We start from the raw sequence: 287698 nt of genomic DNA on the forward strand, positions 1-287698 counted from the left end.
ACTCAGGCTCGCAGCTCCTACTTGGCTAAGGAGATCCTTTGGGGTCACCGCTTTGAGCCTGTGGTGTTTGAGAAGGGTGATCGCTACCATGTGGACTATTCCCGCTTCCATAAGACCTATGAAGTGCCATCTACACCTATTTGCAGTGCCAGGGAACTAAACCAGATGATGGGTCACAGGGGGCACTCCTCATCCTCCAGCTCGAGCTGCTCTCAGTCCCCCTCACCGTTTGCTCCGAGGGCGAGTCATCGCCTACTGGGCTCACACTCTCCCAGTGCTTTCTGCTACGAGAATGAGGTAGCTTTGTGCTGTGGGGATGATGAGGATGAGAAGGATCCAAAGGAGCAGCTGGGCGATTTAGGTTTCAAGGAGACATTTGTGGAAGAGCAGAGAGTGGAGATGTTATGTGTTCTGGACACAGAAAATCAGATCAGCCTTGACAGACTACAGCCTGCTCTACCTTTATACATCAGCAGAGAGTCAGGAGTTTAATCAATGGTAATGACTGCTCTTCCATTTATTTCCTCTCTTTGCGTGCACCCAACCAAAGTATTGAACTCTTGTAAAAAATAAAAGATGGTGAACGCAATAAAGCACACACGTGGAGGTCTTGCGAAAATACACACAGCTTTTAGTTCACATGGTTTCAGATAATGCACACTTTCAGTGTAACATCAACATCTGTCGAACCGCACAGCTCACCTGCTTTTAAACACGGTGACGAGGTAATTGTCTTCAATCATGAGTTACCCTGAACATTCAATTGCTTACTTGTCTGTTTCTGTGTGACCTGTGTTTTAGGTGCAACTAAGCTTTCTGTTATTGATTTCCATTCATTTTTGTTTTTGTAAATATGATATAGTTTTATTTTAACTTTATAATGAGTTGACATCATATGCAGATAGCTACAGGATAAAAAAAAAAAGTAAGCATGACGCAAATGCTTCAAACTTTAACACACTTGCTTTCTTTGTGTAAAAATAAATTACTTCTGCATTTTCATCTTCTGTCTTCTTGCCTGAATTCTGCTGCATTTCACATCTGATAAGTAAGCACTTCTCTCTCTTTTCTTTCGAAGTTCATCACTGTATATTCTTTAGCGCTAACAAAGCACAGATGAAATCCAGAACCACACTATACAATTCAAACCTGTGCACACGATGAACGAGCACTTTACTCTTACTTTTTTTCAACAAACACAAACACTTTGCAACTGTGTGATGTTTTGTATGAACAAAACCACCTAATAAACAGCAGTATGTACTGTTATGACTGGAACTGCCTCTCGTCAGTCTCGAAATTATTTCACATTTTCAAATAATTTTACAGCTTTCGTGTCATTTACCACTTTGATCAGTCCAATTACGACATACTTTTAGCCTTATTATGTGTTGTGATGTTACAGGTGCTTTTCTATGAGAGAATACAAATGAGGAGTTTCTAAAAAAAAATTAAAACCACTTCAAACTACTAAAAACTGAAGCATGTTTAAAGCCTAGTGCAAAAAAAAAGAAGAAAGGTTCAGTCTCTATATTTGAACCCTCAAAACAACTTTATAGGGGCTTAATAAGCTGGTGATTTGCAGTGCCTGCGTCCATCTTTTATATACAGTCTATGAAAAGGGCTCTAACAAAGGCTCTGGGTTATTTGTTGCACTCTTTTATTGTTGCTATAAACTAAACTTACATTAACCTCCTAGGACCTGGCGTCCACATATGTGGACATTACATTTTGGGTTATTTAAACCAAAATACTTAATTTTGCTCTAGAAGGGCCAGATATCCACTTATGACGACATTATCCTTCTACTGTTCTATCGAAATTTTAAACGAATATCCTCATATGTGGCTCTTATTTTTCTTAGAAGCAAAAATCAGGTAAAAAACAAAAAACAAATTGGTATTTCTTTGTTTTTACATTCATCAGGTCCCAATCAGCCCAAATATCAAAGAGAAATTAAAAATGCATGCTGTGGAAGAGTTCTGGTCTTAGGAGGTTAAGATATTTTTAGAAAGAGTATTTTACAGAGTGAAGTCAGTGGATAGCAGATTTTTTGGGGGGCTCCACAGCGACTTCTTTCACTCTCTTGGTTACCATGGAAGTAGTTATGTTGGAAGTGGGCAGGTCTTAGAAGGAAGAGATGATGCCACATTTTTGTGTGTACCAATCAGGTTTCAGAAACAGCTGACTTTTGTTCTGATGAAAATTTGGTTGCTGCTGGTGAAGTCTAGTGAATATTGTCTAAGTTTAACTTAAACTTGAGTATAAATTACTTTGATTTTATATATGTGTTTTTAGTTTAAGGAGCTGATGGATGAAGAGAGAGATGGAGGAAGGTTAGTGAACTAGGAAGGGAAGAAGAGGAGGAAGTGAGGTCAGTTATTAAGGTTGAAGAGTGGAAAAGCGCTTCGTCCAGATGACATACCTGTGCAGGTATGGAGATGTCTAGGGGAGAGAGCAGCAGACCTTTTGAGCAGATTGTTTGAAACAATCCTGGAGAGTGAGAGGATGCCTAAAGAATGAAGAAGTGTACTGATACACTGATAAGGTGGTGTGGGGGCTGTGGAAACTACAGAGGGATAGCCCTCATGAGCCTAACCAAGAAGCTAGGATAAGGAGAGAGACGAGCATCAGTGAGCAAAGGTATGGCTTCACGTCAAGAAAACGCACTGCAGATGTGATCTTAGCATAAGGAAGCAAAAGGAGTGGCAGAGACGTGTGGTGGTGTAGGACGTGGACTGTGAGACAGCGGTGAGGTGTGCAGTAGAAGTGAAGGTGAGGGTGGGATCAGGAATCTGCTTTGAGCCCCTTCTTTTTGACAGTGGCCAATGAGGTCAGGCAGGGGTCTTTGTGGACTATGATGTTTGTTGACAATATTGTAAATGGTAAATGGCCTGTATTTATATAGCGCTTTACTAGTCCCCAAAGCGCTTTACATATCCAGTCATCCACACACTGGTGATGTGTAGCCATTGTAGCCACAGCCGCCCTGGGGCGCACTGACAGAGGCGAGGCTGCCGGACACTTGCGCCACCGGGCCCTCTGATCACCACCAGTAGGCAACGGGTGAAGTGTCTTGCCCAAGGACACAACGACCGAGACTGTCCAAGCTGGGGCTCGAACCGGCAACCTTCCGATTACAAGGCGAACTCCCAACTCTTGAGCCACGATCAATATTGTGATCTGTAGTGAGGTGGTGGCACTGGAGGTGGAAGAGTTGAGGCCTACTGAGCAGGCCTGTGCTCTTTCAGTATGACACGAAGGAATAAATCTTCTGAGTCGTATACATTCTTCTAAAATTTTTACTTAAACAAAGAAATTATGCAACAAATATATTAAGTTGCTCTCATTATACTCCACTCCATTTTGCACCCATCAAAAACCGTGTGACTCCACAGACCTAACTCCTACAGATACAGTGGGGCAAAAAAGTATTTAGTCAGCCACCGATTGTGCAAGTTCCCCCACTTAAAATGATGACAGAGGTCAGTAATTTACACCAGAGGTACACTTCAATTGTGAGAGACAGAATGTGAAAAAAAAATCCATGAATTCACATGGTAGGATTTGTAAAGAATTTATTCGTAAATCAGGGTGGAAAATAAGTATTTGGTCACTTCAAACAAGGAAAATCTCTGGCTCTCACAGACCTGTAACGTCTTCTGTAAGAAGCTTTTCTGTCCCCCACTCGTTACCTGTATGAATGGCACCTGTTTGAACTCATCATCTGTATAAAAGACACCTGTCCACAGCCTCAAACAGTCAGACTCCAAACTCCGCCATGGGCAAGACCAAAGAGCTTTCGAAGGACACCAGGAAAAGTATTGTAGACCTGCACCAGACTGGGAAGAGTGAATCTACAATAGGCAAGCAGCTTGGTGTGAAAAAATCAACTGTGGGAGCAATCATCAGAAAATGGAAGACATACAAGACCACTGATAATCTCCCACGATCTGGGGCTCCACGCAAGATCTCATCCCGTGGGGTCAAAATGATCATGAGAACGGTGAGCAAAGATCCCAGAACCACACGGGGGGACCTGGTGAATGACCTGCAGAGAGCTGGGACCAAAGTAACAAAGGTCACCATCAGTAACACACTACAACGGCAGGGAATCAAATCCCGCAGTGCCAGACGTGTTCCGCTGCTGAAGCCAGTGCATGTCCAGGCCCGTCTGAAGTTTGCCAGAGAGCACATGGATGATACAGCAGAGGATTGGGAGAATGTCATGTGGTCAGATGAAACCAAAGTAGAACTTTTTGGTATAAACTCAACTCGTCGTGTTTGGAGGAAGAAGAATACTGAGTTGCATCCCAAGAACACCATACCTACTGTGAAGCATGGGGGTGGAAACATCATGCTATGGGGCTGTTTTTCTGCCAAGGGGACAGGACGACTGATCCGTGTTAAGGACAGAATGAATGGGGCCATGTATCGTGAGATTTTGAGCCAAAACCTCCTTCCATCAGTGAGAACTTTGAAGATGAAACGAGGCTGGGTCTTCCAACATGACAATGATCCAAAACACACCGCCTGGGCAACAAAGGAGTGGCTCCGTAAGAAGCATTTGAAAGTCCTGGAGTGGCCTAGCCAGTCTCCAGACCTCAACCCCATAGAAAATCTGTGGCGGGAGTTGAAAGTCCGTGTTGCTCGGCGACAGCCCCAAAACATCACTGCTCTCGAGAAGATCTGCATGGAGGAATGGGCCAAAATACCAGCTACTGTGTGTGCAAACCTGGTAAAGACCTATAGTAAACGTTTGACCTCTGTTATTGCCAACAAAGGTTATGTTACAAAGTATTGAGTTGTATTTTTGTTATTGACCAAATACTTATTTTCCACCCTGATTTACGAATAAATTCTTTACAAATCCTACCATGTGGATTCATGGATTTTTTTTTCACATTCTGTCTCTCACAGTTGAAGTGTACCTCTGGTGCAAATTACTGACCTCTGTCATCATTTTAGGTGGGGGAACTTGCACAATCGGTGGCTGACTAAATACTTTTTTGCCCCACTGTATATCATGATGTCACTAGCCAGAAAAAAACAGAACCTTGTTTACAGTTTTTGCTAAGACATGTCAGCCTAACGTTACATAAACTTGTTTTAACATTACAAATTAGTTTAGACATGGGAGATAATAATTTAGATATATATGTTATAGGCTTAGATAAAGAGATGACCTCTCAAAGTTATATTCTCACATGATAAGATCAACAGCATTAGTCTTTAATGTGAATTTCAGCACTAATCAACCAATTGCTAAGATTAAAATTTGGTCACCATCACAATGCATTATTAATGACAGGCAGCAGATAATTAATAGCCTTCTTCCAGTGAGAAAACAGAATTTCTAATACATAGTTAAACTGGTTCACGCAGACCGGAGAGGCTGCAGAGTGGTTTGTATTTATTTTTTAACAAAATAAATGGACAAAAACAATTCTCAAAAAGCAGTATTACGATTTGGGGAGTCCTGTGGACATATGTTAAGTAACAATAAGATTTATTTTGAAATAAAATACAAATGAGAAGATTAAAATGAGATTGCAAAATGGAACAACCAGATTCAGGACCAGCAACCACTGTGAGTACCAAATACCATCACTTCTGCCAAAACGTCGTCGTGTGCTCTTGATGGGGACTTAGATGCAGCTTTGCCCCTTGGGTTCACAGGCAGGCTAATTCAGTCGTGATATGAAGGGCGAACCCTCCATCAATCTCACCTACAAGACCTACATTTGGACAAGGATGAGCACTTTGCAGTGGCACACATGCAATATTTTTAATCTGGTTGTGCTTTCGTTTCACAGAGTCATAGAGAAAAGGTCAGATTTCAGCCTGACAAATCGTAGACTGGAATGAAAGGATACTTTGAAATAAAGAATAAAGACATAAAGAAACAGAAGTAGAAAAACAAAGCAAAATATATAAAGAGCATTTAAAACATCAAGAGAAACTGAAGTAAATCTGTAGGAATTTCCTTGGTTGCAGGCTCCATCATGTGGCTGAACTGTGACATTGAACAGTGATGCCATGAGCAAAGAGCTGTAATATTACTACACTGTTATTATCATGATGTTTATTAAAATGTGATTAAAAACCTTGGAGTAAACAAGTGGTTTTTCTAAAGGGTGATCACTCACAGGAATAATTTAGCACAGTGGCTTATAATCTGAGGTTCACAGGAGTCATATGAAAGACATAAGGCCCTGAAGAGGATCAGCTGGGTAGAAATGTGGGAAACATCTTGGGATTTTCAGTTTAGATTTCCCTGATTTCTGTCATGGGTAGCCAACTTGCCACTAAAACTTATTAGACCCAATATGTGCTTTTTCTCATCGGAAAAGGTGCTAAAAACTGAGAATTCTCCAGCAAAATATTAAGATTTTAAAGTGAAGACTACTTGTTGGAAGCGCTTATGTCTTATGAACACTAGTACGTGCCCACACTTGTTTGTGCTGTCGGCAAACTGCTATACTTAACAGTACTTAACCACATTGAGGAAAAAAAAGATGGATGGTAGCTGTTGTTTATATGCTAAAAATGGGTCATTTCAGCCTGTTGCTAGGTCGTCGCCAGGCATGTACATTTCAGCTTTTGTGGATATAAAGGAGATGTTATTGTCATGAAATTAAAACAACACTATTTCCTAATAAACTGCTTTAGGTTCTAAAAGGTTAAAAAAAATAGGTCATTTTATCATATTCTTGGTGGTTGCCAGGCAACCTGAAACCAATTTTTGTAGATATAAATTATAAATATATAATTATAATGCTCAACTCCTCGTGGTCTAAGAGGAGTTCATGGACAAAGAAAAAAGAAAGCAGTGACAGACAGAAATTTTCTAGAGACGTTCAACCTGCCACCAAAGTAAAAAGGATTCACTATTATTGAATCAGGCTAAATAATCCCATTTAACAACAGAGAAGGTGGCACATATACTCTCAGGGTTTCAGTCATGACCAAGGTCACACTTTCTGTTGTAAGGTGTAGCCTGTCTTAAAGGAAAACTCACAAGTCCAGATCACTTTTAAGTTGCTTTAATCATATTTCCTGTACACGCTGCAACAAGACCTCAGTGTGACAGCTGTGCTTTTATACAATACGCAAGTGTTTACTAAATAAAAGTGTTGTTAATAAAGAGCAACTTTTTGTTGCAAGTATGCTAACATCTGACCTTGCAAATTCCACACATGACCTCACACATTATAATTTATCTATCTGCAAATCTGAATCCAAATCAAGCTTTAAAAAAAATGAAGTAGTTGTTGTTGAGTTGACCATCCCTGGAGCAGACTCGCAGTCTTTCTATTTCGGGAGATGCTGTTAAAAGTGTGAATCTAGGTAGCTGCTAAATACACAAAAGTAGTAATGGACTTTAAAGCATAGAGCAAGGTCACGGCATCTCAGTGAAAGCTTAATTAAACAGGGTTTTGTTGTTCTTCCTGTTTTTGCTGTATGGGGACTTCTTGCCATCGAGTAGCTCAATAAATAATTAGTGCTCTACTTCCCCCCTCCTGCTCTTTTTATTTCCTTCTTATGCTTTCAGAGTCCTTCAGGTGAAAACCGATGCTCTCTCCTGTCTTTCTAACGAGATATTTCCCCTCTTTGCAGTCCTCCTCTCTCCCTGCTGTCACCCTGTCTGTCTATCAGCCTGTTTTCTGATGTCGGTTAATTATCCGTATCGTCACATCCCCTGTCATCAGTGTCCGTGAGGGAGAGCAGCTGGGTGACCTGCGTGACCTTTGTTAAGGCTGCTAATGGCTGACTAGGATCCTGTCTAATAAGGTGGTGTGTGTTCCTCTTCGTCTAGGTTAAGCGTGTGAGTGTGTGCGTGTGCTTTCATGTGCATGACACCCTGCATATCTGCATGCCCTCTCCGGCCTCACTGGCTGTTTGCGGCCTCAGGCTGTGCGACGGAGCTGGTGACAGTGTGTGCCCTCAGCGGGGGACAGTATTCAGGCACCGGGAGCCGTGGCTGGGGGGATCTTTGATTCCATAATGAGCTGTTGTCCGTTGTTGAGCTGTGAAGCAGCTCGCTGCAGGGACAGAGGAGCATTGTGTGCAGCTCAGGCCAGCAGGGGAGGCCTGACTGAACCAGGCTGGAAGCACCACAGGGCAAACATCTTCTGGATGCTTCTGTCTGTCTCCTGCATCTTCTGTCTGTCAGTCTGTCTATGTGTATCCTGCATTTCTGTTGCAACACCACATGTTGGGTTTACTTCAAATCTAAACTGTGAAATCTCTGAGATTATCCCACAATTTGTTCTTAACTACTACATGTGAATTTTAAGCTACTTTGGACAGGGCTAGGCTGGCAGTTTCCTCCTGTCTACTCTCTTTCTGAGCTAACTGGCTCCTTTATGCACTCTGATTCTGAAAGGACAAATATATAAGAGAGGTATGTCTCTTCTAATTTAATTCCCGGAAGAAAAGTGAATAAGTGAGCTTTCCAAAATGTCAAACTAGAAGAGTGCTGCTTCACTTCCTAATCTAAATATCTTGTCCATTTTTTTGCAGACAATCCCAGATTTTCTGATATCTGTACATCTCCCACTTGTCCCGCTGTCTGTGCCTCAGGCTGTTTTCCAGGCTTTTACACATCCTACTCGTGTGCTCAGAGGTTTCTGACCAGTGTAAATTGTAAATTTCTCTGCTATCTGCAGTCTTTGTGACATACGTTCACAGAGTCCTCTGGTATTGTTAAACTGTGGAAAAATTCAAGCTTTTAAAAGAAGAGTGGAAGAAAGAAGTAAAAAATGACAGACGTGAGGAATAAATAATAAATCACCATATTTCTCACTCTCTACCACTAAATATCCCATCCATCTTTCTGTCTTGTTGCCTTTTATCTCCCTTCCTCTGCTCAGACAACAACAGACTCTTTCATGTAGTCATCTTTTGCTCCGACCCTCGGGCATTTTCCTTCTTTCTCCTTCGTTCACACACAGTAATTAAATGTTCTGAGAGGAGCTCATGATTGGAAAGTGGATGCCGCTTTCTCTCCTGTTTTTTTCCCCTGTCTCTCTCTCTACCTCTCTCTCTTTCTCATACAAGTTGTCATAAAATCTATATTTGAGTTATTGTCCCTGATGGCATTTCAAAAGTTTTTTTTTTTTTAATGAAAACACAGATGTTCTTGTTTTCATAAAAATTATTGCTTTATTTGTGGTTTAAGATCAATTAACACACAAATGATAGCATACATCCGAGTTGTCTTCATTTTTACAGTCATCAAAACTTGAGCAGAAAGTGTCGGAGCTGGAAGGGGAATAAAAAAATCAGAAATTATGAGGTACATTTAATAATTTTGTTCTGGTTTAACAGTGACTGATTGTTGTGCTCCACTTTTTTTGTCTTTTTTTTTTTTTTTGAGTGATTTTGAAGAGACAGGCAGGTCTGGATTAATTCACTGAATGTTTAAATTAAAACAAATCAGGGCTAGCTCTCAGTCCCAACCATGACGATCGTTTAAAATCCACAAAAACAGTAAAATTTACACTTTAAACAACAACACAATATATAAATGAAATTAATTAAAGAACAAGATCAAAATATGAGACGCATCTCAAGTAAAACAGATAGAATCGTAATGGTTTCATTTATTCAAACTGAGTTACAGAAACTCATTTTTAGTGTAATTTTTTTTTACTTCCAGGTGGTCAAAGCATAGAAACTGAAGAGTCGAAGAGTCTTCAGTGTAGCAATAGGAAGACTCTCCCATGAGGGCTTCATAGATAAACACAAACAAAGGTCTATCCCGTTGTTTTCAGTCAAAGAGGACCTCCAGCTTTTTCATATTGAATGCAATTCTGAGTATGTGAACACTGAAATCACCCTAATCCAGAGCAGGAAGGGATAAAAAGTTGCTTTGATTGTTTTTCATGTAAAAAAAAAAAAGGAAATTTGTTTTAGTCTTCCAAGTTTTTTTGTATTTTCTTAAGGAGACTGTCTATTTGATATTTAATGTCCTTTTTTCTTTAATATGCACTGATTTGGCTTCAATAGCACTGGTTCTTCTTCAACACATATGACACTTTATTGGTCATAAATGCTATTTAACCTTTATTTACCAGGTTAAATAGGCTTGAGTGTATGAAGGTTTTCTTTTAAAGGTTTTTAAAATGATGTCCCCTTGTGATTTCTTTCCTTGTGCTTTCACACATTGTTGTAAACAGAAAACAAAGTGCTGTAGTGTGCAGCTAAAAGTTCTCGCTTGTCCTTAGAGACGCTGATTGATGAAAACCTCTGAGATTAAAAGATACCTGAGTTTTGAGTTCGCCTGGGTCCATTTGATCCTAATCTTCTTTACTTTTGCTCAACTTAAGCCTTATCTCGACGTCTTACTAATTTTAACAGAACTCCAAAGAAACAATGAGAAGCAGACATAACGTGTAAGAATAAAACATGTATGTACGGCAAACAGAGTTTCATGTTCATATCATGTTCATATGGTCGACAAGTGCAGGGCGATTAATTGAATGTGACAGTAAAAAAAATGATATAAGGGTGATTCTCATATTAAGTAAGAAAACATTGATGGCAACCTCAGATTTGGTCCTTGCAGAACTGCAGGGAAGAATCTTGAGTATAGATAACACTGCACATAAATGCATGACTGAACACTGTGCTGGCACGTATGACTGAGGGGCAAACCCGTCATAAATTTGCACCATGAATGCCGCCATTGTCCGCATAACCATCATCCCCATCTTCATCATCACCATCATCATTACGCTGTGAGTTTCGGCAACCTCCTGCGTCTGAGTCACAAATGTGTTTTTCTCAAGCCTCGTCTCATATAAGTCACCAAATAATTTGTAGATTTCTTCCTTGGTCGCCCTGTTGTTCATTTAGTTTCCCCCCATTGCTCTCAATCAGGCTGAAGTTGTGCAAAGAGATGCGGACACAGCAAACCACCAAACAATAGACCATTCATGATGCCCTGCAATGCAATGATGATCCTGCTCTGCCCTCCAGCCCCCACCCTGCACCAGCTTCCACAGCTGCACAGGAATGTGGTCCAACAAGTTACCCGCTCCCCCCCGTCCTCCCCTCCTCGTCCCTGCTGCCGCCACCGCCATCCCTACCGCTGCCACCACCTCACCAGTGCTGCCGCCATCGCAACCGAAGCCCCTCTTTCCCCAAATAAAAAAGATGAAGAAGGCAAGAAACTATAGAGGGGGGGAAACTCTGCAGACTGAGCACAAAGAGAGGATTCATGCCCGGTCACATACACTCCCAGAGAAAAAAGAGGGGGACCCATTTAAGTGTGGTGCAGCTGCACTAATTCACTGGGTGAAAATGGGTGAAGAAGGACTGACAGAGGTCAGATAGCAGAATCTATTTTATTCATCCCTACGAATGGCGTGTCGCTGCATTATCATCTCCTGAGAAATCAGTCGAGAGATGGATGCAGAAAACACCTGCAGACACGGAGTCTGTAAAAGTAAGATTTAGAGCCACCCCACAGAAGAAAGTCCAAATCTAACCGGCTTCACAGAGCCCCTAAAAACAAGCTTAACGACCCTATGATCATGACCTGCTCAAAGTCTCAATATGACCCCTGTTTCCCCCACATTTTCAGTCAACATGTAAGTCAATCGTCTGACATCCAGTCACAAAGTCAGTTACCACTGTATGTTGTTGACTCAGAAAACCTCTGAGAGAGAAAACATGCTATGCTTCACTGTACAGGTCTCAGACCTACTGACAGTGGAGTCACATGATGTTCAGTTTTATTGATAGTCTACTTTAAGAGCTGGAAATCCCCAAGCTAATGCACTGACCTCGACTGTTCTTTTGTGTTTTGGTAAAGACTCTCAGAGGAACTAAAAGTGTTTATGAATCACATTTTGCACTAAGTAAGAAAACACAGAGGAACCAAACATATGAGACTGCTTCAATCTCATAGGAATATTTTGTGGTGAAATATGAAACTACGGCTTAAATGTGCCACTTCTGAAATATAATTTCAGATTCTTTTCTTCTTTTTTCTACATTTGCCATCATTCGGAACAAATGACGCCATTCATTTCAGGCCAAATGTGCCTATTGACATCAGAATGAATGCCTTCCATCAATTATGCACCAGTTTGATGCAGAATGTGACCCAGCATGTGAATATTTGACCGCTGTGCATGCTTTCCTTATCTGCATCCTTCTCACACACTCTCTCTCTCATATTATCTGCATCTGCCTGTTTTCCTCTCTCTTGCTTTTTCTCTCTATCCATCATCAAATTTCAGGAATTTCCCCCTGGGAGCCGTTCAAGTATTACAGCCAAAGCTGGAGGGTGCTGTCTCTTTTCCTACTTTCCTTGTCCTCCCACCACCTGACCATCTAAGTTACTGTCTTCACAAAAAACAAACAAACAAACGAAACACCCAAAAGAAAAGGTTCTTCAGAAATAAACTCATCTGAAGCAGCTTCATGTTGTTCATACATGAAAATGCTCAGTGTGCACCTGAAGAATGGCTCTTTGACCCGCCTGTTGATCAGGATCTTTGACCTCCCTGCTGATCATGGGACCTCGTCCTGCCATCCTCTCCCCGAAGAGCCACAGGAAACAAGCTCTTGTGACACAGTGGTCTGTGCAGCCATGGAGAGGCCCATTACTGCAGTCACATGGCAGGTTAGCGCAGGGACTGATGCGACCATGTGAGCTCTATTTTCTAAATAGTTACAGCTGCCCCGGGGCTCATGAGAGTTTCACACAGGACATATAAAATGCCAGAAAGTGCATGAGGGGTTTAGATTTCAGACAAAATTTGTCTCTTTCTCATTTGTTTTGTTTGTTTGTCTTTTTTTTTTTTTTTTTTATCTGTGCAAAAATGAGTCAGCTCTAAAAAGATGAAGGTGATCTTTGGTTTTAGCAGCAGGTGTAATAGGCGAGGTCTGGACATTAGATGTTTACAAAGCCCCACATGACTTTTAAACCTTTGCTTTTTAAGAATCTTTTAAGTTTTTGATTATTTTTTAAAAGGGGACTTTTAACGCACATCCAAATATCATGGTTGCACGTAGGGAAAAGCTTAAGTGAAGCATATAAGCTTCAGTATAAGGAAGAAGAGGAAGAGGAAGAAAAGTAAAAGTCGTAAATGCTATAAAATACTGTCCCTTTATATGACAGTGAATCAGAGCTGGCACTGCAGACTGCCCCCAATAAATTAAAGGAGCTCGACTTCCTGCGTAGTTTTAACTGAATTCAATCACGTCTAAAATACAAATAGAATCCATGCGATGAGTAATTGTTTTTTAATATGTGTAAAGTCATTTCAAAATCATTGAGTTTATCTAAATAAATTATCGGTCTATTTTTCTTCCGCTACATATCAAAAGACTTTTATAAAAAAAGAAAGACTTTATCCAAGTGAACATCCACAAAGTTTAATCCAAATGGGCGTGGGAGTGGGTTTCAGCTGCTTTCTGGGGCCTGTTAACGCTTTTGAATTTAGAACCGATGAACAAATTTGTACACAGCGCCAAAACTAAAATACAGTCCGTTTCATGCACATATTTATTTATTTATTTATTTTTAAAAGCCCATTCGTTTGTAAAATAGTGATGAGTTTTCAGACCGAAACACAGGGCTTCGTTAAACATTTGACACTTGATTTAATTAAGCAGCCTGACAGATATTTGTTTTAGTTGAATTATTAGTCAAATATTTACCTATTGCCTGTATAGTCGCTTAAAAAATAAAATAAAATAAAATAATAATTTACTATCACTAATTGAAGTTTGATTTTTTTTTAATTTGTTTCAGTGTGGCAAAAAACAAAGAAACATTTGGTTCGGTTATTTTCTTCGATAAAAATTAATCATGCATTTGCTTTTGTCGCACATGTAGTCATGAATGATGAAAATAATTTGGTCTGATTTTTTTTTGTCATGCCTGATAAAACCAGAGGAAGAAAGTTATTTATTTTATTTATTTATTTTTAATCTTAAGAGGAAATTTTGTTCAAATCGGCTGTAAAAAATCTCGTTATATTTTCTGCATCGTTTAACATAAAACGCGATAATTACGCGATAAACTCACGGAGTACATAAAACATAAAAACGTCACAGATTTCAGAAACTTAATGTTAGTAGCAATAATTCACGCTGATTATAAGGACTTAATGAGACGAGCCTTGCGCTGAGATGATCAGATACACCTCAACGAGCAGCAGAAGCTTTGATTATTACCTGGATGTGGTTTCGACCGAAGGTGATACTGCCTGCTTTTTATTTTAAAGGCGTTCTGATAAATTGGCGACACAGGAACCTCACGGCTCTTTCAGACATGCTCCCTGGGGGGTCGTGCACATCCAGCTGCACTAACTAAACACTCTCCGTAAAACCACAACTTCCCCCATCCCTCTCTTCTGCACAGGGCTGATGTGAAAATTGCAAACAAAATTTTGATCACTTTCTTTTTTGAAAACAAACAAACAAACAAACAAAACTAAACAGCAACTATCGGGTCACGTTTTCTTTCTACTGCAGACCAACAACAAAACAACAACAACACAAACCTCGGAGGCCTCACCGCAAGTCCGAGCGCTGAGGGCTGGTCGATGGGGTGCAGCATGTAGGTAGGTGTCCCCCACCATCACCAGCACCACCAGCACCACTACGACTACCAACTCGTCATCCTCCAAACATCAACTTCCTACCATTAGCACCTCCGAGGCCGATATCCAGGTGCCGCAGTGTGTGTTTGAAGATAGCAAAGTGTCGGAGCGGGAGAGAAACAGAGAGATCCATGTGTCCCCGTCTGCTGCGGAGTATTTTCTATGTGTGCGCGACTAGTGTCAATGCTAGGACATAAGGGGAGAAAGACGCACACATCGCTCTCTGTTATCATTTTTTTTCTCCATGTTTGCAGCACAAAACTGCTTTTTGTTCCCCTTTTTTTCATTTACGAGGGTTAATGGATAGAGGCTTGGGCGTTTGATCACATGGCTACAATTCACCTGAGATGGAGACAAAGAGAGCAAAGAGAGAAGAGAGAGAGGGAGAAAACTGAGAGTCGGGCTCAACATGAGAGGCAAAAGGATACACAGGGGTCATTGTTGCATTCATTTTGTGTGTGTGTGTGTGTGTGTGTGTGTGTGTCCGTTTGCGCATCAAATGCAGCTTAAGTCAATTCTCTATCTTTCCCATCATGCATTAAAATCGCGGCCTTCAATCCTGCAGCCTACAAATAGATCCTAACACGCGAACAAACGCAGAGCGGGACACGGGAAGAGGAGGTTAAGGAGACACGAAGAATGCAACATTAGATTAAAATCATAACAATAACTATAGCACCTAGGTTGTTTTTAGAGATGTTACTATTTATTGAGATTATCTGTTATTATTATCATCATTTTAAATCCAGGTGTCTTTACACGTTTTTTGTCTGTTCCCCCAATTTTCACGCAGATAGAAGCGTAAATAACTCTTAAAGATAGATTTCTCGTCTAACATTTCAATTATGAAGTATAACACTCAAAAGCCAAAGGTTATTTCAAGTAAAGGTGTAATATCTGACATATCAGCTAACTTCAAATCATTTCAAGACATCCCTCCTTTCAGACTCTTGGGTTCCCCCCTCCCCTCTTTAAAGTCGCATCCACGAATACAAATCAATATAATAAATTTCGTGACTGTTTTATGAATTGCAGAGAATACTACGAGGAATAAGGAGATACCTTAAAAAAGGTAATGACGCTTTGTGTGATCATTATGAGGTCAAATATAGATTCAAAATGATTATTTAGCATAACGTTTATGATTTCATGATCCATAAACCCGTTCAACACATCCTGCCTAAACTGGCGTTCGTGCGTTTTTTCCTTTTCTGTGGATTTTCTTCCCGAACTTCTGTTTACCCAAATCTCTCAAATTTGTAAGATAATTTTTTGTAAGCAGAGTTTCGTTCAGTCTGAACTGAACTTTACAATTCATTTGGTGCTTTTTCTTCAGGAACCGCACGGGGCAATAACTCTCTTCATGATTGTTTATTTGTTTGATATAACATGTCAACACGTCCAACAAAGCTGGCCTTCTCCTGCCTGTAAATGGGCGCACTGTACAGTCATTTAAGCCTCTCCAAGGTAAAAATCTCACCTCTTCTCCGTTGGAAACCTTGCAGTGATGGACAGACGGCCATTAACGCTACGTGGCTTCTGCCCAATCGGAGTGCAGCGGGATAATTAGAGGACCAACCAGAGCAGAGTCTTACTGGGAGGGCGGGGCTGGTTGTGCTGGAATGCTGCCTCTCTGGGAATGTTTTCCACTTTCAATCACTTTTTTTTTTCTCCCTGTCCCTCTCACAAGGCGCTCTTTAAGCTCCGGTGTTGCCACACAGAGCAGCCATTCATCGGCTCTACAGTCAGCCACACACACTTCCATGCTGAACCACTGGACATCTAAATTGGTAAGTTATGTAATTTAAAAAATGAGAGTTTATACATAAAAGTGAATGTTTGATATTAGTATTTTTACCAAACGCGTAATTATTATTTTTATTAAACGCTGTATGGACTAAGTTGGATTAATAATAATTATGATAATAATAATAATGATAATAACAATATGTGTATATTTTACCGGCGGAATTTTATTTTCCGGAATGTGACATTATCGAAAAGAAATTCAGATTCAGTCGCTTTCTTATCACATTTAGTCCCGTTAAGTAACTTAAGGTGTTTATCTTGAAATAAATCACGGTTCTTTTGTTTCGGACCAAAATTAAAATGATAATTGTAACAAATTTGTGTCTGTGTGGTTTTTAGATTTAGCCGCTGTTGCTGTAAAGGATTTCCAGCTGAAGGTGGAAAGCATTTGGAGACTTTTACGCAGCAGTATGTCTTTGCCTAAGAAGAGTCAACAATAACTGGGATCCTTGACACCCCGGACATTTACTTGAAACCATTTAATTACTCCGAGAAGTTAGTTCTGTGGCAAAGTTTTCATTTGAGGATTGTCCTATAATTTAACGAAATTGAAAAGGAAAAATGTCCGGCGAGGAGCACAGCCTGTCCGAGGCGGAGCTGAGTCCCGCAGGGTCAGACGATGGTCACTCACTGTCACCGACTCAACCTGGAGCCACGCCCGGCCAGGACTCACCTCTGACGGGGCAGCAGCAGCTGACCGCGCTCTGTGTGGACGGCAGCAGTGATGATGGAGGCAGACCCAGAGCCAAGGAAGAGGAAGAGGACGATCGTTTCCCGATCGGCATAAGGGAGGCGGTCAGTCAGGTGCTGGACGGGTATGACTGGACACTTGTGCCAATGCCGGTGCGCGTAAACAACGGAAACAAAGCTAAACCCCATGTCAAAAGGCCAATGAACGCCTTCATGGTGTGGGCGCAAGCGGCGAGGAGGAAACTTGCGGACCAGTACCCCCACCTGCACAACGCAGAGCTCAGCAAGACACTGGGCAAACTGTGGAGGTTTGTATTAAAAAAAAAAAAAAGGAACAGTGTGGCCATACAAGCGGCACATTTCTTGTGCGTAAAGGATGTACCGGTGCTGAATTTAAGCGTAAAATGTTTGCGCTTCAGTTTGTGGTTGTTTGGTATTAAATCGGGTAGAAATAAAAACTTGGTGTTTTTCTGTTGTTCTCCTTTACAGAGAGAATTTTAAAAGTAAACAAACAGATTTTAACCCAAAGAAGTAAAGAAAAAAAGATATTTATGCATTACGCATGATTCGGAAAGCAGGATATATTTATGATCTTCAGACATATTTTAATAAAATATTTTCAAAATGAACTTGGAAGCAATATAAGACTAGTCCTTGTTTTTCTGCCCCCTAGGCTACTGAATGAGACCGACAAGAGGCCATTCATCGAGGAGGCAGAGAGGCTGAGAAAACAGCACAAGAAGGACTACCCGGAGTACAAGTACCAGCCCCGGAGACGCAAAAATGGCAAACTGATGCCTTCTAATGAGTCAGATAGCCAGGGGGAAGGGGAGGCCAGCCACTCCCAGTCACACTACAAGACTGTGCATCTTGAGCACAATGGCGGGGCTGGGTCTCCACTGGGTGACCTGCACCACCACCACCATCATCACCACCATCCTGCTGGTATGTGTCTTCCCGTTTCTATGGATGTCTTAGTGATATTATTATTTTCACGTTGCGAGAGACCTGATCCAAAATTTCAAAACTTAAATCAAAAGTCTCGAAACTTATTAATTTATGCTGTAATTTCAAAATATAACTTAAGTTAGGTAAAACAAACAAAACAAACAAACAAACAAAAGCCTTTTTGTATCTGATGTCAAAGTTCACCTTATCATGTTGCTCCTTCTTTCTCATTTAGGTCAGGGTCACAGCCCGCCAACTCCACCTACCACCCCAAAGACAGAGCTCCAGTCTGGGAAACTGTCAGATGCCAAGAGGGAGGGGGGAGCAGGAGCGCCTGGAGGATCAGGGGGGCCCAGGGGAGCCCTTGGGGTTGGAGCTGAAGGGTCTTCCGGTGGTCCCTCATCTTCAAGTGCTAAACCCCACATCGATTTTGGCACCATGGACATCGGCGAGATCAGCCATGAGGTGATGTCCAACATCGAGCCATTTGACGTGAACGAGTTTGACCAGTACCTCCCTCCAAATGGTCACCCTCAGAGCGCGACTGGGGCTCCTGCAGCTGGATCCTCGGCCTCGTCTTACGCCTACGCCCTGGCTGCTGCAAGCGGGCACTCCGCCTGGCTGTCCAAACAGCAACAACAGCCTCAGGCCTCCCCGTCTTCCTCCGACCCATCCAAGGCTCAGATCAAAAGTGAATCTGTCTCTGGTACACACTACGCCGAAGCCTCATCCTCTCCCTCCTCAGGCACCCATGTCACCTACACCCCACTCAGCCTGCCTCACTATGGCTCCGCATTTCCATCGTTGGCCTCCAGAGCTCAGTTTGAGTACGGAGACCACCAGGCCCCCGGGGCATACTATGCCCACTCCAGCCAAGCCCCTGGGCTGTACTCAGCCTTCTCCTACATGGGCCCTACACAGAGGCCTCTGTACACTACCATAGGAGACCCCTCCAGCGTGGCGCCCTCTCACAGCCCCACTCACTGGGAGCAGCCTGTTTACACCACACTCACAAGACCTTGAGGGAGACCAGCTGAGCAGAAGGAAATATGGGAAGTGTGTGAGTGGATCTGTGTGTGTGCAAAATATGTGAGTGTGAGCGCGCGTGTGTGTGTATGCCCGTGCCATATCGATGTTATATTAGAAGTTTTTACTTTTTTAGTCAGTTTAATGCAATGTGCATCCATGGGGCCTTAAACAGTTAAAAAAATACCCACACAGTATAGAGTGTGATTCCTGGGTCATCCGCCAATCAAAAGCAGAAGAAAACTTAACAAACATGTGCCATCAAAAATTTCGTGGGTTGGGACATACAGGAAAGGGTGTAAAGATAGACAAGTGAACGAGACGTTGAAAGTGGACAAATGGATTGATGAGTGACTCCGATTTGACCCAGAAGTGCTGGGTTTAGACTGACATAATCAGAATTTATTAACCAAACTAAAGGTTGTTTGTGATGTCTTTGTGTTATTTTATATGAGTAGTAAGTTTATTGTCATTGTGGATATCCTAGGGTGTAACTTTGTGTTTGATTTGATATTACACATCTACATCTGCACCACTGCTTTTGGGGGGGTAAAAAAAAAGACATCTTTCGATGATCCCTGGGGTTGTTTTTTCATGGCCGGAAAAGGATAGCTGCAACTTTTCTTTCTCTGTAGATAGCGCAGTCTCACTGTATCACTGTCCTGCCTTTATATTAACTTTGCTGACGTGATCAATGAAGCATTTAAGGGGAAAAATAGGAAAAAGAGAGGGAAAGAGAGCTCTAAAAGATGCATTTCGACTTTTTGCTCAGTCTCGGACACTTACCTCAGCTCTGTTTGTTTTGTGCCAACAGCAAAGGAGAAATATGACTGGATACATGGGTGACTAAAGCAAATTTCCACTTTTCTTTTTGATTACTAAGTGCCTAAAAGATTCCTGATCCACCTTTAACAGAGTTCAAATCTATAAGTGCAAAGTCTCAACCAAATCTCTCAAGATAATTGGCCAGCTTGGGTCCTGCTTAAGGATTAGAATCACATGTACGGCCGTTCTGCTCCGCATGTGGGCCAAAGCCACGCTTTTGTTTTTACACTTTCTTCCTATGTTGCGCCCTCTCCCCCCTTTTACCAATGTGAATAATGGTCATTACCACAGCTTCATCTTTATTACGTGACACATACTTTATCATTTTATACTGACCCTTTTCTCACATAGTTGATATTTTTATGTAAGTAATAATGCATCGTGTCACACCTTTGTTTCTTCCATTTTGTATAATTCTGGATAGTTTTGTAAAGTGTTTGCTATACATTCACTTGAGTATTTTGCTTCCTTACCAGAAAAGCAATGTTGAAATATTATTGTTGTCATCTATTAAATCAATTTATTTATAAAAAAAAAAGTCCTGTGTGAGAGTGATTTAATGCAGTGGTAGTGGTTCAGGAATAACATATGAAGCAGTTAGCAAGTGAAGGGTGAAAAAAACTAGAAATTAATTAAAAACACGCAGCTGACGTGTGAACTGTAATAACAACACAACCAGAGCCCCACCACCATAAGCTGTTTAGTGTGTTTGTGTGTGTGGTAGGCTAAAATTGACTACTAATTCCCCCACATTTAATCGGCTGGGGACTGCGTGTTACTGAGAAAGACAAAGAGAGCCATTCAACGAAAGCAAGGGACAGAAAGAGAGAAGGGGTGGGTGTAAAGAGTCAGAGGCAAGGCCAATTTCAGCTCAGTAACCAGCGTACACTCGAACTTTTGTACATGGCCTTCCTTTCACTCTACCCTCTCCTCTCCACCTGAGGCTCCCTCCCTGCCTCCACACTCAGCTGCAGTTTAAACCCATTCAGATGGCATGCAAAATTCAAAGGTCAAGTTCATTGCTCTCTCCGCATTGGGGGCGATGCAGACATGCGCCAAAATAAGGAAGTGGGAGTTTTAAATGAAAAGAGCAGCCCAAGCCCAAGGGAAGTTGTTACATTACACAAAGGCATCTTAGATTAATCTTAAATTGTGGCATCTTAAATTAATCCTACCAGTCGGAGAATAAACACTCTTAAAATCATGTTGTGGGCAAGATGAGAAAAAAACAGATAAGCAGCCATGGCTCCAGCTTTTTGCCTACCTCCAGGCCATGACAAAACTGAAAAACAAACCTTGAATGGCTTTTAAAAGGGGGCATGTGAAGGAGTGCGCTAAAAAAAACCCAAACCTTTTTTAAGAATGTAAAAAGATTCTGAGCAAGTTTGATGAGTAGATATAGATATTCACATGAAAACATTGCATTTTTGCTTTTCTGCACCTTTACGTCATTTTATTCAATAAAGCATTTCATACTTTGTTAAATATTGGTGAGTTTATTGTGTTGTGCTACATAAACTCATATAAAGTCCAAATAAACTCACATAAGATCATACTCAGAAATACTTTCATTTCAAAGATTTCGTTTTTTATACTTCATCAGTACAAATAATCCCAAATAGTATTATAATGTAATACTATTATATTACTTATCTGCTTTCATCCATTTTCAAGGCTAAATTAGAAATCAGCCAAACCAAGCTCAAGTAATTCATATTATGTTATTTGGGTGATCGTAACGTTGCTACAGCAACTCACAGCACAGACACTGGTGTTAGACAGGAGCACACATGATTATCTAAATGCACATGCTACAAATTCCTCAAAGAGTCATAAGTGGGAATTCATTGCTTACATTTGCACAATTGTGTCTGAAAAAAACCACAAGACTTCTAGAACAATGTCCTTTGGATAGTTGAGACCAAAATGGGGGTGTTTGACTTTAATGCACAGCATGACATTTGGAAACAGCTCACACCAAACTATTGCTATGGCCTTTTTGCAGCCACGGGTCCTTGGCACCTTGCAGTCACTGAGTGAAAGTATTCTAGAATTAAATTTGGCACAATCTGCCCAACAGATAAAGCTAAAGAAAAGACTCAAAGTGTTGCAGGGTCCTAGTCAAAACCTGATTGAATGCTGCGGCATGCATGCAAACCTCAAAGAAAAGCAGGCAGAGATTCCTTCACAAATGTGAGCGACTGACACAAAAAACAGATACTTACTGCAGAAAAAAAACACAGATAGTTACTGCTGATAAAGGTTGTTATGCAAAAACTATGGAGTGTACATAGTTTTTCACAAGACTCCAGCTTGTAAGTTATAACATTTTTGGGTCAGACAGCAGCCCAAATGCTGATTAAAGAGAAGAAGCTGGTGCAGTATCACTCCTCAACAAACAGTGGCGGTTACAGTTTTGATACAGTTTGCTGATGCCATAAAAAGAGGGGAGGAAGAAGAAGAAGACCTCAGTGCAGAAACAGGCAACAGAAGCAGCAGTTAGTGTTTCCAGCTGTCAGACGGGATTCAGAAGAACATTGGGAAGAGAAAATAATAGAAAGGAATATTCTCATATGTAACAGGGTGAACAAATCACAGCTATATTTGTAATGCTGAGAGGCAGAGCTGCTGTATACATCCACACAAACAATTCAGCTAAATTTATTCACTTAAATAAGCTTTTAAATTTTAAGCTTTTTTAAACACGGGAAATATGATTTCAGCTGCTGTTTTGTCTCATAATCATGTTTGAGTTACAGTATCGGTCCAGGCACAGACCAAAACATTTATTTTTTAACCACATTTGTGAGATTCGTGTATGCTGACATTTGCAAACCATTCAAAATGTGAGGTAGTTTGTCACCTTGAATAATGAGTGTCAGCATACTTAACAACTAAAACGGCAAAAAGAAATCACCATGATCCCAGTTATGAATTGCTCATTAGCTGATGCCAACTTTTCAGTCAAATCAAAGAGGAATATCATAGTTTGGTCAATACTTTAAAAAAATGGCTAAAGAGCTGGGAAAGCTCAATAAGAGACATTTGCATGAGACAGAAAATAAAGTAGAGGAGGCAAGAAGCAAGACATAAGACTGAAAATAATATAAAGAGCAGATAAGAACTGGTCACAGCAGCTTAAACGGATCATATTTCATGGCTATTACAGAAACAGTAGAGCACATCCTCATCTCCTGCAGAAAATAAGTTATGTATGTGCAAGGCTTGGCTAGGGTTAAAATTAAAGCTGTGCAGATTTAGTAGAGGAAAGAAACTCAATTAGTGGGTTGTTGAAAGCAACTATATTAATGGGCCTATATAGTAAATGAAATGATCTGTTTTGCAAGTGTCTTTAGGACTCTGCATCATTGTACTTGTTGTAATCAGTCAAGTCCTTTTTAGCCTCTTAACATGTTTAGCTGCAATTTCTGATGTCCTCTAGACCAGATCTCTCTTTAAAAAGGCATCTCTAAAGTCAATGAGACCTTAGTATCAGGATAAATAAAGGATACATACAATTCAGTTTTCCAAAACCTGATTGGCGCTTCTATCTTGTGACAGGAATGTTCATTCTGACTCAAAGAATAGTACACTAGTTTATACAAAATTTCATTATAGGGAATATTATAGGGTTACTGGCTCAGAAAGAGAAACAGCATGTTTCGTCTTTGTGCTGGAATGATGCAAGAATAAAGATTATTAGAGTTTTCCTGACGGTGACAGAGAGTTAAAAAACTTCAGTGTAGGGACTTATGGGGGACTACAAGTCCCAAAACAAAGGAAATAAATACATAATTAAACAATTTATTATTTTTTTATTGATTAATTAATTAAGGGAATAATTAATGAATTAATGAATATATAATTATTGTATTAAATAGCTGTCCAATTCATTTAAAACATTTGATACATTACTTATTTATAATTTATAATTTAATATTATTTAATTAATTAATTACACTTTTATTTGATTATTTAATAATGTATTTATTTAACTAATTTTGGAACTTGCGGCCCTCTAAAGGGAATCGGTACGGAGGAAGAAAAGACTGAAATCATTGACTAAAAAACTGGGGGTGGCAGTAATACAACTCTAGAGAATTAGAACTGCCATCAAACACAAGAGAAGAAGAATCGATGATGACGTCAATCCAGGGGCGCCAAATCTGCTGCACGGTGCACACAGAAGTACTCGTCAGGTGAAGTTTGGGGTGTTTTCATCATCTGAGCAGGTCAGCATAAACTTTGCTTGCGTTTATGACGATGTGTGCTACTTTGGCATTTTCTCCCAGCAGCCTAAACTAATGACTTAAGCACAAATCTCCAGGGCGAGCTGGTTAAAACTGTCCGTTTGAGTGGCGCGTAGCATTTAGCTAACGTTTAAGCTCACAGCAGCCACACGGATAATAACAGAGCATTTCATATTTCTTCTGAAATGCACCTTTTCCGTTGATAAAGTCCCCGTATAAAATATCCGTTCTCTAAAGTTGTAAGGATCCGAAATGTGGCGATTTTCTCTGTGTATGCAGTAAATGTAGGAGCAATTTCTTTAAGTTAATTGTCATACAATCATGTAATCCAACAACGGAATAACTGTGTGTGGTTATTCCATGTCCGATTGTAGGTCTGTGTGTGTTTCATTGTGTCTGAATGTGTATAACTTAATGAGTCAGAGCTAGATCTCACATTGCTGTCATTTGACTTTTAGAGTACCATCGCACAGTGGGATCTTACATCTCCCTTCATAAAGTCCCTTTAAGCTCCCGACACACACCCACAGATTCACACATCATCATTTGCTCTCCTGTCAGGAGCTCAGTCGAGCTTTTTTTTATCCTCCTGTAAGGTAGGTAAGAAAAACAATGTTGTGTACTTCATTGTTTTTCTTACCCACCTTACATATCAGTTTGTTTGTTTTTTGTTTTCTCTTCAGTTAGGCTTCAGTTATTTTTGTAGTGGATTTGATCCTTATATATATTTATTTATTTATTTATTTATTTTGTTTTAGTCTTATTAATTAAAGTTTGTAGGGTATTTTTCAGGGGCATCTGTTACAGAAGTTCAAAGTAAGTAAAATAATAAATACACGCCTTACTTTGTGGCTCACTAAGACAAAAATCAACTTTAAATTTAATTTAATGTTGCATGTTCTTTCAGCCATCAGTCATGGACCTCAGCCCCTTTGAAGATGACAACTCCGTCAGCTGCCGGCTGGTTTCTGAGATCCCTGAAGTCTGCAAAACGGAGGATTGCTGTCTTGGCATTGATGAGGCTGGCAGGGGGCCTGTGCTGGGTACGTGACTTTTACTTACTCTAAGCTAACCACTCGAGGTTCTTCTATATTTGAAACACAGAGTGCAAAGTATGTAAAGTTATGCTGAAACATAGTGTTAAAATTGCACTTAATTAAATTAAATGTTTGACAAATTGTAACCTTTAATTGAAAATTAATTAAAAACATTCATAAAATGTTTAGAAATTTTATCCTACAACTTATTTTAAAATTGAATAATTTTGTTTACTGGTCTGGATACACAGAATGTGAAATTCTGGTCTAATACCAGTGTTAAAGAACAGTTTGTTCAATGCTTTTTTTTAAATGTTTGTTTTTAATGTATTTGTTTCTAATATCCCTTCTTTGCTAGAAAAAGGAGAACATTTTTAATGGTTAAAAACCAACAGATTTTCTGATCATCTCACTGTCCTTAAACATTAAGGCATTGGAAATTTTTGACACAAGATAGTTACTTAATCTTTGGTAAATGCCATGTTATTTGTTGATAGGAGCCAACCATGTAGCTATGAGCTGATATTGATGTTTGTTGTCTCCCTGTTATTTGCCATTTGAGTTTTGGGTGAATTAGTATGTACATTTAGTAGAGAAATCTAACAGTTTTGATGTTACTTGTGATGCAGGGCCGATGGTGTATGGGATATGTTTCTGTCCACTTTCCAGAAAGGAGGCGCTGAAGGACTTGAAAGTAGCAGGTAAACCAGTTTGCTTGTATTGCTGTATTTAAACGGAGAAAAATGCAGCAGTCTTTCTGAATATAATGCTTTAAACTCATTGTCGCTGCTTTCCTCCCGTACAATTAAACAAAAAAAAGAAAGAAAAGTATTAGTGGTGGGCGATATAAACGATATACGATAGAAACGATATAAATTTGGCCAACGATAGAGATTTTGACTATACCGCTCTATCGTGATAGCGCATGTTGATGATGTCATCAAGCTGCACCTGTTTCGGTCGAAAGCATCGCAGCGGCTAAAACCATTATCATCTGCAAATTATGGCGGGCGACAGTCATAGCAAAGAGATGAAGCACTTTTGAAATATGGGGAAAGCCAAAAACTGTGCTTCCTCCACTCCCGTAACATTGATTCATTAATGTTGAAATCTCTCGCAGCTGTTGTATTCCCATGTTGTTGCAGTATATTAACTAACCTTGTATTGTGGACGAATAATCTCAGTTGTTCTCCTGACTGAAGTTTGGCCCGTGTGTAGCATCCTGCTATGCGATTGCATTTGTCCCTGACCACCAGAATCCCTCATGTTAACTTTTAATGAGTGGAAAAAAAGTTGGCGTTTATCCTCCAGCTTCACTGTGCTAATGTTATTCTAACATAGCTGTGTCGCTAGCAATCACGTAGCACAACATTATATACCAGGTAGTCCAACTTCAGTAACCCTGCAAACGCCACTGCTGTTTAGTTTCCTGTCTTCATTTATGTCGGAAGTGGTAGCAGAGCTGTACGTTTTAATTAGTTTCAAAAATCTCTCAGTAAGAACATGGTATGTCATGTTTAGGTGGAAACTAGCGAGCTAACTTCCTGTTAACTTCTAACTCCATTAAATTTAATAAATTCTGTTTTCATGGATGTAAAACTTAATTGTTACACCCGATAAAGCAGCAACGCTGATGATTTAATTAAAGATGAAAGAATTTAGACCGTTTTTAACTCTCAGTGTTCGTTTGACTTTGGGACCTGAAGGGGACTGAGTTTTGGACCCAGATTACTCCACGAAGCTCCTGACTACGGCAGCCGTAATGCTCTGACAATCCTTCAAGCAGTGTGGCTTACCAAAGTTGTACTAAAACATTTTTAACAGATTTCTGCACGCAGAAATCGGTTCGAGGTCAGTAAGCACAACCAGAATTCATACATAAAGCACACTCTCGATTTTTGAGAAAATTAAAGGATTTTAAGTGTGCCTTATAGTGTGGAAAATACCTTATACAGAAGAAAAGAATATATCGTGATATATATCGTTACCGCACGTGCTTCAAATTATACCGCAATATGGATTTTAGGCCATATCGCCCAGCCCTAAAAAGTATGAAGCTTGCTAATCATTATTTACTTTGTTTCAGTAACTAAAAATGTCACCAGAAAATGAGCATGAAAAGCCCCCCGGCGTTTTCCTTTCCACATTTGAAGATACAGTTTGTCATTGTGTCTTCAGTGATTATTTGCTTTTCTTTTAGATTCAAAAACCCTGACAGAGGCAGAAAGAGAGAATCTTTTTGAAAAACTGGATGAAGCTAAGAGTTATGTTGGGTGGGCTCTGCAGATTCTGTCGCCAAACACCATCTCTACCTGCATGTTACGGAGGTAATTTGCGCATACAGCGCCATGCACTTGGTGGTTTGTTACCATCATTCATGCAGACTAACATAATGTCTATTTTTCCTTCAAGGACAAAATACAACCTCAACGCCCTTTCACATGATACAGCAATAGACCTTGTACAGTATGCTTTGGACAGTGGAGTACAGCTTAAAGAGGTAGGTAAACAGTTTACATGAAATGTTTAAATATGTGCACATTATTCTTTTAATATAGGGTCCGCAATGTCCTGTATAGGTCATATTTCCTCTATGTTCCTAAAAGCTAAATCTGCCTTGAAACTGTCCTTTCAGCCTAAGGGGGCACTTTTGTGTGGGTGGGCAGTTAAAGTCTTTAAAATTTCAAAGACTTTTCATTTTAAACAAAGCACTTTTGCTGTTTTGGTTATAGTTTTAATTACTTTATCTGCAGTTTTTAAGTTCTTTTTTTTCTTTTTAAATGAGAGAATCTTTTTTGGGCTTGAACAAGTAAATTCAAGTTGGGTTTAATACCTGAGATGCCTTATGGACCTTAGAGCTCTGGATGTGCTTGCCTTTCTTCTTAAAAAACAATTTTATATTTCTGCTCTCAGGTCCCACACTCTTGCCCATGAATGAGCCACATGCAGCTGTGTGGTAGCCTCTGTCACCATTCAGACACTTTATCTTGCATCTGCTTCAAAAGTCACTTTTTTTTTTTTTTTTTTGTTATAATACCTGCCATTACACCTGCAATTTATTCCATTACAGCCTATCCAAGCTTGCAGTTTCCTAACTTTCACTGACCTCAAACCTTTTTGTTTTCCAACGTCGAAAAATGTGTTGCAGACTTTATAGCTATTATGGAGCCAAGGAGACAAAGTTCAATCGGCACAAAGTTGTCTGCTTTGTTTTTCAATGGAGACTCCATATTTCCTGCAAATTCTATCTGTCTTGTTACTGTTTGCCTTGAGATGGACACATTCCCCAATGCTTCTCCCCCCCTCGTGTTAGTGGGCATATTAGTGCAGAACAGTCCACCAATGACCTCCACTACAGGTGGTCTAGAACCGTACATCCCAGGTCTGATCTACTGTATCGTCAAATAAAAACCAAAATATAATAAATCGCTGTCTTATCGCAGCTTTATTATATTTGAAGTAGTAATTATCCTTTTTGTTTAACTGTTTTAAGTTGTAGCTCCGAGTGATCCAACCTGACTTTTTCATTGTGTATTATTTGCCTCGGTCTTATCTTTTACTATCTCTGTGTTGTTGTGCAGATTTATGTGGACACAGTTGGCCCAGCGGACAAGTATGAGCATAAACTCTCTCAGCGGTTTCCGGGTATTCAAGTGACTGTGAGGCCAAAAGCTGACTCCCTGTTTCCAGTTGTGAGTGCAGCCAGTATCTGTGCAAAGGTTAGTGACCAGTCCTCAGCTGGATTTAAGTCTTTTCTATTTTTAAACTCCTTGGCTGTTAGAGTTGGTTAGTACTTTATTATCTCTAGGGTGTGAAGCTACCTTCAGAGATTTTATTGAAGTATTGAAATAAGTAGTTTTTACAAGCTGTAGTAAATGCAAAACAGTTGTGCATTGGATTTTGCACAACTTTACTATCAGGCTAAAGAGAAGCATTTGAACAATAATACAAAATTATGTCCTTATTCGTGTAAGGATTACAAACTTTTTATGATGTATTTTTTTAGTGATATATCTTATGCGATTATTTAGTGTAGAAAACAGAGTTTTGGTTCTTCAAATATTCAGTATTTTACATTGAGATGTTTTTTTTCTCCACTTAATGGTTTCTGGTTTACTGCAGTAGACAGCAGACCAAAAGGAGCAATTTTCCTTTTGCGATTATTGACCTACCCGTGCTGTTACTAAAGAATATTCATATGTTATATTTCATATTTTCAGCTCTTAAAGAGTATTCTGGTGCTATTTTTTGGTTTGCAGGTTGCTAGGGATCGTGTCGTGAAAGGCTGGAACTTTACAGAGGACTTGGGAGAGGTGGATACAGACTATGGCTCAGGGTACCCTAATGGTAGGAAACCATGCACACATGTTATTATCCATCCGCAATAACATGTTTTATTTTAAACTAAAAGTTTGTTTTGCTTAAGTAAAAGTATGTAAAGTTAGTGCTGTGGAACAATAAAGTAGAGCAAACTTCTGAAATGTTGCTGTGAGTGTGGGTACAAACATTCTACACTGACCATAAATGATAAGTCATATTAACCTAGTTAACTAGTTAATTTTAAATTAAATGCACTTAATATACCTTAGTGTAGCTGTTAAAGCTGGGGTGGGCCACACAGTGAAAATTTGAACTGAAACATGGCACATAAACAGTGTAGAATTACTTTAACCTCAATGGAAAAAATATGACTTATTACATTATTACATATCACTGCCTTTGTGCCATTTAAAAAAAACAAACATTTCTTTGGAAAATGTTTGTTTGTTTGTTTGTTTTTTGTTTTGTTTTTTTACAATTCATTTCTGTATCAGCTTTATATATTATACAATATATTTAATGCTGACACTTTTTATGAAAAGATACATGGTTGTATTCACTGTCTCACTATGGGATGCGTCTCCCCCAGAAGCTCATTCATCAGAAGTTTTTATCTCATTCCACAAATCCTGATTGGCTGGTGATTGCCACTACCACTTTGGACAGAACCACCCACCCTTAAATAAGATAAGATAACCTTTATTAGTCCCACGCGTGGGAAATTTGTTAAATAGCTTACAGTATTATGTAACTTGTATTTAAACACCTCTTCTCGCTTCGGAGCATATCTCAACCTGCTTAGGCTAGCTGTGGCGACAAAATCTAGAGTAAAAATGCACACCAAGTCTGCGGAGTATGTTGCTTGTTGCTACTTCTAAGTCACACAGGCACACTCAACGTGTCCCCCCGCCGTGTCCAGACTCACTGTAGAGGGCAAAGTCTAGAGCAGTGGTCCCCAACCTTTTTTGTGCCACGGACTGGTTTAATGTCAGACAATATTTTCACGGACCGTATCGCGGATAAATACAGCAAAATAAAATGATACAACCAAGGCAAAAACGGTGGTATTTTGTAAATATAATAATTAACGCAAATTCACTGTGTAATTGTGTAACTTTATTAGCAGCGTCCTCCTTAAATGCGCCATCAACATTAAGAATAAAATCCTCCTCTCTGCCCCTTAATGTTCTCTGGTCGCTATGGTGATGCGTAAATATTTCTTTCAAAATAACAAAATAAGACACTCGACTACAACATGGGGAAAAAACCCAGGGAAAACGAGTTAACGGTTTTAAAAATCCTGTAAACCATAAATTTTACACCCGAGCCTCAACTCTCGCAGCCCGGTACCAAACGACTCACAGACTGGTACCCATCCGTGGCACTGGGGTTTGTCTAGAGCGCTCAACAAGTCAATAAACAACACTATGGCACTGCTGCCTCAAGAGGGCACTGCTGCCCACCCCAGTAACCATGCTATAACCCAGGATTTCCCAACCTTTTGGAGCCACAGTAGATATTTCACATTATAAAAATCACACGGCACACCACCAAACATAAAGACATATTGATCATTTTTCCCCGTGCATCAGGTATAGCGGAATGGGCTCGTTTGTCCCCAGTTTACCTTTTTTGCATGTTAGGGCCTTCATCTGGCTCTGAACAGGACCCAGGTCAAATTGACTACTTTTTCTTTTCAAATATTTATCGATTGCTGTTATGCACTGCATTGTCTCACAGCATGACTATTATGTAATTTCTTCGTTGTCTTCTGTTTTCCTGGCAGTTAGCAACTCATTTAATTAAAGCAGGTAGTTGTACCACCCTCTAGTGGAAGATAATGTAATTGTTCTGCCCGTTACTCATGCCGGTTGCTTAGAGTACTAATCAGGTTGAACCAGATAATCTTCCACGGCACACCTATGTGCTGCGGCACAGTGGTTGGGAAACACTACTATAGCCGATGCTGTAAGAAGCTTAACACCCTACGCGTGCTAGTGTTATCTACGTGTTACAACCATATTCTGCAACTAGATGTCCCCATAACACAAGTGTTTAGGACACGCAGGGTGGGCAAGACACCGCTCTCTATCTTCTCTATCTCTGAGAGAGAGAGAGAGAGAGGCAGCACTCTCAACTTCATCCTGGGAGCTGAAGTAAAGTAGTAAGTAAAATGTATTTATATAGCACTTTTTTTAAGACAAGAAGCTATTACAAAGTGCTTCACATGGGAATATAAAAGCATACTAAACAAAACAATATAACAATATTAAGGAAGTATAAAAGCATATCACATAGTTAGTGCTAGTGCAAGGATTTTAACATGGGAGTGATATAGGAGAATTTATTACTGTGGGTTAAAAGCCTTGCTGCAGCATTTTTGAAAGTGATTTAAGGAGGCCTTAGACAGACAGGAAAAGAGTGGGTTACAATAGTCTAACCGGGAGGAGATGAAGGCATGGACAAGCATCTCCATTTCACCTTTGGAGACAATAGTCCTAAGTTTAGCAATATTTCTTAAATGAAAAAAGCAGGAGCAGGTCACAGACTTGATCTGATCTCTGTCAAAAGACAGAGAGTGATCAAAAATTATCCCAAGATTCAGAGCAGTAGTTTTAATCGAGGATTAGAAAGAACCCAGACTTTGACTAATTTGGGGCTTGATACTCTGTGGGGCAAGAATTAAACGCTCAGTCTTGTCTGCGTTCAACTGTAAAAAATTGTTTGTCATCCAACCATTAATTTCCTTAGACAGTCCATTAGAGGGATAATTTGTCTAATTCCCAAGGTTTAAAGGAGATGTATCATTGGATATCGTCTGCATACAGATGGTAGGAAATAATTTTGAAACCGCTGATTATATGGCCTAAAGGAAGAATATATAATGAAAATAACAAAGGGCTTAAAACCGATCCTTGAGGGACTCCACATGAAAATTTAGCTATATCTGACCAGAAGTTTCCCACTGAAACTAAAAGTGCTCTATCCACAAGAAATGAGGTGAACCACTTTAGGACAGATCCAGATATCCCGACCATATGATTTACGCGGTGGATTAAGATTTGATGATGAAGTCAGGCCCATCCCATAGTGAGACATCTCACTCATGCTATTCTGAGAACCGGGGTTACACAAGTAACCTGAAGTATATCACATTACAATTTACATCAAAGGGACACTGTTTTCATTAGCGACGGACATTGTTGGGATTAACAGTTTGAAATAACATTTCACTTGTTGAATTTAACACTGCCTACTTAAGACTGTTATGCTAAAATAATTTTATTTGCATGTAAAAGTTTTGTAGAAAAACTAGGCAAGGCAAATTTATTTGTATAGCACAATTCAACAACAAGGTGATTCAAAGTGCTTTACAGAGACATTAGAAACAAAAACAAATAAAAAGCATGATTTAAAATTGATTAAAACAAGCAAACAAACAAACTAACTAAACGCACACATTTCACACCTGTTCGCGCGATCTGAACCCTTATCGTAAGGGGAGCTACCAGTCCTTCTAGAACTGAGTCCCACTCTTTTCTTTGTTTCCAGATCCCAAGACGAAAGCGTGGCTGCTGAAGTACCTCGAACCAGTATTTGGCTACCCTCAGTTTGTTCGATTTAGCTGGAGCACTGCCCAAACCCTAATGGACAGCAAAGCGGTTAATGTGCATTGGTAAAGAGCCTTCAAACTCTATTCTGATCAAAGTCCTACTTTGGTTATGAAATCCTCAATTAAAGGAGCATCTGTCCTTCTGTGATTCTGCTCTTATACTGTTTCTGCTATTTGTGAGCACAGATCTGGCTGATACCAATTTCTCATAGTGTATTTGCAAAATACTTTGGTTTTCAGTGTGTCTGTTAGATAAGAATACTTGCAAGATCACAGGTTACACTTAATCTCTGTGCTAATCGCTTGACCTTAGGAGACAAGTAGTTGGCACTGAGTTTAAAAAACAGTCTTTGTCCTCGTAAATCTTTTCTCAGGGACGATGATGAAGAGGATGGCGAGAAGGCAGCGCAGAGGCAGAGCAACAAGTCAATGTTGTCCTACTTCAGTGTATCAGCTGGAGGTAACGACCAAAATGCAACCCACCAGGCACACCGCTTCTTCACTGAGAGGAGGCTGAAGAGCCTCAACACACTCTAAAGATACGTTAGAGGGCCTTTACATACATCCTGGAAGTCATAAATGCATTGTGGGACTTTTTTTTGTAACACAGATGCAAACTTCAGTCATCTGTCTGTATTTGTCTTGTTTGTAACTGTTTTTATATATAAAGATTTTGTTTAAATATGTTTTAAAGTGTGTTCTGCATTCTGTACCATACATCAAGAACGAAGGTGGGTTCATTGCTGGATTGCGTTGCAGTCTGTAATGCCAATACTGCCCTCCATTGGTAAAATGAATGAAAAGCATCAACAGAATGTAGCAACTACTATTCGAGTTGCCAACACAAGAAGAACAAATTATTCATCAAAGTCTGACATCAGTGAAATCTTCAACTTCATCGCAAATCTAAACAACTTATTAATTCTGTATACTTTCAGTAAAAACCGATGGAAGTGGTCCATTGCAGATTTGGAACACGCTTCATACTCTGCACAGTTTTCTTCAGATTGTAGCTCTTAAGTAGCTTTTAGCTTGAGAATAAAACACAGCGCAACTTAAAACAAGCGTCTTTAATTTTAACAAAAAAGCAACATAAATATTGTCACAATAAAACAGCCTTTAATTCTGTAAATTAGTAATTTCAAAGAAAAATGTACAGTTCTAAGTATCTTAATACAATCTTTAAATACTTCACAGCAGTTGGTAGTTGTTGTCGTTGCATTTCACGTGATAATACACTGAGTGATTCTGTATCCAGCTCTTGTAGGGAGACGGTATCTTTTGATATATTATGACTAAATAAAAATGACAGTCCAGGTTTTCCTTGAGTCATCAGTCCTAACAGACAGGTTGCCAAGAACAGAAACAACATAAAACAACATGTTACAAAAACTTCTAAGCATCTCAAAAATAAAATGGTACATTTTTATCACAACCGAGGGGTGGATATTTGGAACTTAATCATGTTTAGCTTCTGTTGTCTTCAGTGTTACATGCAACAAATATGAGGTAGAAGTAGGATGAGGTTTGATGGTATTACTGCATATATTTCTCTTCTTTAAAGCCCACTCTGTAATCTGTATCAATACAACAATGTGCATTTAGAGAGCACAGCTGAATTTTGAGATGACCTTCAAATGTTTATATTCCAGAAATCGCAGCCATTCTTTTTCCGGATCTGTCCCACGCTTCATCCTCTGCTAGGCCTTTTCTCCAGGACACTTTATGATGCATCACATTTTACTACAGGATGATGAAAGGCAGCTGGCTAGGAGTTCCAGCTTCTGTCATATGAATATGAAAATATATTCTGGCTAGATTAGCCTAGCTGTTGGCTATGGAGGGAAATCCATTTCTCCACCTTGCTAGTTGCTGTTGGGTTTGTTTCTGGACTCCTGGATCCTCTTCCCGCAGTTCATAGCTAAGCTGGAGACGGCAAATGAGGAAAGGATGATGATAGAGCTCCCCACAAAGTGAGATGAGGCTCCTCTGGGGGCTGCTCTCAGAGCTCTCCTGGGGAAAGTTTCTCTGTCAAATGCTGTCGTGGCAGTCATTGTCTGTGCCACTGGCTCCATGGTTGTGGAAGGTAGTCAGATGTCAGAAAGCTGAATTCCAAGGCAAGTTGGCTGCTGTAGCCTCAGCTGGAGCTGTCTGAATCACTCTGTGCTGCTGATTCCTTTCTTGATCCTTCTTCTATGGTCATTTATAACTTCCCCAGACTCCTCCTAAGTCCTTTGAGGAGCTCGATGTCCTGTTGCGTCAATGGGATTAGTTAGCGGTTGGCCCATGTGTAGATATGACTAATGCAGATCTATTTCAGCTTAGGACTGCGCAATGTAATTCTATTAGATCATCTTGTCTTTGTTCCATAGTGAATAGGCAGCGTTATATATGGAATACAATCTTGCACTTTGTAAACATACAGTTATCGGCCACTTTGTTAGGTATACTTGGTAGAACTACCTTAATTCCTCATGGCACAGATTGAACAAGATGCTGAACATATCATGGATCGTGATAGCATTACGTGATTGCTACCGATTGGTTTCTCATTCATGATGCAAATCTTTGTGTTTCACAACATGCCAGAGGTGATATCTGGTGACTGAAGTTCAGTTGAGTACAGTGAACTCATTGTGATGTTAAGGAAACCAGTTTGAGATGATGTGAGCTTTGTGACATGGAGTGTCTTCCTGCTGGAAACAGCCATGAGAAGATGGATGCGCTGTGGTCATGGACATTGTCAGTAACAGTAGTCAGACAGGCTGTGGCCTTTTTGGCATTTAGGAGCCCAAAGTGTGGCAAGAAAATATCCCCCACACCATTGCACTACCACTTTGAACCTGAACCCCCAATAAGGGAGCAGAATATCAGCCCTAGCAGAATGTTTCGAAATCTTCTGTTGCCCAGTTTCATTGAGACTCTGCGAGTTGTAGTCTAAGTGTCCCGTTCTGAGCTGACGGGAGTGACAGTACGGTCTTCTGCTGCTGTAGCCCATGTATTTGAAGTTTGATGTGTTTTGCATTTAGAGATGCTCTACTGTTGATCTCAGCTGTAACAAGTGGTTATTTGAGCTTTTGTTCCCTGCCTATCAGGTTGCAGCAGGCTGGCCATTTTCTGATCTCTGACATCAGCAAGGCAGAGAACTGTCTCTCTCTTTTTCAGATTATAGCATGTAAACTGGAGATCATTGTGGGACAAAATCCCAGTAGATAAACCGTTTTTGAAATAATCATACCACCCCGTTTGGCACCAACACCAATACAGATGCACATTCAGAAACATTTGATCAAATTTTTTTCTCCCATTCTGATGCTTAGTTTGAACTTAAGCAAATCATTTTGACCATATCTGCATGCCAGTGAGTTACTGCCATGTGTTTGGCTGTTTAGATATTTTCATTTACGAGCAGGTGAACAGGCGTGCTTAATATTTTATGACAAAAAAAAAAGAAACTATACCACCTTACCCTCCAAATATTTCTTTTGATTTTTAAATCCAACTTTAAATACGTTCCACATTTAATATTTAATTCAAGTCAGAGAAATAAATATGAAAAGCTAAACCTGATAAAGTAAGGCCGATATTCAAAAAGTAAAAAGAAAGAAAAGAAGACATGAGGTGAAGCAGACCAGAACCTACAAACATTTTGTGAGTCACTGAGGACCGTCAAAGAGGACTGTTGTGTTTTGTTTTTTTTCCCGACCACGTAACGTCTGCCCCCTTCGTTAAGAAAGCTGAGCTGTTGACTGAAAGGGATCAGGGGAAGATCCAGGCTGATTTGCAGGCAAGAGTACATCAGCTTAGGAAACTGAGCAGGATACGTACACACATCAACCTAAAAGTTATAATTAACATTCTGTAAATACATTTTCCAAATATTTTATATATTTTATATTAGCTATAAGTATCACTCAATGTTGATACATTTTAAATAATCTGTTCTCATTTAACCCCAGCATGTTAATGAAATGCTCCAAAGCCAACATAATTTTTCATCTTTCTTCGTTTTCTATATGATTTATTGCAAATACTCTTACATTTTATTACACTCAGTGACGCTGAAAGGACTTTTGTGGATTTTGTCCTTGACTTTTGCTGAAACAAATCAGGAAAGATTTTTCTGAGGGGATTTTTAAACTATTTTTCAACATTGTATGCATTAAACAGTACACTGATAATCGGGCCCAAATGTATTATTTTACTCCAAATCATTTTTGTTTATGCCACATTATTTGTTTAGAATTCCTAACACTATTAACATATTTAGTTTGTGATTGAACTGATATCATTGATCATAAGTGAAATATACATTTATACAGCATACAGTGAACTGTACATGTAAAAAAGTAATTTCTGAATTCACTGAGACGTAAGAAAAAGCTTCCACCAAAGGTCAGACTGTACAGCCAGCTTTAATTTGAGCTGGCTTTTAGCACTGAGGAACATATCCTGTCTTGACCCAGGCACAAGGGGTCAGCAGGTCTCTAAATCTGTCATTACGCGTAGTCCTAGTTTCTTTAGTTCATCTCTTTAATTGTTTAATTGGATTGCACTGGTTTTTTTCCACTACTAGCACAGAAAGCTTTCATGAATTAATCTCTGGTGGTGGAGCTGTTGTAGTTGTGTGAGACAAGAAAATCATGCTACATAATTTTGTCCAAAAATAGGAATTATTTATGTAACCAATCACAACTCAAACACTCCTTCTGCTGCTCTCTGACCCGTTAAATGTCAGACTGAACTTAACAAGGTCTGTAATAGAGATGCATGACCTAAAGTCATGTGAATAAGAGCACCCTCCTTCAGTCCTCCTAAGGTTTTACATACTAGGACATAATACCAGGTTCTGAAATTATTTAATGCAACCCCAGATGAACAGCAACACATGACATATTACACTGTGTCATTATTTAACGAAAGCTAAGCCAAAATGCAGAAACAATGTGAATCACTCCATGATTCGTGATTGGCCCACACTTCTTTACAGTGTTGCTTCATTTCCTTGAGGTTTGTGCTCAGTTGTTCATGCACATTCCTATCATAGCCTTTCAGTCAGGTTGAGGTCTGGACTTTGACTGGGTTCTTGCCATTCTGTTGTATATGTGCTGGATCATTGTCCTGTTGTATGATCCAATTTGGTCCGAGCTTTAATTGACAGATGCCCTCACCCTGCCAAACAAGCCATGCATGTTCAGTGTTTTTCTAATTGTACTTTCATGAAATTTAATATTCTAACTCTTGTTTTATTGCAGTTTACCTGAGTATTGCACAGTCTGACCTTGGAGGACCTCCAGTCATGGGGAGATTTTGCTGCCAAAATTCAAATTAAATAAATAATAACACAGTGTAATATGCTTAGGTTCTGTTCATCTGAGGTTGTGTTTAAATCAGGTGATGTAAGGTGATGGGTGGATGGATGGATATGTAAAGAATTAGTATTGGGCGTACTTTCTTTTCACTGTAAGCATCCAAGCAACATTTACATAATAAGGTTATCACTTGCAGTATCTTCAGAATGAAAGATCTGTTGCTATGGCATGAAAAACTGTGCTGTAATTAAGAGAAATGTGAAGGAGGTCGTTCACATTGTTGACATTTCCACGAAAATATCAACAATGTGAATTTCAATTTGTGATTAAAAAAGGGTTGCCCTTCAAAACAAATCTCTTTTTTGTGATTTTGCATTTTCAATGTGATGCAAAAAGCTGCTCGATGCAATGTTGTATTTAAACAGTCAAGATAATGTTACTGATTTTGTTTTATATAATATCAAAGACAGTCTGCACCATCTTATTAAAAAATATCAGATGGCTAAATGTTTCGTAAATGCCATCATCTGTGTCAAGTGACCTTTGAGGATTTCTTCATTAAACTGCAGAAACGTCTGCCTGACATTTCATGTTTGCCTTCTTCTGCCTAAAGATTTAAAGACAATTCAGCAGATAAGACACCGCTTTATTTTTAATTTATATTCATATGGGCGTCATTTTGTATTTGCTAAAGGTCACTGGTATATATTCCCACAGCCTTGAACGTAGTTTGATCTCAAGCTGCTTCTTCTCTGTGAGTCAGCAGTATGAACTCCTGCTGTGCTTTGCTGAACCTCCACAGACACCGCTGGTCCTAAAATTCAGATAAATTATTTTCTGTGGGGCTGTCTCAAGAGGCCTAACATTTCGCTTGGCCTTTTCACCATAGGCCAGCTAGTTTTGCTTGAACTAGCCGATCCTGTCCACATGGTGTCTCTGTTGCTCCACACTGGTATCTGGACTGTAAGCTTCTGCACATCTATGAAAGAGAGATGTTTTTTGTGAAGAGAAAGAGGTTATGACCCTGACATCAACTCACCAGTTACTTTATAAGATACACCCGTGAAGTCAATACAACAGATTGGCCATGATAAAATCAAAAAGCAATCTTTTTATTTTCATGTTTATTATTTAGGCCATGCACTAAAGTGAATTAAAAGTGTTCCTAATACTTTGCTGCTATTTTGCAATTTTTAGGGCAACCCAAAATCCAGTAAACCACACTCACTCATTATGGCCTCAATAGCAAACAAGATTTTTACCTTTTTGATGATCTCAGCAACAAGTGAAAAATAAATAGTTCATTAAAGTTATGGCAGAGTTGTATTGAATTGCACTGTATTTCCCAGGTTTACCCAATACGGTAGTTTAAGTGTAATTTCAATTAGCTAAACGGTATTAGATGATTAACAAAAGGATCAACAGGATGTATTTTCACTTGAACTCTCAGTATGAGGTCCAAAGAAATGTTGATGTAACTGAAAGAGGCCATCGCTAGGCTGAAATAAACAAAATAAATGATTCAGAGAGAGTAAAACCGACAGGAGTGTCCAAATCAGAAAAAGAATGACTTAAAATAAACACTCTGGTCAGCTCAGAAACATGAAAGCACCTCAAAGGGGATGGAAGAAAAATAAAAAGAATTATTAAATTATTATTATCATTATTTCCATAGTTAAGAAAAACGGCTTCACAACAGAATACTCTCATGGAGGCACATCATGGTCAGAGTCTACATAAACAGAAATACAGAGGGGTTACAGCAAGGTGCAGACCAATCCACCTGGTGCATAACACAATGGTGGAGGTAATAACAATAGTAAAGAAATCTGTACTGCTATTCTTTCAGCTAAACGAGTAAAAGATGACCTGATTTCCAGTTACAGATGTTAAAGATGACACACTTCATTAACATTTTAAGCAGGATTACTTTTTCATGTCCGTCTTTTGCAGTTTTAAAAAAGCTTTGGGAGCCCTGCGTGGTCAGTGCTTAGTAGTATCTTCTTTGGAAAATGTCAGGGTAAGTGATGGCTTTTTGAAGCACCCCTCTGTTCCTGTTTAGGAGATATTTCTGCTTTGTTGCTGCTAAACTCTAGACTGTGTAGTTGTCCTAAAAGCGCTTCTTTTTTGGTGATGTTTATGTCTGAGGACTGTGAAGCAGATCACTAAATCTTAAGATTGTGTTTGTTGAAGTACTCTGTTACGGAGTGTGTTATGGTCTGTTTAGAATTACTTCTCTGTGGTATAAGCCACCCTCTTGTGCTCTTTAGCTTTTTTACAGACTGGGTGACGTTAGAATTTAGAGGTTTAACTAAATCAAGGTTCCCCCACCAGTGAAATGTTCTTGTTTTGGAGACCAAGCTGCTTGATTCGCTCCCTTACTTCCAGCAGGAAGAATTTTGCGTGTCACTGCTAAAAAGCTTGTTCCAAAATGATTTAGGCTTCTTTAGAAGTTGTTTTGCAAGATCTAGGTACTGAATTTTATGGTGAGGACACAGGAGACTCTTCCAGTAAGGTCACAGCTGTGAATGTGTTGTAGACGAGTACGCCAACGCTCCAGTCTGCTGAAGGTTTTCGATTTGCATTTTGTTGCATTCCTAGGAGGGGTCCTTTTACAAGTCCTTCTTGTTGTAATCTCTCTCACGAAGTTTCATTTGTCTTCCAGGTGTCAACTTGACCTTAACCTGAGCAAACACCTATCTGAAAACACTTTTCTATCTTCCTTTACCCTTCGTCTGCTTTGTTGGCTTCAGTTATTTTACTTCTTGGAGTGCTGGGAAGCTGCTTAGGCGTATTAATAAAATATTACTAAGTAGTATTTAAAATGTTTTCAGATTCGCATCACCTCACCCTCCCTAGAGATGATTGTGAACACTAAAGCTCCAGTAAGGTCTTTTTTATTAGTTTTATGGGCTATGTGAATGCTCAAATCTCATTGGTTGCCCAAATTATTGCATGGTGCTGCTTTCTAAAATTGTACTAAAACAAAGAATTATTGAAATAATGTTTTATTATTATCAACTTTATACCTTCTTACTTCCTATATCCTTCTGTAATGGGCTGATTTAAGTGCCAATTATTTTATATATCTGCAGATAACTTCAGTTCATCTTCTACTCACCTAGCTCAGTTTTCACAGTAATTTGGTGCACAATATTTGGCGTGGCTCTGAATATTGTTGGAATTGTTCTATTTTTTAGAGACAGGGTCCACTTTAGGTAATCAAGATGCACACAGTATCTCTTTTCTGTTTCTCTTGAAGTCGTTCCCCCTTCTCTTTATTTTGGTAGGTTTATGTATGTATGATGAGGCACCCCCGAGACTGCAGATCGTATGGTGTTTTATTTAAAGACACTCACTTTCTAGACTAGGCTTTTAGCACAGCTGTAGTCTGTGACCCACTTATACACAGACACTGCTGGCAATGAGGAGAAGGTGGGTGCTGTACGGGCTGTAAGGAAATGAATAAGGAGGTAGATCTGTAGGATAAAAAGAATGAGTAAGTATAAAAAAAGAGAACAATGAGAGGACGTAAAGAGGACTGGGCTGTAAGATGAGTGTTGGGAGATTAAAGATTTTGAGATGTTTGCAAAGTTGATGCAGAAATTTTGTCTATATGCAGTCGTGTAAAATAACATTTACGCAGGACTCTATGAAAAACCTAAAGACACCCGTAGTGCTTCTATATGAACTAAAATTGTGGGTAGTACCGAGGTCCTATTAATGAAATGCACTTTATTAACTGATCATCAACAAGTGTGAGCACCTCTATAAAAGCAGATGTTTTGGCAGTTTGCTGGTCTGGGGCATTCAGAGGTTTGTTAACACAACCCACCAAATTCACCTCAAGGTCATTCTCCACTGCTTAGAGAAATTACAAAATGCATAGGAGCAACATTTCAGACTTTACTGGCCTCTTTTAGCATGTTAAATGTTGAAGTTCAGGACAATAGTATTAGAAAAACATTGAATGAGTATGGCTCATTTGGAAGGGTTGCCAGAACAAAGCCTCTTTGCTCTAAAAAGAATATGGCAACACGGCTTAGGTTTGTAAAGTTAAGTTGCATTTTAACCAGGGGTAGGGAACTCCAGGCCTCAAGGGCCGGTTTCCTGCAGGTTTTCAGATCAACAGACCTGAATCTAATGATTAGTTCATTACCAGGCCTCTGGAGAACTTCACGTCTTGTTGAGGAGGAAATTTAATCATTTAAATCAGCTGTGTTGTATCAAGGACACATCTAAAATCTGCAGGACCCTGGCCCTTGAGGGCTGGAGTTCCCCCAACCCTGATTTAAACAAACCACAAGACTTCTGCAACAAGTTCATCAGAGAGATGAGACCAAAATTGAGATCTTTGCACTTAATGCACAGCTCCAAGTGTCATGGAAACCAATCACAGCATATCAGCGCAATGATGGTGGAGGTGGAGGGGTGATGACCTTGCAGTCATTGAGTTGCCTCAGTGAAGCCATCTGTCTGATAGCCAAAGCTTGGCTGAAATTAGGTCATGCAAGAGGACAATGATCCTAAGCACAGCAGCATAATCTACAACAAAAGATGAAAGAATCAAGATGCTGCAACGTCAAGGTCGATACATCAACCTCTTTGAAATGCTGTGGTGGGACCTTAAGAGAGCAATGCATAAAAAAATGTCAGCAAACCTCTGACATGACTGAGCAAGTTACACTTGCTGCATGTAGTTTTTCACAGGACAGCAGAGAGTGCTGTAAATATTTTATGCTTCACATGACTGTACATGTAAGCAAAAGAACCCGCAAACTATTTTTTTGTATATTGTATGTTCTTTTTAATTAAACAATTAAATGTATCATACCAAGATAACTGCAGGTGTGATTTATAACAGTAATAATTATCACATTATATGTAAGCATTCGTGGTGTACTTGGTGGAAATCAGACTGATTATTTCACCTGTTTTACCTCATTTAGTTTCTAAACTCACATTATAATGCTTTAGCCAACGCTGTCAATGCAACGTCATGTTATGGATAATATAGGTAACTATTTACCACAGACGGTAAGCACTGCTCATCAATACAAGCATGTATGAATACTGAATGCTACTTAGTAGCAGCCTATCGCTTTAAATAATTTGTGGCTTTTTGCACTTGTATAAACAAACAAACAAGCTCCAGCACCCTTCTTAAAGCCATCATGGCTCAATGTTTAGAGGGTTTTCTCAAAGAATTATATAAACTCTTACTAATTAATTATTTTGCTATGCACTGAGTAAATTTCTTAAGTTGAAAAAGACTAGAGACTCATTGTCGGGGCTGATTTTAAAGTAGCTGTTTTTGCAGGTCAGACCACATCCAACATACACACATTGTGCGATATCAAACAGTTGGCTGCTGAACCAGTTAGAGTTAAGAGTTTAGTGTAATATAGTGTAACATATAATATATGATTTCTGTAATATACTTACATATCTATATTATTGCTAATATATATTGTAATATATCTATATCACTAAAGCACTTCTGGATGGATGCAAACTGCATTTCGTTGCCCTGTACCTGTGCATGTGCAATGACAATAAAGTTGAATTCTATTCTATTCTAGTGGTTTTATTCTTGCATGTGGGAGTTCTTTGGGGTTTGGTCCGAGAGACACAAGCTGCACTTTGAGGAAGTCTCTTTCTGGGATTGTGATTTGTTTTCCTCTGCTTTCATTTTCTTTCTTTTGATTTAGAAAACAATTAGCTGACCAATTACAGATTTACAATGGAGTTAATTGCAGCCTGCGTGTGATAAAACAAGGTACAATATAAAACACCACAAGTTACACAAAACACCGAAAGACAATTACTCTGTTGGTTTTCTGAATGTTGTATTTATTGTGTAGCTTTTTGACTGGACTGCACTGACATTAACACATTTTTCATGTTTTTTTGGTACACTGTGGTGTAATAATGGTCGTTTGGAGAAGAAAAAGCGTATAGCTGATTAATTGGTCAAAAGGGATCTCTGATAGTTTGTAAAACATCCTACTGGGGCTCTCTAATTTACTGTATACTCCTTGTATATAAATATGATGTATGACTGCTTGTTCCCAGTAACAGCAGTATGCTACGGTTTGTCTCCACACACACACACACATGCACAGAGGATTTGAATGCAGGGGGAACCACTTGCAGTCTATGAAGAGATGTGAGCTGACATGGCTCTTGTGGCAGGCTAACCACGATGGGAAATGGGATCCCAAAAGCGGCAGGCATACTCCAAAACCCAGCCCCGCCGAGCTTTTGGCTGCTGAAAGCTGACCCATTGCGACCTCCCTCAGGGCATCCTTTGAAAAAGTATGACATCATTTTGGGGAGCTTTTGCACAGAGTAACAGAAAAAAAGGTATTTGCCTGTGAAACTTCACAATTTCTGAGCTCTGCCACTGCAACCTCCTCCCCCTGTACAGACCTCGCAGCATTTAATGAACAAAAAGATGTAAAATTCATGTGCCCTCATTCATTATTGAATAATAATACGGAACAAAAAGCAGCATAAGCTAAATGCGTTGGAGAAGTCAAACAAGCTGATAACTAGGTCACTACCTAAAACCTATAATTTTTCACCTTCTGACATGCTGATGACCATATTTGTCAGATATGGTTTGTAAACGCTCCTGCTGATAAGGCCAGTGTCAACTTGATTGGATTTATGGTTAACATGTAGCACTATGTTACATCTCACAGATTTTTAAAGTTAAACCTGTATTTATTAATAAAATCTCATTGATTAATTGAATGAAAATCATTCACTTAAAAACATTGTGGACACACAGAGCAATACTTCAGTAAAAGTGCTATTAGAAACAGAGGCTTTTAAAGGGATGAGTATCTGGGTCTGAGTTGTTGCTCATTTCAGTAAATGTCAGATGCCATTGTGAAAAAGGTTCAACAAGAATGGATTGAAAGCTGTTCTAAAATTATTTCTAAAGCACAGGGCTGCCCTGCACAGCTTAATACTGGTCAAATCCCCTTGAAGAAACATGGTTGCCGCACCCATGTTCTCATTTTTTAAGCTTAAAAACATCAGGAATTATTTTTGCTTGTGTGCACAGTTTTGTTTGTACGATTAAAACAATCAAACAAATATCTCATAGGTTGTTTTTGTTTTCAAGTAATATGTGGTTTAAACAGCAGTGTTGTAAAAAGTAGAAGGTTTTGTTCTATATTAGAGGACAACATACTTATCAATAGCCATGGTAAAATAGATTTATTTTTTATTCAATATCCTAACCACTTATCAAACGAGGTATCAGGGATAGGGGTTGGGGCCTGTCCCAGCAGATATAGGACAAAAAGAAAGGTACACTCTGCCACACACACACACACACTATACATTCATGTCCATATACTCATCTTCAATTCAGAGGCACCAATCAATGTAGTATCGCCTTACACGTGAGTGACCTCCAGTTCAACACTGGGAGAAGCTGTGCTCCTTGTGCCGATCCCCAAGGAAGGGTTGCGTCATGTAACATCTGTGCCAAATCAAACATGCGTGTCCAACCACTGTGGCAACTACTCAGGAAATATGTCTTTGGACTGTGGGCCCATGCAGATTCTTTACAGAAAGCCCCCCTTTAAAGTACCAGGTTTTAGCGAGGTATAACACTGAGCGTCTACAGCCATCTCTAAAACACATGGAGGCTCTGTTATGATTTGGGGCTGCATTCCTGCCAGTGGTGTTGGTCGCACTTGTTGGAATTATGAATGCAGATTTTGATCCGCCATAGAGGAAATATCACAAGCATTTTCTACATGACGATGTTCCCAAACACAAAGGCAATGCACTACAAACATACCTAGATAGAAAAGCGTCAGACATGGATTGGCCTCCTCAGTGCCGGGAGCTCAATGTTATTGAGACAGTGAGATCATCTTGACAGAGAACAAATCAAAAGGCATCCAATGTTCAAAAAAGGGCCAGGGTCCCCCGATGGGCCTCGAAGGTACTGCAGTGGCGCCACAGTAATAACAAAAATTCAGTTTGAAATGAATCAAACATAGCTGGTATAGGCCCCGTGGCCCAACCTCATCTTTGGGACTTAAAGAAAACACAAGAAAGCTTCCCTAATAGAGTTCAGGCTGTGTTGAAGAATAAAGATGGACATACCAAATATTGACTTTAAAGCTTGTTAGAACTGTACAAACTCTGGTTTTGCCTTATATTCTGTATTTCCATTTTTATTTGCACAGTCATGTTTGAATAAATCCCAGTAGCCATTTCCCATTTTCCTAGCAAAGCATAAAGAAATAAAGGTTGACTTTTGCACAGTACTGTACATGAGAAGAGGGCATTTTTCTCCTTATGTCTTCAAAGTAAGACTGAAGCTTTGGTGGTGGAGTATTTGGGGAGTTGACGTTGAACTCAGAATTATCTGTCAGCACTAAATCCCGCAGTGAGAGGGAGTAAAGCTTGCCAGCTCCGTCTGCTCAGAGAGACGGGGATCATTTAGGCCACAATGCTAAAAACCATTAAAGTCCCCCTCCTGTCTCCCCCTCTCCTGAAGCTGGAGCTAGACCAGCTGCCTGGCCTCCTGTGTGTTTTTCCATCTCCACATTGATCCTTCTCACAAGCCACCTTTGACCAACATTTCTGTCTTTCTTTCTTGTGACAATGTTTAACAGTATAATATCATTCAGAGACATTGTGTGAACACTGTGATGGACTTTGCCCCTAAATGTTACAGTGCAGTCAGTGATTACTACTGTGGAGTGATTTTTCTTTAGCATTGATTGGGATGTGCATTCCTTTTATTGACTATGTATTCACATCTGTCTTCAGGCTCAGCAGGGAATAACATGGTTCACTTGATTTGGATAATATCAGAACAGAACGCACACAGTTTCCCTTAATATGCCAGCATCCCAAAAGGCCTTTGTCTTTAAAACCACAGCAGTGGAAATTTCTCATGTTCATTCATTAGCATGTGGATCAGGGATGCAAGTAACTCAAGGGTGAGGAGCTGTGAAATGTTATGTGCCAATGAATCCCATGTGTGACAGGTGTGAATGTTGAATAATGCATAATACTTGATGCCATTTTTCATAGGAATACCAATAGAAAGCATGTCAGGAGGCGGCTGGAAGACGCCATTTATGAACAACGACGTTAAATCTTAAACTTGGAGGTAACTTAATAACCCTGAATGCAAACATTAAGGGAGGATTTTTTATTTTTTATTTATTTTAGGTAGGAGTTCAAGTTTCAACGAACTGTCATGTAGGGTGTGTCCCTAAAAATCCACAAAATAAAATCAAACAAATGTCCCTCACCCCCCACTGATCTTCATCTGATCTTCATCTTCAACCAGAGTAGAGGCGTCAAATACAAGAAGATTCAAATCTGAACCTCTAGACTTATTTGGGAAATGTGAAGGCATACATTTTAGACTTTCGAGTATTTTCATAAATGTTAAAGCTTTTCCTGCTGATAAAGACCTTCCCCCACAGTCATTCATACCACACTAAAGTAATGCATTAATCAATAAATATTCAAATGACAGGAAAAACCCTGTTTTTTCATTATCTACTATAGAAATGGGGACACGATTAATTACACTAGTTAACTTTTTCTGTTATTTTTCACACATTTGTTTATTACAATTTAAGCTCAAAGAGCCTTAATGATAGCTTTCTTTCATTGGCTGCAGCAGTATTTCTTTATCATGTAAAAAAAACTGAGGTATACTGTTCAAATTAAACTTATTTTTCTTACACTGAGATATTGTAGGGATTAAATGGCCAGTTAAACCTCTATACACTGACTGGACAGAAAGGACAGTTTCATTGGTCCAGCGCACTTGAGACCCTACCTACAAAGTGGGCTGTATGTGGCCCCCGATGTAAAATGACTTTGACATCCTTGCTCTACAGGCCCTTAAAATTATATAGGGGGTTTAATAAGGTGCTTTATATTGTGAGGTCAAGACCCTATGCAAAGAAAACAGCGAAAACTCCCAACAATCATATTTCCACCTGTGAGCAAACACTTCGGCAATAATGGGAAGGAAAAACTCCCTTTTAACAGGAAGAAATGACATGACCCATGAAATTATTGTAGTTATTGTAAAATAAAAGAAAACAGCTCAGGTGGAAGGTTGGGTTTTTTTTTTTCAGATTTACTTTCATTTAGTGATCCTTTGGGATACCAGTTATGGTGCTAAATAGGAGCTGGTAATTGAGATATACAAAAATAAACTCCTCTACCAAAACGACTGCATTTAGTTTAATACTTTTAATATATATGTAAGAGTTGAAATAACAGGTTGAGCACTCAATGAGTTCTTCAGTACATAAAAATATTCTACAGCTATTTATAGAACAACACCAGGGGCCAGTAAATGAAGAAACAGGTACACTATGTCCCCCAGCTTCACTCTACAAGCCTCTTTAAAAGAAATCGTGTCTCCACTTTCCTCCTGCTCAGTTCCTACCTGAAACTCCTGCTATTATCAGAATAAGGAACAGAAAATCGCACATCTCAGCCGGCACAGCTAGTCTTTCTCACCGTCTCCGGTCGCTGAGGGGTTAAACGTCGCTTGGTAGTAGGAAGTGGGTGGCTGGAGCCGAGGATGGAGCAAAGACTGTGAAGCAAACACAGATCATTTCTTCACAGGAAAAGCGGTGCTACACCCGAGAAGAACAGGCTAAACACATCGACTACCCGAAGACGGACAAATCCGTGTCCCAGGGGACGAAAACGAGAAGCGATCAACCTGCTTTCGATGCCGCTGTGTTTGCATGTTTCACCAGATGGACGGGTAGAGGCGCTTCTCATTCATCGTGCCTTTCCCCCTTTTTTCCTTTTTTTAAATGCACATATTCCCTGACGTGGATGTGTGATAAGCTCGAGATCTGTGGTAGTGATGTGCAGTATGCATGCAGTGAACTCTGTGTACCTGCACGCAGCACATAGATGTATGTGGCTTGGCTGCTTGAGGACTTCTTTACTGGGTTTTTAAACCAACGGAGCATCATCGCGACAGAAGCATCTAAAATGGTGATCTAATTTAATTTTAGTGAAAATGTTTTTTGTCTTTGGTCGTGGATCACCGGCTGTTCGGGAGTGAAGATGTGCGCAAACTTTGTTTTATCTTCGCCTCGATAAGCCTCGGTGTGAGGGGTTCTTCTCTATCTCCCAGCTGGACCTAAGTTCATGCAGAGCACTCTGATCCCACCGTGAAGCCTCTTGCTTATTCAGCACTTCGCAGAGGAGCCTAGTCAGTACTCTCTGTCAGTCTCAGCCAGCATGGGATGTCGGCTGGGGTCGAGCACAGGAGCGGCACTTTTTATATTTTGGTCAAACCCCGGTGTAGTTTTTTGCTTGTAGCACGTGACGGTAAACGTTTATATATGCGTATTCATATATAGGATTTATGGTATTTCTCATACTGACCTTAACAGGGCCACCTAATCTCCGGAACATCATCTGCTTTTCTCTGAAAAGTGATGTTGACACCTACCGACACTCCGTCGGGTGTTTCGGCTTATTAGCGTTCAATTATCACGTCTTGCTGGCTCGCTGAAAGCCACGCGAGAGTGGACCCTCTTCTCGCCCCGTCACCTGGAGACCAGGGGGCCACGAGACCAACCGACAGGTGTGACACCCCCTCCGACACGCGCTATGGATGATTCAGGGATCATCCGAAGACGGAGGCTGCAGGTGAGAACTTTTGGGGTGTTACGCAAACGCAGTCATTACTTGGATAAAATGCCGTCATTTCATAATAACAGAAAGTGTTTTCATGGAAGTATGGAAGATTTCTTTGGCCAGAAGCTGCTGCATGGTGGTGATTTGTAGATGTAAGATAGATTCGTGTAACACGCATTCCTCTAAATTCGATGCAGTTTAAGTAGTTTTTGTACATATCATTGGATCTACAAATTACAGTTATAAGATCAGCATCTTACATTAAATGTTTAACAAGAAGATTACCCAGCATACAACCAGTCTTACAGTCATTTAACGTGACAGAAAGATGATTAAGATACAGATCGAATAGAACAGGAGACAATATTCCCTCTTGTCTTACTCCATTATACAGAAAAAGATTCAGATAACTCCATATTCCACTTAACTTGCATAGTTCTATGTGAGTACCAACACTGTAAAATCCTAATTAGATATGCAGGGACCCCTCTGCATTGCAATTTAGCAAACTACTTCTGATGTCAAATGTTTTGGAAGCATCTAAAGAGCACATAAAAACTATTGTGTTCTGCCTCTAAAATACAATTCCTTAAATGTCAGTGTCCTTTTCTTATCCAGCTTACATATATCACAACTGAGAATATGAATGCAATACTTGGCTAACTTGGCACACAGACGCCTGTCAAATCATAATGTTGTCATAGTTATTAAAATAGATCATTAATTTCTAGTAGTGGTTACATAAAGTGATAATAAACAGATAAGAATCACAGACAGTATGAAGCTTTTTTTATATGTTGGACATCCATAGTAATCAGTCGTGTTGGAGACTGAGTAAGTTAAATGGGTTGTACTGTTACATTTGCATTATGTAGGTTAGTCACTTTTATTGTGACTGACATGTCAAGGCGCCGGTAAAAGCTTGCTCTGACGCTCGTGTGGTGGGCGTGTGAAACTAACCAAGTGAGACAGGCAGAGCTCACCATTAGTGCCACTGTTTGCTAGTCTGTCTGGGCTGCCTTTTAAATTAATTTACAGTAAGATTAGTTTGCTGAAAACTCTACCAAAAATATCCTTCTGTAGAAGAGTTCCCATCACTTATAAATAGTAATAATAATAGAAAAAATAATAGATGTAAACAATTTCCTGCAATGCTATTCCCTAGATTGTAGTTTGCCTGTGTCCCCACTGTAAGGTCAGGAGGAAAACAAGGCAGTCTGTGGGTATCACAGCCATCCCTGCCATTGTTGAGCTGCACTTCTTGAACTCTATGTTAACATTAAGACCAAGCATTTGATAAAAGTGCAGGAAGCAGTAATGTTTGTGTACTTCCCGAAATGCATTTGTGCGTGATTAACAGGTTGTTATTTACCAGACTGTAGCCTTTTATTAAAACTGAACTCCCATCAGCTTTTCCTCCATCTAAATGATTTATGCTGATTACCGTCTAGTTTGACTGCTCAGTCTATAAAACAGAAGAAAATAATGAAATTACATCCAACATTAATCTCTATTGAGAGAGCTTGATTTGTTTGTTTCAGTATCAAATGACTAACCTGGACTGACCCGAAACCATAAAAGTTTGTGAGTTTTACATCAAATTTTGATCATTAAAATAGTTGCTTCAATTTTGCATTTTGCTGCAAGTAAGTTGTTTTTACTCTGAACTTATGTGTACACTGTATTTTTAGACTGAAAGATTAGACACCATGTTAAAATATACTGAAACATGGCGATCACAGGTTACCAGCCTCCACCAATTACATGTAGTATAAAAAGTAGTAAATCTTGTCAGTGTCTTTCCTTATTAAACAGGTGTTATTCTTTCAGCTCTGCTCTGAATGGGCTTCTCTGATGAATCCCTATGTGTTAGAGTTGTTTCTTGCACCTTCTTAACTCTTCACACCAGGAGACTGATCTTGTACATCAAAGAAGTAAAGAGATCTGGATCAGATATGTAATATAGATATTCTTCTCTGCAAATGAGTACCAGAGCTTGTTAGAGTAGAATTTAGTTCACCTCAATGACTGCTCTATGCTATAATGATGGTTTGGCAGATTTCAGTGTGTGAATGAAACACTCAGAAGTCCTTAGTACTGAATTATTTCTTCAGAAGTTAATCATATCGGAATTTCAGCCATGGATCTCAACACTGTCAATAGAAACAGAGAGCGGGTAAACTGGCAGGGGACAAGAGGCAATCTGATGTGCACATTAATGTTATGCACATGCAAATACACAATGAGACAGAGACACACTCCCACACTCTTGTAAAATGGACTGTAATGGTAATCAGGGACACATAACCACATAGAAAGACACATGTACTTGGTTCGTGTACTTTTTAGTCATGTGGTGTTTAATGTGTAGGTGTGTTTTCTAGTTTTTACAGATTATTTTGATTTAAAAATCATGTCTCCACAAATAGTTATGGAGACATGATTTCCTTATAGGATCATGAAGTTCCCCTAAGGTAGCATAAACCAATGAATTTTAAGGTGAAGACATGTCTTGAAGCCAACGGTTAGTTTTTGTGTGTGCGTGCATAACACACAAATTCTGTATATGTACATACAAAATCGACTCCCACCCTCTGGCCCTATACTCTCCAGTTCCATTGAGAAGTGGTCGATATCCATATCTCAGACAGAGGAGGTCTAAATGCTGAGGATGTGGTGCAGTTGTCAGGCCCATTAGTAGGACTAATGGTGGCCTAACAGCCCTGTGTGCCCTGAGGGAGGAAGACCAACCACCAGCAGCAGGATGGCCTGAAAGGGCTCGAGGCTGGGAGGAGGAGGAGGAAGGGTGGCGGCAGCATAGATTAGAAGAAGGCAGCAGCTGTGGGCTATACTAGACCCCATTTAAGTGCTTGTTACAATATCTGGATCCCTTTACTGCCTAGATCTGCTTTCATACCAGAGGGATGGAGGAGGGAGGAAAAGAACTGAGTGTATATACTGATGACATGTTTGTGTTTAGCACTGATGACTACTTCACTGGTCAACTATCAATGTGGACACTGAACTAAAAAAAAACTGAGGTAGCTGAAACACATAAATGTGCAATAATGTTTTAGGTCATCTAATAATGTTTCAAGTCAATATTATACATATATGTTATATAGCACATTTAGGCACAACAGACAGTGACGTGCTGCACAGCATCAAAACTATCATAGGAATAATATTAATGATTTAAGAACAATAAAGAAAAATAGAGTAAATAATAATAAAAAATAATAAAATACGAATAGTAAAAAAGAGGAATTAGGAAAAATTAAGCAATAGTCTGAAGATGAGAAAGCTAATGAGAAGATGTTTGTTTTCAGTTGCCGAGGAAGATGACTTAACCTGAGAAACAAGATGATTCCAGGGAGTTTTGGAGCTTTGACTGAGAATGCCTGATCACCTGTACAACCTTATCGGGAATTTGAAATTACAAGAAGTCAACTAAGTGAGCGTCATAGAACATAGCATTGTAAAGCTGTAAACTGGAGCAAGCCCACAAAAGCACTTACATGTGAGAAGCAACATTTTGAAATTGATCCTGTACGTCACAGGAAGCCAGTGCAATGATTTAAGAATGACTGGAATATGAGCCCACTTCCATGTAGCAGTCAAGAGTCTAACAGCAGCATTTTGAACCGGCTGCATTCATGATATCAGGTTTTGCTCAGTCCAACAGATGAGGAATTGCAGCATTCTAGTCTAGATGTAATAAAAGCATGAATGACTTCCTCGGGATCATTGATAGAAAGAAATAATTTCTTCTTTTTTTAAATGAAAGACTTTAACGCTTGATTTAATTTGTGAGTCAAATTTAAGAAAGGAATCAAAGATAACAAGATTTTCTGATGTTTAAGATTTGATGCCAGGGGCTTAAGATCTGAAATGTCGGGATGAATCACTAAATCTTTGGCATTCAACAGTTTATTTTCGAATCAATAAAGCATAAACAGAAGATACAAGGTAAAACATGGGACTTTAACAAAAGTACCTGGTGCCAGGTACTACGAGTCGCGCTGAGTAGGTACTAGTGGAAAAGAGCTGCTAGACCTCCTGAATGCCCCATTCCAAACACTTACACATGTCCAGCCATGAGGTCCACTGTATATCAAAACTTTCAGAGATAAGAAATACTTTATTAATCCTAAAAATAGGTAAAATACTGTGTTACAATAGCCCAAACAGCTTATATCAATAAAATAAATGCAATGTTACAGACCAAAATAGGTAAGAAAGGTTAAAAAATAAAACTAAAGAAAAGGCTTGGTAAAACTGAAAATAACAGAATATACAAAAAAAGTAAAGGCTTCAAAAAATGTAAATCTTAATATGATTCAATAAGGAGCTAAATGAAAAAAATGATTGCATTGTACTATGAGGTGGAAAATATTTTCTGCTTTTCATCCTAGTACCAGCGACGCTGAAACAGAAGTTAGATGTATTATTGAAAACATGTATTAAATATGCATCAATTATACATGGCCTGTCGTAATTATGGTGGTGCCAAAGGAGGAAGTGAGGTGATGTTATGACGGAGTGACAGCGAAGTCTGTAACAACAGGAGATCCAAAAATATCAGAACTCAGGACAGTTTTCCAACCAAAGATGATTTCCTTTATAAATGCTCATAAATATTAGCTAACTAGTTATTTGTTACCATAGTAATGATTGCTTTACCTTCACAAAGTCATCATTTAAACTCAAACCCATGAAATTGTATATTTATTTCTGAAGGGCCACAAAACTGATGTTTTCATATCAATAGGTGCATCCGATTTTTTTCTTGTTCTGGAGAGCATGGGCAAATTTTATCTTTTAATTTGGAGGGCTCATTGGACAGAAAACAAGGCAGCATTGAGAGGTGTGCCAACAGAAATCTGTGGCTGGGACATCGAGATGTACCTTTGACACTCGTGTGCTGCAATTTCAACACCAGTTTATGTGCATAATGGGTGGATATTGATGAAAATATAGGCCCAGCAGATGGAGTGTGTATGCTCGACTCTGCTGTGGCTGGCACGCCAGACATATTTAGCTAATAGATTAAACATATAAGCATGTGAATTTTCATGGTCAGTAGTTTGCTGATTGGCTAAACCTGCTGTCATCTATAGTTTAGTAGTCATTTATCTCCACTGGATCCACAGTAATGTTTTATACCACTTCATCTGCGTCACGTGTTTTATCCACCTATCCTTCCTTCTGACTGTATCATTTTCATTCTGCAGTTGTCCAGCTGCCACATCATTATGATGTCACACAGAGAAATAAATCGCTGTAAAACATTGACGTTCAGTAGATGTTTTGATCTAAAGTTTTGGTTTATGTTTTTTTCCCCATATCTCCTGTTGGTCCTTTCTGTGATATTTGGACATGCGACAACAGCTTTAGACTGAGTTACACTTTTCATGTGAATTTGATATCATGTTAAATGACAATTACAGACTGTAGTGCTCCAAAGACTTTATATCAGTTACACAAAGTTATGCTGTCATGCAACAGAAGCAGTTGCCTCATTAGTAAACACACAATAATAGAAAGTGGATCACCAGCAATCATGACTAACACCCTGAGTTTAGGCACCTTTCCATCCATTTTATTCAACTGTAACCGTAGTCTCTGCTGTGGGAGAAAGTGTATCAGTCATATGAGTTGTTTTCATCTGAAGAGAAGGTTATCATATTGTCCGAGCAATTGTACGTGTGTGGAGTACAATATACTTACACTTAACCCATATGGTCAAACACTCACGCACACACAAACAAACACAAATCATGCTGTGTGTCTCATCCCGCTCTCATGTAGGAGTATGGAGTAAGCCACTTACACACACACACACACACACACACACACACACACACACACACACACACACACACACACACACACACACACACACACACACACGCATAATTTGTCCAATATTTTGTTCTGGGCAGTGTGCCCATTTCCAATATGCTAAGCACGAGGGATAAGAGTGTGATCACTGCAGAAGATCCAGCTCTGTTTGCCAAGTCCTGTCACTCATTGCCATGCCCACTGCTTTGTTCTGCCTCAACACGTCCTTCTGATGTCAGTATTATTCAGAAAAGGGTAGGTTTTGCACTGGGAGAGCAAAGTGTACATCAAAGCAACAAATCTAGGCCACAATATATTTGGGAATACTTTCAAATATTTGAAATACTTTTTGCAGAGCTAGAATTCCCATGCCAGAAACCTTTAAAGAAATAAAGTTTTTGCCAGACTTAATTCCCGAAATACATGAAGTAAGAAAAAAATAACCAGCTCTTCAGGTTTCAAAATCCGCACATTTCATCGAGATGCTACATTATTTCAGACTCTGGTGTCAAGAGCTCTGAATTGAAGGCTATTAAGAAAAAACTGAAGACGTGCAGACTGTTAAACTGAACAATACACTGTGTGACATTTGCCTTCCAATCTGCTCTGAGTTTTGGCAGTGGAAACAGAACAGAAGTCTCATGACTCTGCCCAGAGGAGCAACATATTAACATTTTTCTTTTCTATGGTTTGCACTTGGCCTTCACTTGGTCCTTGGGTAGATATTAACTGAAAAGCAAAAGCCAAAGAAAAAACATCTGACACCCTGCCTTAACGTCTTTGGCAAACTTGCATAATATTTTAATCTGGGTTGAACTGTCCTGTCTTCGCAAAGCATAGCAACCGAGGAGCATGTGATTAATGGGCTGTTACTTGGCGCACGGAAGCTGTGCATAATACATTAAATGTGCCGGGGAGGTGTTTGTTTGTATGTGCAGATTTCCATGAGTCTGGCTATGTTGAATTAAAGCTGTAGAAAATGCTTAACTAATGCTTTTGCATCTCTGTAGTGCACGCAGGTTACATCAGAACCTTTTTTTTAAAGTTGATGTTTTTGTTTAAATATTTGTATGGAGGCTTTCTTGTTATGTAATGTAACTGCAGTGCCATGAATGTGAACTGGAATTTGTTTGTGTGTCCGAGATCACACTTCTAAATTGTTGCAGTGTGAACATGGACACATTTTTGCATTAGTATAAGCACAAAGGCAGAAAATGGGTGCTAATAATGAAACGTCCTACAAACACATTGGTCAGTTTATTACGTACATCTTGCTAATTCCAGGTCGGACCTCAGTTTGTCTTCAGAACTGCCTTAAATCTTCATGGCATAGATTTAACAAGGTGCTGGATTTTGGTCCATATTGGAATGATTTGGAATTCTCACATTGGCCATCTGAATATTGCAGCAGAAATTGTGACTCATCAGACCTGGCAACATTTTTCTAGTTCTTTATTGTCCAATACTGGTGAGCTTGTGTGAGCTGTAGCCTCAGTTTCCTGTTCTTAGCTGACAGAAATGACATCCAGTGTGGTCTTCTGCTGCTGTAGCTCATCTGCTCAGATATGCTGTTCTCCATACCCGAGTTATAACGAGTATTTATTCAAGTTACTTTTGGCTTTCTATCAGCTTGAAGCAGTCAAAACTGCTTTCAACTGATATTTTCACATTTTTGGTCCATTCTCTGTAAACATTAGAGATAACTATGTAGAAAAATCCTACAAAATCGAAAGTTTCTGAAATATTCTACACACCCTATCTAGCACTAACAATGATGCTACATTTAAAGTCACTTCAATCACCTTTTGTTCTGTTTTGATGAACTTCAGCAAGTTGTCTTGACCGTGTCTGCATGACCATATGACCGGTCACAAATGGTCATGAATCATATGACTGGTTGATTAAATATTTGTGTTAACAAGCAGTTCAACACATGTACCTAACAAAGTGGCTTGTGAGTGTATAACCGTGAAGACAGAGAATGAGTTTTAATAATGAGCATCAGTGATGCTAGCACTGTATTGCTTATGCATCTTCTAAAGGATGATCTTTAATCATTTCAGATGTGCCCAAGGTGTCAGTTGTTTTAGAAAAAGAAATGCATAAAATACATGAAATGTCATAAAAAGTGATTTTATTTTGAACATGATACATTCTTAAGCATGAAAGTGACTGTGCCTGGAGACAAATACCATAAAGGAGATGAAACAGAGGTCAGATAAACAGAAGCAAACAAGTAACTGTTTTTCTTAAATCAGCTGATCAGTTTTTTGTTTTTTTTTAAATTAATGTAACAATTGTTTAGTAATGTGACATCTTTGTGGCATTACAATCAGTTCAAAATCTCAAAATTTAACTTTTGGTACAACTTTGTATAAAATGGTTTTACATTTACTTGCACACACCTGGAATCAAAGGAACATCAGCAAATTGTCAGTGTTTTTGTTGTTCTGTATTAATTCATTTACTAAAAATTAACAAAAACACTTGTTCATCAATTGACCAGAACAACAGAAGTACACATAGATTCAAAAATATGTATTAACTTTTCATTCAGGCTTTTAGAGACTGAAATAGCACTTTGCTACATCATGTTAAGGATGCACAGTGATTTATTTATGAGATTGAGATCCTTATTGATTAATGAAGGATTGCCCTTTTTTTGTCTTCTGGCTTAGGTCTGACGTGTGTCAGGAGATTGTGGCTACTGCTGCTATTGATTAATTTTATTGTATATTAATGTGTAGCTTAAATGTACAATTATTACATTTAATATTTATTTATACAATTTTTTTTAGTCTAAACTAGAAAACACCAGAGAAAAAAGAAAAATGTCCATCGAGGTTTGTGTCATTGTCAGAACTTCTTTTCTCTGAACTCAAAGCAAAGGAGAAACTTTCTGGAATTAAATAATCTCAAATCTCTGATGAATGGCTTTTTAATTATGAAGAGTAATGGATTTTTCAGATAATTACCAATAATCTTTTTAAAATAATGGATCAATTAATCAGTGCAACACTGCGTCAAATGTGTTTCAGATTTGCATTACTATCATTTTTTTTTATATTAAATCATGTAAATACTGAACAGTGGAAAAATCTTGTATTAGAGCTAAAATTCAGAGAATAATAGTAATAATGGCTTGTGCCTATATCTTGCTGTGATACGCTTAGTACTAGCCAGTAACAAGAAAGCAGTACATACAGTAGCTGTCAACTGAAAAGACAGTGAGAGGGAGCAGGTGTTGGGGTTTGGTCCATTAGCCATCCCTATTGCCCCATATCCACACACACACACACACACACACACACACACACACACACACACACACACACACACACACACACACACACACACACACACACGACTCCAGTGGGGCGCTCTCTGAGTCACCCTGGCGTAGCTCACTTCCTCTTGATGATGTACCGTATTAGCATCCTTGAAAAAACTGACCATGATAGATGATGTCACTCCCAGATAAAAACTGTCTGCTCTCCGCGCTACCTGAAATGCTATTATTAAAGTTGCATATTTTTATATTGAATATAAGTTGTAATGAGTAGTTGTCAAGTAGCACTTTCTTGGCAAGAGTTCAGTGAAGACGTCATGTCTGTTCGGCATGTATGAAGCTTCAGTTTGGATATGATAAGTGTCTCTTATTATAAAGACTGAAAACAAGGAAGAACACTGCTCCATACCACCGACGAGAGTGGTAGATTTCCTGTAATGTAATTCTCTGCAAAAAAGTGATTAACTTTGGTAATTTTTGGTCTTTTAATGTTTTCTTTCAGAGTGGAATGATTGTACAGCATACATCTTTAATGACTTAAAAAATAATTGGATGCACAAGCTTAAATCTGTGAGACAGATAGTAAGTTGATTGGCTAAAACAAAAGTTGGGATCATTCTAAAAAAGCAAAAAATGTCTAACCAAGAAACACGAGCAGGGCAGCAGGAAGTTAAGAATAATCTGCAGGCAAATAATAATGATCATGTAATGAACTGATCATCAGATGATTCAGTGAGAAAAAACAAATCCTATATGAGATTGAAACTTATAAAACAATACAGAAAACATCCAGAAAGAAAGTGGAAGCTCTTGTACAAAGTTATGGACTCATGGAAAAAAAGATGTGACAAGAACAAAATATGTAGAAAAATGGCTCATGACCCAAAGCACACCAGCTCATCTATCAAACATAACGACTGGTCTGTTATGGCTGGGCCACCTATGGCTGCCAGCTTAACTGGCACACTGCTTTTTATGTATGATTGCACTGCTGACAGAAGAATGAGGAGGTATACAGGAGCAAACTGTTTGCTCAAATTCAGCCGCATGCATCAAAACACGCAGCCAAAGCAACCAGAATTATTCAACTCAGTCTGATTTTTTCTTGTTGAAAGCTGGGCTAAAGATATCGACAAGAGCTAAAGGTGGTTGCAGTGTGAGAGCATCACCAAGGCATCACCAGCCGAGGGCTGCGAGACAAAGACTTCAGGCAGACAAAAGATTTCTGTCCTTTCATCCAGTTACCTTTGACTTCAGTTTCTAAACATCTGGATCAACTGTTCTGCGTATTAAAACCTTTTATACCTTAACACATGGACCATTCTTGTCGTGCTAAATACTGAATATTGTAATGTAATTTTCTATCAACGGACTGCAAGTGTGTTCATGGCCCACGGTGTTGGAATTGGGCGGGTTTGGGTAGCCAGCTTGTTTTGAGACTGGAGACAAAAGCTCCAGCTGTCAAGTCACATTTCATCAGTTTGACTTTGTAATGCTGGTTTACTTAAACAAAGGCAACGAGGGAGACGGAGGGACAGAACTCTCAGGATCAAATCAAAACCAGTGAAAACCAGTCGCAGTCCTTTATAATTACCTTATTTCCCTCAACTTATGTGACCCTAGCGTCTCTAGTCACTTATATTCATTTGAATTCACAGACATGGCTGTGTGTGACAAGCCGAGTGGGGGGAAAAAGAGGTTATCTTTTTAGCAAAGCCATTGAGAGGTAGAAAATATCCTGATAAGCGACACAGGACAGGCTGACAAGAGAAATTGACAGTAACCTGATCTTAGCTAAACTGAATGTTTAATGGTTTTAAATTGGGACTTGATGGGTAACAAGCAGCATACAGATTCATCCCAGTAGATCGTAATCACATCAGAGTCCTTACAGTTGTGTCCCAGTGTCATAAATATAGCAGCAACAATTTTTAAATTGATTTTGTCTCCCTCCAACCTGGTGTTTCCTGAAGCCCTAAGGTCTCCAAGCACTTACGAGGGATTATTTGTCAAACTGCTTTTCACTGACAGTATACATGAACAATATAATATCACCTTAAAGCCAAGCTGTGAATTAAAACATTGCTCTTTTTTAAAATTTTCATCTAGGGTATTTTTTATTAAGATAACATATTGAACATACCCTGGATCCCTACTCTAAACACTTAAGCCAGTGTTATACTTTATGCATTTTAAAATCAGCTCATTTCAGAAATTATATGCTTATGTTGCATATACAAAATTACATTTAGTTTTGAATAAATGGAAACTAGCCTATTGCAGACCTAAGCAAGTAGTGAGCAAGTAGCATTAGTGGTGAACTCTAAGGAAGAGCAAATTCACAGATTGCAACTTTATGAAGATTAACCATTTATATATATGTTATTGCTAAACAATTATGGTTCAGATAAATGAGGAGGTGGTACCAGGTGACAGATGTATGCTGTGATGCACATATGATTTTTTTTTTTAACTGATGGGCAAAAGAAAGAAAAATCTTTCCTTTACCTACAGTAGTTAATATTTATGTTACATGTAACTTTTGCTATCAATTGCAGGAGTAAATCTCATAAACCTTTTCTGCAATATGTGGATGTGATTAATACTTAGGGGGCACAGTCACAGTACAAGAAATACTGTATAAGGCTCATGGGATTTACATTAAATGTACTTTAATCCTAGTTTTGTGGTAATTATTTTCTACCCTTCTGTCATATATGCATTTATCAGCCTCTTCATTACTGGATTACTGGGCTGGACCATTCAGAACTTCCTTAATTCTTCATGGCATAGATTCAAAAAGGTGCAGGAAGTATCCCTCAGAGATTTTGATGTCATCAAACAGTTTCTGCAGATTTGTTGGCTGCTCTGTTGGATTGAGAGCCATTCTTTCATACCATTTTCAAAGCCACTGACATCTTCCCTGCTCGTTCTGATATTCAATTTGATCTTCAGGAGGTCGTTTTGAGCATGTCTTCATGGCCCCAATGTAAACATAGCTGTTTAGGTATTTGTGTTAACAAGCGCTTAAACAGGTGTACCTAATGTGGCTCATAACTCGACAAATATCTGTTAGTAACACCCATGATGAAATTTTTTTGAAAGACTTTAGGACAAAATGTGTGCTTTCATTCAGGTTCCTGTATGTTCCAGAACATTTCACATTGAAACAGGCACGTCTAATCCCCACCTGAAACAAGAGGACACAAGCAAGGACAATGACAATTTTATTTATATACCAAGCTTCATTATATGTAAAGTCAGAGTGCTTACACATAAAATAAAGGTATAAAAATCTGTGTATGTTCACATTGCCTTAAGGCAAAGAAAACAGCATATTGCGACATTTTTTTGTGTAACTCAAGATCAGTCTAAGTTTTGACCTTGATTTGAACGTGCTCGTCCTGTTTTCTGAGAAATTATGCTGTGCTTCAAACAAAACTTTAAAAACATCAGTGCAAAATGTGTGAAGGGATACAAAAGGAAAATTCATGCCACATTAAATTGATAATATGACAGAAAATTTGGTAATTGTGTGTCTTTAATAAGTAATTATATCAGTGTGGTTAGATTAATCATAAACTCCTGCTGGTAACAGTCTGTATAATGAGATATTACAAGAGATGTTATGCTAATTCACATTTCATTACCACACTAATAGATAACTAATAGTAACAGTTTTCTGCCTTTTAGAAATGAGTCCTGCAGATTGCATGATGTGTAAAACTCTAACCAGTCTCATTTGTCTGCTCCCCCCCTCCTTCCTTTTCTCCACTTTTCCTTTTTTCTCTTGCCTTCTCTTTCTCACCAGAAGGATCTACCTCTGCCCCGAAAAAGTAGTGGGTAAGTTTTCCTCTCCATTTCTCCTAGATAATAATATGTTTTTTTTTTATTCAGTAGTATCTGTAGTGCACATGTGTGACATCATCAGAATACTTCCTGGAGAGTTTCTTTGTAATGTTGGTTGTATGGCTGTGTGTGATGTGAGTTTTTTTCTTGCCTTGTGGAATATCTGGAATTTTGTGTTATCCTGGTGTGAAAAGTACAATAATTATCTGCGAGGTATTAAGGAAATCAAAGAGCATTTAATGTGCTTTGCTACAATATACTGCTATTTTGCAATTCCTTGTATATTGTATGGGCACAGTTGTCTGACTTGAATGGGATACTGTTGAAAAATGAAGAAGGAATCATATTTTTTAAAGACTTGGAACCATTTCAGCTTTATTACAAGAAGTCATGGTCAAATGACGTTATTGTGTAGTGGGAGCCTCATCTACTGACTGCAGCATGTTTCAGCTTTGCAGGAGCTTTTTCACTCATGGAGCTTCTCTGCTGGTTCAATCTGTTGCACCACTGAGCTGTGCAATGAAAGTTCAGCAGCAGGAGCACTGTGCTGTGACCTCAATGCCCCGTGTGGATGAGAGGGGTCTGAGGGTTGAGAAAAGAGAGCAGAGCAGTCTAGGACTTAAGCTGTCGAATGTTTAGTTACTTACCTTGTGGTGGGAGAACTGCTTGTTTATTGAATTACCAATATAATATCTGCTGTTGCAAACTTACAGTTGGTGTGTCACCAAAACAAAACAGCCCTGCGTGACGACACCATAGCTGGTGTGGCTATCCTAAAACTGTGAGCGTTCAAGCGTAACAATCGGTAAAAACTGTGTCATCTCCTCGTCACCCAAGCATGATTAGTCACTCTGCTACACCTGTGCCCCTTATACTTTTCCCCTGCCAGGCTGTGCTACACTGCCACCCGTGGTGAACCCAGTGCAGACAAACACAAACATAGCAAGAAGCCCTTACAGTTGGTTAAGTAAGGCATCAGACAGTGAAGAGCACCCTGACATAGTTAACGAAGCTCTTAAACATGACTGAAATAAGGACTTACAAAAATCACCTTACACATACGGTAAAGATAAAGGCTGTGCTCCGATTTATTCTCAGAGAAATATTCAGAGCAACAGAATGTCTCCTACCATTTTCTCTTCATAGCCTCAGTCTGGGTGCCCCGGCTGGCTGATTCGTCTCTTAGTGAACGGAGCACAGAAAGGGAGAGAGAGCTGTCTGCAGAGGGAGAGCAAGACCTTAACTGCAAAGCAGAACGTGTCCATAGATTCTGCACAAAGTGCTTTATTGTAGGTTGGCAACAATGAGGTGAAAAGAAAAGAGTCACGTACCTAAGCTGAGGTACGCATATATCCTTTGCCAGTAATGGGTTTGACACCCATTAAACTTCAGAGCTGTCTCTAATTCTTTGTGACAAAGATTCAACAAGGTGCTGGAAACAATCCTCAGAGATTTTGGTCCATCTTGACATGATAGCATCACACATTTGCTGCACATTTGTTGGTTACGCATCCATGATGGGAATCTCCCATTCCACCACATCCCAAAGGGGCTCTATTGGGCCATTTGAGTACAGAGAGCTCAAGAAACCAGTTTGAGATGATTTGAGCTTTGCGACTTGATGTGGTATCCTGCTGGAAGAAGCCATCAGAAGATGAGCAACAATTTTCTGGTAGCATCTTAAACGATGCTCAGTTGGTATTTCTGGTTGATTGTGGTTATTTGATTTACTGTTGCCTTCTTATCAGCTCGAAGCAGTCCGGCCATTATCCACAGACACCTGACATGAGCAAGGCATTTTCACTCAGACAACTGCCACTCACTGGATATTTTTCTTTGATCTATAAACTCCAGACATGGTTGTGTTGGAAAATCCCTTTAAATCAAATGATATATTCCAACCAGCCGGTCTGGCATCAAAAACCATGTCACGGTCAGAGTCACTTAAATAGCCTTTCTTCCCCGTTCTGATGTTTGAATTTCAGCAGGTTGACTGAGTTCCTGCCATGTGATTCGCTGATTCTACATTTGCATTAACAAGCAGTTGAAGAGGTGTACCTAATGAAGTGACCATGAGTGTACGTTGACTTCCCAATATTAAAAATTAAATGCTTATCCAGTTAATATTTATGCACACCGCTTAACATTTCAGAATTAAATTTACGCCCACTTTTATTTTATTTTAAGGTTTTGTTTTAGTTTAAGTTTGGTTTGTCTTGACTGGCTCCTGGCTGCAGATGAAGAAAAAAAACACGAAGCAGATATTTTTAGAATCAGCATGACTCATACTTCCCTGGGTATGTCCGATGCCCATTGTGAGAGAAAAAAATACAAGAAAGAAACGGCTTATAAATAATAGAAAATAAGAGTCTCCGTATAATTTTAGGTTGCCTGACGCTCATTGTGTTTTAAGTTTAAGTAACATTTATATTGCAAACACAAAAAAATGTTGGTTGAGTTGGCTGCAGTGTATGACTCATTTTGTACATGACTTCATCAAGATTATAACTTGAAAACTATAAGAAAAAGACCCACTAACACTTTGCTGTAGTTGTGCCTTTGAATGAAATGATTAATGGGAATTCCTTCATAATGTCCCACGTTAAAGCTATCGAATCCAGAGTCAGCTTCACAAAAATATGACTGACTTTTTATACTGAAAGGAAACTCTGCTTAAGTTAGGTGCTTTCTGTGCAGTGTAGGAGTGAATGGGATAGAATGAAGTTTGGAGGTTTGACAGAACCAATTAAAATGGCTCGCGGTGTGGCACAAACGTGTGAAACCCCTTCACATTTGACAGCTATGTTGGTTAAAATATGAAATATATGTATGTATAAAAGAAGCTTAAACGACGTGCGAGTCTCTGTCCATGGTGCTGAAACCAAGTTCCCCACTTTTTTCTGGTTTATCATTGATTCTTTTGTCCTTGGAATGCAACATAAGAATAGAACTAAACGAGTATTTTTATTTTTAAATCTAGATTTATATACTGGAAGCCAATATAATAAAAATTTTGGTGTTCTTAAAAATCAGGAGCATTATTTTATTCCTCCCATCCGTCTTAATTGCTCTTTACTTTTTGGCTGCGTCCTCTCTTTTGCTGCTGCTCCTGCTGTTAAAAGTCTTCCACAAAATCAGGGAGAATTTGGAAATTTGCCTTCTGCTCAACATGCAGCCGGCAAATACCTTTGAACCTGGAGGACAGTGTAATTTTCCTCTCTTTGCTGTCATTGCTTCAAGTGTTGAAATCCTTGAAAATTTTCTGAAATCGATGTAGCCATGCCTTCCTCCCTCCCCTGCTTATTTTCAGCTCGCCCACTTTTGCTGTGCATGAGTTGAATGTGAATCGCCTAGCTCGCTCACATGTCAGTTTGTCATGTAAACTGTTAATGTTGTACTGTCTGTCCTGGTCGTTTAGGGGGTTATAAATATGAAGCATGGTGTTAATTCTCCCCATAGAGCTCAGTTTAAAAAAAAAATTATTATTAACTTCATTTTTTTTTATTGCGTGTACTTCTCTGTTTAGTATTCTGTATACATCTTACTCTGAGCAGAGGTAATGTCTGCTAGCAGTAGTCTGACACTGTTAGCTTATACATGCCAGGGGTAGTTAATGTGCGTCTGTATCCACGTTTATTGCAGTTTACTGTTAGACTCGGTTTGGCCATGCGTGTTTGTGTGTGTGCTCTTATGTGAATCATGTATGTGTGTCTCCAGCGGCTGTCATTGGATGTATTTTGTCCGTGACCTTTGACCTGTGTGGAAGGGTGGCAGATGTCACAGCATGACATGAAGGTGATGCTGGAGAGCTGGAGGCTCACAGCTGGTGCTGCTTTTGGGTTTTCTTTACATGCGTCGTCGTGTTGGGCAGTGGGTGTAATGACTGACAGTTTATGCAGAAAATAAATTGAAGGACAGGCGGGTCACCAACAAGAAAACACAGAAACACGGAAACACCCACCTTGTCTTCTATATGATATCATGCCACCCATCCCTCTCTCTATGACCCCCGCTGTGTTTCAATGATATCACCGCCCTCCTCCCACTTCCTCCCCTTCTCTCCTTCTCTTCTCTCCCATGTATATTTTATCCACCCAGACTCCCACATTAGAGACGGCATCCATTATTGAATTACTCCCCTCAGCACTACTGTGCAACTGTCACCCCACGTCAGCTTTAACATTTGGTGGATTTGTTTCAAAGGGAGGGAGGGAGGGCGTACATATATGCACACACACACAGAAATGACATCTCTCGTGGTTGGGCATTGCAGAGCAGCTCCTGTGATATCTAGGACAAAGAGACAAGTGCCAGAGCTCATCCAATCTGGCATTTCATATTTTAGAAAAAAAAACATAACTGTGTCAGTGTGTTTCTATATGCATGCATTAAAGTAAAAGGCTGGCATGTAGCTGTGGTCAGAAGTTTACACGCTGTCATCATGGGCATGAATATCATGGGGATTTAGAGCTTTTAATGATTTCTTTGAGCTGTTCTTTTTACAGGGTGGAATGACTGAGCAGCATACATCTTTAATGACTTAAAAAGTAAGAACTGGGTGAACAAGCTTATTTTTGATTTTCTTATATTTGGTTAAATTTCCCTTAGCAAATTACATCTTGGTCATCTTGATGGCTTTTGGTAGCCATCAAAAACTTCTACCGTTCTATGGCTGGACATTTGACTGCTTTTCTTATCAGAATTGGTAGAATTAATTTAAATTTGTTTGGTTTGCTAGGAAAGACTCAAGTTTTAACCATAGTCCACAAAATTTTAACAGGGTTAGAGGAGGTCAGCGCTGTGGAAAGGCCATTCCAAAAGTTCTTTTGATCATTGTCCTGCTGGAACCCCCGAATATGTCCAAGTTTCAGCCTTTTAGATGTTGAATTTGGAGGTAGTCATTCTTCAAATTCTTCATTATTCCATCCACTTTGTACAATGTATCACTACCACTGGCAGCAACGCTCCAGAGCATTTTGCTAGCACCACTATCCTTGACAGTTGGTACAATGTTCTTAGGTTTTAAAGCCTCACGTTTACTCCTTCAAACATACGTCTTGTTATTGTGGCCAAACAGCTCAGTCTTTGTATCATCTGACCATAAAAGTTTTCTCCAGAAGGCATTTGGCTTGTGCATGTGGGCTGCCGCAAATTTCAGTCAAGCTTGAAGGTCTTGATTTTGGAGCAGAGGCTTATTTTTTAAGTGCCAACCTCCCAGTACATGGTGATGTAAAACTCACTGTGTCACTGTGGACGGTGATACTGGTATTCCTGCAGTTTTCAGTTCATGGCAGGCTTGAGCCTTGCCGGTCCCTGAACATCCTAACCAATCTCCTCCCAACTGACGGTTACAGTTAAGGTCCTCTTTCAGACCTCGAAAAAAACCAACTCTACTCAATCATGATCAATAACTATACATTAATAGACCTTGACCTTGATAAGTTAAAAGACCCTGTAAAACATTTAGCACAAATTACTAAAGGATTTAAGTGAGTGTATGGATATATTTGAGCCTGTATGTTTACTTTTGAACCCGTGTGGATTACAGAAAATCCTAAATAAATTCAAACGTGTGCACAAAGTAAAAACCTGAAAAAAGAACAGTTCAAAGAAATCATTAAAAGCCAACAATTACAATTACATTTCTGCCCACAATGAGTGTATTTAAACTTATGATCACAACTGTTGTTTTTCAGTAATTTCTCACTTCCCCATCTGCATCTGCAGATAAGTACTAATTTCCAGCAGTAGAACAATGCATGTGGGAGTAACTAAAAATAGAAAAAAGGCAACATACCAACCAATAACTGGCTTAAAGAAATATTTTTAAAGGATGAGTTTGCATATATTTTCTGATTATCCCAATAAATCTAACAGAAGATCTAAGGATAAATTTATCCTACTGTTAAATAAGTGTTGTAGTGTAGCAAAACGCCTGGTAGGTCCTCTGTGTTATAGAGCTCCCCATACCATTGCATTGCACATGAACACCAGTAATTATTTTGACTTTTTATCACCTGCCTCTGCAAAGCAAGAAAGTACTTAGTGTTTTATTAAAAACCCAGAGTATTGGTGTCAAAATTTTCTGACTAAATGCACGTGTGTATAGTAGGCAGTAAGCAATGATGGCTCCTAGAATATCTAATATTACATTACTGCTAACCTGACCTAGTTTAGTTGTAGTAACAGAGCTTCAGAGGCCATTTTTGATTGACTGAATTAATGAAGCATCACCTTGATGATCTATGAGCAGACTGGGAGACAACACATTTGTGGTTAGGGTCAGGCAATGAAAGCAAGTAATAACAATTAGGAAAATATTGTGATTTTTTTTTTAAGAAACGTTAAGATTAAAAAACAAATTGCTTCATAATTTACTGTCAGCTATCTAACCAGCCTGAATGTTACTATAAAAAGCTTTCTTCTAATTCTTGTGTTAATGCAAGTAGATTTTGCACTACAAGGCTTGATAATATTATCAAAAAAGAAACATGTTAGTAGTTGTTGCTTTATCATGAAACCTACAGACATTAATACCATCCATCCATTTGGATCCTATCCCAGCTATCATAATTGTACACATGGCACAGGCTGGCAGTCTATCACAGGGTTAACACATAGAAAACAGACAGTCATTCACTATGGCCAACTAACCTAACATGAATGTCTTTGGACTGTAAAAACTCCACACAGTCAGCCAGTGGATTCAAACCCAGGACCTTCTTGCTGTGAGGCAACAAATCTAACCACTGCGTCACTCTGCTGCCCTTGACGATAATACAATATAATGGTAATATAATATTTAAAGCAAACTATACAAACACAGACGGCAGTTGATGTTGGCATCAGTACATGGGGCAGAAAAGAGAGAAAGAAAAATATAACATCATTGTCCTTGAATGGTCTGTTTTTTAAATGATGTCATTCCCTGTCTGGTGGTGCTCATGTGTAAGCTGTAGCATACACAAAAACACACAAAATAACACATGAAAATCACATTGCAGTGTCCCTCCTCTCTTTCTTTCTCTGCCTCTCTCTGTGTCTCTCTTGTCATTCACATTAGTCTCCAGTTCACTGCCCCCCTCATCTCTCCACCTCTGATTGGCTTTCACTCTGTTATTCTTGCACTCTCACTTGCGTTCCCCCCACATGCTGTTTCTTTCTTTCTCTCATTCATACAGCATATACCCCTTCCCTTTATCTTGTTCTCCTCCTCCCTTTTCTCTCTCTCTCTCACTCTCTTTGGTGCCCCCCCTCCCCCTTTTGCTCTGTCGCTGTACACTTCCTGGCTTGGCACGATACCCTTGAAAACAGCTCCACAATCCTCTCTCCTTCCGAGAGGGATGCTCGGCAGCCTGTTCCCCCTGTCTCCTCTCTCTCCCCGTCTCTCCTTTTTTTCCAACTTAAATTCTCATTTTCTTCATCTGTAACACAGATGACATTTCCAAATCCCTCTTCTCTCCCTTGCACACACTCCTGTAGGCATGCTCACGTGTACAGACATCAAAGAGAGAATGTGTGTGTGTTTTTAACTGGCCAGAGGAAGCTGACATGCCAGCGTGGAGCGTAATCGCTGCTTCTTGACTGAGCGCGAGCCTGTGTGTGTGAGAGAGTTTATTTCGGTGTGTGTACGTGTGGAGGCTCAGCTGCTCTCATGTTCATCTGCCAACACAGCCTCTGCCGCTACCAACATGTTTCGACGCACAAAAAGGTAAACGCCAGCAATATGTCAACGTGCAGTCTTTGTGACCGGTGTGGTGCCCTGCTGTTGTTAGTATGTGTTGATTCATCGGAGGAGGTTGTTGTGTTTTTCCATGATGTGTCCGTTGTCCTTGCCAACTGTCATGCTGTCTCACAGTTGTCTCCCTGTCTCCATTTAGCTTCAGCAATATGGTGTGTGTACTTGTGTGTTTGTTTTTTGGCATACATATGTGTGCGTATAATGTGCTTCTGTGCACACAGCATGTTTTTATATGTGACAGGTATATGGCAGAAGGGTTTTTATAAATGCATCATTTGTTTGCTTATACACTCCTTATGTGTGCTCATCTCTATTTTACAATACAGTCCAGCATAAGACTTGTTATTTGTATTTTCACACATGTTAAGCTTTATTTTAGAGTTGCACATGCTTTAGATTATGGGTTGTGAGTTGGGCTCTGTCTGGCACACTGACTCTGGAAGGTATGTGTGTGCTTGTTTAGTAGCCTGTGTGTCAGAGATAGCTTTATGAAGTGAAAGCATTTCCAGTGTCCAGGGAGTGCTTGTGTAGCAGAGAGCCAGCAGTGGGCAGTACTAGAGTGCTGGCTGCCTGGCAAAGCTCCTGCCTTCCTCTTCACTTCTCTCCCTCTCCTCCACCTTCTCTCTTTCCTTTATTCTCTGTCCCCATCATCCCCCATCTATCTTTTTTCATTGTGTCTTTTTTCCTCCCCCATTATCCCTTCCTTGCCGGTCTCCACTGTGATTAATTGTCCTCATCTCATGTCATCTCAGGGGCATTAGTCGGACTCTTCACTGTCCCTCTCCATGTGCTGTATGTGAACAGGAGTAAAGCCTCCCTCACTCAAACTACCCCCCCACCCCACTTACTGTATGTGCCTTAGAGAAAATGTGTTTATTTGGGAGACTGTATATGTCTGTTTGAATTCCCTGTATGATCTGAACTCGTGTCTATATTTACACAGATGACTGTAAAATAGCAATACAGATCCACCACAGTATGAATTTACATCAATATGAATCCAGTGATCCTGTGCTCCTTTTTGGCTTGTTTTTGTCTTGGCGATTAGTCATTCATGAAAGTTGTTGTTGATTAATTTTCTGACCGTTCGAGTTTTTATGTTTGCTGGCACTGACCTGGCACTGTCTGCAGCACTAAATATGGAAAGCTGTCAAGTACTGTTGGCATCAGATGTCTGGTTAGATTCATAATCGTGTTTTCTTATTCTTTGCTAAGATGCAAACAAATAATTTGCCAGTTCTTAAGTTTAATTTCGACAGAAATCTTGCAGAAAACATGTTTATTAAACATAATTTTGCTTTAGGGTTTTTACAGTACTGTATTTTCAAATCCGATGCCAATATCCAGGAAAATACTGAAAAGGGGGAAAAAAAAAAAAGAAAAGGCATTTTTAAAAATAAGAGTTAGAACAATGATGTTCCGTGCAAATGTATTCAGCTCCAGCCCTGTTTGTCTCCTGTGCTTCTGGTGACTCGGCACCACATCATTAGTGATCACAAAGAGTTAAGGCAGACTGCCACTTTTTCTGTGTACTTGTTGGTGAACTTTTACCTGCTTCAGTCTGGGACAATCTCGTTATTGATTAGAATAAAATAATATTTTAGACTAAAATATAAAATGCTGTGTTTTGTAAAAGAAGGTTTTGCTAATCAGTGTACGTGGATATGACATTGTCCAGAACAGTGTACTAGCCACATTTGTTTTTAAAAAATGTATTTCATTCCTTCTTTGGAATAATCTGATCTATATTTGTCACTTTGTAAGACACGTATGACTTACCCTCTATTCTAGATCGAAACAACATCAACATCTGTCCATTTACAGTTCAGTTTTTGCCACTTTTGACCAGAGACAGGATGTCTAGGTTTCAGTGATGTTTGCTGGCTGAAACCTGGTGAACAGACTGTCTATTAACCTTACAGATGGTCAGGACTGATAATATTTGCTGCCTAGCCCCAACAGTGACATTATTTTATTATTAGCTATAGCCGCTAGCCGCTACCTTAACCATAACTTAGCAGACTGCTAATGTGGGTCATTGCTACTAGTTAAACACATAACGTTAGCGTGTGCAACAGCCAGGTTAATATTTATGATAACTGTTTAAATGGGAGCTTTACTGACCTCTCGCCACAGTGTTGTTCTTTAAGACGCAGGTTTGTTGTGCTGCTGTTCTGGTGTTCAGCTGCTAGTGATGGAAGGGGCTGTGTGTCTGCCTGTCTACAGTGCTGCTGTTGTGTGATGGCACTGTTGGTATCAATCCTGTTACAAAAAGGAATATATGTATGTGCTGCCTGTGATATTTACATCTTAAAAAAATAAAGCTTTATCACATTTTCATAATTTAAATAACAAAGGTATCATAAGTTCTGGTGACATCCCTGTTATGCATACTGATTTTGTAAAAGTGTTGAGACTCAATTATTGTATCAGCACTGAAAAACGTTCACCCGTCCCAGGTTCTGTGTTATAAATATCATCCCTGCTTCCTCTCTTAATCTGCGTTTTTTAATTATCTTCCTTTCTCTTTCTTTTGTGTGTGTGTTTGTGTGTGGGGTTTCTTGGCCGACTGTGGCAATTAAGATAGATAATGCTTTGTGTCCACTCCAAACAGATTGAGCTAGAGGAAGACAGTAAAAGTGTGTGAGTAAGAAAGAGAACAGGAGGCACGAGACAGCAGCAGGAAGAAGGAGAGTGGGGTGGGAGGAAAGGCAGAGCCTGAAGTAGAGTCTCAGTGTACGTTTAAGTGCAGCCCCTGACAATAGAGTCTGAGTCCTTGTCTGCTTCATTCTGTCTTACTTGATTTCACCATCTAAAGGTAAACTCTGGAGGTTTGTTGCTCTGGATTTTGAGATCCTGAAAGAAAGGCAGGGAAACGAGAGGAGAATTAAAAGATTCAAACTGGATGACAAACAAGTGAAGGAAGTCTTAATGGCTTTCTTGCTGGAGACCTTACCTCTCTCTCACATACTGTATATATATATATATTCATTTTGGACATTATGCAGAGTACCAATGAACCCACTCATGATCAGGTCAACTAATGACATTTCATCCCACTCACATGCAGGTGTTAATGCTTATTTTTCATTTGCAACGCAAAGGAAAGACTGTGACTCAGAAGGAGCGATCATTAGTATTTAGGTTTCCTGTTAGCTGAATCTTCCTCTTTACTAACTGGGCACCAAACTGCAGGCTTTATTACATGTTGCTACTCTAATCTAACTTTATTAAATATTGTAAATACTAGTTCCATTGTACCAATCTGATATGTGCAGATGTTGTTGTGGTCTCTGCAACAAGAAACTCTCAGCTTCAATAGAGCATACATTATGTTGATGGACCTGATACCCAGACATAAGTAGGTTCCACAATTATCTGCTTGAGCACATACTCAGTGGTGTTATGGCTTTTAGATGCTACAAAATAATGGTCCTTTTTCAGATATTTTTGTCAGCACAGTGTTCATGTATGAGGTTAAAAACAGGAACCTGCTTATCTGCACTTTGCAGCAGCAGATGCATAAAACCTGGGTCTGTCATTTGGTGTTTGAGCAGCTTTATTGCTCTGCTGTTTTTTATTGAAATAGCTGTCCAGAGAAAGGTAGTAAAGAAAGTGTTCAGCATCGAACATGGATTCTCTTCTCCGTGCTGTATGCCTGTTGTTTGTACCGTGACAGCACCATCTGTTACTGGCTGGTGTTCAGGCTAGCCTGGACCAAAACACACAGACTGTTTTTGGTTCATCTCTGATATTGCGATGACATTATAACACAACTTATCATATAGACCCCTGAGCTGGATGACAGCCTGGCAAACCTGAACTGCATGATATCAAACCTGAATCTTCTGATTAAGACATTTTTGGATAAAGATACATTTTCTTAAGTTCATCTTTATTATTCAGCACAAGGAAAGCTTTGAAATTAACTGAGCAGCTAGTGTCCGTTATTTTATTCAGTATAAATTTCTGACATGCAGAGTTATTGAAAACTCTTATTAGAGTTGACCAAGAACACTGAGCTCATTTTGATCTTGCAAACAGAAAATATTTGTGTCAAATTAGTTTAACACAAAACAAGTTGATGTCTATTTATCAGCAATTTACTGAGATTTCAGACACATATTAGAGTCGCTTTCTCCATGAGGTATGTGAAATAAGGTTTAAAGTGGATGATGTTTTCAGTAAATATGAATAGATATGACGCACTAGTGCAAAAGTCTGTCTTATTTCGTCAGAGTGATATTGTTTTTGTGTTTGTTTATCATTTACACCCATAAAACATATGTTGCAATGCTTGTTACCACAGTCATATATCGTAACCTTAGTTAAATAATTAGTTAAATGTGTTAAAGGTAACATGATCAGCTTGGATTTTCATATAAAATGTTACTTCTGTAACATTTTAAGCATCTTTTGATGACTGCAGCAGTACTTCACTTACGAACTTAACATAACGCCCTCATATTGTACCGAACAGTAGGACTAAGGCGATTGCTTGATTATTCAAATTTTGTCTTAATAATATAAGATTGTGGGTGGGTTTTATGAATGTGAGAAAGAGAAGTTGTCTCTGCTCTTGACTCTCTTGTGATTAAAAAACTAAATATGTTTGGAACGATGTGACTGCAGTATGCATGATTTGGTGTATTATAAAAAAACAACAACTTAAAAGTAATAAAAATGTGAATTATTAGATTTTGACAATCAGCCTGTCACATGGCAGACACTCAGTACAACATGGTTGAGACGACCTGCTGAAGTTTAAACTGAGCTTCAGAATCGGGGTGAAAGTTAGTTTAAGTGACTTTCAACATTGTATGGTTGTTGTTGTCAGATGATCTGGTCTGAGTATTTCAGAAACTGCTGATCTACCGGGACTTTCCCACAGAACTATCTCTAGAGTTTACAGAAAGGGTCCAAAAAAGGAGATAATATCCAGTGACCTGCAGTTCTCGAGGTGAAAATGCCTTTTTGAGGCCAGAGGTCCATTCTGTATTCATGCTGATGGCCACAGTATTTCTTGGTACACTGTGATGCACACTTAACTACAGACAGAGAACAGAGCACTTGATGATCTCTATATGCACAGTAATTTTGACAGTGGTTCAAACTCCGCGACTGTAGAAAGAAATGCAAACTGAGAACAGCTTTGTTTTTGTAAAGGCACATCTATACTTCCTAGCACTAAATCATCTTGTGGTAACAGCGTTGTCACATATCTGATAAGAAAATGTCAAAATGGTTTCATTTATAGTTGAGTCATTTTTCTGTCTTGGAACACTGAGTTAATCTCCCCACTGCTATCTCCAAGAGATGTTGTGCCTTTGCTTTCTTGCGAACTCACATGCATTACCCATAATCACGTGATTTTTAATGTGTGCTAGACATGAGACTCCCTACTAACGCAAACGAGTTCTGCTCACTCAAGGAAGGGTTTTATTCTTTATGAGGTGGTGGCTACGGATCGTTTGCTGTGAATGAGGTCACGAAGGGAACAAAGTGAAATGCCGTTGTTGCAGTGATTCAGAGCACTTCTCGGGTCTCCACATGCAGTCTCTGCAGACAGCTGACACAGCTATCAACGCAATGTGGAGAGAGTAATGCAGACAAACAGGAAACCAGCAAATGAAAGGCCTGATAGACACATGCAGAAAGAGCCAGATAGCTCTTTGCACTACCGCAACTTCCTGCTGCATCACTCTGCCTGAGGATACACTTTCACACCTTAACAGGACATCTGACAACACCCTCATCTATAGAGGGAATGCTGTGACTGAAATAGATGTCTGGATTTTTATTGTACCCATAACTTTATTTATTTATTTGTCATATTTATGAGCTCTGCCCTGACTGAGGCACTGCTTTGAGACCAGTGAATCTTTGAATGCCATGTTGTGTCATCATACTTTTTTCATAATACACAGAAAGCTGTGCTGTGCTGCTGCTTCTGTGATAATGTGAGCTGTCTTTTTTAAGTAGTTATAAAAATTAAGTTAAAAAATCTAATCCAACTTGTGAGTTTTCTCTTGATAGGAAAGAACCTTTCACGAAGGTTCACAAGGTTGCAACCACAATCAATTGGCAGTGTGCGCTGCAGCCTTTAAATTAGTCTTTTATTAGCTGTGATTGGTGTGACATGTCCATGTTGATTTGATTAAACAGACACTTTGATACTTTTTAGCAAACAAACACGTGTGAACTCAGTGAGGCGTCCAGGTTTTGTTCCAAGAACCGGTGAAGATTTCGGTACAGCTTAATATACCGTCATTCCTCAACCAACCTTAATTTATGTTCTTTATGCTAAGCTAAGCTAATTACTGATCTTTGTGTATACTCAGTACACAACAATACAAGAGTTATAGGCATCTTTCAATTAACACCTAACAATGAATTAAAACAGTCCAGAACAACTACAGCTAAAAGGAAATTAGTTCCATCCACAGTAACTTATTTTTGGCGTGTAGCTCTCTGCTGGCAACTCTCCATCGTTCCATGGAAAGCCAAAGGCAGAGCAGCAGCAAGACCCCAGCACAGAGAGGGCATCCATGTTAACAGAAATGACACTGATTAAGTCAGACACATAAAGATGAAGAGGTGGGGTGGAGATCAGCTGATTTGGGTTGGGATTGAGATCAGGGGATCTGTAGATATTGCAGCTGAGCTATTAATCTGAAATCTGAACAGATTTCCCAAAAGATGTTTAACTTTAAAAAGAAAATGCAACCTAGATACCAGGTTTACATGCATACCAGGTTGAATAACCCATCTGTAGAGTACTTGGCTGCTTAGATGTGATTCTTACCCTGTTGTGATACGATCTCCTCTGTGAGCTTTTTTGTATCACCTTTATTGCTGCAAACAGTGCAACCCAATCAGTGGGATCAGGGTCAAATCTGTTTGTAATAATACAATGTATAACAGTGAAAAATTGGTAAAAATCAAAAGACCTCTGCTGTCTACATACATAGAAACATTAAACAGAATTTCGCATCCAACAAGTCCAACAAGATCCTTTTAAATTTCAAACCAAAATAGTGACATAGTTGCTGCAGGACAGTGATCTAACAAAAAAAAGCACAGGTGAAAGGCATGGTTTTATATAGGAATACGACCATACACCAGAGTTAAGTCTCTTTTTGCAAAGAGACATGTCGATTGATTGCAGCATGTTTACAATCTGCCTGCATTTATCAATTAGACGTCATTTATTTTCAAACCTTCACCAACTGATCTGAGAGTAATTGCAGTCAGTCTGTGCAATCGCCTTCCTATTGAAAGTGGTCATGCAAATGTTAAAGGTGCTGTACGCTCAATCTGTGGCCAGACATTCATGGGAACTACTTGCAATCATTTACAAAATGCTAAAAATTGAGTCACAAGCTTTTGTAGAGTTCACGACCCCTTCGTTATTCATTGTTAATGCACTCTGTCAGTCTCCTCTATCGGCTACCCACATGGTCAGTCACAAGTTCAACCAGTAAGTCAGTCTGAATGACAGGTTTTTAGCAGACCGGTCACCAAATTAAACAGTCAGCCTCACTGTCTGTTAGCCAACTTTCTCATACAATCAACAGCTGCATAAACAGCTAGGTTTTAAAAAAAAACACAGCAATATATTAAGTAATGAATTGGCAGCAACTCCTAGTAACAAGTGAGCATTGTCCCTTTTTCATAAATTTCCAAAATAGTTTTTTTGACATGCTGAATTTTTTCCTGTGACCTCTTTTATTCAATCCTCTTCTTCTATTTGTCATTTTTTAAATTTTCTTTTCTGCCTTGTACAATGGTGAAGCTATGGGTGTTACTTTTTTGTCCGGCTTTGTCACGCTTTCCCCTCGGTTAGTCTCTCATGAGGAATAACACCAAAAGCCTCTATTTATGTCTCTCTGTGCTACATGGCATAGCAACAAGAAGGCCATGTGACTAACCCCTGCAGCAACTCCTGACATCCAGACAGTCCTGTTGTTGCTCTCCTGTTTTCTTCATCATCATTTATCTTTTCTGCTTTTGTCTTTTTTTTTTTTTTTTTGCATCACCTGTTTTATTTCATCTGCTGCCTGTCAGAATCACTCATTCATTCTCTCAGTCTCCATGTCCAATGCTCAAAAAATCTGCCCACATGACTTGATTTGGACACTTTCCCAAGTTTGGGATCGATCCAGGTCTCAGTGATCGTTTCACAATGTGCCTGTAAGAACAGAGGATGCACTAACAAGGACCAGCCTCTTAAAGGGGCAACATTTAAAGGGGCAGCATTTTATAAGGTACAGCCCTTTTCCCACAGTTGTAAATATGCACTCTATTTTAAGAGGTCCTGGCAAGAGACAGAGAGACAGAGAATGTCACCTGACAGGAAGTGAGACTGGATGGATCGATGGTGTACCCATCGAAAAGGTCTTGTGTCCTGTGTGCCCTGTGAGTCAGCACTTAGAGCTGAAGATGACACCACTGACTGATAGACAACACACACACACACACACACACACACACACACACACACACACACACACACACACACAGAGAGAGAGAGAGAGAGAGAGAGAGAGAGTTAATAATCAGCAAGGTAAAGCACATTAAGCATGCACAGGCGCTTGCTCACACCCATCTGATGGATGGTGAAATGGACGTAGGTAAAAACTTGTGTGTTTCCATTCCATGTGTGTGTGTGCGTGTGGGTGTTGTGTGTACGCCGGTGGACCATGACTGATTTTCTATTTGCATGCACATGTTAGCCTATGACAGGTAAACCCCTCATCATGCACTGTTAGGCTGTTCATTCAGAATCTGCTGTCCTTTAATTGATTGTATTTAATACGGAGCTGCTGTGTTTTTATCAGTGACCATTTGTTGTAATTAGTGTGCTCAGCTGTCTGACTATAATGTGGTCAGACAGCTGAAATCTTTTATGATATCAATGAGAAAAGAAACCCAAGTGTTTCATATCTCAAACTAGTACAGTGCTTTCATGAGTCACCCTTCAGTTCTTTATGTGTTGCTAGCAAAATGGGACAAAGTTGGAGAGTTTTATTGAAATGTACAAAATAACCCCAAAACAGAGTTTGTACCATTTTAATGAGCTTGAAAGTCAGTGTTTGATAACCTCAGAGGCTGAACCTCTTAGGCAAACCTTCTTGTAATTTCTTTAGTTTTCAGGAATAATTCTTCTAGATTTTCGAAATACATTCAAAGCTCTTTTTGAATTCCATCAATTCTGACAAGATCCCCAACATCACATCCCTAAACCATGACAGAGGCTCCAGTGTGCTATAGACAGTCACTGTTGTGTTTAATTTGGGATACCTGAGGCTTTTCTCCTCATTTCCCTTTCTTAAGAATCGCTTCTTCACAGCCACATTTGCATCACTTCCTGTGTTTCCTGAGGTTTCGTGGTTTTCACGGTTGTTCCAATACCGTTATGTTTTCAGCTCCCAGTTCTTACTTTAAGGCATACTACATTATCATATATGAAGATCTGGATTTTAATTAACCCAAATTTGCCTTCGGGGAGAATCTTACAATATACGTCAGAGAGACTATATCAGCCCCAGCATTGCGTTAAATATCCCAGATTTAATCCCCCACATCCATGTGTTATTGTTTGCATCATTTTTATTTTCAGTTTATTGAATTTTTGGTCGGTGTTATGGGGACTGACCCTGTGTTTTTCTCCATGGTGTGTTTGTGTGTAAGAGACTAATGGCCCTATGCCAGCCAGAGGCCTGTAGGGGGATAATTGCTCGTCAAAGCTTCTGCACGAGTCATTACCACAGATTTAACCTTTGACCCCCTCGCAGCGAGCTGACCAGAGCATCATAACCACTTACAGCACTGGGTTTCATCACTGGGAGATTGGGACACAGGCAGGGGTTGTTGGCTGTCTACATGTATATTTGTGGTATTTTTTTTTTAACAGCAGGATGTTTACATCTCTATTTAATTTAAAAAAAAAAGTGTATATATTAAAAAAATAGACTGATTTATACATGTAGTTACTAATAGCTTTGTTCTCTAAATGCGCAGCACCCAACAGTATTCGTTGACTGGTCTGTAACTCGATCCAGCTGCTGACTGGTACTGGGCAGGTAGAGTTCAGTGGGTTCAGAGCTGACGTGACCAGTGACAGTTAACTAGAAACAGAAAAGTCGTGGCTAAGGTGAGCTCCAGAGTTGCTGATAATTATGCATTTGCTTCTCCAGCCACACTGCTGATTTAAATCACACCTTAGTTTTCATCATAGTTCATTTTCTCCTCAATTAGTGTTTAATTAGTTTGTTGGCTTTTTGACCTTGCGCACATCAGCAATGTTTGCAGTGCTGCAGTTAACTTCTGTATAATCACACTGTTGAGTTAAGTTTCCCTTAAGTGGCTTATTACCATGTTCTTGTTAGTTAGAAGTACTTGACGGGGACGTGAATGAAGCAGAAGCTTGTCATTGCTGAGGATGTTTGATAGTTTCTGCCACAAACCTGGATGCCGTGTGCTATGTCTCCAGCGTATTGCATATAAATTGCACCTCAGGGCTCCGTGTTTGTTGACTGTTTAATCTGCACTCAGCATTAATCTCATGTTAAAATTGCTCTTTGACACTGATTAATATTAACAGCAGATTTTGTAGGAAAATCAGCTAATATTACAAGATGATTGCCTGTATATAAAAGATGGAAGTAGCACAGTGACACTACACGTTATGAATTCTTGAGCTTGGCTTTCTTCCCATGTTTTGATGATGTGGCTAGCTAGCAGTGGCTCTGACTGTAGTCAAAGAGTACAGCACGCTCACATTGTAGCAACTTCTCACTCCAGAGGGAACCACACCCTATTTCTTACTCTTTTTAACTTCTGTTTTACTCTAAAGGAAACCATCATTTACAAAACCAATGGAACTTTGTATTAACAAAGACTTCACACTTGTGATCAAGACCATAAAGTCAGTAGTAAAAGTTGGCACCGATGTTATAAACGAAGTAAGAATTGCGATCACTTCGATCGTTTCTTCTACATAGTCAAACTTATTTTTGCAAGCAGAGGAGTCGCCCCCTGCTGGCCAGTGGAATCAAGAACATCTCTTATTTAGAAAGTGAATGCTCTGAGATGGTGTACCCTTCCTATGATACCCATATGATAGCTGGGATACATGCCAGCTCCCCAGCCATAATTTGTTGAGCAGTTAAGAAAAGCCTTAACATTTAACAAGTATGTCCACCTCTTCTTCATGCTCGAGATGTTTCTTTAGACTATACCTAGAAGCAAAAAAACAACAAAAACATGTATGTGCTATGCTTTGACAGAGATGACAATGTCACGCAGACACACTTTACTTCTACCTCCCATATTAAAAGTAGCGTCACACTCGCAGCTTTCTCGTCAGCTCTGGTCGCCGTCCACAGAGGCCCACACAATGGCAGCATGCACCGCTGACCCCAGTGAATCACACGCCACCTGATTGACACTAACCTCCCGCCTCGCCACTAGCCCTCTGTCACACACAGATTGAGTCTGCATGATGGATTACACAATGGATTATGATGGATTAAAAAACTGGCATTCACGAGAAAAACACACAAACGCTCATTGGCTCTGTTGTGTGAGCAGACTCTGGTTCTCAGTACTGAGGTTCACTGCCGGGTGAAATCTTTTTCCACATTTTTTTGTAGATTAGAGCTGATTCAGTCTCGTACTCACCTTAATTATTTAATTTAATACAAGCTGTCTCTTTTCTTGCTGTGCGCTCTGGTTAAAACCAAACAGTTGTAGATGACGCCGTTTGCTTCTCATGAGTGTGACTCTAAATCTGTTGCTATGGTAACATTGTACATCCCCCCCCCCAGTTTCTCTTCGTCTTTCTTCTGTATGGATCGAGAGAATTTTCTCTTGATTGGCCTAATCTGATCTGAAGCGGTTTGAATATTTTAAAAGGAAAGAGTCTTGTTTTTAGTGACGCTTCAGCCTCTTATGTTTAAAATTCATGCATGCATGAGACGGATGACTGAATGAGCCCAAATATCACCGTCAGCCTGAAAACAGAGAAGCTGGCAGATGATGTATTGCAGGACTGTTTGGCTGTAAACTGACAAACTGTAAACTGTTTGTATTTGACTACTAAACTAGAGGCAGATTTATGATCCAAAGATGGCAGTGTACAGCGTATTAACTGTGTCTACGTTTCTCCCACACATACACACAGAGACACACAAACACACACACATACTAACATCTTCTTAACCAGACTGAAAGAAGATGAGCTCAGGCTGCACGGCTATAACCGTGACGGAGTGATTTAAAGTCACATTACCACACACACCAGCTTTCCCAGTTCTCTTATCTCCTTTGCTTTCCCAGTGAAGTGTATCCACGGCGTGTTAGTCAGAAGCCCCAACAGCTGCCTATGGCGCCTATATTCCTCACTGACTGCTACTAATTATCAGGAAGGGATATAGGGTGAACATGATTGGATTTTACAGTTAATGAGCTTTCTTAAATGATCTTATTGGTACTCACTTAGAGAAGGGACAATGGTGTAAATACACAGTTTTTATAGAGTGTGCATACCCATAAAACAGAGCAACTATAGCTACATTAGTGAGCCTTTTTGTACCGATTCACTCCCCACGATGTCACACATAATAACTGGGGCTGCAGCTAATAGGAATTGATTGGTGAATTTATAATTTGACTTTAAAATATCAAGTGAACCACATGAAGTTTTATCAAAGTAACAGTCCAAAATACAAACATATTCATTCTAACACATATAGACAATAAGAGACAGAAATGTGCACCAGATACAGCAATGAGCAAACTGTAATGTTTTTGGTTCATCGGCTAATTATCCACGAGGACTGATTTTTTTCTGTGTTTTGACTGTTTCAGTTTTAATACTGTTTCATGTCTTACCTCATCACATTACCATTTCCTCTTAAAATTGTAGTTTTAGTAAAAAAGGAACCACAGATATACCTGTTCAAACACACATTAGGGCAGATAAATAATCAGCCAATCACATGGCTTTGTTGATGCCAGAGGTTAAAGGAGAATTGCCGAAATGCTTTGAGCTGATAAAAAGACAGCTCTTACTCAAATAACCAGTTGTTACAACTAAGGCATGCAGAAGTGCATCTCTGAACACAAAACATGCAGTAAAGTAAGTGGGCCGCAGCAGCAGAAGACCACACCCACCTCTAATAATGGGAATCTGAAACCGCTATTACACATGCACAACAAAATTGGACAATAGAAGATTAGAAAAATGTTGCTTGATCTGATGAGTTGCAATTTGTGCTGCAACATTTAGATGAAACGGTCAGAATCTGCTGTAAAACCATCCTAGCTGGAATCAACGGCTCAGGTTGCTCTGGTGGTATAATGAACAGCGTTTAAACAATACATCAAAAATTTAAGGCCAACACATCTGCAGCATCTGAGTAGTATCATGTCACTATGGCCCGAAATGTCCGAGGAATGTTTCCAGCACTTTCTTGAGTCTGGATCACAACAAATTATCAGTAGGGGTGCAACGATACTCATATCGATATTGAACCGTTCGATACAGTGCTTTCGGTTCGGTACGCATATGTATCGAACAATACAAAATTTTTTATTTATTTTATCAACTTTTCTTCTGACGATGCTGTCTGTGTTGAGAGCTCAGTGGATCTGCGTTCGACTACTCCGCCTAGGCTGCACTGTCGAGCGCAGATCCACTGAGCGCAGTGCAAGCTAGCAAGACAGAAGCTAAGCTCGTTGCAACAAACTGATAAAGTGGCCAGAGAGGCAATAGAGTAGACATCCAACAAACAGAAACAGACGTTTTGTTAAGAGAACATAAACACGTAAGCTGAGGAAAAATTTACAAATGCTGCTATACAGCTGTTGATGATCAATATATGGTGACCTCTGTGACCTCGACCTCAGGGTCGAGATTAGAGGTCAAGTTTTCTGAAAATCTTGTGAACAAAATAAATCAAGAAAGATTTCCCCTTTCCAATTTTCACATTTATGCCATAGATTCATCTAGCAGGAGGCTGTGCGGCAGCGCTGGTGACTGCCAGTATTTTCATTCATATGTTGTTTAAACTTAAAATACAAGCACAGGAAAGCTGGAAATCGTGTGTGCACACATAATTATAAAAAAAACCAATATTTTTATGAACTGTAAACAAAAAAGGAAAATATATTATGCAATGTTATATATATTAGAACAATGCAATGTAATATACAATATTGCAATGCTATTTAATTTGTGTTATTTCATTTTTTGTATAGTCTTTACTGTTATGTACTCAAATTCCTAATTATGCTGCATCAAGTTTGATGCTAGAAAGCGGTTCTTTATGCCGAGGAGCACTAAAGCACTTTATGAGGCTTTCTTTTGATGTGTGACTGATTTGGCCTCTGTATGTAAGTCTGTCTAACAACAGTAACCCAAACAAACCAGGTTGCAGTAGGTTGCAAGGCACTGAGCTAGGTCGATGGTTTCAGTTTGGTAAAAGCTTTTGTAAATGTGTGTTCATGCTGGTTTTGTTAAAAACAGGACTTCTTGGTAAATGTTAGAAAGGTACACTGAAAGAGATCTCAAAAAAAAACCAGTGGAATATACAACCACCACGGTAGGATGGTTTTACGACCCGCCCCCCCTTTCCCCCGCTGTGTCTGTCATATGTGCTCCACTTAGTTTTAACAGAATTGAAGTAGCAGGGCTCTTACGGTGACCTTTACTGGTGCGACTGGCAGTTGGAGTATAGAATAAAGAGCAGAGCTCCTATTTAACCTTTGCTACAGTACAAATGCTTAGGGCAAGATACCCTTTTGAAGCATTTCATTTAAGATAATGTTGTAATGCAAAGAGGCTCTCAGCTCCACAGGAAGATTAGATGGCTTTGCCTTTGTAGGGTTTTCATTCTGTTTTTAATAGTTTAGTCAACCTTGTATTGCCTTAAAGGGGAGTTAGGGGAGAGAATGACTTTTCCTGACGTCACACATTTCAATTATTCATCATTTAGAGAGTTAATTTGGGAGAAGGAGAAAGCAATATGGATCCGGGCATGAATGGAGATATCAGAATATGGTGACACCATTTGTTGTGACTGGGGATAATAGAGAATAGGAGGAAAGTCGCAAAAAGGAGGCAGGTAGAATTAATGCTCCTTCCCAGTAATATGTGGTTTGCAACATTAGGTACTAGACCTGAAAGTGAATCACTCCCATTTAACGAGTCACTGATAGAGTGTTTCTCCTGTAGATACGATGAATCATGAATCAAAAGCTGAGAACGTGTTCTGAAGTGAAGATTTAGTGGTGTACGCTCGAGCGATTCAGCTTTTTGAGAAAGAGCAGCAGTGAGAATGTGGATTTTTCATACCTCTAGGAAAAAAGAGGAAGGGAAATGAAAGTGAGTTTCAAACAGGTTCAAGGAAATGTGCACTCGAGTCTTCTGTGCCTTTTTTTTTATTCCTTCCTCTGCTACCCTTCCCCCTTCCTCTGTTCTTGTTTTAAGAGAGTTGAAGCAAAGTATGGTGTTAAGCCACTTCTAGCCCTCTGTCCAAAGCTAATGCATTCCCCTTAAATATTTCAATGTGCTTGTCTTCTGTTCTGCAACACTGAGTACAAGCTCTCCCTCAGCTGGCACCCACAGAGGCGCACTGCCACCAATGAAATCCTGCCAGTTAGACTTCTCAGACTGCTAGAAACAAGCGCTGAAGATTTGCATTTAAAAAAAGGATAGAGATGAGGGAGGTAGGGAGGAACTCTAAGACTGGGATGTAGATTATAGATACAGGGTTTGTGTGTTGTGTGACCATGTTTGTTTGTTTTTTTTTTTCTTTACTCCTGGGTGTAAATGCTGTGATTGTTTTTTACTTTCTGCACAGATGTAGAGCAGCATGCTAGCTGATGCAATAAGAAGCAAACTTGTGTTGTTTGTCAGATTCGGTGCTGCTTTCTAAAATCTGCTCTGACGGGCACTAATGTGACTCACACACAGAGACATTAAAGCCCTGCGAGCAATCCTTACAGGAAAAGAGCACCTGAAAATTCCCCTTCCCTCTTTATGAGCTGTTACATAAAACAATGACCCTTGTGCACTCTCCGTCAAACTGCACAGTGGCACCTCTAGTGGCAGCAGCATGTGTAGTCCTTATGGTTCAATAACTTCGTTCCTTCATTATGGTCTATACCTGCCCTCCCCGTTCCTTCTTTTCCTCCCTGTCTTCGCTCCTGCCCTCCATCAATCTAGCCTTTATATTTCACAGCGGCAGCCATCATGCAGCTGGACCTTGAGGAAATTAAAATCTGTCTTGCTTTGTCGCACTCCCCTGTGGACCTGCAGATGTCAATAAAATCCTCTATTATGTTCTGGCACATGCACACACAGAATGACATACTGTACTCAAGATAAACAGCATGCACACTTGTGCACACAAATATTTAACTGCAGGCTATAGAGTTATTTGGGCTGTCATGTAAGCACACGGCCAAGCTCGGCGAGTGTATTCATTAACCTGGGGCTCCCTGAGTCGTTTGGGCTGTCAGCTGTTAATTGATCTAATGAAGACAAATACTGAGATGCTCTTTGTTCTTGTTTACGTTTGTAGTTGCAGAACCAGTAACCGGAAAAGCCTCATCCTGACCAGTACCTCCCCCACCCTGCCACGACCGCACTCACCACTGCCCGGACACATAGGTCAGTATGCCCGATGTATATGTTTTACCACATTCCCAGTTTGATTCCAGCTGCCTTTCCTGAACATCATATCAGTCTGTCCCGCTGCTTGTTTCTTAGCATCTCAATTATCTGCTATGAAAGCCAAAATAAATTGTCAAAAATGGGCATTGTTGAAAATTTGAAATAAAAAGAAAAAAAGAAAAATTATATGAGGTGCAAAGTTTGAAAATAAAACAAAATTTACATTCACTGTTTTTACACCAGCCAAAGGATTGTCATTATATTTTTTCTGTTGACTCTTTCTGCATTTGCATGCAGTCTGCAGTCTGCAGCTTGCTTGCATTGGCTGTGTAACCTGTCAGGTTGATCAGTAGAAAGCTGTAAAATATCCCCATGGCTGTCTCATTGCATCTGCATGCAGGAGCAGAAAAACATCCAAGAACCCGCTCATGCAAACATGGATCCATATGTTTATAAGCAGAGGGATTAGAAATGAGATGCACATTTCCTAAAGCTTTTGACACAGTTATTCTGAATATTCTAGGAAGTGAACAAAACCAACTGACTTTTAATGTAAAACAACCACAAACAGAATGTATTTTAGTTTATTACCCTGCCCGGTAACCCAGAGCGTCTGTTTTTTTTTAACTGTTTTTTCTCCATATGTATCTTATTAGGAAGCAGTCCGTTGGACAGCCCGCGCAACTTCTCACCAAGCGGACCTGCCCACTTCTCCTTTGCCTCTTCTCGAAGGTTGGCATCAGTTCTTTTGTGCAAAATATTGGAGCTTGACTGCTGTTAGAATTATTCTGAGACACATGCACACAAACACACAGTGAAATCCTTCAGGGAACACACCCACTCAGTCGCACACACACGTGTAAAATGGAGCTGCAGCTTTGTCCTGGGTCTGTGTGACTGAGGCGTGACAACAGGCCGACATGAATCAGGCGAAGTGCCTGGACTTTGCCCAAACGAGTCCCCCCTCATCACTCACTCAGGGGAAGTGTCAGACTCCGGGACAGCCGGAGGAGGCCTCAGGGAAGAGAGGGATGAAAGGAGTGAAAGTGTAATTGGATAGATTGAAAGGCAGTGAAGGTGGCAGAATTGCTCCGGTATAACAGCCAATTGTCCTGTTTGGAGGAACAAAAATAGAAACTGACATTTCGAATTTTGGCTGTTAAAAGTTGTAGAGAAAAACAGTTTTTGGTTCCCTTTGTGTCTAACATATGCTTTCCTGTTTTTCACTTTTGTTTTTCATTTCTTTTCTCAGGGCCGATGGTCGCAGATGGTCTTTGGCTTCTTTGCCTTCCTCAGGATATGGCACCAACACACCCAGCTCAACGGTAGGTTTCAGCAGAAGATCGAACTCTTTGATTATCATTCCTGCAGTTTAATGTGATCATTGCTGGAATTTTTTTGTCTGGTTAATGTATTTAATGCATTTCCTTTGTCATAAAACATGTGCAAGGCTGATTTCATCATATTTTCATTGTTTATTCTTTACATCCCGTCTGTTTTTCCTGACCTTGTTGGTGCGTTGCTACATTCCTTGCTACCTGAAAGGCAAATACAGATTAATGGAACAAAAAACGGATATAGCATTTGTCCCATTTCATTTATGCTTAATCCGATTTGTCAGAGTTGATCTTCAAAAACATCAGTGTCACTGACTCATTGTTGTAAAGATTTTGTTGCTAGAAGGCTGACTCTCTAATTTACACTTTCCGTAAGGTGGAAATGAAATTGTTCCTACTTGCCGCAGCTTTTCAAATCTTACTCTGGCTGTGGGTAAAGATAAGGAGACTTATCGCATTTCAAAATTCTTCCATGCGTCTCATCCGTCGAGCCCAAGGTTGTTCATTCCGGCACCACTAAATCAGAGGGTGTTTTCTTTGGTGGAAAATAACCTACAGGCCTTGAGGGCTCAAGTCAGAATCACCACTATTAGCTATCAGAGGGCGATAAATGTCTAGTCATCATTTGATTGACATATTTCTACTTGATTATTGCCTGCATGAAGATATTTACAATCACTGAGCAGATGGGCATTCAGCCTGGACAGATGATCCATACTATATATAGACAAATCGATCGAGAGGTCGCTCCAGTTAATGATGCTGGGCAGGTGTCTTGCATTGCCATCTCAGCCACCATTTCTGTAAATGTGCGTCTAAATGAGTGAATGAGAGGCAAATTGTAAAGAAATGTGCTGTGCAAAGGTTGAAAATCACTATGTAAGAGCAGTTTATTTGTCCTTCATTATCAACAAAGGCTTCCGCCACCATATGTGGCAGCTGGAGCTCAGATGATACAGCGAGTGGACCATTAGTTGCTGAGTAGTTGGTTAGTCCTTGAGTATTTAAGTACTTGAATGCTTAAGGACACTTATTCCTATACAAATATTAAAGAAGGAGAATAAATGAAAGCAGGTGTATAAGAGGTTACCAGCATAATTGACCATACAACAGATGTGGCTTCCTTGGCGACAACTTTCCTCCATCTGTTGTGTATCATTAACTGCACAGCCACTGCTGCTGACTAAATGTGTCCTTGTCAGACAAAACATGTGTCTATCAAACTATGCTGCACAGTGTAGGTGCAGTGAGCTTCATATAAACCTTCTGAAGTAAATTGTTGAGCCTCTGTGATCATCGTATTTTTTAGTAGACATTCCCCCCGCGCTCCCTTTCGAAAGTGCAAAACAGAGAAGTGTGACCAGATACTACGTAGTTTTAGCAGAGAATCGTGAATAATGACAACAAGAAAATGTGAAATGTGTATTTTGTTTTGTTTTTTTTTCCTTTGGCTGATTTGCTGCCTAAGTCATGAAACTGCACCAGAACTTTACTTTCGATTTTTCTTCCATTGCTAAATAGATGAGGTGCATTTTATAGCCTGTGCATGAATATGGATTTCACTCAAAGAATTCATTTGCATATATTTACATGCACAAAATCAGCTCTGGCGCTGCTGAATTCATATTCTAAAGTTGCATGTGCTACGTTTGTTCCGTTTGGCTTTGAAACAATTACAGGCCACAGTCGCGGCTAAATGCCATGCATACACAAACACGCACAACTCCGCAGTCTTTGACTTTGTAATTCCTCTTGTCAGTCCCAGATGACTGTTAAGAAGCTTTTCAGTGGCAAGAACATGCATCATGTGTAAACCAGAACTAAAAATAAGTAATCAGTTGCTAAGATATGTTCGACCTGATTTATCTGAAACTGATGACTTGGCCTCTCTGGAAAAAGTGGAGCAGAGATAATTGAAATGTAACCAGTCTGTATTCATGTCTGTTCCAGTATGTATTTCTCCATCCATCATTTCTTCGCAGAGACAGAGAGAGATGATAAAGAGGGACAACAGAGACAAATAAAAGAGAGTGTAGGTGGAAATGAAACTCAATTTGAAGCAAACAGAGAGCCAAAAACAATGTTCGCTTTCTTCTTGAGTGCAAGATGTTTGCGGCATAAGAGACTACCCGGAGAATTGAACACTGCCAAGGCCCATTTGGTAAAGACTCCATTTGAGAAATGGACTTTAATGTGTTTGATGCTCAGGTGGATGCGTTGACTCATAATCCACTCCCTGTACATTTCTGTGCCGTCCTGAACGCAATCGTTCCCTCAGCCTCTCTTCTCTTTCGCACATCATTTCTTTCATTGACTGCCTCCCGGCTTCTCCTCACAGCTCCACATGCAGAGACACGCACACACTGTAGATAACGCATTGATCTGTTTTTACTGAGATTGAAGGTGGTTGCTCTGTGTCTCCATAATCTTCTCCACCTCCATCACTCCTCCTACCCTGCCTTCCGCCCCATCAATCAGTTTTCAGTGCTCTCCTTGTTCTCCATTACTTGCTTGATTAGCTACAGCAGAGCCACTGTATACTGAACAGAGCAGATCAGAGTACAAGGTGTATGTGTGTGTATACCTATAGGTAGAAATGACATATTTTAGAGAAAAGCTACAGAAACAGTTGGAAATGTCTACAGACAGTGGATATGTAACGGTTTAAGCCTTACAGATGACACAAACAATAGATTCCTCATTTCTGCTTAGATCCTGCCTCACACAGCAAAACAGCAATTTTACACCAGGGCAGGTACAGGCTTGTCATATTACTCCCAATGCTCAGATTTATTATTATTTTTTTATATTTTTATTTCTACCTTTAACTTGTTTATAGTTGATAGTGCAGTCATGAGCTGAAAAAGCACTTTGGTCTTTTAAAAATAACATGTTGAATATTTCACTGAAAACCTTTGTAGTGGGAAGAAACTATGTTTTGCCATATGTCGGATTATACTTTACATTTCTGTCTTGGTTCTTTGTTAGAGATAGGAGTACATTGAAAGGAGTCAGTTGAATTTGTTTGGACATCTAGCTCTTAATCACCTCCGAGGTGAGGTGTTTCGGAGAGGTCCTCCAGGGAGGAAGACCCTGATGCACATGCGGGACAAACTAAAGAGTTTACATCTCTCCAGCTGGAGTTCTGGAGAAAACCACCCTTGTTTTTCTCCAGAAGAGCTGACGGAGGTAATCATTAAGAGGGGGGCTTGGGCATCTTTGCTTAGACTGCTGCCCCCGCAACCCAGATGAGCTTTAGAAGATGGATGAACGGATGGATGGATGGATGGATTAAAGAAAATAATTCCAATTTTTTGTTCAAATGGTGAGACATTCTCATTTAAAATTAAAAGTTTCATAGCTTATAAGTGCAGCAGTGTCAATACACAATCCAATGGCAAATGCATTCCGCTCATACAACCTGGTACTTTTGTACCATTATAAGTGCTGTGTGCATTTGGTTCTAAGCATACAACCTATATGTTGCTGAGACTATTTTGTAATTTATTATGTTCGTGCCCTAAACCAGTAGTGACTTTATAACACATTTTATCATGAATCTGAATCTTTAAGCCACACTTTTCAACTCTTTGGAAGGATCTGCTGCTATTCACTTTTTTGAGATTTTCAGTAAATGCAGTGAAAAAGAATCATTTTATATAGAGACAACGCTTCCAGTAAATATTCCATTCTGGGACTGACTTTATATTCTCCTATAAAGCTGTTAAAGCCAAGCATTTTTTATGATCTTCAAAAATTTCCTCCTCGGGCTATTCTCAGCGGCAAATCTTTCTCACTCCATTTATAAGCCCGATGCACCTGAAATGAATCTGCATATTCTTCAAAATATCTTTCAGGAAAAACATGCAGAGACTAATTTCGCTTTCTGTTTAGCCTCAAAGCCATTAAAGGTCAGAAGCATTAAGGTTGAATGACCAGTGGTTCAGCTGTGCCACCATAATAACAAAACTAAATGTTGGAGATATTTATCATATTTGTTTTTCTTTAGTAGTAAGCAAGCAGAAGTGAAGAAAGACTGACAAGTTGGAGAAATGCTCCAAATGAAGTAGCAAAACCAAATCATATAAACTTTTATTTATTCATGACATCCATCGTGTTCAGTGGCATTTCCCCTCATTCTTCAATCTTGCTCTGTCTTTGGGGAACTTCTTAATTGATCATGTTGCACTCTCAGCATTGCAATTTCTATACTTTTCTTCAGCCTGCGCGAGAGTAGGACCTGAAAAGGAGTTTCTAATGGATTTTTATAGCAGAAATCATTGTGTGGCCAAAGCCAACCATTATGTCCCATTGGGAGATGTGTTCATTAAGGCTCCCATTGATCCAGGCTGTTTTTTTCCTTCGGTGCTATAGAAAAGTCTTTTGTTTAAAACCAGGCAGCGCTGCCATTAATCGCCCAGAGGCATGAGATGCTTAACCAGCAGTCAACTTTTACTCGGGGTGATTTTTTGATTCCCTGCAGTCTTTTTGCTCTGTTTTTCAGTCTGCGTTACTCTGTTTTGCACTCCTACACCAACTCCTTCTGGATATTTTGCTTGTTTCGCCACCTCTCTCCTTGTTCTTTTAACTTGGTTTCTTCTTCGTTTCAGTTCTTTGTTACACCCACTCACATTATAGTACACCTTGTTCTTCTCTTCTCCTCTCTTCTCTTCTCTTCTCATCTCTTTGTTTTTGATGTTCTTTTTCATCACTGGATGTCTATTTTTAAACTATTGATCTTGCAGCTCTTACAGAGGCTTAAAAAAAATCAAACGACGGACAGTTCACTTTTTAACCTTGCCTCCTTTTCATGTCTCTCATGTCTCTCCAGTCATCCAGCTCATCCCAGGAGCGTCTGCACCAGCTGCCCTTCCAGCCAACCATGGATGAGCTGCACTTCCTGTCCAAGCACTTTGGCAGCACAGAGAGCATCACAGATGACGACGGCGGGCGCCGCTCGCCGCACGTCCGTCCTCGCTCCCGAAGCCTCAGGTGAGAGCGTGACAGGTAATGGGCAAAAGACTGTTTAAGTAAAGGATCCCATCCCTCCTGTGTAACACTGGAGAATAAAGATGTCAACATCAAAGCTTTATTTGTAAATGTTTGAGTATTCTGTGTAAGACATAACAAAACTAGCCGAAATTCAACATGGCAAGCTGTTATCAAAGGACATTTAGCAGCCATTAAAGATGATAAAAGCGATATTTATTCAGTTACTGTGCAGGACCAACTTCTTTCTGTTATTAAGAGGTGTGGAGTGCTCTCAGTCATTAATTCAGATGAGTCGCCTTTTGTGAATGTGCCAGTGCTTTATTTGGTGCAGCTCGCATTTACAGAGAGGGGACATTAGGTTTGTTAGGCCTTTTCATCAAACACATCATGCTCTGTTTTGAAGATGTGTCTACCTTAATAAACAGTACTTAAGTCCTTGCTGTACCGGCACCAATGCAACACTGTAAAATGTCCCTTTATCATGGTATAGCGATAGGTTTGCAGTAGTACGCAGGACACAGTCGACAGAGGTGGAAAGTAACAAAGTACAAATATGTTACTTGAGTTTTCAGGTACCTGCACTTTACATGACATGTTTCTTTACTTTTAGTAACAGTATCTACTTTACTGTTACCACTCTAGGTTCTAGTTTTAACACATTTTAGGAGAATATTTTGCCTTTCACACATTAAACCCATTTGAACCTAAATAGAGGGAACATGAAAGACAATCCTGTTGGTGGATCCAGCATCAGTGCTTATTGCTTCTGACTGGCGTAAAAGACGCAGAGATGAGATGCGGGGAAGAGAGCAAAGACGGACCTGTGACAGAAAAAAGTACCATTAGCAGCTTCATGACACACAACAAACAAAAACAAAGATATTGATCAGTTAGCTTTTCACAAAACTAGCGGATAGAAATACCCCTCGAAGAGTTACTTTGTACTTTTTTTGTCGTTAAGCTGCCGGGGCGGCGAGCCACGTGGACACCTACGTTTGTGAATGCGATAACTCAAGAAAGAGGCAACCTAGGAGCTTCAAACTGATACCATGTGTCTAATAGGAGGCTGAGGGGTAGCACTAGTTTTCACTTTGACCTAAAAGAAATTAAATTAATATTTCTACCTAAATCTTCAGAATGCAAGTACTAGCTGTACTTCTACTTAAGTGAATAATCTGTCTACTGTTTCCACCAGTGCAACAAAAAATAACCAGTAATTATCTTTAAGATGTCAGCTGTCATGGGCAGTTTGCTAAGAACGTACATAAACAGTTTAAACTGGTCCCTAAGTATAATAAACAGTTTAGAACAATAAACTAACAGTTAAGGATAAATGGTTGAGGACGTTTTTATATTTTCCTCTGAAAAGCAGTGAAGTAGAAGTACAAGTGCCTCAAACTGTAGCACACCACTGATGTCTCTGTACTTAGGGTTAGGGTATTTTCCACCACTGTTATTATATCAGTAGCGAGTCCAGCCTCCAGTGTGTTGAGCATCTCCAGGGTGCAGCAGCTTCTTTAATAGCTGAAGCCTCTGGTGTACACTCCCTGCAACCACACCTATTATAGCCTCCCCTCTGGATGCAACATGTCCTAACTACATCCGACACATCACTACTCATCAGTATTCAGTTTTCATATTAAGCTCCTCAGCAGTTCCTGGCCTAGATAAAATCAGCTCGCAGACTTTCCTTATTGTGTATATGTTCAATTATAATGTGTTTTCCCATAAAGGACTTTTTATCAGTTCCTTTTTCTTTACAGATGTGTAGATCAGCTCAGTTCCTGAGAAATAAAATCAACAAAGTAGACTTTTGCTGCCATATGTTGGTTTTGCTTACATCTTGTGAAAGGATATGCTGAACTTTCATGTTTACGTGCTTGTGACATCTTTGCCACGGTCAGGATGGAGGAGATGTAGGAAGGGACTGCGTCCATAATAGAAACGTGGCGTACTGAATTTCTGATCAGTTTATTAGCGTTATATACCAACAGGACAGACATGAGGGAGCGCGGTGAATATTTTCTCCGTTCAGGTGAAAAATACAGAATTGCTTCTCTTTGGGCTGCCTCCTCTCACTCTGTTCTGCTCAGTCGGTGCTGTATATTACACTCCTGCTCTCTGTTTGTCTGTTTTCAGCCCGGGGCGCTCACCATCCTGCTATGACAATGAAATAGTGATGATGAACCATGTCTACAAGGAGCGCTTCCCCAAGGTCAGGCTCGCACAACAAATACGCAAGTGTAAACTGTACCTCCACGCACACCTCAAAATACACACACACATGCGCGCACACACATACACAATATGCATACTGGCAACAGACATCTCTCAGCTACATTTAAAATATTTGTTATATTTCTTTTATCCAAAGTGAGTCACTATTTGCAAGAATCTGTTGTTTTAAGTAAGCAGCTGATGATCTAAAAGTGCTGGAGGGGCTGAACATGTAAACAAAACAAGAAGTAAAACAAAAAAAGCAGCAAAGCAGCTCCCTGGAATTTCAGACAGTGATAAAAGCTGCACTTATTTACTGTGATGATGTTAAAATAATTCAAAGGTAAAATGTTAAGTTCTAGTTCCAGAGGCAACAAATAACTGAGTTAAGGTCTTGTTAACCTGGTGTTGCTTTAAACAGATTTTGAGTATGAATATATAGAATTTATAGGCAGGGAGATGAATGGACACTGCAAGCTTTCTCCCTGAGCACACTTTGGTGACATGGTGAAGCTTGCCATCCCTCTTTTACACACTCCTGATGGACTGCAGAGACCAAAACATGGATGGCATATACACCAATTAAACTACTTGCTGCTACACCAACCAGCAGACCAGTGACTACTGACCAGGACCAGTTTGAGGTTCATGGCTGTGTTTAAAAATGCTTCAAAATGAATGACACACACCCTATTTTAAACCATTTCAAAACTAGAATTTAACATTTAATTATTTCAAAGTGTAGTGCGCACTCTGTGCCCATTTCTACTCATTTTCAGTTAGTACTGGATTCCACTTTCAGGGTTTTCTGCTGCCACAGATTCCCTAATGCACACTTCTCTTACAACAAGCAGGTATCTGTGTGCTTGGAACTTTAAACAATGCTCATCACTCTTTAGTTATTACATGGTTCATGGTAAGCTGTTAAAAGGTCATCCAAGTCCTTTAGCAGATCATAATTAAAAAGTCAATTAGATGTGTTTTAATGACTCTGAGACGTGTAAACATGACTCAGTGTCTCTGGGAGCCAACCATTTTGATGAACAGTGAAGTGTGTGCAAGGAAATCTTTCACATTGCAGGTGTCCTCAAACACCTGCCTACACACACACACACACGTACACACACAAATCATAATCCGGCTCATTCACAGTGATGCATTGTGAAGCAGCACGAGTCGTCCCACTCACAAATCCCAAGTTGGTGAATGCAGGTTTAATATTGCTGTATTTTTTTTTAATGTTACTGTAGGAGTAGTTATCATTTGCATACTTGAACAAGACTTGCAACAACTGTATAAAACTCAAGCACTGAGGAGAGGTTCCAGTTAATGAAACCTCTAGATCTCTCCCTGCTCTTCCCAAGAAACTATCTGTTTATATTTGGGCGAGTTAACCTGTCAGCTGAATAGAGCAGGGCAATATGACCAAAAATATTTATCACGATATACATTTGAAAATTTGCGATAACGATATAACTCACAATATAATTGACACTAGACAAAATACTTTACAACTCCACAACTTGCAAAAAAAAAAAAAACATCAATGTATTTTCACCTAAACAAGCAGCTGTTTTTTTTATTAAAGTTATCTAAAAATTTAGCAAAGTCGTACTAAAACATTTGACAGATTTTCGAGCGCCGTGTGCCACATAAAATTGTTTCGAGGTCAGTAAACACAACCAGAATTCATACATAAGGCACACGGGATTTTAAGGGGTGCTGTCGATTTTCAGAAAAATGCCGTATTTTCCAAAAAACACGGTAATAACGACGGCCCGCTAGCATGCTCTACCAAAAATAGTGCTTTGTTGTGTATCTGAGGGACGAAAGCTAAACCAGTTCCACACCACTGAAGTTGCAGCATTTTTATAAACCAATTCTGGTTCATCCGTTTCATTCAACGATCCGCTTTCGCCCTTCTCATTCTCCGTCGCCGCCATGATTTTTCCGCCATCTGCGTATGAAAACAAAGGCACTGCGCATGCGCGTTTTACTCATATTCTATCGCGATATTTCATTTTCTTATCGTTGCCCAACATTACACCGGTATTACCGTGAACGGTATGATATGGCCCAGCCCTACAGCTGAATTAATTATAATGACCATTAAATGAGCTTAAGTGTCTTTACTTATTAGAAAATAATAGTAGCATCCTTCCAGATAATTGTTTGCTTCACCATATATGAGTACTGGTAATTTCTGAAAATAAAATAGGCAGAAAAGGCACATTAATTCTCTAAAGTAGCACTTTACTGTGGCATAATTATAGCAAGCTGAAATACATACAGATTGGAAGCACAAAAATGCACTCAATATGAAGGTTGAAAAAGTGACAACAAATCAAGATAAGCCTTTATACACACAAGTTTGCAAAGTCTAATGTGGTTGTCGGTCTCCTCCTGAGGTTTGAGTTTTATGAATATGATGGAAATACTAAAAAGAATAACACAGTCAAAAGAGGTGCAATAGCAACCAAATGAACAAGGACCGAACACAGGGCGCATCACGTTGTGTTACATCACTTCACACATCACTTTCGTTGAGGTGCCTTAGCTGAGCTGAGTTTCTGCAGCCCGAGAAAGAAACATCCTAAAAAATCTTTTTTTTTCTGCAGGGGAATGAACAGTGAAGTGCAAAAAAACATCAAGGCCCTTCCACAAAGGCTTGTTCAGAAAACAATGAGTGTCGTGTCTAAAGTAGCACATTTATATAGAATGTGTGGAGCTGGCTGAGCACCGTATATTGAGATAAAGACAGGTGATCGTATTATCTTACACTCACTGACTATTAACCACTGTTGTGTCTCTAATCAGGCCACAGCTCAGATGGAAGAGAGGTTGGCAGACTTCATCCAGAACTACTCCCCAGAGAGTGTTCTGCCACTGGCTGACGGGGTTCTCAGCTTCATCCACCACCAGATAACCGAGCTAGCCAGAGACTGCCTGACCAAATCACGCGAGGGCGTCATTACCAGCGTTTACTTCTGTGAACTGCAGGAGAATCTGGAGAAGATGCTGCACGACGTGAGTTGTGTAGCAGGAATCTGATGTGATGTGCTTCCAAACCTCACTAACTGACCCTGTCTCTCCAAATTTCTGTCTTTCTTCATCAGGCCTACAAGCGCTCGGAGAGCTCGGAGCTCACCTTCGTCATCGAGCTTGTCAAAAAGCTCTTCATCATCATATCTCGTCCTGCCAGGCTGCTGGAGTGCTTGGTGAGTTCTGCCCTGCTTATCTGATTGTGGCTAAACTTTCAAACACATCGAGAATCCCGACTTTCTTTGTTTCTGGAGGCATTTTCTACCCCCATTGAGCTGCTCAAAGACACTCCCGTCCTCCCACATGGAAACGGAGGGTCGAATATGCTGAACTGGTACTACAGAATCTAAAAGTAGGGCAGAGTGTCGACTGTTCGTTCATTCTGAACTGATGAAACATAAGTGTGTCACTGCAGGAAGCTATGCTGCCACTCCAGTCAGGAAAGGTTCAAGTTTTGTTTAATCTTTTATGTTGCATCTGTTTTACCCGTATGTTATTAACAGAGAAAGACAAGACAGGATGTCTTCTTCATGTGTTTCACTTTTGCAACTTACAAGTATAAACAAGTAGTGTTTGCAGCAATAAAACTGTGGTGGAATAAAACTGTGAAAAAAGAACAGGATAAAGGTCCAAATTATACAGATAAAACTACAGCAATTCCGGTGTCTCTACACAGCATTAGGAGGCCAACATTTTGGCTACTAAGCCAGAGAAGATGTCTGTGGTAAGTTATTGCCAAATAGCAACAGACCTCAAACCAACTGATCTCAGACCATCCCCTGGGGTATCCCATTGCTACTGCCTTTTTCCCCGTTAACCCTGACATTTTTAAAGAAGTAAGATTTTTTTTTACACCTAAAAAAGAAAATCTGCATACAATTCCATCAAACATGGCAAACACCTCTGTCCCAGATTTTAGAGAATTCAGAAGTCATTTGAGCCTTTAAATTCCCTGCATTTCCTGTGTTGAATCTTGCATATTTGAATCTCAAACCAACTCTGCTTGATTTGTTTTTATTCTGTCATAACTTCAGCGCACACATAACACATTTATCACCAGTTGGTAATGAGATACAGGCCCAATCCAGTGGAACATGGAGATGAAATAAGCACGATTATAAAAGACAAGAAAGGCAATGCACAACACCTCTTAATCTTTGAATTCAGGTAGTTCAACCCCTATTGCCACAGGTGTATAAAATCAAGCCTTCAGGAACAACAGCCACTCTGCCATGAAATGTCTGACTACATAAAGTTAAAGTGCTGAGGTCCATAGTGTGAAAAGTCACAAATGCTCTGCTGCTTAAATAACTGCAGAGGTCCAAACCTCGTCTGTCATTAACATCAGCATAAAATACTGTGTATCAGGAGCTTCATTTGCCATAAAACTGCCAAATCAAACATACGCAGCTACAAGCTGTGGTGACCCTTGTGATAAGGGAGCAGTCAAATGTAGCTAGCTAACACGTTTTTAAAAGAAATACTGACATTGACCATCAGAGTACAAATAACTTCATCACGATGTGATTTAGTAGCATGTCATATTTTCCCCCTGTTAATTACATGTAAAAATTTGAAATTTTAGACATACCAGTAGCCAGATTGCCATGAATTTGTGATATTTTTTTAAACCAAGCCAGAAGATGTACCATTATTTGTTTCACACCTGTCTTCTCTTGACATGCCTTTGCTTGCATTTGGAAGTAGCTGCTACAATCCATTCTCTTGCTTCCCGTAAACGTTGCTTTACCTACAGCATTCTTAACACATGGGAGTGTATGAATGTTGAAACACACTGTATTATACATGGAGGTCATGGTTTTGTTCAAGCTGTGTCATTCAGCACATCAGTCATCCTCTGTTGCTGCAAATTGCATGATTATTGCTTTAGGATATTTTTCACTCTCGTTCTTCCCACCTCCTCAACTTGTCCGTTTTCACAACAGAACATCAAATCCAATCCAAGACGGAGCTGTGTCCTTGACATGCTGATTCATTAATTCAACAAAACTTATTTAGTAATAACAAGCCTCTCTGCATCCACAGGACACACCTGAATATCAGCTCCCTGATTGATGGTGTGGTCCCTCCTCCCAACCCCTCCCGGCTCATCTTTCTGTTGCCAAGGCGACCGTCAGAAAAGGTCGATAGGGTCAGGCAGGATGTGGAGGGGACTTTAGATCTTCACGGCCCGTGGGTTAGAGAGGAGAAGGCGCACACAGATGAAATGTTGTCCATGTCCAGAGAGTTCATTTAGCATTCAAGTCAGTCACAAGGTCTGATTTGGTGAAAATGTCACACAGTCAGAAGGCTGTTAGCTGAAGGAATATTATCCTCCAGCAGCGCAAACTATCAGAGAGCCAGGTTAATTCCCCATCTCCGTACTCCTTTTTTTTTTTTTTCCTCTAGTCGAAGGGAGCAGATATGAGAGAGAGCATGGAAAGAAATGATCCTGGCTGCCCCAGGCTTTCTAATCAAAACGTTACTCCACCAACAGCAATGAGACCGAATCCCATAAGACACCACAAAAGGCTGTATCATAGGAAAAAATGAACATTTTCAGAGAAAGCAATTTAAAGTTTGGAAGTGTATTAACACTGATTGTGTTTGTTTGACAGCCCTGTAACAGTGTTCGGTCATGAAATTGCTGCAGGTTGAACTAAAATCTAGTTTTATGATTATAAGTTGGATGTACTCTTAGAATTACTTACTGTTTATGTCACATGGCACAACATAACATCGTTTTCTTTATGCTCGACTAGTGTTAGCTGTTATCACATCCTTTTGTGACTCCACACTAGAACGTTGTGGTTCAGTAGCCGGCTGTTGAACTGGAAAAACGTAATCTGACACTCACTTTGTTATTGTGTTTTATCAACACACTACAGTTTGGATATTTTAAAGTATATAAAGAAGGATATTGGTTCGTGATTTTAATTGAAATAGAAACTATAGAAGTAGAAATAATACGAGGTAATAATTTAACTTATAGCTTTCACAGTGTAAATATTTGTTGGGTTTATCAGTTGAATCTGAATTAAATGTAGATTTTTGAGTGTTTAGTCTGGTGATTCTCAAAATTATGTGACCTTTCATGAAATATATAATCACTGGCCAGTTTTTAAGGTACACCTTGCTAGTGCCACATTGGGTGTCCTTTTGCCTTCAGGACTGCTTTAATTTTTCACATCACAGATTCAACAAATTGCTGGAAATATTTCACAGATTTTGATGATTGCAAACATAATTCATATTTTTCCACATGTTCAGAGAGGCTGTGATGATTTCAGTTGTCTTGTGTTGCACACGTCACCACTTCAGCAGTGGTCTTTGTATGTGAGATCATGTTAACTTAAGATGCATGTACAGTACGAGTGTTTTGTAGCTTTTCTTGACCCCTCCTTGTTTGTTGTTGGAATTATAGGAGTTCAACCCAGAAGAGTTTTATCACTTACTCGAAGCAGCAGAGGACCACGCCAAGGAGGGACAACTGATGAAGGCAGACATCCCTCGATATATTATCAGTCAGTTGGGACTGACCAGGGATCCACTGGAGGGTAAGAAATGGGAATAATAGGTTTCAGGTTTTATTCCAGAGGTGTATATATAATAGAAAATATGAAAACAAATGGAAGTGTAAAGTTTTTAATTTGCAAGAATGTTTTCCAACAGATGTTTGCTGGTTTCAGTTGTTTACTTTCACTCCCAGAGCTGGATAAGTAGATCAATACCACTTGTGTCTGAGTCCGGATTTGATTAACCTACTTCTCTATAAAAGCCGAATGCTGCTGGAAAGAGCTAGCCTGGTACTGTTCAAGGGGGGAAACTGAGCCACCAATACAACTGACTGTACAGATTAGCATGCTATGCCTGTTAATTTAGCAAGTTAGCATAAATAATGTAAGATTTTGGTGGGAGTTTTGTGCTATAACTCTCCAGTTCAGTGACTTCACATAATCTTAGTATTAAACTGATACAGTAGGAAATAGTGACACACTTTAACAGCTTGATGTTTTTGCTTTAGTATGTTAGTAAGATTTGGCAGCAGTAGTCGTTGCAAAAGTGCATTTCATTTAGCTAACGTGGCTTCTCACTTGTGTCTTTTCCTCTCATCCTATCTGCAAGCATGTGAGAGAAATCCACAGAAAAAATGTTTCATCTCTATTTTGGGTGGTGGCAGTATGAAGCTTTAAAAAGTGCCACTTTGAGATATTGATCAGCTTTTCTTTACGTCCATGATGAGGATATATTGAGATGAAGAGTCTGAGCTGCTTGGATCATTTGCTGTCTGGTGGTGCGGCTGCAGTTCTCTTTTTCATTCATCATCATGGCTCGAAATCAGCCCCCAAACTCACAGTTCACTATTCCCATCTGTTCAGCCACTCCCAGTCTAATCCATCAAGAGCTCGCATTAGCTGATGGGTTAAATGGCTCAGAATGACTCTTCACAATAAGCCACGGTGCTTTTATTTCAGAATTCATGAGAGATGTATCTGGTTATGTCTTTGTGAGTTAATCTCTTCTAACAATGTGCCTGCTGATATCTTGATCTTGCACTTTCTTTAGCACCTACATTGTCATGCATAGGCACACATGCACACCCACATAGCTGCTTACACTTTCGCACTCACATTTCTTTTCTTGGTTTCTCACACAGAAACAGTGTCAAACAGACACTGACAGAATATACAGTTTCCAGCTCAGTGACTTTTATCTTATATAAAGTTTAGAACCACAAAGGGGCTTTCAAAAGGTAATTATCATTCAATTATTTCAACAAAACAGTTGTGTAATCAGTGTATTCAAGCAGCTGTCACATACAAAAAATGCAAGAACACTGGAAATTAGCTGCCACTCCTCTGCCACTGTTCATGAGGGGAGTAAGAACAAAGTGAAGAGGAGGGAAATCTGAAAGAGAGAAGAAAAATTAATAGAAAGAAGCTGTTTTAATTCTCATATTTTACTTTGTGGGATTTGGTCTGTAGCGGTTGAGAGCTGCAGTTTTTCTAACTGCTCACAGCGGTGTGGGGGGCCTAGTGTCGCTTTTTATTGTCACTTCAGGTTTGTCTGTTAACTAACACGTGTCCCAACAGAAATCGTGGGCTTTGACAGCTACGACAGTGAGGGTCCGCACACTCCAGAGACCGATGACTCAGCAGAGGTGACGAGGAAACACGCATGCACAGACACAGGAAACAAATTACCTGTTTTGTTTTGTTTTTAACTTTGAATTATAATTGTAAAACTCTGGGGATTTCATCAGGGAAAAGGGAGAGCCATCAAGCCCCCAACTGAGGAAGACTTTCAGACCATAAAACTGATCAGCAATGGAGCCTATGGGTGAGTAATTGATTAATACGTCGCTGATCACACATAGAAACCTAATTGTATCCAATTTTTTTCTTGAGCTTTAAAACTAATCCAGTGGTTAAACTTGGTAAAGCTCATGAATCTAAAAACATTTATATTCGAGCTACAATACAGATATATAGTCTGTCTTTATGTCACACACAGGGCAACAGCATGAAGAATTTGGATCATGAAAACATCCAAGAAAGCTATTTATGAAGAGATTTCTAACAAGCTCTAACACAAACGGCAGAAAGATTGTCAAAGATCAAAGATCTAGAATTGGACTTGAATGTGTATAAAAAATATTTGTTCAGTCTAAATTGGAACTGGTCAAATCCATCAGGAGCAGTGCAACAAATATTTGAAACATTCTTTCAAAAGTGGATGCTGGTGCTGAGTTTACATGTTTGTCCCTCTGGAGCCATTAATTTGAAAAATTCATTAGCCAGTTAAGTTTTCAAAAATTTTCCACTCTGGTAACTTCCTGTTTTAAGACCGGATGTACATTTCCGGTAGCTTTATTTTGCGGTCAATCGCTATTGCGAAGATGGACTCCAAAATCATGGCCAAAATATGAAAACAGAAAGATTGCGTTAAGTTACAAAGAGCAGAAGGTGGGAACACTCACCATTGCTGTGTCATAAAAAAATCTAATTATCAGTTTTGACGTTTGAAGAGTGTAGATCGATTGGTTGTTTACATCACTCAACACAAGCAGAACTGCATTACAAAATGAGAAGACACATCGTCCACATTCAGAAGCACATCTCTGTATAGTGACAGTTCTAATGATTTAAACAGGCAAATGTTCAGCATTCAAACTACAGGCGAACATTAGTCAAAGCCAGATGTCTCCCCGTTATGTCGACATCAGCGTGCACAGTCAAGTACACACCTACACAGCACGTCAACAAATCGTGAAAAAAAGTCACAGGATCTAAAAAATGAATGAATGATTGCTGGTAAGGGTCTCGATATATCAGTATTTACGAAGGGTATGTTGTGACTTACCTTCAAAATATCGACAAGTCGATGAACATCATCTACAGATTTATTCGGTAAATGCCCAAGACGTCTTGAGAAATATAAATCGCCGCTTGATTCATCCATTTGGTTGACTTGTTTTGGAAAACCCGACCGTAAACAAGGCGCGAATATCACGCCGGAAACTAAGCGCTCTACACGAGTTTTCCCACCAGAAGTAGCATATGCTGAGGCGCACATAGCCTATTACAGAATTTCAAACTCTGGCTAAATTTCACCAGTTACACTCTTGACTTAAATGCTCAAGTATGGTGGACCCGAAAGGTCAAATGCACAACTTAAGAAAATACAACAAAGAGAAAACACGCAAAAGCACACAAAATAAAATAGAACATGATTAAAACACGACAGAACTAGAAAAATACAACTGAAGTATTTTTAGGGAGATAATAATGTGACGGACCAGCTGCGGATGTAACAAGCTAACACTACACGGCTAATAGCAAGCGTATCTACAGTGTTATATGAATCATGTGAATAAAAAAAAAACATTATCTTGCATCTTTTTCTTCTTCTTCTCACAAAACTGATGAAGACTTTTAAGCGTGTCTCGGTGCAGTCCTTTACATATTTTAGTTTTTGTAACCGCTGCAGTTGGTCCTTCAGATAAATGCCTCATTTCTGTTGTGTTTTGTGTGCTTATACAGCGTTTTTTCTATGCAGTCTTTTTCAAGTTGGAGTGTATTTTGAGCTTTCAGGGCCACCGTACCTTTGACTATAAATAACTGAAATTTATAACTTCAAAGCTTCTCAAGAGCTCATTTGTCTCAAGTAAAGCCGAGCATTTCACATGTGCTACATGTTACTTCAGTAGTCCGATGACAACTGCAGAGTGCTGTGCAGGTGGAGGCACTGCCTTTTCACCCATGTGATAGCGCTATGACACATACAACTCGGTTAGGACATTTAACATTCATCCGCTGACATTTTTTTCCTGTGCAATTTAATGAACTTCATGTATTTGATGCATGAAGTCTCCTTTATCTTTGGCTCAGCTCTCTCATGCTGGCACATCCGTCATCTTTTTTTTTAGCCTATTTTTTTTTAGCAGGCTACCACAGAGAGACAGATAACCATTTACTGTCACGCCAACAGCCACTTCAGAATCACCAGCTAACCTAACCTTTTGCTTTCACCTAGTACTCAAAGCACTTGTTACACTGCAAGCTGCATCCACAGACACTATTTTGTTCATGGACACATGAACAAAAATGTATGTGGGGTTCAGTTTCCTCCCAAATCCCTGATAGCAAGTTTTTAAAAAACCAAAAATGTTTCAGATTTCTACAAGTTGACTTCTAAATGGTTGAATATGCATGATTTAACAATAAGATCATTCAGAAAGCAAGACTAGTTTACTGTAGAAATTACATGTTCTTGCCTTTGTCAACAGCCATACTGAAAGTGGCCAAGATCTTGTGTTTTCAAATTGTTAATTGGCTTTATCAAACAAGTGATCATAAAACAGTTTATGTACCAGTTTTGGTACTTGTGTCCGCCTGTAAACGATTTCCCTATAATGTAATCTGCTGATATGTTGTTACTGCTGCAAAGCTGATAATGGTTTCTGTTCCGAAAAAAACAAAATCATAATGCCCTGGGTTCAGAAATTGAAGGTTGGTAATCACTAGATTTTCTATTAGCATAATGATCCCAATCATGCACCCAAATGAATCAACATTTAATAGAAAATGTTACTGGGACACGGTAGCAGTCACTGAAGTCCTCAGGATCCTGGGATGTAAAGAAGACAGTGGCAGTGTGAATACTAATATAAATACTAATGATAATACCGGAAATGTGAGCAGGAGCCAAAAATACCAACTAAAAGATGATGAAGCTTGGGAAAAACCCCTGAAAACTTGAGTTAGATCACAAAACAACAAAGGTACTTCTATTAATATTACCAAAAATAGAATTTGGTGATTGTAAATTTTTGTTTAGATAAAAATTATTAGCAAGGTTTTATGTATTTTTAGTGTTGATATATAATATTGTCTTGTAATGCCATGAGGGATGAAATATAATTGGCACGGCACAGGAAAAAAAAAAAGAAATAATAAATACAGACACTAAAAGCAGCGCTTAATCCTTCATTCTGTCACAGAGAATAATTAAAACGCACAGAGAGATTCAGATGGGATGTATTTTAAAATGCACATTTGACATGTTGTCAGGAATCGGGATTCTCAGGGATTCAATAATTTGAAAGAAAAGAAAATAATAATACATTTAAAATGCACTTCACAGCAAAGAGAGACAGCCAGTGGGGATGTAAACACACGAGTAACATATGGTCTCCTCTCCACCTTGACCGGGTCACATGCTGCTGCATGTTAAAGGCTGTCAAAAGCTGAGTAAGGTGGATCAGCGAAGAAAGAGTTGTACTTGGCAGGCCAGCATTATTCTACCATTATCTACCCATGAGAGAAAATGGGTTATTTTTCAGGTGTAGTTCAAAAACTCGGTTCAGGATCAAACAGAAAATGAAGATTACGAGCTCGGGGGTTGACATTTTGTGCTGGAGGTTTTCAAGTCTTAATATCCTCCTTGATGTGTCCACACCGCCACACTTTATTGAGCTCGTGTCTGAAAGGAGATGAAATATCCTCTGCAGTTTGTACCACCTGCTGTTTTCCTCAATACCTCATTTCTTCTGTTCTGTACTCTTCTGTCTCCCCTGCGTTGCAGCGCCGTCTACCTGGTGCGACACAGGGAGACACGTCAGCGTTTCGCCATGAAGAAGATCAACAAGCAGAATCTGATCCTGAGGAACCAGATCCAGCAGGCGTTTGTGGAGAGGGACATACTCACATTTGCGGAGAACCCCTTCGTCGTCTCCATGTTCTGCTCCTTCGAAACGCGACGACACCTCTGCATGGTCATGGAGTACGTTGAAGGTAAGGGGGTCGGCTGTGGTTTTTCACTAGATCTGAGTTCAAATTGATAAGATCGCATGAAGCTACTCTAAACACGTGCCTTGATTTCTTTTTTGTTGTGTGTTGGTCAAGTTTGTGCCTTGTGTGTAAAGTAACACATTTCCTCCCTGACTCTTTTACATCTGTGAAATAACCTCCAGCACATCAGGATACGCTTTTCACGCCACCTTTCCTTTGGATGCTGTAGCCATGGCCTTTTCTGTTTTATCTACATTTTTTTATTTTAATTTTCATTCAATTCCTGGACTTATTTTTTTTAAAATTGTGAATAAAAATTGCCACCTGAGCCTCTGGCTTCTAAACCGAAGGTCAAGCATTCAGGAAACGTGCAGTGAAGTATAATGTCTCAGTTACAAAAAAGGCCAGGGGAGTTTTACTGGCTCACGGCTAAAGCTCGACTCAGTTTTCCTTCTATTTGTGCTGAATTCTATTATTTTGTCAAGATCGCTGTTGATTCACAGACACACTGAGCTGTCAACGGTAGGTACGAATTTATGACTCATGTGTGATGGCAGTGCCAAATATGGATGGCACAAAAATTAATTAAAAACCCAAAAAATAGAAACATAAAAAGCAAATCGTTTTAGTAATTCAGAAAAGACTTCTAATGTTCTGGTGATAAAAACAACGAGTCACATTTAATGAATTTGTTCTCCCTAATCAGAGCATCAAAATATGTCTTTCTGGGGTTCATTTCATTTGTTTGAAAGTTTTAACACGTCGAGCATAGATTTATGTTATAACTACAAAATCACATTAACAGTAACGCGTGTTGTTTATGTGATTGCAGGTGGGGACTGTGCCACTTTGCTGAAGAACATCGGGGCTCTGCCTGTTGAGCTTGCGAGGATGTACTTTGCTGAAACTGTATTAGCCCTGGAGTATCTGCACAACTATGGGATCGTCCACAGAGACCTCAAACCCGACAAGTGAGTGTTTAAAATTTATATTATCAATCAATATATTATCAATCAATATAACCACTTGTTTAATTACACCTGTTCAAATATATTATTAGCCAATCATATGGCAGCAACCCAGTGCATTTTGGGTTGTAGACATAGTCAAGACAAACTACCAAAGTTCAAACAGAGCACCAGACCAGGAAAGAAAAGTGCTTTAAGTGACTCTGAATGTAGCATGTTTGTTATTTCCTGACAAGCTGATAAGCTGAGTATTTCACTAATTACTGAGATTTCCACACAAAACCATTTCAAGGGTTTACAAAGAGTGTTCAGAAGAGGCAAATTATCACGTGAGCGGCAGTTCTCTTGAAGAAAATGCTGCAGTTAGCACTATTGCTTCACTATAAGAAGGTCCTGGGTTGGATTCAATCAGATGACCTGGGCCTTTCTTCATATTCTCACTGTGCTTCTTTCTGTGCACTCAAGCTTCCTCCCCAACATTTAAAAGACATGCAAGGGGTTGGGTTAATAAGCAATTTCTGAATTTGCCATAGGAGTGAATGTGAGCTTGAATATTTGTCTGTCCCTCTGTGCTAGCCTTATGTTAGACTGATGGCCTGCACAGGGTGTACCTAGCCTTTTACCCTATGACAGCTCGAGCCCCCTGTGATCCTAAATCATAAAAGTGGATGGAGAGATGACTGAATGGATGATGATAATAATAATAATAGACATGGACCGAAGCCTAAGATAATGCAAAAACAAAACTCATCCAAGTTTTTCTTTAACAAACAGCCCTTGATAAAACTTTAAAAGTCAAAAGCCTGGATCGCTGATCGGGTGCATTCATTAATCGAATTGGCAGCTTGCACATCTGGAAAGGCACCATCAGTGCTGAAAGGTATACACAGATGTTAGAGCGGCACACGCTCCCATCCAAAGGTCTTTTTCTGGAACAGCCTTGTATATTTCAACAAGACAATCAAAACTGCAAACTGCATCGAGTGCAACAGCCTATTAAACAAGTCCAGCTGCTGAACTGGTCTGTGTCCAGTGTCCTCTGTCCTTTCACTAACTGGAAACCTAAAAATAATAATGAAACCAAAAATACAACAAAGAAGACCCCAGACTGAATCCTATATGGGAACAGGAGACATTCCTCTCCCAGAAGTTCAACAACGGATCTCCTCAGTTTCCCGACACGGCCGTGGCCATGGTATTTGTAATGCCTTATGTAATTTGTGTAATACACTGGGGTATTTATAATCAGAGGTATTTATATCTATTAGAACTATTTTGTCATGTTTTGTAACTTTGTAATATATTGCATCATTTAATTTACTTTAATTGGTTCGGTACTTACTGTGTCGGAGCTTCTCTGACTGCATATTTTCACATAATCAGAGCTTAATAAAGTATTCTGATCATGGCCCAGTCCCAACTTCTTTTTTTTCAACATGTTTAATGTATTTAATTTCCTCAGTTTAAGTATTTGATGTGTTTAATGTTTTCTATTGCAGATAAAATATGGGTTTATAAGATTTGCAAATCGCTGCATTCTGTTTTATTCAGATTTTACACAGCTCCTCAATTGCTGAGGGATTGGTTTGGATTGCTTTATGGCTTATAGGTGTATAAAAACTTCTGTTTTTGGTTTTGTTTGGGGGGGGGGGTTCAGGTCATTTGCCAGAATGAATGCCTGTTTTCTCTCTCCCTGTAGTCTCCTGATTACCTCCATGGGCCACATTAAGCTGACTGACTTTGGCTTGTCGAAGATGGGCCTAATGAGCCTCACCACCAACCTGTATGAGGGACACATTGAGAAAGATGCCAGGGAGTTTCTGGACAAGCAGGTACGGTACCCACGACCTCACACATTAAACATGTTAAAACACGAAGTACAGCATTTCAATGCAACATGGTAATAATTCATTTCACTTTTTAATTAGTAACTTTATGAAGGAGGTGCATGTCCACTTAGGGGCTAATTAGCTGAATCCCATTTTAAAAAATCCTTTTTTCAACCACGCATGCAAACCTGCCAAGTCATCTGGCAAAATCAATATTATCCGAACAAAGATGCTGCATTAGAATGCTTCCTGTTTAGTCTGAATAAGTGAATCATTAATGCCCTCCATCTCCATAACAATCCTGTTTTGCAATTACAGTAATTGTTTATACTCTGAATTAAACCAGTCATGAGCAGTCAGATTGGGCCGCGTGTCCTTTTCATCTTCTCAGTGGAAGCAAGCATCTGTGTTTCTGCCAGTAATCAGCTCACATCTGCAGAAACAGACTGCAGCTTTGTGGTGGAGATTATGGCGGAGAGAATTTCTCAGTCAGTCAGAACTCTTACTATTGGGCTGTCCTGATGTGTCTGATTTAATTTGTCCACAATTCTTGTTTTGGATAGTTCCCACTAGGTGTCACTCAGTATTGATGTACTGTTTGTTTATCCAGAACACTTCCATTACATCCACAGTCAGGGGTGTAATTTCCAGGGGGGTTAGGGGGGTTATGACCCTCCCAATAAAATTATTAATTATCTTGCATAGATAGGCTGTTGATTTTCTTTACTAATTTCAGTTATTACCAGCAAAATAGTTGCATGTTTAATCATCTAGGAATTTATCCAGATTTATTTATTTATTTAGACAGAGATCTTGACCCCCCCAATGTTCAGCACAAAGTTACGCCGATGTCCACAGTAGCAGCTTATTTTTATTAAGGATGATTAACTTGTCTTTCTTCCTCTTTCTCTCCTTTTCTCATTTTCTTTTTTCTTCCATTCCTCCAAATTGTCTCAATCATTGCTCACAGGTTTGCGGTACTCCAGAGTACATCGCTCCAGAAGTGATTCTCCGCCAAGGCTACGGGAAGCCGGTGGATTGGTGGGCCATGGGGATCATCCTCTATGAGTTCTTAGTGGGTTGTGTGCCTTTCTTTGGAGACACTCCTGAGGAGCTGTTTGGACAGGTCATCACAGGTGAGGAAACTGTGATAAACCTATGTTGCTACTATGTTTTAAACGCCTTCTCAAACTGCAAAGATTATAAGTGGTTAATGATAAGTGTACTAAGACTTAAAGCCTTCTGTAAAGGTTAGAAACCAAAGATTTAGAATTCTGTTCCAGAAACTAAGTATGTTTTTTTTTTTCTTTATTATTATTCTGACCTTTTTCTCTCTGTTTCTTGTGCCTCTGGCAGATGACATAGTTTGGCCAGATGGTGATGAGGCCCTGCCTGCAGATGCCCAATCCCTCATCTCTGCCCTGTTACAGACCAACCCTCTGGTCAGGCTCGGTACAGGTACTGGTTTGCTCTTTCACTTGATATCTGATTTGACATGTGCAGCTATTTGCAACAAGAATAAGAATGCAAAGTAACATTAAAAGGAACAGGTGCAATATAAAACAAAAGTATTTTGGGTCTTGTTTCTTTTTGTGCCCACAGAATATGAAGCTAAAGCTAGCCACTGGCTAGCTTAGCTGAAAGACAGATAAAGCCACCTAAAACAAGCTGTGGCTTTAAGAGAGCACAATAATTCTTCACCTCTTGACACAGACAGGAAAGCTGTTTCTCCCCTGTCCACCTGTAACTTTCTGGCACAAGCGTTTATATAATGCATAAAAAAGTATCATAAAAAATCTTATCATATCCACTTGGCATTCTGCAATATATTTTACATTTGTTCTTGAAAGACTATTCATCTCATTCATCTTTATTTTTGGATGAGGGTAACAATTAATGCTGTTTGCACCCCCACCACCAGGGGGCGCATTTGAGGTAAAGCAGCACTCCTTCTTCAGTGAGCTGGACTGGAACAGTTTGCTGAGACAGAAGGCAGAGTTCATCCCTCACCTGGAGTCAGAGGAGGACACAAGCTACTTTGATAGTACGTGTGTCTGGATTTATGTGAAATGACATTAATATTAGGTTCATGGGTTATTTAAGGATGTTCTGACACAACCCCAGCCGGAAAATCACATTTTATCTTCTCTGCCTCTCTCTCTCTCGTGTCTGCCAGCTCGCTCCGATCGTTATCACCACATCAATACGTACGACGAGGATGACACCAATGACGATGAGCCAGTGGAGATCAGACAGTTCTCATCCTGCTCTCCTCGCTTCAGCAAGGTCTGACTTTGCCTCTCACTTTTTTTAATCTCTGTCTCAGTCACTTTTACTTTTTTTTCCCTCACTCTGTCACATTTTGTCACACAGACATCGGACAGGATTCGATGAGTGAAGAGACAAGATTTTTAGATAAAAGTAGTTCATCCTGTACATAGTGTAGCATCTGGAGGTCGGACCAGGTCTCATGTCTGCTGCTAATAACTCTAATTGGACCTACTCCGCCATCATCGCTGATGCTCTTTTCTCTTTCTATTTTAAGACAGTCAGGGTCTTCCACCTGCTATTTTTCTAATTCCTCACACTACATTTTTTGCTGTTCCTATCTACAGATGTGTTATGATCCAGACATCTTTTTAACTATATTTGTTTTCACATTCACACTTTCTGCTTGGCTTCTCCAATTCTGATCTGTGACTCCCTCTTCTGTCACACTTTCTCTCTCAGATGGGATTTTCTCACCTCATGCTGTCTTTTCATATCTCTTTGTCTAACTCGCTCTGCCTTCCCTCCATTTGCTCCGTCCACCCCTGCTTGGAAACAGAAAGTGCCTCAATGAAATCCCAATTTCAGTTAAATTTAAAATAACGTTACAGTTAGCGTTGCAAGGCTGTTTGGCAGATTTTTACAGGTATTGCACGTGAACAGAGACATCTGCCAAGCACCCTGAAACGACAAGATCTGTGGCAAATACACTTATGAATTTAATTCATTTTAATGTACTGCTGTAGAAATATCATTATTAATAATGATAATTTAATCATAAACTACTTTAATTATTAGTTAAGTGGCTTAGATAAGCAAAAGTCTGCTGGTTTGAGTTTCTTTGGTGTGAAGACTGGGTACTTCTCTCTTACTTGTGTAGCCCTAAAGATAAATCTCTGACATTTGGACTGAGAGTGAGACAAACTTTGGTATTTTATTTGAAAGCTTTCTGACATTGTCCACACCAGACTATCAGCACGGGAACAAGGAACCTTACTCGGAGCATGCAGGAGGGAAAGCAGATTGTCAGATAAAGACTAAAAGGAAGACAGGACTGTTTATACACAAGGAAGTGATTACTGATTAGCAAGGTTTCCAAACTCAAAATAAGACAAAACCCAGACACTGCGACACCAAGCTATTAGATCATTATCCAAGAAATCCAAGAACAATTTAATTAGTATTGTAATGTCGTTCTGCAACCAACAAGGGCGTGAATGCAAAACTTAGACCAGCACACTTTTAAAGTAGGTTTGGTGACACTCATTAATCTTTCTTCTGCATGCTATAACAGAATATCATGTGTCACCTCATACATCAGTGTTGCTAGACCCCTTTTTTGGGACAAGTGCCCCAGTAAAATCTCAGGCTTCAATTTTAACAAGCACTTATATTTGGCAGGGGATTTGTCCAGAAGTCGAGGAGCATTTGCAGGTTTGTCCGGGCATGGAGGCTTCAGTGAGCAGCCAGTTATCCATGGATCAGCATTCTGGCAGAAACAAGAATCAAAATGAATGTGCATCAACACAGTTAGGTCACTTAAATAAGGGTCTTAGTTAGGGGAAGTTTAAATAGCATGCTGTATGGCACAAGGTGGTCTTTGGACACCTCTCTCCAAACTTCCTCCTTACATACTGAAAACAGTTTGAATGTAATTTTTAATTCATCACACTGATTTTCAGTCCTCAGCCTTTTCTTCTTGTTTCCCTTCTCTAAAAATGGGCTTGTTGACAGACACTTTTCCACTGAGACCATTTTTGATGAGGCTTCAGCAAACAGTAGGTTGGATAACTGAAGAGCCAGATGCATCTCTCAGGTCCTGTGTCAGATCTGTGCTGGATTTTTTTCCAGTCGCAAAAATGCTATTTTATGCCTATCAAACTCTGCTAGCACTGTCATTTCTCATATTCAACTAAAGAAATTATCAATTTTTACGACATACTGCTAGTGTCAAAGTGCCTGAAGGTACAGCGTAAAATTGATTCTTTGCTAAGTTAAGTTGCCTGTTATTTGTAGACACAACACTGGTTGTTCCCTTGAATTAGGTGTCTTTTAATGTTTGAGTGATTTATAGAGTTAAGTGGATTCATATAGTTAAATGAAAAAAAGTATCAGGTAGGACTGGACTGAGAGTGAATGACTGTAAATGAGCTTAATGACTTTAAGTACCTTCAGAACGCCTGGAGAACTGTTGCTGAAGATCACTTTAAAAAATACAAGAAAATCTGACTCCTTTGAAGCAAAATATAAAGAAAATTAGGGGTTTTACATAGTGCTGTATTGTCTCGATCCTCTTGAACCACTAACAAACAAAGATAAAACTAGATGATAGAACAGAAGAAACTGCTGCTAAATGACTGCGGTGCATTTAACAAATGAAGGAATGCATGAAGCTAAGAAATTGTTTGTAGCTGTTAACATTGTTTTTCCTGCTGAGCCGATAGCTCAGTCTTCAGCTGATACTTGTTTCCATGGTGCACTGCAGAATATTCTTCAGGCTTTCCTTAACACAGCTCAGTTCTTGTCCTCCCCCACACAGCTTAGCTTTCCTGTGTTACTCTGCACATAATAAAGGCCTTACAATTTAATTATGCACATGTCTTTGTGGTACGTTAATACTCACTTGCATGCAGAGAAAACATTCATGCTGCTGGGAGTGTCTTTACAGTAGTGCAAAGCTTCTTAACCACTTAATTTGATAATAAAAAAAAAAACAAAAATACTGTACTTAAATTCATAGATTAGTGATATTGTAATATTTCTACAATATCTTCTAAAAACAGGCAGCTGAGAGATCCACTTTGTTTTTTTACCCTGGGTGGGCCTTCCTGACACAATGCTCCCAAAGATTTATGCCTCCTTCTACTCTCAAACATATGTTAGGCAAATGAGTTAACTGCATTTTACTTTTAGATGCACAGTGTTCCCACGATTAAACCCCACTGATTATATAGCACAGTAACCATTTGCCATGATTACATAATGCACACAGACTTGCATCAAAGCAAACTGGTTAATAAATTCCAAATGGACATTTTCTCCAGTCTTGCTCACTCACATATCTGCAAAAGCCAAGGTGGAAATTTGTATTTTTGAATTGAAGCTGCCAATAGTGAGAATTACGACTGCCAGAATGTCCTAAAATTTAACAGCTCATAATGTTCTCCTTATCAGACTCTTAAAGTATTTTGGCCAGACTGTGACACATAATTTTCCACAGAAATTGCAAACCTGAGCTGTTAGAGGCTTCCTAAGGAGGCATATATGCATGTTTTAAAGGCTGAATCATCTAAAAGAGTAAAATCTTTTTTTTAATGGTCTGCACACATTTTGAGCTGGCAGACCACATTGAAAGCTAAAACCTGGACCGAGATACTCCATTAACAAGTCCTCCATCGATTTGGCATTTCAGACTCATGGCGGGCGGTTTTATCTCCTATAACTGAAATTGCAGTGCGACCACAGACAGTTTGCTTGGGGATTCAGGTGTGTTATACAGCACTGGATGTAGCCTCAGGCAGTGATTATGAGTGAGCTACAGACGTTTGGTGAATATCTGATTATTTTATTTGTTATACTGCTGGCTCTATCCTTTATGCAACTTTCATACATAAGCAGACCTGTAAAAATAAACTGAAGTGCAAAAGCTGGTGAAATTTAAGGAATATGACATCTTCCCCGCTGGTTGGCTGTAGCTCAGGCAATGCAGCGGGTTGCCTTCTAATCAGAAGTATCGCTGGCTCCTCCTGTCCATGTGCTAAAATATTTTGGGGCGAGATACGGAAACTCAAGTTCTTACCAATCCATCGGTAAATGTTAGATAAAAGTGCGTAGGTGCACTCGGTGGTTGGCCGAATGACACTTATAGTCTAAAGCACAACCAGTCCATTTATTTGTGTATTTTATGCCAGGTTGCTACCAGAAACTATAGACTGAAAAGATTAAGTTTCCAGGTCAAATGGGTACGTGGCTCAAAGGAAACTGAAGTGGGATTGCATAGTTTTCCATAGGAAAGCTATGCAAACTATGCACTCGCTTAATCTATAACCTCATAAATACCTTCCTGAAGAGACTTCAGTCTTGACAATCATACTGAATACTGCATGCTACTAATTTTGTAAGTTATGTTACCAATTAGAGTAAAATAGATGATAAAGCAGTGTGCGTTTTAGGCTGGGCAGCTTTGTGAAGTTGCTGGTTTCAGGAAAAAAAAAAATGACATCAAGCTTTGGTTGATGTCACAGACTTTTATCTACAGTCTATGCCAAAAACACTCTATCTCCACCTGAACTGAATAATAAAAATCATCATATCACCAGTAATTGTTGAAATAAAGGCATGTGTCTGAAACAAATTCACACAGAATGTATATCTGCAACTCCAACTCAAAAGCAACATTTCTCCTGAGCTATTAATCAAAGGCAATAGACCAAATGCTCATCGATCTGACTGTGTCCCGCTGCAGGTGTACAGCAGCATGGAGCATCTTTCTCAGCTGGAACAGAAAGCTACGTGCTCCGTGTCCCGTCGGGAACACAAGGGCCCACGGGAGGACAAGGTAACGAAGAGAGAGAGCATGGGCAGCTTCAGCATGAGGGACAAGAGCTGGAGGACTGGATCCCCTGAGATGTGAGTGGTGGGCAGCACTGAATAAGGTTCAGTTTATTGTAGGTATGACACAGTAAGGAGGGGTGTTCTTTACACCTAAGCAACGTATGAGGATGTTCATGAGGTGATTCCCTGAAGGTTTTTTCCTTTTGGCAGCCTCACTTATTTCAGTTTGTGTGGAGTTTTATTTCCGTCTCACTCACACCAGTTCTGACACTCGTTGTATAAAAAGATCTTTGTGTGAGGATTTGCACTCACTTTGAGACAAAAACAGCATCAGATCCACCCAGTCTGAAGGAGGAGAGCGGAGTTTGATTGGTGCCTCATATGTTTCTGTTCAACAGATTCATTAGTTTTATTCCATTTCATTAGTTTGAGTGCAAGTGGTTCAATGATACTTGTACCCTCGATTCTGAAGCTGTTTCAGTTCCTAACAGACACAGCTTATTAGCTCTTCGTCTGTTACAGGAAACGCCTGCCTCAATCTTAATATTGAAAACTAAAGACCTCTAATTAGCTTGCATCAATCATTTTAGTTTGTAGCTCGCATAAATGGAAAATTTACTCTCATTGTGAGATCTAATTCCTTCGTACTGTGGTTTGCATACACAGGAAACTGATTTCCATTACTTCTCATGTCTCCATTTCACCTCAGGCTGTTTGTCGGGATTGAAATCACTCTGTATTCACACGTGAAAGGAAATAACTGATAGGTTCTGTCTCCATAATAGAAAATCAAGAGACTCCTTATTTATTACCTTACATATTTTCTCCCCATCCAAAACAAATGGACATTATCTGTATCATCTCTCTCTTCAACCAAGTGTTTTTTCTTACAGCTCATTATTTAATTATGATTTAATTAGAAAAATAATAAAAATGCATGATCTGATTGTGTCCCGTCTTTCTCTGCTAAAAAAATCACTGGTGTTTAATTACTGCTAATTCAAATGCAAAGTGAAGTGATGTGGTTCATTAACTAGAAAGAAATGTTTTCCTTAGAAATTAAAAAAAAAAAGTATCATCTCAGACTTTTTGTCATATTTCTTAAATTGTGAGTTTTTATTATTCCTAGTCTAGAATCATAGACATTCCCATCGGCTGAATTTTTGTAGAATGGTAATTACCGAAAGCAGGGAAGGAAAAGCAAAACACACCCACACAGGTTCTGTAGGTCTGTAATAGTCATTGCTGCACTGTTAGAGCAGACAGTCACTTGCGTGGTTGCAGAGAAATTTGTGCCATTACCTTCTCTGACTGCATCCTTCTCTTACAGGAAGCGCCTGTCCTGTTCAGAGTCCCTCTACACAGAAGGTGATGCGAGCCCTCCTCTTGGTGCCCGACGACGCTTCTCAGCTCTGATGGACACGCATCGTTTTGCCTCACCTCTAGAGGGCGAGTCCGAATTCCTGTCTCGCCAGAACTACATGAAGGTCCGTGGCACTTCGCTGGACGGGACTACTGTCCCCTCACCGAGCCTGCTGGAGCAAAGGAACAGTCTGAAGGAGATCAATGGGGCAGGTGTGTCAGCAGGCGGGAAAGCCTCAAAGATAGTGAAATGTTTGCAAGGAGAGAAAGTGACAGATTTTAGAGCAGATAGAGAAAGCAAAAGAGGTTTTGCCTATAAGGTGGCTACTGTTGAGTCAGCTGAGTCATTTTTAACATTGTTATCAATTTGTGTGCTCACAGACAAATCTCCAAGGCCAGGAGAGACACCGGGCATTACCACAGCCATCACCACATTATCCCCGGGTCCTGCAGCAACCGGCCGGGATGTGATGACTCCTCTGTATGACCCTCTGGGGCCACGAGCAACAAATGACTTGGTCCTCCGGAGGGCACGCCATCAGCATTTGTCTGGTGAGGGAGAGAAGCGAAACTCCAGAGCAGGCAACAAGGTCATTAAATCAGCCTCTGCCACGGCCCTGTCTGTTATCATACCGTCAGGTAAGAAGGGCAAGGAAAGAGACAATGAAACACTTAATAATACTACTGATACGTCATACTTATTTCTCCTCTTTACCGTCTCCTTGCTTTTAGTGGAGCAGCATGGCGGCTTCTCCCCGCTGGCCAGTCCCATGTCGCCCCACTCTTTCTCCTCCAACCCTTCGTCACGCGACTCTTCACCCAGCAGAGACTTTTTCCCAGCAGTCAGTGTGCTGCGCTCCCCCATTACTATCCACCGCTCCGGAAAGAAATATGGCTTTACTCTCAGAGCCATCAGAGTCTACATTGGAGACAGTGATATCTACAGCGTACATCACATTGTTTGGGTAAGAAACTCTCAGACATGTATTAATGTTGTAGCTGAACTCCATAACCTCACGCAAAGAGGGATGGCCTGTGTTTTGATTTGTGAGTGTGCTTTTAGAAGTGGAGCTGCCATTAAATAGGAATCAATAATTTAAAAAAGGGGGATTAAACTGAAGGGAAGCACTTAGAATGCAGAGCAGGATTAGGACGGCGGTAAAGCTGGACAATAAGGACATAACAAGATCTAACACTGCTGTTGAACGTTAGAGCCACTTTTCTAATCTCACCATACACAAATATGCTACATAATCTGATCTGAAAATATTTGTCTTGTCTTGAGATTTACCAGTGAGAGTCACAACATGAGCATTCTGTTTACATGGAGGTGATTTTCCCCCTTCCGTTAACTTGAATATTTTTTGCGTTTTGGCAGCATGTGGAGGACGGTGGCCCCGCCCAGGAAGCTGGCCTTTGTGCTGGTGACCTCATCACTCATGTCAACGGGGAGCCCGTCCACGGTCTGGTCCACACTGAAGTAGTGGAGCTCATCCTCAAGGTCAGCAGGCTTATTTATTCTCAGTTGTTCCGCGCTGGCAATATAAATAACCAGCTTTCAATTTCAAGAGAAGGCTTTATGTAAATGGGCTTGTCAGTGCGGAAATTATTATTGCTCTTCTGTGCAGAGTGGCAACAAGGTGACGGTGACAACCACACCTTTTGAGAACACCTCCATTAAAGTTGGCCCTGCTCGTAAGGCCAGCTACAAGTGCAAGATGGCCCGGCGAAACAAGAGGACGATGGGCAAAGACAGCCAGGACAAGTAGGACAAGTAGCTGCTACACTGCACTTATACAACGACTCAGCTGAACTCTCGCCTCAATAACATATTTTTCATTATTATAATGGCTATAGACCGCAGAGGAGTTAGCCTTACTAACTGAAGAGCTTTACGTGTTTTGCTTTATTGATTATAACAGTTTTGTGGCTGAGGTACACATTATACATTTAAAGCAGAACCTGATTTCTATTTATTTTAATGTACTACAAAAAATATATCTTCGGAGACTATAACAAGACTTCGAAGTCAGTAACTGCTTGAGGTCAAAGCTATCTTGAATGCAGCAATGACAGGAAATTTGTCAAAACACTGTAGAGCAGCACATCGCCCTGAGTGGTTAGTTAAAAACAAAATGTCTGATGTGATTAAAATAATAGAGAATTAATGCAAAATTGTGCAGTGTTTTTGAGAAATGCTTAGCAACAGTTTAAAATAGTGTACTGTATGTAGCTAGTACGCATTACTTGCAAACCCATCAGTACTGTGCTTTTAAACGAAGTTAATAAATACTGTAAATTACTGTCGGTTATTTTTGTTCCCAATTCAAACCTTCCTTCCCTCTTTAATTATTCTCTTCTCTATCCCGCAGTAAGAAGCGTAGCTCCTTGTTCCGCAAGATCACAAAACAGTCCAATCTCCTGCACACCAGCCGCAGCTTGTCCTCCCTGAATCGCTCTCTGTCCTCCAGTGAGAGTCTTCCCGGCTCCCCAACTCACAGCCTGTCTGCACGGTCTCCAACTCAGGGCTATCGCTCCACCCCTGAGCCCTCATACTTGGGTAGGACACTGGAAATAAACAGTGCACAAATTAATTTTACTTCCTTGGGGGTTTTGACAGCTTCACTCATCTTTTCTGCTCTCTGCAGGTGCGTCCTCTCAGAGCAGCTCTGCAGCATCCAGCACTCCAAACTCCCCGGCTCCCTCGCAGCACATGAGACCCAGCTCACTGCACGGCCTCTCCCCGAAACTCCATCGCCAGTATCGGTCTGCCCGTTGTAAGTCTGCCGGTAATATTCCACTGTCCCCGCTGGCTCACACGCCCTCCCCCACCCAGTCTTCACCTCCACCTTTACCAGGTCACACTGTAGGGAGCTCCAACACAACCCAGTCTTTCCCTGCCAAGCTCCACTCTTCCCCGCCGGTGGTACGTCCCAGGCCCAAGAGTGCCGAGCCTCCGCGATCACCTCTCCTCAAACGCGTGCAGTCAGCAGAGAAGCTCGGCTCGCCTCTAACCCAGTCAAGCTCTACAGGAGGGCTGGGGGGTCCACTGAGGAAACACAGCCTTGAGGTGCAGCACTCTGAGTACCGCAAGGACGCCTTCCTCTGCGAGCTTGGGCTCCAGAGCCTGCTGGAGACAGAAGGGGAAAATTTGCCTCCTAATCCTCCCCCTCTACCCTCATCCTCAACTTCCCCAGAGACTGGTGTGCTGAAGCCAGCGAGGAGACTAGGGAGACAGGAGTCACCACTGAGCAGGGAAACACTACTGGCTGGAAGGGAGAGGGAAGAGAAAGAGAGAGGAGTGGAGAGGGAGAAGGAGGCTGGGACAGGATCGCAGTCATCCTTAGGAAGAAAACCTCATGCAAGTGAGCAGCCTTTGAACTCACAAAGCTCTGTACTAAGTGCAGGAACTACTAAAGCTATAACCCCTAGCACGCCTACCAAAACAACAGGGGGTTTAGGTGCTCACAAGGGGCCTGAGAAGTTCACCCAGAGTCAGGCGGACATGTCTCCAAAACAGCTAGACTCCAAGATAGCCAAAAGTCTGTTTTCTAACAGTAAACATCCACAGGAGCAGCAGCTAGGGGGCAGACCTGAATCAAAGCAGGAAGGAGACAACAAGAGCCGGTGTGGTCTTCCTGGAGCTGCCTACAGCAAAAGCTCTGTTTCTGCTCCAGATAAGTCCGCTGGCATCAACACAACAGTGACAGGAGGTCCTCTGAGCAAAACCTTTAAACCATCAGGAGTTGGAGACGCCCTGAGAAAGATGGGGACTGACAGCAGTGACACAAGGACACCAGACCTTGGCTCCAAAAGCCCCAAACTACCAGCTCGGGTCCTCCCTCCTGTCGTTCCCCCGCATGGGCAGGCGCTGTCACTGGCCAAAGTAAGGCAGGGACTCGGGGCTGTCAACTGCTACCGGGGATCACTCGACTGGGAGGACAAATGTCGTCTGGAGGTGGTGGAGGAGCACTCACCCTCTCCTTCTCCCTCCCCAACCGCGGTAACCCCCTCCCTCTGTGGACCTTCCCTCTGTAAGTCACGGCCTGTCTCCCCTGGTGACAAGACAAGCTTCGTCAGCCAGCTGACCACTGTGGCCAAAAACGTCCTCGGGCCGATCAAGCTCGGCTCTCAAGAGGGGGCCAAGAGCAAAGAGCAGCAGTCTAAAGCAGCAGAGGAAAAACAGGGAGGCACGGTGGGAAAGTCTGACTCTCCAGCTGGAGGTCGAGTGGTTGTTGGGGCTGCAGTGGTGACCCAGAGTCCTGCTGGTTCACCGCTAGAGAAGGCAACAGGTAGCAGCCTGCCGAAAATGTGACCTCATGGAGTCCCTAAATGGGACTTTAGTAAAAAGAAAAAAAAAGAAGATGCCTTTTTTGGACAATGCAACAGAAGACTAGCACTTAAAACCAATGTACATTCCAGTTTAAGAGTATAAAATGTTATTTATTGATTCCAATCACTGACTGAATCTAACCTAAAACCAGGAGTAAAAGATCTACTGTAAAGGTGCATTAACTGTTGATTTTCTATTATAAATACTTTAATAAGAGGACTCTAAATGTAACGTGAAACACTTTATCAGATGTATATGTGAGTCTGTGTGAATGCATGTCACATGGTTTGTACTGTACATGTGTAATAGGTACAAGATGGTCAAAAAGTGCTTTACAGATCAAAACATGCTGAATACTGTGAATACCAAATCCAGTCACTCTATTTTTTCTTTCAGCCAGCCCTTTTTTTGTTTTGGGGTTTGTTTGGTTTTTTTGGGGTGTTTTTTTTACTGCTCGTCAACCAAAGCAGTGAAACAGTCAAATCAAAGTTGACACATCAAACAGTTACTGAGTAAGAAGATAATTGAGCTCTTTATTCATCATCCAGCAGTTTACTTTCCTGAGTTAAACGGTCAGACGACGCCAAAGCAGGCACTCTGTCAGTGGACGTCACAGCAAGCACAGTCTCGCAATCTCTGTCGTAGGGGATTTTGTGTGTGTGTGTTTGTGTGTGCAAGCGCATGTGCGTTTAGCTACCCTGGGACAATTTCTGGTGGTTCTTGAAGGCCACAGAGGAAAGCAAGAACGTCAGACCTCGGCGCTCGGCGCTTATCTCTCCTTCGCAGGATGGGCTACCGCAGCCCTTTTCTTCACTCCATCTCTGGCTGCTGCCACATTCGCAAACACACACTCGCACATCGCCACAGGAAGCAGCCGTGTCAGCAGCTGATTTTCATGCATTTAAATCCATACGCCTGTGGTCACACGAATTAGGACACAAGTGTGTTTATGAGTGGATTAAGAAGTGTGTGACCATGTTTGTGTCTGTTCAAAGACTCGGCAGACTCAGCGAGGGTCATTGGCATGAAAATTCTCCTCAAAATGAGCAGTCAGGATCCAGTAACAGTTAAAGTATTATTTTATTTTTTAAGCAGGAAGGAAATCCTTCCCCAACAAATCAAACCGGCACAGTGAAGGTTGCTTGGGAGACTATAGCATGTTAAGGCATAGAAAAATGTATTATGCACATATGCAGTGAACCCATGTGTTGTTTTCAGTCAAATCTGGAAAAGCAGGCAGTCATGGATGTAGCATACTATAATCTACTTGTTAAAGGGCTCTATAGCAAAAGTAGGGTTTGTGCATACATGGAATATCACATCGAGCCTGTTCTCTTTAAACCAGGCTATCTACAGTGTAATCAGAATGACTTTGTATTTAGGTACTTACAAGTTAGCTTGTCCAGACTGATTAATATAATCCTCACATTTTGCTGTGCAACATACAGATAAAAGTGTTTGTCAGTGATCTCAGCAGGAATGCTGGGAAATGTTCACAGGAGACACACACACACAAAACGATGTTCCTCTCTCATTGGTCATAGTCACTTTCTTGTAATTCATGACTATCCAGTGTACATAATCTTATGCAAATCCATGTGTGAGAGTAGGTGGCTAAACAGATTAATCCAGATGTGATTGTTAATTGTCACTTTCTGCCAGTGATTTGATTTTTTGTAGATATTCAAGGTTCTAAAAACGTAAAAGGGAAACTGATTCAGCCAACAACAGCATGTAAATCTGACACCAAGGCAGAAGTTCACGGACTAAAATGTACTTTTACCTCCAAACCTCAAACAAGTGGTTCATCTGCACAACATATCTAGTGAAAGTTTGTCTCGGTCACTTCCGACTGGGTGTTCAGTGTACAGTTTAACGAAGAGCAGCCGCTTGTTGCTTTACATTGTTGTATCTGCCTGGAAATCCGCAACAATGAGCTAAAGACTGCATAGATTTACAAACCAGGAGGCTGATCTCTGCTGTGTTGGCAGCAGTTTTTTCACATAACCATTCATGAATATGAAAACATATCCCATGCCTTACGTGCTTGGCAGGGATTTCTTTTCCCATTTGACACACTACTCTACTGCCCTCCAGTGGTTAGCATCAATATCAAATATTTGAAATATCATAATCTATTGGAGTGAGTGTTTCCTTGATGAAGTGCAGAGCACGGATTTGATGGTTGTTGTTAGCCATACGGTTACCAAATATGCATTTAAAGTTCTAATGACAAAATATTTGCAGTAATTATAAAATGAACACTTGAAACATGAATTATTAATTTTCCGTTGTGACTGTTAATTATATCTTTGTGAATAGTTACGTTTTTAAATATACTGTCTTATATTCACAGCAAGGAGTTCTTTTATACCTTGATGTAATAAAGGAGTCATCAGGTCATCTCAAATCACCCGATTAAGAAAACAAACTCCTGCAGTTATTGTATCAAAATTCAGGCCTTTTGCTGATCAGTGGTGTCTATAATACATGTTTTAAAATGTCTTTTTCTTTCCGTGGTTGACAGAGAGAGTAGTAGAAATGCACTTTATTTGAAAGAAAAAAAATCTTGAGTTGATGATATTGTTTGTAAGTTACTATCCTGTATACAATGTGGATTCTACAAATGAACACAAAAGTCTGATAAGTATAAAAACATTCCACATTTCTCTGTTCACTCGAAGTGTATTTAGTTGTACCACTGCGGCATTTTTGTTTGTGATAGGTGTGACCTAAATGCAGACACCTGAAGTGCAGTACGTGGAATAAAATTCAGTTTTTGTTCCAAAACTTGCAGGATCTCACTCTTTTTTGGCTTTAACCTCTAATCCCACAGCAGCATTTATCACAGTAAGCACACCTCTGGCTACAGCGTGCAGGTAATTATTAATAAGTTCTTTACACCTGAAAAAAGATGTTCATGTCATCGTAGCTGTTACTAATAGGGGAGCTTGGTGGGTGTTGTTAATTCTGACTTCAGTGTCCTACTTTATGAAAGGGTGTTACCTAGGGGCAAATATGAATCATTTTTAAAAAAAATAGACCTTCTTTTAGAGCATTTAGAGCCGTCAAAGACAGGTGTAGCTAATAACCTTTCACAGCTGCTGCAGCGCTATAATCTCTGGAATAAAGTCATAGTTAATGTTATTAGTTATCTCTGTGTTTCTCCAGCTGTGAAAAGGTTTATGAAGCTGATTCCTTTGCAAATGAAAAGGCCTCTGATCCTACCAAGACTATCAAGATTACAGTTAGCTGCATTTATTAACAAAATAAAATGGATTGGAATCTTCTTCTTCTACTGAAAAAAACAAAACAAAACTGTCATTGACTAGTGGAGAAAACATTCACATCCTTTTAAGTGTCTAAGGCCCATCTGTTTTCTACTACTTTTGGAGTTGCAGGGAGGCTGGAGAATTTCCTAGCTGGTACAGAGCAAGAAAAAAGGCACACCTTGTACAAGCTGTGAGCCACTACAGAGACAAACAACCACACACTGACATCTGAGCCTACAGTCAGTTTGGAATCACCAGTTAACCTTAGGGACCAAGTCTAGGGCATGATGTATGTGTAACCTCCACACGTGAAGCCATGTTAAGACGGAACTAAACAAATACTTGCACTACTTGTGCATACTCGCACTGAATTCTTTTCTTAGAATAAGGATAAATTAAATCAAAATAGTGTGCTTGAACTAGGGCATCATGGTGGTACAGTGGTTAGTCCTGTTGCTTCACAATGAGAAAGCCCTGGGTCTGACTTAACCAGGCCAGGCGGGGCCTTTTCTGTGTAGAGATGCATGTTCTCTGTGGGTAGTCTGACTTTCTCTCATAGTCCAAAGACATGCATGTGAGGTTAAGTGGTCTACCGTTCTGTGATACAGTAAACTGGCAACCTGTCTGCAGTTTGCCCTATAACAGCTGTGCAGCTGTACAGGTGCAATAAATTATTACTTTCATAGCTAATTAATTAAGCAATGTTATAACCATCAGTCTAACCCCTGAAAATCAAATGCTTGGAGGTAATTTATTTTTACATGAAAATGTATCCATATGTATTTGAAGACATATGACAGGTCTGTTAATATATTACTAATTTAAAAGATAATAGTGGTGTGTGCTATGATGTTTGGTTTGAAGACAGTGATGCTGACAAAAGACAGGAGGCAGAGAAGATTTTCATTAAGAGTTACTGATATGGACAAGATTAGAAATGAGTATATCAGAGGGACAAATTAGGCTGAGGGGTTTCAAGAGAAAGTTAAAGAGGCAAGACTGAAATGGTTAGATGTACAGCAGAGGGTAAGTGAATATATTGGACAAACAATGTTGAATATTGAGCTTGAGAGCAGGAGAAAAAGACCACAGAAAAGATTGGATGCAGTGATTGAGGACATGCAGAGTATTGGTGTGACACAGGAGGATGCCAGGGATAGGATGACAGGTTAAAAATATATGTTATAAGTATATAGTATAAAGCTACTTAGCCTTCTTTATCCTTAAAGCTTGAGTCTTCTACCAAAGCCCTGGGGGCTTGAGAGTCCTGCACAGTGCACTGCTCTGAACGGAGCTCTCGAATATCGTTTATGGGATCTGCTGGAGCCACTTCCCCCGTTTGGCAGTCATCGGATTACCACAGTCACCACTGTTGCCTTCACCCTACACATCTTTTCTAGCTCCTCTCTTAGCCCTTGGTATTTCTTGAGCTCCTGATGTTTCTTCTCCCTCATGTTGCTTTCACTTGGTACAGCTGCATCTTCCACTATGACTGTCTTCCTCTGCGTGTCCACCACTACTATGTCCAGTTGGTTAGCCATCACCAGTTTGTCTGTCTGTATTAAGAAGTCCCGCAGGGTTCCCTGCACAGGCTTATCATTCCATGATGGTTCCTCTTCTTTCTCACATAATCAGTTGTGGCCATCATCCTGGTGTACTCATGGACCTTGCTGTTTCATCCTTGATGGTGGTTCTGACACTCATTAGTGCTCAGACTCGTTCCTTCCTTATAGAGGAGGTGGCTAATGTTTGCTCCCTTTTGTAGTCTGTATCCATATCTAGTCTTCTTAATGTTCTGGCTAAAAGGGGGTTCGGGCCTATGCCTATACAGCAGTGGGGACAGAGCATCTCCTTGGTAAATCCCGCTCTTGATGGTGACTTTCCTAAAGAAGGCTCTTAAGGTCCTGTTGATCTTGTATAGTTCTAGGCACTCCAGGATCTATGCATGAGGGACTGATTCACAGGCTTTCTTGTAGACAGTCCAGGCATAGCACCTGGACTGTCTACAGTGCTCACCCTGGTCTTACAGCCTCAAGAAACTGCTCTATCTATCAGTAGCTGGCGTTTCTGCCAATTCCTTACTGGGTCCTGCTTGAGACTTTTTTTATTGGATTTTGGATGTATGATGGTTATTCTGGTTGAAAGCTGCACAAAGGTAACTAATTACATCATAATTATTTACTAATATATAAACCAAAATTATATGTTACTTATTATTTTAACTTTTTTCAATTGTTGGCATGTTTGTACCTAAATTTATTATTTATGTTTAGTAACGCATGCTTTTTAACCAGGTCACTCATTGCATAACTACAGGACTTATTATTAGCCAATGGCACCGTGCACTGCGCATTAGTGCAATATTATCCTATCAGATTTGCTACAGGATTTAATTCAACCAATAGCGGTGCGCCGGAAAAGGACAACAGGAAGTAAATGTTGTCCGGTCAGGGGCTGTCACACGGAGCAGCATAGACGCTATGTAGTAGCTTATTTTCGTAACCGTGTAGATAAATGACTTTCTGTGTTAAATGGGAGGAAGTCTACCATTCGTACAGTAACTGTATTTTATTATAAAAGCATTAAGCTCTTCGGGGATTCCGTCTTCAGTGCTAGAGAGCTAACGCCGGGGCTAGCTGCTGAAGTTAGCGTGTTCAGCCAGCTAGTCTCAGGCTGCCGCTGTACGCCAGGAGGGAGGAAATATCCGAAATGAGTGGCTCTATTACGGGGTACCGACCTGCTTAACCGACCTTTACATCAGGTATGTTGTTGCTGGCCTGTGATTCTTTAATAATGGTGAAAGACGCTTTTTAAATTAGGTATGCGCTATAGTGCTGGTGAGTCTTTGTGACCAGAGCAGTAAATGGGAATTGACAGTGAGGCTGCTGGTCAGAATCCGTTCATATACCCTGACACTGGTCGTGTCATGAGAGTGTTTCTATAATAGATTATGGTTAATAAACCGGTTGACTTACAGGTGATGAAAAATGGTAGCCACCATCATCATCAGATGACTTTTACAGACGTTGAAAAGCCCGACATACCGGTTGTCAAATGGTTATCACATGATGAGTGTTTTTTTTTTTCTTCTCTACCATAGAAACGTTTCCATCAGCAGGATCAGTTAGTACTCATCGTAATACTCTCTGTTCCCTGTCGAAAGTGCTACTCATCAGTTTCAGGGCAGGGTGAAAAAGGTCTCTGGTACTTTCCTTAAGTGTTTTTCAAATTGTGAAATGGGCAGCTGTGGATGATTACTCGGATTTACTCTGACAGTTTGGGGTTTTTTAATGTTTCTTTGTGCAGTTTGCACTTGATTCTGACTTACAGATGTTAAAAAACGAAGGATCTTACTTTGTTCTTGTTTTTTTTCGTGAGTTAAACATCAATTATGAAAAAAGGAAACCTGTGAACTGCTCAGGTCCTTAGGCTGTTATCAGATCTCTCAAACGCAAGCATATTGTTTTCAGCAGAAAGTATGAGTGTGGATCATTGACAGACTGTACAATGCAAGAGGACTAAAAAGAAAATTGTGCATACACAAACATGTTTTTATTTTACTTAACCAGACAGACAACTCAGATTAAACATCTCTTTCGCAATAGTATCCTGGCAACAGTTCAATCAGTTATACAAGCTGATGATACAAATACACAAGGGAGGCTTCAAATGCACATGTGATTAAGAAGAAGGTGCAAAAGCAAACAGCTTCCTCAGTAGTTATTAATAATGACCTTACAGAGTTTTTAGAAAAATATAAATATCTATGCGCACACACTAAAATGATATTCAAATACCAGTGACATTTACATAAAAGAATACAGCAATTATAGTAAATGTGGAAGTTGGACATAGAATGGGTCTTTTCGTTTCCAGCTCTCTGTCTTAGTCACTGTGGCTCAGGTGGCTCAGTGGGTCATCTGTCAGTCAGCAGGTTCCTTGACCGTTTGAGTCTACCTGCAGAAGTGTTCTTGGGCACTGAATCCAGAGTTGTACGTGCTACTTCAGTTTTATTGTGTGAATGTTAGACTTTGATGTTTTCAGGGGAAATAAAATTTGTTGCAACTACATACCCGCATACATCAGCTAAAAATTTGACTTCTTCTTTTACCCTAATGGTTTATGTAATTAGTCATTTATCTGCCAAAGTGCAAACTCTGCCTCTTCTGTTGTTACCAATTCCGTTTTAACAATAGTGAAATTGGGTTGAGTTTGTGTGTTTGTTTTTAGCAACATGAAACATGAAAACAAGACAACACTCCCCACAACCACCAACACAGCTGGTCCTCCTATTACATCAAACAGAAAACACACAACCAGGTTTCAGGAGAAAAAAATGTTAGAGCATACAAACCAGAAACAGGTGCTCATCTCTGAAGGCAGCGTTGAAACTGAAAATGTGTACTTTAGTTAGAATCTGCTAAACAATGAAAAGTTTCTCTAAATTTACAGGCTAATAATCAATATATAAAAGGAAAATACCATAGAAAGTGATCTGTACAGGATTCATGGAGCCTCTGAATCTTACTTTTTTTTTTAAATTGCTCCTTACATCAAGGTAGAATGTCAGCATAAACAAAACTATTGAGTGGAAATACACCAGGCACTACAGAGGATTATCAGTATTCTTATACCGCCAGACTTCAAGACCTGTGGGTGGTACTTGACCAGAAGCAAAAGGCATCAGTAAATGTATATTTAGCATTCTGATTACAGAATGGAAACTTATTACTTATTACCATCACATGGATGACAAATGTCACGTCTATCCGTTGATAACTGGATATATGTGACAACGGCAATGTAGAAGATGAAAAACATTCAGGACTGAGAGATAACTATTTCAAGAGGCTTTTCAAACTTACAGTTTAATTTGATGAAACATAAAATTCACTTGTGTTTATAAACTAGAAATAACAGGGAGATTTCAGATTTCTGTTAAACAAGATAGCACAGATAATTAAGAGCCAGGAAAAATCCAGTGTAACTGTGTATTCAAAGAAGAAAAGCCACTTTTAAAATGAGTTTAAATCCAAGTAAATATTTGAGTTAATAAGTATATGAGTGGCAGGATGAGTGTAAAAGCGTTTTGAGTACAAGATGCATCAGTAGTTAATTTTTTACCTAGATTCTTGTGTTGTTCCTCTTTTTTGTTCATTCATCAGTTCTGTGTCGCAATGAGGAGCACAAGAGGTAAGCTCTGAGGTCTCGGAGCCATGAACTCAGTTTCCCCGAGTGCAGCACAATACGTAGGGGGAGTCATGCAAGATGAGCTGGTGGACAGGGGGAGGCAGCAGCAGCCCATGGAGCGGCAGGGCAGCTTTGGAGTCAGGCCTCCACAAACTCAAGGCGCCAGCAGAGAAGCCGCCGGGGAGCTTGATGAGATGGACAAACTCAAGGCCAAACTTATGTCAGCGTGGAATAATGTCAAATATGGTTTGTAGTCAGTTTTAAGTAATGAAGACTGAGTGTTGGATTTTTGTTTATATAGAGGAGTACTGAGATTTCTGCTTTGAGAATCTTTTTTGCGCCTCTGTCTGCAGGCTGGACTGTTAAGTCTAAAACCTCCTTCAACAAGATGTCTCCTGTGACTGTCCTGGGTCACTCCTATCTGCTTAACAGTGAAGGTAAGTGCTAAATGTATTCATGCATCTTAAAACTATTTCCTCTCTAGAGAAACGTAAAGAAGAATAGACCCCAGGTGTTGTAGTGATGTGTGCTGTGGCTAACCACACTGGTTAACCGTTTCCTATTTAAATGTTTATTTGACATGAGAAAGCTGAGCAGTAGGAACTAAAACAGACAAAACCTGCGCTTTTATTTCCAAAATATTATATGCAGGTATCATAACTGAGCTTTTTCATCATTTAAAATTAGTAATACAAACAGCTTAATGCTTGAACAAAGTGCTAGAGCTCTAAATATGTGTGTGTTTGTGTGTCTCTTGCTCCACCTCTCTATTTCACTCCCTCTCAGATGAGGTGGAGCGGTTCCGCCTAGCGTTTGTGTCCAGGATCTGGTTGACCTATAGGAGAGAGTTCCCTCAGCTGGAGGGCTCCACCTGGACAACAGACTGTGGTTGGGGCTGCATGCTGCGCAGTGGGCAGATGCTGCTGGCACAGGGACTCCTGGTTCACTTGATGCCCAGAGGTAGGACTCTCCATCTGGTACACACATTTTTACATTTAAACATAAGAAGTGTTCATCCATTAAGCATATAAAATATCATAAAAATTAGGTTGCGGCACTGACCAAGATGTGTCCTCACATATAACTCAAAGCTAAAGATGGTCCGTGTCTCATTTCTGGTTTAGCCAAGAGAGATACCTGAGTAGAGGGTGCAGGAAGCTATGAATTCACCAGGGTATAACCTGTGCTAATCTCAGTGTGACATTTGTCATTCATTGACTTTGTACTCTGGAACTGGCCAGTTAAAGACCATTTAATTTACTATCCCAGTTCGTCGCCCTTGCCCCTCGGTCAGTTACAGAAAAAGTTAGGTGTCATTTCCAGATGAGTGAGCAGTGTCCTCGGTTTCTCAGTCACATCAACCACCACTATGATAGCAAGGAGAAAACCCTCGGGTTTGGGATCTCACCTACAGGTTCCCACATGGTAGCCATGTCCATCTTTTATATACAGTCTATGGTTGACTCAAAAACTGATAACCCATCCTTTCTCTAACTCCGTTCTTTTGTTTTATACACAGTTTTATACTGTTTTTTTCTGTGTGTATACTCATGTCTGTAACATCCTCTGATCGTTTAAAGTCTGAAGAAGAAAAAATAAATAAATAAATTTTGTTTCTGTTTTTCTAGACTGGGTTTGGCCAGAGTCTCAGCAGCTTACTGATGTGGACTTTGAGGTATTCCGTCCACGTTCCCCAGCCCGGGCTGGAGGGGTCCCAATACCCTCCTTTGGCTCTCCACGAGGTTCCAGCACCCCTGAGAAATCCCTGCCAAGCAGTCAGGCACCTAGATGCAGCCAGAAGAAAAGGGTCTACGAGTCCACAAAGGACAGGCAAGAGCACATCCACTCCAGGCTTATTACCTGGTTTGGGGATCAGCCCCCAGCACCTTTTGGCGTTCACCAGCTGGTGGATATTGGCAAAGGTTCGGGGAAGAAGGCTGGTGACTGGTATGGCCCCTCTGTAGTGGCACACATACTACGGTAAGGGCTCGTTTTTGCAAGCAAGGCTTTTCTGTGTTCTGAAATCATTTACACAGCAGTTAAGCATTTCCAGAATTATGGAATTATTTTCTTGTCCCTTTCAGGAAAGCGGTGGACAAAACATCTGTGGTCACAAACCTGGCTGTATATGTGGCTCAGGATTGTACAGGTGAGATTTATAGAGCAGATATTTGTTTAGCTTAATAATGAGAAAAGAGCAGATTGATATTTGCTTTGCACTAAGAGTGTAAATACACTCACCGGTCAGTGTTTTTGTACATCTAAAGTTGAAAGCATTTATCAGAATTAGGGATCAAACTTAAAATGTGGCATGGTTGTTTGCACCAGGCGGGCCAGTCTGAATATTCCAGCTGATCTATTGGGATTTCCCCACACAATCATCTCTGGGTTTTAGAGAACGATCCAAAGTAAAGAAAAATATCCAGTGAGCAGGAGTTATTTGGCCAAAAATGCTTTGTGGATACCAGAAATCGGAGGAGAGTGACCCGACTGCTTCAAACTGATTGGAAGGCAACAGAAACTCAAATAACCACTCATTACAATTTAAGTATTTAGAAGAGCCTCTATGAATGTAGAACACTTTGAACATTGAAGCTAATGAGCTACAGCAGCAGAATATCATGCCAGGGCCACTCCTGCCAGCTAAGAATAGGAAATTGAGGCTAGAAGTCACACAAGCTCAACAAAACAACAGAAGATTGGCTTCATGAGTCTTATTTTTTTCCTGTATCATTTGGATCCTAGGGTTAGAGTCTAGCATAAACAACATAAAATCGATCCTGTCAGGTTGTGGTGTAATGGTGTGGGGGATAGTTTCTTAGTACCAACTGATATCTTAGGCTACGGATAGGCCGTATAGATTTGAAAACTGCGTTTTCGTCTGAAAACGCTCCGCCTCCACACTGGCGTTTTCAGTCGTTTTCACAGAGTTGTGCGTCCACATTGAAACGACCCAAAACACTTACGTTCCAGTCCTGCGCATGCACAAAAGCGAGTGAGAATTAAAGAATTTGAAGAAAAGCTATCTGGAGCATGTACAAACTGATATTAATCATTTTTAGGGCTGTCAAAATTGAGAGCAATCAAAACAACTGCTGTATAATGCACTCCGCTATCTTTGTTTAATTGGTCACATGACTGCACCACATGACTAAAATGCGTCATCGAGACGGGAAAACGCTGTCTCAGTGTGGACGGGAGGCCAAAACGGAGAGAAAACGATGCGTTTTCAAACAAAAACACATTAGTGTGGACGTAGCCTTAAATTTCACATGAACCAAGCATCATTGGGATGTGGTGGAACAGGAGATTTGCATTACAGATGTGCAGCTGTCAAATCTGCAGCAACTCTGTGATGCTGTCACATCAGTATGGACCAAAATCTCTGAATGTTTCCAGTGCTTAGTTCAATTTGTGCCAGAAATAATTAAGACAGTTCTGATTGCAAAAGGGAGTCTAAACCAGTACTAACTAGGTGTACCTAATAAAGTGTCTGCTCTCTACGTCATGCCCGTTTTAACCCTCACTGTTTCTGTGCCTTGTAGTGTACAAAGAAGATGTGGTGCATCTGTGTGATCGGTCACTGAATCAGACTTCTTCCGATCCGTCCAGTCAGGACTGGAAGTCTGTTATCATACTGGTCCCTGTCCGGCTGGGAGGGGAGGCCCTCAATCCATCCTACATCAATTGTGTCAAGGTCTGTCAACCATCCAGTGCCTGACTCCACTTCCTAAAGGATTTTAAGTGTCTAAACTCATATTAAAAATATTTGTGTTCATTCTCAGAACTTCCTGAAACTGGAATGCTGTATTGGAATAATCGGAGGCAAACCAAAACATTCGCTGTATTTCATTGGTTTCCAAGGTGAGGATTGCCAAAAACATACTCTGTACTTTTTAAAAAAAATCTTTTTGCATAACTCCAGCCGAAGCAAGGGCAGCTAGGGAAGAACTGACATTTTTTGCTGTTAGGCCCCCTGCAACCCGTATTATTCTTGCAGGAGCCACACATTCTCTCAGGTGTGGATAATGACGCGCTGCTTTGGTGGGGAACTGCTACTTCTGCTTATCACGCTCTGCATTACTCTTCACGACACTTTACTCTTAGACTTTAACTTAGGATATCTAGAAGCATAAGTAAAATGTGCTTTTAAAAAGCTGATTGCTAACATGTTTAACTGCTACCTGACGCTGGTTTAAAACCCTTAAGGCAAAAAAGCACATCCCAAATAAATCTTCACACTACAAATGGAAACTTCCTGTATGAACCATCACAAAGCCTCTCTGAAATTAAAAATATAAATTGTGCCTTTTGTATCAATTTCTAATATAATATTATACATATGTTTTGGTGGGTTGTTAAGGAAGTAGGGTTTGTAACTTACAGCTTTGCGCTTCTGTGGTAGTTGTTACAAAGGTCAGCAGGAACAAGCTGTCTGAATTATAAAAAGTATGAGAGACTATTCATGATTTAACTATTTGATTTATTGTTTTATACTTGGATTCCTCTCTGTCTGGCAGATGAGCAGCTGCTGTATCTGGATCCTCACTACTGCCAGCCAGTGGTCGATGTCAGTCAAGTTAACTTCTCACTGGAGGTTTGCTGCCTTCTTCATTACTCTTCTCTTCTGTCTGTCTGGCTTTTATCTCCTTTTTTTTCCTGGGATCATATCATATGACTTCAAACTCATTCACGGGTCATTAAAGATAACACGTCTGCTTAGTTGGCTCTGATCTGTTTATTGTATGACCCGTGTCTCCTTTTACCACTCTGCAGTCGTTCCACTGTAGCTCTCCTAAAAAGATGCCCTTCAACCGCATGGATCCGAGCTGCACCATCGGTTTCTACGCCAAGAACAAGAAGGACTTTGAGTCTCTGTGTTCTGCTGTCAGTGAGGTGAGTTTTTACAACCTCCTCACATTTTTGTGGCTCTGATTTAATTTATACAACATACTAGAAATGAGCAGCATTTTTTTTTTTTCTTTCGTAGAGATAAATCTGTCCTGTTTCTGACAGTTAAATATGTTTGAGTTGGTTTGGAGAAAAAAAAAAAAGCAATATTAAGCCATCACTTTCGGCTCCAGAAAGCTGAATAATCATCTTGCTGTTTTCATTTCTGCACAGATACAATTTCAATAGCTAAAGTTGCACAAATTTTTCAAGCAAAGATTTCCGATTTTATTTTTTCTGAGTTGAGGTCAAAACATGAGAATTGGCTGCTTTTCTTTGTAATGCCTAACAGTCAGTTGAATACGAGAGCAAATGTAGAAAGCGAGTGTTACACAATCAAAGCGGGTACTGTATGTAGATCTTCATATTCCATTCAAATAATATATGTGCCAAGGATGTAATTGGTTTGTTTGGGCTTTTGCATTAAAATTATTACATTTTTCACCATTGCTAGAGCTTGGCCCAGTCTTGAAGTGTTCTCAGTAATTCATGCATTAATTTTTAGAATTATTATTTACCATTGTGGGAGAACAAAATTGGACTATTTTCCCAAAACAAATTTAAATATAATAAATTGGGAGATATCATTATGATAGTTTGAAGAAGAAAATTGTCAAAAACAGATTTTTTTTTTTTTTCCTCTTTTTCTCTGCGTGTGATATATTCTGTTTTGTTTTTAAGATTATCTGCTTTAACTGGACTTTGTTGTCCTTCCAGGCTCTGTCATCGTCGAAGGAGAAGTATCCTGTCTTCACCTTTGTGGAGGGCCACAGTCAGGATTATGGACTTGAGGGTCACAGCAGCAATCACAGTGGACCTCCAGCTCATATCCTGCCTCCAGGGAGACTAGGCAGAAGCAACAACAGAAGAAGCAGTGAAGAGTTTGTCTTCCTGTAAAGCTCTGAGGACGATGCTCTCCCATCTGTAAGGGGCAGAAGTGGACACTCGATTGCCTTTAAAAGACTTGATTCTGTCGATGCTGCAGCTGCAAGGCGGGCACAACTCTTTTGTGCTTTGTCTTCCTCACTGGTCAACATGGCTGCTGTCATCACCTCTGTGTGGGTGGCGTTATAAGCTAACAGGCATTAGTGACTACTGGCTGGAGCACTGCTTTACCTGACGAAGGTGACTTCAAAATGGATAGAAACGTTTTCAAGTACTTGAAATGTTCTTGGTTCATTTTATCAGACGACGTCAAAAAAAGCCTCAGTGGTGTCTGCATCATCTTTAATTGGCTCACTCGTCTGCCTGATATTGTTCATGACTTGTATTATATCACATTCCCTCTGCTGAATATTTTTTTAAATTTTTATTCTTTAAATTAATTTATCAGATTTAAGAATGTGTGTTTTGTGTGCGAGTGAGTGTTTTGTTAGTGTAATTTATTTGTCTTTTTAATTGTGTTTAGGATTATGCCGTGTCGCATCCCAGAGAAATTTCAGATTCTTCCACGAGCGTCTTGAACAGCTGTAAATTCATTTTTAGACCTCGTGGTCTCAAGCCCATGCACTTTCAGCTCTGACTCTTTATTCATTAAGGAAATGAAAATCTGCAAGAAATCTGCTGTTACATTGTTCCTGCTGCTTAAAGAACTAAAGGTCAGGTATAAAGAAAAACAATGCCTAAAGTTGGAGATGACTTTTGTATTTTTGCCTGTCAAACTGTGGCTTAAATCATTCCCGCTATACTATTATATAAACATGTTTGCAAAGTAAAACACCCAGCTCTTACTTATGTACGTGTTCTAGATTTTACCTTGCACAGCCAAGGTAATGAGACAAACCGAAGCTGAATGGAGATCTTTTTTTTTTTTTTTTTTTTTTTTTTTTTTTTTTTATTTATTTTGTTGTTTTCTTGATTTTCAGACTTCTGCTGAAGTGTCTCTGTGTTTTTGTTTGTCCTCTTTTTCTGTAAAAGCTACTACTGCAAGTTGCACTACTACTGTTATTGAGTTTATTGTCCTGATTAAACGTCAGACACTGGAATTACAGTACATGTTACTGTGTTTTGTGTGTAGATTTGAACTGCAGGTATATACGCTGTCAAAGGAACGAGAGCGATGGGAAATGATCAATTCAATGTTCTGTAGTTAGCAGGGTCAGAGCAAATACGCTTGTTGTAAAGTTTATGCAGCAGATGCTGAAATAACATGTGGCATATAATTTCATTACTCACACCTTGTTAATACCACGTTGGAGCCCTCAACAAGGTGCTGGAAACATTCCTGCGATTGTTGTCCATATTGACATGATTGCATCACACAGTTAACGCAGATTTGTAGGTTTTGAATCTCTTGTTCCACCACATCTCAAAGCTGTTGGACTTTGAAGGCGATATGAGTACAGTGACTTTATCATCAGTTCAACAACACCAAGGCAGGCTGTGACATTTAAATAATATATGATAAATATCCACCACATCATTACGCCACCATGACACCACTTATTGTATTTTAAATTGTGGGGGAAAACAAGCATGCAGTATGTATTTTTTTTATTTTATTTTTTTTATTTTTTTGTGCTTTACAGAATCGAGACTAAATTTTAAAAAACGGGACAAACACTGCATATTTAAAAGAAAGCACGCAATGAATGAAAAGTGCAAAACCTCACAATAAATTCTCAAAATGAAAAATGCCAAATGTGCACTGCAGAAAACGGTGTATTTTGGTTGTGTGTGTTGCTTTTCAAGGTTGCAGTTATTAAGTCGCGTGATTCTAATACCTGTGTTCACAGCCACCGTTCACGATTTCACTGTTGTGGGTGAAATCTAGCCACAGGTTATCTCGACATTTAATATTCCACGATTATTTTGGATTTTCAAACAAGAATTCAGGGTTGATGCACGCCGAGTACAGGTTTGCCGTCTCTGCGCACGCATGCGCGCTGTCGTGCGGCCGTGACTAGACATTCGGTCATAGGAGCTGTGGAGGGGGGCGCTCGAGCCACGTCGGTGAAAGAAATCAACGCTTGCAGGCAGATTACAAAGAGGGTGAGTAGGCTAATTGCGACAACTGCTGCATCTTCCTTCATCACCCGCAAATATCAGCTCGGGAGCGCAGAAATCCACCCAGGACTGCCAATCCTGTTGATGCGGGTAGGTCTGTCGCACAAGCACAGTCCGCCATTCCCCTTTTTTATATTTAACGAGACACCCTTTCATGCCAGAGTGAAAAGATTCTCAGCAGCACGGGCTCTTGTGCATAATTTACTGTATTTCCCCGTCTTCAGCTCAAGTTCAGTGGTAGACCCGGCAGCTGTAATTGCATATGCGCGCAACGGGTGATTTGGTGCAGCGCAGCTGGCGAGCAGAGACTCTACATCTGATAGGCTGGACAAAAATTCACCCCTATCCCGCAAAGACTGTGCACCCTCATCATTTATTAGAAATGCAGCTGAAGTCATATGCAGACTTTATTGCCATGATTTTTTAATTGTCCAAACCAAAACATTATTACTTCCTTCTCAGATAAGTAATTGGTGCATATTTCATTGCCCTCTTACTGAAATTTGTCATTTCTCTTCCTTCTCTCAGGTCCCTCCTGCTCATCCAGGAGCAGGAGATCCCAGGCGATCATGTCAACACCTGATCCCCCCATGGGAGGCACCCCTCGCCCTGGTCCCTCCCCTGGTCCGGGTCCTTCTCCTGGGGCTATGCTTGGCCCCAGCCCCGGACCCTCCCCAGGCTCCTCTCACAGTATGATGGGCCCCAGCCCTGGTCCTCCCTCCTCTGGACACTCCCAGCCAGGGCCCTCTGGATATGGCCCGGACAGCATGCACCCTCTGCACAAAGTAAGGGCATTCAGGCAGCAGTCCCAGTGAGACGCTCTCAGCAGCTGCTCGTGTTGCCGTCCTTTAGGGAACCGCAGTTTGTCAGCAATTACTTTTTAAACCTCATTGCTACAGATTTACAGTGACTCCTAAACAGAAAGGATTTAAACATTACTTTCACTTGCTTAAGAATGAAGTGTAGATGATGCACATGTACAGCAAAGCTTTCAAGCATTTTCATCTTCAGATTTCAATCTTCATTTAAATTTGATGTTTTCATCATGCTTAATTTTGCTCTTTGTAGTTATAAGATCTAAATATCAATATAATGTTAATAGACACACATATTATCTAATATTTATTCACTAAATAAATGATTAACTACTAGTTAAGCTTGAAGGAGAATGTATCAGAAATATTTAACCTAAGAAAACCATTGATTTGTTCCATTGATTACGGGTATGTGATTTATTTCAGTGTTTTTTTCTAAACATTATTATTCACTGAGAGTTGAAAACTTGGTATGCACTAAGTAGCACCTGTGCCTGTGAACAATCAATGCTCCTCTTCCATATTTGACCCAAAAATCGAACATGTTTGACTTGACATTGGTTAACTGCTCTTACTCTACATGTTTTTTTTTTTCATGTAACTATGTTTCTGCTTACTTAAGTTTTGCCTTTGGTATTTGCTTTTTAACTCAGTGAAACTTCTGCAAATCCTCTGCAATGGTGACTTTTGTTCAAAACTGATAGTGTTTAACTTCAGCACTGTCTGATTCCTCCCACAGCCCATGGAGGGTTTGCACGAGAAAAGCTTGAGTGAGGAGAGCCGTTTAAGTCAGATGAAGGGACTGTCAGTGAGACAGGGCGGGCACAGTGGTATGGGCCCCCCACCCAGTCCTCTAGACCAACACTCACAAGGTAGGCATGTTACCTAAACCATTCTTAAGCAATTTGCTTAATTTCTACATTGCGTAAGACATGTGACGGCTTTTAAGCATGACTTAACGGCAGTGGTGTGACTATGTGTCCTGACTGGCTCAGAGGGGAATGTCTCTGTTGTCACCAGCTGTAACATGAACCATGAAAACCGTTTCACTGTTTCATTATTGAAATACTGAATGATATACAACTGTCATGGCTCAGTCTGGCTCAGACAAAGACAGCCTGCTCTGTGCTGTAAGGATGGGATATAGACAGGCTTAACGTGGTGAATCACAGTTAACAATCTCCTGGAAATAATCATAACAATAATAATAATCCAGGATTTGATCAAATTTAGACAATAATTTATTGTTTGTTAGAGTTTGCCTCAGGTTTGGTACGATGATAAGTTTTGTGTTTTGTGCTTGGCTTGAAGACTGTAAGATTATTATCAAATTTTCCTTTGAGGACCCGTAGAGAGTGATTCTCTCTACCTGCCTGCCTTTTTCTCTGTGTATTCCAGGCTACCACTCTCCATTAGGTGGCTCTGATCACTCAAGTCCCATCCCTTCAAATGGTCCCCCCTCTGGGCCCCTTATGCCCTCATCATCTTCCTCCTCTTCCTCTGGTGGTCCTGGCTCTGCCTCTACACCATTAGATGGCTCCAGTGGAGATCAGCACATTTTGGGTCCTAATAACCGACCCGTCCCTCCAGGCAGTTCTGGACCAGGTCCAAGCCCTGGACCCAGTCTTGGCCCCAGTGTCCCTAGCCTTGGTCCTGGCCTTGATACCAGCGGCCCTGCGGGACCTGGAGGTCCTGGTGGTCCAACTCCCTTTAACCAGAACCAGCTTCACCAACTTAGAGCCCAGATCATGGCTTATAAGATGCTAGCCCGGGGACAGCCCCTCCCAGACCACCTTCAAATAGCTGTCCAAGGAAAGAGGCCGATGCCAGGGATGCAGCAGCCCATGCCTAGTCTGGCTCCCGGAGCTGGAGGAGGGCCAGGAGGTGGTCCAACAGGACCAGGGCCAGGACCAATGGGCTCAGGCTACAGCCGAGGTCACGGTGAGCAAGCATGAGGAATGTCCGAAATAGCAGTACTGTTTCTTATAACCTGAGGGTGAATACATAGAAGACTAATTCACACCTCCACTTTAAGTCTTCCTCAGCGTTTCATAAATCTCCCACAGTATTGTTTCTAAAATTTTAACAAGGCCTTGTTATGGATATCAGCCGTATTCAATCTGCATTCTTTGATTTCTTAGGAATGATGGGTCCAAATATGCCTCCCCCCGGCCCATCGGGAACCCCAGTTGGGATGCAGGGTCAAAATACTAATGGACCTCCCAAGTCATGGCCCGAAGGTACGTGGTGCTGCTATAAGACCTTGTGGAAACTGACTGTCTCTTTACTAGGAGCATCTTTGTTGAAACCTAGTTAGGCTGTTAGTGTAAAAACGGCTGACTAAGTGCTGATAGAAGAGATGAACTATGCTGTCGTACAGTGTTAGTTCTGCTGTAATTCCTAATTTTCCTTTAGACGTTCATCATTTTGTGTAGACCACAGTGACTTTTCCTCACTACACTTTCCTCCAGGCCCCATGGTGAACGCAGCAGCCCCCTCCAACGCTCCACAAAAACTCATCCCCCCTCAGCCCACTGGCCGGCCATCTCCTGCTCCCCCTTCAGTTCCGCCGGCTGCCTCCCCGGTGATGCCCCCGCAGACCCAGTCTCCCGGCCAGCCTGCGCAGCCTACTCCCATGATGCCTTACCATGCCAAGCAGAACCGCATTACACCCATTCAGAAACCCTGTGGCCTCGACCCCGTGGAGATACTGCAGGAGAGGGAGTACAGGTAACCAAGTCTTTTGGGGGATGCGTTATCCTCTGTCCCATTTATTTATCTGTTGAACAAAATAGCTAAATTGAGCTTTAGTTATCTGACTCTTAAGGGTTGTGTTAATTTATACTGCACCATAATCAGTACATCTATTTAGAGATGGCCAACTTTACTTTGTGTTAAAACTTTTAAAGCATATAATATTTACCACAAGCTTTTTCTTGTATATTTTCTATCTTATGTTTATAATATAGTACAAAAAAATCAAAAGTACAAAACAATACATCATATTTTTGCATCGACATTTGGGAAACAAATTTTCTGTCAAGGCCAGTTTTGCTGTTTTTTTCACACCAGAATTGAAAAATTTCTTCCTTTTCCACTTGCCTTTCCACCAAATTCCCACAAATTTGGCTCGAGTCTTTCTATGTAATCTTTCTGACCAGGAGACAAACAGATGGCAGTGATCACAAGCCTCATGACTTTCAAACTTGTTTGCGTAAGTCAAACCAAAGTTAAAGCTAAAGTTCAAAGCCCATACATAAGTACTCGTGCCTGCACTAAGTTGCCTCTGCGTTGTGTAATATGTCATCAGTTCTTTTATTTAAATGATTGGCAGCTCATTGGAGTAAGGACCTAGCATGTCATCTGTAAATTTTTTAAAGATGTCGGCACTCCACTGGCAAAGTTCTCGACTCCAACACCTCAAACACTTCACACAGTTGCAAAGTGATTTTGTTTTTGTCCTGGTTTCAATGCACCCCTCTCTCTGAAGGGAACTTTGGTTTTCTAGTGCTTATTTAGTTGTATGGCACAATGTTAGTGTTAGCATACTTCTGCACACCTAGACTAAAGGCTGTTAATATCTCAGTAGTACCTTTTCTCTTCTGTGTGCTATGGTAGTTGTGGTTTTTGTCTAGACTAAAAAGTCTTTCCTTTTTAACCTTATTGATATGTTTCAGGGACTTTGATGTTTCATAATTCTCACCATCAGCTCCTGCACAAAAAACCTTTTTTTCTGGGATATAACTACTCGTTGTATCTGCTTCTTCAGGTTACAAGCTCGTATAACCCATCGCATTGCTGAGCTAGAGAATCTACCGGGTTCTCTGGCTGGTGATTTACGAACCAAAGCCACCATAGAGCTCAAAGCCCTGCGACTACTTAACTTCCAGAGACAGGTATGCACTACAGTCACATCCTCACCTCGAACCTTAACAGTAATGCATCGTTGGCAGTTATGGTGAATCAGAGACCATTACGGTTTGTGTGTGTGTTTTCAGTGTGGATGGTTCTGCTGGTGAGTTTACATTTTCTGTGTGTTTTCTATTGTGTCTCTCTCTCTAAAAGCTGCGTCAAGAGGTGGTGGTGTGTATGCGCCGTGACACAGCTCTAGAGACCGCCCTTGATGCCAAGGCCTACAAGCGAAGCAAGCGACAGTCTCTCCGCGAAGCCCGCATCACAGAGAAACTGGAGAAACAGCAGAAGATTGAACAAGAACGCAAACGTAGACAAAAACATCAGGTTGAGCCCAAACTTCGAGGTTAACTGTGATATTTTTTAAAAGTTTTGCTTCTCACTGATAATCTCTTTCTGTCCTTCATCCAATCTAAACAAAGGAGTACCTCAACAGCATCCTTCAGCACGCCAAAGACTTCAAGGAGTACCACCGTTCGATCACAGGCAAAATCCAGAAACTGACCAAAGCTGTGGCCACCTACCACGCCAACACCGAGCGGGAGCAGAAGAAGGAGAATGAGCGTATTGAGAAAGAGAGGATGAGGAGGCTCATGGTAAAAAGAAGAAACTATAATATCACTTAATGCCCATCACGAACGTAGCAGTACACAAATCCCTCCTACACATTGTACCATATTTTTACCCAGGCTGAGGATGAGGAGGGCTACCGCAAACTCATCGACCAGAAGAAGGATAAGCGCTTGGCCTACCTGCTGCAGCAGACCGACGAGTACGTTGCAAACCTCACAGAGCTGGTCCGAGCCCACAAAGCTGCACAGGCCCTCAAGGAGAAGAAAAAGAAGAAAAAGAAAAAGAAGAAGGTACACCGACAAACACAGACACTCCACTGTAAAGTCTGCGTAACACTGATTTTTGTTTCTGATTATGTTCTGTCGCGTATAACCCGATTACTTATTTTTCCCTTATGTTGCAGGTGGAGAATGCAGAGGGTCAGACTCCTGCTTTGGGTCCTGATGGAGAGGTGAGAAAATGCAGAAGCCTTAATGAAGACTGTAGAGATAAAGACATGGTACAGGAGTAGAAGCTGCAGTTTTAAGTCACTGTTCACTGCGGGGAATCATTTCTTCAGCTCGATTCTCATCAGGCACAAACAGCGCTGACATCACATGACATGGTAACCCGCAACAGGAGACCAAACAAAAGCCTTTTGCTACTCGGAAAACAAGCAAAATATCACCCGCTATTTGACTGAGCACAATGATAAACACCTGGACTTTATCACAACAAGAAAGCAAAGTGGTTTCGCTGTAAAAAATATTTATAGAGCATGTGTTGTACTGAATTACAAATAATTGGGAATTTGCTTGATACTGTGAACTTGTTTGTTTGATCAAATAGCTGCAGCGCCAGTGATTAACCATCTGAATCTCTGTCGGCATTTAAAGTCTTAAACAAACCCTCTCTACTCCTGCAGCCTCTAGATGAGACGAGTCAGATGAGTGACCTGCCGGTGAAGGTCATCCACGTGGACAGTGGGAATATCCTGACAGGGGTGGACGCTCCCAAAGCTGGACAGCTGGAAACTTGGCTGGAGATGAACCCTGGGTGAGTCTGGATGCAAAGAGGAAGGAACTTGTGCAAATGTTTATAGAAAAGACATATAAATGTTTTAATGCAATTGCCCAGAGAGATGATGTTTACAGGTTATTAATTTTTCCGCACGTCTTATACTGAACACAGTCTCTTAGGTAGATCTTAACACAAACATTCAGGATCAAGGATAGAGGGATCATTCTTTGATGTTTGAGGGTATGGTGATATCACACAGCCTGTTGGGTGTAATTCATTTCAAATTCATTAAAACTGTAATTACATTACACTTGCAATTATGTCGTTACATTACAAAGGTTCTTCAGTTGACTCCACACTTTTCATAGAAAAAAAACAGCAAAAAAACATCAAACTGGCCTGTCTTTTGTTCTTTTCTTTTGTTAGCTGATTTCAGTTCATGTGCAGTGATCTACAGCTTTTGAGGAGTATAGATATGCGTATTACTTTTATTTTTAATGCACCAAAGGACAAAAAAATCTGGTGAAAAGCTATGTCCAGGACAGACAAAACACACAGCACAGAAAACACTTTTAGTTAAGGGGTGGAAGAGCGGTGTGTTATCTCGTGGCAACAAGGTCCTGGGTTTGAATTCGCTGGCTGGAGCCTTCCTGTCTAGAGTTTGCATGTTCTCCCTGTTGGTGCTTTCTGGGTACTCCGGCTTCTTCCACAGTCCAAAGACATGCACGTTAGTTTTACTGGTGGTTCTAAATTGGCCTTAGGTGTTAATTTGAGTATGAATAGTTGTCTGTCTCAGTGTATGTCTGTGAAGGTTCTCAGTCATCCAGGTCATCGTAGTCAAAGGAGCTTACAAAGAAAAGCGTCTGGACTTCTTTAAGTTGCTTGAAGACGTTTCACCTCTCATCCGAGAAGCTTCTTCAGTTCTAAGGTCAAATGGTGGGGAGATTTAAAGCTAGTGGGAGTGTCCCCCCAAAGAGGGACAAAAGGACCCCCCTGATGATCCTCTAATCACCTGAGCCAAGGTGTGAAAACGGGTGTGGGTCCCAATCAGCCAGGGTTTTGGGTGAGCTCATTGTGAAACCTGGCCCCACCTTATCATGCGAATTCCTGAGGTCAGATGGCCCAGGATGTGAGTGGGCGTTAAGGCGTCTGGGGAGGGAACGCAAAACTGGATTATAGATGGCAGACAGTTGGTGTCGTAAACCGCCGCCTCTGTTCAAAGATGGTCGTTCACAGTGGACATAGATGGCTTCTTTCACTCCTCTTTCAAACCATCTGTCCTCTCTGTCCAAAATGTGAACATTGGCATCCTCGAAAGAGTGACCTTTGTTCTTAAGATGCAGATGGACCGCTGAGTCTTGTCCCGTGGAGGTGGCTCTTCTGTGTTGTGCCATGCGCTTGTGAAGTGGCTGTTTGGTCTCTCCGACGTAGAGGTCTGGGCATTCCTCACTGCACTGTACAGCATACACCACATTGTTAAGTTTGTGTTTAGGAGTTTTGTCTTTCGGGTGAACCAGTTTTTGTCTGAGTGTGTTGCTGGGATGTCATGCTTGGAGAAGACTCTCCTTACACGATCTATAATCCAGTTTTGCGTTCCCTCCCCAGACGCCTTAACACCCACTCACATCCTGGGCCATCTGACCTCAGGAATTCGCATGATAAGGTGGGGCCAGGTTTCACAATGAGCTCACCCGAAACCCTGGCTGATTGGGACCCACACCCGTTTTCACACCTTGGCTCAGGTGATTAGAGGATCATCAGGGGGTCCTTTTGTCCCTCTGTGGGGGGGATACTCCCACTGGGTTTTAATCTGGGACTCTCCGCCATTTGACCTTAGAACTGAAGAAGCTTCTTGGATGAGAGGTGAAACGTCTTCAAGCAACTTAAAGAAGTCCAGACGCTTTTCTTTGCAAGCTCCTTTGACTCTGTCTCAGTATGTTAGCCCTGCGATAGACTGGCGATCTGTCCAATTGTTCAAAATTTCACACAACTGCCTCATAAAAAACGAACCACATACTAACTGTACAAGTGATTAGCATTTACTTAAAATGACACAGCTGAGCATAACGACACCCGCAGCACAGATAGAGAGATTGAGCTTTACGGATGATTAAATAATTTGGAGAAATTTAGTTTTTAACAAAATAGTCTCATATATACATTTCTGCCCCACTTATTCAAAATGTTCAAGAACAGCAACATCTTCTCTTTATCATTATTTGTCATTCAGCGGTTTTGTCGTTCCCTGACAGCTGCTTTCAGGGTTAAAGGACAATATCAAGGGACAAATTTTTTCAAAGTGTATTTATGTAAATTTGTCCAGATATGAGGTGGCTCCCCGCTCAGACAGTGAAGACAGCGAGGAGGAGGAAGAGGAGGAGGTTGGTTTAATTATTTTTTTATTTTTTTTGTGAGATGTGTTTGAAGCCACTTCATATTCGTTCATCCAGTGGGAGTTAAAAGCAACTTTTAGTTCACATGCTGTCTCTCAGGAGGAAGAAGAGGAGCCTCAGCCTTCGGCAGCTCCAGTAGAGGACAAGATGAAGATTACAGACCCAGACAGTGAAGATGTGTCTGAGGTGGACGTCCGACACATCATTGAGTGAGTTCATGTAACGTTCGTTGCAACGTATGTGCTGTTTAAATACAGTGAATTCCACCAAATGTCATTAATTTTGTGACTGATTAAGACTTTACGTGTCATTTTACAGAAATGCTAAACAGGACGTGGACGATGAGTATAGCGGTGCAGCGTTTGCTCGAGGACTCCAGTCGTATTACTCTGTGGCTCACGCTGTCACAGAGAAGGTGGAGAAACAGTCCAGCTTGTTGATAAATGGGCAGCTTAAACAGTATCAGGTGAACACGCACAAGCACAAGCAAGTACATGAAGCACTGACAAATCCTTCTTCTGGTTGTTGCCATATTAATTAAACACATAGAGACATTAAAAGGCGAATTAATTTGAAGGTTGCCATAATTCAGTGGTTTTCAGGCTTTTTATTACAAAATGCAGTGGGGGAGATAATTATTTGATCCTCTGCTGAATTTGTAAGTTTGCTGACTTACAAAGAAACGCTCTTTCTTACAAAATAAAGTAGGATTTTCAAATTAATTTGAGGCGGAGGGGTAGTGGGCAGTGGGGATAGGTTAATTGATCAGTCTAAATTGCCCATAGGTGTGAATGCGGGAGTGAATGTGAGTGCGAATGGTTGTTTGTTTCTGTGTGTTGGCCCTGCGACAGACTGGCCACCTGTCCAGGGTGTACCCCGCCTCTCGCCCTATGATAGCTGGGATAGGGTCCAGCGCCCCCTGCAACCCTGAAAAGGATAAGTGGAAGCGAATGGATGGATGGAAGGGGTAGAATTTTTTAATATAGGTTTTTCTATTTTGCATCCGTCTATCTATTCTCTTTAGCTTAGGGGGGCAGCTGTCATAGGGTCTATTGGGGGGCTAACGTTTTCTATTTTATTCTTTCATAATTTTTTTTGACTATTTCCACTACTTATCTATTATTTTTGCCTTTTCTGTTAGCCTTTCTCCTCAAATTTGTTCAGACCCAATTAATTCTTTCTTTAATTTATAGTAAATCTTATAGATTTGTTGAGCCATCTGTCCAGCATGCACTCAAAAACTACTATAGGTGTACCCCCATAGATTCTTATACCATTGCCATCAATATTCTATTTGTTTCAATAAAATAAGTATTTCTTTAATGCCCACATTAATGTTTTCTTATTTTCTTGGGATGTTTTTTTTACGATTTTCTATGTGAATGTCCTTTTTGGCAGATTCTTAAAAAGTAGGACTTGACATTGAAGTGGGACATCATAGGAAACAGAGTCTCTCAGATTTCAAAGCAGTAATAAATAACCCCCTCCTTCTTTTTTTTGTCTTTCAGATTAAAGGTTTGGAGTGGCTGGTTTCTCTTTACAACAACAACCTGAATGGGATCCTGGCCGATGAGATGGGTCTGGGAAAAACCATCCAGACTATCGCTCTCATCACATACCTCATGGAGCACAAACGGCTCAACGGACCCTACCTCATCATTGTACCTCTTTCGTGAGCTCGCTCGCTTTTGCTATGACAGTGTCATGCAGGACAGCAAGTCCTGCACAGCACTTAAATAAAGAAGAATGTAATAAATTGTTTAACTACACGTAAGCTGTCTCTCATTGACAGAACTCTTTCTAACTGGGTGTATGAGTTTGACAAATGGGCGCCATCAGTCGTTAAAGTGTCTTACAAGGTAACACAAAAATGGGCGTGCCTGTCTTTATCTTAAAATCTTCTAAAGAATTATTGAGATATTGAACCTTTTTTTTTAGGGGTCTCCTGCCGCTAGAAGAGCGTTTGTCCCTCAGCTGCGTAGTGGCAAGTTTAATGTTTTGCTCACCACTTATGAGTACATCATCAAGGACAAACAAGTACTGGCCAAGGTGAGTTTGACTGCACGGACAAACACAGACTCAAGGAAATGAGCGAACACATTGAGGCTGTGATGGCATAGATTTTCCTTTACAGATTAAAAACATTTTGTTTCTTTTCATACCTTATTTATCATACTTCTGTTTTACTTAAGGTTTTTGTGTCTTTGGCTCCTTAAATCCCCCCAAATCCTCTAAAAGTTTTTGAGTCTGGCCAATCTGACCTCCCCCTCCATCTCAGTGCTCTCTCTCCTAGGTCCTGCAACACACTGACACGACCTGTAAACCACGTCTCCCACTGTCCTCTGTGACCATCATGCTGCTATGCACTCATGTAGTCATATAGGGTTCCTGACTGTGCTCACAGGTGGGTGTTGCGCTTCAGGCAAGACTTTCCCATGTGATGGTTACAGGTACTAGCCTGGGACTGGGCCAACTTGAGTCATCAGGACAAAGTGGACAAAAAAAATCCTCCTTTTACGCACTTTCAGTTATTGGTTTGATGTGGCTGGACAGGAGCAGTGATACAGGGTATTGGCACTGTGGTTTCGCCCACATGTGATCCTCTTCTTTCCTTCAGATCCGTTGGAAGTACATGATTGTAGACGAAGGCCACCGCATGAAAAACCACCACTGTAAACTGACCCAGGTCCTGAACACCCATTACCTTGCTCCGCGGCGCGTCTTGCTGACGGGGACGCCGCTGCAGAACAAACTTCCTGAGCTGTGGGCGCTGCTCAATTTCCTCTTGCCCACTATCTTCAAGTGCTGCAGCACCTTCGAACAGTGGTTTAACGCGCCTTTCGCTATGACTGGAGAGAAGGTGTGCAGAAATATAGGAAGAGTTTTGAGGTTGCAGCAGGGGTCTGTTTTGCTAAATAAGAGTGTGAAATTTCTCTTTCTTCCGCTTCAGGTGGACCTTAATGAAGAGGAGACAATTCTGATTATTCGTCGTCTCCATAAAGTGCTACGCCCCTTCCTGTTACGGAGGTTGAAGAAGGAGGTGGAGGCACAGCTTCCAGAAAAGGCATGTTTCACACGCACTGTAAAGGCAACATCCCGTTTAAGCAGCTCTTGTTTTCTTTAGCATCATTTCTTGAGGAGACGTATAGAAAATGAAGTTTTTCTGTTCCGATGTTGTGCATGCATGCTTAATGGAAACACGTTTTTCTCCTATCCCTCAGGTGGAGTATGTGATCAAGTGTGACATGTCTTCTCTTCAGAGAGTCCTCTACAGGCACATGCAGGCCAAGGGAGTCCTGCTCACTGATGGATCAGAGAAAGACAAGAAGGTGAAGGAACACATAATTTGAAGTATTGTATTGTATTATGTCTGTGAAGGTTCTCAGTCATCCAGGTCATCGTAGTCTAAGGAGCTTGGAAAGAAAGTCCAGACGCTTTTCTTTCCATGTTGGATTTGTTTTTTTGCATGTACTTCAAGTCCACGCCCCACACTTCCCAGTTATTACGTAGCAGTAAAAACATTTTTATCATATCATGGTCAATAGGGTAAAGGGGGCACGAAGACACTGATGAACACCATCATGCAGCTGAGGAAGATCTGCAATCACCCTTATATGTTTCAGCAAATAGAGGTAACACTGACGAGCCCGACACATAAATACTTTGTCTGTAGTTATTTGCCTGTGTTTCTCAGTCCTGCTCTTATCATCAGAGGTTCTCTTTATTATTACAATAAAGAGAATTTCTGAGGATAAGAGCAGCCATTTCTGACTTCTGTTTGATGTGTCAGTGAGCTAACGGTCATCAAAATAAAGCCACCGTTGAACTGAAATGTTCGGTTGTACATTGTGTTTGTAGGAATCCTTCTCTGAACATTTAGGATTCTCTGGTGGGATAGTTCAGGGGTAAGTACTGCTTCCTCTTTAGGTCCTGATCTCAAACACACACAAACAAACTGCAGCCTTTGTAAAAAAAATATCCTCCTTTCGCTCCCTCAGTCCTGACCTGTATCGGGCATCGGGAAAGTTTGAGGTGCTGGATCGAATTCTGCCAAAGCTGAGAGCCACAAACCACAAAGTGCTGCTTTTCTGTCAGATGACCTCACTCATGACCATCATGGAGGACTACTTTGCCTACCGTAACTTCAAATACCTGCGTCTGGATGGTGAGACACTGATCTGTATGCGTATCAGTTCTTGTTGTCCCCTTTTTATTAGTTTCCCTTTGGTTTATCTTTTTTGTGAATTATTGCCTGCATTTCCTCTTATTTCCCACCTTCATACCTCTCAGGCACAACAAAGGCTGAGGATAGAGGAATGTTACTGAAGACATTCAATGACCCAGAGTCAGAGTACTTTATTTTTCTCCTGAGCACAAGGGCTGGAGGCCTCGGCCTCAATCTGCAGTCTGCCGACACTGTAGTTATTTTTGACTCCGACTGGAACCCACATCAGGTGTGATGCATATTTATATTGATTTTTTTTTTAAATCAAATCAGCATTCAAGCTCATATCAGCTTTGATTTGCCTTTTTTTTTCGCACTTAGAGGCTGAAGATAAAAGTCCAGGGTCTGTCCTCAGAATACTGGGGAAGATATTTAGGTTTCAGTATTTAATATTGTAGTGTTCACAATTTATTGACAGTGAAAGCAGAAATGGCAAGGTTTGGCCTCCACCGCTTAACTTTCTTTATCTTTCTCTCCTACCCAGGACTTGCAGGCACAGGACAGAGCTCACCGCATTGGTCAGCAAAATGAGGTACGCGTGCTACGTCTTTGTACAGTCAACAGTGTCGAGGAGAAAATCCTGGCAGCGGCCAAATACAAACTAAATGTGGATCAAAAAGTTATCCAGGCCGGCATGTTCGACCAGAAGTCTTCCAGCCACGAGCGCAGGGCCTTTTTGCAGGCCATCCTGGAGCACGAGGAGCAAGACGAGGTCTGGGGTCAAGACGTGTGCCTACACATGAATGTGTGTGCGTGCATCGCCAACACACAATTTAAAGAGTGTGCTTTCCTCTGCTCCACCTGCCATTGTGTGTCTGCTGTATTCAGGAGGAGGATGAGGTGCCAGATGATGAGACGGTCAACCAGATGATTGCTAGGAGTGAAGAGGAGTTCGAGCTGTTCATGGTGAGTTTCTGTGTGTTTGAATGTGAGGTAGAGATTCAACCGCGCAATAATATTGTGTCCCCACATCTTTCCCTGTGTTTTCTTCTTCTTGCTTCCGTAGCGTATGGACCTGGACCGACGCCGCGAGGAGGCTCGTAACCCACGACGAAAACCACGGCTGATGGAGGAGGACGAGCTGCCCACGTGGATCATGAAGGACGATGCTGAGGTTGAGCGACTTACCTGTGAGGAAGAGGAGGAGAAAATGTTTGGCCGAGGTTCCCGACAACGGAAGGAAGTGGACTACAGCGATTCGCTGACTGAGAAGCAGTGGCTCAAGGTGCGCCTGAGACAAAGATTTCAGGATATACAGTGGGGCAAAAAAGTATTTAGTCAGCCACCGATTGTGCAAGTTCCCCCACCTAAAATGATGACAGAGGTCAGTAATTTGCACCAGAGGTACACTTCAACTGTGAGAGACAGAATGTGAAAAAAAAAATCCATGAATCCACATGGTAGGATTTGTAAAGAATTTATTCGTAAATCAGGGTGGAAAATAAGTATTTGGTCAATAACAAAAATACAACTCAATACTTTGTAACATAACCTTTGTTGGCAATAACAGAGGTCAAACGTTTACTATAGGTCTTTACCAGGTTTGCACACACAGTAGCTGGTATTTTGGCCCATTCCTCCGTGCAGATCTTCTCGAGAGCAGTGATGATTTGGGGCTGTCGCCGAGCAACATGGACTTTCAACTCCCGCCACAGATTTTCTATGGGGTTGAGGTCTGGAGACTGGCTAGGCCACTCCAGGACTTTCAAATGCTTCTTACGGAGCCACTCCTTTGTTGCCCGGGCGGTGTGTTTTGGATCATTGTCATGTTGGAAGACCCAGCCTCGTTTCATCTTCAAAGTTCTCACTGATGGAAGGAGGTTTTGGCTCTAGATCTCACGATACATGGCCCCATTCATTCTGTCCTTAACACGGATCAATCGTCCTGTCCCCTTGGCAGAAAAACAGCCCCATAGCATGATGTTTCCACCCCCATGCTTCACAGTAGGTATGGTGTTCTTGGGATGCAACTCAGTATTCTTCTTCCTCCAAACACGACGAGTTGAGTTTATACCAAAAAGTTCTACTTTGGTTTCATCTGACCACATGACATTCTCCCAATCCTCTGCTGTATCATCCATGTGCTCTCTGGCAAACTTCAGACGGGCCTGGACATGCACTGGCTTCAGCAGCGGAACACGTCTGGCACTGCGGGATTTGATTCCCTGCCGTTGTAGTGTGTTACTGATGGTGACCTTTGTTTCTTTGGTCCCAGCTCTCTGCAGGTCATTCACCAGGTCCCCCCGTGTGGTTCTGGGATCTTTGCTCACCGTTCTCATGATCATTTTGACCCCACGGGATGAGATCTTGCGTGGAGCCCCAGATCGAGGGAGATTATCAGTGGTCTTGTATGTCTTCCATTTTCTGATGATTGCTCCCACAGTTGATTTTTTCACACCAAGCTGCTTGCCTATTGTAGATTCACTCTTCCCAGTCTGGTGCAGGTCTACAATACTTTTCCTGGTGTCCTTCGAAAGCTCTTTGGTCTTGGCCATGGCGGAGTTTGGAGTCTGACTGTTTGAGGCTGTGGACAGGTGTCTTTTATACAGATGATGAGTTCAAACAGGTGCCATTCATACAGGTAACGAGTGGGGGACAGAAAAGCTTCTTACAGAAGACGTTACAGGTCTGTGAGAGCCAGAGATTTTCCTTGTTTGAGGTGACCAAATACTTATTTTCCACCCTAATTTACGAATAAATTCTTTACAAATCCTACCATGTGAATTCATGGATTTTTTTTTTCACATTCTGTCTCTCACAGTTGAAGTGTACCTCTGGTGCAAATTACTGACCTCTGTCATCATTTTAAGTGGGGGAACTTGCACAATCAGTGGCTGAATAAATACTTTTTTGCCCCACTGTAAATTGGCTTCTAAACTAACTGGCTTTCTGGAGGAAAAGGCAAATTTGTGGGGGGGGTTAATTTTAACACTTATATGCTAATCTCTCACTCTGTATCTTTCCCTGTTCAGGCGATAGAGGAAGGCACACTGGAGGAGATGGAGGAAGAGGTACGGCACAAAAAGACGACCCGCAAGAGGAAGCGAGACCGTGACCTGGATCTCCCTGGTCCCTCCTCTTCCATAGGGGGACGTGGACGGGGGGATAAAGATGATGATGGGAAGAGGCAGAGGAAGAGGGGACGGCCACCTGTCGAAAAACTCTCACCAAATCCTCCCACCCTCACAAAGAAGATGAAGAAAATTGTGGACGCTGTCATCAAATACAAAGACAGGTAGCAGAAATTGTGATTGTGGAAAATCGGAAACTTTTTTTCAGTCGTTTTAGTCGATTTAGATAGAAAGTTCAACCTGCCAGGCTTTCTTTGTGTCATGAGAAAGGGGTAAAAACCCCAGATTGTAGACCCCATGATGTCACGAAGGAATTTCATGAATGCTGAGACTGAAGATTATGCCAAATGTATATAATGATAAGAGGATCTGATAGCAGTTGTTAGGTTTGGTCTTTAGGAAGACCGGGGTGGCAGTTTATATTTTGACTGGACTAAACACATTCACGTGTCTGGGGTGGCAAAAAACCCTGTAACACTTTTAATAAATAGCCAACAGCAAACTCGCTTTGAGAGCTATGATTAGTTGGATTGATATTGCGCACTTTCAGATATTTGGTCTCGTGATAATAATGTCATGTCCTGCAGCGCCAGTGGGCGTCAGCTGAGCGAGGTGTTCATCCAGCTGCCGTCTCGAAAAGAGCTGCCCGAGTACTACGAACTCATCCGCAAGCCGGTAGACTTCAGGAAGATCAAGGTAAGATTAAATAGTGTTATTTGTAACATGTTTTCATTCCTGCAGCAGAGCACATTAAAAAAAACGTGTTTAAAGGTTAACAGACTCGCTTGGTGTGTTATTCTCTCACTTACATACCCAATGTTTGTGCTGCGTCTTCAATGTTAGGAGAGGATTCGAAGTCATCGCTACCGCAGTCTGGGTGACCTGGAGAGAGACGTCATGCTGCTCTTCCAGAATGCTCAGACCTTCAACCTGGAGGGGTCGCTGGTGAGACAGATGTGCTGTATAGAAAAACACCTGCTGTTTTATTTGTTTTTTACTTGCACAAGACAAATCTGAATCAGAATTTGTGTTATTTAACTGGTACATATTAGTTCCTGTGGATGGATTACAGTTGAAAGTGAAGCCTGATTAAAGCTGACAAAAGCGAACACTCTGAGGTCGCATTAAGGCATAAAAAACCTCATCGGAAAACTCATCATGCAGGGCAATATATCAGACATTTAATTACTAGTTGCTGATAAATGATTGATGTTTAAATGATGTGTTGAGGCTGAATGCTTTACCCTGCAGCCACATGATCATAATCAGCATCTGTTCGCTGTGTTTATGAGCAGATATACGAGGACTCCATCGTTCTACAGTCGGTATTCACCAGCTTGAGGCAGAAGATCGAGAAAGAGGAGGAAAGTGAGGGAGAGGAGAGTGAAGAAGAGGAGGAAGAGCAGGAGGAAGGATCAGAGTCCGAATGTGAGCATGCCTGTGCATGTCGTGCATAAAGAGGAGAAACTGTTCAGTTGTATTTGACTGTGTCCTAACTGATTTAGATTGAGTTTGTCCTTTTATGTCCTCTGGCAAACATCTCAAAATTCTCTGTATGATTACTCTGACAACATATTCTTTCCATGTGTGTTGATTTCCAGCCCGTTCAGTGAAGGTGAAAATCCGTCTGAGCAGGAAGGATAAAGGTGGAGATCGAGGGAAGGGACGCAGCAGACGGACGGGACGCACCAGAGCAAAGCCGGTCGTCAGTGATGATGACTCTGAGGATGAGCAGGAAGAGGTAACTTTTTTGTCATTTTCCTTTAAACGTTGCAAGCATTTGTGTGGGGAATCTTTATGGGATTGATAGTTTTTTGCTCAGTGCAGGTAGATGCACAAATATACACGTTTGGTTTTTTTGTTTCTTAGTTTGCAGGATATCTCAGGAAACCTGTAAAATGTGTGAAACTAGAAGTCTTCTCCAGTCAAATAAAACATATCTCTGTTTCCTTTTTTCAGGAGCGCTCCCCAAGTGCCACCGATGAGGAGGCCTGAACTGTACTGTGAATTAGGAGAGAAGGGTGTATAAAGGGATATCCCACCAAATCAATCAACACTTCTAAAGTAATAAAACATGCCTCAGTCCACTCCATCCACCCTCAGTCAAATATGTTCGAGAGAAGTCGAAGAAGAGGAGTTTCTTTCTGTACATTTGCAAAGACATGTGATCATCAGATGGCTCCATATACCATAAAATATATGTTGCACAGGGAGTGTTGAGATATTTGTATACAGATATAATCTAATTACTGCTTCATTGGTGACAACTATGAAGAGAATAGCACACAAAAAACACAACAGCAAAAGATGCTGTGTCAGCAAACCATGAGGCGGTAACGTAAAGGTGTATTCTGATAAACAAGTTAAAAGCTGCTGCCCACTACACAGAGCAGGACATGCATGTTTGTAATAAGCAAAGGTGGGAAAAGTTCCTTATTGTCATCTTTTTTTAAGTAAAATGTGTAATTATAATTAAAAACAGATCTCTTCTTTAATTTTAGTGTACCAATATTTAAGACCTATTTCAGTAATTATCTAGATATTATATGTGATAACAGTGTAGAGATAACATGCTAGGAGTCTTCATCAGCCTGTCTTCAGATAAATGCCCTGAAGCTTTGTGTGAGGCAAATTCTAGTCTAATGGAAACATGTACTGCAATGTCACTTTATTTTAAAAGTTCCACTGTTTGGCATTTATTTGAAGCTATATATAAACATTTAATGTATATTTGTGACCAGTATAGTATGACTCAGCGTACCTATTTTTACTAATTGGTTATAACATCAAGATATTCTATTGATTTAGAGCTACGTTTGACTATACTGTCATGTCACAGTTATTAACAAATACATAAATCCAGCTATGTAACCATTAAATGTTTGCTTATGCTTATAAATGCCAAATATGGAGCTTCAAATGTTATCATCAAGACTATCACTATTAGACATTAAGTTTGATTTTTGGACAAACTCTCCTGATGTTTCATCTCTGCCTCACTTTGATGATGTTTTGTGACAACAGTCTCTGGACCTGCTGTGATTCCTGAGGTGTGTGTACATCTCATATTTCTGACTGTTTAGGTTGGAAAGCCAGCCAGCTGTGTACGCAGGGTGTTTCCAGACTTCTCAGAAGCTCTTTAGCAACACACCACAGTTATTTGTCTGAGGTTTGATGGAGCTGAGGCCCAGTCACTCTCCACTACTTTACAGAATAAAAACACCCTACTTTACCTTGCTGCTGCTGCTTACCTGTCACACTTCCAGTATAAGCACTTACAACTGTTGATTGTAGAATTCAAGAATCACAAGGTTGTAATACATGAGTACTGTAACTTGTTCTTCTGTTGTTGTGTGGTGACTTTAGGATTTCAGAACAGTTTCATCTATTTCGGCACTTTTTCTGCTTTTAATTTTTAAGACAAAGGACCAGAGGGACGTCAGCTCCTCTCTGTTTGTGAATGCCTCACGGCCGTATGGTGTTGGATATACTGTATAGAGTATTTTCAGATTATAATGTCAATGCATGTATGTACAGCTTGCAAATTCAGTACTGTACTTATCTCATTACAGTAGGTAACCAGAGTGAACCAAAGCATCGGTGTTTGCATCTGTGTTGTGTTGTTTCATTGTGGCTAAAACTTGGAACAAAACAATAAATTATTGACAGTGTGTGATGTAGTGCTGTGGTTAAACGAGTCAAAATTAGTCCGTATGTTGGTAATTGATAGTTTGGGTCACTTTAACTAACATATAAGGGCTTGTTACTTGGATCAGTTCAATTTGGTTTTATTTGCATAGCCCCATATAACATATATTAAAGAAGCTTAACAAGCATAAAAAAAAGAAAGCAGGATTAAGTGGTCTTTGCTCACTGGATAGCCCAGTTCTGTGTTCCTTGTAGTCTATGACTAACATTAAGGCATGTGTGGACTGTATTTTGTAAAGGTCAAAGTTCAGAACACTCGAGGCAAAATTAAAAAAAGTAAAACACGAGTTTTTCAATGTTGAAATGCCAAATGTCAGCTGCTCGTCAGGCAATCAGCTATATTTATTATTTTTCTGACAACTTGAGCCCAGAAGGATAAACGCCAGTAAGTTTGTCTGAGTTAAAGGTTTTGGGGGTATTTACATGTCTCAGTTGACACTCCTTAAATCCTATGTCTACAAACTAAAAGTGCTGCAGCAGTAGTTTTCATTTCAGCAGATTTTTAACTTCAGACCAAAACAAACCTGCTGTTAGGATCAACTGTAAGGTGTAATGACTCCATTTCATCACTAGTAGGAGGTCTCATACAAGTAGAACAGTAAAATCACACCTATGCCCTTTAGGTCTGTCAGTTTTCTTAAGCCTGATACACCCATTGAGCTTTCTTCAGTGAGTTTTAGATGCAGTTGTTTTTACCATGGCCAAAGCATCAAACATAATGTAAAATTAGCACTGTGTTGTAACAGTCCCACAGGCTTCTTCAGTGATTTTTTTTTCTCTTTTTTTATCCCTAAACTATAAAATCAGGTGTCTTTCTGAGCATTTATAAAATGCTCTTATTCTTACTGCTCAAAGCATCCAGTACAATGTGAAAGTAGAATTGTGCTGCCAAAATCTCACTCTAAGTATGATCCAGCAAATCAAAACAGAAACTCTTCACTGAGATGACAAACAGCACTGTTTGCAAACAGCACAGAAGTATGCTGAATGTACAGCATGCTTAGAGGAGTGCACTTGTCACAGGTTGAGATGTGCGAGTTATTTGGTTAAAACTAAAGCTCAGTGAGTTTACTGTATGTCAATAAATGGTAAATGGCCTGTATTTGTATAGCGCTTTACTAGTCCCTAAGGACCCCAAAGCGCTTTACACATCCAGTCATCCACCCATTCACACACACATTCACACACTGGTGATGGCAGCTACAGTGTAGCCACAGCCTTAAGGGGAAGAGGGGAAAGTACGAGGATGAGTCAATATTCCTGATTTCCAGGAACCCTTACCCTTACACAACCCTTACCCCTTAAGCAACTTAAAATTAGCTGTTACATGTAACATCTGCTGAGAGGGGAGCTGAGCTGTTTTTCACCTGGCTCTGCTTTGATGACCCTAAACTGTTTATGTGTGTATTTTGCTTCATTTTTGTATTTTTATCTTGTATAATTTCATTACATTGTGAGTTTTTGTCTAAATTCATTAGTTTTTATGCTGTTTAAAAAATGAAAAAACAACATTAGGCCAGGTTTATTTATGTAACGCTATTTCATAACAGCAGATACCTCAATGCTCTTCATACTGTGAGGTAAAGACACTACAGAATTGGACAAACTACAACAATCAAGCCAGCCAATGTGAGCATGCACTTTGTGACAGTGGGAAGGGAAAAAAACTCCCGTTTCTCTGGCACAACCAGGCTCAAGGAAGGGCCAGCTGTGACCAGTGCGGGGAAAAGAAGAAAGACAAGAGAAAAGTAGACAGAACAAAACACTGATGAAGGGAAACAGACAGAAAAGAAAGATGTAATGAAATGCTGGAGTGAAGAAGTGCCAAGTGCAACCCTCAGCAGAATGAGTGAGAGGAAGCTCGATTTATGAGCTCAAAGGTCAACCGGAGAGGCAGTCTGTCTCTCAAACTCAAACAAAACAAACTTGTGAAACTCTGTGTTTTACCAGCGTGTTGTAATAGTGAGTGTAGCAGAATCTCTAATCCAGCTGCCAGGAGGAGTGATTGAGGGAGCAGTGCCAGCTGAGGAAAGTGACGTGAGTGTTGTTACTCCATGTGGGAAACAGTTAATAAATCATCAGTTGTTTCCTAAATGCATCAAATGTCTGTAATTCATGCGACGCAAGAGTGGCTAATCAATGGCACCTGGAACTGCTCCCCGAGTGGTGCAGGGAGGGTTTGATGGTATCGTCTGTGCCGTTGTCACCAATTTCCAGCTTCATCTGCATAAAATGATAGAAGCAGATGACCCGCCCAGTCATTCATGTAGATGCATCTACAGACAGTGTGTTGATGCATCTGTCTATCAGGGGACAGAGTGAAACAAATCTACCACCTCGGTCTCCTAAAAGCAAGTAAGGATGTGGAGCCTGTTTCTCTGGTGAGCCCTGTGAACGACAGAGATGAGTTGGGGCCGCAGGTTCCAAATCTCAGCCATCTCCTTTCTGAGGATCATCTCTCGCTGGTCCAGAGACCAGATGATACCAAGTTGTAGGTTTGTCATTGGGTGTTGTTCCTTAGCTAGGTAACACAAATCTCATACAATGTTACAGTGACTGTGAGATGGTACGATCTTACTCACACGAGAAAAAGGTGACTCTGAACGGACTGAACGCAATGGTAGAGATGGAGCTAACAGAAGAGTCGCAGAGTGCCTGGTGTTGCCCTGTTGTTATTATTGTGAACTAGCGTGTGTGTATATGTTAAAGCCAGTGTCACTCACATCTAGTCTCCTGTACTTGTTGTCCACTCCGTGTTTTTTAATGACACTGGATTTAACAAATGGCTACTGGTAGATTCCTTTATCTTCAAAGTTAATGACAAAGACCTCTTTCAGCACTCCACATGGTGTTTACCAATTTGACACATTTCCTTTTGGCTTACTTAGTGCCCCAGCCACCTTCCAACACCTCCCGGAGAAGATACCCTGTCTCCATAGTACTGCCTGAATAATGTGATCGTCCATATCATCACCTGAGCGGATACTCTGAAAGAGTGAATGTTTACCTCTGATTAAAAAAGAAAAAGTGATTTTTACTCTTGGGGGTGTTGTTGCTAATGTAGAAAAACATTCTTTTATATTTTGCCTATCAGCCCGTGTTACAGCAATAACTCTTCTTGCCAATAAAAAAAAACTGTTTCCAAAAACGCCTTTTAAATCTGTGAGCAACATTATAAAACATACAGGTATATTCATTGGTATTTGTCAGTTTACACAGAAAGAGAGAGAGAGAGAGAGAGGGAGAGAGAGAGAGAGAGAGAGAGAGAGAGAGAGAGTGGAAAACCCACTGGTTGGGACGAAGATAAGCACATTGAGTGGGCTCAGCGCTGCTTGCTCCCAATTTCAAACACCCCAGCTGGGATTGGTGCAACACTCATGTGACTGAGGCTCTCTATATAGTTTTGCTCACAGTCATCTTTTTATTCTTGTCAAAGAAAAAGAAAAAGAAGATAAAAGACGACATGTCTAAGATTTGGAAGGGACTCGTAGGACTGTCTGCTTGCTGGTGTCTTTTGACACTTGTTCATTGTTCGTCTGAAACTGGTAAGAAATTGAACTTTTCACCAACTCTTTCTTTCCTCCTGTGTTGTAATAGATTTGATGTGCTTCATTAAAACTTATGAAGAAAGGAGAAGTGTGATAAAACCAAGAGTACATCTGTTTACATGCAAAAAAGAAAAAAAAACTTTCCCTCTAGGACAGATGTTTGTTTGTTAGTCAGAAACACTTTGCTTGGCTTATAGTGTCAAATAGTTTTATGGTGAACGGTTATATTTGGCACAGTTTAGCTTCATACCCACACACTGTTGTCTTCTTCTTTCGGCTGCTTCTTTTATCAGCCCCCCCCCCAGCAGATCATCAGCCTTCACCTTATCCTACCTCCTCTATCACACCAACCCTCTGCACATCTTCCTTTACTACTTCCATGAATATTCTCTGTGGTCTTCCTCTTTTCCTCCTGCTTGGCAGCTGTACTTTCAACATCCTTTGTCCAGTATATCCGCTATGCCTCTTCTGCACATGTCCGACACGTTACTACAAATGCTCAGCAAGGTATGAATGGACTCCCACGGCACACTGGACTCCAGTTGTGATTTTTGTCTTTCACAGATGCAGCCTACATATGCAACGCCAATCAGTTTAAGTGCGGAAATGGGAGGTGCATCACCCGCAGGTGGATTTGTGATGGAAGTGATGATTGTGGTGATGGAACTGATGAGCTGCCCGCTAGCTGCGGTATGTTATCACATATCAGCTACACCTTACACTTGGGATTCTTGAGGTTTTTTTATGCTTGACTGATCAATTTCTTGATAATTCTTTAATATTTAGAAAACAGTAAAAACACAGCAAGTCCACTAACTTACAATTCAAATTAAAAATATTTAGTTTTGGATGATGTGCATGATGAAGGAAATGATCAGACTGTCACCACAGTGAACCAGAAACACATTAACAAAGTCAAATGATTGTTAAGCTTTACGACATAATAGCAAAAAACTGTGTCTCTCTGTGGTCACGTGAAATGAGTCACGCTTCATGTTTCTCTCCTCAGGAGTCAAAATCTGTCGGGATTCGCAGTTCAACTGTGGCGATCCCACGAGCCAGTGCATATCAAAAGACTGGCAATGTGACGGCAAAGCCGACTGTACTAACGGCGCTGATGAGAAAAACTGCAGTAAGTTTTCTACCAGAGCCGAGTTTTTCTACACCTCAAAGTTCATGCTAAAGCATCCACAAACAAGACACGACTAACTGAAAGTGTTTTTGGCAAGAATGAATTTTGTTCAATGTATAATAATAATATCTCAAAAGGGATTTGAAGAACAGACTTAAAGTCAAGTAATCTTTAAAAAAAAGAAGAAGCTAATACTAGTAGTGTATTTATAATCCTGAAGTCTAGTTAATACATATAAATATATAAGTGTTGTTATTGTGTGGAGATCATGAGTGTGGAGATCATGACCGGTGCATACCTAAAATCTTTGTTTGTGACAGTGACGACGATTGCTCAGATGGCTCAGATGAGGCTTCCTGTCCCAAACCCAACTATAACCCTCACTCCTTCCATTGCAATGACTCAAGGTGTTGTTATTGATATCATAATTGATCGATTTCTAACTCCTATCCTCCCCTCTTGTTTTACCACAGCGGCCAAATATTGTGACGATCATGAGTTTCGTTGTGCCAATGGCCAGTGCATATCCAAGAGCTTTGTTTGCGACAGCAACGAAACCTGCTCAGATGGCTCAGATGAGGTTTCCTGTTCCAACACCACCTGTAGCCCTCACTCCTTCCAGTGCAACAACTCAGTGTGCGTGCCGGCGTGGTGGCGCTGCGATGGAGACATTGACTGCCCCGATGGGTCTGACGAGTGGCCCCAGAACTGTGAGGGAAGGGAACCAGAGAAGAAAACACGCTGCCAAACTCATGAGTTCCAGTGTGTGAATGGGGGTTGTATCAAAGACAACTGGAAGTGTGATGGAAAGTTTGACTGCCAGGATCGTTCAGATGAGACTAACTGCAGTGAGCTTTTTTACTTTTTATACAATTCCCACTGTATCTTTGAGCACCTTGTTACCTGCATTTTGACACAAAAACAGATCATTTCTTCTTTTTAATCAGAGATCAGCATCAAGTCATTTAAACTTCTGGGAAATTGATCTGGTCAGTTAAGTAGCAGAGGGGCTGTTTTATCCGCTTCAGCTGCTTTGGTACTAATGAAAGCTACAACATGTTGGGAAATGGTTTAGCAGTTCATAACTATGTGAACCATTGTGTCGCAGAGAAATGGCACTGTGGTCGAAAAGCTGACTATAACAGCAGTGCATTGCAATATAATTACCAGTGAGGTTACATAAGAAAGCTTAGTAACTGATGCGAAAAACTAGACTTGACTGGGATTGTGTGCTTTTTACCTGTAGATTACAGTAGGAAAAAATTAGTTAATATAATTCCACCTTTATACCCATATTAACTCCTATTTCCCTCTCTTATCACATTACAGCGGCCGGGCCGTGTGGAGATCATGAGTTTCGTTGTGCCAATGGCCAGTGCATATCCAAGAGCTTTGTTTGTGACAGCGACAACGACTGCTCAGATGGCTCAGATGAGGCTTCCTGTTCCAAAACCAACTGTAACCCTCACTTCTTCCAGTGTAACAGCTCAATGTGTGTACCGGCGGTGTGGCGCTGCGATGGAGACATTGACTGCTCCGATGGGTCTGACGAGTGGCCCCAGAACTGTGAAGGAAGGAAGCCAGAGAAGACTCCTCGCTGCAGACCTCACGAGTTCCAGTGTGGGAATGGGGACTGTTTCCCTGGCAACTGGAAGTGTGACGGAGAGTTCGACTGCCTGGATCGTTCGGACGAGGCTAATTGCAGTGAGTTTTTAAAAATTTCTTTATTGTTAAAGCCAACCTGCACATTACATTTTTAATGGAGACTGACAGTAAATATTTTCTGGAGGTATTATGCTTCTTCTTATTCTAATCTCTATTCCATTACTCTCTCCCCATCTCTCTTTTTGTGTTTTCGTTCATTTACCTTCTTCCTTCTCTTCCAGCTCATTCCACTTGCCGCTCAGATGAGTTCCAGTGTAAGGACGGCACCTGCATTAACAAAAGCCTCCAATGTAATGGACGTCCTGACTGCAGGGACTTCACTGATGAGATTGAATGTGATACAGGTAAAAAGATTTCATTAAGTTTCACCCACAAACTGTAATCAAAAGCTTCTTTCTTGAAAAGAAAGAAAGTCCCACATGATTACATTGCAGTCTCATTCATACTCCCCTGGTCTCTTCCACAGTATGTGAAGGCCCAAACAAGTTCCAGTGTCGCAGTGGGGAGTGCATCGACACGGAGAAAGTGTGCAACAAGCAGAACGACTGCAAGGACAGGTCTGATGAACCAGCGAAAGAGTGTGGTAAGTGAAGTCATCTTGTACACATTCATGGCTGCCAGCCTGTAGGGAAATATGACTAGAATACCTGACTTGACCTACATAGCTTGTGGTTTGAATGAGTAAATTCCCGGTCAGCTAAGGATTTGGTTGTCGTGAATATTATTTGAAAGCTTTTTACCTGTTTGTCTCTGCAGACAACAATGAGTGTCTGACCGGAAATGGCGGCTGCTCTCACTACTGCAACGATCTGAAGATTGGCTACAACTGCTCCTGCCCTGCTGGATACAGGCTGAAGGCGGACAACAAAACCTGTGAAGGTGAGCGGACGGAGACATTTAAAATTCTGCCTCTTAAGAACCAGACAATCATAAACATGTCATTTAACAATGTGCACAATAGAAACAAACAAATGAGCCAACTTCTTCAATTCTGCAGACATTGACGAATGTGCTGAGCTGGACACTTGCACTCAGATCTGCATCAACTTGCCAGGCAGCTACAAGTGTGATTGTGAAGAGGGCTATATGATTGACCCTGCGACCAAAACTTGCAAGGCTGATTCAGGTAATGTCAGAAAGAAAGCCCACTTAAACCCACTTAACGCTTGATCCTGTGATGCAACCTTCAGACAAGACAAGCAAGTTTAACCGAACTGTCCTCCTCTGCCTCCACCAGGCACAGCGCCCACCTTGTACTTCACCAACAGACACGAGGTGAGGAAGCTGACAGTGGACCGCAGCGAGTACGTGCGTGTGATCCCACAGCTGAAGAACCCGATGGCTCTCGACATGGATATGCCAAACAAGATGATCTTCTGGTCTGACCTGTCTCTGAAGAAAATCTACAGGTAAGAATCTTTATCTGTGTCCCTTATCCTGGTCTATAACCTTGCACTTGGCTCAGTTATTAAATTAATATGAAATTAATATGAATTTTCTCCTCTATTTATTCACTTTGTATTAAATTACCCTTTTTATTTACTTTATAACTGAATTATACTTCTTTATATTTGCTGAAGTCTATTTGTGTCTGTGTTTTCTATGTTGCATTTCTTTATGGATTTGTTACATCATTTTGCATAGTATGGAGTGGCTCTCATTCAAGACCCATGATGCAGATAAAATTAATCTCTCCACTCTTGCCTTCCTCTAAACAGCTCTATGATAGATGTGGCTGGCAATTCCTCTCACCACAATGTGGTGGTTGACAGTGGGATAGAGGCCCCAGAGGGCATTGCGGTGGACTGGATCCATGGCAACATCTACTGGACTGACAGAGTTTTGAAGACTATTTCTGTAGCAACAACGGATGGCGGTATGAGGAAGACCCTGATCGCAACGGACCTGGACAAGCCACGAGCCATCACAGTCGATCCAGTAAACAAGTAAGTGTTTAAACAGACATCACAGCGAGTACGTTTCCTTAGATTAGTGTCAGTTTGACATGAACTGGTGCGTTTTGTCTTTAGCCTCATGATTTCTTTACTGTGTCCTCTTTAGTTTGATGTACTGGACAGACTGGGGTGAAGAAGCTAAGATTGAGAAGAGTGGGCTGAACGGTGCAGATCGCACTACTTTAGTAAAAGACAACATTGTGTGGCCGAATGGCATCACCCTGGGTAAGCACAGCTTCCTGAATGCATTTTTAGCAGTGATTTTTATTTACTGTGTAATGAAAATATCGTAGTCAAAACTATTATTTGTGTGTTTCATTTTCTTACCAGACATGGTCAACCAACGTCTATACTGGGTGGACGCCAAGCTGCACTCTCTCTCCAGCATCAATGTGAATGGAGGGGCCCGACACAGTCTCATTATTAATGAGGAAAAACTCTTCCACCCACTCTCCCTGACCGTCTTTGAGGTTAGTGATGAAGGCAGTGTATTCCCAGATTAACTTTTACTCAGTGAAGGTCAAAGGGATTGTTGTTATTTGATTAAACTGCCACTAAGCAAGAGGAAAAGGACAGGAACCAAAAATCTACCTGATTTATTAACAATACTAGTTGCTTTCTTAAACGGTTAAAACCAGCCAGTCCAAGTCTAACGAAGTTCATAGAGGGTTTTTATCTGAAATGGTTTAACATATAAAGCCAGAGCTTCAATTGTTGAGCACCGCACTAATTGTCAATAGAATACAATAGAATTGAATTCAGTTTTATTGTCATACGCAATAAAATTGCATTTGCATCCATCCATAAAGTGCTTTAGCAATAGATATATTACAAAATATATATTAGCAATAAGATACATAGATATGTTACAAAATGGGTCTATTATAGGTATGTTACAATGTACACAGTATGAAGGTATGTTATGAATATGCTATAACTATAAGTATGTAGAGGCTGTAGTGAGTGTACAAGCTATGTACAGGATATAAATATGAAAACTATACAGAAATATGAAATATGAACTATGCAAGTTATAAACAGTTGTAGAACTATAATAATTGTATTGTAAAGAATGATTGTCTATAGTTAATCAGTTTAACTCAAGTTGTATTTCTTTCTAAAAACAGGAAAAAGTATTTTGGACAGATATGAGGAAAGCTGCTGTGTTTAGTGCCAACCGCTTGACAGGAAGCGACATCACTAAGATGGCAAAGGACCTGGGCCAGCTAAAAGACATCATACTGCACCACAAGCTCAAGCAGCCAGCCAGTAAGGAAACATTTGTACATTAGAGATATTAAAAAAGAATCTGTGAAAATAGAATATTTTTTTCTAATGCCTTCCCTGTTTTATTTTAGGTGCAAACTGGTGCACGAATGGAGGTTGTGAGTTCCTGTGCCTACCTGCCCCTCAGAACGACCCACAGTCTCCCAGATACACCTGTGCCTGTCCCGATGGCATGGTCCTGGGACCTGACATGAAGAAATGCGTGGCAGGTAAACGTCCGCTCCTCTTGTTACTAAAAAAGATGGAATTAAAATCAAATCTTGAAATTCAGCCAGCTGCACCTCCCCTTAAAGATAAAACTGCTGCTCCACTCCCACCACAAGGTCCCACAAATCCTGCTACACCCAGGCAGCCAGACCCGACCACCACAACTACAACCACCAAGAAACACACAACTACCTCTGCTGTGCAGCCTAATCCTAAAGAACAGCTCTGGAGATATTATGATTCAGTTCGTCCAACACAGCCATACTGCACCTCTGACTGACCAGGAGCTGAGTGATGCCCTGGTCCAGATCTGTGAGGAGATACCCGATGACATCAGTCGTTAATAGCATGTCCCGATGTTGTCAGGCACCATACAAGAAGTGGGGGCCATATTCATTGCTAAAGAGCAGACTTACTAAAGATGCGGTGTTAGATTAAATAAGTGTTTTTTATGTGTCACCTATCTGAAAATTACTGATCATTGATTGTTATGTTCAGAAACACATTAGCAAAGCTTCTGCATGTGAGTTTTCAGTTGGCTAATCATCTTTTGTTCATGAATATTATTTAAAATATTTCTGCCTCTTTGTCTCCGTAGACAACAACGAATGTTTGACCAGAAATGGCGGCTGCTCTCACCACTGCAACGATCTAAAGATTGGATACAACTGCTCATGCCCTGCTGGATACAGGTTAAAAGCAGACAACAAAACCTGTGAAGGTGAGAGAACAGACACATTTCTGCACCCTACCAAGCAGGCCATGGGTCATAAACATGTGATTTAAGAAAGTTTATTAGAAACTACTTTTTTTAAGAATCCAAAGATGCCAAGTTCTTTCTTCTATTTGTTTGTTTGCAGACATTGATGAATGCACTGAGCCGGACACTTGCATTCAGATTTGCATCAACCTGCCAGGCAGCTACAAGTGTGATTGTGAAGAGGGCTATGAGATTGAACCTGCCACCAAGACCTGTATAAAAAAGTTATATATAAAAAGTTAATGCATTGGTATTGATGACCAATATTAATACCACATTTTACTATACTGCCACCAATTGTCTGTTTTGTCGTATCCACTTATGGATGCCAACAGGAGGACACATGACCAAATCTTGGAATAAACGTAACCATGTAATACTCACTGAGTTACAGAAAATGTTTGAAATGTCAAACATGGGTCTTAAGGTCAAATATTGCCATCATAAGTTTCACTATTAAAACATTAGCTTCCTTTAAATCAGTTACCTGTATTTTCTAATTCTTGGACAAACTGTAAATAATTCCTTACATAACCTGAAGTCTGTGCTTTACTCAGTATTGTTTCACACCTTTAAGGAAGTAAACACTGAAGGCCAACTGAGCTGTGTTTTAACACAGTCTAAGCTGCTGCCTGACCTTCCGTATATCCTCTGGATATGAACAGAGCTGATGTTTCACCTCTGCCTCACTTTGATGATGTTTTGTGACAACAGTCTCTGGACCTGCTGTGATTCCTGAGGTGTGTGTACATCACATGTTTCTGACTGTTTAGGTTGGAAAGCCAGCCAGCTGTGTACGCAGGGTGTTTCCAGACTTCTCAGAAGCTCTTATTTGTCTGAGGTTCGATGGAGCTGAGGCCCAGTCACTCTCCACTACTTTACAGAATAAAAACCTTGCTGCTGCGGCTTACCTGTTACACTTCCAGTATGAGCACTTACAACTGCTGATTGTAGAATTCAGGAATCACAAGGTTGTAATACATGAGTAATGTAACTTGTTCTTCTGCTGATGTGTGGTGACTTTGGGACTTCAGAACAGTTTCATTATTTCGGCACTTTTTCTGCTTTGGATTTTGGACACTGGCTCCTCTCTGTGGCTGTGTGGTGTTGGATATACTGCATAGAGTATTTTCAGATTATAATTTCAATGCACGGATGTACCGCTTCCAAAATCATTATAATTTATGGACACATAGCTAGTTACCTCTTCTACCACACATGTAGCGTAGTTTACATACACTCATCATGGGCATTAATGTCATGCTTGGACCCCTTTTGCTTCCAGAAATGCTTCAATTCTTTATGGCATAAAGTCAACAAGATGCTGGAAGCATTCCTCTGAGATCTTGCTCCATGCGGCTATCACTGTTTGGGGTTTCTAACCTAAACCGTGGCAGTGTCACACCGTTGATGCAGATTTGTCAGCTGCCCATCCATCCTGCAAATCTACCATGTCACCACATCCCACTGGTGCCTCATTGGATGACGGGAAGAGCAGTGGAGCAGCCAAGGGAAGTAGTAAATATAAACTCAAGTTGTTAAAACTATATTTTATTTACAAAAATAAAGCACTAAAATACTCTGGCCAGGCAGAAAAATGAAGTTAAAAACATTAAAAGCAGTTAAAACAATACAGCTAAAATGCACTAGCCTCAGCCATGAAGATCAAGTCCCATAAGAGTCCAAACGGCGCAGAAACCAACAGGATCGTCGTCGTCCTGTCTGACTCTTCGTTCTGGTGTGCCAGGTTAATGATCAGGAGGGGCGGAGGAATGGGCATCTCCCCGGAACAAATCACATAACAAAACAAAAGCATGCAAAAACCCAACAAAATAAAACACTACATGTTAAAAATAAATAAAAATCAAAGAATAAAACAAAACACTACATGCAAGGAAATAAAAATACTAAGTTAAACTTTGTCCATTCCACCCTGTGACATGAACTCATTGTCATGTTCAGGAAACCAGTTTGAAATGATCTAAACTGACACTCAGTTGATACTAAGGGGCCGATAATATGGTGAGACATAGATTAGGCATACTTTTAGATTAAAGGCATTTTTTCATTTGAGCTTTTAAACGGCTTTCTTTTTATTTTAGTGTGAGACTGTGTGAAGTTTAGATTATGCTGGGCAAAGAACTTTAAAGAATTATTTTCAATATAAACAACTACTCAGCATTATTGGCACATTTATCAGAACTGAAAAGTTAGTTGCTGATGATGTTACTCCATTAGATTGTATTCCTAACAGCTGGAGGCCAACAAGAAGAAATCCCAATAAGTGAGTTTTGGAAGTATTTATAAGTTTTAGTCTTCTAAGTAAGAAACATCTCAGGGGAAACTATTTATTTCTTCCCTCCATGAAACACGTGGGAAGGTGTAATTATCCAATTTCACCACTAGGAGGAAGTCTCATACAAATAGAAGAAATATTTTAGGCTTGACCCAGTGAACTCACACTCATGCTCTTTAGATCTGGCTGTGATTTTAAGCCCATACACCCAAAGAGCTTTCTTCAGTGAGTTAAAAAAAAAATCCCAGAAGTACAAAATCAGGAGTCCTTCTGTTCATTTATACCTTTAATCCTCTTATTAATAATACCATGGTCAAAGCATCCAAGAGAATCTAAAAGTAGATGTTGTAACAGTCTCACTCCAAGTATGGTGATACCAGCAAATCAAAACAGAAACTCTTCTTGCAGATGACAAACAGCACTGCTATTCCCCTAAAATGTATGTTTGCTCCTGAATGTACAGTATGCCTAAGGAGATGTACACATCGCAGACTCCAGAAGGTCCACATTGTTGATTCATAAGGATGAGAGGAGGAAGGGGACAAACTAGTTTTCCTTATTTCTAGAAACCCTGGGACTGCCCCTGCAGCAACTTAAAAGCAGCTGTTAACATCTGCGGAGGGAGGAGGGGCAGCAGCAGCAGTAGCAGTGGAAAAGTAATTCACACTAATTTTGGGCTTCTTTGCCACGACAAAGCAGTGAACATACACGTCACACAAACAGCACACATATCTGGTAACATGGACATATGTGTGTAATTTTATTTATTTACTTTTCCTTGTATAATTTTAAATTATAATAAGAGTTTTTTGTCAGAAGAAGCTTGAAGTCCAAGTCCATGAAGAGTTCCCTTTAATGGCTTCACAATAACTTTTATACTTCTGCGTTTCTGTCAGCAATAAAATAATTTATTACTCTAAAGGAAGTTCCACTGTGTTCACAGGCAGCACAGAGAAGTGCTGATTTTAAGTAGAAAAACAATTTGGCTGACAATGTTATATGATTTCAGAACCACAAATGTTCAGAGACAGACCTGAATTAGGGGAAGACTGTGAGTTGCAAAACTTTCACGCAAAACTGAGATAAAGACACACCCGTGCTCTTGGAAAAAGTTGTGTAAGTGTGTGAGCGTGTGTGTCTGTACTCTTCCGATTTCTGATTTGTTAGTTGTATTTTAACTGGAACCTGTTAGACATTAGCTGCTTTGCCATCACATCTGGCCTTCGGGCATCAGAGTGTGCACACGAATTACGTATGCATGTGCATACTTATCAGCTTTGTTGGCCCTGAGACACTCGTAATTTTCACAACTCAAGGCATTTAATGATGTGGTGTGTTTCTGACTGAGTCCAGTTCTCTCTTTAGTAGAAGAGCGTCAATAAGAATTCAAGGCTGCCTGAATTCACAGAGCAGGGAAAATTTATCTAGTAGGAACTAGTCCACTATTTATTCCATCTCTGGTATCTTCAACTATTAATATGTTTGCTAATGGAGGGAAGCAAAATATCAATTCAGGGTACGAATCAGTGATTGGCAATCAGGGTGTGAACACAGAATACCAACACTGTAGATAGGGAGACTTGGAGACACAGTAGTCATCAGGATACGATGGAGAATGTTGGCAATAATTCAGAAAGCTGCTGATTAATTAGGACTGAGTGATGCTGGATAACATTCCCACTCTTATGTCAAAGAACAAGATCATGTTAATGGCAACAAGCAACGAGAAACAGCATATGGTTTATTTGCACCCATGCTCCCCCAGTCATGGTACCACTGTATGTTCCAAATCTATAACAACTGTATATAATGATAATATGTATTTGCTAGAAGAAAAACGTTTTCACTGACATTGTTCTGAAATAAAATAAAATAATGGCTTACTTCCATTTAGCAGTTTGATGTCCAGGTGGCCCAGTGTCACACTAGAGTGGAACAGGTCCAACCTGTTAACGGCAGTGGTGATACTGTGTTTGTATTAGGGGACAAAATGGGGTTTGTAAGTCATTATTAAGGAGCCCTTTTAATGACTCACAGGCCTCTACGGAAGTAAGTAGAGTTGATGTTTGACTAAATGTACCGGCCATGATGTAGGCACTATTTAAAGTGTACACATGGTTTAAGAGCTGCGCCTCTGTGTGTGTTAGCAGTGTGTGTGGGGATGCCGGGAACCAGAATATGTAATCCAGCTGCCTTTTTTTTACATTCCAGGAATGCCTCCCACAGATTATTCCCTGCCCCTACGAGGAGCCAAGCCCAGCTCCTCTTCCCTCTTTCTTACTCTGGGAGCACTCACACACAGCACTTTAAAAACACTAAAACACTTTATCTGCCTGATTTGACTTCTACATATGTATCATGTCCATGTATTCTGAAGCAAAACTCTCTCTTCGTCATTGGCACTGATCTCAAACCTATTAAAAATGTGATTTTCCCCAAAACATGCCAGGAAAACCTGGAATCACTTTTCTGTATAACCAGACACTCAATTTTTAGGAGTTACATCAAGCAGCATTATGGGGAGGGATGAGGAGGCAGTGATGTGGCAGACCACTTTTCCTGGCTGTAGAGGTTTTCCAGAGAAGAATCCATGAGGCGTCTGGCCCCCAGAGTATCTGACTGATTCCAGTAAATTGCAGCTTTTTCTGCAGCAAACAAAGTGCTTCACTTATAAAGCCGATATTTTGCTTTGCAAATGATCTGCCTGCGCTTGAAGATCGAACAGTGACTGTTGACACAAATAACCTTTGCATAGACCTGGTTAATACAGTAAGCTAAAGTATGGCAGTTTGTCAGAGTTAAAGCATCCCGACAATTCAAGGCATTATGATCAGGAGAGCGGTCAGGCTGCAGTGAAACTGATGGAGTACAAAGATATGTATCGTACATATCTGCGCTGCATTCGGCCCATTAATATGAATTATTTATCATCATTATTTTGCTCTTTCAGTCATTTTTGTGTTAGAATCATTCATGAATTGTCTGGTTAGTTTTTAATATGGAATTTAGGTTGAATAAAAGGGTGGTGGTGGAGGGGGCTGAAAGTTGTACAACAACCACACTCTAAATGTGTGTGGCTCTCATCACTGTTTCTTTCTTGCTACTATTTAACTCCACATGTTGTAGCACACTCTCACACTTGCTCTTTTTGTTGTCTTCATTTACCAAAGTGTTATCATCACAGTCAGTCTGGCTGTAGTGAGACTGCATGTGGTATCTTTTGCGGCTTTTTTGTAAAAGGTGCTATCAATGTGTTACAGATAGATACTTTATTGTGCAGTCATAGTTTCCTCTTCCTTTCAGACATATTATACGTTCTAAAACACACACACACACACACACACAGGAGGAAGCTATGCTTTTTCATGGTGGAGTGATGGAACCAGTAGGCTCCACCCCCAAGCAATGCTCAAGGCCAAATTCAAACATCACACCACTGGTTTGGCACCGCCCTCGTGCCAGCCTCATAGAAAATGCTCAGATGTGACACGGGCTCCTTAATATATTTTGCTCACACTCGACATTCACGGACCAGCACTGGGTGACTCTCCTCTGGGATTCTGAGTCTTTTTACGCACAGATACAACCGCGAACTCTTCCTTCTTTTTTCACATCTGTGCGCACAGCTGACTTCTATTTTGTAGCTGACAATATAAGAAGAAACGGGACATGTTTGGGATTTGGAAGGGACTCGCCGGGCTGTCCGCTTGCTGGTGTCTGTTGATGCTTATTCATTGTTTGCCTCATACAGGTAAGGAAATAGATTTCACGGTAACTGCATTTCCTTTCTCGTGTTTTTTCTTTTCTTTTTTCTTTTTTTTAAATGAAAGGTGTAATAACCTGATTCTTTGTATCGGTACATAAAGATATACAAGTCAATAATTTTGACGATAATTCCACAACGTGGATTACGATTTCTGCATATATGAATGAATGTACGCACGGCGTTTTGATTGGTTCGTTTCGCTGTAAAATGAAACAGAACATCCAACCATGCTCGACTTGCCGGCCGGCTTTGAGTTTCGGGTGGGCGTGGCCCAAAAAGGCCGTTGTCAACGAATGGAGCTGGGAGGGGTGGAGGGTGCGGCTGAAAGGCGAGGCTTCCTCCTTCAAGCGGGATGCAGGAAATTGGATGCAAGAAAGTCTGCATTTTTACTGTAGCTGCGCACATTTGTTGAAAAATATCCGAGGAAATAGCTTCGAAGTACTTTTACTGACTGCATAAAGAATGAGTTAATGTACATGTTAATGGACAGTTTGGACACTCAGAGGTTTCCAGGCTTCACAGAAGACAGGATGTAGCCTACGTTTTCCACTGTGACGCAAAATGGGGGAAACTGAGCCAGAAGAGACGCAGAAACCTTTGAATACAAATATGAACTAAAGAGAATTAACTGAACAAAGCAGATAATAAAAAGGCGGATATATCCCATAACCCATAGCTTAAATTGAATATTTAACACAATGAAACATTAACATTCATTAAAAAGGGAATGAAACATTCATTTAATGAAGATTCGGTATTTAAAACGTGTTTAATTGTTCCCTCATATCATTAGCATTCAGGCTTTTGTGCCATGTGAAGTCTGGGGCTGATCCTTACATTGTACCATTGTCGTCCTCAAACATGGTCACTGAATGAGTGAACTCCCTCGGAGGAATCAATGTTCTGCAGCACAATTTTGCCCCCTGCTTCATTAATCCTCCCTAAAATCTGTACTTTCCAACAAGAGCTTTTCAGATTTTCGCTTCCATTCATCATATTTGCTAGTGTATGTATAGCTGTGCATGTCTGTGTGTGTGTGTGTGTGTGTAATAAAAGCCTCCCTTTTCCTACATGGGAGAAGAAACCTTTACAATGCAGTGACTCACAAATAGAGACACTTTATAGTCTTGCCTATTTATTATTTAGAAATACCTCCAGCTTTAGAGTATAGGAATCATTCATGCATTAACATAGTCTTTACATAGGCTTAAAATACTAAAATTATTTGAAGGTTACAAAGTAAAGCTTTGCAAGTTTCGCTCTTCTGCAGATGGCCACCTCATTATCAAGTCTTGCACTTGTTCAAAGCATGTTTCAATCTAACGTCATTCGAGCACATTACTGTCTTCATTTATCAGGCAATGACTCCACTGGACTCAATAAAGTGCAGCTACATGACCGGACTAATCATCATAAATCCAGACCTAATGCACAAGTGAGTGCTGCCGGTCCTCGTGATGGATATCCATCCTGGTTATTAATTAACTGCTGGGTATATGATTGAATAAATAAAACCTTCTCTTTATGAAGGCTTCTGGTGTGTGTATATTGCAGACACGTACCACAGAAAGACAGCAATGCATTGTTAGAGAACAAAGTCTCATGTAGTCACAAGGGATGATTGTTGTCACTCAGCATTGATTGTGACTGATTCTGTAAAGCCAGTTTCTGCTGCAGACAAGCTTCAGCTTTACTACATTTCGAACTGAACCATAGCAGCCGGGCATGTGTTTAAGGTAGTGCTTGAATAGCCTTGTATGGTAGTGTTGTATGTGTGAGGTCTGGTGGCTTTGAAGGTTTATACTGTGGGTATAAATAGAAACTGGAGGGTGCACTTTCTCTTGCAGAAACAAAGTACGCTCTACCTGAGCTGTCTGACATCCTGTTCAAACTAGTAAACATACTGGCAGTTTGTGGTCTTAGGTTTTAAGGCTCTAGCTGACTAGATAGACTAGAGGTAGTTTTTGATGCAGTAGTGATACTTCTGAACTTAGTTTTCAGATTATAAACTGACTAAAAGTGATAAAGATCAGTTTCTATTTAAACTGCAGTGTTCACAAATTTGCTTTATGACATGTTATGAACAAAGTGGCAAACGAGGCCACGAACCGTTGGGGAATTTTTGAACATTGAGGTCTAAAAATGTCAAACACAAAACAGAGAGAACTTACCAGTATATCACCGTCATCAGCCAGGTGCAAACTTTAATTTTGTCTCTGAGAAAGACTTACGGTAAAGAGTTCATGGAAACCTCATTTTACTTAGCAGTCTTAATGAGAGACTAAAGAGGCTTGTGGGAAACATTAGCAGTGGAAAATGAAAACATAGGCTTGGGAAGTTTATATTTTCCACCCTTGGGGACGAGGTTGAAAGTTTAAAGATCGGGAAGAAGCAGCTTTTAACCTGCTTTGGTTCCTCCTTTTTTTCAGTGGATTCAATTTAAATGGCTGCTTCATAAAGGGGAAATGAGTGAGAGTTCTTTAAAGTTTGCTGTAGATGTAAACTGAGCACTGAATAACGTGCTCTATGTGCGTTAGTTCTGTAGTATGTTTTGGAAAGTCTGTTCCTGGAACCTCTGCTGGCTGTTTGCCAGGCTTCATCCTACGTTTGTGTCAGAAGTGGACATGCAGAGCGTTTTTTCCCCCCCCTTTAAGGGAAACTGAGACTCAACTAAATGTTGCTAAAATAGCAAGACAAGAAATATTTCTCAATTCAGTGTTACTTTTCACAGTGCCAGGAAAGCAGGGAGGCAACCCTTGGCCACATATCAAGTGTTGAGAAAGCATCCTCTCTTTGTGCTATAACCATCCGCACCAACTTATCGTAATCAGTCAGACCTGTTCTGTTTCTTTTGTGACGTGTCATCACTCATTTACACTTCTGGGATGACAGAATTTCTTCTGTTTAGAGCCTCCGCCTCCATCTGCGGGTCACTGTGGTGATGCTGTTATGAGGAATGCCACTTTGGGACCAATCAGCAACTGGTGGTGTGATGGTTCAACTCCTCCCATGCTATTGTCTTAAAGGGATAGCCTGACAATAAGCTAAGCCTCCAGGTCACAGGAGGGACAGACACTGAGGAGGGGATGGAGGATGACGCATATTTGGGGCAGTGTCCGGCTTTTTTTAATGGCTATTTCACCGAGGTGACCGCCGTGACCTGTGAGCCTGAAAGAAACCATGGTCAGTTTAAGGTTGCAAAGCTTTAAACTTTTAAACACAGTAGTGAAACGTTTGTCTCCTACATAAAACATAAAACGATGCTTTGCCATGGTCCATCTGTACACATCTGATGTGGCACACGTTTAAGCCACATAAACCAGGGTATTTACCCAGATAAACAACTCTTTGCTGAAGAGAGGAACGAGACTGAATACATTTTCTGTTTTTGTCTATATCTTTTGACTAAGTTTGTAAAAACTGGGCCTTGCATGTGAATGACTTCGGGGGAATAATTCTTTGTCCAAATACTTTATATTGAAGTCACTTTGATTAGTTCTAACACGAGACACAGTGTCAATAACTTAATTTGTTAATTTCCTGAGTGAAGCAATAAGTAAAACCTGTTTTTTCTCTCCCTTTTTTACAGCATCACTTATCCGTACTTCACTGTCTTTGACTCTGAGTAACACATTAACAAATTTCCTTTGTTAGCACGTTTGGATTTGTTTTCTTTTTTACACCGTTGTTTGTCTGAACTTCAGTGGCCTTCAGTTGTAATTTTTTCCCTCCGTGTGTATTTTTCAGTCATTCATTAACAGCACAGTAATAACATTTTTTAGGGCCAATAAGCTGTGAGCTAATTGATGAGTGCTGATAAGAAGATCTGGTGATATTGAATGTAAACCAGGGTGGCAGTTTGTCCTCACGTCACACTGAACTCCAGTTGTGATTTTTGTCTTTCACAGATGCAGCCTACATCTGCAACGCCAATCAGTTTAAGTGCGGAAATGGGAGGTGCATCACCCGCAGGTGGATTTGTGATGGAAGTGATGATTGTGGTGATGGAACTGATGAGCTGCCCGCTAGCTGCGGTATGTTATCACATAATAGCTACACCTTACACTTGGGATTCTTGAGGTTTTTTTATGCTTGACTGACCAATTTCCTGATAATTTTTTAATATTTAGAAAATATTTAAAAAAACAGCAAGTTCACTAACTTATAATTCAAATTTAAAAAATTTTTTGGATCAAACTGTCACCACAGGGAATCAGAAACACATTAACAAAGTCACTGCAGCTTCTACAAGTAAATGATTGTTAAGCTTTACGACATAATAGCAAAAAGCTGTCTCTCTCTGTGGTCACGTGAAATGAGTCACGCTTCATGTTTCTCTCCTCAGGAGTCAAAATCTGTCGGGATTCGCAGTTCAACTGTGGCGATCCCATGAACCAGTGCATATCAAAAGACTGGCACTGTGACGGCAAAGCCGACTGTACTAACGGCGCTGATGAGAAAAACTGCAGTAAGTTTTCTACCAGAGCCGAGTTTTTCTACACCTCAAAGTTCATGCTAAAGCATCCACAAACAAGACACGACTAACTGAAAGTGTTTTTGGCAAGAATGAATTTTGTTCATTGTATAATAATAATATCTCAAAAGGGATTTGAAGAACAGACTTAAAGTCAAGTAATCTTTAAAAAAAAAGAAGCTAATACTAGTAGTGTATTTATAATCCTGAAGTCTAGTTAATACATATAAATAAATATGTAATAAGTGTTGTTATTGATATCATAATTGATCGATTTCTAACTCCTATCCTCCTCTCATGTTTCACCACAGCGGCCAAGCAGTGTGACGACCGTGAGTTTCGTTGTGCCAATGGCCAGTGCATATCCAAGAGCTTTGTTTGTGACAGCGACAACGACTGCTCAGATGGCTCAGATGAGGCGTCCTGTCCCAAACCCACCTGTAACTCTCGCTCCTTCCAATGCAACAACTCAATGTGTGTGCCTGCGATATGGCGCTGCGATGGAGACAGAGACTGCTCCGATGGGTCTGACGAGTGGCCCCAGAACTGTGAAGGAAGGAAGCCAGAGAAGACGCCTCGCTGCAGACCTCACGAGTTCCAGTGTGTGAATGGGGACTGTATCCATGGCAACTGGAAGTGTGACGGAGGGTTCGACTGCCTGGATCGTTCGGACGAGGCTAATTGCAGTGAGTTTTTAAAAATTTCTTTATTGTTAAAGCCAACCTGCACATTACATTTTTAATGGAGACTGACAGTAAATATTTTCTGGAGGTATTATGCTTCTTCTTATTCTAATCTCTACTCCATTACTCTCTCTCTCCATCTCTCTTTTTGTGTTTTCGTTCATTTACCTTCTTCCTTCTCTTCCAGCTCATTCCACTTGCCGCTCAGATGAGTTCCAGTGTAAGGACGGCACCTGCATTAACAAAAGCCTCCAATGTAATGGACGTCCTGACTGCAGGGACTTCACTGATGAGATTGAATGTGATACAGGTAAAAAGATTTCATTGAGTTTCACCCACAAACTGTAATCAAAAGCTTCTTTCTTGAAAAGAAAGAAAGTCCCACATGATTACATTGCGGTCTCATTCATACTCCCCTGGTCTCTTCCACAGTATGTGAAGGCCCAAACAAGTTCCAGTGTCGCAGTGGGGAGTGCATCGACACGGAGAAAGTGTGCAACAAGCAGAACGACTGCAAGGACGGGTCTGATGAACCAGCGAAAGAGTGTGGTAAGTGAAGTCATCTTGTACACATTCATGGCTGCCAGCCTGTAGGGAAATATGACTAGAATACCTGACTTGACCTACATAGCTTGTGGTTTGAATGAGTAAATTCCCGGTCAGCTAAGGATTTGGTTGTCGTGAATATTATTTGAAAGCTTTTTGCCTGTTTGTCTCTGCAGACAACAATGAGTGTCTGACCGGAAATGGCGGCTGCTCTCACTACTGCAACGATCTGAAGATTGGCTACAACTGCTCCTGCCCTGCTGGATACAGGCTGAAGGCGGACAACAAAACCTGCGAAGGTGAGCGGACGGAGACATTTAAAATTCTGCCTCTTAAGAACCAGACAATCATAAACATGTCATTTAACAATGTGCACAATAGAAACAAACAAATGAGCCAACTTCTTCAATTCTGCAGACATTGACGAATGTGCTGAGCCGGACACTTGCACTCAGATCTGCATCAACTTGCCAGGCAGCTACAAGTGTGATTGTGAAGAGGGCTATATGATTGACCCTGCGACCAAAACTTGCAAGGCTGAATCAGGTAATGTTAGAAAGAAAGCCCACTTAAACCCACTTAACGCTTGATCCTGTGACGCAACCTTCAGACAAGACAAGCAAGTTTAACCAAACTGTCCTCCTCTGCCTCCACCAGGCACAGCGCCCACCTTGTACTTCACCATCAAACACGAGGTGAGGAAGCTGACAGTGGACCGCAGCGAGTACGTGCGTGTGATCCCACAGCTGAAGAACGCAGTGGCTCTCGACATGGATATGCCAAACAAGATGATCTTCTGGTCTGACCTGTCTCTGAAGAAAATCTACAGGTAAGAATCTTTGTCTGTGTCCTTTCTTTTTTACACTTCTTTATGAGTTTCTTGCTTCATTTTGCATAGTATGGAGTGGCTCTCATTCAAGACCCATGATGAAGATGAAATTAATCTCCACTCTTGCCTTCCTCCTTCCTCCAGCTCTATGATAGATGTGGCTGGCAATTCCTCTCACCACAATGTGGTGGTTGACAGTGGGATAGAGGCCCCAGAGGGCATTGCGGTGGACTGGATCCATGGCAACATCTACTGGACTGACAGTGTTTTGAAGACTATTTCTGTAGCAACAACGGATGGCAGTAAGAAGAAGACCCTGATCGCAACGGACCTGGACAAGCCACGAGCCATCACAGTCGATCCAGTAAACAAGTAAGTGTTTAAACAGACATCACAGCGAGTACGTTTCCTTAGATTAATGTCACTAGATCCACTGAACATATAACACCTGTTCTTAAACAGCTCCATTGGCTTCCAATTCACCTCCGTGTCAATTTCAAGATCCTGCTTCTCACTTTCAAAGTGCTTCATAACCTTGCTCCTCCATATCTATCCGATCTTCTCCATACATACTCACCCCTCCGCACACTCCGCTCTTCTTCAGCTTCCCTTCTGTCAGTTCCACCTGCTCGCCTGACTACCATTAGACTCTTTAGTTGTTCTGCCCCGAGACTTTGGAATGCACTTCCACTTGCTCTCCGGACCACACACTGTCTCACCACTTTTCAATCACGTCTCAAAACCCATCTGTTTAGAATTGCATACACCTGATCTGTCTTAGTCCATTTTTACCTTGCCCAGTTTTTATATTTGCCTTTATACTTTTATGACTGTTTATGTCTAAATTTTATTTTACCATATTTAATATATATTTTTTGCTGCTATTGCTCATGTGTTTTTGTAAGGTGACCTTGAGGGTCTGAAAGGCGCCTATAAATAAAATGTATTATTATAGTTTGACATGAACTGGTGCGTTTTGTCTTTAGCCTCATGATTTCTTTACTGTGTCCTCTTTAGTTTGATGTACTGGACAGACTGGGGTGAAGAAGCTAAGATTGAGAAGAGTGGGCTGAACGGTGCAGATCGCACTACTTTAGTAAAAGACAACATTGTGTGGCCGAATGGCATCACCCTGGGTAAGCACAGCTTCCTGAATGCATTTTTAGCAGTGATTTTTATTTACTGTGTAATGAAAATATCGTAGTCAAAACTATTATTTGTGTGTTTCATTTTCTTACCAGACATGGTCAACCAACGTCTATACTGGGTGGACTCCAAGCTGCACTCTCTCTCCAGCATCGATGTGAATGGAGGGGCCCGACACAGTCTCATTATTAATGAGGAAAAACTCTCCCACCCACTCTCCCTGACCGTCTTTGAGGTTAGTGATGAAGGCAGTGTATTCCCAGATTAACTTTTACTCAGTGAAGGTCAAAGGGATTGTTGTTATTTGATTAAACTGCCACTAAGGATGAATCCTTTTGGTAATGATTGCAGGACGGGAACCACGAATCTGCCTGACTTATTGGCAACACTAGTTGTTTTCTTAAATTGCTAAAACCAGCCAGTCCAAGTCTAACAAAGTTCATGGAGGGTTTTTATCTGAAATGGTTTAACATACAAAGCCAGAGCTTCAATTGTTGAGCGCTGTACTAATTCTTAATCGGTTTAACTCAAGTTGTATTTCTTTCTAAAAACAGGAGAAAGTATTTTGGACAGACATGAACAACGCTGCTGTGTTTAGTGCCAACCGCTTGACAGGAAGCAACATCACTGAGCTGGTAAACGACCTGGGCCAGCCAGAAGACATCATACTGCACCACAACCTCAAGCAGCCAGCCAGTAAGGAAACATTTGTACATTAGAGATATTAAAAAATAATCTGTGAAATTAGAATCTTTTTTTCTAATGCCTTCCCTGTTTTATTTTAGGTTCGAACTGGTGCACAAATGGAGGTTGTGAGTTCCTGTGCCTACCTGCCCCTCAGAACGACCCACAGTCTCCCAGATACACCTGTGCCTGTCCTGATGGCATGGTCCTGGGACCTGACATGAAGAAATGCGTGGCAGGTAAACGTCCGCTCCTCTTGTTACTAAAAAAGATAGAATTTGACATCAAATCCTGAAATTAAACCCTTTATTTTTATTTTGCAGAAAGCACAGCTGCGCCTCCCAAAACTGCTGCTCCGCTCCCACCAAAAGGGCCCACAAATCCTGCTACACCCAGGCAGCCAGACCCGACCACCACAACTACAACCACCAAGAAACCCACAACTACCTCTACTGTGCAACCTAATCAGAAAACAGAGAAGCCTGCCGTCACTGCTCAAGGTACAGAAACTTTCTTTACATTTTTAGACACTCAGATTATTGTTCTCATCCCATTTATGATTTTTTTTTTTAAATTGTGGCCAAAAACACTGATGCTGCTTTTGGTATCATATTGTATGTATGTATTTTTCTATCTTTTGCCAAAATAGAATTTATTATTTTGACATTTACTGTATACTGGCACTGTTACAACTGTTACAACAACAGAAAGCTAACTACTTACTTACTGCCTGGTTGAAAGTAGTTTTATTGAATGATATTTATTTATTGGGTGATATGATGTTGAGTTATATCTTTATGGGTAATTTTATGGCTAACTTCCTAGACTCTCTCCACAGGGTGTGACGCTAAGCTAACTGTCTTCTGGCTCATGTCAAATAAGATGTTATTGTTTTTTAAGAGACTGTATGAAGAAAACATTTATTTTCTGCTTTTGCAGGTGACAGACAAGCAGCCGTGCAGCCTGAAGAAGCCCCACCCTCCCACCCTGTTGCTCTCTACGTTGTGTTGCCACTGAGTAAGTCCTACTTTTTAGCTCTTCACAGCTCTCTGTGAAACAAAACATGATATCTTAAACCTGCTCACTTACTCAAGGATACTTAATCTGCTCTCTTTTTCATTGAATGGCATTGTAACTCTTCTCTTCTTCTGCAGTGATTATGGCTCTTGTGGTATTTGGAGCAATGTACCTCTGGAGACACTGGCATAGGAAGAACACCAACACCATCCACTTTGACAACCCCGTGTACCAGAAAACCACCGAGGATGAGTTACACATCTGCAGGAATGGCTCTGACGGCTACGTGTATCCTGAGGTATCTTAACCTAAAACCATTTTAGAAATATTGTTTCTAAATAAATAAAGATTAATTAATCAGTTTGAAAGCTTTGCTCATACAATGTTACTCCTTTTTTTTCCAGCGGCAAATGCTGAGCATGGATGACACGGATATGGCTTGACCTGCCAATGAAGAAAAAACTCGTTTTATTTGAAGTGCTGGAAACAAGAACCGCTGCTTAACAACATCATTCCCTTCCTCCGTTGACCTCATTGTGTGGCTTATGTCTCTGACCTCAGCACTGTGCCGTCCAAGCCTGCAAAAGGGTTGAAAGAAAAGGAAACAATCTTTGAAACTTAGGAAAATAGGGCATAAAGCAGTCCGACCACTAAATTATTACTAAATGAAGGACTATTGGATAGTTTCAGTAGATGATGTTCTTAGTCCTGGAGCCGTGATTCTTTTGATGCGATCTATGTTTTTTAGGCATTCTTGCTAAGATACAGATTGTTACAACACCTTCAGGTGCCGATTTATGAGCTTAACTTGAAAGGCCTAAACCATGTTGTCTTAACACTCCTGTAAGCCTTCCAGTCACACTCTTTTAGGTTAGTGAAGTTTATGGATGCACATACAGTAAATGCCTTAGTAATCCCACTCCACTGATAGTCTTCACAGCATCATATATAGCCTTCTGTTATCCTGCATACAGAGTTTGACAGTCAGTCATTTATATTGCCGTCATCTCTAATGTTTTCTGTTTGAATCCATAAGATATGAGTGTGGTGGATTACATATGGTTTACACTGTAAATCACCAAAGCTGCTACGTTTTCTGAAGTTAACCAAAATGAAGAAAATGCTTGAAAATCCTTTTTTCTTCTTTTTTTTCTTTTTCTTGCTATGAAGATAATTAATAAGGTAAAAGTGATTGTAGATGATTTCTTACACAGCTCTATGAACTGTTTCTGTATATATTTTCTGTAAATATATCTTGGTGTCGTCTTTTTACGTTTGTAAATTTTAATCGAGAAACACTGTAAATAGGTAATAGATTATTTTATTTATTTATGGAAATATGAGAGCTACGGTTTTTGATTGTTGTCTGCTGGCTGTGAATGTGGTACTTACTACATGTTAAGTGAGGTGTTCTAGTAGAGGTGGGCTAACCTCTACGTCGTGCAGCTGTTATTTAAGTTATGTCAGTCAAACCTTTGCGTACGCTGCTCAGTTTCCCGGACAAGTCACCACACCTGAGAACTCTTATTAGCATTTTAAGGTTTACACAGCAGCACTGAAGAAACTTATTATTCCTCACTCCTTTGCTTTTTCAATACAGCTGTGAATCAGATAACTTATTTTTCTTTTTCTTTTACTGTGATGTTTTGTTTTGATTGTGGGATTGAGGCACATACAGCACGACTGTACACAAAGCATAATGTTCTCATTCAACTCAGAATGTATGTATATCTCCTTCTCTTTGTTAAATGCACATATCTTTTTTTTTTTCCTTTTCGGTTGTGTTGGTATTTTTTTAATAAAATACAAAAAAGGAAATATTTCTAATGTCTCCCTTGGCTCATTTTTAAAAAAGAGATAGCATATGTATGAATGTGGTGCTGAAGTGCTCTAGTCTCAGGAAATGCAGTGCAATAAACTCCATAAACTTCTCACAGGTGAAAAAATAATGTAACCATTACATTGAGAGCATCTGTAGTGTAATGGTTTACACATTTCTCGACAAGGGAAATATCCCTGGTTCAATTCTGGGATGACGACATCTGCACTGGTATAGTAATAAAGTTGTTGCTGTAGCTTCAACCTCTTCTGCTCTTCTCCACAAACTTAGCAATAGGTGAAGTTGTGCCAGAAATTTCCATTGTGTTTCAATCTCAGGAGGAGACACAAGTCCCTCGGGGGTTGCATCAGAAACAGTATCCATCTGTGAATAAGAAGAAGCTGACAGTAGGTTTGTAAGTACTACACAGCCCTAGTGTGATGATTAAAATTATATCATACACAACATACCTCATAACACAAGCACCTTAAACCCTGGGGACACTTGTACTTAGACCAAAGAACAACCTGAGCTATTTTTGAAGGTTTCTAAGTGAGGTGTATTAATTAAAGAGGATCCACAATGGACGTATTCACTAATACCATTTTTATAAGGTTGTAATTTGAAGAAAAACCCCTGATGATGAACATAGGGAGACTTATAATAGTCGAAAAAAAAATCTTTCATCCTCGAGCCCAATTCTTTTTTCAAGTGGACGTTTAAAGCGTTTAAATGTGAAGCTGATCACCTGGCTGAATGTTTGCCCTTCACTGCCAGGGCTAATAATTTAACACAACATACAATGGATGTCTGTTGACCCTGTTTTTCTTTTGTTGCCTAGAAATGCTGCCATTACTTTCCAAACACAATAAAATAGGCACACACAGTGTATAATAGTGCTGCAGCTAACAACCATTAAACTCTCATCCAGCAATTCTATTCTTTGTATTTTTCCAGAGAACAATGGGGAAGTTTGTGTCCTTAAGCAAACATAAACAAATCATTTTTATCACATTCAAATAAGCGTCATTTCACCTGTTGTTGGGTTTTGTTTTGTTTTTTTACAGAGAGACATGTGGTTTAAAACACTTAAATAAAGAAAAGCCAATACCCTCTATTCATTACAACAGACAGGGGCAGCTTTTTGATTCGGTTACAGCGCAGCAGAGAATAATGCATCCATGTACTCTAATGCTTATTTTTTCACCGGGAACTTAATGGCTGTCCTAATTCTGCAAAGAGTTTACTAATGGGACTTGAGTTGGTGGTTTATATTCTTGTCTTGTCATCTTAATGGACAAAAATTAAGTTTGAAAATAAACTCTTTTTTTTTTATCTCTGTACTGAGAATTTCCGAGTGGAATCGCTCTCTATTTACCCATATGCATATGGGTATCCATTAAAGATAAATGGCCAAACGCATTATCCTTAATGCCCTGTGGTCAAGCAGTACACATGCATAATTCAGCCTAAGTCATTAAAGAAAAGGAAAGAAAGTGCAGCACTGTTTGAAGAGTCCAAGATGGCCCGACACACTAATAAACAAGAACAACCAAAACACATCCCCTCATAAATCTAATAACCCTCCTACATAACTCTGGTTCTTCCTCTGTGTATTAAAAGGGTGCAGAGAACACGAGTGCTGGTCACTAAGGAAGAGGTGCTGTATCTTTAATAGCAACTAGAATAATTCATCCAACTGATATGGTCCACTTCATGGAAAAATTAAGACACACTGCAAGTATAAAAACCAATGACAGAGACCATGAAGACTTGTTAAGTAACAGCCTGATGAAGCCTGCGCCTCTTTCGGCATCTAATTCTATAGTCGGGGAGGAGATGAAAACTGAAAATGACAAAAAGAAATAAAAGATTATTCTAAATTTGACAAATATTAAAAATACTAATCGGACTCTTGAAGTATTTTAGGATATTCAACTGCACACAAAAAGTGATGACGCAAAAGTAAAGAAAACTGGAAATATTTAGGAAAACACCATCAGTTTATGACACTATTTGTTCTGTGGTATGAGACTTATTTTTCATTTGTTTTTATCTTATTTAGTTTTTATTTTTGTGTTCAGTTGGCTTAATTTCCAGAGTGCTGTTGGTATTGTTGTGTTGTAAATTTATCGTAAAGAGTTTGTTGATCAGATTAATGAGTGGCTGTGGCACAGTTTGCTGGTAGTGACAGGATAGGCAGGACTTGTCAATACTCAAGAACATCAATGTCACAAGGTCCAGGGAAAGACAGAAGCTGGGTGGTCCAGGAAGTGATCCAAGCAGGTGTTGAGGGAACCCACTTGAGCAGAACGGCTGAGATGCGACAGGGTGTGGAGGGGAGCAGACAATGAACCAGGTGATAGGTGTGACTGCCATCAGGCCTAACATTCTTCTAATGACAGAGCCATCGAGGCAGGTAGTCCTCCTGGAGTTGACTGCTCGCTGGGAAGATGGGATGTCAGTGGCATTTGAGAGGAAGAGGGAAGCTTACATTCCTCCCCGAATGAGGTCAGCAGCCAACAGTTTGCCAGAGAGCCACTCTACAGGTCTATCAAGCTACTGGGGATCAGGGAACTGCACAGCAAGATAGCCATCAGGCACATCACTGATGCAGCTGAAAAGGCACCAAGATTGTTGTGGACTAAAAGGGTGAACCCACAAGCTACCTTTATACAAGTTGGGACTGGTTACCCCTGACTGAGTTGTCTAGACAAGGGCGGATCATATTGAAAGACCTGAAAAACCAGAGGTTACACCACTAATGATGTGTCTAGGTTGCAACATAGGGTGTGAGTTAAAACTCAAGTTTCACATCATTGTTACTCTAAGTTTTTAAAACAAGAGGTGCAGTGATCAGCACTGCTGCCTCACAGCAAAAAGATTGTTTAGCGAAAGTTGTGGGGGCTGATAAACTGAGATAAACAGTTTTGTATTTTGTTGCAAAGTGTTGAAGTTAGTAAAAAGGGCCCGTTATCTAATCTAGACTGTAAATTACAGCAAGTCATATACACTCACTCACTTCCTTACTGTATCATTGTGTTGTGAAAGCACTACTCTAAGGTATGCTGAGTAAAAGAGAGTAACAGTTATGCTAACCCATAAGTTCCAATTCATATATGTGGTATACTTCTGTGTTCTGCACAATAAACAATAAAAAAGGTCTTTCTATAAAAGCTAAAAGGTAACATCATGATAAGACAGAAGGAAGTTAAGTGAGTTTTCCTCATAATACTCGGCTGATTTTAACAGAGAAGTAAAGACATGATTAAAACTAAGTCATAAAGGTTTAATTTTATGGACTGTGCATGCAGCACAAGTATTACTTGTGTGATGGTTACCTACTGTACTATCTATCTGTTTGCATATTAGAGGGATGTCTCTTTGCCAGGACACAAAGAAGGCCATCAAAAGATAAATAACATAAATAATTATTGGACTTATTTTAGGACTGTGTTTATGGCATATCATAAAGAGAACTGAAGTGTGATTTGACGTCACGTTTGGGCCCTGCTCGTACGATGGTACATGCTGCATCGTCGTCACGTTGACTGACTGGAAAGCTGTGGTATGTTGTCTGTCAAGAACTGGGATCCACATTCCACTCGAAAATTTCCACACCCAACAGTCTCACATCTGCTCGAGGCCAAATGTCATCTCTATATTTGCACAATTGCTTTTCAGTCAGCTTGTGGTTGCATATTTAAATCAAACGATTTGGCCTGATTGCATGTACGGTAAAACAGCATATCCAGAAAACTAAACCTTATTTTTCCCTCGCCACCAGCATCACTGTTGACACTCGGATAGTTTGCTTGAGAACCATTGTCTGTATACCCAGGAGACAATAGATACCCTTGGGGCTCAGGTGACTAGTGACACCTGTTCCCCGCTATGCTGGCTTTCATCTGCATCTTCTAATCGCCTCACCATTTACATATGTTTGTTGTCTTACGATTGGCCTAGTGGCAAAAAAAGGGTGGAGCTCAATCTCACACCACTGATTCGTAAGCAAAGGGGAGTGTTTACGAAAACCGGCAGTGGGAGGAGATGGGTGACAGATGGAGGACAGATATTCCCCTGTCAGGTTACCAAACAGAGTACCAAATGTCCCGATGGCAAGGTAACAGCAACAACCTGTTTTGCTTTTGTTTGACGTTGTAGAGGCCAAACGGGTTTGCTATCTCTCGGCTGATACGTGTGCTGTAAAATGGAAAGCTGTTTGTTTTAACACACTGTAAAATGAAGAGGCTCCATTGGATGAGGAGAAAAGTGCAAAGTCAGGTACATCTCTGCTGGACAGTCGACATCCGGTCCAAAGCTAGCACTCACGGCCTTTATTTTCAATGATATTAGTTTCACCCCCCGAGCCACCATGCTGAGTTCAACCGCCCTGATCCCAGCAGCCTCCGTTTGCTTTCGCATAGTGTTGACAGTCAAAGTTTTGGTGTTTCCCATAGAATCATGATTTTGTATTACACTTTATCTCACACATCCAAGCTCACTAATGTTTCTAGCACATGTGGAGAGATAAGGATACAAATCTCGAGTCATTATAAGTAAAAAAATTAACTCTTATGCTTAGCTAATACCTAAATATGGTGAATTATTATTGCTGTGCTGTATATTTACCATGTTCAGGTGAGTTTTACTGGTATCTTGCATAGTACAAAATACTACCCTACTGTATCTGGAGATATCATGGGAGCATCAGTTAAGAAAATTAATTAATATTAATTTTACATTAACATTAATCACAATGATTAAGTGGTTTAATTTGAGTGGTGTTTTGCTGAAATGTCTTACATTTGCTCCTGATTTTAAGTCACATTAAGAAAGGTATGATCAAGACCGTTTCTATTTTATATATAAATGAATGGATTTAAAATAATTGAGACTTTAGATATACGCAACAGATATATTTCCAGTGTCATAGTAAGACAAATGTACCAACCCTGTTAAAATTGACGATGACCATTTTCTACTGATGGCACTGTGGAAAACTCTGCACAGCAAATAATATTAATAACATTAGAGCATTGTGAGTGATTGTTTTGCCATCAAAATGCAGAAAAGGTAGGTGAAAGAGAAGAAAAAAAAATTCTATCCAAATCAAAGAAAACCATTTTTAAGTTTTAATTATTTATTTATTTGTTTGTTTATTTTGTACTCAAAGATAAAAAGCTAGGATCTAAGATTAAATCCCACTTTGGCTACAACATTGCAAATAATATTTAATGCTCTGCTGAATTTTAGATTCTGCAGACATTTCAGGTCGAAACCAACCCTCAGTCATGCTCACTTCCTTAAGCTGACATGGACACAATTTCCAATGGATGCAGATTAAAACATCTGAAGTATTTTAATACAATTAGGAGTGGGCATACTATTGTTTTGTTGTCAAGTGTGTAAGCAGCAGGAAATTATTTTTCTTCTCGTCTGACTATTGCTTCCCTATGTTTGCAGCCGTTTCTGTTCTGCCATTGTCATTTCTGTATAGTTCAGATAACATCAACTAATAAGGGAGAGCCAAACACATACTCTAGTCTGCTCATTGCTAAATGTTAAATGAAGACGCAGAGATGCTGGTACCTAAAACGAAAAACATTTCTAGATCTCGAATGGAAAAAGCTGCACAGTGCTAAGAAACTGTAGCGGCGCACAATTTTAATTAAAATGCATCATATAAAATGACTAATATCGGCGCACCAGGCTATTCTGAGTCACTTCTACTGTATCTTATATCCTGTGTGAATGCAACATGCCTAAGGTGTGCCTTTCTTTTTTATAGCTAAGATAAAGTAATTTATCATTAGGAAAAAAAAGTGACGAGATAAGAGGAACCAACCCTATATTGTCAAAAGGAGTGGGATACTGGAAACGACTGATCTCCATCTGGTGTCCTGATGCAAATGTTCACACGCGCATGTTATTCTAAGGCAAGCCTCTTTACACACAGATGATAAGTGGAGGCTGAGATCTGAGGCATAAAACCATACGGAGAGGCCGAGCTCCCGAAGCATGTGAGCAGAAAAATGTTTGTACAGCCCTGAAGCTAAAGACAGCATGCCACACTCGCAGATCAACGTAGAACAGGATTTAATCTTCGGGGGATTAATAACACCCAACGTGTTGTTTGTCTGCAACACTGCAACTATTTGTTTCTATTGTTCATTTAAAACATAGCTTTATCATTGAAGAAGTACTGACAGGTGTCATTTAAGAGAAGAAATGTCATATTATAAATGTCAATAGTGAATACAGAATGATCAAGCTTAAACAATGAAAGAAATACTGCAAACAAATCAAAGAAGAATAATCTTTAAAAAAGCAACAAGCATAAGCCGAGGTCACCACGTGTCTCAGATATGTTTATATTGGATTTCTGTCTTCATGGGGTTCTTAATAGGGCTCATAAATTTGTGCAATACCTGTCATTCCAAGTATAAGTGCATGTACTACACTAAAAGTAGAGCCAAGGTGTGCTGGAGAATATTTCATCTGATAGGGGGTGAACTGGACTTATGGAGGAATCCAAAAAAGATTTCAACTTGGGCAGGACAAACACTCTAGGCGGAAAGCCCAAGAAGGGTCGAAACAGGTGACAGCGCTGAGCACTGCATCACCAATAAGCTAATAACCAACTAACTAACAAAGTCTAAAATCCCCAGTGTGTAATACATACTTCAATAGGTTTATGCTGCTTAGATTTTTAGCAAAAAGAAAACAAAAAGTCGTACAACAGGTTTGGCAGCTTTTCTGTTTGTGCTGCTGTAAAAATTTGTATTTACATGTAATATTTATAGACATGGATAGATGTTTTGCATGACTTTTGAATTTTGAGTCTAAAAATTGATCTGTATACTTTTAATTTTATTTTTGGTCTTCTGTTTGAATTTTTCAACTTTCAAAGTACTTTTATTAATATTATCATTATCATTATGAGAAGAAGAAGAAGAAGAAGTATAATTATTTCAGTCTTTATTCTTTCTTTATTCTTTATTCAGATTCCCATCAGTTGTTACCGCAGCGATAACTATTCTTCCTAGGGTCCACAGATAAAAACAACACAACACATCCAACCATCGATCTACAGACAATCAACCGATAACTTAAAAACCACAATTACATCAATAAAATACAATAAAATAAAATAACAAGTATTTCTTTTAACTTATACAACAGTCACACAGCAACAAGAAAATGTGTCACAGATGCTTAAAATAAGAAAATGTTACTTGCGACTTAAGATTTAAGCTAACATCATACCTACCCACAATCTTCACAGGTGAATAATCAGGTGTGCTTAAGAAGTGCTGCTTTTACTGCTTCTGAAAACCTAATTCCAGATATAAGTTTATGACATTATTTTTTAACTTGTAAAATGAAGCAGCATTTGGAGGGGGTGATGGGGTGGACTCTTACTTGGAAGAAGAAGATCAACGCTGAAAAACCTCTCGACCAACAGAGGTCATGAGGTCACACACTTGTCGCGGTGCCTGCTATGATTTGTCGGTTTGTGGCGCACTCTGGCGGCTAAAGCGGGGAGCACACCCTTCCTGGACTTCATTTACTCAGGTGAGCTAGTTAATGTTTCACCTGCGTGCTGTGACGTCACTGGACCTTCAGGAAAAAGACACCGTGGACTCCGCGATCAGCCCGGCCTGAACGGTTCCTGACATTTTCAGGACAAAGCTGCTGCAAAAAGTCTCGAGTTAGGCTTTAAACTCAGTTTCGGCGCTTCGTGAAATCTCACGCTGTTGGTCCTCCGGGTTCAGACACGATGTCCGCCTCCGCTATTTTTGTGCTGGATCTGAAGGGAAAGGTAAGAGCAAAGCTCGAGCTAATTTTAGACAACTGATAATTACTTATTCCTGCCACGCGCGCAGGAATAAGTAACAACACAGCAACCAGTTTTGGTTGCTGTGTTGAATTTTTTTGGTGCTCTTTTAATTGTTAAACATTAAACGCGTTGTTAAAAATTTATAACAGACCTTGCGACACACTCTTTCTTATATTTCTTATTTTATTTTACTTTTAGTTTTCTACTTCCGGATACATGGCAATGCAAATTAAGCTTTAAACAATGGAAGCGAAAGCGTGTTGCAGCACATGTAGCCTTCAGGTAGATAGTTTGTGTCACCGTCACGTTTATGTTTACACAGGAGCCTGCATGACTCTGGCATGACAGACAGAACATGTAACTTTACCCTCGAGTTAATGTTTCTCGTGGCTTCATGTTGCGTGTGCGATGGGGTGACATTACTATTTATCTACTCCAACCCAAGCTCAATCCATACATTCTTTTATTTATTTTTTCACCAGCAAGTTTCAAGGTTGGTTGGTTTTGCATGTGTCGTTTCCAAGGCCAGTCGACACTGAGATGGAGAGGGGATGTACCAAATATAGATCTGTTTTTGGAGGGGTCTGGGTTCTGATTGGTTAAACAAATCATCATCAAAAACTTTTATTTACATTTTTATTCCCCTACACCTAAGGTTCCATCACCAGATAATAATATCTCCTTCTCATGCATGACCTGGGTGAATTAGACTGTTGTTATACATGTCATGACACAATCAGTCCCATCAACAACTAAAAGAAAAATATTTATGGATCCTAACTTTATACAGAGCTATCAAAAATACTATTCTCTTCGAGCTTTCCATTTTTTTTTTTAAACTTTTAAAATGAAGGGGCAAAAAAAGGATGATTATTTCCATTCAGAGTAGATTAGCAACCACTTCAGAATTAGAATCAGAATACTTTACATAATTTCCTTAGAGAGTATTAAAGGACAAAGAAATAAGTAACTAGAAAAAAATTAAAATAAAGAGAAAAAGCAGGAGCAACTGAAACAGGCTGCATGCTGGTGGAAACACGTGCACAAGGTTTTCTCTTCCACTTCTACTGGGATGTGAAAACAGCATAGAATTTTAGTCTACTTTATAGCTAGAACTAATAATAATGATAATAATAATGATGGTGATAATAATAATAGTCACATTGTAACTAATCATTGTAATTATTGTCTCAGCATCTGTTGTAAAGTGCTGCCATATTGGTGATTAAAAGCTTTAATTTTCTGCTATTATTTTACTTATGACTGGTATTTTCTTATATTTAGTGGTTTTGTCTTTTGAAAATGCAGTTTGCCTGTTTGATTTTATTTATCTCATAATCTGATCATTAAAATTTCTTTTCCTGTCTGATCAGTTAAGGGAGGAATATGCAGGTGTCAGGGTTCAAAAGTTTCGATGATATGCTTTTCCCCAGGTGCTTACTTCCATGAAGAATCTTCAATTTTTTCGGCTGCTTCCTTTGGAGTCTGCCACAGTGGATCATCTGCCTCTATCTCACCCTATCCAGTAGCATCCTCATCTGTCACACCAACCCTCACCATGTCTCCTTTTGCTACATCTATGAACCTCCTCTATTGTCTTCTTTCTGTCTGACAACTGCATATTGAACATCCTTTGCCCTCCAAACCATCTCAGCCTCACCTCTCTAACTTTGCTTCCAAAGTGCTCAGCTTGTCCTGTCCCTCTGATGTTCACATTTCTGCCCATCTTGGTGGTTTGTGTATTTTAACGTATATTAAATGTACCTATCATTCCTAAACAGGAATGTGAACGCTGAGTAAGGCCATGTTCCAATTTCTTGTTTACTTTTATTCACACATCAGAATTTTTAGGTTTAAATGTCTAAATGAAGCCATGTTTAATTAAAGATGGATTAATTTGTGTAAATTTCTGGTAGATAAAGGCTTGGTTTTTTTTTTTTTAAGGATATTTATGGATATTTTGGTGTTTTAACAGATTACATGTTTGTATAAGAAATATTATGAATAAGACTCGGAACCTTAAAAAAAGGTCGATGTCTGAGTCTTGTCTTAATGTCTGTGACAAATTTTTATCACTTTGTCCCACTATTAGGGACAAACTGACAATTAATCTGAGAAATTTTTAATTAAAGAGAAAGAAGAGTATTTCTTAAAAATAAAGACAATTTTAATATTTTTAAAATCAGTGAGCTTAGTTCTTTTTACTGAGAATCACAAGATCAGTTGTTATTATTGTGATTATATCCAATCATTCTCTAATCGCTTTTCCAGTTGAGGGTCTGTTTGAAACTCTGCTATTTTGATATCCATTGCCCTCCAATCATTTAACAGAATGACACTAGAAGCCATTCCATAAGTAGTAATTTCTATATTAACAGTTGTCTCGTAACCACGTGCTGGTATGCTTCCTTCTTCAGGTGCTGATTTGTCGGAACTACAAAGGCGATGTGGACATGTCAGAGATTGACCACTTCATGCCTTTGCTCATGCAGCATGAAGAGGAAGGTCTTCTCTGTCCCGTAATGTCACACGGCAACGTTCACTTCATGTGGATCAAACACAGCAACCTCTACCGTATCCCTGTCCTGAGTGTTTAATGACATCCTTTGCAGGCAGTGACCGTTAGCAATCATATGAAAAGATGAGTCCTTGATTTTTACAGCAGTGTTTTTAACTTCATAACATTCCTTGACCTGATCTCGATACAGTTGTTGCTACAACAAACAAGAACTCCAACGCTTCCTTGGTGTATGCCTTTCTCTACAAACTAGTTGAGGTGAGTGATGCCTGGTGTGGTGAATAATGTAAACATTTCCTGTTGCCTGTGCATCCTGGTTCCAAAGAAATGGTTTTGTTGTTTTGGGACATCAGTGAAACATGACAGTCAAAGATGGCTGTAATCCAGAGTAAATTCTGGCAGTTACTCAAATCCTGTCCAGATAATGACGGTGTTTGCATGTCCGTACACAGGTGTTCACAGAGTACTTTAAAGAACTGGAAGAGGAGAGCATTCAGGATAATTTTGTGGTTGTCTATGAGCTGCTGGATGAACTTATGGACTTTGGATTCCCTCAGACTACTGACAGCAAGATACTACAAGAGTGAGAATCTTCAACATGCACACACACACACAGTTTTTAAATATATCTTTAAAAGCTAGTCTGGTGTTGCATGACAGCAAAGCTTCACCTCTCTGCTGTAGGTACATTACTCAGGAAGGTGCCAAGCTTGAAGTAGCAAAGAGCAAGGTGCCGACAACTGTGACCAATGCTGTGTCCTGGAGGTCAGAGGGTATCAAGTACAAAAAGAACGAGGTCTTCATTGATGTCATCGAGTCCATCAATGTATTGGTAAGATGAAAGGAAGGATTCCTCATTCCATTGGACTTGCATACTAACTATTGGTTTGGTTATGTAACGACTACATTATTGATTCAATTCTGAAGTCTTGTTCAATTCAGTTCTATAGTTAGTCCTATAACTAAGTTAGTTTTAGGACTAACTGCTTATTTACATTTTTGTAAAGGGAACACTTTAATTACACATTGGATCTGGATGAATGCAATATTCAAATTAAAAAAATCTTTGCTGACATACACATTTCAGGGGTGGATTCAAAGTCACCCCAAAAATTAAGGTTAAAGATTGAAATCACGGGCTGATATAGCTCCCACATTTTGGTACTGTGTCCAGTGGTATCTCCTCCCAGAACTCGAGTAGTCCATGAATTAGCTTTTGGACAGTCTGTAGTGCTGTCAGATGCTCTGATTGGGTTCAGGTCTGGCTTTGATATTCCAGGAAATCAAGTCTCATGAGATGAGGCAATGTCCTGCACTACGAGTAACCCAGGGCCCACTGCACCAGTGTAAGGTCTCGCAGGGGGTCTGAGGATTTGGCCAAGTTTGTCCACACAAACAAGGAATTTGACTTGTTCACTTTACTCTTCTATATGCAAAAAAAGTTATGTTTTTTAAATAGGCAGTATATATAAAAAGCAAGAAAAAAAAACAAGTCTTAGAGAGTCTTAACGTCTTAGAAACTATACAAACTGTAAGTGCAAAACGTAGTAGTGCATGTGACCTGAATTTCAACCTGGCACCTAGCAGCATTCAGGGTAGCATGATGAAGTCTGTTTAGTCCTCCGAGGCTATGGTGTGTAACTGTTACTGATATGTGTAACTGATATTATACTGTGATGTACCCTTAAATTTTAGCAGTGTGTTAGTGAAGCCATTGATGTATTTTGTCAGTTTAAGTGACAAAATACTTTTTGTGACAAAGTCAAAATCATTTATTTAAATCCGTTTCTTCTCCTTAATAATTGTTCAAATATTTGTCAAAATAACTAATTTTTAAATGATTTAATAATGTCATTTGTTTAGGTGAATGCTAATGGCAGTGTGATGAGCAGTGACATTGTGGGCAGCATCAAGCTAAAAACCATGCTGTCGGGGATGCCCGAACTGCGCCTGGGCCTCAATGATCGAGTGCTTTTTGGCCTCACTGGACGTACGTATGCGACCTCTGTGTACCCATTATCACTGTGTTACCCCAGTCTTAGAGGAAAAACAAGTTGGTGCTGTTTATTTGTACTTTAAGTACTCTGTGTTGATTTATGCTCAGGTGACAAAGGAAAGACGGTGATGATGGAGGACGTGAAGTTCCATCAGTGTGTCCGTCTCTCACGTTTTGAGAGCGATCGAACAATCTCCTTCATTCCTCCAGATGGGGAGTCTGAACTCATGTCCTACCGCATCAATACTCATGTATTGTCCAGCTCACTACTTTATACTCATATGAAATTCAGATATTTGTTGCATTTATTAATCTTTATGTTTTGTGCACTGTAGAAGTTGCTAATAGAATTACTTCCTTGTACTAGTTACATAAATAAATACATAAAAATGACTGAGAAATTCACATGATAAGGAAAAGAAACAGTGTAAAGACTTAAACAGAGTAAGTGAATGAAAGAAAGCAAACTTTTGTGAGCGTTACAGTACTATACATTAACACGTGGATTAAATTAACATTTAAACAGAATTTTTTGCATGTTAAGTAGATAAAATGTTAAACTTGTGTGTAACTGAACTCTACCTTTTGTCTTTTAAAGGTGAAGCCTTTGATATGGATCGAATCTGTCATAGAGAAATTTTCTCACAGTCGAGTGGAAATTATGGTTAAGGTACTGTACTCAATTATATTTGGGTTTTTTTTTAACCACAATTACATTTATATCTATGGTTTAACTGTTTAGCCCCAAACCTGCTAGAGACAAACTGTTAGAGCAAAAAGTGATTTCCATTGTTCCATTTTATTTATAGCCTGATTTTCACAGAAACAGTTGCTTCAAAGTGCTCCATATCGTAAGGTAGAGACCCTACAGTATTAGAAAAAAACAAACCAACAATCACACGACTCCCTGTTAACCATCAGTAACTAACTGTCTTTGTTCGGTTTCAAAAACCAATGACGTCCTTACGCTGCCTGTCCAGTGACGGGGCAGTCTCCCTTAAACAACAGGAAAAAGGTGACTTTCATAAGATATCCTACTATAACATTCCTGTATTTGCAGGCAAAGGGACAGTTTAAAAAGCAGTCGGTGGCAAATAACGTAGAAGTGAGGGTCCCTGTCCCCAGTGATGCAGACTCGCCAAAGTTCAAAACCAGCACAGGAAATGCCAAATATGTGCCTGAGAAGAACCTGGTTGTGTGGACCATCAAGTCTTTTCCTGTAAGAAATTCACAACATGTTGTAACTATTGCAGACTGGATTGCAGACTAAAGTTATGCTTTCTTGTGTCTTACACATTTTTACTGTGTGTGTCCATCCATGCAGGGAGGTAAAGAGTTTCTCATGAGAGCTCATTTTGGTTTGCCCAGCGTGGAGAATGAAGAGGCGGAGAGCAAACCTCCCATAACTGTGAAATTTGAAATCCCATACTTCACAGTCTCAGGAATACAGGTGTGTTGGTTTCCTTTAACGTCAAAAAACCTAAGTAGTATGACTAAACTACAATCAAAGCATCTTTATGGAAAGTCTTGTATACTGTTTTTATTATTTATGCATTATAAAGTTCTAAATGGTACCCGGGAAGCTTCCTATTCTGCTTATTATACTATGAATAAAGTTCAACACAGCCAGGCTTTCTTTGTTTTACTTGACTTAACAAAACCTAAAACCCCAGTTGGAGATAATGGGTATCATGTTGGCAGTTATCAGCTCCGTTAAGCCGGGCTTTCTGCCTCAACGTCTGTGCTCGCTCATACAAAAAGGTGTGTTTCATGGGTTGTGTGACTTTTCTTCCACACAAAATGACTACTATCCTACTCCAATCAGAGACGTTATCACAATCATATGATAATTACATGGCAATTACAAATCTAAATATAATAATAAAATGCAATATTGCAGGCAATTGTTAATCTAGCAATTACAGAGAAGGTTAAAATAAGCATTTAATTGATTTATCCGTAAGTTTCTTTTGCGATCCTCTTCATTTCTAAGGTGATGACTGGACATTAAACTGGATACATTTAGACTCTAAAGTATTAAATATTAAATGTAAATGGTTCCCCAGCAGAGAATCTATGACGCACTTAAAACATGCTGTAGATAAAAGATCGCACTTTCATCCGGTTTTAAGCAAAACCTCTGAACACGTGATTTAGCCAGGCATAAAGTGAGCCACTTTCCTGGCACAGAAAGCTCTTTAAGCTCAGCATAGCTCACTAACCCATTAATCTCACTTCGTAGTTCACCCCTTTGGTCCAGTATCAATTGGTGTAATGATTGTGGGAAGCTGGACTTTAACTACGCAAATGTGTCTTGCTGCTTTTTTCCACCAGGTGCGGTATATGAAGATTATAGAAAAAAGTGGGTACCAGGCTTTACCGTGGGTCCGCTACATAACACAAAGTGGAGGTATATTAGTAGTCTGTTGGACTTTGGTTGTACCAAGCAGGAAGTGACCTACCCAGATGCAATAACTGAGTCCAATTTTAACCTTTCTAACTCTCTTTATTTATTTTATTTTTTTAGATTACCAGCTGAGGACCAATGTGTAACACCTGTGGAGAAACTTGAATACATTTTCCTCACTTCCAGGACTTCCTAAGGAGCATAAATGATCACTTTAACTAGACTGAAAGAATGTCTTTAAATTTTCACCTGCTCTGTGTAACATTGATCTTGTGTGTGTTGTTTTGTGTTTTTTAAATCTATGAGCAATTTGATTGTGATGTTCTATTGTGTGAGCACTGCAAATTATTTAATTATTAAATTAATAAAATGATTCACTTAGAACAGTTTGTAATCATTAACCTTGGTGTTAATGAAAAACGTTGTCTTTCTCTTGAGTTTAAAACACCACACAAGGTGGATTTTGCCATCGTATTGTAGTAAGGCTTTGTGCAATCACAGTCGCTAAATTCCGCCCAAAATTAAATGCTTACACCCGCCTTTTTCCACACTTGCCTCTGGAGAAATACACTCGAAGGTTAGAAATCTGAATGAACTGCCTTTGAAGACCTCAACGTATACGAATCGCCCGCTTTCTTAGCCTTGTGCGCCGATTGGTCAAATGCTCCTGTTACCACAGTGACAGCGTAGTAACAGAGTTGTAACTCCTCCCGAGTTACCATATATGGAAGCGCAACACCCTCTTGGCGAGCTGCGATTGGCCAGCGTATGTTCTCCCCAATGTTTGTAAATTGTAGTCTGGAGACACCGCTGTATAGCGCTCAGCGCGCAAATGTATTTTGTAATGTTGATAAACGTGTGTTGTTTTAATTACTTTTAAAAATTACTGGTTCGTGGAGACAGCGGGGTCGAAAATCTTGGCGACGCGTTGGATATTGTGGAAGTAAACCAGGTAGCTTGAATGCGCTTTCGTTTTGTTTTTTTAGCTCTCTTTTTAACGTTAGCTGTTAGCCGGGAGGCTAGTTGTTTGTGTCTTTCAGTTGACTTGCCTCTGGCGGTAGAGCTTATATTTGTGTTGTTCAGCAGTACGCTTTGTTAAAGCGGCCGGCAGAACTCCGAATAGTAAGCACGGAGTCATATAACATGGCGTCAGCGGGGAACTACGGCTTACGTTAGCCGGATGCTGTAGTAACGTTAGCTGTAGGCGACAATAACCTGCCAGCCTCAGTTTGGTTTTTTTTTCTCCCTCTTATCGTGTTTGTTTTGCGTTCCTCCTAACTGTGGTACGTCTCTCTCCGAGCAGGCAGGAAGGCAGACTATAATGGTCCTTAGTCAGATGGATGCCGGCAAAGCTCTGACGGCGGCAGCAGCCAAAGGGAACACCAGCGAGGTGCAGAGGATCCTGGAGGAATGCAGAGTGCATCCTGATACTCCAAATGAGTTTAGCAGGACTGCCCTACAGGTGAGGATCAATTCAAGTGTTCACGTGAGATCTATAAACATATACAGAAGTATTAACAGCCCTACATTTCATTTGGTGGACAAACATAGTTCGTCCTATGGTCTCAGAATAATCTCCTTCTCTTTTGTAACGATGGCCTGCGGAAAAATTACCAGCCGCTTCTCTCGAATATGCTTGTAGCGCCATGTTTTTAATGTTAGAATAAAGCGTGTCAATAAAGGTGTCTGTAAAGACAGTAAAATTATAAATTATTTAACTTGAAACGAAAGCTTCTGCCCCCACAGCCCGTTTAGTTATATGGCCTGTATTTAGCGTTAGTCATGTTATAAACAGCAGTGAATAGGAGTGATGCCTCACACTGGAGTCCACCTAATATGTCCTCACCATTTATAGAGCGACCCCGAACAGGGATGTCGCCTGCAGTTATTGTGTTTATTATTTAATTCACTGTTCAAATTTAGTGAAAACAAAGTGTCCCTCAAAATTTCTCTAAACTCAGGGTGACGAAACTTTGAGTTTGAGATGTTTCATATGTAATAAAATATATTAAAAATCCCTCAAAATTTCAGAAGTGAAACTAAAAAGCTGTTTGATATTTATGCTTTATAACTGACTTCAAGTATTATTTAAGTGCAATAGTTAACATTAACTCATTTTCTTCTAACCCCCCCCAAACAAAAACAAAAAAAACAGAAACACTAGATGAATGCAACACACTGGTGTAAAATTTAATGTAGGGCTGCTGTATTGGCATGATTTGTTTTTCCTGCATAGATGTACTAAAGGCCTAACTCTTCCTACTTTGTTTGCTTGTGTTTATTACATTGAAAAAGAATCCGGCTTGATGCAAGACTGTTAAAAAAAACTCTCAGGGTTGCACACTGGTGTTGAATTTGAGAGTGCACTCTCCTCACCTCTCCTCTAATGTCTTCAACAGGTGATGATGATGGGGAACTCCAAGATTGCCAGCCTGTTGTTAGAAAAAGGAGCCAACCCCAACGTCCAGGACAGGCACGGGATAACGCCTGTCCACGACGCAGCTCGAACAGGCTTCCTTGACACCGTGGAGGTTCTGGTGGAGTACGGCGCCTCAGTAAACATCCCGGACAGGAGTGGCGCGCTCCCTATTCACATCGCCATCCGGGAAGGCCACCGGGATGTTGTGAAGTATTTGGCGCCACGGTCCAACCTTAAACACGCCAACGTCAGCGGTCAGACAGCGGTAGACGTGGCCCGAGCTTCAGGCGTGCCGGATATGATTGACTTGCTTTTTTCGCACATTCATAGTTAGCCTGAAAAGTGGGTGTATTTTGCCTAACCCTAACCTCACACTTTGTTTCGCTTCAGTCCTGGTAACTTGATTTTTGTTGCTGTGTAAAGGATTTTTCTTTTCTTTTGTTAACAGTGGCTCAGCATTATTATGTGACAGGACATATTGTCTTGGCAGCTTATTTTCAGTGGATGGGTGGCTATATACTGTAGACACCTCTTTTGCACAGTGCAATTTAGGCACCTTATATGAACATATACATATATATCTGTTTTTCCCTATGAATTGGGAGTGCACATTTGTAGATAGTCCCCCCCGCCCCCAGTGTTTTCTAATTATTTCCTTTGTGTAAGAATTGTAACAGTTGTATGTTGTTGTTTTTTTTAATTTACAAAACTTGACATTGTGCACCCTGATTGCTTTGCATAGTTGTGTTTCTATTAATTAGATGTACTTAGAGTTTGGATTTACTCCTATTTATTGTTAAAATAGGATTGAATATTCCTCTTTGTAAATAGCAACCCTTATTGTGATTTGTTGAAATGTTATTTATATAAATACTTTTAAAATCTAAGTGAGATTATTCACTTCACTATTTGAAGAAGAAAGCACAAAATAAAGTGTTGAACTTGAAGTTTTGCTGTCTTTTCATTTTGATTTAGATTCTGTAATTGGCTAGTAAGAGCTACTGCTCTTGAGTTTCTGCTCACTGGGATCACTCAGGTCATCTCAGCTTTTTGTGTGTGTGTGTGTGTGTGTGTGTGTGTGTGTGTGTGTGTGTGTGTGTGTGTGTGTGTGTGTGTGTGTGTGTGTGTGTGTGTGTGTGTGTGTGTGAGAATTTAGGGTGTCATAACAAAAGGCTAAAAAGGAAGTGATTTACTTTTATTTTAATTTCTGGGCTTTAGTGGCCATTGGTCAGAACTGGCCTGGTGGGGTACAATCTGGACCACTGGATGCTGGGTAAATTGTTAAAAATTACAGAGTAGGAGTTTTCACCAAAGAGCCATGCTGACCTGGTTCATTGAGTTTGATTGAAACATTTTTTTAATGATAGAAAGTTGAAAAACAGAAATTTTGCTGTAAGTAAATTTATTTTTTGTTCTTAGGCTAGATTTATTTCAGGTTTAATGTTTTAAGGAAGTACTTATTTACACTTAAGTTTTTTTTTTTAATAGGTTATGGTGGAATGATTTTACTGTTAAAATGAGATTGAACTGCATGTGACCTATAAGTTTGACACTCCTGATGTAGAGAATGAAGGGGGATGGGGGGGTAAATTATCACGGTTGCAAGAGGATTAAAATAAATATTTTTACTTTTGTTCAGTAAAATAGGAATAAAAGAAAACACTTGGAAGTGGACTGGCATTTACATAGTGCATTTCCCACACCAAATGCTTTACACTATAAAGACACATTTATCAGCATATTCATATCAAACGTTTATTCTACCCACTATCGGGTCGGATCGTGGCTCAAGAGTTGGGTGCTCGTCTTGTAATCGGAAGGTTGCCGGTCGGTCGCTGTGTCCTTGGGCAAGACACTTCACCTACCGCCTACTGGTGTTGGCCATAGGGGCCGATGGCACGATATGGCAGCCTCGCTTCTGTCAGTCTTCCCCAGGGCAGCTGTGGCTACAACTGTAGCTTACCTTCACCAGTGTATGAATGTGAGAGTGAATGAATAGTGGTATTGTAAAGCGCTTTGAGGGGTCCTGAAAAGCGCTATATAAAATGCAATCCATTATTATTATTTATTATCTATTGCACATCCACATGAACTTAAAATCAACAGTTATAATCACCAAGATATGTGTGTTTTCGGACTGTAGAAGAAAACTGGAGCGCCAGGGGAAAACCCACACAGGCACAGAAAAAACATGCAAACTACGCATCAGGCCTCAGGAAGGTTCACGTGCAGAAGTTTGTTTGTTTTTTCTCCTGTGAGCCAAAACTGCTAACCGCTGCATCACCACACCACCTACTTGTCGCTGGAACATAAGAGTCCACAGATAATCTTTTCTTCACTATCTCAAAATTCCCGGCTCTGTCCGTGACTCCCGATGCTTTTCATGTTTTTAAAAATCCTCCAAAACCCCCCAAAACAAAATAGATTAACACAACTGAAAGAGGAATTTAATCAATCATTGTGTGCTTTTCTTTGCATCTTTTCATGCAGTCTTAACCGCTCAGACGTCCTTATGGTGATCCACCAAGGGCATTTGCAATAACTCCACGCTGGAATGTACAGCGCGGTGAAAAGTCTCACAAAGGTCACAAAGATAGCTGAACTGAAGTAGAAATGAATGAGAGCCCTGTTTTGTTGGAGCTTGTAGGTAACAGTGGCACAGTTTGCTGATGTTTGTGCTCGGGGCTCTCGTGGTACAATGGGTATTTTGTTTGCTTGTGTGCTGCTGGCCAACTTTACTTGCCAAGAAAGGAGATACAGTTCAACTGCTGCGCTCACAGCTCACTATGCAGACATCTATGATGTCACAGAACGATCACACAAATCAAAATTTTTTCAATAGAAAACACACAAATTTCCATTTGAATGAAATAAAAAACAAACCAAGTGCTGTGCTTTAGAACAGCTGATAATATCTGCCTACTTTTAAATGCTGATCTTTTCATCTTCAAGGAATATTTTAACATTAAATGAATGTGATGTTTATTCAGCAGCGCTAATCCAGACTCAGACTCTGATGTTTGAGTAAAGTCTACTGGAGCAATTCTGCTCAAAATGCTGTCTTTCCCCACCCATATTTTCCCAGATAGTTTAGCAACTTTCCGCTCAGAGGTCTGCTTCGTCACCACGCCCTTAAATTGTGTAATAGATATTTAAGTATATTTTCTCACCCTAACATATAAATCAGTTACAAAACCGGGATGGTTAAATATACAGCCCAGCCACTAGGTAGAGCTCAGCGACTTCACTGACTGGGTGTGTGGCTGTTACATTCAAGCACTTCCTGAATGTGGCTGGGTTAATCCACAGATTGGGAGAAATATGCAGGTTTACAAGCAGCAGTAACAATAGTGGGAGTAAACGAGAAAACCCTGAATCAGCGTACTGGTGCAGTCACACGCAGATGTGTGTAAATTAAGATGACACAAGGAAAACTATCCAAATGTCTGACCGAACTAACGTAATAAATAAGATTTCACACTTCTTGTTTTTCTATTTTGCTTGGATTAAAGTGTATTTATTGTTGATACTTGTGTCTTTTTATATTATATTTATATCTCTGTTAATATCTATTTATATCTAAATACATGCGCATTGGAGAGCATCGGGGTAAGTATCTTGCCAAAGGATATTTGGTATGCAGACTGGAGCAGATGGGGATCGGTCTCTGTTTCTACACTTCCTTTCATGCAGTTGTATTATATTCAATTTTCCTCTGGGATTAATAAAGTTTCTCTGATTTTGATTAAAGAGCGGAGAGGAGCAGTGAGGGGTGACAGACATTAGGGGTGACACAGCTTCACGGGTTCATAAACCACTTCTCCACAAATGCCCCTCACTAAAGGTGGGCAGATCAATCCAAATTTCAACAGTATCAATACCAACACTGGTATTTTTATCGGATCGATATTAGCAATTTGCCCACTGAATTGTTTTAAATCAATATACCTCAAACATGCACTATGAAAAATGAATCTTTTTTGTGCTGACTGTCGTGTTTATTTTTTTTATAGCCTAGCACATTTAAACAACAGAGGTTTACCCAAAGTGCTTTAGAGACAGAAACATTTACAGTCCAGGCCTCCAAAAAACACAGTTTTAAAATAAAGTGATTTTGTGGTTGTTAAAATGTGTTCAGAATTTGCAAACTGATGGTGATTCATCTCATAAATCACGAAACACTGCTCTCCTCTATATAAACTGCCTTCATAGGTTAAAAGTGTTCATATCAGTATTGATATCGGCAATACCAGCCCTGTATTTACATGGTATTGAATCGATACCAAACGACTGCCCCTGACCTCTGTTACAGCTGTGGTGATTATGTTGCCAAGAAAATAAATCTGCATATTTAACTAGCAGTTTGATCATTTGTTTAAAACATCAAACATCTGAATTTACTCTTTGCATTTTAGAATTTTGGTCCAACAAAACAAGATATTTGGTGAAATGAACTGGAGCACTTTGGTTTTGTAACACCGCTTTATAACGCTTTTGTAACACCGATCTAGACCAAACTGTTTATTAGAATAATATGTCAAATAATCAGTAATTAAGATTATTAGTTGGTTGCAGATCTCTAATCTCTTTCATTTACGAAATGTAGTAGAGCTTAAAAGGATTTAGGGATTAGTTTCATCTTTAAAAAATGCTCTCGTGCTCATGAAAGGAGGAGCTTCCCATGTGTGCAATTTTTACTAGACTGTAAGATGTAGAGAACTGCAAATCAAGTGCTCCCTTCATTTTTTTTCATTTGAAACTGTTATTCCCTCTGAATTGTTTGGCCTTTGGCATTTGGTGAGATTCCAAACGATGAATCACTGGAAGCTGTTACACGCTCTGCTGTGCTTCTCACTTCATCAAGCTGCACGAAATCACAGCCTGCAGGAACTGAATGTGAACCTTTACCAGAAACACACATAGCTGAGACACCCAATAATCCGATTTTACAAAAGTAAACACCAAGCCCAACCGGCGGCTCTCTGCACACTCCTCACAACCCAAAGCAACAACCGTCTTGGAGACATTGTATTGCTATTTTTTCCAGTCAATTATTAGTCACATTTAGACTGCTACTTGACTGCTACTTTAACTGAGACTTAACCCTTTCATGAATGAATTATGTGAATCCTCATTCAGGATTTTTTTTTCTTAAGTATTTCTATTCATCTTTAGGCATGAAAAAAAGATTTTTGAACTTCAATCTTTTAAACATGTACTTTTCAAAGAGTTTTTTACATGTCCACTTAGGCGGACAACAGATGTGTATGGACTGACACATCATTGTCCAATGTAGTGGTTTATGTGTATACCATCAACACCGACACAAATACAAGAAGACAGCCTTTGAATAGCTGTCCACTGTAGTGACCACTATGTGTGAAAGGGTTAAAGAAATAGAGGAAATTATTGACAAATCACTTACTTCCTACTGTGCAACTTATTTCCCTTCATAACATAAGTGCTAAATTCTCCCTAAAACATCTCAATTCCTTAATGTGACAGAAAATAGCACACACAGTAATCCTTGAATCAAGGGCAAGTGAGTGTGCTGATCGACAAGAACATAGAAGTCACACAAGCCAGAACATGACCGACTGCAGTTCGTTTGAGCAGTGGAAGCTGTTTCCAGGAAGCACCGGTTTTATGTGCGTCTGAACATGAGATGTGAATGGAGGAAACAATGGTGAAGGAAAAGTGCAGAATCCATGCATCTAAAGTTTTGCATAAAGGATGTTTGAAATTTTTTAAAAAGAAAGAAAAACAAGATTTGAAGTAAAAATATATCCAGTTTAAAGCATTTAAACAGATCAGCCTAGTCATCCAAGTTAGCAAGTTTCCATAGTTGCATGTTAAGTGCCACAGCTTTTTAAAATTCTGCTGCCTGGACATCACCTCCAATTATCACCTGTATTATGCTGAAACATTAGTGGAAACAGCAGCCATTACCACTGGCACTCACATCATGCACAGTCAATGTTGTAGAGAGTGAACCTTTATCTTATATACCTCATACCACCCCAGTATGAATTCACTCACTTCTCCATTTGACTGAATGTGTAAACAGAGATATGAACACCTTTTATCCAGCTACTGAAAGGCTTTTTCTCCCTCCACGTGTTTTGGAACTGAAACAGAGCGACATGAACCACCACACTGTAAGAAATGCATATTCACGCTGTGCAAACCCGTCAAGCAGGATACAGTTCAAAAGTCTTTAGTAAACAAACGGAGGTGCAGTCCCAAAACATTTGAAGGTTAAGGCTTGTTTGCTGTTTTATTTCTGTAAAGTACTTATAGCTCTTATTTCATCGCCACATACAGTATTAATCTGATCTTGAATTACAACACTTTTTTTGTTCCACTTTACATTTCTGTGTCATCTACTGAAGTAAAAATCAAGTTTTGTAAAAATTAAATGTAGATGTGTTTTTACACATTTTAACTTAATAAAAAAAAAGATGCTATTTTCAGGACATTTTCAAAATGTGAAAATCAAAAACTATGAATCATTTCGTTATGACTGCTTTTAAATAGAGTCTTTAAATCTTTTTTTAATGGATATGCAAAACTGGGACAATTAGGATTTCCACACTTGTCCACAGATGTGTTTTCCCTACTAGAAATGCACAGTGTGGTTTAAGCTGCCTGGAGAAAGCGTGCGGGAGGCAGCCTTCATGATGTCCACTTAATGCAGTTTGCGGTTTGCATATGGCACAATTTGACATCACATGGACTTTGTGCTAGGCACCTGGTAGATTAAAGACCGTCTGATCCAACTGTGTTAGACCTTTGTGTTCTCACAAGCACCTCTTTAGGTCAGTCCTATGAAAGTCTTCAGCTTTAGAGTTACTGGTTCTCTTTTAGTGGTCAGCTGTGGTTTGGGTTTTCCTTTTGCTTCTCTCTGAAAAATATTTGGATCAAAAATGTCTTTTCAAGCTCACCCACCACTCTTTAATTAGAAAACACAAGTATGTGACGAACCTTAGCTCCACACACTCAGCTTTTATTTAACTTGCTTCTTACATCTGATGGCAGTTGATCCAGCAAGTTATCTTCTACTATCAGCCCACTCAGCAGGGGACAGTCCCCTATCTCCTGAGGTAAGTACTCCAGACGGTTTCCTTTAATATCCAGCCGGACCAGCTGGGCAAGGTTGGCTACTTTTGAGCTGAGGTGTGAAAGGCGGTTGTTACCAAGAATCAGCGTTTTTAGCCTTTTACAGGAGAACAGCTCTTCTGGCACTGTCTCTAAGGAGTTGAAAGCTGCAGAGAAGAACTGCAGGCTCTGCAGGATGTTCACTTCAGAAGGGAGCGAAGTGAGTTGATTGTGAGAGATGTCGAGGTGCCGGAGTTTGGTGCAGTAGAAGAGCCGAGAGGGAAGCTTTCCTAGCTTGTTCCAGCTAATGTCCAGTGTCTCCAAGGTATGCAGCTTAGATATATGTTCAGGGATGTATGAGATTTTATTGTGCCATAGCCGAAGTGTCACTAAATGCCTGCAGTGCTGTAAGCTCAGGATCTCCTCCACAGTAGTGAGTTTGTTTTCCTTCAGGTCCAGCTCCTGCAGATTGCTCAGGCTGAAGACAGCACTTGGGATGCGCTCCAACTCACAGCCCACTAATTCCAGTGAAACTAAGTTGGTTAACTTCTTCAGGATGCTTAAAGCCTGGACCCTGACACTTTCATTGTAGATACGCAAGCGCTGCAACTGGAACGCAACATCTCCTATGCTGGAGGGGATCTTTGTAAGTTTGGAGCGAAAAGTGAGGACCCTCAAAGCTCTAAGCTCTTTAAAGGAATCCAGAATGGGACTTTTGGACACCTCGTTGGTTAAAGGACCTTCCAGGTGGAGCTCTTCCAGGCAGTGTAAGGTGTACATCCACACAGGAACCTCTTCGAAATGCTCAAAGGTTAGATATAGAATCTTTAAATGTTCTCTCAGGTGGTTTAGGGCAGCAACTTGGAGCTTTGCGGGGCAGTAGACCATTGATAACTCCTGGAGAGACTCTAGCTTTGCTATACTAGCCGGTATGGTGACATTCTTCATCTGCTCGAGTTTGAGTGATTCCAGTTCGGGAATCTCAAAAACGGTTTCTGGAAGCCCTGGTAACATTAACAGGTGTAGCTCTAGACGGTTTCTGGTGTTCCTGGCTAGACGCGTGCGCAACTTTTTGTCAGTCCACTCGTAGTTTAGATTAAGCTGATGGAGGCGGCTCTCGCTGACTTCAGAAAGAAAGACAGCAAACCTTTTAGAATAAAGAGCATCATATTGGTCCACAAGATGCAGGAGGAAGGCAAAATCATTCTTCACATCAGGTATGTCATTAATTCCGGTCTCCAGCCTGACCTGCTCAAAGTAGTACTCCTTTAGAGGTCGATGGAAAAGCCAGTAGAGGGTATAGATACGCAGAAGTCCAAATACGGCCACAAAGCAGATATAGCAGTAGGCAAGCTTGGAGAAAAGATGTGCTTTGTTGTGGTTACAGCAATAGATATCAAAACCAGTCAGCTCAGGCGGAACCAAACACTGCACAACTATCTCAATGTTAGGTACCAGCAATGCGGTGTAAATAATAATCAAAAGAAAATGGATGACCTTTACTGACGTTTGCAGCACGTACATGTGGTACAAAATGTCTTTTTCCTCCACATGAGTTCGGAGCTTCTTCACCTTTTCAAAAAGAGCTTTGGCTTGCTCTCCTTCCTTCTTATCCAACAAAGAGAGGGTAGACTTCGGTTCTGCACTTTTCTTTTCTTGATTAGACTTAACAGAGCAGGAGCGAAGAAGGCCCACAGTCTCCTCCTCATCGATTTGTCCTTCTGTGGAGCCTTTAGTCATAGTGTTCCTCCTCCAGTTGACTAGCTTCTCCTCGCCTCTTTCCTCAGAAACTTCACTCAGGGCTCTTGTGGTCCAGGGTGAGTCAAAGCACTTGTCAAGAATGTTGACAAAGAGATCAATTTTAGAAGATGTCCCAGGAAACTTGAACCAGAAGCTGCTTGTTACCATGAAGATTATGGTGTGGATAACCACGAGGTACGGAAAGTACTTTGCATACCAGTGAACAGACCTCTCATAGCAATAGTTGTTGACGAACACGTATTGATGAATGTCCAGATTGTTCTTCCGCCCAAACACCTCCACTATGATGGGGCTCGCCGGGGTCACCAGTGTGTTCTGCAACTTCTCATTGTCCCCATAACTGCTGATGTTGCTGCAGTCAATTGCTTTTGGTGTTGGACTGGTGAAGTGGCTTGGCAGGCATGCAATCTTGTCTTGGGTGAGCTATAAAAAAAAAGAACATAATAATATCGCGATAAAAACAAAGCCCGGTTCACTTGTTGGTACTCAAGTATTTCTGACTGGAGAACAGCAAGGCCTAAACTAATCCGCTTGTTCTCACTCTCAGGCGTAACATAGTCACAATTTGTCAAATCCCGAGGCGTTCCTGAGGAATGCGAAAGGTGACCTTCCGCGTTCTTATGCTACGTGCCAGGTCATGGATGAAATCTAGCAGAATGATGCTCCCGCGGTAATACACATTCCAGCCATGTATTCCAGCCCTAACCCTAACTCTATCCCTAACCTCAACCAGCATGTTAGATAGTGTTTTCCAAAGTGATTTAAGTAAAACAAACGTACACGTGTAGATTCATTCCAAACGGTTCTCATGTTTCCTCATTTTTCTGATCTTGTAATATGGGGACGTGATGGGTTCCCGGAAGTGTAATATACTGACAATTTATCACTTAGTGTATAATGCTACGCTTTGGGAGTGATGAACTAACAGGTTTCACCTTGCGCGTAAAGCCTAAATGCACAAGCTAAAAACTGCAGATGATAAAATCAGATAGGGGTTTAAAAATACACCAAATCCTCCGCCCTTTGATGCGTCATCAAACAGACGAGCAACAATCAGAAACAGGCTTATACTTTCCAAGCCATGACATCAGACATGACACTACTTGGAGGGATGATCCATTCCACCTCTTCATTTCAGAGTAAAAGTCACTATTAACATGCTGCTGTAGGAAAGCAAGAAAAATCCATCACCAAAGCAGAAGATTCCACTGTAGTGGAATATATTCTTTATTGTTTTTTAATTAACGAGATTTTGTGCTGCTGCAGAGGTTAATGAGCACAGCGTGTCTAACAGCACTAAGTGAAAGGGAGATTTAATTCTCCCATTTCTATTTTTACATTTAATTGGATTACCTATGTCTGAAGAAAAAATCACAACACTAAAATCCACAATTAGAAAGTGCTTCGCAGTCTGGATAAAAACAGGTGAAAGAATAAAAGTACATATTTATACTTACAAACACACAGTCTTTCATTCATTCCTACATACACACTTATGTATACACATATGAGAAGAACAAAAGGCCAAAAATAATTAATGGCTTTATTTATGGCCTTTTGTTATGAGTATTGACTAGTTTTTTGTTAGCAGCCTAGTATCTAGTATTTTCTGTATTCTAGGCCAATGGTAGACGGGCTAAAGCAGACTGAGAAATGCATGTGAAAAGTGAGTTAGTTATAACTAACTACTAACTACTATGTACTATGTACAAAAATTTCTTCATTACTGGTAGATTTTTGAGATATTTCGTAAATGAAAGAAACCAGACTGGATAAACTTTGAGTTGTGAAAATTTTGGTCGAAAATAGCAGATGATTTAATATTTTTAATTTAAAATTAAATGTGTGTGTTACACCATCCTTGTAAAGGTGGTGGTTATATGTTTAATTGCTTGGTTGAAATCCATAATTACTTTATAAATGTTACACTGACAGAAGTAATAAATAATAAATATTCTAATGAGTGTCAGACTATAGAGAACCCCTTTGGTTGCTGAATTATTTTCACACATTCAGTTTCGCCAAACAGACTGTGTAGATGGTGCAGCAATTCAGACAGCTTTGTGACCAATTCTTTTCATGAATGCGTCCCCTGTAATGCCCCTTTGTTGTTGGTGTCTACGCTTAAACAACAATTTAGTACAATTAGAGGAATAAACTGATGCTTCTGCTCTGAAAAACACAACAGTTAGAAAATCTGCAGTAAACAAGTTGTGAAATTTGTATGTTATTATATCTGATTAGCGCTGACTACACTGTAGTCCCTTTGCTTTACTTTGGTGCTATTTTAATGTGACACAGAAATGATATTCATGTGATGAGAGACACACATTAAGCAGCCAGTTTGTGATCTGAATGTGCACAAAGTGGGTCAGGAGAAACAAGTTCGTTCAGCTGTAGTGCATGCATTTTTGCGTGACTGGGTGGCCAGATAATGCAGGAATTATCATGGCATCTACAATGAGACAGACAAGGTCAGCGATGACTTGGTTTTACTTTTTGAAAACTTATGGACACAAAGTGTAGACACCTTACCTGCAAAGTGCATCCAAAGACTCCAATCATGAGCATAGCAATGCACAGATACTCTGTGAAAACATCCCACCATGGCTTCAGGACCCTATACTTCGAGCTGGGCTCTGTGCCGAGGGATCTGAATTCACCCACTGGGATCATCCTGGCTGCTGCTCCACACTGATGAAAGGAGACGAAAGGAAAGGAACGAGTGGATTTGAGCAATGAAGCTGGAACAGGCTTTCAATGCAGAGAAGTCTCCAGAGAAAATCTTGTCAAAGGTTTTAAAGTTACATGACACAAAGAACACACATGAGCTTTGGCTGTTTATTGACCTTGAATGAATGGACGCTCCTCCTGCGCTCAAAGGGGGATTCAAACAGGATGAACTAGTCTGACAACAAAGAGAGTCTCTCTCTCTCTCTCTCTCTGGAAAGAATGGAAACAATTTTGTGTCCTGAAGCCCACCTTAATAGATAAACAGAGAAAGAAGGACAGAAGCTCCACTGTTTTATAACAATACTACTGCATCAAGACGAGATAAATAGCCTGTTAATTTGTGATGTGAGCTGTGCGCATTTGTGCACACACAGGTAACCAAATACAAATCATTGCAGCAGACTTCTGTCTGGCTAATTTCTTCTTAACATCGCTGCTTGTGTTAAATTTGAGGTAAAAGTGGCGTTTCTTGTGGCGTTGTCTTCATTTAACAACGCAGGTAATTCGTGAACTTCCAAAGCTACTTCCTATATCAAACGAGTATAACCTCGAGAACTTATCTCCCATTAAGTTTCCACTGAAGTTTGAAATTATCTCAGAAGTTTCGCCCAACAGAGTAAAACAGAAGCAAGCGTCAGCAAGATTAATTTTACATACCTGCGCGCACACAGGATCCTCTGGTGTCCGGTGGCAGTGGCCAGAGTTTTTTTCATCACTTTCAGAGGCGCTCACCGGTGTGAAGCTCGCGAGAAATCACGCGGCACAAACAAGCGAGGCTTTCAAAATAAAACCACTGTCAGCGAGCATGTTCAACGCATGTGAGCGCTGACTTTACAGAGGCACACTTCAAGTAATCTATACGTAGTTAATGTGATTACTGCAGTTAGTGTATATTTGCGCCCCTAGCAATAATTTAAAATGAGGCTTTATATGAAATTAACCCATAAGACTCCAGACCCATTTTTACTTTCAGGAAAACTAAGAGAGAGTGAATGCTAAAACTTGAACAGAAGATTTCTTCAATGTGTAGAAGATGAGTTAATAGATCAAAGTGTATAAGCGGACATTTCTTCACCTTTCACAATACAAGATACCGGTCCTAACAATCAACAACCCATAAACCCATCAGAATGCAAGCACGTGGTCTGTTATCGTATGACTTTCAAATGATAAGAAGGCATGGTTATTAAATAACGCTCCTGGTCTCACGCAAGACAAAGCAGGAACAGCCTCCTTATTTTTCAGCCACACCTCGATTAGTGTTGCGTAACCTTGACATTTTTGTAAACTCATGCTGTGGTAATATTCGGGAGAAGAAGGGAAGAGAGGAAGTTACCGCAGTGACTTTCTTTCCTCCCAAACTGAATCACAAAGTTATCATCCTCCTGTGTTTGACGTGCATTTCTTATTACAATCTGACGTCGGGTGTTAAGCAGAAAAGTTTAGAGGCCTATTAACTGCTTAAATTTCCATCTGCAATATTTGAAAGGTATTGTTTTCTTCCAACGAGAAACTGATGACGCAGCTGTATAGCTTCACAGATTCTTTTTTAAGTCTGTGTTTTTTAGGCCTGTGTTTGCCAAGTCTTAATACTCTTGTAAGCCCACACAATACTTCTCGGTAGTGTAAACAGTGGTCTACCTTATCCACCTGCTGGGTTTAGCCAGGAAATTAGATGTGTTGGGAGGTATCATGGGTGGTCGGTAAATGACATACCTGCTTTTGACTCACTGAAAAACACACTAGAAAGATCATAAAAATGAGACTTTGCACACTAGTATCTACACGCACACTTTATTAGGTGCATTTTGGTCATACTGGGCTGAAGCTCTTTTTGCCATGTCCTAATCCTTCATGGCATAGATTCAAAAACATTACTCAGACATTTGGGTCCTTATTGATCACACCTTCACTGTCAGCTGCACATCCATGATATGAATCTCCGGTTCCACCACATTCCAAATATGCCTTATTAGATTGAGGTCTGGTGACTGCCGAGGCCATCAGAGAATTGCAAACTCATTGTCATTTTCAGGAAACTGGTTTGAGACGATTTAAGCTCAACATCCTACAGGTTATTCCACTAAAATCAGGATAATGTCGAAAATGGGTACACTTTGGTCATTAAGAGATGGACATGGTCAGAAAGAACGCACGGGTAGGATGTGGAGTTTAAATGATGCTCAGTTGGGGCTCAAAGTATACACTTCACCATCACGAGCAGCCTGAACATAAATAGAAAGCAGGATTTCTTGCTTACATGAGATTCTGACCCCACCACACAAATTTTGCAGCAGAAATTAAGAATCATCAGAGCAAGAGAGGGGGAATGATGTGGGTTTCTGCTCTTGTTCCCATCTGCTTCAACATTTCGCCTCTACTAAAGATACTCTTCTGCATATCTTGGTTGTAACAAGTGCTAAATGAGTTACTGCATCAACAAGAGTGTTTTTTCCTGCTAATTTGACATTTCCTCTTTTTTGCTGTATTCCGTGTAAACGCTAAAGGTGGTTGTGTTGGGGGGGGGGAATCCCAGCACATCTGCAGTTTCTAAAAAAACTCGCCTGGCCCCAACAACCACACCACATTCAGAGTCACTTAGAATCATCTTGATGACATTCACTTTGAACTTCAATAGGCCACGTAGACCATGTGTTCATGCCCGAATGTAGTGGGACGCTGACACGTGATTGTATGATTAGATAGTTGCATTAATGAGTAGTTAATCAGATGTACCTATCAAAGTGGGCTGGGAGCATCCATCTTTAGCAAAAAGCATAAATTGGTAACTTTATTTTATTTCTACATTTACCATAAAATACAAGAAGATATGAAGGCGCATTAGCTCCCTCTAGTGGCCACTACTGATTTGAAAACAGCACAAATGAACGTAACATCAAGAAGAAAAAACAAGAAAAAACAAACAACCCAGCAACTATCAGAACTAAAATTATTACATGACTACAGCAGTGCAATAAACACATTTTAATTAACAGTGCATTACTGTACAGGGTAGTTCTTGCTTGGGGGGAGAAATGTACAAAGCAGATGTTTTTAAATATTTTCATCTCTAATCCAAACACTGGACAGGGGGGGTAAAAGGTCCCTTTCAAGGTGAAGCGTCGGTTTCTCTTTTTTTGTTTTATTTTTTTTAAACAAACATCCAAAATCTGCATTAACAGGCATTCCTAGTTTGTTACAATGCATGCTAGTTATTAAAACACTACACCAGAGTCCAATTTAATACAAAGCTGATGTCAGTTTAGAGGAAGAAGAAAAATCACAAAGGACCTGAACAAATAAATAAAAAAGTGAGCTCTGAATTCCTGTACAAGACTTTGTAGAATATCAATGTACAAAACATCACTTAAAAACATTTGTAGCTTAAACCGCTGTTACAAATACATTTTTTTAAGCAAGTTTTTCTTCCCCCCCCCTTTTTTTTCTTTTTAAATCATTAGTATACAATATTTGAACACGAATGCACAAACATGGTCATTTGTGTCTGAGGTCTCAAGGATGTGAAAATCCAAAAAAAATTGTTTACTGCGCGCGGGAGGGTCTCATTTCTGTCTGCAAATAGTGAGATGTTTCAATTCAGGCCGTTTAAATGCTACAGTATTGATTCCTCTAAACACAGCCTAAACTAATTTCTTCATGCTGTTGGCGCTTTGCACACCGATCCCACTGGACGACAATCGTGGAGCCCGAGAAGAAGCATCGCTCAGTATTTTACTAAAGTTTCACATTTTATGCAATCAGTTAAAGAACACATTTGTTACTATGCAGACTCTTGTATCAACACTTGAATTTGTGACAGTGGGCCTCATGCAAGAACCACTTGCTTAAAGCAGATCCTTTCTACCATAATCTGAGATGACAATTTATACAATTTGGCAGGTGCATGCACATTTTCCCCCACACCCGTACAGCTGCATAATGACTGCAGTTGAAGGAACAGAAACTCAGCTGCCAGTTTATGATTATACACACTTAACTAGATGTGATGCTCTATAATATGACATCCTGCAATAAATCCTACCTTCATGAAGGTTGTAATTTCTGATTAAGTGGTTCCATAAAAAGGTGGTGATTCTGTGGAAGTGTTATGCACCAAAGTGACAGGCGTTTATTATTTTGCCCCAGTAAGATCACTAAAAGGCAACAAAACAGTAGAAACCCACTGTGAAAGCTGGATTTACTGCAGGACTGCTAGTTTTAGCCGTGCCTACCAAAATAAACCTGCAGCCGAGCATCAGGTAGTCATGTAAGAAAGGCCAAAGTATTTCTTCTTGGAATCTAACAGCACACGTCATGGTTGGTGTTGCAGGCGAGGGATCACACCAACACCAAATGCCTCGCACAGGCCGTTTGTTCTTGGATTTAAAACTGGAACCACCTTGCCAGCTTGCTTGAAAACCCTCTTTTATATCACAGGTATATTCTTGTGTGTGATCCAGTAATCCAAAATGTTCTTGAAAATATTTAAGGTGGGATAAGAGCTCTGGAGCTGCAGAATCTGTCTTCAGCTTAGATCAACAACAACCGATTTAAATATGTTCCGCGTGCCTTCACAGGCGTCATACAGGATGTCCACTTTAAATAAAAATAGATTATTTGCAAAAAAATGAGTTCTAAACAGATGGTGAGTTTAAACATGTACATTACTACTAAAAATAACAGCAAATAACTGTCTACATATACAATAAACAGGAGGGAAATAATGGTTCCTGTGCTATATCAAAAACCTGTTGCTACACAGTTTTTTTGGACTGCTAGTACTGGATATATCCAACATCAGGAGCTTAAATTCTTCTTCTTTATTTATTTATTTATGTATTCTTTTTTAATGTGCAGATTGTGATTTTGTAAAGAACTATTGGACTGAATTAAGATGGTCTGTATAAGCACATCAAACAAGCTCTTGCATGAGGCCCACTGTACGATCTTCATCTTGCGGCTCTCTGGGTTAACACTAATTTCCACACAGTGACTCAGCCTGTGCCCTCCCACACAAGCACCTCAGGAGAATATACCGACATAGTGATAATGCCCACAGGCATTGTAATGGCACTTTGATTGACACACACTGACACACACACACACACACACACACAACACACAGACACAGACACACAGACACACACACACACACACACGCTACGTTTTGTTTACATAATCGATCGCTTGAAGTATTTCCTTCACCTATCAGATTTAGTTTGCTCTTTAAATGCAATAAAGAGCCCCTGATGACTCATCGGGCCAGTAAAGTGACCTTTTTACTATGGAGCCCTTTACTTGAACTTTACAAATGATGATCTAGCTGAGGGCTTCAAATGCCGCGTTGGAGCACAAAGATAGACTGTCTGGATCTTATAACGATACTCAATTTAAAGGACCAGTTTTCACAGGTCAGTTTTGAGATGCGTGTCAGTGTGTGGATCGGGTCCTGCTCAGATCTTCGCGTGCATTTGCCGAAGGGTCCGCCTTGCCGCTGGTTCTTCCACCGTCACACGCCTGACACTGCAATAAATCCTTTTGGCAGGGCTCCATGGTGACAGCCACTCCCACGCCGCTGCGGCCTGAAGTCATGTGGGTCACCTCTGACCAAGTGTCCTGCTCTGGGTCGTAACACTCCACACTGTCGAGGAAAGTGCTGCCATCGTAACCTCCTGTAAGCACAGCACAGATCTGAGCTATGGATAACAAACACTAAGTGGAGTGAGTAAATAGGAGTTAGTTATTGCTACTGTGACTCATAAAAACTTAAATATTTACATTTTATAGTTACAAAAACTGAACAAGTTACCCAAGGTTAATCATGCCTTGCAAAATGCATCTAAACACTTAACGGTTACACTACAAAGAGCTTTAATACGCAGACACATGAAAAAGAAAGCACACCCTGTTTCTAATTTTGACTTCCTAGGTAAACACAACATCACATGACATATTACACATTCTGGCATTATTTATTTAACACAAACTGAAACGCAGAGGCAGTGTGTGAAAACCAAAAAAACTAAATAAAAACAAACAAACAAACCTGCAAAGACACAATTGAACAAACCACAAGACAACTGTCCATGGTGGTGAAGGTGTGATGATATGGGCATGTTTTACAGCCACAAGACCAAAGTACTGTTTACCAAAGTATTCTAGAGTCAAGTGTGAGGCCATCTGCCTGACAGCTGAAGTTTGGCCAAAACTAGGTCATGCAACAGGCCAATGATCGCGAGAACAGTAGCAAAGCTACTAAAGAATGGCTGAAAAAGTAAACAATGAAGGTGTTGTAATATCCCAAAGTCCAAACCTCAACCTAAATGAAATGCTGTGGTGTGGTGCTCGTGACCTAAATGACCTATACTGGGGACCTATGTGACCTATACTGGCTCACACCCAATGATTGTAAATGTGGGAGGTGAACAAAATAATTGCATTGATATCGGTATAATAATTAAAACATATTTTGTAAATCAAATCGTTGCTTTTCTCTCAGCAGGCTTCTACGAGCTACATTACTCACCCAACACATAGATGCGTCCATGCAGCGCAGTGACTCCCAGAGCACTGCGTCTGTGCCTCATGGAGGCAGCAAAGCTCCACGTATCGGTTTCTACATCATAGCGCTCCACCGTGTTCAGCTGGTTGGTGCCGTCGTATCCGCCCATCACAAAGATCTGATTTCCAAGTGCACACACGCCTAAAAGAAAAGGTCAACTGTTTCATTTATTCAAACTAAATGTGGGCAGACACATGTAAGCACATGCCAGAACTGGCTGAAGAAAAGAGTAACGTCTACGCTACGGTCACAGGTAGCTTTGTTTTGACTGCCATCATAAAAAAAGAAAAAAAAATTAAAACTCCAGGCCAAACATGTATTTAAGGACACACAAAGAAAGACATACACACTCCCCACATAAGTGTTTTGTTTTTTCTTTAATGAGTTTCTTGATTAAGAAAAATCATCACAGTTTTATTTTACACCAAAATATGGAAAGTAGTATCAATAAGAGTACTAATAAGCATCCATACATAAAGACTTCCTGCCAAAGTCTTGGGTCTGTTCTCTAGATATGAGTAATAACTGCTGAGGTAACTAGTTTCTTCCCAGAGTCCAGTTGGATTTCACATCTCAAAGCTTGCCAAAAGACGGCAATAAAATGCCTAGGTATTTTGGCTTCACTTTTTCCATATACACTCTACTGCAAGATTATTATAGGTTCTGTCTAATTTCTCAATTGTTTTTTCTTTTTTTTGAGAAATGTTGCTTTTTACCTGAAATCTTTGTTTATTTGCTTTGCTTCACTATTAAGCTGCCCTTGCTGTCTGGTTTAAGTGCTGCTTGGGTCTACCTAGCAAAAACAGGAAGGTCTGCAGGGGCAGGAAGTCTTGCATATCTTTACAAATCACAGGTGGAAAACTGCACGGGCAGTTGTGTAAATTGATTGTTTTTCAGAAACGTTTTTCATCATTAGGAGGCAGCTTTACAATTCCTTCTTACCAGCTCCGGAGCGGACCGTGTTCATCGGAGCCATGGTCTTCCACTCATCCTTCTCAGGGTTGTAGCACTCACAGGAACTGAGCCGGTTGGCCCCGTCGAACCCCCCCACAGCGTAGAGCAGCCGGTTGATGACCGCCACACCCACACCGATACGTCGTGTTAACATCGGGGCTACCAGCTGCCACTGATCCTGTTCTGGATCATACCTGTGGAGAACCAACACAAACTAAGAAGGCTACATAGTTTGAAAAGAAAGTAATTATCGCTATATTTCCGAGCTTTATCTTCCCGTTTTCTTTTTGCCAACTAATAACATTAGTCAGTTTACTTATCGGGTTTCTAAATCGCAAATGTAACCAACTCTTGTAACTAATCATCCCAATGAATGAACCACTGCCAGGAGTCTGCACCACAGATTCATTAGTTTCATTCCTCAGTATCTGTGGTTAGCCGTTGTGCTACAGTGCGTCATATGTGCTTTCGGATGTTACATGATTGTTCAGACTGGCTGGACATGTTCCTCTTTCACAGAGACTGTGGGCTACCTGCGTAAGATCTTCTATTTTAGGAACAAAGCCAACTTTTGGGTAAAGTTTCTGCCTTGAATTAAAATTTAAGTAATCCCAGTTTTAAATGGCTAGCAGTGAAAAATCTGGGGCAGGTTTATGTCAAGGTTAGTCAGAGCAAGGCCAATACGGCACCTCGGATATTTCTCATGGGACTTGTTGATGGGCTCTCCGCTTCCCTTTTTGTTATTATTTATTAAAATGTATGTTGTTCAGTCACTGTTCATACCCAACACCAGAAAGCACCTAAACAAAGCTGCCGTTTCACAGGTGTGGATTAAAAGCTGCATCCGGCAGGATTATCTCAAGATGTTAAGCAATCTGAGAAAGAATGAGTATTAGTTCTTCTTGATCTGGTCATATAACAATGTTCGTACAAGCATTTCGTGCCAAGCTTAGATTGAGAGAGAAAACAAAAGGTGTCTTGTTTCTCTTTTCAATTGTCACTAAGTTTAATATTACAAAAATATTTCCCTGTAGACTCAAACACCCTCACAGCAGCTTTGTGTGATCTAAAAATAAATTGCAGGAAGTAAAATGTTTCCAGGAAGTTACCCGATTACTTCTCTTGACAGACACAACCATAAGCCTTTCATTAAAATGACCTGTGCTGACCACATACTGTAATTGTTACTTAACTATTCAACCAGTAAAAGACTGCTGGTTTTCTTTCTACATTCAAACACACATAATTGATAAAAGAATAAATTCAAAATAGGCAGAATTGGTCTGTGTAATAAAAGTAATACCATCTTCCATTATTAGCCAACTTGACTTACCTTTCCACACTATTATGATGAATGCACCCATGTGATCCACCAACTGCATATACCATGCCATCGATGACCCCGACTCCGATTCGGTTCCTGGGCACGCTCATGGGTGCACACGGCAGCCAGCAGTTGTTCATAGGATTGTAACAGTCTAAAGCGTTTGAGTCCATGTTACCATCAGGCGCGTTGTTTCTTCCACCAACAGCATAGAAAAGCCCACTGATCACACAGGCGGCCAGGCCACTTCGGGGTACCTGCAGGTCGGCAAGCCTCAGCCAGGTTCCCGTGCAAGGGTTGTAAGCCTCCAGGTAGCTGAGTGACTGACGGAAATAACCCCCTGCTGTGTAGATGAGCTGCGGCACCTTTGGAGTTCTGCAAGAAATCACTTTGGTGGGTTTGTGGAGGGTGAGGTCCTGGAAGATCTGAGCCAGGTAGTCTTTACACTGTGGGTCCCAGTCCAGAGACTGAAGCTGGGTCTGCAGGAAGTTGGGGGTGAGGGAATGGCAGCGGACAGCCTGGAGTAAGGCTTGGACGTACGGTCGCCTGTTCTCCCGGTCATATCGCACCCAGGCCACGCATGCCTGGAAGACTTCGGACTCACAGCGCACGTTGAGCTCGTCGCGGCTGATCAGGTTGACCAGCTGGCAGTGGGACAAGTTGAAGAATTCCTCTTGGGTTGCTACCTGGAAAGCAGGAGTACAGATTTAAAGTAACTTTTTATGATACAAGTGTTGTTAAAGAATAAAGTATCTGGTGTGAGTAATTACAACAACTAGAAAGATTTTCCAAACAACTGATTAATATTTCTGAGCTAAAAGTTTCCAGACAGCTAATGATAGCTGCATAAGTCCAAAATCCAGACATATATGACTGAATGGAATCTAGACCAGCAGCAAATTCTCATCTAATTTTCTTACCTAAAGTAACTGCTGGATCAATTAAACTGTGCACAGTCTGTTCCAAATACAAACAGATTTATTTTAAATTACGGATCAATCATGTAATCTTTATCAGTTTGTTTTTGCTTATTTTGATCAATTATAACATAACGGTGAGGACAAAACCAACTCTTGCAACAAATAATCTCTTTCTAACAAAGGAAAACTGGTTTCCTACCCTGACAGCCACAACATATTTAAAAAGTCAAATCTCTGGTGAGCAGGCATGTATTGAATATTATACCATTTATAGGTTTAACCTCACAGACAGACATGTGACACATCTTTGTCATAAGCTGGACCTGCCCTTGATCTTATCTCCTTATGAGGGAGAAATATTAACTGTCCTTTCATTTCTTGTACTGCGTTGTAACATCATCTTTTGCAGTCAGTTATGCTTCAGCCACCAGTAAACCCACATAGATACTCACAAGTCATCGTGACTCATAGCTTGAATTCGCTTGGCCTTCTTGTGAAGAGAATTTAAGCTATGAGTCTGCCAGTGGACTCATAGCTTGAACCCACCAGAAGAAACCACAATGCAGCAAGTGAAACATTGTTTACTCAGACCTCAAAACACTTTACACACAGATTTCCTGCCCCAAAAACTTGAACAGATTTGTAGAATGTTTAATTCTTGATTTCTAAGTTACAAAATCATTACTTAAGCGCCACAAATTAGGAAAAAACAATTACAAGGAGTGGCTCCAACTTCATGTGCAGCCCAACAATGCAGTTCAGTGATTCTAACGAAAATGCTTTCATTCGAGATGCTATTTAAGCCTTACCTGGCTGAAGTTCATGTAGATGTATTCTCTGGCCTTCTGGTGGAGCTCTGTGCAACCGATCTGCTCTGCAAAGCTGGCAATGCCAATAGCGTTGCTGGGGTCAAGCTGCTGGACGAGGAAATCACAGCAGGCCTTGACCACGCTGTCTATCTGGTACATGACAGCACCATTCATCACATGGATGACACACTTCTCACCCACAGAGATGCTGGCTGTGTAGGCAAACTCTATCAGTCTGTCCATTACCTGAAATGGTGAAAAGACACAACGTAAGGGGTTGGACTGTGGGAGGTCAGTGCACAGATGAGAAAATTAGAGCGAGAGAAGCTGGAGAGAAAAATTATTTAATGCTATGCTAAATTCTGGAAGGAAGGAACCCAGATTAGCATCTCACAAGCTATCACGTCATAGATATTGTGTCGATCACGCTCTATGTGAGCTCAGTAAACACCCAACGCAAGTAAAGGAAGTCAAGATAAAACTGTTTAGCCACTGTGCATACCTGTTTTACAGAGAGAGAGCTTACTTTTTAAAAAGGTGGAACTTCAGTCCTGAGTACCATAGAAAAATATTTATGCACTTTTACATATGACTCATAATTACTTTGAACATATTATTTGCTCATGGGGGAAAAAAAAAAAAAAAAAAAAAAAAAAAAAAAAAAAAAAAAAAAAAAAAAAAAGAGAGAAATGCACTCAACTCATGGGTACACACATTTTCCGAATATAAATTACATGTATTGTAAAAATGTTTTAGGCACTTCAGATAAAGACATTAACAATCATAAAGTGTGATGCAGAAAATGTAAAATCCAAATATGCAGTCATATAGCAACAAGGAGGAGTCCTACAGAGCAACTAAAAAGGGCAGGCATCGTAGCAAACCCTCCAAGATGCTTGGAATAACCCATCTGGTTAATAATCAGTGTGATGTAAGGCTGATATTCATTTAGGTTTGACTTTTAATTGCACTTGTACAAAGATAAATGATAAAGAAAAACAGTGGATGGTGTTATCTATAAAGGTATGATCATCTGAGTATGGTTTTAAAGCAATTCTGACTTTCTGTTTCACTTTAAAGCAGTGCAGGATTGGAGCCATTTTTTTCTAACAATGCTGGAAAAGCCCATTGTGGTATACAGCTTGGTTTTAAAGTTACAATTCCCATACATACTGGATTTTCCTTGTAATAATGTGAGGCCGGTTTATGCTGAAAGAGGAGTAACTCGATTCCCATTTAGTTATTCGGAAGTCAACAAATAAACACAATACTACAGCTACATTTAAATGAGTACAAATCAAACAAAACATTCAGGCAAGGATAAAACAGACTAACCTTGGGGTGAATTCCTTCGATGGGCACCAACTCCATACCGCACTCCTTCAGGCCGTTGGTGAACATGGCCCTGAAGACCGGGGACGAGGAGGCCAACACCACCTTGTGAGCCACAAAGTCCACCGCCTCCAGGTCCTTGTAGCGCACGCGTAGCGTGACGTCGCACAGCTGCCGCTCCAGCCGCAGCTCGTTCATGATGGCGAAGGCGGCTGACGTGTGGCTCTCGAGCGTGTAGCTGAAGACGCGGTGACCATTGCGCGTGGACGGAGTCACCAGCGCTTTGTATTCTGTCAAACACTCCGTCATTTCCTACCCTTTCTCCTCCTCTTTGGTCGCCTTCTCAAGAACAGTGGACGGCGTTATGGGGCATCCTTGCACCACATGCAGGCATGGGTCGAAATAAAAGAAGAATTTAATTTGAGGAATTTGGTAGACAGCCACACAGAAAGCTCCAGGCCCTCCTGACTTTTCTATGAGTAAAAGAGTTATGTCTGGTTTATAAAAACATGGGGATTTCCTTGCTATGTTCAGTACTTCAGTCCAGCCATTCGGCCCATTATGGCATTACTAGAGCGTTGAATGCGAGCTGCCACTCATGGCTGCATGTACTAATATATGCTGCAGTTCCAACATAATTAAAATGCCTTGAATTAAGGGTCCCTCTGGTTTTGTTTGAAGGTTAACTTTTCAGAGAAAGAGTTAGAGAATAGGAGGCAAAGTAAGAACTGCTCCAGACTCAGATCAGTTGTTTGTGTTGGCAACAAAGTTGCTTTCCTTTCCACTTCTCTATTATTTCAGCAGAAACGTATTAATCATACCCGGCAATATAAACCGTCAGTTTGCAGTACGTCTCTGTTATCTTGTCAAGAGCTGTGCCAGATTCACAAACTGTGCAGATCAATCTTGCACAGTGATAAAAAAAAAATTAAATCTATTACTTTGTTACAAAAAGTAATAATCAAAGCTGTCTTCAAAAGAGCTATTCAGAGTCCGAGACTCTAGGTGAGGCAGTTGAGCCTTTAGGAATGAAGTGGTAGCGGTGTTTCGTTGTTTTCTCTGGAGAAGCCTTCCTTGAGGATGCCCACCTATTTGTTTGTTTACTTACTAAGAAGCAGTTGGTTCAGCTGACAGCTGGGGAGAGAAAGAGAGAGAGCATGTGTTTGTTTCATACTGATAAACTCTGCTTCTCCGCTCGGTCTACATACGTACATCAGTGCCTTGGATAGCGAGTGATTCAGCACTATTCTTTATCTATGAACTCATACAACAAAACTTTATCAATGCAGTGACACATAATTCTCTGTCATTCTTCCTCATGCACTCCACTTACAGTCAAGGCTTTGTCTTTGTAACGATGACTATGCAGCTCATTAAAAACAAATACCATCTTCTGCTTTTATGAGTCCCAAACTCTAGTTCTCTCTATCAGTCGCCAATACTGATGCACGGATCCAGTTTTGTTTTCTTTTTTACCCCAGTTCTGATACGACACAATTACCTCAACTCAACATACAATAATAAGGTATGTGTTGGTACTGGGTACCAATCCAGGAACAGTGTTTATTTAATACACTGTATTTGAGTAACGAAAAATACCCTGGAAATCATTCATTTATCAGGCTTGATTTAAAACATTGCTTTACTAATTCTGTTTGCAATCCAAGACAATTTAAAAAACAAAGGGAGTACTACATAGCTGTAAAAGCTTATCCAACAGGTGCTCTTCAGTAGGGCAGATGCAAAGTCAGGCTACGTCCACACTAATGTGTTTTGAAAACGCATCGTTTTCTCTCCGATTTGACCTCCCGTCCTGTATGTGCTCTCGAAAACACATTTCAAAACGGAGCTGTCCCGTCGCAGTGTGGACACTTGAAAACGACTTTCTAAAACAATGACGCATTTTAGTCATGTGATGCAGTCATGTGAGCAATTAAACAAAGATAGCGGAGTGCATTATACAGCAGTTGTTTTGATTGGTCTCAATTTTGACAGCCCTAAAAAAAGATTAATATCAGTTTGTACATGCTCCAGATAGCTTTTCTTCAAATTCTTTAGTTCTCACTCGCTTTTGTGTGAAAACGACTGAAAATGCTAGTGTGGACGCCGTTTTCAAATCTATCCGGGCTAGTGTGGACGTAGCCTAATGCGTTTTCATTTGTCATGATAGTTTCTCATTATCTGGCATCTCTTCACACACAGGTAGTGTGCACAGCTGATAAAAGACAGGGTGAAGTGAAACACGCAAAAGAAAAACTGTCGGTGAGGAACTCAAGTGCCTGGAATCCTACCTATTACTTTCACTACTTTTAAAAGTAAAAAAATGTCCACATAGAGAGGCTAACAATATAAGCAAAACAGCAAGTAAGTGTAAGTGAGTGTGTAAGCAGCAGCTAGGGAGTGCTGCTCATTTTGAAGGACAACGCCGTGACTTAAATTAGGCTTTAATTTAACAGGCCAGCATGAGTAAGTGTGCTCTTGCTCTGCCCTGTTGCCAATCCACTGGGGGTTTGAACAGAGGGAACAGTTTGTTCAAACCAACAGCAGAATCCAAGTACATCCATTGCAGCATCTTCCAGACATGTTTAAACCAAATTAGGCTAAGAAAACAGAACAATCTTTTAATCAGAGTCAAGAGGTACTTTTATCGGAGTAATCCAGGAGGAGGAGAGGGCTCTGGCTCTGCAGACTGGCTTACAAACAAATACTTCTACAGGTAATATGTGGGATCAGATCCACTACGTTGAACCCATTAAGTTGAAAATTTAATGCCTTCTTTTTTATTCCAATCCCACTTCTTCTTTTCAGAATATGAACTGCCTGCAACATTGACGTACAATACAAGAAACATGTGGTTAATGTCTGTTTGGAGCCCTCTGATCAGGAAGAGTCTGAATTACTCAGCAACAATGCTGCTGTGAGGGTTCAGTTATATAACAAAGCACCCGTGAGTTGTGTATACACACCAACACAAACACACACGCACACTGATCGTTACGTGAAGCATTGATAAAAGGACGCAAAACAAAAGGCCAGGTTATATGACCTTGTAGCTTTCCAATCTGCAAATAGGTTACCGTGTTCTTTGCAATCATTAAAGATTAAGGGGGAAAAAACCCAAACTCAGTTTGAGAGTTTTTCATTTTACCAACAAATGGGAACACGTCAGTGACCATGATGGAACTCGTCATGAGGAAGTCAGCCAGTTAAGCTCGCTGTAATATGAAACACACTGCGATTCACATTTACTGCTGTGCCTCCCCCCTTCCAGGATTCTGGGTGAAATAGTTTCACAGGAGAACATATTGCTCAACTCGCCCACTTTCCACAGCAGACAGAAACGACTCACTGACAAACAAGCTCTCCAAGTCCCACACTATACCTGCTGCATTTCTCTGACATTTCATCAATAATAAAAACACGTTTTTGGGTATGATGAATGCGACAGGTATAACTGGGTCCAAGCCACTCTAAAGATAGTATCTGTTGTTGAATTAATCAATTGATGAATCAGCTGACAAACACTGCACGTATTATGATAACATTTATTATTAAGATATTTTATAACCTACACATGTGGGAGATCCTGAAATTTCACATGCCATAAGCCAAATTACTCCTAGCAAACATCTGGAGGGTTTTACTCCTCTAACATGAAAAAACTTGTTCATTACAGGTTCTAGAAGTGCAATTAAACTGTCACTCGACGGTGACACTAAACAAGGAAGTTTCAAGGAGTTGGCAGCAGTAAATCCTTACTAAAGGACGAACTCAAACAGAAACTGAAAATGTCCAGTATACATCTTTAAAAGACGAACGTGGACGATAAACCAGCAATTTATGCTGATGCTGCTAAAAATCTTCCACTGCAACCCTAATCTTGACAAGAAAGTTGGCTCATCAACAGCACAGTAATAAAGATGCACACTCACCCCTGACAGAGACCCCGCACGTCGGTTTGCGTGCCACCCTTCAGGCCTACAGGTCTTGGGTGTCTTACAACAACTGGAGGGACTCTACAGGTTTAACAGTTTGATCTGAGCTACACCTACAGCTGTGTCAGCGATTTTTATTTTATTTTGTGCTACAAAGCCAGCAAACGCAATCGAGCCAGAAGTGAAACAAACACAAGTACAGAGTCCAGCGCGTTTCTCGGGCATTTTGGCAACCAGCTCTCCTCGGTGACTCATCGTGAACTCTTCACCGAGCAAACAGTGGAACTGGATGTACCAAAACATGACCCAGAAGTGAAGCCAGTCCCTTACATAAACCCTGATGGACTTGGATTTCCGCGCCATTTACCTGACATGAAGAGCACACAAAAAGCCACCGTGTGTCCTCTACGAGGATCATTTCTGAGCTTGCGTTTGTAAAACAAAAATAATCCACAGACCTGGCATGTAAAGGTAGAGGAGAGCAAGAAAAATCGGCTGCAGGTTTCTGGTGGGTTTGCAACGACGGTGAACTCAGAAGGTCTCACGATGAAAGAGCCGTAATCCCCATCAAAACAACAAGTCAAACGTTTCGGAAACAGAGCTGACAGCAAAATAGGCTCCTAATAATAGACAGTAGAGTAACGGCTGTGAGCCGAGCTCGTAACAAACGTGCTAACAAAGCGGTATCAAAATATATTCTTGCTAACACGCCCGCACAAAATCCAGATATGTCCAAACAACTGACATTAATCACTAATGGCTCCTTAAATTTGGAATAACAGAGAATTACCGTAGTCTAGAACAATTCCTCCATCGCGGTCTGCCGAGCCACACAGAAAGGAGGGGAAAGCTGTAACTCAGCGTGACTAAGCATTGTACCGGCCTCATCTCGCCTTCACAATAAGAGCTCGCCACCAAAGCGTTGGCCCGCCTCTGTTTATTACTAATGGCAGACAAATGCTCCCCGTGGGAGGGGGCTTTTATTGAGAAGGAATTCTTAAAACGAAGGCAAAGCTGGGCCAATTTTTGGCAGGGAGCCAAAAACTGCAGCATTAACGTCAATCAAAATCTGATATAAATACCATATAGAGGATAAAACTGCAAAACAGGTACTTATTTTAGCAACTTAAAAAGGGATCTCATTATGAGAAAATAACTAGAATAATGCAGTAACACTGCTTTAAAACTGTATGAGTAATTGTTGAAACCCCAGCAGGAAATTACTAAACTGGCATTGTTTAACGATCACTATGTTGCTCAGACATAATGGTGTGTGCTCTAGAGACATGGTTATAATGTTCCTGCAGTTCTGCTTTAAAACATGAATGACTCCTACATAGCACAGGAGCTTGGGAGGAATCTGTTTGCAGTGCTGACACACCACTAAGGTTTTTTTCCCCTCCTTCCAAAACACGTAATTCAGGTCACAGAATTTGATGTTCTCCCTAAAAGCCAAAAGGTGGCACCAAAAGCTAACTGTGAGACTGCAAGCATAAACATTCACTTTTGAGTTTACTCCTGTGGAATGAGCTGCCATAATATAACCAAGACATTTAAGCCCTGTTGCTCTACAACCACAGTTCACCACTCATCACATCAAGCAGTCCATGATAACATTCCATCTATACACCTTAACGCTGAAAGGACTGGCAAATCCTAGATATGAAATGACAAGTCATGATTCATACACCACTTAGAGTTCCCCCAAGACTCTGTTGTGTGTCTGCGTAAAGATCCAATCAGAGGAAAAAGCTGAAGTAAGCCTTGAGGCACCAAACTGCTCTTCTAGATGGATGCTTCCTATACACTGATAGTCCAAGTGTTGGTTAAGAGTGCACTCACACTTGGACTATCAGTTCCCCAGCTCTGTAATTTCCCAAATTCTGCTAGAGCAAGGAAAAGTACAGGTTTTTCATTTGTGCCTGTGGCATCAAGGGACTATCAAGGGTCATAACTTATAACAGCTGAGTTTGTTGCAGCAGAATGGAAGCCAGAGTACAGGAAAGATTCTCTGACTTGTTGACCTCTGCCAGGAGGCACAGTTCTCATGGATAGAGCAAACATCTGGAGGAACACCTGCACTGTACAAATCATATCAGAGTTATTCTAGCACCATGAGGCAGGGCTTATGTCTATAGGCCACAGAAAGTAAAAATCACAAGAACATATCTGCTATCTATCACACTAGGCATGCTTTGCATTGTTGACATTTTTTAACAGTGGCCTGACAAAAAAAACAACAACTGAAAAACAAGTGAAGAACTTAACAGCTTATTTTAGCTTCATGCAAATCAACCAACAGTCTTTACCAGATTTGCATGTTAGCATTAAAAACCATGTCTTCATAAATGTAACTTTGGCAGTATTATAAGACAAATGTAGACATAAATGCAGGCACTAAACACAGTTTTCTTGCTATAGGAGCTAAATTAGCTGGATACATAACAGCTGTGTAATTTTTCTTTATTTTAACTATAGTCGATGTGAAGGGCCAGTGAGAGTGAGGCGATAGTCATTCTTAATCACTGGTTGACAGGAAAAACAAACAAACAAACAAAACAATACCTTACTGTTCAGTGTTTATTAAAGGTTACATTGGGTGCACTATTACACTTGATGTGCTGGGCGTTATTGACAGCTTATTTCTAACAGTGGTGTGACATTTAAAAAAAACCCTGAAAAACCACATACCAACTTCTTTTATTTATAAGTCACTGGTGGTCATGACTTCGAACAGTTGAGTCTGCTGCAGCAAAAAGCAAGCTGGAGGACAGGAAAGATTCCCTGACTTGATGACCTCTGCCAGCAGGCACAGTGGATACAGCAAACCCCTGGAAGACGGGTTTATGGTTGACTGCAGAATGCCTTTAGGGCAAAGACAGTTAAAATCACATGAAAAAAAATCTGCTGTCTGTCACACTAGACGTGCTTTGCATTATTGACTTTTTTTTTTTTAACAGTGGCCTGACAAAACAACAACAACAACAACAACAACTGAAAAACCATTTAGCAGCTTCTTTTAGTTTTCTGCAAATCAATCAGTATCTTTCCATTGTAGCTTAACTGGATACATAACAGCCGTGTAATCTCTCTACATGTTAACTATGACTGGCAATGTGGAGGCCAGATTAGTGTGAGGTGATAGTAACTCTTAACCACTGGTTAAGAAGTATTTATTTAAAAGAGGCATTGTGTGGAGGTTAAGCCATACTGAGACGGGCTAAAGTTGAAGTATATAGGTCAATGCCATTACCAGATGTGAAATGAGGGAGGCTGACTTCCTGCGATACTTCTTCGCTTAACCACAGCTACACTAACACAGTAATACACACTGATGCACTTAAGAATGCTGCAGGGTACTAACAGTGAAAATAAATCGAAAACCCATTGGAATGTTTTAGAGAAACACTTTATTTCTTTTATGAAAAGAAACACAAATTTTGCTAACGTTTTCTTGTTACAAAATATATATATATAATTTACAATAGAGATATATAAAATATGCTCACAAATACATCAAGTTCACTACATACATTTTAGTACAAAAAACCCACAACCTCATTTAATCAATTAAAGTCTTGAATGACGTAAGAAAAAAAAAATCATTCAGTACCTTTAACTGAAATGTTCTGTTAACTTGATGAACGATGAAAGGAAGCACTGAAACAATTGCTCGGTAAATTTATACCAGTTTAGAATGATCTGTAACTTACAAAGGCAGAAATAGTTTTATCCATAAAAATTGTGATGCAGCTGAATGAACTTCTTCCGAAGCTTGTCTTCTTCACAAGCTGCAATGTAAAGCCTTGACATGATGCAACTGCAGCTGATTTGGTTTCAGTTGGAGTTAAGCTGTCAGCCAGTGGAAAGTAAACATTACTTGTAACATTATCTTTCAGTTAATCCCATGCTAAGTATGCTGACATTTTGTAAATGCAGCAGTTTTTACTGCAGATGTCAGGCTGACATTTCAAAAAAACTGGACACGACCCCAACAACTTTCCACGTCTACCGCAGATAGGTTAACCATCTGTCATTTCAAAACTGTCAGGGGGTTTTAATTCCGCACCTCCTCTCCCACATACTTTATTTGCATTCAGCATTCAGTAATTTCAAGAAGGGTGCCACCTCTTTCCTGTCAACTTAATTCCTTTGCATCACATACACAGATATGTGTAACCAAACATCTACGCGTGCAAATCTAGCACATGATCAGTCTTCGAACCAGCGAAATCCAGGTGTCTGCAGATTACACACTGTAACTGTTAGGAGTTTTTATTCTGACTTTAAGGCACTTAAGAAACTGCAAGATGAGAAACGTTAGCCTCCATATTATTCCAGCAAGTACATAGTTTTCAGTCTTTCACTCTTTGAGTTTACAGAAGCATCCTTCTAAGCTTCACACAAAATACAGAAGCCCAGGAAAATAATTGAGTCCAAGGTTGCATATGTCAGTGCAAATTAATAAAGGAGACATATTGCTAGCATCATATACATAAAAACCATTGCGTGTTCACATTTGAATTACATCCTTTGCTCTCTGGTTTGGTATGCTTCATCAAAATGAAATTCGGTGATTCAGTTATATTGCCATAACTGCGCCACACTGTCAAAGGTGAGTCATCGTCTTTCATACGCCCCCCTTTCTTTGGCTCTTTGAAAAAAAACCCCACAGAACTGTTTCTCAATAGTGGGTGTGCTACATATCCTCTATTGAGCGGGAAACCCATTTACACATTTTGGACACAGTCAGTCAAAGTCTTTATGACTTGAAAAGTTTGGGGTATAGGGCTTTAATTGTAGATGGAGTGGTGATGACATTTCCAGACGAAATGGTGGTCTCCAGACCCGGTTCTAACTTCTGGGAGGGCACCTCAGTTTTACTGAAACTGCACTCCAGGAACGGCATCCCAATCTTCTTCACCTGCCCATCCGAGGTCATTAGACACGGCCGACAGAGGAGCCTCAGAATGGCCCTCCTCATGTCCTTACTGGTCAGTGTGTAGATGATGGGGTTGAGGAGCGAGTTGATAATGGCTACTCCCAGGAAGTACTCAGCCTTGTAGAGCACAGAGCATCCACGGATGGGGCAGGAAAAATCTATCAGGAGGAGAATGAAAAGGGGCAGCCAACAAGCGATGAAGACTCCCAAGACAATGGTGACTGTCTTGAGGAGAGCAATGTACTTCTCTGACTTCCTGGCTAAGCCCTTCCTTATGCTGCCTGACAAGCCGAGCCGCTGGCGCTGTGTGTTGGTGCGGACGATGCGGAAAACACGCACATAAAGCACCACGATGGCCAAGAGCACAGCGCTGAACACAGACACACAGCACAGAATGTAGCTTTTGGCATAAAGCGGGAGCACCGTTGAACACTGGTCCAGTCTGCGGATGCAGTTCCATCCCAATATTGGGAGGATTCCCAAAAACCCTGCCACGGCCCAGCTCGCACCAATTAGTGCCAACATGCGTCCCCGCTTTGCCCCATGATACGGCCTCATGGTCACCATAGTGACATGGCGTTCAATCGCAATGGCTAGTAGACTAATTATAGAGGCAGCCAGAGTGATAAAGACCCCTCCCTCCCGGAGGAACCACATCAATGGTGTCAGTTTTAAAGTATTTTTTCCCGATAGGAGGATATTGGCCATGTAGGCAATACCAGCCAGCAAGTCTGACAGAGTCAGGTTTCCCAGCAGGTAATACATAGGCAGGTGGAACTTTTTATTCCTCCAAATGGCAAGCAGAACCACAGTGTTCTCCAGGATGATGAGGACACACACCACCAGTAAGGCAATGCTTTCAGGTTTGAGCCTATCACGGTTGCTCAGCTTCTCAGTGTAGTTGTAATGCTTTTCAATGACAGATTTGTCCTGGTATTCACAGAAGAACTGCAGGTAGCATGAACATGAGGGAGTAGTGGAGGTGGGGGGTGAAGCTGAAGTCACTCTACTGGAAGAATTTAAAGCCTCCATGCCTGATGTTGCTTTTCTTCTATTCTGTGTGCACTCAGTAGCTACAAAGTCATCTTTGATGATATGCTTTCAGTAGTAGGAGCGGTGAAGAATTTATCAAATGGATACCCACTCTCACAGAAAATGCCAGAGCCCTTTCAATACATAGAGGGATTACATGCAGCATATACAGTGTAATCCTCCAGGATCCTCAGATGTTTTCTTTGCCTCTTTTTGCCAGCAGAGGGTGGTTTTGAGCTCTACCTGGTTAGAGAGCTTAGACATGCACTGCAAAAAGACATGAGAATAGAGCATAAAAATGATGGCAAGATGAAATGCAGAATCAGTGAAATTGAAAATAACTGCTTAAAATTGTCACAGTTTTAAATGTACATATTAAAGTGGATATTTACTGGTCCCATAATCTGACATTTGGCCCAAAAAGATTGAGCGCGTCAAATCTGATGAATCCAAAGAAACCAAAGTGTAGGCTGAACATATGAAATCTATTGCTGCATCGTCTGACAGATACATGTACAGGCAAGTATGAATGCATATTCAATTTCATTTAACTTAGGCTTGACCTCTTGTTATTCACTAAAACAGATGAGAGAAAGTAACTATTGCTGTTTGTGTGTGCTGGGCTGAATAAGATGCAGAGAGCAGAGGGGTAAATTTAATGTCAGACGGACATTTAGGTTTTGCAGCTGTGTATAAACTAAATGCCAGTTACTCTAAGGTTGTTAGACAAGAACCATCACATTGTGTGCGTTTGATTTGACACACATGCAGCTCATTTTCATTGTGTACATGACGTGTGTTTAAAGCCAACTTCACATATGCAAATCTACTTTAAACCCTCAAAGTTTAATACAGAAACAGCACGTCTGAAGTTTACGCCATTGGCCAATTCCAATATAAATACACTGATGGATTTAGCCATTAGGCTGGATACAGTCAGGGGTGATTAAGTTTACATTATTTTCAGTCTCTTGTTGTGTGAAGGATTTTTCCCCCCTTTTTCTTGAGTCATGTGTTAACATTTAACAAATGTTCTGGAGGCTTGAACTCATTTAGCTCACTGGCAAGAATTTGGGAAATGAATGCAACATGAGCATAGTGTCTGTGTGTCGGCTCTCTCCATTGTACAGTCATGATTTACATAATGTAGAAAAGTATGAATGAAGGTTATAAAAGCGTACCAGGATTTCTGTGTCAAATGATGTCACTATGAGCATTTGTATGCAATAACTAAAGCACTTTTTTTCTTTCAAAGATTTCAAATTTCTTGGAAAAATGTTTTTTTCCCCTGTATATCACTTAGAGAGAAATATCTATAAATGTTAGTTAAGATATTTTGGCATCCTTGCTTATCCCTGGTATGACAGTGATAAAAAATACAAAATAAAAATAAAAAAGCAAGGTTAAGATGTTACAAATACATTTTTACGCAAATCAGGAAAATATAAAGCCTGTGTTCTAAACTGTATGAACAAGCCTTAACTTCAACTTCAACTAAAACAAAGTGTCTAAAGAAAAAATGGTAACAATATTGTCAAATTTTGAATCAGACATGGGAAACACAAAGAAAGAACGAAAGAAATTACCTGGGAAATGTTGTAGTATTACTTTTATCCTGCACTTCATTTGCTGTTCAGTCATCAGAATCCAGACAAGCACACCAAGTAAGTCACAGTCAAACTGACGAGGCAGAGGGAGTGAAGTGCGACCTTAGCTGAAACATGCATCAGCTTCGGGGGTTGGTCTTAGCCTGAACTGTCTCTCCCCCTTACATTCCCTCTCTCTTCTTCTCTCTTGCTCACTCTTGCACATTTGCACAGATAGTGTGTGCGCGTGAACACATACAGAATACATACAGATGTGTGCCGCTTCAGATGAGCTGGTGCAGAGATCCTTATCACATTTCATTGTATTCTGTGAATCTCAATATACGACATCGGTAGTCGTGATTATAGTTCAAGGTTCATGTTGTGTTAGTGATGAACCAACAAATATAAACGGATGATATCAACTGAATTTTTCTTATTTCATCATAAAGCCTTGCCCTCTCATTAAATATAGAAAACATAATGACAACATAGGAAATGTTTCTGGGTCTCCGATTAAAATCTAAACTGCCCTCATTTCCCTTTAAGTGTTAGCGCTATTATTACAGGTGCTGTTAAATAAAGGGAAAAAAATCCAAAACTAGGGAGAACACTGAGTTAACACATACATAATCATAATTAGAATCATTTTTAAGTATTTATGTGTTCCCATGAATAACTGCTATGCTACAACTCTTCAGATACATTTCATACACTGAAACTTTACAACTACTTGGAAAAACACTGGAAGAACCAGTTTTGAACACTGCAGCAACAGTCCCACTCTGGGCCAAGTGAAATAAGGACATCGAGCTTTTTTTTTCTGTCAAGTTCCACAGAAATTCGATTTAGCTGTCTCATGGTTATCTGTTCTAAAAACTCTACTTTTACAGTGAGGGAAGTGAAAGGAATCAAATTCACATGGTTCAAGCCCACAGTGACATCCCAGTTCTCAGAACCTGATTGTAGCATGCTTTGACACGCTTCAGCAGGTTACCTGTGAAACCTCCCCTGCAGGGTTTGCAGACCGTTTATCAGAGCTAAACAAAGCAGGGGAGAGGTAAGTGTGAAGCAATGCAAGTTAAACAAAACTTTTGTTGGTTTGTTGTGGGTTTCAAAGCTGACACTTGGAGTTGTGCAAATGCACACACTGCTCTGTAGAAGGAGAAACACTGATAGTGATTGAATGCATGTGAAAAAGCTGTGTAACTCAAATAACTTTCTCTGCCCACAGGTTCTGACAGTTCAGATTCCTGCTCTTTATCCGTCTGTTCCTCTGATTCGTTACACCACGGTATTCAAACAGAGGCTACCTTCTACCGAACCTGTTTGGTGTGGCAAATATAACTGGTTTAGCTAAAGGATTTGCAAGCTTCTTTGTGTATATCTGTGTCAGCATGTGGGCAGTGCATAACACAACAATATGTGTTTGTGTACTGATAGCATTAAGGGTTGCCTCACCTGATAAAGGCCGTTAAATGTGACTGCTCACATGCTGACATGCATTAATGAACCAGTGGTCACTCAAAAGCAGCCGTTAAAAAAAGGGGGCAGCATACTCAGCAGTAGAAACATGACTTTATTCCAGGTATAGCACAAACTTTCTTCTTCACAAAGATGACTGTGAGCTATCTGAGTTACTGCAAAATCAGCAGGTTTCCATTCCTCTGTTCCATCCAGTTAATGTTGATATTATTTCCAGTGTGTTTGCACCTTTTATCTATTTGTAGGGCAAGTAACACACAAAACTTTATCTGGTCTTGATGTTTTTATGCGTTGGTGTATAAGTTACATGCTTTACTCACACTTCCTGCTGTCTGCACCGCTGCATGTAGGGGGGGGGGGGGGATTCCTATCAGGAGATCATTAAGGGTAATATCCTATGTGGGTGAAAACACATCAAAGAGAGGTGTGGGTGTAGGACACTTATGCTCATGTCTCATTTCGTTTTGAATGCTGACATACATATTTTTTGAGATCTTTTACTTTATATATGCTGTGGTTTTTAAACAACTGAAACATACATTGCATGCCTCTTCCTCTTGACATGTATTTTTGACATATATGTCTGGCCACACACACACACACACACACACACACACACACACACACACACACACACACACACACACACACACACACACACACTTTCAGCTTAACCAGGTCTACTTGGGTGTGGATTTAATGTTGACTTATGTGACCACAAGGATCTGTAAAGGAGGTTTATTTCACTGGGCCGCAGCCAACCGGCTGATTTGATTCTATCGAAGGAGTAATGGCTTCTCTAAGCTCTCTGCATGATGTTTCAGCTGTAATGTTAATATTCTAAAATCCCTGATGTTTTGCAGCCTGTGTGGACAGACATCTCTGTCAAAAGTTAATGAACACTTGGAAAATCGAGGAAACAAGGACCACCTACAGTCTGAGAGCTAGGAAAATGCTGTAACTCTTATGGCACCATAGTACATATTTCACTTTGTAAAGGTGAATTTTGGCCTACACATGAACCTAAGCCCTACTTCTTTGCAGTGCAATAAAACTTTAAAATATCCCAGACGTTATTTCACTGCTTCAGCTTTTGCTTGTCAGGCATTCAGAACGGCTGGGGTTTTGATTAGCTAAGAGGAAAAGATATGAGCATGGCATACTGGGCTTTAGAGGACTATCTAAATGGTCTTTGCCTGCCAAGAAGCTAGGGTCTCTCTGAGGCTATCGCACAACTGACCCTCCTGCAATCTATCACCACTCAGGCCTCAGTCCTAATCGACTGATAAGTTTTTCAAATCAGGCAAACCAGATCAGGTCTGTAATCCTAGGAAAATATTCCTCATTAGTTGCTATTGTGCCCCTTTCTCTTTTATGTCCCTGCAATACTGATGTACACAGAAGCACTCTGTCTCTCTTCTTTCCCCATTTCCAGTTCAATATATTTTCCAATACACTTCCATACCCAGTCAAAAGATGCCCTCATTGCATGACATAAGACAGTTCAGCTTTCTCATCACTGCATTGTTTATTTGGATTTTCCAGCCAACTTGCTGTGGTTAAGGGGCCAGTGAAGGGTGAGGAAGATCTCTGCTCTTTTGAAGTGGCAGCAGGGCCCAGTTGCTTAAGAAGGAGGGATTTGTTGAAGAATGGGGGAGGCTGTGGGAAAGACAGTGCAAGCGATCTGGTCATCTTCTGACAGCAGCAGTGAGGAACAATGAGTCATCACAATTACGATCCTGTCTTGCAGGAAATGACCACCTAGTGCTCCAATTACAGTGATAACACCAGATAACATCTCAAAGACAAAAAGAAACCAGTGCAGATCCCTGCACGTGTTTGTGAATGCATGCAAGTAAACTTCTGTTTTCAGAAACAGACATCCAAACCAATCTGCAGGTTTTATACAGCAGTTTCCATCCTCGACTACAGGGGTGGTTCAGGTCACTGAGCGCTCTTTTGGTGATCCATTATTTTTCTCTCGGCTTGGCTGTGTTTCAGTGCTGAAGTTTTGTTGGGTGAGTGTGGCTGCTTTCTGGTTGTATTCAGTCCAGCACCAGCCGACTACAGGCCTAATGAGATCCAGATTTGAGAGCTTTCTGGGTTTAGAGTGAGATACTGACACCCTTTTGGCTCCAAAGGGTTGTAACCATACCACTCAACCATCAAGATGCTTTGTTCATTCCTGCAATGCCAGAGTTAATGTTCAAACCGTGGTTTGTTTCCCGACATGGAAATGTTTCAGCCTTGTGTCAGTTAGACTTTGCATGATCACACTTTCACGCATTCATTCGCCCATGTCTTATTTGACGAAAATAAAATAAAAGGTTTTGTGGTAACTGTCAAACCCTCAGTTAAATTATAAACTTGGCTAATTCACAGTTTTTACTCATATATATATATATATATATATATATATATATATATATATACACATATATATATATTATATATATTTATTAGGGGTGCAACGATACACAAAATTCACGGTTCGGTTCGGTTCGATACTTTGGTGTCACGGTTCGATATTTTTTCGATACAAAAAATGTTCATGCATTTTTAATTTGTCATTTATTAAAATTATAAATATATATTTTAACTCAAAAGTACAGTTTTTAAATTTAACCCTAACCCTTGTGCGTGTTTTTTATTTTGACAGCGAATGCGCACCTGCGGACCACTTATGTGCAGCCCTGGTTATTTAGCTCGTCATATTGCAGCCACAGAAATTCTTTTGTCCATGAAACCATAAAGCTGCACTTTCTTTTTGCCTTATAGTCTGATTTGTCATAACTTCTCCGTTTTGTGGTAAGCTTTTCTTTGGCTGTCACTTCTTCACCCTGACCTGTCTTATTTGGCTCAGCAGAACTGAAATGCTTTACACATGCACTCACATAAGCTCAGCGATTCTCTGCGCGATCAACCTCTCACATGTTTAAGCTTGCTGCGGGAGATTTCACTTGTCATGTTTGCATAGTAAGCTAACGATTAATAAGACGATGTCAGAGGAATTGGTGCACAAATTATCATCACTCACAGATCAGTGCTGTTGCTCTCTATACACAGTTCGCACGATTGCAAAGTGAAAGCAAAAAAACAAGCGCAAATTCAAACGCGACTTCAATATGTCACATATTGACAGTGGCTCACTGATGCCAATGACATAATTACCCAGCTACATTTCTGAAAGAATGCAAAAGCATTGACATATATTTTTCCTATAATACCCCGACGGGCAGGGAAGAGATAGATTTTGGTAGCCCGACTGAAAAAATCGCTAGCTCCGGGACGTCGGGCTAGCGATATTGCGAGCCCTGTATCTGATTGAGGAATCACTCATCTTTGGAAAAGAGAGTTTATTACAGAGAAATGGCTCTTTCCAAAATAAAAGCTATACTATCCGCTTCTTCTGGGCTATATTCTCAGCAGCATAAGGAGAATCATGTGCTAACAGCTGTCTAAATGACTCGGCTAAAGTTAGTAGCATGCTTGCTTTTTTTTGTCTGCTTCCACTTGTCTTTGCACTAGGATGATGTCGGCATAAATGTGCAGTCATATTCGTTGTGTTCCCACTAGTGCTTTCAGGTTAATCTCGTTGAAATGACCTTAACGCCACAACACGGCAAATCTCCGTTAACGAGCTACCGCCGATCGCTCCGTGCATGGGGCTAGACGGCAAACACGTTAACGAGCTAACTGCGCTAACACACTAGTTCACACCAATGTAATTGAGCATTGCATGGCACATCCAACATACTGTTTTACTTTAGTCCATGACTCGCTTACCTTCAGGGTCATACGTCACATGAAAACCAAAATAATTCCAAACGCCAGATCTGAATGAGGTTCAATTTGCCTGTTGCAAGTAGAGCTTAACTTCTGTCTCGCTAGCTTGCCCTGCGCTCTTCCTTCTGACGATGCTGTCTGTGTTGAGCGCTCAGTGGATCTGCGCTCGACAGTGCAGCCTAGGCGGAGTAGTCGAACACAGATTCACTGAGCGCTCAACACAGACAGCATCGTCAGAAGGAAAATTGATAAAATAAATTACAAATGTTGTATTGTTCGATACATATGCGTACCGAACTGAAAGCACTGTATCGAACGGTTCAATATCGATACGAATATCGTTGCACCCCTAATATATATATATATATACACATCTATCGATCGATAGATATACATAAAACCTTAAACTTCAGGTGGCAATAATCATAAATTATGATTACAACACGTAATGTAAAAAAAGGTGCTCACCACGACAAAACCAGTCAAGTCATCCACCTCTGCAGTTTGACTAAGCACTGGGAGTGTGTTATCATCAGCTTTTGTTTGGGTTCACTGTCACTCCTCGGATCAGCTCTATTTCCCTTAAGCAGCTGTTCTCAGTGGAATAGTTTAGAAATCCCTTTGGACCATCTGCCCTGCATCAAAGCAGACATACTAAAGAGCCTGTGTTCTATTTGTTTGCGTAGCTTTCTGGTATTATGTGTATTCAACCAAAGCGGAAACTACCGAGATACATTTGTGTGAAATCTTTTAACAAGCTCAGATTATGACAAGTGACAGAGACCAAAAAGAGGAAGAAAAGTGTAACAAACAAGTTAATACCTAAGATCATTGTACAATGTGATTTTTTTTAAATGAAGATAAATAGCCAACATTTTCCAGTTGTTTCAAATATTTTTCACACTGCCTAAGTGGTAGTTACAATACAGCTATGTGTGTAGTTCCCATTAAATGCAACTATGACCTTAATGCTTATTTACTGTATAGTTCAAGTGACTCATGCTATTTCTCTTATTGATTTGATTTCCATACAGACAATTCAGTAAACAAGGAGGCTAGAGGAGGACTGTATCAGCTTTGAGAGCTTCTTGGATTCATTGCACACTTATGAAACTGAGGAGCTGCTGGACCTGCTCAAGATGCATGAAGGCATAGTCATAGTAGAGCATTTAGCTGATAAAAAAATGGAAATTTCCCTTCAGAGTTGGTAGAGACTAAAGCAAAGTTGGAAAGATACTGAATTTTGGATTTACATACACTATGTGATAAAAAATTTAAATACTACAAATGTTCAGTTTCCTGAAAAATGTGCAAATAAAGTACTGCTGTGTGCTAACTATATCAGCCTTTCTGGTCATCATTTAACACCTTGTATTTCACAGAAAGTTTTTAAAGTTCATACTGAATTTGCAAAATGTATCCTGACATATTGAAACTGCAGCGGAATTATCTTCCAAACATTTTTTTGAAACACGCTCAAACTCATCTTTCCAAACACACATGAATGCACACGAATTCTGCCCTCATGGATATCTCCAGAGACTTGATGGTAATCAGAGGAGATGGGCGGACAAAGACATTACAACCGCACGGCAGCCATACGGATCCCTGTGGGACGCTCACGCTTGGGTTTTTTTTGCTTGAATGATTCCTGCTCTGTTTCTTTTAGGCCCCTTGAAATTCCATCTTCTTGGAAAAAAAGAAAGAAAGCAGGGAAAGCACAAACCAGTAAGAATGTAAATGAATCCCAGATATCCAAGCTTTGGCCTCTCTCTGTATCCTGAAATCATTTGTAAGAATGCCGAGCCAAGGCGCAGATAAGGTGAGAACAAGAAGGGCTCAGAGACAAGCTCGGACCTGAAAGCTTTTCCTTTTTATTTCTTTCTTCCTCTTTTAATCTGCTTTTTTATTTAGTGATCTTGACTTCAACACACATTCTTTTCACACCAGTTCTCTTTCTGCTCTTTTAAAATCTCCATTCAAAAAGTGTTTTACAAAGAGAAGGACTCGGGCAAAATGGGCACAGTACCAACAAAGTCAACCAGATGTAAAGTTAGTGTGACTGGAAGTGATTTAAAATTAAATTTCCCTTCCTCTTCTTTTTTCCCCCCCTCCTGTGTTTATTCCTAAAGTACATACTATTCAGCTCACCTAAAGAACTAGCTCCTCATATGTTCATAAAACCAAACTAAACCCTAACTCTAAACCAAACTAAAGTTATGGTGACGGCATTAATCGTGTTAAATATTTGTTTTTGATTAAGTTCAGTGCAGGCAATGACAGTAACTTTTAACCAGGCTTCAAACAAATGAAATTCACTAATAAGAAATTTTTATGGTTTTAGCAGCAGGCAATTTCAATAAAATAACTTAACAATCTGTGTTAAATTCTCAAAATTTCTACTTACTCAGAAGTAATTTAAAATTTGGGGAACTAAAAATTTCAACTTACCTCTGCTGGATATTTTTTTCATCATCAGAAAGAAGCTTGTGATAAATGTGATGACAATCCGTGCACTAAAACTAAGCTAGAACCAGGTAGTCATTAGCTTACCTTACCAATAAGGCCGGAAGGCCTGCTTTTACTAGGCACTAAGAAATAGTTTTTAAAAATAACATATTTTCATTTAAATAGTAAACATACAATATGTAATAAAGAAAAAGATCAATGTGATTTTAAACTTTTAACAGGGATTGAGCCACACTAATAGATTTCTCCTGTTTAGCATTAGCTATGCTAATCTAATCATAGCCTAGCCACATTTATGTGCCATGAAACAACTTTGAGAACTTTTGCATCTGCATTTTCATAACTTTGCACTTTGTGAAGTCTGCGTTCTCTGTTCTGGATACCTAATATGAAGCGTCAGTATATAATTCATTATTATTAATGAATTTAATTTATGCTTCAACAAGAATTCTATGCTGTCGGTACGGAATAACTGCAAACTTCTCTGAAACCCGTCAATGTTGTATCCATTCCTCCTCTGTATTTCTGGTTAATTGTTTGGCACAGGTTTTGAATATATCAGTGAGAGAATAACAATAACCGCCTAAATAGAAAGATGAATAATCATAACTTCAATACAAGGATGTTATGATTATTAATACATTTCTTGGAATGGACATGATGAAACGCACAAAGAAGTGGAAAAAATGCATTATTATAATTCACCCTGCATCTTTTAATGACTGAAAAATATTAGCTAATAGTGAAACTAATGATGACGGTTGTGCTTTAAGTTCAAGAGGATCTTTGTTTAAATATCTACTTAAATTTCTGCTAGTCTATCACATCCCACACTGCTAAGCTTACTTTTTGTGTCATCTCTCTGGCTAATCCATTTTCAACTTCTGCTAAACAATCTACCTCTGTTCTGTGTGTTTAAATCTTAGTGCTTATCTGTCATTTTGCTTTCTACACTCACCTCCTTCACATTTTCACTTTATCCAAGTCTCCTGCTGCTTCATTTCTACCACCATCAGTGTCTAGCCTTAGCCTTAGCCCTCTAAGGCTAGTCCTGTCTTATTTCCTACTATTGTTGTGCTTTACTTTGCTCTGTAACTTCATTTGTGTCTAACTGCCAGAAAATGACTGCTCAAATTCTTTACTTTTGAAAGAACTGAACACAATTGATGTGTTCAGTTCTTTCAAATCATATCCCTACTTTAAGAAAAATAACTGTGCAGTGCATTGTAGCTGACACATTATTGTTAACAGATCATTCAGGCTCCTATACGTAACAACCTTTTCCTTTCCACCCTGTCAAATATCAGTCACTACTCTTTATTTTTTTTTGGTAGTTCTATGAATCATCCCCCTCAAAGTTTGACCCTCTTCTGAACTGCTAAATGTCATTCTCTGTCATTATATCTGTGGACTCTCCTTAAGAGGGCAACTTACAACATGTCCATTGGCCCAGTTGTTTTTTTTACTGACAAATGGAAGTTGCTGATGGGATTTGTGTAAGAGTTTGATTCACACGGTCATGTTTCTGTTTAAAACAGCGCGTCCTCGTTATGTAACTTTGAACTTAAAACAACAAAAAAAACCCAAAACAAAACAAAACAAAAAAACAAAACGTGTCCGCATCTTGAAGTGCTTGTGCCAAAATGTTCATTCAAAGCATTGTTGTATGACATATTTGCTGGAAGCAAAACATCAAAAAGCAGTAGCAAGCCTAAGGCTTGTCCCAGGCCTGATGCTGTTAATGTATTTGGCATTTTGCCCTCTGATTGTGTTGTTTTGCACACACACAACAGTTTGGCTTTTTCAGATATATAGCGGGAGGTGTTATCAGAGGAGCAGCACACATTTCCCCCTCTCTGATATATCTGTCACATCTTACACTCGTGACTTTTAGTCAGATAAAAGTGTGAAGGGAAAATAATAATAAAAGAACTCAAATTCATATTCATGCACATGAAGGCTGAATTGCATCGTACGTAAAGCTTCATGTGAGCTCTCTTATTGCCTGGCATCTTTTAAAAGACATCACGGCTCTTTCAGTAAGCCCATTAGTAAAATTCGATGTTGTGATGTCGTTCGGCTCCTGCAAACAATTACCTGCGGTTTAGATCAATTCAAATACTAAAACTTGTTCGGTTTCTGAGCCTCCACGTCTATGTGCCAGTCATTTGTGTCCTTACCCCCTTTAAACCACTCTCACTCCCCCCCCCCCAGAAACCACATTTCCAAGCTGCTTGTTCCATTGCAACCAATTAGATGTCAGGTCACAAGCACACTAGCAGCTGGGTCCTGCTTCAGTGCAGTGCAAGTTCAGTACAGCTTTCAGTAAATGGGGTGCCATGAGTAAAACCCCAGATTGCACACGAATACAAACCAGCTGGCCTCTGCAGCTAAATTGCTCTACGGTGAAAAGTAAAGTGAGGGAATTTGAATTTATTAGAAAAGCTCTAAATGTGAACTGCAGTTTTTCCTTTTTCACTTTGAGTGATTGCAACAGCACAACCATACCTACTCTGGCCAGCACATTCACATATATAGCCATGCACATACATAATTTCTTCTTCTATAGCCATGTTTGACTTTGCATCTTTTAGGCGACCCATCTCCTTTGCTTATGTTTTAGTAGATCAGAAATAGACTCCGCTGACATTCAGAGGGGACAGAAGAGATCTCTAGAGAAAAAAGTTTCCTGTCCAACTTCCTTCTGCTGAGAATTCATTGTGGATTTAACTGCTTTTAACCCATAAATACTTCTTATTCTGACTTCTTATTGAACTGTTTTTTATTTATTTCTGAACCCTATCAAGTTACTTGCTGCTTTGTCTCCAGATAAATCAGTTTCTTGCAGTTCGTCAGCTGCAATCAAAGTTGTCATGCTGGGTCAGAGCAGGGGTTTCAAATCAAGCATCAGTCCTGGGGTTCACATGCCTGAACTAAACATCGCTGGCTTTGAAAAGATGACTCAAACACTTTGGCAAGACTGTCAAAAGTTTTGCTCAAACCCACAGAACGTATAAATTCCTGTCAGGATTCCAAAGTTTCCAAACCTATGAAATAAGCCATGGTGAATTACAGAGGAATGAGTAGAACATGATCCAGAAGATGCAAAAAATAAATAAATAAATAAATCTGTCTTATCTCACTTGCAACCAGTTCAAGGGAGATTTTGACAGTTACGTTGGGAACAATACCGTTGAAATCCCGTATTTATTATTTTGTCTGCACATAGTTGGGCTTCAGTACCAGTCAGCTCTGTGGGACTGCAGAGATCAGAGGGTCACTGTGAGTTTCAGACCCATGTCTTATTTTGGTGTTTTGTTTGGGTGCTTTACAGGAGGGAGGGTATTTTAGTTTTCCCAGTGACTGATAGGCCTTGCTGTTTAGAGAAGCATAATTATTCGAGTCACTGCCCAACATGCTGTTCCCAAATAGGTCCCTATGGTCCCCATATAACTGCTCGAGGCTTGGTGAAAAGGAAGTTGCTAGCTGCTATAAACCATTTTACTGTTTAGTGCTAAGTCTGCCATTGCAAAGTCCTCCGTGTTTAATGTGTGCATCGAAAAGGATTCATAGAGCCAGAGGTATTTTAGCATTTTAGCTGCAAAACCTGCCAGTTGAGATGGATTTCACAAGTTTCCTGATGGGCCTCTGACATTCCCACTGGGATTTGTCATGAGGGACCTTTCTCCTAAAAGTAGGATGTCAGGAGGCATTTACGGGGTTGCGAGGGCAAGGGGGGGGGGGGGAATAATTAAAAAGAAAGTCACTTTGAAGAAGAGAGGGAGACAAATCTGGAAAAAGAAAGAAAAGGTAAACACATACAGAGATGAAGGCATAAAAATTTAAACATAAGCCAGAAGCACATTACTTTTTTTCCCCGAGTCACCCATAAAGCAGCTTTAATGAAAACATGGGAAAGAGCTGCGATCGTGTCTCTCGGTGAAAAGCCAGGAATATGCCAGTGCCTGAAGAGAAATGGCACTCTTCTTTAAAGCTTGTTTAGACTGGAGAGCAAAAAGATCGTCCATAATTTCTCATGCTGTCATCTGGTGTCTCCCTCTACAACCTGAACCTTTCTGATCATCCTCTTCTCTGACTGCTGCTCTCTACAGAGTTTAGGAGCGAATTGTGTGTTTTTTCACATGTGCGCCTGTTTAATCTGGAAAACACAAAATCCCCTGCAACACTGAGGCAACAAAGACTGTGTGCAGAACAGGCTCTTACAAGAGCTTTTTGTTTGATTTAAATCAGGAGATTTAGTCTGTATTTACTTGTTCTGCAGCAGTTTGTTTTGCTGCTAGTTCAGAGGGACATTATCGTTGAAACTTTGAGGAGGAGGAGCATACAAGATGGAGATGCGGTATGAAATACAAACTGTGTGCGTCCCCTCGGTTGGACATGCCGGAGGGCTATTTCCCCACCAGGAGTGGAGGATGTTTATTTACTGTAGAGTCCACTATTTTGTGCTTCCGTTCTCACTAAACCTTTCCTCCCACTTTCTCTCTCACTTTACCCAATTCGCCCCCTTCTCTCCTGCGTCTCCTTCCCCTCAGCCCACTCTTTCCTGCAGCTTCCCCTTTCCTTTCAGATGTCAGATCAGGCTCATCTTTTCCCTTTACAAATTCTTTCTCATCAGTTTAGTCACGAGTTCTCATGCCAGCATCAACACTTTGTACATTGTACATTGCAAAATAAAAAAAAGGAGTGTGGGGACTACATGATCATCTCATGCAGTGTTTAACCAGGTGCGATCATGTGAAAAATACCTTTTTTACAGGACTGTGTGCAGAACACTTTACTTTTCCATTGGAGTGTAGAGGGTAACTAGCAGCCACATGCTTTTAATCAAAGGCACTTGATTAACTGATCGCCAGCAAGTGTGAGCACCTCTATGAAAGCAGAATAAAAGCACAAGCTTACTGGTCTGCAGCATGGATGGAGGATATGAAAAGAGTTCCCAGAAAATTTATTCCAAGGTCAGAGAAATTGCAAAAAACCCCAGAGCCACATCCAAGAATCTACAGGCCCCAGTCAGCATATTAAATTGCTTTTTTGGAGGGTTTGCCTGTCAAAAGCCTCATCTCTCTAGCAATAACATGGCTGCATGGCTTTGTTTTGCAAAGTCACAAATCTGGGGAAAACCAAGCACAGCATATCAGCACAAACACTTCATACCAACCATCAAGCATGGTGGTGGAGGGCAGATGATCTAGCCTTGTTTTGAAGCCACAGGACAAGGACACCTTGCAATCATTGACTTGATTGTGAATTCCTCTGTACATCAAATAATTCTAGAGTCAAATATGAGACCGTGTGGCCAACAGCTAAAGCTTGATTGCGAAATGGATCAAGCACACCAGCAAATCTACAACAGAATGACTGGAAAAAAAGAAAAAAGAATTGAGATGTTGCAATGGCCCAGTCAAAGAACAGACCACAATTGATTGAAATGTTGTGATGGGACATTTAGATCTGTGCATAAACAAATGCTTCCAAACCGAAGCAGAATCCTAAAGAAGAGTGGGAAAAATTACTCCACAACAAAAACAGAGACTGATAAAGTCACACACAAAACTATTGGGTCGCTTTACCACTGCTCATGGTGGTTCTAGAAGTTACTGAATTGATGGGTGCATGATTTTAACTGTTTTTATTTTGTTGTGTACCGACAAGGATGTTGCTTTCAGTGCTTCTAATTGGAGGGTGACTGTTTATTTTGTCTTTCCTGTCTTTATGACAAGGAAATTTTCACCCTGTCTGCATGGCTCTTTATAATATCAACATCACCTTTGCTTACAGATACAGTCACACATGATAAGACAGACTAGTTGATTTTAAGCTTTAACCTTTGCTCCACATCTTCACGTCACCTTATCACTGTATCCACTTTTTCTGTTTTTCTTATGTCAGTGTGTTATTTTGCAGACAGAGATAACGCAGGAGTTTAGATTAGCTGTCTTTCATAATGAATTGGATGCAGCAATAAAATAAATAGATTTAGGGATAAAGCTAGACTGGATATGTTCTGTGGAACTGAAGCCTTATGAAAGGAAATTCAGTAACATTATGAGCTATCTGTTTCATTAATTTTCAAAGGAAGGGATTCCAGTTTTCCATGATTAATGCTACTCTGTCCAGTTCAGCTGAAAATGCCATTGGGTGAATGGGTGGATGTGACTCTTATGGAAACAGAGAGCAGACGAAGGCCAAATCTCCTTCCAGGCTTTTGCCCAAAACTTCAGTTCTTTCAGGGCAGCTGGAAATTTCATGCCCATTTCTGGTCTTCTCTTTCGGCCTCTCTGTTTATTCTTCTTTCTCACTTCAAATGCTGGATTATGCAGCCGTTGACTTTGAGAAACGCAATATACTGTGTTAAAAACATAGACTCAGCATGCATTAATGAGGCATTACTACTTACTTTTATTCTGCACATAAATATCATACCAGAAGAACATAGAAGGGCAATTAAGCGATTAAAGCAGATTACTTCTCCAGGCAGTGTTTGTATATTTTTCCAATTGGGACTACTTGTTTGCTTTGGTTCGGGTTCAACTACTCCCTAAGTACAGATGCGATTTTCCGATGGCTCTTAACTGGTTTTTAAACTTCTATACTTTACCACTGCTGACCTTACAAGTCATTGTGGAGCTGGGGGAAGTTGGGGGTTTACTGAAACCTTTGGTACACTTATGGGCATGTGTGTTTGAATATGTTAAGGCATGTTTTTCTCTGAGTGAGAGTAGCTATAATACTGCCTGGAGCTAGAGAGACAGCTAGAGTTAATGGCTCAAAAAACCCTAGCAAATTCTCTGGAATTCACAATTTAGCAACAGTGTCTGTCAGCTTTCACCTTACACCTTTGAACAGCATTCTGTGACAATGTGTTCCCACTTTGTACATTAATCACATTCCCACCCATTCCTGTTCCACTCGCCGTGCCGCCTTTGTTTTCCTCTGTATCTGGCCGATTTGGCTCTTTAAGGGCGGCAATAACATCAATTTACCCAATTAAACCAGAATGCGTGAAGACTTAGCACGTTGCTGCTCTCAAGCCAAATATGTAATTGAGCTAATAGCAGCTGTTCAAACCGGATCTTATAACACATTCACATGTTCCATTAGGAGCTGCACTTGCGAGCCAGCGGCGGAGTGACTGGCTCCAGATGTTCCTCAGAGTGCTGAAAAAAGCCTCCCAGGACACAACAGAGGAGATGAGGAGATGTGTTTTCTGTCGCAATAGAAAAATGAGAATCTTCCCTGTTGATTTTTAAATACCCTAAAAGGATATCTATTTTTACCAGCTCTGAGCTTATAGGGCTTCATTTAATCATGTAGCCTTTCTTTGGCATAAAATAGATTGTGGCCCCATTAGCTGTCCAAATGATAAGGACACAGAGATTCTGTTATTATATTTTTGGCTCGGAAAAAGGCAACGATTGAGTCACATATCGAGAACAGAGCAGATTTGGGAAAATTCTGCTTAGGTTTCTCTATTGCTTCATTGTTAAGCGGATCTTTGTTTGTACTTGTTTCACAGATGTGTCCTGAGGTGTTTATGACGGTGTTTGTTTCTGCCAGTGAGAAAGATTTCTATTGTTTCGTGCAGAGAAATTGGCATCTTATTAGCACCATCTATATAAACTACTGTTTCAAGGTTTGCTGCCAGGAAACCTTCCCAAGACCAGACAGCTGCGTTCTCAAGGGAAAGTTATTATTGTTGTTGCTCTCCTCTCAGTACACAGACGTTTGGGGGCTTTTTTTTTTTTTTTAACTTTTCTGTCATCATTCAGGATTTCCCCTTTTCGTCTGTCAAGCATTTCATATTCGAGCTCATTAAATCTAAGCCTCCAGCCAAGATAATTTATGCATATTAAATATGATCAATTAATTAAACTCTTATTTTACTCACTTTATCATGGCAGCTGAGATTGTGATTTAAGAAACACAGGTTATCGGAAACATCGCGATTTTAAAGCCATAGCGATTGAATTCATGTCGTTTAAACTCTTGTCATTGCTTTCAGTGGTCTGCATTTTCAGGAAATTGCTTACATCAGTAATTGCTTTCCGGTAGGTCTCCAAGAGGCATGGGAAATCTGAAAATTTGATCTAAATACTAAACCGCTTAAAAATGGGTTGGAACCTCTGCAGTTATTTTAATTGTGGCGAGAGCTCCTGACTCAATGCTCAGGACAAAATGTAGTCTGGTTTTGTTTGTGTAAATGAGCAGTCACAATGCTCATTTTGTTTTAAGTTCACCTTTGCAAAGTAAAGAAGTAAAGAAAGTGGACCAACCTATTGTTAGATATACAAGGGGGAGTTCATTTTTCTTTGTTAAAGTTCAGTTTTACATCTATAATCTATTGATATTAATTATACAATCGATACACGGAGGAGGAAATTCCCATAAAAAAGAGCCTGTTTGGAAGTCATGTATGGGAATGAAAACTTTAGTCCCTTATTTTTGTACCTGCCTACAGAGAAACTTCATTGGAAGCAAAACTCATGTATTCATACTTTTTCTCAGGAAAAAGGAAGTAAGGTTATCTGCACTATTTCATGCTGGGATCAAATAAAACAAAATATGGTTTATCTTTTCTTTTTTCTTTTTTCCTGTCCCGTTTGGCTCTTTTGCCATCAGAATTATTGTCTAAAGGCGAAGAAAGATGCCCAATGGATTTACTTTACCAAATGGACCATCCCAGCCTCTCCGTAATGGTCTATTTGATTCACCTTTTATTGTTTATTTTATTTTATTTTTACTTGTTAAATACGGGACAGACTGGGGAAAAGAAAGGGGAGAAAGAAGAGGGACGGGGATAAAGGGCAAAAAACAAAAACCAACAAAATAAGCAGACAAAAAATACATCTATCAATCACCTGGATCACCTGTTGAGAAAGAAAAAAGAGAAAACAAGCAGAAGAAAGAAAAAAAAAAAGCAACATAATAAACAACATCACGATGATCTATGGGAATATAACAGTAAATACTAAATATTAAACATTATTGTGCAGCACGTAAGACCGACAGCGCACTGTGTGCTTTGAGGTAGGAGCCAATAAGGGTGTAGTTTGTGTGTGAAAGTCCCTGTGTGTACACATGAGCATGAGCGCGCTTGTATTTAAAAGGTTCCTTCATGTGCTAGAGGGTGTGGGGAGCCACAGCCCCGTCCTCCAGGGCATGAAGCAGGTATGGAGGAGATCAAGACTCCAGACATCCAGAGGCCCCCAGAACACAAGAATATGGTTTTTCAATATTTAAGTAGGACTTTATTGTAGTAATTTTGAAAACTGTGGTGTGATTAATTGTCAGTAGTTTCCTGTTGATGGCAGATAAAAAGAAAATGTGTAGAAAATAGCATTTCAACACAAAATAATTATTTTGTCAGGCTTAGAACAAAGAACGAGTGAGAACAGCTTAAAATTGAGATTTAAACCCTTAAACTTTAAATACTGAAGGCCCTAACACAAATTTAAAATCTAAACCTAAAGTAGGCCAGTGAGCCTTTTTTTTACTGAGCGCTGGTGCGGCGGTTTCTTCTGCGTCAAACAATGTGGGTTTTACAAGCTCATCTCTTCATCTGCACTTAGTTAATGCTGGTTGTGTTCTTCTGTGGTATTGGTTTATGTGGCTCTGATCTCTTCAACTAAATGCTCCTTGAGCAGCCAACTCAACTATAAATCTCACATTTTAAGTGGATCTTGAATCTAGAGGAGAATTTTGCCACATCACGGCTTGAGCAAAGAGTAATTGGTGTCTGGAGAGTTTTAATGAGACAGTCATTAAGGTTGCTTATGCTCCTAATGATACTAATGTGGTTGACGTCTGTTTGCATAGAGCGTAGCACCGGTTAAATGGAACTAACTGCGCTGCGTTAAACAAGAAGTGAAACAGGAAAACAGCGCAGCTTTCTAAGATAATCATCCTTCTACTTCTAAAATTGCTTCAACACATTTTCATCTGCTTAGAAACATCTATTACACACTTCTTTAAAGACGGTAAAACTGAATACTAGTAGACTAGGTGGCAGAGACTTTGTTGCCCAGAGAAGTGCAGACAGAAACTGAGTGAGACTGACGATAAGCCTCCATCACTGCTTCAAATCCCCGCTTCTTACTCTCTGCACCAGTTTAGACGTTTTCAAGACAGAGTGTGTGCTGGGAGTGAAAGTTGGCCACTGAAGACCTTTGACCGTGACTGACACTAAACAAGGGAATGACGCTGGTTGTGATTGCATCAAAGAGTCCACTGTTTAGATTAACGGCCCTTCAAGTGACCCAGATCTGTGTGATGATGTTTTAACAACATGGAATTAATGTCAGGAATGTAACATGTTAGACGACAGACAAGGACTGCATGGCCTTTAGGTGATGTCACATCCTGCTGCTAATGTGCCCTTTAGAGACACAGCACAGGCATTCCTTGCATTCTCGTCAGTGGAGTAGAGTAATTATACATCTTGTTTACATTCTGCAGCAGCTGTGAGTATGTTCACATTTCAAAGTAATGAAGTTACTTTTCGTTGTTTTTGTGTGTAGAGTTACCCACTGAATTATTTTCAATTCTCGGCCGGAAGAAGAACCACTTGTATTTTATCTTGCTGTTATCTCACCCATCTGTAGCGGAACACCCTGCAGACAAGCCATTCTCCCTTTTTTCTCTCATTATCCCGACCCTTGTGATGATATGCTCAGGTAATGCATAGCCAGGAAGCAGCCACACGCTTGTCTCATGCTCTTTCAAAATTACCTCGCCAACCTGTACTCCACTTGTGTTTCATTGTTTTGGTTTGTCCATGACAAGCAGACCTTCAGCTGAGCAGCACTTTTTTTTTTGCTTGCATGCACACCTGTCATAGTTTTTGCATTTTTTATTGTATTTTCTTAGTTAGGCAAACAAAACTTCTCACTAGTGAAGTTAAGCTTCAGCTGTCAGGCTGAGGTGAGCTTTCCAAGCTTTGCTACTGAAGTAGCTTCTGATCTTCGATCTTGTTTTGAGGGTTAATTTGCATATCTCACTGCACTTTATTATTGGACCATTAGATCCAGAATCCTTAAATCCCTGTGAATCCTAGGCTGCATCCTTACCTCTCAGGTAAGAGCATAACATAATTCTGATCACAGACAATCACATTTTATGTTTTTATCTATGAAACTAATATGAGGAGATTAGAATTGTACAGTACTGTGGTTCAAAAGTCCTCAAGCCATATGTTTTTATTTTGTTAAAAGAAGAAGAAGAGGGAAACAGATTTGCTGCATTCAAACTTGAAGCATCTCCAAGTTTCCTTAATTAATTCTCATAAATTCAGAAATTTAATATTTAGTTTATTATTAAGCAACAAGTTGTTTGTGCCACTTATGGCTTCGACCTCAGGATTTTATTTTTTTTTAACTCTGCCCACTGCTTTTGCAATCATGATGAAATCTGACATACAAATTCCTTCTGTTTAGTCCAAGCTCAAAGCACCAGAACTTCACTGAGCAACATTCTTGGATTTTTTTTCTTTCTTTCTTCCAGCTTGTCTTGCTGGTAATTTTGGATCCAATCAAAAACCAGAAGTTAAATGACCAGTGAGCCAATCCATGCTGTCATCAGAGATTCTTGTGAAGCAAGTTGCAAAGTGAGCGTGTCCTACTACTTTGTGTAAACAAACTGTGTTGTTCAGTCCTGCTCCTAGACAACTGGAGCCGTTACCAGCCACCGCAAAAACCCAAGGCTCTCTGCTTATTAAAGACTGCCTTAATCCACAGTCAGCTTCATAAGCCCCTCTACCCCTTCCTCTCCGTCCCTTCCTCCCTTCTCCCTCCAACCTCATTCTTTGTGGGTTTGGGGTTGGCGTCACAGAGATGGAAGCCAGCTCTTTCTCCCCCATCTCTCAAATTTTCCTTTTCTTAGTACTCCCTCTGCTTCTTCTCCATCTTCTCTCCTTACTTCCTCCCCTCTTTCCCTTTCTCGGGACTAGGCGTTCACATTTTTTGAAACGGAGACTTTGCCAAAGCTCAGGTCACACTGAAACAATGAGAGTTGGTTTGAGAGAAAACACAGGAAGTCAAGATGTATGGACTCCAGCAGGCCTGTGCCAGCTAGAGTGCGGTTTGTTGGTACGACCCAGCGGGTGATTTACCTCACACAGGGAGAACCCACTGAACTGAACACACACAGTAAAGTTCACCCAGACACTTGCCAGAACAATAATACACACATACTGGCATTCCAAATCCTCTACTTCCTTTTATTTTCCAACTGAACTTCAAGAAAGCAGCTCATCATAAATGGTCCAGAAAATTCCTGTTTTTTTTCCAAACGTCTTTAACTTCAGCATGAGGCAGATCAGGATACCACGCAGAAAAATTCAGAAAAGAAACAAGTATGGGAATCAGACATGCATTTTATAATCAGTGTTTATGGGGGTGTGTGTGAGGGTGGATTAACTCATCCAGACATCTACAAAGGAGGGTCAATTGAGCCTTTGTAGATACCACTTGAGAATGATCCTCTTTAGCTCATTTAGTTGTTGATGGTATCTGGTTATAGAGATCTAAAAATGAGTGTGGGGGGAGCTGGCCACACTCCATTTATCAAAGCGAGGAACAGAAGAAAGAAGCATGGAGGCAAGGGAGATATACCAGTGTTTGACCATAACTATTTACTGTGTGTTCTGATCCTTACATGGGGCTTTCCACCAAAGGCCTTTCAACATAGCAACATGAAACAAATTGTGGAAATGGGAGTTGGGAAGAGAACAAGAGTAATCATTAACACGAAGGAGTCTCAGAGTCAGCAGGGAGTACACTCTGTGTAAATCCTCCCATTCTGCGGTTTAATGTGAATCATTAGGAAGAGTTTGCAGAACAAGTTTTTTTTTATTGTAGCTGCTGTACAGTCACAAAGAGCGAACCTGCAAAAACGGCACACTGTGCTTTTCCTCCTGTCTCCTCCTCGACTTTTAATTCCTGGCACTGTGGCTTCTCATCAACCATAGCTCCATATTTTGCACATATGGCAAAGCTGACCTCTTGCACTGAGCCAAGTCAAGCCAACGAGCACAAAGTTGTTTGTTTTATTCGGTGAATGCAGCATTAAAGAAACATCTGTTTATTTCACTTCATGCTAAGCTCGATGGCTTTTGATTGAGAGCCCACCACCAACAGATGCCATGCAGCAGGCTCCTTCAAACACTTTGCCAGCAATCGTGACAGTCTGCAAACATTTGCACTCAGAGACACTCAAAAATGTATTAAATCCATTTTAAAAGTTGAACCAAACACATCAGCTGATAATTATGTTATTTAACAGGCCAGCTGTGGTCTGAGATGTATAAAGACAATGTTATTATGGAATCCTGAGACCAACAAAGCAACTAACTTTGTGGGTCTCATCCTGTTTGCTAAACTTTTTCAGCAAAATGTCAGTGTTGGCCCAGTGCTATGACAGTAGTATATGGAGTATAGGTTAAAATTGGCTTTGCTCTGCCCGTTCCTGCCGCTGCACACAAACATTGCAGTAAAAAAATAAAAACTGCACAGAAGGTTATGTGCAATCATAACGCAAACAGATAACGATCAAATGGCAAAGAAATTGGTAAGTGACACACGAGAAGATTAAGAGAAGAAACTTCTACCAAAGTAGGAGAGGAAATGCCTGGAGGAAAGTGAATGAGCAGTATGTAATGAATTCTTTCCATGGAGGGAATTTCCACATGCATGTAGGTTAGTATTAGACTTGTCTAAATTGTATATCTTCTGTGTCAGTAGCGCCCCCCCCCCCCCCCCCCCACCACCACCACCACACACACACACACACACACACATCTGAATTGCCCTTCCTTACAGTCTTGACGATGACAAATCCACAGCTATGCAGCAATGGTAATTAAAAATCACATGCTAATGGATTAGGGGCAAATGACTATGTGACCATAAACTTGGCAGATGCTCTCTGTGGCATTGTGGCTTCCAGTAAAGATGCCGTCACCAGACTGTTATCAACACATTTTTTTCACTTTTTGACGCTTGTAGGTTTGTTTGCACTGCCAACTTTACGCGTCAAAGTTATGTATTTATCTTCTAATTTTCCCTGTGTAGTTATCGTGTTTCAAAATTCTCTGCAACTTGTTTTTCATTTTTTATAAAGTGATAACTTGCACTGGCAAAGAGTCTGACTGGTTGTTTGAATGTGTTTGCAGATTTACTTCTTGTCTCTATGAAGTGATATGACGACTCGCTGCCTTTGGTACAGACTTGAGAAAATGGATGAAATAAGTGTATGAGGATAATTATAGCACCCTTTGTGTGAGTTTGTATGATCATTTCTCTGTCTGTCTGCTTCTGATGGCTTGTTTTGATGTGTACAGTGTCAGCTATGAGTGTTCATGTCCTGGAATGCGTATGACTAAACCTGCATTATGCGATCGCTTGATGCCACGGTGACACACACACACACACACACAGTAGCATCAGACACACCTGTTCACACCACATCACCTCACGAAGTGTCTGATTTTTTTGGTCTGGTCTCTTATCAGGGCACAAGACGGCTATTATCTAAGTCTGCATGAATTCTACACTATAAAGTGTTAAAAGAGGTGACTAAAAAAACCCTCATTTCCTCCGCATTTACATTGCAGTGTATACATACATCATGCATGTGGCAGCATGGCTGCATATGTGCTTCGATGTATGTGCTTTTGACCGTGACAACAGGAAACCACAGACTAATAATTCACACAGTGGGTGACAGAAGCTCTGCAATGCCCAGTGCAGATACACGATCTCGGCTGAGAGGGTGCCGCTAACAGCTGCGTCATTTCCAGGAACAATCCGACCAGACCGTTCAACTGCCACCTGCCAGGCCTTTATCATCGCCTCACTGGCCTACATGTAATATTGTGCGTGTGTTGTTGTGTGTGGGACAGAGAGAGTGTGATGGACATGCCGGGTGAGGGGTGCTGAAATGTATCAACTGGTAAAGGGAAAGTGAAGACATGACTAACATAGCATCTCTTCACTGTAACGACAGGTTCTACTAAATGTGTACGAGTGGGCTGGAGATCAAACCATCAACATTGCAAGTGGTGAGAAAAAAAACCACACATATGCTCATATGCATATGTGTTAATTTTCATAACGAAAGTCATGCAAATAATAACATCTCCACACAGTAGACAAATTTTTAGAATATGAAAAGTGACCTGAAGTTCATTTACTTAACAAAATATGTGATATAAACCCTCAACTCTTCTTTGGAATACACTTCATGTAATTGGATATGTCTTTTCTGAATTCATATTATAATAAAAATTCGGTGCCAATTTGAAGAAGATGACTTTTCCTGATTTTGATTAGATGCAGCTGGGTTGTTTCTCTCGCACAGTCCTTGATCCATCTCCTCATAAATCTGTCCCCTCATAATCTTCCTTCGGCCTGCTGCACAAACAATGTGGATGTAAAAAGAATGAAGGCTTTGTTTAAGTTTGCTTAAGCGTAGCTTAAATCTTAAATCATCACAGCTTTCTTAGAGCTCAGAGAGACTAATCTTCTCACATGTCTTCAACCACCATTGAGCTTTGGGCCCTAACGCCAACATAAGAGAAAGACCAGATTAAATCTGAAGTGCACTAGAAGAAGAAGAAGGGGAAAAAAACTTGTCTGCATCTCGCTCACCCTCAGTGGTTGCAGATTTCCTTACATGACTGCAAAACAAATTTACTGAGGAGCTGTTCGTATGGCAGAACTTTGACTGATTTCACACATGTTGAGATCCTTGAAACCATTGCAAAACAGATCTCTTTGCAGGAGGTGCTTTTATTCTCTTTTAGTAGTTTTTCAAGTTTTCTAGACTAGACAGTGATGGCCTGCATACAGAAAACAAGCGTTTGACTATTTAAAAAAGTTGTCAGAAAGAATTTAACTTGATTTAACACAACTTCTTTAGACTCCGTTCGAATTCGCCCATTTACTTAACTCAGCAGCACTTTTATTTATTTATTTTTTTCTGGCCTAACCCCAATATAGCAGTTTAATTTGTGGCAAATCATATAAAACTTTTCATCAGTAAATGTGGTCCTACTTTAAACCAGCTACTTGGGGATAGCAAGCGCCACTATGAACAGTCATAGTAAGGACAGCGACATATCCATGCTTGGCCTACACAGTGTATCTCTTATCATCCCTGCTCTGCAGTGATAACACGTCGAGCTCCAGACACCAACACCACACAGACAGGAGACGCTGACGTTAGGATGTATACTGCACACACAAATGGCACGTACCCTCACACGTGCAACGATAAACTCCAGACATAAAAGATTTAACTTATTATTTCATATCAGAACAATCACTTAATATCCTTTCTTACAAATAATTTTTAACAAGTCATTGTTGACCTTGACCAAATCTAGATTTCATTAACAGCCTGACACGATGGGGGTTTAAATGTTTTCCTGAGGACTTTGTGGCCTTTAAAGGAAATAAAGTATTAATACAGTCAAGTCTCCCAAAGCGGCCGCTGTGTAATCTTAAAAATTAAGAAATACATTGTTTGTATAAATAGTCTGATATCAAGTCACGCAACTATAAAACAATAGCAGAGCCACACACAAAATAAGTTTCCTGTCCCATGATTCTCTGAGTCGTTCCAGTCTGCCAGCTGCACTGATAACTCTGTTTAGACTGGTTATTCTGCAGATATGTGTGTCTGACGTGAAGAAAAGTTGTGCTCATGTTTGTTTTTGGTCATTGCTGGTGAGCCGGTGAGAGATGGGGGTTTATTTGAGAAAGGGTGAAAGGAGATACGTAGAGTTTGAAAGCGAATGACATATAAGTGAGGTATGCTGGGTCATGCAGAAATAATGTCTAGAGTTTGTGCCCATAGTTCACTGACACGTTTTGTAAAAAATTTGCTGAGATTAAAAAGAGAAAGTGTTCAATTAATCTATGGAATATAAATAAGATTTAGACAGTCAGAACAATGTTTACCTTAGTGATATACTGGGAAAATGTTCTAGTCAACTTCCAGGTTTAATCATCACAAAAGTAAAATTTGAGCCTTAGTTACTTCAACCAAATCATTTGTTTACCTGTCTGTGCTTTGAGCCTAAGGCAGAAGCTGACGCATGCAGTTTAACTATTAAAGAGTGTGAACTAAAAAGACGCACAAAAACAGATGAATGCAAATAAGAGGCTTAGTAATGCATTGATGTTTGCCTGGGCAAAACAGGCAAAAGCCTGTTCATGCTGGTTGAGCCAATAAAAAAAACGTCTGTCTTGAATTCAGTGTGACATGACAGTTTGAGAAATGTTAATGTTCAACAAAGTCAAACACTCACCACATATAGATCGTGCATTAGGTTGGACAGAGTGAGCACGTGCTGGCAAGTACCCCTTTATCCTTCTTTTTTCTATAATTATTAAATAAAAAACTGAAGCTAAATTTCTAATGTGACATGTAAGAATGATATTTGATACAGGCTGATCCTTCATTTTGAAATATACTGTTGAAATGAGGAAACATTTACAGCTGCAGTAAAAATGGATTCTTGGAACGTGTGGAGTGAAACAGAGTCCAGTTTGTCACAGAGTTAGCGCCTCTCACTCCCCGAGGAGACGTCGTTCTCTGACAAAATGTTTAACAGAGGCCAGGTCTGGAACTCCAGGTGGGTCAATTATGGTCACTGTTACAACCATATCTCAACAGCAGCACACTAAACACCATGGACATACACACACATCACACACAAATAGCCAGTCTTTGTCATTTGGACTTAATTATCTGCATGTCTTTATGTGCGAGTTGATCTGATTAGTTTCATATGCACCTAGTATAGTTAAATTTCACTTATATAGAGTCTTTCAAGATAAATATCCAAAAGTGCTTCACAACAAAAATGCTGGAACATGAAATCAAAAAATTGCCACAAAGCAAGTTTTAAAAAGATGAATTTTTAGCTGCCTTTTAAACGAGACTATGGAGTCCACAGATCTCAGGCTCAGAGGGAGAGAGTCTGGGTGCCACTTTTACAAAAGCTCTGTCGCCTTTAGTTCTCAACCTTGTATGATGGGATGGGAACGAATGGATGCAAAGGTTCACTGATGTATGTGAAAAAGTCAAAACCAGAATCTTAAAGTGGACTCTCAAGTCAGCGGGGAGAGAGTGCAACTGAATTAGCAAGGATGTGACATGTGAGTACTCCTCGCAATGGCATCCCGAATAACCTCAGACGTTCCAAGGATGCTTTGTTAAAACCAATGAACAATGAATTACAACAATCCAGATGTGATGACATGAAGGCATGGATAATAATTTCCAAATCAGAGTGCGATGCAATGGAATACAAGTTGGCAATTTTTAGCGCTGTTTGTTAAGTGGCAGTCCTATAAGCATGCAGATGAACACTCCCTACTAGAGACTTTAAACAGATGTAACGTTCAAATGTCCTGAAATGGGGCAACATAACTGTCAAACATGCAGTTTTATATCCCACTAACCACTGAAATTTAAGCTAATTTAGATAATGCTTCATATTAACTGCCCAAATATGTGGCTGGAGGCTTTATCAAAATGGCTTTTCAGTGGAGAGACTTGCTTTTAGAAGCACGTCTGTCCTTACTTGACAACAGGAAGCAGTCTGTTGGTTCACAGTCTGATGTTCCAAGTTGGAGATTGATGACAATTCCACGATGACCACTGTGTGATTGACAGCTCAATTTGCTTTAGCAGCTCTGACAGAAGAAGAAGATGAACGAGATGGTACGCTCAATCCTGTGAGATGTTTTTCTTTTAATCGGCAAAATCAGTGACCGCACTCTTGCACGGTCCTGCTTCTGTAAATAGGCTGAAAAAGAGGAACAGGGTGCTGGTTGTTCTGTTTTCCACAGTTCTGTGTGGCATAAAGTTCTCTTTAAACAATATTCTCCGTGAGACTTTACACAGAAATGTGTCTCTACAAGCCTAAAGTTTGAATCAAGATAGCCTTGACCATGTAAATTATTTTTGGCAAAATACGTTGGCATGAGCCTCGGCCATCCTTGCAGTGGAGCAGACAGAGAAAACAATATGTTGGAAAAATCACATAATTGCATTATCCAAAGCTGGAATCTAAAATATGTTTAATCTGCATGTTGCATTGTCAGTATAAATTAACTGGGCTTTTATTTCTCAAAAGAAGAACGTCAAATGTACCTCCTCCCACTCTTCAGTTGCAAGAGTACCAAATGTGTGTTCATTAGCCACAACAAACTATCCCCAGCAGCTCCACCGTCTACTCTGATTGTTTGCTAAAAGTTAATATGTTAGACAGTAACAGCAGATAAAGTAGGAAACAAAATACAGATTTCTTGGGCCAGGAGATGGGTGTCACATGCAAGGAAAGAAAGTCAGAAACTTTTCTGTGTGGACTAAAAGATTTCTGGTGACGCTCTTTTTATTGGATTCGTCGACAATGACAAAGGATAAGCATGGAATGATGTGATCATGCTGTTGACACAGCTGTTCTCTCTTTAAATCTCCATTTTATGTTCATAACATTCAAGCCAAATTAGAGCAGATCTAATTTCTTTGTGTATTCAGATTTGGTGACACACTTTGTTACACCTCCATCACCTCAAGCTTCTGACCTAACTCTGCAGCCTTTCTTTATCTGGTGTCAAAGGTCAACAGCCAGTGGTCAATGCTGTCTATCAGAGGCCAGACAGAAGTCGAACAGAGTTCGAAAACACTAAACTGCGTCTAGACATCAAACTAAAGCAAACGTTACATTTGCTGGCCTCTGCACAACTTTTGTGTGTTGCGCGTAAAAGGTCATTAGTCAAAAACAATGCAACACAGCGTCAGGCCCCAGGGAGACTCTTGAAGTTTTCTCACATTTAAATGTTTGACATACAGTACATAAAGAAAGAGTCCCGGAAGCATTAAGCTCTCCCAGACACTGAGTAAGAAAGCATTCATCATGCCGTGATGCCAGGTCCCAGGCTGTTGCCGTGTTTACTCAGATTATGGTAAGTTTCCTTTTTGCCTGGCTGAGAAACAAGCTTTCCCACACTCGTGAAGCATGAAAGGGCATAAGGGCACTTTCTTTCTTTTTTAACCTGTTTCTAATTAGTGTGTGTGACTCATCGGAGAGGATGGGACAATAACCGTGCTGCTCATATGCAGGCATGCACTTGAAACGAAGTATGCAAACACACACTGGTTTCAAGCTTTAAAATGAAGATAAGATTAAATGCAACTCAATTACAAAACATAGTCAGCAGCGATTCAGCAGTGATGATGAAACTAATCTCGACATTTCATTTTAACCTAAAGGTCTCATTTAGCCGGGCACTAAAAGTTGAAGGAAATAAACGCATTCTTTGGCTGCATCATTCAAAGCTGCTTCAAAGCCAGTGCTGTTCCATAAAGCATTAAAACTGTTCACTTCCTTAAAATCGCACATCTGACATCCATCTAACTCTAGGCAGATTGGTCCCAAAGGAGTGCAATAAAACATCTGAAATCAAACAAAATTGCTGCTGTCATTCAACTTAGTGGCCCAATAAACAACACCACAACTGATGATACTGACAATAAAGCCAGAAACGACATTAAATGCAGGAAATGAAATGTGATCAGAAAGCAGACATTTTCAAGCAAAATCCTCCAACACTCGCAAACATTCAAGAACTTACACTTTCTTTTATTCTTAATGGAAACAAACAATCCAATTTGTTATTCTATAATCTTCCTATTGTCAGTGATCTAAATTCTTTCTGACTTACACAGTCGGTGGCGCTCATCCTCGACTCCATTTGTTACTGCTTCCATAACAACACCCACATGTATAGCTCCATTTTTTTTTTCATTAAGGCTAAACTAAGTTTTACAAATGCTATTCGGAAATGAGTAGCCTATGTGCTGAAATTCGGGGGACTATTTTCTCCTGTGGTTAGATACTCATTGGGTAACTTATGCATGACCCTTATGAAATAAATAAATAAATAAATAAATAAATAAATAAATAAAGGGACGTCATCCAGCTCTTTGGCTGTTATTGATCACTTTTGAATAGCTTGGAGATCAACGTGGAAAGCAAGATATACCGTATGGATTTACCTGCACGGCAAATTTTTGTGTTAAGGGTGAATCTTTTATGCTATTTTTTCTAGCAGTGGCTGAATAAATATACATAAATATACATTCACTGGCCACTTTATTAGGTACAGCTTGTTAGTATTGGGTTGGACCCCCTTTTGGTTTTGAAACGTCTTTAATTCTTCATGGCATAGATTCAACAAGGCGCTGGAAATATTCCCGAGATTTTGACAGCATCAAACAGTTACTGCAGATTTGTCACCTGCACATCCATGATGGGACTCTTCTCTTCTTCTCTTGGCATGATTTGAGCTTTGTGATTATCCTGCTAAAAGCAGCTAGCAGAAGATGGTTATGCTGTGATCATGCAGGGATGGACATGGTCAGCAAGTAAAGGGCCCAAAGTGTGCCAACAAAAACACCATTACACTACCACCAGCTTGAACAACTGTTGCAAGGCAGGAGGGACCCATGCTTTCATGTTTATGCCAAACTATAACCTTGACACCTGAATGTAGCAGAAGAGACTCCTCGGACCAGGCAATGCTTTTCCAATTTTCTGTTGTCCAGTTTCATTGCTCCTGTGTAGTCTTCTGCTGCTGTAATCAATCTTCTTGAGGGTTTGCTGCATTGTGTATTCAGAGATGCACTTCTGCATACGTTGGTTGTAATAAGCGGTTGTTTGAGTCACCTTCCTGTCAGCTCAAAAGAGTCTAGCCATTTTGCTCTGACCTCTGGCAAGTCATCAACAAGCCATTTCCAGAGAATTGTCGCTCACTGGATATTTTCCTTTTTTTTTCCTGACCATTTTCTGTAAACCCCACAGACGATTATGCGGGAAAATCCCAGTTTTTTTTTTTTTTAACATTCAGACCAGCCGGTCTGGCACCAACAACAACCATGCCACATTCAGAATCGCTTAACTGATGCTCAGTTTGAACTTCAGTGAGTGGCCTTCATCATGTCAAAATGCCTAAAGGCACTGAGTTGCAGGTGATTGGATGATTCGAGATTTGCATTTAACAAATAAGTAGGCTGTTCGTGTGTACTTAACAAAGTGTCCAGTGAGTGTCTGTTATATAATAGGACTTGTTTAAAGTTAAAAAGAGGGAGGGAAAAGCTGCACTGTGGTGCATTGGAGAGAGGTGGGAGGGTGGGGTGTCATTAGCAAGGAAAAAGAACAGGGGGAGTCCTGATAGGAGTAATTGAAAGCACCCAAAGTACTGCAAACAAAAAATTTGTTTTTCCATGTCCCTGGAAACATAAGCAGCACACATATATGCATGCTGTAGTTCCTGGAGATTCACCAGGTCACTGCATAACTGCAAAATGTCTCTGCACTATTCATAATGTCTCTGCTTAACTCTGGGTTAGCAACATTTGTTAAGAGAGGGGTTTTTTTTTTAATCCAAGGGTGTGTGCTGTGTGACCACATCATTTCTAAGAAGTGCCTTGTTTAAATATTACAGTTGTGAGTAGATTAAAAAAGTATGAATGTGGGGGTGTTTGGGTTTTTGCACAGCATAGTCATCAGGAACCAAAGAAAATGTAATCTTAAGGAACAGCTACAGGCCACCTAGCTAACCAAGTCAAGCGTTAAGAAACTCCACCCAATACATGTCAATACACACTCAAACACACACACACACACACACACACACACACACACACACACACACCACAGCGATCCTGCAGGACCTCAGGACAAAAGATGTAGTAGGGGATCTAAATTCACAGACTTCTCAGACACACAGCTAAACTGTCTCTTGAAGATAGTACTGTGCAGGTGTGTGTGTGTGTGTGTGTGTGTGTGTGTGTGTGTGTGTGTGTGTGTGTGTGTGTGTGTGTGTGTGTGCGTGAGTACACACATAAAAGTGTAACAGTGTTTCATTATGTGGATTTAGAGTACATTAAAAGTTATAATCTATATGCCAGCGAGTTGAGTGCAAGGGCTTACTATAAAATAAAGGGAAAAAAGCAGACAGAGGTCCCCATTTACTTTTTATTGCCATCCACATGGGAGGAACCTCCACAGCCAGAACCAGATGGGGGGTTTAGTGTGCATCTTAAACCCACTTTAAGTGTCTGCTTTTCCCCAAACCATAGTTCATTATGACACAGTGAAGGAAAGATAAGAAGTGAAACAAGACTTCTAGTGATATCACGCAGAATGAGCTCATCGTTTTTTATTATAGGGTCCCTGAGGCCAATAAATTACACCTCAAGTATCAACGCAGTGCTTTTCTGCAAAAGGGTTACATGTTTAATAGCAGCTGACTTTTTGCTCGAGTGGAAGTTGAGCACAAGAGACAGAGCAAGAGAGAAACAGAGCGGCTGAGCCTTTAACCTGCCTCTAGTCATAACATCACGTCTTTGTCTTTACACGCAGTGGTCTCAGTCATACAGGGTCCTGCTGCTAGCCTGCATCGTTTCTTATCTAAGATTGCCTTCAGCACATGCAGAACAGGGCAAAACATGAATTTATTGTTGTGTACTGTAGGCCATTTACAGAGGGAAGTACTGGGGCAAAACTGTCTAATACTTCTGAAATATAACCTGCTTCCTTAATCAGAACCATATAATTTTAACAGGCTTAGACTAGTCAAAGCTGCAGCTGTGTTGCGTAAGTATGTTATATAAAATGTCTTCTTTTAAACAGGTTGAAATTTACTGCCATATTTTTTTTCACATTAGGACGTAATTTATATTATAACACTGAAGTATGTTTTGCATATGTGCTTATAGCGCCTAAGTGTATGGAAAATGTATTTCTACAAGACATTTTGTTTAAATAGAAGGTAAAATAAAAAACCTATATAGTCTATAATAACTTAGATGTGCCGGTGCCTAATGGAGGCAAACTAATCTTGCTGTTTGTACTGAGTTCAATCTATTCTTTTTTTAACCGTTAGTTGATTTCAGTTTATACTGAGTCTCCTGTGGTTAAATGTAATTTGAAACACGTTGTCAGTTTTCTTTTTAAGGTATTAGTTCTTCAGTATTGTCTTTCAATGCTAGTTTATACAACTGTATAAAAGTCTTTAGCAATGACTCAGTGGAAAGACAATACTTGTTGAATATCTACTGAAACATTTGAAGACATAAATGGAAATAGAGTATATATGCAAAAACATAGATAGTAAAAGTCTAGGGAGCTTGAAAGTCAGCTTTAGGTATGATCACCTTTATTTCTCAACATGGCCTGTACTTTCATAGGCAAGCTTTCTTATACTTTCTTTAAGTAGTCTTCAGGAATAGTTCTCCAGGCTTCTTGTATTAAATTCAAAGCTCTTCTCTGGATGTTGGCTGCCTTTTGTTCTGTTCTCTGTTAAGATGAGCTCACGCTGCTTTAATAATGTTGAGGTCCAGCCTCTGGGGAGAAGCAGGGTAAGAAGCAGGGTACACCTTGGATGGGTCTCCAGTCCATTCACACTCACATTCACTAATTAAACTAATCCCACTGACTGCATGTCTTGAGACTGTGGGAAAAAGCCAGAGTACCCAAAGAGAGCCCACGCACACATGTGGAGAACATGCCAGGTCAGTGGATTTAAACCCAGGACCTCGCTATGATGACTCAGTGCTAACCACCACACCACTGTTCTCCCATGTTCCATTGTGTGAGCGTGTGTGTTTTGCTTTCTGTCCCAGTTTGCTTTTACTGGACTGACAGAATGTTTGGAATCATTTTCATATTAAAAAAAAAATATTATATTGGCTCTCAGATCCTTCCCAGACGGTTTTGCATGGTGGATCAAATTATTATTATTTTTTTTGCATTCTGAATTCTATCAGCTTTGACATTTAGACTCAAACTGACAGTCTCCACTGTGGTTTACAGATGGCTGTAGATACTTTATATCCTATATATGACGACGATTTGAACCAGAAATGTCAAATTCAGATTCATCATTCCATAAGACCTGTTGCCGTCTCAGCCTTTTCCCCCTGTTTCCCTTCCTTAGCAGTTCCTTCTTCACATCCACCCTTTCACTGAGACCATTTCTGTTGAGGCTGAATCAAACAGCAAATGCAGAGGGGCAAGATGCACCTCTCACGTCCCGTGTCAGGACTGTGCTGGATCTTCTTCTCTTTCTTAAGTACATGACTTTCCGATACTGTTCATCTGCTGTGGGTAGTTTTCTTTTAGGCCTGCCACTTTTTTTGTCATTCACTTGTGCAGTTTCCTCATTTTAAGGAATTACATGGAAATCTGCCTGTGTGAAAGTAAAATATAAATAAATGAGGGATGGCTCGAGACTTTTTCGTGGTGCTGTACTTCAGTACAAATTCCTGTGGTACTTAATTACATACGTACTTCAATTTCTAAAATATATGAGAGCTTTATGTGCTGACTTTTTATAGTAAGCTGTATCATAAAATTATTCCTATGTGCAACCTGTTAAACAGATAAGCAGTGAAAAGAAAGTTCAAAAATGCAGCATTCACATATTAATACAACAACACTAATGACTATCATAGACAGTCCCTCTCACAGGCTCCTTTCAACATAATGCGCTCTGCCACTTTTAGCACTTTCAGTAAATTTTATCGTATAAGTTCATTTAGGTCCACGTGTAAACGTTTGTAACACAGACATAATCGGCCTTCTCTCACGTGCAGCTGGTGACGCGGGGGCACCCTCTGCTGTCAGAGCAGCTCTACACAGCAGAAATGTCACCGCTCCGTTGCTCGTTTCCTATTGGCTGCGTGCAGTCATGTGACCAAAACAGAGTCATGGCGGCCTCTGCTGCAGTCCGGTCGAGCATGGGACTGACTTTGAGGCTTTCTCGAGTTATCCCGGACTGTAGCACGTGTCCACTATTCAGGTTAAAGTGTAATGCGAAGAATGTGGCTAATTTACAAAGGAGGGGGTCCTTTGATAGTCTCCGGACGATAAACCGACACTTACAGACGAGTATAGGTGAGTGATGCAGCCTGCTAACATTTAGCCTAAAGCCGGTGGCTTTCCTGTCAGGGACTGTTGGTTTACGATAAGTCTGAATAAGTGCTCATAAGTTTTCTTCTTGATGAAGTTTCAGTCATCGGCGATGCCAGCCAAGTTTGGTCAGTAAAATTAGCAGTACTCTGCCTGGAAAGTCGGTTCAATAACACTTGCGTAACTTCGTTTCGGCAATCCCAGTTAGGGATGTAAAACTTGGGTGCAACAAGTAAATCAGTCCCATTATCAAAGTGAAGGAGCTGATGTCACCTTTGAATACTCTCACAGTAATGATGGCTGTGTTGCTCTTTCCCCAGGTCTTTACCACAGTGAGGAGGGGAGCTCCAATGCAGAGCACCCTGAGGATGTGTAAGTCAGCTGAGGCTTTTATTGTGAAACAACAGGGTACGGTGAACTGCACATAAATGGATACATCGTAATACTTTTAATAAGAATTGTTATCACAGCTACTTCTGTCAAAAACTAAAGCCGAAGTTAGACGTAAGTGTAAATGGAAAATTAAAACTCACAACCAAGGCAGCGGCTGGATCCAGTTTAAAAGCACCCTAAACCATTAAAGAGTGCTTATGTGAGTTATTAATTTGAGAGCACATACTTAAAAATAAGCAGACCTCTTGTTGCATTTAAAGTTATTCTTATTTAAAAATAAATAAAATGCCAGATACGATTAAAAAATAGACCTCTGATACTTAATAAAATCATTTATAGATTTTCAGACTTCATTATTTATATATATTTTGTATATTATAAGTTGAGAATGGTGGAATAAACACTTAAATTATGGCCAAACACACATAAATGTCCGTTTCTTTGAAAAACAAATTTACTTTAAAAGCTCATGTAATCTTGAATGCATCACAGACATGAAATGTTGTATCACCTGTTTGTTTGTTGCTTTTAATAGTTTGATGTCTTCTGTTCAGTGTCAACGTGGTGTATATAGATCGGTCAGGCCAGAGGATCCCTGTGAAAGCTAAAGTGGGAGACAATGTCCTCTACCTGGCTCACAAGCATGGCATTGACCTGGAAGGTGAGGGTCGTTACAGATGAACTGTAGATGAACACCATTATCCTTGCACCATTGTCATTGAGATATTTGTGTCTTGTAATATTTAGGAGCCTGTGAGGCGTCTCTTGCTTGCTCAACATGTCATGTTTATGTGAGTGCTGCTCATTTTGACAAACTACGAGAACCTGAAGAGAGGTAGGACTGCTACCAGTGCCATCTTATTTAACCATGTCACATTAAGTTTGACAAATCTATGTGATGCAGTTCGAAAGAAAATCATTATTACTGACACATATATCCATTCATAGGGAGGATGACATGCTTGACATGGCGCCGATGCTGCAGGAGAACTCCAGGCTGGGATGTCAGATCATTCTCACTCCGGAGCTTGATGGGATTGAACTCACCTTGCCCAAAGTCACCAGGAACTTCTACGTGGATGGCCATGTTCCCAAACCTCACTGACAAGTGAGATAGGGTGTTCAGAAAAATTGGAGCTTTTAGCTTTGCGCTAAGCACCATATGTACTGGTTGAGTTTGGGAGGGGGGTGCAACCATGAAGAAAAGCATGACAAGGATAGAAAAGTCCGTAGCAACTCCCAAGATGTCTTAACAACTGACTAATTCTACAGTTAACCACTGACAGGACAGTCCTAGGCAGAGTCAGACACTACATCTCACAGGTGATGTTACTTCGGGGGGAAAAAAACTTTAAAAAACGAAAAGATGTTTAACAAATCCTGTATTTTTTTTGTTTTGTTTTGGGGGGTTTGTGGCGTCTTCTCAGGCCAGCTTTAAGACACAATTCAATCAAACTGTTCTTTTTTTGGAAAAAAAAAAGAGAGAACTGCAGGGGGAGACTTTATTTAACAGAGTTAAATCTTTTGTGCTGATTAATGGAACATTCCTTGTTACAGCTCAAATGCGCACAAGTATCACAAGATTGTTATTGTTTTGGCTAGTCCATTATTATCAATATATGCATAGCATTTACTTTTGTATGCACCATGCTCATTTATACATTTTTGTGTCTATGATGTAGAAGTACATGCTCACTGCCATAGTCATCCTATTCTGCAAGACAGAAAAAAAGCCATAAACAGTCATGTTTGCCTGATTCTTAAACGCAGGCTCCTAAGAAATCAAAGCAGAATTTATACTGTTGAAACTTATTTTGTATTTGCTCCAAACATTTCAGAAACATTCATGTGAATTGCATTTCAGATAAAGTGTTTTCTTTGCAACTGCCAGTGATTAAGGCTTGATTAGAGGATCTGGTCCAGCTGGATCCACAGCAGGATGGTGGAAGTGGAAGCATGTCTGCTTGGAAGCTGGTGATCTTCATGTTACCATAGTTTAAGTTTACCACATCTACCTTTTACTCAAGTCTACTGTACTTGTCCAACTTACGCACAAGTGAATTGTGTATTTTATGTCTGATGAAATACAAATATTTTAAGTTGTGCAATAAAATCAGTTTAAAAAGCTATTTTGAGTAGTGCACTCATTACCTGGGCCTTCCCAAAAAGGTCATTGTGCCCCCTCAGCTGAATTCGACTGATGAACAACTTGAAACACTTGAGTCACCCAGGTCATTGCTGCCCAAGCTGAAGTTAATTGGTTAACCAAAGCTCAGTGCTTCTGCAGCAGTTGCAGAAAATGACATAACTGGGAAGGATAGTGAGGTTGGAGTGGTTGAGCCAAATGAAAGTCAGACTTCAGGAAGTATCCCTATGAATTTGGAGCTAAAAAGAACCAAAGTGCAAAAAAAAAAAAAAAAAACAACTCACAACCGTCACGCATGTGGTGAATTTAAATGTGACTCTTGCTTTTGTACACATTTTATTTTATAACCTCATGTGTGTGACTGCTAGTGCAAATGCACATCTGTGAAAGGTTTTAATATAGGTTGTTAAAAGTGAAATGACGACTTCAACCAGATAGCCCCCTGTCAAAGTTGGTTACCTGGTGATGACCTTAACTCTTAGCCAGCAACCTTACAATAACAACTCAAAGGCCATGATACTGACCTTATCACTGACTCACCAACAGTTAAATAATCATTACTGGCTGCATGACTAGCTAACAGTCATTGCCGGGGAAAAGAAAAAGGGTTTTCCACTCGCGTATCCAGGCAAGTAGTAGCTACAAAATGAACAGGAGTTAGGAGTGTCAAAGCTTTTATACCCAGACAGGCTGTAATCTAGCAAACGGAAAACACCCGCGTACCTTCTTCTGGCCCCAGAATCTGATCCAGTCATAGCAACCAGCTTCAGTGGTTCGAGTTCCCCAGCAAATCGACACGCTTAATTTTTTATTTGACAACGGATTGAAGATCACGGGTGAGCGTCGAGATTGGTACTCCACATGAATGTCAGGTAAAGTGGGCTGAACGCTTGTAGTTAGAGTTAGACCACGAGTTTTAAACGTGTTCATCTCATGCCTCATGTTAAAGACACTGTTAGCTAGAGGCCATCACAGGTCAAAAACATAGAAGACAAAGATCGATTATGGCAGGAGGTGAAGGTGATGCACGATTACAGATAATGGTTCGGAATATGCAATCATTTAACTTGACGGGTGCTTACTGAGATCTGATACTGAGTTTACATGAAGTGAGTCATTGCCTACAGAGTTTATTTAGATATAATCGCAATGCTAAATTGTAGATCTGCTTGCATGCGCTGTAGAATTATGTATTTTTGATGAAACTTTTAGGCATTAGTTAATCCATGGCCTGTAAGAGGAAAAAAGTCACAAAAGCATTCATGTTAACGCATTAACGTAATATTAGTGGGATTTGCTGCTGCGCTCGCGACGGCCCGACGACCGCGAAAAATTTAGGCTACTCGACGTTCTAGAAGGCAGGAAGTGCAACATTTGACGTTCCCAAACACGTTTAAACGCCACAGAAAAGTTTTGTTACAGTCTTTCCGGTGAGTTGAACTAGTTACATTTTTTTTAAAGTTATTTTTTGATACAAAAACAAACATAGCATTAGCTTATCTGCTGTAACTGCATGCATATAATTGGCCGCATTAGCTCAGTTTTAGGATAGCCTTAGGTAGCATGCATGGACCATTCGGCAATGGCATGACATTTTCTGTTTCACCTATGTGCATTAATCCATGCACAAAATACCAAAACATACGTTTGCTGTGTAAATTACAATTTTTTTTTCTGCGACAAAATGTAATTTATAAAAAAAATTATTGATCCAAATATAACAGTTAAAATAGTGTTGCGCCTATCTTGTCTGGAAAAGGAAGAGAAAAACAGTTAGTGACAGTAAAGAAGATGTGATGAATGATTGACTCCGGTGCTAACACCAAAGGTAGACAAATGTCAGACCTCTTAATATAATTTTTACATTACATTTTTTTTTCTGACCAGATTTAATGTGTCGCTCTAATAAAACCCTGTTACCCAGTGTTACCAAAAGAACCTCCTTGACTTTGAGTCTTACAATTGACTCCTAGTATCTTTTTCTGAGCAGAATGTGTGTATAAAAAAAACAGCATTTCTGTGATCATGAGTATTTATGTCATTTGTTTGTCATTTGTATTACGTAATGTATAAATAAAAGAAATAAATAATTATCTTGATAATTAATCTTGTGTAATATTATACGGTTACTGTATCATTTTTAATAACATGTTTATAAATTACTTTCTTAGCTTGCAAGAAATCTTTTTAATCTGTTTCCCTTGTAATAGACTTAATTATTATATGAATTGTGTATTTAAAAATATGTAAGAAAAATTAATAAATAAAAATAAAAATTTGAAATGGAATAGTGAAATTACTACAAAAAAGTGTGACTATTGAAAAGCTGGGCAAGGTAGATTTCAACAGTTGTTTATTTGAAATTTATTGAGTATTTATTAATGGTCAATTTATTAAAAATAAATAGTTTTTCCTTAAATACTCAACAGAAAATTACATAGCGTCCAATGTAACCATTTCTGAACCCTAAATTGTCTTCCAGTTATATGACCCACATATTTAGGCCAAATGACACTATGCTATTATTTTACGTTATATAAAATATTTAGCTGCTTGCAGTCAACTTGTTGCTTGTGGACTATTGATAGAAACTAATATCTTTCAATGACCTGTGGGAGGAAGCATATTTGTCATGTCAGAGGTGTAAAGGGCTGAAAGTACAATATTTTGTAATAGAGAAAAGATGAAGACTAGAGGGAAAGTACAGGGAAAACATGCACAGATTTACCTGTGCTAGTCCTAAAGCTATTTGTTCCTATTCATGTTGCAGACTCTGCCTCAGTATGAGTACGAAATCAAGGATGCAAGTTGACTTTATCCAGGGAAACCAGAGCAAAGTGGAACACGATTCACCCCAGTCTGCACTCTTTTACCTTTTCCAAGAAGTTTCCAAGCTTGTATCCCCTATCCACAACAGTTTCCCAGACTCAGATCTACCCAGTGAATCACAGATTAAGACATATAGCCAGGATCCTTTAGTAATTAAAAAAGAAGAGGGTCCACATTCATTTGAAGCCTCTGCTAGTTCTGTCCAGAATACTTTAGAAATGAAAAAGGAAGGCGATGCACATTCATTTCATACCTGTAATGGTTCCTGCCACCATAGTTTGTCTTGTTCGCTGCCATGTAATGAGCTGGAAACGGTAAATGAGGAGTGTCAAAGCAGCAATGTCACAACTACATCACAGTGTGAACGCAATAGTCCCTGGAAAGTGCTGAGCCTGATCAACTTGCAGTGTGAAAAGCTGCTTCATTTGGAAAATCTTGAGGTGTTAGACCCAAGTTCAGCCTCATCTGCCACAAAATTAGGCTATTCAACAGTCACATTATCCACTGCAGCACCAGATGTTACAGAAGTTGCAATTGAAAGTGACACTCTAAGTGGTGAATGCATGTTAGGCCCATCTCCTCGTCTCTTTGAGAGACAAGAAATCACACCCTCTGTCAGTGCTGATGAAAAAGTGACAGGAAGACCCACAGGAGATGGATTTAAACTACAGTGCTGTGTGAAAGACTCCGAGATGGGTGTTCAGCTTGAAACTGCTGAGACAACAGACACTGACAGAGCAGACTCGCCAGGAGACAGTACAAAAGCATCTCTGCTTCCTCAACACAAGAGCAAAACAGAAGTTAACTTCACTGTCAACACACAAATTGGGTGCAGCCAGGAGTGTGAGAAGGATTGTTCTTCTAGCAAACAGGATATTTTAAATGCACCCTTTTTTGAATATGCTTTATCACAAGCACACAATGCATGTCTTAATACTAAGCTAACTTGTAATTCAGATGATGAGACTTGTACTACTCTATCAAAGCCAGTACTGTCACTAGATATTAATGCAAATCTTACTTTATCTGTGGAAGCCCAATGTGACAGCAGGCTGCCTCCTCTGAGCCCCATCCAACTTTGTTCACAATCACCATCACTTACATTCAGCGCTCCAGAGAATTCTCTCTTCGGTTCAAAACCAGATGAATGTGCAGATGCCCCCATAGATGGAGACACCCCTCCAACTGCACCATCCAAAGCAGAACTTTGGACAATGCAAAAGGAGGATCACGGTTCATCTTCGCACCAGTGGAGAACTAAGACTCCTAGAAAACAGCCTCGTCCCAGTCGTAGTGTTGATATTCAAGACCCAGACTTCCAGGGAGTGACATTCAGGATGGACACGGAGCTAGACGAAAGCAGGGAACAGTGTCGGCTTCTCATAACTTCAAAATACAGGTAGACAAACACATCTTCGGTACACGCCATGCATTACAAAACGTGGTAGGAGCTTACATGAAATCCTCTCACATTATTGGTGTTTTATCCGTGTGTACCCACAACAGCAAGGAACTCTGCAGGAGTGTGAGAAAACCCAGGCTGAGGACACGGTCATCACAGAAATCATTTAAAACTAGCAGCTCAGACGAGGAGAACGGCCACACAAGCAGTGTTTTAAGTGAGTACCCCCTAACTATGTCCTCAAGCAAGCTGCTCATTTATTTTACTGTTTTTCCTGGATCATCTAACAGAAGATGCAGAGAAGAGTTTACAGAGTATTTTGCTTGTTTTAATTTGATTTTTCAATGTTAAAAATTAAGCTCAAAGTACAATTTTTTTTATTTATTTTTTTTAGCATATTTCAGTGTTATTTTGTTTTTTTTTAATATAATAATGTGCATTAAAAAAAAAGAAATTCTGAACAAGAGTTACAGGTCATGTTGGCATCTCAGTCTTAACACAGTTTGAGACTGGATTTGTAAAAATTTTATTTAGTTATCTAATACAGACACACTGCATTTTTCAACTTTAACTAAATTAATATGAGGAAAAAATAGATTTTTTTTGTGCAGCCCAAAAGTGTGTCTTAGAAAAATTTTGTCTTAGGAGACTTTATCCAGAATACAACACTAAACTAACCCCAGATGGTGAAACACTCAGCAAAACATCCCAATATATTAATATTGGAAATAAAAATATATAACTACTGAGGATTTATGGAGCATCACAAAGAGCCTAGATGATTATTCATTTATTTTTACTGCAAATATTAACATCACTTTCTTTGTCCTCAGCGAAAGCCTGTTGCAAGAAACAAAAGAGAAAAGGAGATGAAAGGTTAATCATATTCAAGACTGAATAAACAGTAAATTGAAATTATGAAATAAGTAAAATTTTGACTCACTAATTTCCACTCCTTCGATAAACTCTTCCACTTGCTGCACAGCTGTAGCCGAATAAAACTCAGTAGAACTGAGTATGAAAAGCAGACTGTACTCTGAGGGTCATTTCGGTTGAAGACGAATGTTAAAACACAGGTAAAAGACCATTTATGAGTCACATCAAACTTCCTAGTAGAGATTACCTGTCATGGATCAATTAGAAACATGGTTCCTAAGAGCAACTTGTCCAGTCCATGTTGATCACATTCTTTCATCTTCAAGAATTTAAAATCATGAGCAAAACTCCTGAAATTTGTAAAACTATTATTTTATTTCACAAATACTGTAAATTATCTGTGCACCTTTAGAATTAAAGCGTTCAACAACAAGTACAATTACAAAAATAGAACAATAGATGATTGTTATAGATCTGAGTGTAGAGGTTAGGTTTATGCACTCTTTATAGAGACTATATGCATTACTAATATTGGCAGGATATGGAGGAAATTTGTTCTAATCTCTTACTGACGCATGGTGCTTTTTATATGTCAGTTTTATATGTCAGTTTAAGAACCAATGCCACCATTTTTCAAACACAGCATACACGCAAACATGCCTTTTCTTTTGATGAGTTGCACATTTGCAAATTAAATGGTTAACTCCTCTCAGACCTACAATAATGAAATGGTTTATACATATTTCTGCATTTCTCTAGAAAGAAAGTGCCAAAGGGCCTTTGATCTTGATAATTCTGCACATTTTAATCATAATTGTTCCTATTTTGTTGTTGTGTGTGTGTGTGTGTGTGTGTGTGTGTGTGTGTGTGTGTGTGTGTGTGTGTGTGTGTTTGGATCCGAAGCTTTCTTCTGGGAAATCAGCCCTCCTCCACAACTCATCTCTGCATACCACAGCAAACACCACCGAGAACTTCTAAATAAAGACGAGGCATAACTTGTAATAATACCCAGCAGCCCGATGATTGAGTGAATCTAATATTCTTGCTGTGTACAGGCTGGAGTACACCACAAAGCAAAAACGTGACTATTAGCTCGCCTGACAGATGTGTTTTGAAAAATGAAGACGTGGTTTTAATAAAGAAGGCCTGGTTTGCAGTAGGATGTGAGCGAATATGTATGCACTCAAACCGGCCAAAGCTAAACAGAAAAGGGAAGGATAACACGTGTACATACCCAGATGTCTTGTGTTCTTTCATTCTCTAGGTAGCAAACCAGTCACCCACCACAAAATAATCTATACACGACACAACACCGGGAACTGATCATCCTGTTCTTCAGATAGATCGATAGTTGAACTGTGAACGCTGTAGGCGCAGACTGTAGGTGTTCAGAATAATCAGTGTATTTAAATTATTGAAACATACGTATTCTTTTATCTTAAAATGATACAAAATCAAATGGCCCATTTGCCACACAATGATGGATATTGTCATTAATATTTGTATAAGCCTAAACAGTCTCTTTATGATCTATCATCGTCAAGTAAAATTAAGAATATTAAACTTATTTTTTTTAATTTCTCGTTGTTTTCACAATTTTATTTAAAATCCTGCAAATTTGTCATTTAAGTCTAGACTTTAGTTGTATTCAGTCGTAAAAAAGATTTAAAATTAAGCAGTAATAATTAAAAACATAGCTGAATGCATTTATATGAACCGGGTTCATTTGATATGGTCTTTTTAATCTTATACACATTCCGGTGTAACAAATAATTGTAATAAAAAGTGCACACACGAAATTAAAATGATCCATTTTATTCCAAACACACTGAAAGATTTTAAAAAAACATCCGTGTTGAAAGCATTTACTTCAGGGAATCAGATTCAGTATTTGGTAGCCTTGTCGGTCTCAGTGCAGGCGCACATCATTAGATTAAATTAAACTAGACGAAATCTTAAAGATCCCGTCGGGAAAAGCAGGCAGCTGCGAAAGAGTGAAGTTGGGTATCATTCCGTGGAGTGAAACGGGATGCAGGAGGCAGGAGGTCGGAGGCAAAGATCGCACAGCGGCGCAGCATCCGGCGTCCAAATGTTCCAAGTTTTGACAAGAAGGGAAATTTTTGGAGAGGATCGAGGAAAGCGTAGGTGTGACGCTGCTTACAGGTGGTCTGTTGGGGATAACCCGGGACTCGAAACCACTTTCTAGATCCTGATCTCGGTACAAATCGGGACTCTGGAGACTAGAGACCACCCTGCGCACTCCGAGGAGAGGAAAAACGGGCATCAAAGTGAGCTCCTGCGCCCTGGAGCCTTTCATCGGTGCCAAATATAAACTTTGCCTCTTAAAGCGTTTCCTGCGACGAAGAAAACTCCCATTTTCAAACATATCCGCCGACATGGGATCCAGAGTCCAGTAATTCCCCTTGCCTGGGTTCCCGGGTTCCCGGGGCATTTTGACAAAGCAGTCGTTCAAAGACAAGTTGTGACGGATTGAGTTTTGCCACGAAGGGAACTTCTCCCGATAATAAACAAAGCGCTGGCTGATAAAATCGCATATCTCACTGAGAGTGAGCCTCTTTTTGGGGCTTTGGAGGATGGCCATGGTGATGAGAGCGATATAAGAGTACGGAGGCTTCACCGAGGTAATTCTCCTTCCGGGACCCTCCTGCAGTCGGACTTCAAAGTCGTCCTCTCCCTGCACGCCAGGAGAAAAGGATGAAGGCCGTCGCTCCAAGTCTACATTACTCTCCCCGAACACTGATACATCTGTCCTCCTCACAACTTCTCTGCAGTCCGCCTGGACTCCCACTTCAATGTCCGCCTCATCCATGGGCTTGTTGTCCAGCGTCATGATCCGGACTGTCCGGTAGGCCCCAGCGGGCGAGATTCAGTGCCTGTCTAGGACAGAAAGTGGAGACCCCCTCGTTTCCTTTCATTCACAAAAAAAGTCGCGCATCTGACTGCATCCTGACTTTTGAGCCTCCCACTCCGAACTTCCCCCTCCTCCTCACGCAGTCTGTTTTAACACAGCTGCAGGTATCCACAAACCTGAAGCTGTGGGGGGAAAACACTTTATTTAATCAAAGATAGAGAAATTAAATGATGATACTGAAGGCGTGGTTACACTAATTACACTAACTCGTGCATATTTTCTCCAGTGTATACACGCTTTAACTATAGTTGTTTGTTTTTTTAAAAAAAATAAAGGTCTTATTTTTATTCTTTTCTTCCTTCTTTATATGTTGTTTTTTACTGTTGTGATTTGCTTTCAAGTACATTTAAACTGCACGTCCATGATGCATATTATTTATTTATTAAACTTTTTGGGGATCTACACAGTTTTCTGACTCAGTAATCGTTGCGTGTGTACAGATTAAGTTGTTCTTTTTCTTGGCTATTATGCCACTTCGTGTTCTTATTTATTGTACCCTTTTTGTGTACAGAACTTTGCGACTATAAAAACAAGACTTAATACATTTCATTTGCTAGATTTGATGAATGGTATACATCAAGCAGTAAAACAATGCCTTCTAATTAAAGTGAAACTGCAAAAGCAAAACAGAAAAAGTATTTCGGCCTTAACATTGTACAATAGGGTTGGAGAGCCAGGCTTAGCCATTTTATCTACTATCTGCTAATTGAACAATTAGCCGTATTTTATGTACCCATAATGTTTCAGCAACAATTAAAATGAATAAATCTCCACAGAGGTCTTTAAGCAAACGTAACTGAGTAAATGCATAAGGCTCATCTTTGAACTGCACTGGAGTATCAGAAGTACAAAGCTGGACAGGCTGCCAAGTACCATAAAATTTGATTTGTGTACATTCATTCATTATTGATTATAGCTGATGTTTAAATGACCGCAGCAGGTGAGACGTTTTGGAGCATGTGTAATGTAAAATAAGAGCAGGCATATGAATTTCATTGAGCTTGAGCTCTCTTTTATGTCCTTGGCTTACATAGCGCTCATTTCCTTCAGTATTGCTCTTTGCTGGATGGTTTAGCACATGGCAAGAGAGCCAACTCAAGAAGACGTAATCCATTTTGAAATAATAGCTGCACTGTATCAATCCGTGCGAGGCCACCCACTTGGCCAGCAGGCCTGTAGTGCATGGTGGGCTGAAGGAACTGTGGGAAGGCTCATTACTGAACATTTCTTCCCTCTCACTGTACTTTAATTTGATATGTGCACCCATTTGAAACCAATTGATCATTTTACAGTCACTGCAATACTAAGCTAAATTCTTAAATGAAGAACGGGGAGACACAGGTTTGTTCATGAATTTAATACAAACAAAAACCCATGCAAACACACACAAAACCCCTTTTCCCCATCTCACAGAAACCAGCAATACTAAGGAAATCTACACACCGATTTAACAAGCCAAATAAAATAATGCTCAGAAACAATGGCCCAAATAAATACCAAAGAAAAGTGACCACTTATTACAACCACAATTAGAAAAAACAACAAAGACAACAAAATAAATAGCTTGATTTAACTTGTTCAACTAAATGTATCTGATGAACTTAGTAACTGAACTGTCGCTGTCAGGATTAGGAGCAGTAGGAGTGTTTTACAGTTAATAACAGTGAAAAACAGCACTGAGCTCAGGGCCTGTACAGAAATAACTTTCTATTACAGCTGTCGGGTACTACTGACCATTATATGTAAGCGACACTGAAGCTATTTCGATGAAAAATTTCACGACTAAACTTTCCACTGAATGCGTCACTTTCTGACAGTGGTCCTTCAGTATCCCATTTATTTGTATAAAGGATTCACAGCTCTGCTACAAAGTCTGTGCGTCCTCAGTATATCCCTCTTGGTGAAAAAAAAACAAAACAAGAAGCAAACCTTCTAAGCTCCATCACACATGCTAAATACAAATTAAGGAGCAGAAATAGGATCAGTACAGAAAAGACTTTTTTTCTCCATACAAATTTAAATGTTTTACAAGTCGTTTTATTATTACTTTTTTTGACGCACACAGTCATAGAGGTAAATGTGTACTATTGTCTGAGGTACAGTGCTATAACAGTAAAACGAATTTAAATACCTTGAGTCAGGTAAGAGGTAGTCATATCTGTAGTGAACTGTAAAGATTTACGAGAGCAGCGAGTATTGTTTCAAACTGTTGTGTGCGTCTGTGCAAAGCTCTGTCACATGTGGGCATAAAAACCTGTGCTGTGTGCAAGTTCCCTAGGTGGTGTGTTTCCGCTGAGCTGAGGTCAGCCTCACAAAGTTTCCACACTTGAGGCAGCACGAGTTGGAGTTGCCCTCTTTCCGAGGGATATGCCAGCAGTTGACACAGCGCACCCTGTACTTCTTATACCTTCAAAAGTAAGAGAGAAAAAAAATGCAGTGGTGGTTCAACTATTTGCCCTTTAATGCTCAGGTGCATAAATGCTATTTAGTCAAATTATCATAGGCAGATGACTGATTTATAATAATACTACAAGGCATTTTACAAGCATGGACATTTAATACTTTTCCAAAGTAGATTATCTGCACATTCTTTTGAGCCCAGCACTACTCCTTATTTCCAAAGCTAACCTGTGTTTATTTCTGAAAGAGAAATTATGAGCCAGTGAGTACTAACATACCGTTTCATGCAATCATGAGATTAATGCATTAGTCTGGGAAGTCATGCATGAAGTAAAGTTTCTGTAAGGTGCAGTCAGACTCTTGTGAGAATGGAAAAAAATAAGTTGATCGTTTCTGTTGTTTGTGAGGCCTGAACTTGTTTAACTGCACAGTGTTGTGGCAACTGACTGCTCAAAACATGATGAAAAATGCTGGCAAAATAAGTAAACATCAACACAAACTGATTTGGAACAGGTTTCCACAAAATACAAGTTAGAATATATTAATTCCTTTAAGCTATAATTCAACATCATCAATGAGGACTCAAAGAAAATTTTAGACTCTGTTAAAAATCACAATAATCCAACTGATTATTGTGATCAGCCCTAATGCACAGCTTCAGTGTTTAAGACATTGAATATTGAATATCGAGCTACCTTATCCCACAGGCATTGCACAGTGGAGTCCCGTCCTCGGCATCTCTCCACATGGGGGTCTTCCTGGTGCAGCATGATGCACAAACTTTACCCTCTAGTGAAACAGAAATGAAAGATTAAGCAAATAGCAGTAAAACTGAACTGAGTGTGCTTAAATCACTTATTGCCAAGCATATTTTTTTTAATCTGAATTAAGGAAGTGTTTTAATGGAACCAAACATTGCGACTACATTTGCAATAATCATTTAACCTCCTAGGACCTGGTGTCCACATATGTGGACGTCACATTTTGGGTTGTCTAGACCACAATACTAAATTTTGCTCTACAAGGTCCTGATATCCTCCTCTCGGAAACTACATCAGGTAAAAAGATGATTCTTTATTTTTACATTTATCAGCTCCCAATCAGCCCAAATAGCAAAGAGAAATTAAAAATGCATGCCATG

At 40.2% G+C, this 287698-nt stretch overlaps 16 protein-coding genes and 1 long non-coding RNA gene across 31 annotated transcripts in view; 13 read left to right on the plus strand and 4 right to left on the minus strand.

The window, feature by feature from the left end:
- Nucleotides 1-999, plus strand: part of LOC120729095 (inward rectifier potassium channel 4-like) — a 12102-nt gene extending 11103 nt beyond the window's left edge. The window contains exon 3 of the mRNA XM_040024535.1: nt 1-999. This exon is cut by the window's left edge and continues 1108 nt beyond it. Coding sequence (XP_039880469.1) covers nt 1-492 — 492 coding nt within the window. The 3' untranslated portion in view covers nt 493-999.
- A 15281-nt stretch (nt 1000-16280) lies between these two features.
- Nucleotides 16281-19496, plus strand: LOC120729096 (transcription factor Sox-10-like). The gene is made up of 4 exons (XM_040024536.1): nt 16281-16417; nt 16776-17434; nt 17800-18071; nt 18310-19496. The coding sequence occupies exons 2-4, from the start codon at nt 16998-17000 to the stop codon at nt 19095-19097; spliced, it is 1497 nt and encodes a 498-aa protein (XP_039880470.1). The 5' UTR covers nt 16281-16417; nt 16776-16997; the 3' UTR covers nt 19098-19496.
- Nucleotides 19497-24028: 4532 nt separating this feature from the next.
- On the plus strand, nt 24029-33831 carry rnaseh2a (ribonuclease H2, subunit A). 2 transcript variants are annotated; one of them, XM_040024546.1, is made up of 9 exons: nt 24029-24157; nt 25083-25218; nt 25842-25913; nt 27413-27539; nt 27625-27712; nt 28794-28931; nt 29472-29559; nt 33085-33208; nt 33520-33831. In XM_040024546.1, exons 2-9 carry the CDS (start codon nt 25092-25094, stop codon nt 33680-33682), a joined length of 927 nt encoding a protein of 308 aa, XP_039880480.1. In that variant the 5' UTR covers nt 24029-24157; nt 25083-25091; the 3' UTR covers nt 33683-33831. The 2 variants fall into 2 exon arrangements, with proteins under 2 accessions (XP_039880480.1, XP_039880481.1); XM_040024547.1 differs by lacking the exon at nt 24029-24157 and adding an exon at nt 24956-24991.
- A 15152-nt stretch (nt 33832-48983) lies between these two features.
- LOC120729097 (microtubule-associated serine/threonine-protein kinase 1-like) lies at nt 48984-126522 on the plus strand. Of its 4 annotated transcripts, none has more exons than XM_040024539.1 (27): nt 48984-50142; nt 63075-70823; nt 87446-87534; nt 88194-88269; nt 88790-88862; nt 93706-93866; nt 96006-96081; nt 98901-99110; nt 99200-99301; nt 102550-102682; nt 104219-104286; nt 104389-104465; nt 108213-108421; nt 109251-109389; nt 111086-111218; nt 112186-112351; nt 112572-112673; nt 113137-113259; nt 113392-113501; nt 117949-118112; nt 119368-119612; nt 119781-120038; nt 120132-120364; nt 120778-120900; nt 121028-121164; nt 121772-121959; nt 122048-126522. In XM_040024539.1, the coding sequence occupies exons 2-27, from the start codon at nt 70804-70806 to the stop codon at nt 123712-123714; spliced, it is 5082 nt and encodes a 1693-aa protein (XP_039880473.1). In that variant the 5' UTR covers nt 48984-50142; nt 63075-70803; the 3' UTR covers nt 123715-126522. The 4 variants fall into 4 exon arrangements, with proteins under 4 accessions (XP_039880473.1, XP_039880471.1, XP_039880474.1 ...); XM_040024537.1 differs by having other exon boundaries at nt 63075-63106; XM_040024540.1 differs by having other exon boundaries at nt 63078-70823.
- A 2897-nt stretch (nt 126523-129419) lies between these two features.
- atg4da (autophagy related 4D, cysteine peptidase a) lies at nt 129420-139686 on the plus strand. Its single transcript, XM_040024545.1, has 11 exons — nt 129420-129765; nt 132170-132440; nt 132548-132631; nt 132981-133154; nt 133823-134174; nt 134279-134343; nt 135740-135891; nt 135980-136058; nt 136715-136791; nt 136971-137090; nt 137862-139686. Exons 2-11 carry the CDS (start codon nt 132221-132223, stop codon nt 138039-138041), a joined length of 1503 nt encoding a protein of 500 aa, XP_039880479.1. The 5' UTR covers nt 129420-129765; nt 132170-132220; the 3' UTR covers nt 138042-139686.
- Nucleotides 139687-140048: 362 nt separating this feature from the next.
- Nucleotides 140049-159809, plus strand: LOC120729098 (transcription activator BRG1). Of its 3 annotated transcripts, none has more exons than XM_040024542.1 (34): nt 140049-140240; nt 140679-140935; nt 141705-141837; nt 142364-142906; nt 143107-143205; nt 143437-143695; nt 144735-144861; nt 145031-145204; nt 145300-145473; nt 145567-145740; nt 145854-145901; nt 146355-146485; nt 148773-148830; nt 148942-149051; nt 149161-149308; nt 150351-150514; nt 150635-150701; nt 150781-150891; nt 151460-151702; nt 151793-151906; nt 152064-152171; nt 152388-152474; nt 152701-152747; nt 152841-153007; nt 153133-153296; nt 153552-153812; nt 153896-153973; nt 154074-154292; nt 156040-156302; nt 156726-156834; nt 156982-157083; nt 157434-157566; nt 157740-157879; nt 158098-159809. In XM_040024542.1, exons 2-34 carry the CDS (start codon nt 140720-140722, stop codon nt 158131-158133), a joined length of 5007 nt encoding a protein of 1668 aa, XP_039880476.1. In that variant the 5' UTR covers nt 140049-140240; nt 140679-140719; the 3' UTR covers nt 158134-159809. The 3 variants fall into 3 exon arrangements, with proteins under 3 accessions (XP_039880476.1, XP_039880477.1, XP_039880478.1); XM_040024543.1 differs by having other exon boundaries at nt 153552-153779; XM_040024544.1 differs by lacking the exons at nt 140049-140240; nt 140679-140935; nt 141705-141837; ... (12 more) ...; nt 150351-150514; nt 150635-150701 and having other exon boundaries at nt 150781-151246.
- A 3360-nt stretch (nt 159810-163169) lies between these two features.
- Nucleotides 163170-170900, plus strand: LOC120729101 (low-density lipoprotein receptor-like). 4 transcript variants are annotated; one of them, XM_040024548.1, is made up of 18 exons: nt 163170-163391; nt 163959-164084; nt 164404-164526; nt 165000-165374; nt 165856-166230; nt 166413-166535; nt 166658-166774; nt 166948-167070; nt 167189-167317; nt 167429-167600; nt 167910-168137; nt 168253-168371; nt 168477-168616; nt 169274-169415; nt 169505-169638; nt 169757-169952; nt 170239-170361; nt 170501-170900. In XM_040024548.1, exons 1-18 carry the CDS (start codon nt 163310-163312, stop codon nt 170641-170643), a joined length of 2970 nt encoding a protein of 989 aa, XP_039880482.1. In that variant the 5' UTR covers nt 163170-163309; the 3' UTR covers nt 170644-170900. The 4 variants fall into 4 exon arrangements, with proteins under 4 accessions (XP_039880482.1, XP_039880483.1, XP_039880484.1 ...); XM_040024549.1 differs by lacking the exon at nt 169757-169952 and having other exon boundaries at nt 163171-163391; nt 169505-169642; nt 170501-170899; XM_040024550.1 differs by lacking the exon at nt 170501-170900 and having other exon boundaries at nt 163171-163391; nt 169757-170020; nt 170239-170333.
- Nucleotides 170901-176330: 5430 nt separating this feature from the next.
- Nucleotides 176331-187664, plus strand: ldlrb (low density lipoprotein receptor b). The gene is made up of 18 exons (XM_040024552.1): nt 176331-176447; nt 180371-180496; nt 180808-180930; nt 181248-181622; nt 181807-181929; nt 182052-182168; nt 182342-182464; nt 182583-182711; nt 182823-182994; nt 183139-183366; nt 184012-184130; nt 184236-184375; nt 184695-184836; nt 184926-185063; nt 185148-185324; nt 185764-185841; nt 185979-186139; nt 186246-187664. Exons 1-18 carry the CDS (start codon nt 176366-176368, stop codon nt 186282-186284), a joined length of 2592 nt encoding a protein of 863 aa, XP_039880486.1. The 5' UTR covers nt 176331-176365; the 3' UTR covers nt 186285-187664.
- A 7603-nt stretch (nt 187665-195267) lies between these two features.
- On the plus strand, nt 195268-202808 carry ap1m2 (adaptor related protein complex 1 subunit mu 2). The gene is made up of 12 exons (XM_040024553.1): nt 195268-195485; nt 197921-198077; nt 198212-198279; nt 198474-198604; nt 198706-198853; nt 199885-200011; nt 200126-200268; nt 200616-200687; nt 201078-201236; nt 201342-201467; nt 202352-202427; nt 202545-202808. The coding sequence occupies exons 1-12, from the start codon at nt 195444-195446 to the stop codon at nt 202568-202570; spliced, it is 1275 nt and encodes a 424-aa protein (XP_039880487.1). The 5' UTR covers nt 195268-195443; the 3' UTR covers nt 202571-202808.
- A 121-nt stretch (nt 202809-202929) lies between these two features.
- cdkn2d (cyclin-dependent kinase inhibitor 2D (p19, inhibits CDK4)) lies at nt 202930-205790 on the plus strand. The gene is made up of 3 exons (XM_040024556.1): nt 202930-203376; nt 203728-203886; nt 204824-205790. Exons 2-3 carry the CDS (start codon nt 203746-203748, stop codon nt 205175-205177), a joined length of 495 nt encoding a protein of 164 aa, XP_039880490.1. The 5' UTR covers nt 202930-203376; nt 203728-203745; the 3' UTR covers nt 205178-205790.
- Nucleotides 205791-211011: 5221 nt separating this feature from the next.
- LOC120729111 lies at nt 211012-223580 on the plus strand. The gene is made up of 3 exons (XR_005694847.1): nt 211012-211023; nt 217990-217992; nt 223410-223580. It is a non-coding gene; the product is annotated as an uncharacterized LOC120729111 (long non-coding RNA).
- Nucleotides 211094-217198, minus strand: si:zfos-323e3.4 (volume-regulated anion channel subunit LRRC8C). Of its 3 annotated transcripts, none has more exons than XM_040024557.1 (3): nt 217093-217198; nt 216238-216396; nt 211094-214125 (listed from the first exon to the last, which is right to left on the minus strand). In XM_040024557.1, the coding sequence occupies exons 2-3, from the start codon at nt 216376-216378 to the stop codon at nt 211843-211845; spliced, it is 2424 nt and encodes an 807-aa protein (XP_039880491.1). In that variant the 5' UTR covers nt 216379-216396; nt 217093-217198; the 3' UTR covers nt 211094-211842. The 3 variants fall into 3 exon arrangements, with proteins under 3 accessions (XP_039880491.1, XP_039880492.1, XP_039880493.1); XM_040024558.1 differs by lacking the exon at nt 217093-217198 and adding an exon at nt 216552-217085; XM_040024559.1 differs by lacking the exon at nt 217093-217198 and having other exon boundaries at nt 216238-216537.
- Nucleotides 219581-233184, minus strand: keap1b (kelch-like ECH-associated protein 1b). 4 transcript variants are annotated; one of them, XM_040024560.1, is made up of 7 exons: nt 233062-233184; nt 228340-229470; nt 227005-227250; nt 225285-225961; nt 223940-224145; nt 222962-223138; nt 219581-222107 (listed from the first exon to the last, which is right to left on the minus strand). In XM_040024560.1, the coding sequence occupies exons 2-7, from the start codon at nt 228643-228645 to the stop codon at nt 221866-221868; spliced, it is 1854 nt and encodes a 617-aa protein (XP_039880494.1). In that variant the 5' UTR covers nt 228646-229470; nt 233062-233184; the 3' UTR covers nt 219581-221865. The 4 variants fall into 4 exon arrangements, with proteins under 4 accessions (XP_039880494.1, XP_039880497.1, XP_039880496.1 ...); XM_040024563.1 differs by lacking the exon at nt 233062-233184 and adding an exon at nt 232730-233055; XM_040024562.1 differs by lacking the exon at nt 233062-233184 and adding an exon at nt 232269-232628.
- Nucleotides 233185-236530: 3346 nt separating this feature from the next.
- On the minus strand, nt 236531-239991 carry s1pr5b (sphingosine-1-phosphate receptor 5b). The gene is made up of 2 exons (XM_040024564.1): nt 239832-239991; nt 236531-238512 (listed from the first exon to the last, which is right to left on the minus strand). Exon 2 carries the CDS (start codon nt 238243-238245, stop codon nt 237034-237036), a length of 1212 nt encoding a protein of 403 aa, XP_039880498.1. The 5' UTR covers nt 238246-238512; nt 239832-239991; the 3' UTR covers nt 236531-237033.
- A 33349-nt stretch (nt 239992-273340) lies between these two features.
- Nucleotides 273341-276101, plus strand: fdx2 (ferredoxin 2). Its single transcript, XM_040024566.1, has 5 exons — nt 273341-273564; nt 273900-273951; nt 274527-274633; nt 274720-274807; nt 274921-276101. Exons 1-5 carry the CDS (start codon nt 273378-273380, stop codon nt 275075-275077), a joined length of 591 nt encoding a protein of 196 aa, XP_039880500.1. The 5' UTR covers nt 273341-273377; the 3' UTR covers nt 275078-276101.
- A 607-nt stretch (nt 276102-276708) lies between these two features.
- Nucleotides 276709-287698, plus strand: part of zglp1 (zinc finger GATA like protein 1) — a 13981-nt gene continuing 2991 nt past the window's right edge. Inside the window, 4 exon segments of the mRNA XM_040024790.1 lie at nt 276709-276990; nt 278889-280346; nt 280454-280570; nt 286889-286898. Of these exon segments, the coding sequence (XP_039880724.1) occupies nt 276980-276990; nt 278889-280346; nt 280454-280570; nt 286889-286898 (1596 nt within the window). The 5' untranslated portion in view covers nt 276709-276979.
- On the minus strand, nt 283025-284212 carry LOC120729112 (forkhead box protein D3-B-like). Its single transcript, XM_040024565.1, has one exon. The coding sequence runs from the start codon at nt 284074-284076 to the stop codon at nt 283159-283161; it is 918 nt and encodes a 305-aa protein (XP_039880499.1). The 5' UTR covers nt 284077-284212; the 3' UTR covers nt 283025-283158.

The sequence above is a fragment of the Simochromis diagramma genome, unplaced genomic scaffold (genome assembly GCF_900408965.1).
Source record: "Simochromis diagramma unplaced genomic scaffold, fSimDia1.1 OVJJ01000302.1, whole genome shotgun sequence".
Taxonomy (NCBI): Eukaryota; Metazoa; Chordata; class Actinopteri; order Cichliformes; family Cichlidae; genus Simochromis; species Simochromis diagramma.

Excerpts from the sequence above, each read along its gene's own strand:
- LOC120729096 (XM_040024536.1), top strand. The coding sequence starts at position 16,998 with ATGTCCGGCGAGGAGCACAGCCTGTCCGAGGCGGAGCTGAGTCCCGCA. Across the intron at positions 17,435-17,799 it reads ACACTGGGCAAACTGTGGAG|GCTACTGAATGAGACCGACA; the intron begins GTTTGTATTAAA and ends TCTGCCCCCTAG. Across the intron at positions 18,072-18,309 it reads TCATCACCACCATCCTGCTG|GTCAGGGTCACAGCCCGCCA; the intron begins GTATGTGTCTTC and ends TTTCTCATTTAG.
- rnaseh2a (XM_040024546.1), top strand. The coding sequence starts at position 25,092 with ATGGACCTCAGCCCCTTTGAAGATGACAACTCCGTCAGCTGCCGGCTG. Across the intron at positions 25,914-27,412 it reads GAAGGACTTGAAAGTAGCAG|ATTCAAAAACCCTGACAGAG; the intron begins GTAAACCAGTTT and ends CTTTTCTTTTAG. Across the intron at positions 28,932-29,471 it reads CAGCCAGTATCTGTGCAAAG|GTTGCTAGGGATCGTGTCGT; the intron begins GTTAGTGACCAG and ends TTTGGTTTGCAG.
- LOC120729097 (XM_040024537.1), top strand. The coding sequence starts at position 50,104 with ATGGATGATTCAGGGATCATCCGAAGACGGAGGCTGCAG. Across the intron at positions 112,674-113,136 it reads TCTGGTCAGGCTCGGTACAG|GGGGCGCATTTGAGGTAAAG; the intron begins GTACTGGTTTGC and ends CCCCACCACCAG. Across the intron at positions 120,039-120,131 it reads GTCTGTTATCATACCGTCAG|TGGAGCAGCATGGCGGCTTC; the intron begins GTAAGAAGGGCA and ends CCTTGCTTTTAG.
- atg4da (XM_040024545.1), top strand. The coding sequence starts at position 132,221 with ATGAACTCAGTTTCCCCGAGTGCAGCACAATACGTAGGGGGAGTCATG. Across the intron at positions 132,441-132,547 it reads GTGGAATAATGTCAAATATG|GCTGGACTGTTAAGTCTAAA; the intron begins GTTTGTAGTCAG and ends CTCTGTCTGCAG. Across the intron at positions 132,632-132,980 it reads CTATCTGCTTAACAGTGAAG|ATGAGGTGGAGCGGTTCCGC; the intron begins GTAAGTGCTAAA and ends ACTCCCTCTCAG.
- LOC120729098 (XM_040024542.1), top strand. The coding sequence starts at position 140,720 with ATGTCAACACCTGATCCCCCCATGGGAGGCACCCCTCGCCCTGGTCCC. Across the intron at positions 141,838-142,363 it reads TCTAGACCAACACTCACAAG|GCTACCACTCTCCATTAGGT; the intron begins GTAGGCATGTTA and ends TGTGTATTCCAG. Across the intron at positions 146,486-148,772 it reads TGGCTGGAGATGAACCCTGG|ATATGAGGTGGCTCCCCGCT; the intron begins GTGAGTCTGGAT and ends AAATTTGTCCAG.
- LOC120729101 (XM_040024548.1), top strand. The coding sequence starts at position 163,310 with ATGTCTAAGATTTGGAAGGGACTCGTAGGACTGTCTGCTTGCTGGTGT. Across the intron at positions 167,601-167,909 it reads TCTCTGAAGAAAATCTACAG|CTCTATGATAGATGTGGCTG; the intron begins GTAAGAATCTTT and ends TCCTCTAAACAG. Across the intron at positions 169,953-170,238 it reads TGATGCCCTGGTCCAGATCT|ACAACAACGAATGTTTGACC; the intron begins GTGAGGAGATAC and ends TTGTCTCCGTAG.
- ldlrb (XM_040024552.1), top strand. The coding sequence starts at position 176,366 with ATGTTTGGGATTTGGAAGGGACTCGCCGGGCTGTCCGCTTGCTGGTGT. Across the intron at positions 176,448-180,370 it reads TCATTGTTTGCCTCATACAG|ATGCAGCCTACATCTGCAAC; the intron begins GTAAGGAAATAG and ends TGTCTTTCACAG. Across the intron at positions 182,169-182,341 it reads TGAACCAGCGAAAGAGTGTG|ACAACAATGAGTGTCTGACC; the intron begins GTAAGTGAAGTC and ends TTGTCTCTGCAG.
- ap1m2 (XM_040024553.1), top strand. The coding sequence starts at position 195,444 with ATGTCCGCCTCCGCTATTTTTGTGCTGGATCTGAAGGGAAAG. Across the intron at positions 198,078-198,211 it reads CAAACACAGCAACCTCTACC|TTGTTGCTACAACAAACAAG; the intron begins GTATCCCTGTCC and ends ATCTCGATACAG. Across the intron at positions 198,854-199,884 it reads TCGAGTCCATCAATGTATTG|GTGAATGCTAATGGCAGTGT; the intron begins GTAAGATGAAAG and ends TCATTTGTTTAG.
- cdkn2d (XM_040024556.1), top strand. The coding sequence starts at position 203,746 with ATGGTCCTTAGTCAGATGGATGCCGGCAAAGCTCTGACGGCGGCAGCA. Across the intron at positions 203,887-204,823 it reads TTAGCAGGACTGCCCTACAG|GTGATGATGATGGGGAACTC; the intron begins GTGAGGATCAAT and ends TGTCTTCAACAG.
- si:zfos-323e3.4 (XM_040024557.1), bottom strand. The coding sequence starts at position 216,378 with ATGATCCCAGTGGGTGAATTCAGATCCCTCGGCACAGAGCCCAGCTCG. Across the intron at positions 214,126-216,237 it reads TCTTTGGATGCACTTTGCAG|CTCACCCAAGACAAGATTGC; the intron begins GTAAGGTGTCTA and ends TTTTTTTTATAG.
- keap1b (XM_040024560.1), bottom strand. The coding sequence starts at position 228,645 with ATGACGGAGTGTTTGACAGAATACAAAGCGCTGGTGACTCCGTCCACG. Across the intron at positions 227,251-228,339 it reads TCGAAGGAATTCACCCCAAG|GTAATGGACAGACTGATAGA; the intron begins GTTAGTCTGTTT and ends TCACCATTTCAG. Across the intron at positions 225,962-227,004 it reads TCTACATGAACTTCAGCCAG|GTAGCAACCCAAGAGGAATT; the intron begins GTAAGGCTTAAA and ends CCTGCTTTCCAG.
- s1pr5b (XM_040024564.1), bottom strand. The coding sequence starts at position 238,245 with ATGGAGGCTTTAAATTCTTCCAGTAGAGTGACTTCAGCTTCACCCCCC.
- fdx2 (XM_040024566.1), top strand. The coding sequence starts at position 273,378 with ATGGCGGCCTCTGCTGCAGTCCGGTCGAGCATGGGACTGACTTTGAGG. Across the intron at positions 273,952-274,526 it reads GCAGAGCACCCTGAGGATGT|TGTCAACGTGGTGTATATAG; the intron begins GTAAGTCAGCTG and ends TCTTCTGTTCAG. Across the intron at positions 274,808-274,920 it reads CTACGAGAACCTGAAGAGAG|GGAGGATGACATGCTTGACA; the intron begins GTAGGACTGCTA and ends ATCCATTCATAG.
- LOC120729112 (XM_040024565.1), bottom strand. The coding sequence starts at position 284,076 with ATGACGCTGGACAACAAGCCCATGGATGAGGCGGACATTGAAGTGGGA.